Source organism: Pogona vitticeps, chromosome 1, assembly GCF_051106095.1.
Source record: "Pogona vitticeps strain Pit_001003342236 chromosome 1, PviZW2.1, whole genome shotgun sequence".
In the NCBI taxonomy this organism is placed as follows: Eukaryota; Metazoa; Chordata; class Lepidosauria; order Squamata; family Agamidae; genus Pogona; species Pogona vitticeps.
Window position 1 is genome coordinate 198,533,267 of NC_135783.1, and position 224,720 is coordinate 198,757,986.

Genomic DNA, 224,720 nt, shown 5'->3' on the forward strand with positions numbered 1-224,720 from the left:
CAGAGACACACAGAGGCATGCCTACAGAGAGTCAGCTGTTTAGTCCCTTCTATTTTTACAGATGCACTGACAAATATTTAGCAAGATTTCTAGAAGCCTCCAGCCCTGCCAATTTTAACGCGCATTTTTAAATGCAGCAGTAGACAGTGCCACCTAATGGCTATGCCTCAGTGATATTACATTGTAAACAAACTACTTTGGTCTTGCAATTAGATAAAAAAGAGTATCAGTTTATTTATCAAAATGCAATGACTTTATTTTAAAAAATATACTATTTTTAAATACATTCCAAAAAATAAAAAAAATAAAATAACAAGCCTTAACATTTTAAAAAGCAACTGAATTTAGCTATTTTAATGATAAATACAGACAATATGTAAAACAGATGTAATTGGGGAGATTAAAATCAAACAAAACGTTTATGTTGCACTAATATCTAGGTTTTATTTCTCTGTTTAAATGTATCTTTAACCAGAGCAAACTCAAACATGAGCTTAATCTGATACTTCAATCAAATATTTATACAGTATTACTATTAAATAATGCACATATACTTTCTTACAATCCTTGCCGTAGTGCAGTTAAGGTAAAACACCTTTTTTAAAGAAAAATTATTTCCAAGTTACACCTGCAAATTCCACTTCAATGTAAACCCTTTCTGCTTGTTTTTTAAAATAGTATTTTAAAATGCTAACTTGAAAGTGTATTTCATACTTAGCTACTAATGATGCAGTTGGAAAAAATTATTCAACACATTTTGAAAGTGATCCTAAGAAGATATAGCTTTCTATTTCAGAAGAAAACACTGCTTTGAAAACACAAAAAGGAGATATAACCATTTGGAGCTTCCTTATTTTCTGCTTCTGTAATCACAGCTCACAAAGCATTCTATGGCACAATGTTAAAGATACAGTATCTAAATACAGTACTGTGCAGTATGCCTAAACTAAATGTAGCATTAGATCCACTGCAAGTTGCATTTGGGGCCTCACTGAAATCAACATGAAAGGGTCAGCTTAATTCCACTGAGTTCACGGAGAATATAATCTGGATCTTGCTCTTTGGCATGTATGGGTCAGTTTGTTTTTTCACTTCAGCCTCTTGTGCCATAGATCAAAACAAGGCACAGCATGTAGTCGCACAAATGTCTGTCCGTTAAAAGAACACTCAAGGCAACCGTAGACGGTTTCTCTCCGGGAACTGCCCATTCCACACAGGGAACAAGGACCTTTGGGGATGTTGTTATTAAGCAAATTCACTCGTATATGAGCCCCTTCTCGGAAATAGCTTGCAGAGACGTCAGTCACGCTTGCTGCTTTTTCGTAGTAGTCTGCAAAAAGGTCATCTAAGTAATTATCTGGGTGAGCAATGATGTCCATTACCCTTTTGTCTGTAAAAAAAGAAAAAGAAAAATTGCTGAGTTCTAAGGAATCTGCTCAATGAAAGAAACAGAAATTGGGTTTTCTGTCCAGAGTCTACAGTAATCATTAGTAATCAATGTGCTATTATCTCACTGTGAGCTGTACATGCACGCACATCCCCCCAAGCATGCACGTCCCCTCCCACATACACACAGCCCCTCACACACACACACACACACACACACACACACACACACACACACACACACACACACACACACACACACACACACACACACGGCCCCTCCCATGTATGCATGGTCCCTCCCACAGCCCCTCCCATGAACACATGGCCCCTCCCACACATGCCAGACCACCACCACCCCGCACGCTAAACTGGTCAGTGGAGGCAAAAAGGGGACCACTGCTTTAGAGACCTTAAGTAATGAAAAGATTATGGTGCCTCCTATGAATACGCAGCAGGTCCCATGGCTTGAAAGAAAACATATAATGTACACATTGCAGGCATGAAAATTCAGTAACTGAATTGTATAGCATGTGGCAAAAAAGGGTCATTTATTGTATGCAAAATCATATGTACAGTCAAATTACTGGCTTTCAGCCAAATCTTCTGCTTTCAGACTTTGATTAATGTAAACAGATTTTGTCAGAATCTATAAACTGAAAAGCTCAAGTAAGAGTTTAAAAACCCTCTTTGGGGCACTTTTTATAATGGCTGTTATTTCTTTGGTTTGCACACATACAGCACAGAGGCCATGGGTCTAAAAGAACAGCAGCTCTTTTTATCTTTATCCTCACCCAACCTCCCCAAATACAGAAGGGGAAAAAAGCCACCAACCAAAACAGAAAACACGTGATGATAATGATCAATCCTTTCACTCAAAACATGAGTTTTCTCACTAGGTGAGTCTTTATCCTTTTTAGTTTTTACTGGTTCACACTCAGTCACTTTAGGGAGGGAGATGGTTTTCTTGGGGTTCTTGAGAGAGTGAGGGAGCCAAGGGATCTGGATGGATGGATGTGGTTTAAGGAGGGTGCATCCTTTGCACCAGGGTCCACGGTAAATCCAGCACTGGAAAAAAACAACTCTGTGGTGCCCCCTTCCCTTGTTGATGTCCTCAGCACATGCTTAGTTTGCTCAACTGCTAATCCAGGGCTGCAGCTGAGAGAGAAGGGCATTGTGTACTGTCTCTTTAAGAGGCAAGCTCAGAAGGCTCAAGGCTAGCAATCTTTATGGGAAGATGCAAACGAGTGCTGTCAGTTTGGCACTAGTAGGAAGAGAGTGACCTACACCACCTCCTCAATTTCAAGAGTACAGGGCAATCCCAGGCCTATTCAAGTAAGTGTTATGGTTGACAAACTGGATGTTCCCTGAAAGGTTTAATACAGAAATGCTTTATTAGCCTGGAAATGCTTATCCTTAGGATCTCTCGATAATGAGTTACTTGAATAATGCAACTAAAGCAAGATAAGGTGTAAATCTAACATGCAAAGTGTTATTTAACCCCAAATTCATTTGACATCCCACTGTAGCTTGTGGCCCTGATCCAGGTTTTATGCAAATATTCCTAAGTTTGCGAAGAATTTATCATGCAAACAAGCACAACCTCTTCTGAAGACCTGAGCATCCCTATCAATGTTTCAACCAAAACCTTATTGAACATGTATGTTTATATTAAACATATTTATATTAGTTTTTGAATCTGATTTGCATTAAGTTTTGATTGGGTTCACTTCACAGGGCACTCCCAGACCTTCAGTGGCTGGCTTTACAACTTTTTACTTTTATACCTATCCTAATACGAACTAATTAGTATCCCAAACTTGCTGCTACAAGGCACTATAACCAGGGCTGTAAACTGGTGCATTTACAGCAACAAGTACAACAGCAGTAAAGAGAAATGGGTGGAAGAAGATGGGAGACACCAGAGACAGAAAGAGAGTACCCAGGATGCAAGCAAGAAGCGGAGTGGGGATGGGAGATGCAAGCAGAGTTCAAAGGCAAGTGAAGTAGAGAAAGAAGGTGAGGCAGCGAAATTCGAAGACAGCAGAATTTTCATTTGTGAGGCACAAATATTCTCCAGGAAACAACCCTCTATTTTTAACATTCAGCCTAATTTTAACAGCTCACCTTCCACTGCCAGGAAACCAATTAGGCTCTGAGCATGAGGGGGTCTGGTATAATTAAAAATGGATGCACTTTGCCTTCTTTGAAATCCCTGCAATTACTTTCAGTTGTAGTGGTAAGAGCCATATATTGATCCCTCCAACACACCAACATCAATGTAATGTGATTGTTCTCAAGAGCTCTTAAAAATTTAACCTTGTACCTGAATCACATTTTCAGTGCAACCCTGAGGGTAGAGCCTGACCCTTGTGAGTCAAGATGCCCAATGCCTCCAGAGCTCTGGTGGGCTCTTCGTCATGGCAGACGGAAAGAAGAAGATGGGGCACTTATCCCTCTTCCTCTGGGGCTGGTTGGTTTGCTTATTCTTTCTCTCTCTCTATTGGGAATGATGGGCAAGAAATCATTTAGGCCAGCCCCTGCACCAGTCTAAATGGTCCCCGTTGTCAGAGGCCTGGTCAGGGAACAGGAGGCCATTAAATCATGTGGGTCCAAGGTTTCTGAAAATCCACCCACGCCACATGCCTGCTTGCCCCCTTTATCCTCTCCAGGTGTCAGGGAGTTGAGATCCAAATTTGGATCTAGTGCTCTGAGTCTGGAGTGCTGCCTCATCTTTCCTTAGAGACCTTGGAACACCTCCCTGGGGCTATAAAGTGACACTATAAATAAATCATCTCTCCAATTAATTAGCATGTAATAATGAATATCAAATAGCAATACTTCGAAAAAACAGTGTATTCCGTAATCTGGTTAGAGAAAATGATCTTGATGGCAGTTTTTCAAATCCACCTTTTGATTCTGGAGTGACGCAGAGCTCTAGAGGGGAAAATTACAAAGAATACTTGAATTAGTTGCATTCAGAAATAGCACAATATCAGAACCCTGTTAATGAAAAAAAATGTTCTATCAGTTGAATACACAACATTCAGTATTAACATAATTGTTAGGGTACCAGACTAAAACACAAGCATATGGAATCAGCAAGGGACAGTTTGCACTTAGAAGCATATTATTTAGCACAGTTTTGTTTGCTGGAGTGGAAATCCCAATAAAATCCCAATAAAAAGAAAAATAAACCCTTATTAGCTTGAATAGTAATGACAGGGACACAATGCAATGCAGTGGCCATAAACCTGTTAGGTAGCACAAGCGAACTGGTACGTTTCAGCTGGTTCCTTGCTGACAAATAAAGAGCCCCTCCTGCATTTCTCAGGGGTGTGTGAGAAACGGACTGAAACTTACCAATTTTCTTGGTTGCCCAAGAGAATTTCAGACAATTGCTATAGATCCAGAATTTATGCAACCCTGTTCATCTGATATAATGTACTTCTAGCACATCTCAGCTCACAGTTGGTTAAATAAACAAGCTATAATATATTGCGAGAGAAATTAGCAGGTAACACGGCATTATTACCTCCTACAATAGTCTCACATAGGCCAAAATTCTCTTGCATAAAATTATATCACATAAATAAACTATATGAGTGTTCACTGGAAGGACAGATCCTGAAGCTGAGGCTCCAATACTTTGGTCATCTCATGAGAAGAGAAGACTCCCTGGAAAACACCCTGATGTTGGGAAAGTGTGAGGGCAAGAGGAGAAGGAGATGACAGAGGATGAGATGGTTGGACAGTGTCACCAAAGCTACCAACATGAATCTGACCAAGGAGGCGGTGGAAGACAGGAGGGCCTGGCATGCTGTGGTCCATGGGGTCATGAAGAGTAAGACACGACTTAACGACTAAACAACAACAATGATTGCATCATCCAGCAAAGGGAACATATTTATTTATTTTAACTGGAAGCTCCCTATTCTTTTCTCTCAGGTTCCAATGTTCCCTTTTGCCCTGGGGAAGCCTTTGGGAGTCTCAGCGTATATCTGATCATTTGACAGGAACCTTTCAATGAATTTCAATTAAATATTCCAGTCACTAGATGATGATGTTACATTGTGTAACTTTACGCAAGAGGATTTCCATCCTGGAAACTTTCAGCAGCCCTGACAATAGCGGTGTGCAGATGGCCACTTGAAATTCTTCACCTTTTAGGGGCAGAAAATTTGGTGGTGGTGGGGAGAATTTCATTGAATTTCTCCAAGGAAAGACACAATTCTCCTGCAGCTTCTCAATGGTGGGCTTCATCATTAGCAGTATATGTTCTTTTTTTCTTCTCCTAAGGATTCTTGCACTATCAGTGCAAGGCACAAGAAATGAAATTGGCTTGGCAGCTGGGACATCACTTGGCTACCCCACAATGGCCTCTCATTCTATGGATATACACTGTGGGAAGGCAGTCATCCTGTTCCCTCCCACACGCACACCCAAAATGTGGGGAAGAAATTCTGTGAGTGGATTTCTTTTGCTGGGGGACTAGCAACAATTAAGATCTTTTAATTTCAAGAAAAATGTATTTTAAGCAATTTTGGTTCAGTATTGGTTGGCATTCTTTGAGACTGTCTCCGGAGACATTTTGGAGGGGTCACTATAGTCACATTGTGCCTTTAGGGCAGAAAAGAGGCTTATAATAGAAAGCCTTATCCGTAAACCTTGCACCAAGTAGGAGAAAAGGCTGTGGGCCTCTGAAGACACGAGACATGTGCCATAATTTGTATTCCAACTTCCCATGTCCTCCACCCCTTTGGCTTCTGTTTTTCCCTGCCTTCTCAAGCCTCTTTAGAATTTCATCTAGCGATATTTTTGGGCTTCCCATAAATATTTCAAAATGCCTGAGGATGATGCATTTGCCTTTTCTTTCTATTACGCATCTCTCTTTTGCCCAGAGAGCTCTCTGCTGGAATTTGCTAAACTCCCCCTTTTCCTGCAGCTTGAATTCTTATAGTTTGTTCCCAATTCCCAAGGGCATCCACTCTTTCCAAGTTCCAGCAGCAGAAACCTCTTAAGCCGAATGGTAGAGTAAGGCCATTCTAATAATTAGGTAGAGTGAGCGGGTTGCTTTGATCCCAGGAGAGCAGTGGCAGCCTCTTGTCTGTTAATCCAGGGCTGCAGATCGTGCCCTCTACCTGTCACTAGAAGGGCGGAATAGAAATGTAATAAATAAATGAATAAAACTACTGCAGTAAAAGCAGTTTACTTACCAAAATTACCATCCAAGCGAATATAAAGCTCAAATACGCTAAATGCAATTGTTGTATGCGCAGGAAAGACAATAGCTCTGTCGCGTCCTTTGTAATTATGGTCATCGATAATATGGAACTATTTTGGGAAGAAAAATATGACATCAGCATTTGCCTTGAAACTAAATGATGGTATGTGTGAAAATCCAGATTAAATGTTCAAAACGTAATACGTAATTTGTTTCCTTTTCTGGATAAATCAAGAGAAAGATCTCAGTGGTTTACAGCATTATTTTAAAAATGCCCCTCTAACTCAGATGCTGATTAAGTAAAGAACTTCCACATGTCCATCAGTACCTAAAAGGAACTCAGTCACTCATGGGACTTCCACTTAAGTTTAGCAGCAGGCTCACAGCTGTGAACAAATGCATGCACATGAACTGTTGTCTCCAGAAACATTTAAAAGGACAGAAGGCAAGAGTCAACTTATGGGTGCCTGGTAGCCTCCTTACCCAAAGGATATGAATGAACGACAACACAGATGGGACAGTGTACAAAATTGAATTAGGGGTATGACAAAAAATCCACAAAGTTTCCCATTCTTGGCCACCTTCCACATCTTCCCACGCTGGGACTCTCCACCAATACTTTCTCTTGCATCAGCAAGATTTATATTAATAGGACACAAACCAGTGTCAAGGTAGGCGCACATAAACCACAGATAAGCTGTTCATGGGACATGAGGAGTTTTACTGATCATGCTCACTTACCCTCATTGTGTCGCCTCTCACACCAGCATGCACAGATAGGGAACACTGCCGCGTTGTTCTGATACTCTCCATGACCACGCAAAGTACCGTCCTCTTACTGTCTCGTGACTGACGGACAAGGCAGTGGCCAAAATTAATTTTTCTAAAATAAAGAAGATAAACCCACAGGCTTGCATTGCTCCTACTTACACAACCCAAAAGCCACAGAACATTATGTTTGAAAAATACTCATGGACAATTTCAGAATTCATAAGCAAAGCGTATTCATAAACGGAGTGACAGTACAATAGTTAAAACTAGAACACCAACCTACTAGATAGTTCTCGGAGGAGTGTTGGTACCTCAACCTCATGTTTAGTTACAATGCCAAATGAAGCCTTTACTGCCAGGGAATCTGATCCAGCAACATTGACTCCAGAGCTCATAATGTGATTTCCTCGTCTTCCATTCAGGGCTACATCTGATTTGTCTTCATAATTCAGTAACTGGTAGGATGAAATACCTAAAGGGGAAAGGATCATAGAATCATAAGACAATGGATTTGGAAGTGACCTATAAAGCCATTGAGTCCAGCCCCCTGCTCAAGGCAGGAATTCAAGTCAAAGGAGATATTTGATTCAATTGTGTCTTAAATGCTTCCATCGCTGGAGAGTCCACCATCTCCCAGATTACTTATTGATTTTTTAAAAAAATGTCTAATGCTCCTCCTGCAGGTCAAAGTCAAGATACATCTCACCTGTGTTCACAGAACTGAAGCACAATCTGAAAATGGTACTTATCCGTTTAGATTCTGATTAGACTCACTCTGTGTTCTGGCCCAAGGCATTAATCTTGCATCCTGAGTCCATGTACGTCTGCTTTGAATTAAGTCTCACTGTGTTTGGAGAGGATTATTCCCAGTTATGTGTGAATAGGAACACAGCCCGAATTTCACTGTGATTTACTTCCTGCAGGATTGTCTGACTCATTTTACTTCACGTGGAAGGAAAGGAGGCTAAGAGCAAGTTGTCAATTTTTTAAAAGTGGACTGTATGCACATGTTGTCCCTTTGATGAGGAAAAGCTCTTCAATCTAGGGCCTGCTCTTCTTAGATGAATGCGGATGTGACACCCACCCACATGCCCTTCCTGCTTCTAGTTTTCTGCACTGCTTTCCATGCCTTGCCAAAGGTTACTCCAACCCTCCACAGCAGATGGAAAGGCATCAGAGGTTTTCAAGGGGGAAAGGGACAGCCCCACGTTGTTCCCCTCCAAAATTCTTCTAAGAGGTGCCTCCATTGAATCTAAAAAGCCTTTTTGGTAGTGAAAGGAAACCATGAGGTCGAGCCCATTAATGATTAATCACACAGAATAAGTTTATGCCTCATAGAAGAATTATGAAAAAAAATTCACCTCACATCTAACTTGACAATGGCTGCTCAAAGGCCAGCTAGAGAAAGCAGAACTCTCCTGGGAGATGTTCAGACCATCCGAGAGACACAGACGTGTCTGCAGAGAGAGGGTGTTCCAGAACTGGAAGGTAGTATTTCTGGTATAGCATATCCCGTTTCTCTTCACTGGGTTGAGTTCAGCTTTCAGAATTCAATTCAGAATGTTCCTTTCTGCACAAAAGTGGGTGGGTAGCATTTCTCTCTATTTCCTCCTTCCTCTGCACCCCATTGTTCCAGAACCCTCCAAAATAGATTTTGAGGGCCATCTGGGAGTGCAGGGGAGGGAAGTATCCAAGAATGTTGCAATTGCCTCCATTCTACAAATGGAATTCCTCTGCTGGATCAGAAGCCTGACACAAATAGTAGAAGCTTGCATCCAAGCTACTTGAAAGGCTCCATTTCCTCACAGCTTTAAGATATCTGGAGGAGGCCTTTCTCTCAGTCCCATTGGGTTCAGAGGGTCATTTAATGAGGACTCAGCAGAGGGTCTTTTCAGTGGTTGCTCCTAGAATGTGGAGCTTACTGGCAGAGTATGGAAATTTATGGCAAAAAAACCCTCCTAACTACAAAGTGCAAAATGTTAGGAACCTACAGAGCAGAATTAGCTCAAAATCTTCCCTAAGTAGACCACCCCTTATTGGGTTATTCTCCTCAACTAGTGTGTACTGTCTCAATAATTCATTCAGAGACACTGAAAAGAGAAAAAAATAAAAAGGTTTCCAATTTACTCCCAGCTCTTCATAGGTCAAAAACAAACAGCACTGTGTTCCAACTCCCCCAGCCAAAACCTCTTAAAGGCAACATATGAGGGTGCAATGATTCCAACAACTTTCATCCAGTCGAGGCTAGGATAGCTCCTCTCTTCAGTCCTTTTGCCAACAGACAAGACACTATCATGCTTTTGGCCACTCCTCTGGTTGCAGAGATTGATTTTCCAGGGGAGGCTGAACTTCTCTTTTCTTCTTTAAAACTCTTTTCGATGTATTTTATTTTTGACAGTTGGTCCTTTTAAATTAAGTCTAATAATCTTTCATAATATTGCCCGTTTGCCACAATTTTTAATATTTTAATTTATATATGGAGAACCACCTTCATCTCATTAAGTGGCGTTCTCCTTTGGGTCCCTGGATTGGAAGAAAGGCAAGATAGAAAGGAAAGGAAATTGGATAAGCAAAAATAAAGAAGAGCTTCAAATAACAAGTGCCAGACCATGAATACAGTTAAAAAATGTCTGAATCACCTGGTAGACTTCATATTAAACTACCTCAGTTCAAATATTCTAGAAAGGACATTTTGTTATTTAGTTGCTTTATTTGGTTATATGTCTTTCTAAGTGTATAACTAAAGTACAGTATATTCTTTCAAGTATAAGGAGATGAAAGGGTTCTACTGGTCATAATTACACTGTTATTTTGCCCTATTTGAAATATGCAATTTGTCACGGTGGAAAACACTGGTTATGTTACTTGTTGCAGGCCAAACAGATTTTAATTCTTCATCAAAGAAACTGCAAGGAATTGAACTGTCTGATATTAGAGCAACCAATAGTTCTTCATGACTAATGCAGAAACTTTAAATGTTTGTACATAATCTCAGAATCTCTATTACTAGAGATAAATATGTTTATTCTGAGATAAACATACTGTATTTGGGTTGAATCTGTTGGAGTTTCATTTACAACCTCACATGCTGTCTGTAGTTTGAATGTCTGGGAAGGACTTTTCTGAGCTGGGGCAATTGTCAATCTATCCAGCATTAACCAATTGTTACTTCTAGTCTTTGAATTCAAAGAGAGCCCTACCTCTCTGGTGAGTGTTCTAGCAATCTCTTTAGTCAGTTGGTGGCAGCTGTTTGTCTGCTGTTGATCTGTTCAGTTGGTTGCTAGTATATGTGCAGTAAAAAAAGCAGCATACAGAAGTCTGTAATTTCAAGCAAGTGTCAGTAAATACACATTTTTATCCTTTTTACTAATTTCTCAGAGTGAGATACTAAGACTTTAAGTGCCAGTTAATGAGAAAGAGTGGACTCTGGGAAACTTGTAGCTATTCTCCTCTGTGGATCTCTGTATTTTTACTGCATAGCAAGAGGGAATGTTACTGGAAATTCAAAACACTGCAACAGACTCTAGCCTAAGTCAAATCACACTCAGGTAGCCACTATAAACAATAGGACTTTAGTCAGTCATGTGACCAACATTTTACATTGATTAAAATGTGACTAAATTAGATTGATCCTTTGCCAAAAATAGCTTTCAGGATTGAAAAAGGGAAAGATGCAGCAATGTGATGTGGTTTTTTTTAAACAAGGTAATGAACATATCAGCAAGATGGAAGCTGGGGCCCTTCAAATGATGTTACATTCCAGTTCCCATCAGCCCTTACCAGTGTGGCCAACAATGGGAAAGTCTGGCACAGGTTCTGCATCCTTTAAATACATCAGAGCCATGTTCAGCAGGACAGTGTTGCGTACGGTTTGTGAAGCACTCTGCTTTCAAACAGGCCTCTGTACTCACAAAGACATGTAGGTGGGAATAGAGGATTTAAAAGGAGCAAGGGATGATATACCAGGGGGTTGGGAGTTAATATGGGTGGAAGACCCCTGCACCAGAAAGCACGAAAAGGTCCGGGTTCCCAGGGAGGAGGCAGACTATAGAAGAAGGAGAGGTTTGCCTCCACAACCCTCGACCCTCGTTTTGGGGAGAGTCGGAAGTGTGTGAGTGGCGCCGGAGGCTGAGAAAAGAAAAGGAAGCTGTGAAAAGGGAGGAGAGAAAAAGACGGGCATGGAGACTGGAGGAAGCCCGGCGGAGAGGGTTCCTGTCAGACCGTGGGCTCCCTTATGAGGAGAAGAGGACTCCTTCGATCCCAAGGGGAGAGATGAGGAGACTATACCATTACTAGACCCTGGGATGGACACTTTGAACTTGGAGGGCAGTAATCCCTTTACCAAAAGACCCTGGAATGACCCGTTCACCAAAGATGTTTGGACGCCCTCATGGGACCCATTGGTCACGAGAGACAATTTGAGAGTTGAGTCAGAGACAAATGATTTAATGTTTAATGTTCCAATAGAAACTAGTTTTGATTTTGCAACTCAAGAGCCTCCAATGTCTATGTTGAAACCAGAGGAGACCCCATTTGAACTCTCACATGTTATATTATATTACAAAGATTACACAAAATACTGAACCAAATGTTTAATCATAAAACAATTATCAGTGCAAACTCCTAAAATGTAGTAATAAATCTCCAGTCTCTTGCCAAATGTAATGTTTAAATTTAGGAGTGTAAATGCTTGTTTATATTTACTGTTTGTTTCCTCTTTCTTTATGATAGCTTAGACTATATTTTAAATATAAATTGCCATACAGTTTTGCATTTACTGCATTCACTTATACTTCCACACCAGAAAACAATATTTGTACAAGTTTTAAAGAGTTTGGAGGGGGGGATCCAAGATCTTACCAGCTGAAATTTCTTTTTCTCCCTGAAGGATGTCTTTTAGGCCAAATGGTGTTGAAATAAACTTTGATCGTCTGGAAAGGAAACAGCTTTTCTTCTTGATGACAAGACTGAGAGGCTGATATTTATCTGCTTCGCTGAGGCTGCGAACAGGAACTAATCGACCTCCATCACCAACCTGCTTAACAAAACTTTTGGTAGCAGCAGCAAACATATTACGCATGAATGATGAAAGATAATTTTCCCCCCTCAACTGCAGTTTTCAAGCCATATAGTCATCTTTCAAAGATCTGTTAACTGCTCTAAATTAATGGATAGAAGAGAAAAATGCTTCTTTCTTCTAAAGCTTATTACCTTTAACTGAAAGAGAAGTACTAACATTGTCTTAATCATCCAGCTTCTCTAGTGTATTATTCAAGGACTCCCTTTCATTGCTCAGCCACATTCAAAACAATTAATAATAAATTAACAAGGTAAACTGATAGGACAACATTCAGCTGTGCTACGGCTGTACCTTCCTATATTGCACTCCTTGCTTTCCCATCCCTTTTACATGACTTAAAAACAACAGCTCCTCTTTAATCACATATCACTAATGTTTGATTAGTATTTGCAGCCGAAAAGAAACAACCAATTAGTTTGATGCATCTGCAATAATCCCAGCGTGGTTTTCTTTTCTCTTCTGAAATTTATTATTTCTCTCAGCAGCTCACTTGTATAATTTTAAGGTGTCATAATTTTATTGTCTACACATACCGCCAAGACACAGTGAATACCATTTACCTGAATTTAGGTGAGAATTAGAAGCTAACTTCATTCACTGAAATGTTGTTGTAAACACAACACTTTAAAATGGGATCGTTTTTACCTCTGGCAAGCAGATTTTAAGCACATTATATGAATGACCTTAGGACCCTGATACTTTGGCAAGGTCTTCTGTTAACTTGAAAGCGGTGTGGTGAATTGTTTCCTAAATCTTGTACTCACCCCCATCCCTAAGTTACATGGGGCAGGATATGAAATGGCATCATTGCATTACTTTGGACTAAATGGGGTGTGTTGTAGCTCCATTGCTCTTCTGAAGAACCTGAGGTGGAAGTATACTGCCCACTTTCGTAGCCTGTTCTGGAAACCTTTGAACAATACACCCAACTAATAGCTCCAACTGGGAGAAAAAGCCACCTCATGCTCATCTGGACTGGCCTTTAGGAGGGGCCCAGTTGGCATGAGGAAGCTTTGACTATAGCTATGAGAGGGTAGCAGGTGTATCCATTACAGTGCCAGCAAAGAAAGTTCAGGCTTTTTTCTTTCTAAGACAAGAGAGAGGCTTCCACTCGCTCCCCACATAGCTGACTAGGACTGGGATGGCACATTGTAGATAACTTGCAGCAGGCAGCAGTGGCAGTGGGGGCGGCAGTGGTAGTCTCCCTGGCCCTTGAAGATGCCACTGTGCTCCCCAATTGCTGTCACCATCCCTCTCCACCACCTGCTTTATAAGCAAGCTCTGAGGAAGAGGAAGGCCTCACTTTCCTGGCTGACGTCTTGGTGCTCTTTAAAATGGTGACCAATGTGCACTATATTAAAATACAGCAAAGCCTCATGGCATAGTGGCTAAACTGCAGTACTGCAGTCAAAACTCTGCTCAGGTTCAGTCCCAGGTACCTGGCTCGAGGTTTACTCAACCTTCCATCCTTCTGAGGTTGGTAAACTGAGCACCCAACTTGTTGGGGAGGGGGCAATGTGTACCCTGCATACTTAAATTGTAAACTGCCCAGAGAGAGCTTTAAGAGCTATGGGGTGGTATATAAGCAGCATGCTTTGCACTGCATACATAATGCAAAGTGACAGAAATCACTTCTCCCTGACAGCAGCTTGAGGCAAAACTGTATTTCCAGCCCTGTCCCAACCTGACCACCTGAGAAAGGCTTTTAAAATTAGTCTAAGAACTGCATGATCCAGCTTAGTGAAAATGGTGGCTCACTTGACCTTATGCTTTATCTGTTGTTCAAACCCAGTTTTCTTCAGGTAGGGCTGAAAAGGCCTTCCTTCTGAAATCCATGAGAGACATTTTCATTCAGTGCAAAATCCTGCTTTGTGCAAAATCAGCACAAAGAATCATGGTTTAATCATGCAGAGCTTATATTGCAAGGCTTTTACAGTATTATAAAGCATTCTTTCCCAAGCCTAACTGTGCTCAACAAGGCTACCTTTAGGGGTGGCACAATCTGCAATATGAAACAGTGGACTTCCGTCAGTCTGGGCATTTTTACAATGTGTAGAGACTAAAATAAGAGAAGGTAATGTTTTTCACATGGAATGAGATCAGAGCTAGGAATTCCTGCTAGTACCATTCCCCTCCCCCTCCCCAGGAGATTGGGTAAAAACTGGTATGTTTCTGCTCTGTCACAGTTCTTAGAACCCTACATTTCTGAGTTACTTTCTATGGGCACTCCTTGTTTCCACATAGGACAAGATTTTAAAATGGCTTTGTAATGGAACCGAAAGTATGACGTCATTCCTGCATGTCAATCAGGGGATGGAGCAGGAGGGGCGGAGTCAGAATGACAGTTGGAACAGCTGGGTGAGACAGTTAAGGGGCTGGAATCAGAGAGAGAGAGAGAGAGGTTCAGGCAGAGTTAGGGACCAGAAGTTATTAAGAGAGTGCTAGGATTTAGGAATAGAAAAAGGGTCAAGGAAGAGAATTGAAAGAGTTAAAATATAGTGAACAAGCAGGAATGAATGTCTAAGTATAACAAGAGAAATATTGACATGATCTGATATATGTTAACACCTGATTTATTATACATGAACATATGAAACAGTTATATTTGATTCTCCTTATGATTTGTTCAATAATAAAAGAATATTTATTTTAAACCCTTGATTCCTGAAATTGTATGACCCTTTGGGGTGACAGCTCCTGAGTGTGTGGGATTTGATTTGGTATTAGTATAATACCTGGTGGCAGCGAAAAGGGCGTATCTACCTTTGTGGAGGGGGATCGCCACAGGCTTCTTTGATTAAAGTCTGGAAATCCTCTATGTATATACAAGGATATGCTTTCTTAGCTTAGTTTTAAAATCTCCCCCTCTGTGCTGATACTGAAATCACCAAAACAGTCAGAATAGCTGATATGAAATACAGCCTTCCCTGAATACATGAATTAGAGATGGGCACAAACTGGGAAATAGGTGGTTCGTGATGGTTCATGGCTACTCATGAACCACAAATCTATAACTTTTATGAATCCCCCCCCCCCCCTGGACCAAATGACTCAGTCTGTGGTTTGTTTTGCAGGCTCAGGCTAGGGGCAAGTGCACTGCCTGTCCATGCCTTCCGCTCCCATTGCCCCTGTTGCCTCCCTACCTTCTCTTAAAGCCTCTGCCACCACTGTACAACCATCCTGACTGGCAGCAGGTCCAGCTTCAAAGACCTAGGCCTCCTGCTTTTGCACATATGCCCACCTGTCTGCAAGGAGCTGGACCTGCTGTCTATGTGCATGTGCCCACTACTCAGCTGACAGGACGGCACATAGCACATCAATTATTATTTTAAACAGAACAAAAATCCACTTCCCTTGCCCTCTGCCAAGCAGGGAAGTGATTGATTTGCCAATGTCTGGAAACAGTTTGCTATTCCACCAACTGCAGGTGATGCTGTCCTTTCCCTTCAGCGTTGCCTGGGGGCCGTACTGCAATGGATGCAGGAGAACGGACTGAGGCTGAATCCGGATAAGACGGAAGTTCCGAGGGTGGGTGCCCCCGTGGTAGGTGGCTTGGGTGGCTCTCTCACATTTGGGGGGACCACCTTGGCCGCGAAGAGTGGGGTCTGCAGCCTTGGCATATATTTGGACACGACGCTCACCATGGAAACTCAGATGGCGTCGGTAGTCCGCACCGCATTTTTCCATCTTTAGCAGATTGCCCGGGTGCGACCCTATCTTGACATGGGGGCGCTCACTACCTTGGTGCATGCGCTCGTAATCTCAAGATTAGATCACTGTAACGCGCTCTACGTGGGGCTGCCTTTGAGGCTGACACGGAAACTTCAGGTGGTGCAGAATGCAGCGGCCAGGCTCCTTACAGAAGTGAGAAAATATCAACACATCTCTCCAATGCTGGCCGCATTGCATTGGCTGCCCATCTGTTTCCGTGTCAACTTCAAAGTTTTAATGCTTACTTATAAGGCTCTAAATGGTTTAGGACCTCGATATTTGGCGGAACGCCTCCTCCCACCAAGGTCTACCCGGATCACCCGCACGAGTCAGGAGGTGAGGCTGAGGAGCCTGACGCCGAGAGAGGCCCGGAAGGAGAAGACACGAAACTGGGCCTTCTCGGCGGTGGCTCCTCGCCTCTGGAACAATCTTCCAGAGGCGATGCTAGCTGCCCCCACGCTGGGCACCTTTAAAACCCAATTAAAAACATGGCTGTTTATTCAGGCCTTCCCTCCAGCCAACTCTTGATTTTTTCTTACTTTTCCTTTTTATCTTTACTGCTGTTCTTGTTTGATTATGATGTATTTGTCTATGTTTTATTATTTGATTTTATATTTGGAAGCCGCCTAGAGTGGTCCGGTGGGCCAGATAGGCAGGGTATAAATTAAATAAATAAATAAATAAATAAATAAATAAATAAATAAATAAATAAATAAATAAATAAATAATAAATAAATAAATAAATAAATAAATAAATAAATAAATAAATAAATAAATAAATAAATAAATAAGACAGGAGGGCCTGGTGTGCTCTGGTCCGTGGGGTCATGAAGAGTTGGACACGACTTAACGACTAAACAACAAAAGACCAGCCTTCCACATCATCAAATCAAAGAGGACAGTTCAGCCTGCCAACCTGGTCCCTTGGAGGGACAGAGGGCACAGGGGGCCTTTTGATGGCTTGCTCCTTCTTTTCTACTCTGCACAGGAAGGGATGAGGCAGATACAATAGATACACTGCCTCCCAAAGTTGGGTCAAATTCATGTTGGTTGCTTCGATGACACTGTCCAACCATCTCATCCTCTGTCATCCCCTTCTCCTCTTGCCTTCACACTTTCCTAACATCAAGGTCTTTTCCAAGGAGTCTTCTCATGAGATGGCCAAAGTATTGGAGCCTCAGCTTCAGGATCTGTCCTTCCAGTGAGCACTCAGGGTTGATTTCCTTCAGAACGGATAGGTTTGTTCTTGCAGTTGCCAATCCTCAAGCAATGCTAGATAGCATTCGCCCCTGGGCGGTGGGACATGCATTTTCTATTCTGGCACAGGACGTCGCAGATGCCTGTGAGATATGTTGTAAAAACAACCCTAACACCGGCCTTCGCCGGGGGCCCCTGGGAACCCAGCCCAAGGGCTTATATCCTGGATCTCGGTGGCAGGTAGATTTCACAGAAATGCGCCCCCATAGGGGCTACAAATATTGTTTAGTTTTTGTGGACTCCCTCACAGGATGGCCCGAAGCATTTCCCACCCGGACGGAACAGGCAAAAGAAGTGGTTCATTCCCTTCTCCATGATATCATCCCTAGACATGGAATCCCATGGGAGGGCATTTCTTCAGACAATGGGACACACTTTGTTGCGGGAATCGTTAAGGAAGTAGCAGCTTATCTTGCTATTGAGTGGAAATTCCATGCCGCATATCGGCCTCAGAGCAGCGGCCAAGCGGAGCGCTTGAACCAAACTTTGAAATCCCACCTTCGCAAATTAATGCAGGAAACAGGTCTCGGCTGGGTGGATATTCTCCCGCAAGCCCTTCTCCGTATTCGGATTTTGCCACGGGGAAAACTTGCCATCAGCCCGTACGAAGCCATGTACGGACGGCCCTTTGTCGTCACGTCCCACACTTCTGGTTCCTCCCCTTTGCCGCGACGGGGGGGGGGAATGATTTGCGTAACTATCTTTTGGGCATGACCCGACTTTTGCAGGAAAGCCACAGACGACTCCTCGAGAAGGCAATCGTTACTTTGGATCAGCCGTTGCACCCGTTCCTCCCCGGAGACTGGGTCTACACGAAGTCCTTATCTGATTCGCCGTTTTCTGAACGCTGGAACGGACCCCTCCAAGTCCTCCTGACTACGCCGTCGTGCGTGAAAGTCGAAGGTCACGCCTCCTGGATCCACTACACTCGAATCAAACGTGCCTCCCCGCCACAGGACTTTCTTCCTCCGCCTCCACGGCCGCATCCTTCCTCCCGGCCCCGCGATCGTTGGGCTGTAAAAGGTCTGGACGGTCTCCGCCTCGTCTTTCGCCGTCAGCCCCCACCGATCCCCCAGGACTAATTTGCTGTTGCCTTGCACTCTCTGGACCTTTTATTCCATGGCTCCCATTATTTTCTTTGTGTTGTCCTTTGTATGCTTCCCAAGGGGGGACCCCTTTGAGGATAATACGATGATCCGGCTGCACCAGGAGGTGGTCCGCCATGCCTCGCTGCCGGATTGTTGGATTTGCACCTTTTTCCCTCTCCACGGGAGAATTGGTCTCCCTTCATGGCCGGTTCCCTTGGACCTCCATGACTGGTACAACCGCTCTATCAACATTATTGAGGTAGGACCATCCACCATCCCCCCATTCTCTCTCCGGGGCACTCACCAACGGGCACCTATTTGTTTTAATCGTACCCTTGGCCACTCTCTCTCTTTGGGATCCTGGGACAATTGTTCCCTCACCTTCTTTTGGGATGGAACCACATGGATGCTCGAGGGTGATCCCGTCCCTTTCCTGGCTCACAACCCCAACAGCACACAGTTTACTCTCTATACCCTTTTCCTTCAATACCCCGACTCATTTCGGGGTCCTAAACCCCTCATTGTAGACACCCTTACCCTTCTCCAGGCCCAGAAACCCCTTCGCCTGGAATCGGGCTTCTGGTGGTTTTGCGGCCTCCGCGCCTTTAAGGTTCTCCCTGTGGGGTGGGAAGGCATTTGTACTATAGGTTTTCTCTGGCCTGGCGGAATGCATCCCCGGGAGGTCTCTGCCATCCGATATTCTTCCAGATCCACTCATAGGTCTCTTCGTTCCTTATCCAAACCCTGGAAGTGGTCCATAGGCACGCTCCTTGGGCGTGCCTTCCTCCCATCTCTTGGGGTAGCTCAAAATTATAAAGATATCCACATGTTAGCTGATTTTGTTTATAACACTTCTGTTGCCCTGGACACCCTGGAAAATGTCACGTCTGACATCCAAACCCGGTTACAAAATGAGATCCTCTCGGTCAAAAACATGGTCCTGCAACATCGCCTTGCTCTGGACATGGTGCTCATGCAACAGGGCGGTCTCTGTGCATATATTAACGAGACCTGTTGTGTATTTCACGATGAACAAAAAGGACTTGTCTTGGACCATAAGGATCTCGCTGCTTTGGTTCAAAAACACCAATTAGACCGCACTAGAACTTATGATGCCTTCAATGCTGAAAATTGGGAAAACTGGGATTGGTCTAAACTTACATCCTGGCTTCCCGACTTCTCTACGTTTAAAAATCTCATTATTGGAATTGTTCTCCTCGTGGTTACTGCCCTTTTGATTGGTATTTCGGCCAGAATTCTCTCTGTTACCTCCTCCCTCTGTCCCTCATGTCGACGCCGTCCCTGGCGCCCGGTCCCTCCGCCTGTTGTTGACGGTTTAAATTCCGCCATCTTATTGTTGTCAGAATTTAAAAAGGGGGGAGTGAAGGCTGCCCATTCTAGGGTTAACAAATAAGCATTTTATTATTATTATATCTCACTCCATGCACCGCTTTTATTCCCATTGCTTCTTCCACAACGCAGCAATTGTATTTAGTTTCAATACAACTTAATTATTGTAACGTCTTGCACATGAATACTTGTGTAACTTTATGTATCTGAATGTATCTGTATCCGAATGGGTCTGTATTAGAAACTGCTTTTACTGTAGACTGACCCTGATTTAGATCTCTTCTGACTCTTGCCACAATCACACCAGGGTGCTAACTTTACAAACACACCCTTGCATATCAAAACACATAGTGCCTCAATGGCCTTCTTTACAAACACACCCTTGCATATCAAAACACATAGTGCCTCAATGGCCTTCCATCTGCTAGCTGAGAGATATCGCCCCAAGGAACAGAACACAATACTTTCACTTCCCAAAACAACAGGCCTGCTCAGAGGGCAATTAAGGAGATAATTGGCACCCTTGGTATGCGTAGGGAGGAAGCTAAGGCACTTCCATCTTGACACCAAGGGAAAAGCTGTTACTTGAAGGCCACCATATACAATGCAACTATAAACAAAACGACAGAGATAAAACGAATATCTGGGTACTGTCAAATCAGACACATAGTCGCCATCTGAGTAATTCATAACCTTAAGGCCAAGGGGGCATGCGTATCATATGCACATTCAGGTGTAGCCAATAAGTCAGACCCACAGAACATTTAGGGCCAATGGGCATAGAGATCCAAAGTTTCGGGTTCAGGACACCAATCAGAATCTAACTGTTTACGGCCCTTTGTGTGTATCCCTATAAAACATCCATGCACCCGTGTTTCGGGGCTCTTCTCTGCTTTTAAGAGATTGGGCCCTAGCTGTGTAATTTAATAAATAATTGGCATTCTATACAGCTGGTTGTCTCGTGTCTTAGTCTGCTGCCTCTGCCGGAGAATTGCCTCGATTTTCGGGGTTAACACAGTCCAGGGGATTCTCAAGAGTCTCCTCCAGCACCACAATTCAAAGGCATCAATTCGTCGGCGGTCTGCTTTCATTATGGTCCAGCTCTCACTTCCATACATCACTACAGGAAAAAACATAGCTTTGACTATTCGGAGTTTTGTTGGCAAGGCGATGTCTCTGCTTTTTAAGATGCTGTCAAGGGTCCAAAAGTGACATGCCCCCCCACCCCACCCTGTGCACAGAGCCCCCCCTTAATATGTCCGCCTTTTTGGCTTTCTATGTATGTCCTCCTTTTCATACACATGTATCTGGCAAACCTAATCCAGAGGGTCCTTCCCAGCTCGGCAGTTCTGAGATTTATTCTTATTCTTATTCAAAAACACCAGGCACCGTCAATTATAAAAAACATTGACTGGTATTATATAACAGATACAAGCTTTAACCAAAAAAACTATGTATATACTATATATATATCCATATAGTATATACTGTATACTGTTCCAAACACTGCTGTTTTCCCTCACCCACCACTCCCGCCTCCCCGACGAACCGCCGGGACCAACCGTCGCGCCCTCGCTGGACACGTGACCAGCGCCAACGGTGTGTGCGCGAGAAGAGGAAGGCGAGCCGGCGAGAGCGAGGCTTTTTGGCCGGAAGCGAGGATGGGGGAGGACGAAGAGGCGGCGGCGGAGATAGAGGCCGCCCCCCAGGAAGCCCTCCCGGGCGCCGAGGCGCGCAGCTCATCCCCGGCGGCGCAGAAATCCCTCAGGTCGGGCGCTGGGAGGAGTGACGGGGGGGGGGGGGAGGAAGGGGGCTCTCCGAGGTACCTGCCGGTTGCTCCGTCTTCTCCTGGGTGATGAATGCCGCCTTCTCTGGGCCGGCCGGGATGAGCCCGGGTGCGATCCTGCAACCTGGGAAGAATCCCCCTCGCGGCCATTGCCCTCCAGGCGCCGCCGGGGTGCCCTGTCAAGAAGCACACGTGACCTGCACCCCCACCGCCCCACAGCCCCCTGACCCCACTTTCCCCGGGACCGCGACCCTGAGCACACTTCACCCCAGGATAAAGAGAGCTGGCCTCTGGCTGACACCTTACGCTCCAGAATGGGGAGGGGGAAAGGGGGGGAACCAACGATCTCCTGTCCTTTTCGCCCTTTGAGGGGTTTTTTTGGCCCCTTTCCGATGTTGCGACCCGAACTGGGGCTTAGAAGGGGACTTAAAGGCGGGCTTGCAGATAGATCTTGTTAGCCAGCCACCCAGGTAGCCGAGACCCCCAAGTTAAAACTGCCGATTTAAATGGGTTTTTAATTTAAGTCCCTGGGTGGCCTTGGGCAAGCTGCACAGAAGTCCCAGGGCAACCACAGAAGAAGGGAAGGGTCAGCCACTTCTCAGCACTGTCTACCTGGAAAACCTTGGAAAAGGTCGCCACGTGATGATTATTATTTAAGTCAGCCTCACATTTTGGTTTGGATTATTTTGGAAAAGTTGCTTGATTTTTAGTAGTGCAGTCTCACACCTCTTTATTCGAAGCACTTCTGTTCTGCCTCCCCCCCCCCCCCCCCCAATATTGGATGCCAAAGCTGATTAAGAAATATTATTAAAAACAAGCAAAGGAAAACTGTAGCAGCAATTTCTTTTTGATCACATGTAAAGGGCAGAAGGATGTTTGCAGATGTGTGGGAAATGCACCTCAGGAGTTACTGTGGGCGGAGGCGTTCATCATGGGAAGGATAACTTCCCACATAGAAAAAGTGTATCTGTGGGAGTTTTACCTTAATGTATATGGCATGTTATTGAGCCTCTTGTCCATTGAGTTTATTCCTCTCCTACTCTTCCCCTTGCTCTTTTTCTCTTTATTATACTGTATTAGACTCTTGATAGTCTAATATAATAAATTTATCATAGCTCTCGTGTGGAACAGACTAAATGTATCTTCTGAGGTTTGCATTTCCACTCCTGTTTTACATATCTAGTATGCACAAAACTGTACGTGACATGCTTCTTGTCTAGCTGGTTTGTCCAGTATTCTTTCTTCTGTAAGCAAATTTTCTTTTGCTGTTCCTGAATTTTCCTTTAAAATCTTTGTGAACATCCTTGTATAGAGCTATGAAAAAACATTAGTCTGCTCTTTACCTTGATTTGTTGCTTTTGTTCCAGCAGTACATAAGGATTACGTTTCAGATAGACAGCCCAGGACAAGCTTTTAGAATACAGTAACTGCGAATGGATAAGGATTTCTGTTTATAGGCTGTGCAGTGCAGAGCTGAAGGGTGGGGAGGAAAAGAAGAGCCAAAGTAGACAAGATATGGCAACGTTGGGGCCTGATCTTCTCTTTCTTTATATTTTTGCAATGCAAAACTGTGGAAATCTTGGAAGACATGGTTATACAACACAACATGTATATGTATATGTGTTTGTTTGGAAAGGACTAGAATGTGGTACTTGCATGGTGAAGCATTCTGACCAGTCAGAATCAGACCAGCATTAGCCAGTAAATGTTAAGAGGATTAACAACCCCATAGATATATAAAGCAAGTAGCAGTTAGCAGTCAAATAGGTGGTAGATATGTGATAAGATATCATTTTGTCAGATAGGATCAAACATGGTATAGTATTAGAATGTGAGAGTTAGTTGTCTGTTAGGCTAACTACTTCTGTCAAATTTAAGGATGCTATAGGAACATAACTAAGTCAAGGGCAAGTTTATGTATAAAATACCAAATGTCAAAAGCACTGTGAGTTTATTCTACAGTACAGTACATGTGTTCTTAAACAGTAAAAGTTCTTTAATGTTTCAAATGAAGACCAAGTGATCATTTATGTACTTTTAAATCCATGCATGCACACACACGCACACAAGAGAAGATACCAATTTTTACTCGGTGTGTTTTTTTAAATCATACTGCTTGAAACTGATGTGCACAAACTCTGTCAGTTACATTTTATAAATTTTAAAGCTAAACCAGCAGAAATTGGGATCATGGTGTCAATTAGAATTGGGATCATGGTGTTGCAGGAAAGATCAAAATGAATAAGTAACACCACCTCAGCTTGGGTGGGGAAGAAGGTTCCTGTAAATTTTAGCAGTGGACCAAACAGCAGCTGAGGATTGGAGAATTAAATCTCCCAGTGCAACCACATGTATCCAGAATCCTCCATTTTTCATGTTTGTTTGTTTAATAGAAACAGGAGATCTGGTTGCATATATTCAGAAATGTGTTGTAGTTTGGCCTTTTGTGTGCACATGTGCAGACAGACACACACATATTTAGTTATAACTGAATATAAAGGGCTTCATGTTTTATACAGTGCTTAGATCTGTTGGTGGAGGGAGGGTTGTTTAAAAAGGTGTGCTTCAAAGCAACTGTTTCATGTTTACTCCCAAAGTATTTAATAACTTTGTCTTCTGGTTTTCTGAGCAGCATGGAGGAGATTCCTGCAGCCAAACCAGGGAAAACACCAATCCAGCTGTTACATGAATACAGCTCAAAAGCTAATCTCAATCCTATATATGAATTTGAAAAAGCGGAGGGAGAAGTACATATGCCACTCTTCACCTTTAAAGTCACCGTAGGTGATATAACAGCAACAGGTTAGTGATAGCATTGCCCATGGCTGTGATTTCTGTCTTTGATTTCTGAATCACATGGCCTGTGTGTTCATTTTTGGAAGAATGAAAGGGTTTTTCTGTTTAGTTCACTCCTGCTGTTTACAAAATGGGTAATGTCAACTTGTTCTGAACACACAAATGGTCAGGGCAGAATTAGTGTTGTTGTTTTGACTTACATTCCACTCCGTACACCCACTCTGTGGATGATTTACATCATAATTATGCAAGGAACACTTTGATAAGCAAGGTTCACGAATGGGGACAGCTCCCCAAATGTGTAGAAAAGCCTTGGGAGTTAGAAGGGGAAAAGGATTTTTCTTAATAATAAGAATAATATAATCATCTTAGAACTGCAGAACTGGGACTCTATGGACTTCTCCTACTTCCAAGAAGCTGGACTGAGAGGAAGCTTAAATATGGCCATCAGTACGGATATGCCTCTGCAGCCTCCATCGTGAGTAAAGGCATTTGGAAAGCTCCAGGATGAAGTATTTGCTGCTGGGAAAAATGTCTGCTGCAGAATCTTGTCCTTTCTGGAAGTTTGCATTTAAGGCATAAAGTTGGAGACCCTGAGGCTGAGCAGATGTGGTGATGTGTAGAAACAAACCCCATGATTCTTTCCCAGGGCGCTTGTTCGCTCTGGCAGAACAGGAGAAGATTGATTCTTTCATCATCTTGGGGGGGGGGATGTTGGAATGGGTCTGTTTGAGAGCAGTTCTTCCCCCCCCCCCCATGATAAATGTGACATATAGTGACAGAACTTTGGGAGTAAACACATGCAGGATTGCAACCCTTAAAGCAGGAATGGGCAAAACCCTCACAGGGTCTTCTGGTGCAGTCTGTGGCAGGTTTCTAGGAATGCATATTTGGTTGTAAGACTAGAAACATTGATCACCTCTTGCTTTAAATCCTGAAAACTACATTAGCTTGGAGTGAAAGTTATTTCAAAGTCAATATATCAGCTAGCAGGGCTCCATCATTTTAACACTGGGACATCTCTCTCCCTCCCAGCACGACAGGGTGAGCTTTCTCCTGCTCAGATCATGAGTCATCCCTGACATGAAGAGCGCAAGGTTTGAGGTGGTTTTTTTCATATCTCCGTCCTCTACTAAAAACCACATGTACAAAGGTGTGCTTTTTTCTTTTGTTTTGATGAATCCAGGAGAAGGTCCCAGCAAGAAAGTTGCAAAACACAGAGCTGCAGAAGCTGCACTGACCATTTTGAAAGAGAGTTCCCATATTTGGTGAGTTTCCTTTCAACCTTTGTGACAGAGTCTCCTACTTACCTGAGGGCTAAAACTGAGGAAGGGATGTGGGCATGCATGCAGACCCACTGCCCCCCACCTTTGCCTTGACTTTTTGGTCCCACACCTTCCAGTGAGGGGCAATGTTCTTGTGGTGTTTCCGATAACGCAGAGGGACTCCTCTGTGGGCTTCCTCGGGAATCCTGATTGATCCAGAAGCATCTGCCAGAGGGGAAGGCCTTGTGTGCACGTCCACATCCCCTCCCCACTTTTTGAGTGAGCTGATTGTATGCCAGTGTAGGTCTGAAGTTACCGCTGAATGAGAATTGCTGGAAAATAAAATGTAAATAATTTATTTTGGAGAAGAGCTGTACAAGTACCAAAGAGACGAAAGCCGTGATAGTAAACTCACTTAATTCGGAGAGACAAGCTCCATTAAAATTATAGGAGAAGGGTTCAAGTTCTAGGGCCATTTTCCTCTTAGGTGTCTGTGTGGTGAAACAAACTTGTGCGAGAGTCCTGATCCATTGTAACATTAAAAAAGTTACTGCCCTAAAAATCATTCTTCTTTTCTAGAATTTGAGAATGTAATAAAGGTACAATTTTGTGACAGCATTATAGGTCGGTATCTATCACTTTTCGTGAAGTTATAACTTTATGGAAACTTGATTATAAAGTATAGTTTTTCTGCATATGAGGGGTTTTTTTTTTAGTCTTGTTATTCAGTTATCTGCATATGTACTGCTGTGGCATTACTGCAAATGCACCAAGCTTAGATCCTGTTTAGAATTTGTGCTCGTTTTGGTATTTCCAGTATAAAACAATAGCCAGTCTCTGCTACTTTTCTACATAATTGTTCAATCTGCTGTCTTATCTATATAAGACGATCTTTTTGTAATTTTCTTATCTATATAAGACGATCTTTTTGTAATTTTCTTATCTATATAAGACGATCTTTTTGTAATTTTCTTTCTTTGGCCAGGGCAGATATTAGCAAGATACAGTGCTGGGAAAAATTACTTTTTGAAGAAACTCCCAACATTTCCCAGTCAGTATGACTGAACCCTGTGGGCTGGGTATGGGGAAGTTTTAATCCCAAACTGCAAAATACAGTCTTCAGACACTGTAAGACGTATATAGTCACTGTGGTGCTGAAAAGTCCATGAGCTATTTCTCATGATGTTTTTATTAGTGGTGGTCTCTCCGTCTGTGGCCAAAGGGCTAGTTTTGTCACAGCAGACCATGGCTAAAGGGTTAGCTCATGTTATCTGTTGCAATGGAACTATAATCACATGGCACCTTAAGGACTGCATCTTATTATATCACGTACATTCATCGGCTACAACCTTTCATCACATGCCATTCTAGTTTTATCAGCCAAGACTTGAACTAAGATGGAAGATTTGTTATCATGCTATGTGTGTTAATTGGCTTACTTAGTGCCAGGAAAGTTGTCAGTGGCGATTTTGTGAAAGTTCATTATTAATAATATCACTGTCAATTCTTTCTGTGTTTAATTGCCCTTAGATTCCATTGGCTGAAATGCTTAGCATAGTAAGCTGAACCTAGAGTAGGCCTATTGGGGATTTGGTGTGTTAACTTCTCTGAAAGTTTCATTTCTTCAATTGGTCTACTCCAGTAGACTCGCTATACTAAAGGAAAGGATTTCAGCCAATGTCTGCAATTCCTTTCAGCATCTTATATGAAGTGGACTATCATCCACAAACTCATGCTGTAATAAATATGTCAATCTTTTGCATGCCAGGACTCTTTTATCTGATCTTAACCTATGGGATAATCTCAATCTCATATTATTTCTCATTTAGGTCCTAGTAGTTATTATTATAGTGATGTCAATCATAAACACTAAATCAGTAATTTAAGTTTACTTCGTTCATTTTAGTATGTCTGTACCAGACCCTGTAATCCCAGAACCATCCAATCAACCACCAAATCAGACCAATCCCATAGGTTCATTGCAGGTAAGTTGGATTGATTGGTTTGCATTTCTACGCTGCCTTTCTCCTGGCAGTGAGACTCAAGATGGCTGTGCCAAGTTACAGTTATATTCCATATATACCAGGTGTTTTTGTTTTAAATCTATACAGTCTGTCTTTGGGTTTTTAGAGTCAAAAGTTATTTTTTTGTACTAAAGTATTCATCCATTTATTCATTTGACTTCTATACCACCTATACTGTCTACAGGGCCACTCTGAGCAATTTACACTCAAAAAACAAGACACAAAAATAGAAAACATTATTAGACAAATAAAATCAAAAATGACAACAAGCAGTAACAGATTTTGTGTTACCAGACACAAAATCAAAAATCAGAATCAAAGTTACAACATATATCATGAATAAAATCAACAAAGGACTTTCAGATCCATATAGTTACAAAGCATGTTTTCCTCTTTTATGTCCCAGTGAAAGAAAATAAGGCAACCAGTCGGAATTAGGTAGCTCAAGTGAGTGAAGAGAAGAAGGAAGGAGAAGGATGCATAGGGATGAAACAAATGAATAAAATAGGACATAAAAACTCATGTTGGCAACCAGGAATGAACGTAGAGAATAAGCAATATAAAGCCAAGCAGAGTGAGTACAAAATGTATGATGGAAAAGGAAAGAGACCTTGGTCACGATTTCTCATGCATGTGTCTGTGGAAGCATATCAACAGCCACATTTTCAGTGAATGAGATACATAACAAGTTTTTGCTGCGCTCCCAGCATCTGCATTTGTGAGAGCAATGTTTTCTACTGGGCTGTTGTTTTGACTGAGAAATACGTCCCACTGGGTTTTGTCTAGACTGAGTGTCTGACAGAGTAGCGGTAGTACAGGTACACACGAGGGTGTGATAACCAAAAAAATCTTCCCTGAGATGATGAATATGCCAAGCACCAGAGTAGTGTTGATAGCAGATATTGTATTATTTACAGAATATACAAGTATATTTACAGCTAGGTCTTTGTTCTCAGTCCCAAAGTAATGCACAATAGTTTCCACAGAGTTTAGTGCATATATCAGTTTCAATGTCCAGTAAATAAGTTCAGTAGTCGTATACCAGGTAGTCAGAGTTCCTCTTCAATTCCAAGCTCGTAGACACGGCTTCCTCCAGGATTCTCCAGCACAGGAACAAGACGACTCTTCTCCACGAATACACCAACCAGCATCACCAACAACAACCCTCAACAACCCACAGATTGTGTATGCTTGGTCTGCTAGTTTTATCCCATAGATGACCAATCCCATTCACAGCTGTTCCAATCACCTCAGTTGTATACTTTCAAGCTTTGCTTCTCTTTACAGTACTGATCCTGACAATTACTTATTGTCATGTACAAAATTTGATTAACAATTCTATCAGGTTTCGCCCAAACCTGTCAGTGTCAAATTAGGCATTAAGGGGAATGTGCCTGTTTTTCCTCTCACAGTGTAATTATCTTAAAAGGTGCATGTATCAGCAACCACACTCACAAGAGAATCCCACTTTTATCTCAGAATGAACAACTGTAAAAGTTGTTAGGTGCTGTCAATTCAGAACCGGTTTATAGCAATCCTGATAGGGATTTCAAGGTATGTAAGATATTTAAGGAACATTTTAACCAGTTTACACACCCCCTCCAGTGAATCTGCATGACTGTGCAGGAATTTGAACTCAGACCTTCTGAGTTGTGTAGTCTAGTGTAGTATGCTGTGTATAAAAGACCAAGACATTCTACGTTTCCACCACACCTGGGGCCATGGCTACATCCCCGCTGCCCTGCAGATCTTCAACTCGAAATCAGTCTCACAGCTCTTATACGGCGTCCCCATCTGGATGTCCTCACTACACAGCTCCGTGGAGAGAGTCCAATCTGTATTTCTATACAAAATCTTAGGCCTTCCCCACTGTGTTCCATATGCTGCCCTATGTCTTGAATGCGGTCAACAGAGAATTGAAACTAGGGCCTGGCTCAGTTTCCTAAAATACTGGGTCAAAATCTGTTTTCTCTCTCCTAAGGACACCCTGCTTCAAGCCCTGCTTGCTGACAGTTTGTTACCCAAAGGCCTGGCCCTATTCTTAAAGAAAATCAAGACCCTAGGGCTGTCACCAGACCTAATGGGTTCAATACCCCCCTCTAGGGTCTTCCAAACCATCAAAAACAGGGTCTTGGACATAGAAGGGCAAACGCTGTTTAGCGCGGCCCTGAAAGTCTGCTCTCCGCTGTACTTTCAGCTACCTCTCACCCTCGGACGCAGACCCAACTACCTTCATCTTCTAGAACAGCCACAAGACTGCTGGGCATTCACCCTCGCTAGATGTAACATATTACCATCAAGTCTAGCGCAGGGCAGGTATAGGGGCTTACCAACAGAATTGAGAGTTTGCCCATGTGGGCAGGGAAAGACTGAATCCCTGCAGCACATGCTATTTTATTGTACACTGTACAAGGATATCCGCCTGTCACATCAGATGGTCTTTCTCCCCCTTCATTCCGGATGGGCAGACCTGAGGAAAATACAGTACCTTCTAGGCGACCTTAGTAAGGAAGTCACTCTATCAACCGCTAGATACGTCCAGGCCATTATCCAGAGACGCCGCAACATGTTCCCCCAAAACGAGGGGCTCCAATTTTGATGCTCTGGTTCCTCCTCCCCCCAGTAATGAATCTTTCCCCGGTATTTTATTATTTTATCGTTTTATTTATGCAGCATGCCAATAAAGGTTTCTGTAACTGTAACTGTATAAAAGACAAGATGCTAAATGCAGAAGGGATTAAAAGCAGATGATCTGGCAAACTGACTTCCTTCACTCAGGGGCAGGCATAGCTTCAGAAAACATGTAAAACATATAATTTGGCTGGCCCATGTAATCAAAAGGACCAAGAAGGAAGATTTTAGATGGGGTATGTCTGTCTGTCTTTCTGCATCCCCATTGTTTCTGCAGCTGTGACTGTGAAGACTGCCACCGTCACTGTTGCTTTAAGGTCAGGCTAAACACTTCTTTGGCCAATCTTTTTCCCCCACTAGGAGCTGGCTATTCAGAAAGGTTGGAGGCTTCCCGAGTATTCACTGGCAAAGGAGACGGGGCCACCTCATCAGAGAGAATTTTCAATCATTTGCCGGATAGAAGCTCATGTGGAAACAGGTACCCATTTCTCCCCCACCTTGTTTTTTCCTTCTCAGTATGACATGACACATAATCTGAATGAATTGCCCATATTCGTTTATGTATAGTTTTGGTTTCAAAGTATTTTTATTCTCTTGTACTATTCTGCTGTGAATTACCGTGAATGAGAACAGTTAATGTGAAAGTTAAACTAAACGCGTGCATGCTGTTCAGGAGGTGTGTATTTTTTAAAAGTCAGCATACGTACTTTCATGTGATTTCTAGTACTGTACATTTGTGCTGTGGGGTCTGTCCTAGGAACATCTAGGGTCCACACTTTTTCTGTGCACCGGTGGGTATGTACAGATGTGTGGATCTCTACAGGGCACCGGAAGCCACTATAGCTCCCCTATCCTGGCACATGCACACGGGGACAGTTACGGGTATGTTCTGCCCTCACGTCTTGCTTGGGTTAGTTATCCCAAGCTGCGGAGCTGGAGAGGCGGGAGGAAGGGAAGCATCCCTATTCAGGAAGCCTTCTCCCTGTTAAGCACAATGCCACAAAGTTCTCTTAGGTGTCTCCTGATGAGCTTTCTTGTTTCCCTTCCATCCACAGTCATTCATTACCCTTGGAGGAATTTTGCTCCACAGTCTCCTGAAAATGCATGCTTCGATGTTTGGTGGTTTTTTAGTTTTTATTCTGAAGAGTCAGTTGTATTTATGAATCGAGGTGATGGCCCAGGTCCTATTGTACAGCTGCCAGATTGAAACGGGAAAGAGACCATTGTAATGCAAAAACCACCTGCCTTTTAGCTATTACCTGAAGAGACGGATAACTTTATTTATTTATTTATTTATTTATTTATTTATTTTGATTTCTTTCTTTTGATTAACTTTGATTTCTCATGTGCATCTTCTGCATTCAGCACAGGTCCATTCTGTTTGTCAAAAGTAATTTATCATCAAAATTAAGGACGAAAGTAATCTGAAATTTGAAGAATCATATACTCTGGATATAATGCCACAGTTAATGCTAGTAGCTGCAGTCCCCAGACTGCACACCGCGACTTGTACAGCTGCAGCTGATTTTTAATTCCTAAAATTCTCAAGAGGAGTTATTATAGGCTTTCTCTACATTAAGCCCCCTTCACCAAGACTCCATACCACATGCTACTTACATTGTATGTCAAGGTCTCCTTCCAAACAGAACTGCTGTTAAGTCCCAGGAGATACTAGAAAGCACGTGTGGGATTTGGCCCTTCTAACCTCTGTGTGTATCATTTTACCAGCAAGTAGCTCGCAGCTCCTTCTGTCTCTTGTTTCCTTAAGCAAGGCCTCTCTTTCAGACTGTTTCCTGGTCAGTCTCTGCTCAGTGAAAATCTTGAGTTCTAGTGAAACTACTTTAAAATTAGGTTGTGCTTTCAAGGGTTAGTTTCAGCCTAGTTCTTGCCTTTATAGCCTTCCTCAGCTCTGTGCCTCCCTTTTAGTGTGCATGATTTGATGAATCACAGCAAGAGGGGAACTCCCAGGTTTTATAGTTGAACACCCGTGTCTTTGCTGAAGCTAAACAGGTTGAATGATGAGAAGTATGTTTCAAATTTGTCACAGCAGCATAGACCAAGGAGTTGGTCCTATTTAATTTAGCAGCCTTGGTTGCTTACTATGGATAGGTAGCTTAATCTTCTTCTGTTTATCATGTTGTGGTTATTACTACTGCTTTTCATATTAATACTGTTGTTGTTTTTATTGTTGCTTTTATTCCATTATGCAGGAATGGGGACATCTAAAAAATTAGCCAAGCGAAATGCTGCTGAGAAATTATTAGAAAAATTCCACAATTTTTCTGGAGATTGTATTATAAATTCTTTAGTAAGTAATTTACTACTTTTTACAGAAACTGCTTAGTTGTTCAAATATGACAACACAATCTTATTATCATTAATAACCCCCCCTTTTTTTAATTCCCCAGGGGGCTACATACAGTATATATGTACTGAAAAAGTAGGCCTCTTGTCCTGACTAGTGTAGTTATTGGCCAGTTACCTTTCACTTTCCTTCATCTAGCCAATGAGTTCTTCTTCCCCCCCTTGGTTTTTCGAGTAGGCTTAGGAGATCTTGCAGCCCTTTGGGTGTTGGTGCCCCAGAACCTACAGCTTATGTAACTTGGACAGCCTTTGAATATTTGTAACATATTTTGAAATACATAAAAGCCATGCTTGTCCAATCACCTAACTTAACGAGTGCTTGCTTTCTTTAAAGCTGGAAGAAAACTCATTTCCTCACCAAGCACTTACATGGCAAGGACGATCATTGTTACTTACGTATACTTACCACTTAGCATTGATGTAGCATTCTGCTTTGCGGTGTTAGAGTGGCTGGACGGTCCTGGCCAGCAGGCAGGCAGGGCTCCTGTGCCTTCCCTGGTTACACAGAAAAAGGCATTTCATTCGCAGTCACGTGCCCAGTAAACTACCGCGGATCACTTTCCCTCTTCTACAGTTACTATAAAAGTGCAGGAGCCCTGCCTCTTTTGTATTTGGCCTCATTAGATGCAGTATTGGAGAATATCTGCCAAGAAAACAACCCCTTGATTTGTTTCAGGGGAACGAACAGAGTCATAATTTGGGATGTACATGGGACACCTTAAGGAACTCCACAGGAGAAAAAATTGCCTTATTGAAGATCAGTCCTCTCAGTATTCCTAACACAGATTATGTGCAGCTCCTTGGAGAAATTGCAGACGAACAGGGCTTTACTGCAACGTATTTGAACATCGGTAAGAACTGTCAGCATGGGTGAGACTTAGCTTCTTTCTCATTGTCTTTTGTCTTAACACCATCCAGACAGAACGAATAGCTTTGGATGAAATGTACCAAATGTATGGAGATGGATAGTTGTTTACCAGCCTCAGGAGGATCATCATGTCTTAAGAGCTCTAGTGCTAGTGGCAATCAGAGAATTGGTCAGATTGTGCAGGGTGAACAGAAGGTATTTTGATATTTCAACATTACGGTGCTTAGTTTGTCGAGATGCCTTGGGCAGAGCCTACTGTTTTCACAAAATGCTCAAAAGCAAACCATGCCAAGTGATGGTTTGTTTGCACTGTGCCAGAAATTCTGGGAAGAATTAGGATTATAACGGAGCTGTTCTAATCCCTACATCCAGTTGTCTCCAGAACTATCAAACATATACTAGTCCTGGCCTGGATCCAGTCCATCAATCCTATCCAAGCCTACTTAGATATAAAGCATCACTTTCTGGCAAATATGCATAGGACAGGAGCTTGTGTTAAGTTAGGACTTGTTTTAATAAAGTTAGTCTTGACATAAATTCCATTGATTTCAATATAAACTGGAGCAGCTTCTGCCATGGGCAGGTGATCTAGTTACAGCTCAGCAATAACACACAAACATTGAATTTGTTCTAGCTTTGGACCAGTGCCTGAAAAGGGCTCTCAAAAAAATGTAATGTTGGGGGGAAAAAAATCACATTTGAGAAATGTCATTCCTGAGCGTTTTACTTGGTCAAACGTTGTTTTGCCATGCCCTCTGGGAAGGGCCCTTGTCACTCCACCCCTTTCTCCACAAAGGGAAAGAGGCCTGCACTTCTCTTTTCAAGAGGAGGTTTATACTAGATCGCCCAGCCTTAAGTGCATTTGGACTAGAACAGCCCAGAAGCCTTAATTTAAAATGGCCAGCCACCTTTGGCATATCTCAGGAATTCAGGGAGTTACAGCCAAGGCCATCAGGAGCCCAAAGGGAACCAGTACTCTATGAAGAGCCACTGGAATTCCTCCCAGTCTTTCTATAAGAAGGTTTATCTGAGAATACTGTATGAGCCTAGCTAGAATCTAGATCAGAGCCTGCTGAGGGAGGCCTATAAATCTTTCTATGAGAGGTAGGGCCTTCTTTGCGGTGGCTCGATCTTTGTGGAACCGGCTCCCAGAGGAGCTTCGCCTGGCTATGTCATGTGAACCACCCAGAGTAGTGCTGTGGCACTAATGGAAGCAGTATGTAGTAGTAGTAGTAGTAGTAGTAGTAGTAAGTAGTAGTAGTGTACATCCCTATTATTATTGTTGTTGTTATTGAACCTGTTGTTCCATTTTGGAAAAGAAAATTCATGTTTTTATTGCTTTCTTTTTTAAAAAATCCAATAATCCGCATTTGTTTTTTTTAATTTCAGAGGAACTCAGTGTGAACGGACAGTTCCAATGTCTTGTAGAAATTTCAACCAATCCAATCACAGTTTGCCATGGGACTGGAATTTCTTGGGGCAATGCCTATAATGTGGCTGCTCACAATGCCCTACAATATTTAAAGATCATGGCTGGAAGGAAGTAAACCTCAAGCAGAATGAAATATTTAGAGAGGAGCATAATTTTAAAGGGTATTTATTCAATATGAGCAGTTTTCCAGATTATTGGGACTATTGGGATAGGTAGACTCAGGAATCCCAGGTACACACCTAGCAACAGACATGGGGAGATCCATCATTATGATTTACTCCCAATTACAGTAACTTCCCTTCTTGAATGACTGGGCTGAGGAAAGTGTTTAGCACAGAATTAAGGAACAGTTTTCTGGGGTGCATTAAGCTTTAGCACCACAATGTAGGTCTGAGCCTTTATAGCATATATCCTAAAGCTTTCAGACTCTTCCATGAAAGTCATGAAACCAAAGCCGATGGCATCTGAAAACCTCCTCACCCCAGGAATGACTGTTTTGAAAAGCTGCATGTGATGGTCTGATGTCTTACAAATTTTCCTGTATTTGGATTTTTCTTTTATTGTGTGAATTTTGGCCTTTTAAAAATCTATGGTTTAAAGAATGGATTTTTATAGAAAGAATGAATTTATGAACATCACTACACTTTTTTCTATAAACGTGCCATTAGTCATTGTTTAATAAATTGATTTTGAAGAACAGCTGGACTAATAAACTTCATTTTACCTTTATATTTTAGAATAGAATTTCATTGCTTGTTTTGTAAATATGTAGTAATAAAATCATAACATGGAGCCAGCATTTTTTAGAGGTAATCCCAATAGGCCATACTGGATGGGAAAAGAGGTGTCTCCATGTTCTTTTCACTGGAAATAAATACAGCTGTTAATATGAAACATCAGTCTTTCATGATTTATTCAGTGTGCTGGTCACCAAATGTCACATTTGTCAGTGTTCTATTAGGCTGCGTATGCAGTTGTTAGGGTCAGTGGAATGATGGTGGACACTTTTGGAAGTGTCCCAGTTAAGTTGGAGCAACTGTAGACTTCAAGGCAGGGTGTCCAATGTTAGTTGTGTAGGACTAGCATTGGACTAAAACTCCCAGAAGCCTTCACCACCGCCTCTGTTGGCCAGGATTTCTGGGGGTTGAAGTCCAAGAACATCTGGAGGCCCAAGATTGGGGACCACTGGTGTAGGGCACTGTTTCTGCAGGTGAGTCACCCTTCCCAAACACTTCTGCTCCCTACCGTGTCAGCTTGGGAAGTAGAAACAGCCATGGATCTTCTAGCAGTTAAATGTTCCTCTTAACTCAAGTTCACCTGATGGATCACCAAAGACAACCACACCTAGTCAGTGTACAACTTTATTGTCCTTAAAAGAGAGCTGGCTCAGATGTGTTACCTAAAGCAGTTTGTATACACTCGTGAACATGTAACGTGGAAATCAAAATAATGCACTGGTTGTATGAACAAAAACACCTGCTCTCTCTCTCATTTTTTCTTATCCCCATGGGCCTGGGTGGTGTAGCACACACAAACACCCCATGCAACGCAAAGGATACACTGTGTGGTGTACTGGGTAGAATGATAGGACTCAGGAGGCCTGGATTCAAATCCCTGCTCAACCATGGAAGTTCACTGGGGGTGTGGAACTGGTAAAAGTACTCCTTAAATAATGACAGCATCAATGGCCGTACAAGCTGTCACTAAAGTCTTCCAAGATTTATTGTGTGGAAGGTTACACTGAACTGTCATGTGGCCAGTAACTCATCTACACATCAGCTGCACTCATGTTAACAGTAGCTCTTTAGGGGAGGGGAGAACTTCAAGAGAGGCCATTGTCACTTGAATATACTATTTGCGGATGATATTCTTTTTATCAGGCAAAGAATACACTGCCCTCAAGCAAGAACCAGAGCTGGCCCATAGGAATCTGTGTCCATCAATATGTGCTAAAGGTGCTGTTGACTGACCTGACAGGAGCGCCACTGGAGGAGGAGGACCCGGGTGGCACACAAAGCAGAGCGGCCTGGCCACCTGGGGAGTTTGAGATGGGCCTGTGCAGCACGTATGGTGCCACAGACAAAGTGTGACAATGTTATTTGTGCCCACCTCATTTCATTACAGAATTATTCCTTTAGAAGGCATAGTAAATGGCTGATGTTTCTCTTGGATGTAGATTCTTACCCAAGCACACGGGCCAAAATCCTGTTGCAACAAACCATGCATAGCAGTTTCCCTTCCCTTGGGCAGGCTGTAAGATTAATCATTAATCAAGATTTCACATCTGGTGTACAACAGGATGTGCACAGCAAGGTAAGGCACACCGCCCACCAGGGGAGCCTCTTGTGCACTTGACCTTGTAACCCATGTTTCCCCACCAGGATTCTGTCCTTAATTTTTTCCCCGTTTCTTTTAAACATAGTGTTAATCGTTTATTTAGCCTGTGAACAGTTTCAGAGCATAAAATAACACAGAATTCAGCAACACAATTTTATGCATTCAGCTTGGGAGTAAGTTTTTACAAAGTCCACAGGACTTACAATTAATGCAGTTTCAAGTCATCTGTTGAATTTCTCTGAGTCTACCCTATTTAAAACATAATCTTATGGCACCCTGAAGACTAGAAAGTTTTATTTGGCATAAACATCCATGGTCTGCTGTCTGCTTCTTAAGATGTACTTTTAAAAAATGGACAGAAGCCTATATTCTGACCCATATAGTGACATTCTATTTAAGGGCAGTTCACTGCTAAGAGCTGGTTTTGAACAACTATAAATAGGGAAACAAAACCATCACACACACATGCAGGAAACTTTGCGTTATGATACCAGAATGGTTGGTCCTGTGTGCTCTTTGCTGTGTGTGTGTATAGCATGGTAAATGCCTTTGCACTTGCATGAAATGCATGAAGCATCATCACCTTTGGTGAAAATGGTCTTTAATACTGATGGGGCTGAATAATAGCATTGTACAGTGTATGCATTCTGCACAATGAAGCTTCTGCATCAGAAACACAAATCGGAGATAAGGATGTGTCTCTAATGTTAGAAACTTGAATAAAACTCACCTGAACCCTCTTGGAGATTTTTACACTGCCATTTAAGTGTAGCTACATACACTGCAGTGGCAAATTGCTACTAATTAACAGATTACTACTCACATTCCTAAACATATTGCACTGATGTGACTTGATATGTGAGTGGTAACTTGTTAATTAGCGCCAATTCCCTGCTGCAGTTTTAGCAATCACACTTATGACAATGTAAATCTAATAGGATTCTGACCTTTAACAGAGAAAATGCTTTTTTCTTATCTTCCAGTCTGGAGACACTTTTTTATTTGGAATTAAGGAGGCGTAATCTCTATTACATAAGGCCACAGGCCACATGCGGTATCTTCCATGTACAGTGGGGTCTTGACTTGAGAACTTAATCCGTATTGGAAGGCGGTTCTCAAGTCAAAAAGTTCTCAGGTCAAATCTGCATTTCCCATAGGAATGCATTGAAAACCATTTGATCCGTATCTGCTCTTTTCCGTCCATAGAAACTAATGGGAAGCTGCTATTCTGCCTTCGACCACTAGAGGGGGATTTTTTTGTTTCTTTTTTTCTTAGGTCAAGAAAGGTTCAGGGAAGGCAGGGAAAATACAGTCCAGGCAGTACAGTACAGTGGGGTCTCGACTTAAGAACTTAATCCGTATTGGAAGGTGGTTCTCAAGTCGAAAAGTTCTTAAGTCGAATCTGCATTTCCCATAGGAATGCATTGAAAACCATTTAATCCGTATCTGCTCTTTTCTGTCCATAGAAACTAATGGGAAGCTGCTATTCTGCCTTCTGCCACTAGAGGGGGATATTTTCTTTCTTTTTTCCCCTTAGGTTCAGGGAAGGCAGGGAACACTAAAGGCAGCACTTTAGAACTCTTTTTTTAAAAAACGAAGCCAATTTTAAATAATGTTTTAAAGCATGTTGTGCTGGTTTTTTCAGCACAAAGGCACTCAGGCAGGCTTTTTAGGTGCTGAGCAAGCCTCCAGAAGCCTGCTCAGAGCCAGCCGATCAGCTGTTAGGCGGGGAGAGGAGCGGGGAAAACCACAAAATGGCTGCCAGGCTCTTTCTGGGTGTCGGCTTTTAGCTCTTTCCTGCTCTTTTTCCTGTGGTTTGGGGGCTACCAAGGCCTGGTAAGTGACTTTATTTAACAGTACAGTATTTATTTTTAAGTTTCTGACCCTTTTCCCCCCTCCAGAAGCCTCTAAGGGGAGGGAGGGGGGACTTTTTTCCCTGTTCATAACTCGAGGGAAGTTCGCATGTCGAGTCCTTACTTTCCCTATAGGGCAGGTTTGTAACTCGAATTGTTCGCAAGTCGGGTCGTTCGTAAGTCGAGACCCCACTGTACCAGGCAGTCTGAAGACTGTCTCCCAATCCACTCTCTAAACGCTGGGAGGAGTGAGGAAGCAGACAGGCACCCTTTTCACTGGCCAAGTTAACTGAAAGTTCAAATTTTGCACTTTCCCTGCCTCCCACGTGGTTTTTTTTCAGTTCTTAACTCAAAATCTAAGTACTTAAGTCAATATTTTTCTATGAGAGTGGTTCTTAAGTCAAAATGTTCTTAACTCAAGCCGTTCTTAAGTCAAGACCCCACTGTACAGTGGTGCCTCGCATAGCGAGGTTAATCCGTTCCGGATTAACCTTCGCTATGCTGAAGCATCGTTGAACGGATCAAAAAAACCCATTGGGCCAAATGGGCCAAATACTCACCGTTCAGCGAAGCTTCGTAATGGCCGGCAGCCATTTTCGCGCCCTCACCTCGCTTAACGAGGGCGCGAAAACGCTGCGCGCGGCCATTTTGGGCCATTTCCGGGCTTCCGGCGGCCATTTTGGCCGCCGAACAGCTGATCATCGGGCTTCGTTTTGCGAAGATCGGTAAGCGAAACGCTTACCGGTCTTCGCAAAGCGAATTTAGCCCTATTCAAAAAACGTTAAGCGATCGCATTAGCGATCCGAAAAAACGGATCGCTATGCGATCTCATCGTTATGCGGTGTACTCGTTAAGCGAGGCACCACTGTATATTTGTAGCAAATCAGTAGCTTCAAAGCATCCTGGAGGCCTAGAAAATTAAGCTGACACTCCTTGTCTATAAGGAGATAATGTCATCTTTGCCCAGGGCCATCTTTTCAAAAATTCTGTGTGCATTTTGGGATTAAAGTCTCTGGATGAGAACAATTTTAAGTTTGTTTGTACCATGTTCAGCGAGGCTTACATCCTAGTAAGTGTGTTTAGAATTGAGGCCTGAATAGGTTGGATCAAGACTTGATCAAATGTCGAGTACACTTGTTGAAATCAGGAGGAATCAAGACAACCAAACACACTCAAAGTCTGATTAAACCTTGACCCAACCCAATGATAGCCACCACTGCCTTAAGTAGCCTATGATACAGGGATACCTGCATGCAAGCTAGATTTGCAGGTCAAATCAACATCCCTAATTGGAGGAGAAGGGAGATCCTGTGTGTGGAGTGTGTGGGCCAGAGGAACATCTTCTGCTGTGTCTCTCCACTTCCCCTGTTGAACTTCTATCTGTTGGATCTCTGCTTCCCTGCAGAGCCAAACTACCCCAGGTTCTGGATAGTGAGGCAGTTTCTTACTTCCATTTTCCTTTTAAAAATCTTTTTTTTAAAAGCTTTCATAACTGTTTTAATCTTGATCTTAATCTTAAAATATTTTTATATACATTGTTTTGTATGGTATTTTTAACTTGTTATTGTAGGTTTTTAATTGGTGTGAACTGCCTTGGACCTCCTAGGAAGAGAAAGATGATAAATATAAAGAAACACAAACAAACCCCATGTGATCTGACACAGCAGGGAGCTCGGGCGGTGTAATAAGCCAAACACTGGGTTTAGATCTGGAAGATTTGGGTCACATTTCTCCTTAACCATGAAGCTCTCTCTTACTGTCTAACATACAGAATTGTTCTTCTGGTGACAAAAGGAGGGCCCTTGAATTTGTGGAGGATGACTAGGACAGGTATACAAATAATAAAGCTGCATTAATGTGAATCGGGAAGCTTTGGAAAAAAAATCGACATGACTTTAAAAAGTAATTGTTGTGAATTTATTCAGATCTGTTTTCTTACAAATGGAACATTCCTCTGTACAACATTCATTTGAAGAGGCACAATTCTCCTGCTGTTTGGTAGCACAACTTAATACACAGCCCAAGTAAGTGATACACACATGTTGAAATGAACTACACATTGCCAGTGCCTTTTTGTTTTCTGCCTCAGGAGCTCCCACTGACAAAGAAGGAGAGGGGAAATAATTTCTCAAGTGAACATTGGCTTGTTTCTTTGGCAGTGGAAACGGAATAATTGATCTTTCAGGTTCACACACATTCGCTTCCATCTTGAATTCAATCATGGCCACAGGGCACAATGCAGCAAATTGAGACTAACTGTTATGGGACTGGTGGGACACAGTCCGTGTCCCATTCCACTGCTCTCTAAGCTTGTTAAACTTCAAATGCACAGTTACTGGATTGCGCTCAGGCGTTTTGCTTAGATTACAAGACAATTCAACTTTCATCAGGGTTCTTGAGCTGTACCTTTTCTCTTAGAACAAAAACAAAATACTTGCACAAAATGAGGTACATTATTTGATGATGCTGATTCTTCTATAAGACTAAGCATAATCTCAAAACTGAACTCAACTACTGTCCTTAAGGTATATCATTTATACCTTTCCTTCCCCAAGAGTTTGCTGGTAGATAGGCTAAACAACAACTAGAACCTTGACAATGATGGTTATTTTGCAGGAAAGCCACTCAGTGGTAATTTGGAAACTGAAAATGCTCAACAATTTTTTTTGGGGGGGGGGGCTACAATTCACTTTTGTAAAATTAAGTATGAAACCATCTGTGCTTTTTAAGTCGTTGGCTGCACTCAAATTCTCACATACTACAGGGAAAACAATATTGTACTCTCCGTCTTGAAATTGGCACCACTTTCAGAAACACAGAAACGACTGAGAAGAAATTTATTACTCTTGAAAATGTGAACTGTTGGTCACGGTCCTTACTCACTCATCACCTTTACACAACGTCAAGCACAGCCCAAAAGCAGTGTTTTGTATTTGCAAACACCTTTTAAGCTATAAAATTAACCTGCAATGGCTTGGGGACCCCGTCATCCCATTTCGAACACTCAGCAGGACAGCATTGCCAGACCTTTAAAAAAGCAGGTTTTAAATCAACATTTGCCAGCACACCAGGCTTTGATCTAGCAATGGTGACAACTGCATGCCGAGTACTGTACTGCCAAGAATGAGGTGGGGGGGGGGGATTCGTGCATGGTACAAGACCTGGGTTCATGTAAACCCAACCTTTTCCAGGTCTAGGTGTCTGTTTTCCCACAGATCTGCAGAGCCCTCTCCATCTGCCACTGAAATTTGGTGATTTTCTGACTGGCGTGTGGCTGGCGGCACTGGTATCATTAATAGAAGAGAGGGAGAAGTCTGCTGAAAAACGGGAACACATGATATAACACAGGTCAGACGGGGAACGTGACTGTTACATAGTGTAATGCAGTGTCTTCCGGTGAAATGAGCAGCATTTGAACAAAGAAACAAATAATACAGACTATGTCTTCTTGAGATTTTGCTGAAGCTTGCAGGAGAGGGAAAAGGCTCAGAGCAAAGAAGACCTCAATCTTCCCATCTGGAAATTCAACAAAGAAAAGTCTCCATCATATGAGTTCAGTCATTTGCAGAAATTCATGGTACTTGCATTTCTGCCTGATAAGGGATACATACGCCCTTGTTGCAGTGAGTGTCAATTTTTAGTCATGCTGTTTTTATCTGGATTAGTTTTATTACTCATGACTATACTATTTATGTATGTTTATGTTATTCTTCAAAACCTTAAAAATCCTGTGTTAAAATAAAAAAAAATTAAATGAAAAATTAATGTATGACACTCTGGAGAGCTCAGTGGTTTAGGTCTCTCGCTTAAGAGCAAGAGGTTGAAAGTTCGATTCCCCTCACTGGGCCTCCTCAAGAAGGGCTGGCCTTGATGATCCATAGGATCCTTTCCAGCTCTGCAGTTCTAAGATTACTATTACTGTATTCATGATTGTAAGACCAAACCTCTGCAGTGTGAATGCTGCAAACCAGCCTCCCACATTGGCCTTTAACATTTCACTAGTACTATGTAAAGCACAGGTCACATCAGTAGCTTGGCTGACAGAATCAGTGGTTTCCAGCCTGGATGGATCACTGCTGTGAGATATACTCAAGTGTTTGGGGGCAAAGAACATGCTAACCTTTGTCTTTATGTGACGAAGGCACACAGGGAGAAGGAAACATTTCACTGGTCCTGCATCAACTGGTCCAGGTACAAACTCTTCAAATGACGTGCCACCTCTTTACACAATCAATCTCTGTTCGTTTCGGGCACAGTTGCTTAGTGAATTTTTCATTAAAACTTTATTTTTAATTCAGCACATAAAAAAAGCAGAAGCCCAAGCCAAGTGCCACACTGTACAAAACAGCTTGGTGACCCCCCCCAAAGAATATTTTATTTTGAGCAGGAACCCCAACCCTTTTATTACCCCTCCCCCAGCAAACTGCCTTCGAAACTGAGAGAACTTGCAGAAGCAATCTATGATACAACGTAGTACTTGACGTGATAAAGGTTCCACTGAGGGGAACAGAAGCTTTAACTACATCCACTAGGCTAGTTCATGCCTGTTGGCCTCAGGCCCAGCACTTCATTAGATCCCAGCCATATGCCTTTAATGTGCCTCCTGTATTTTCCTCCCTTACTGCCCAGTAAATAGGCCTTGATGAAAGGGAGAGTCTCCATTAAGCCGAGTTGGATATAAATAAATAAATAAATAAATAAATAAATAAATAAATAAATAAATAAATAAATAAATAAATAAATATTTTTGCAAGGACAAGACCTCATAAGAGGATAACTTTTAGAACGAATGCAAAATATGAACAATATAGTATCCTGCCCCCCAATGTTATTATGACAGAACGAACAACTTTTCTGGCAAGCAGATACTACTGTAGTATTTTTCTAGTAATATGTCCTGCCACCGCTGCCTCGGCTGTCAAAGACCCCTGCTGCATGTGAGCCTATTTACTTGTTCACTGTATCTCTATGCACTCTGAGCACAGAGCGCCATGCTTGCCCTCTCATCCTGTCAGTTCAGCCCCTGCCTTAACATCCCAGTTTCACTCCTGCAGGACTTGGGAGAATGGGGCTTTTGAATATATTATCTGTTGTTTTTAAATCAAGTTTGTCTAAAACGGAATCTCAGCAAGACCATTGCTTGCAGCGATGGCAAGGGCGGGAGCAAATTCGTACCGCACACAGATGTCACTTGGAACAAGGGACTCAACTCTTCAACTAGTGAATGCAAAGAAATGGCCTGTCATCTGGGTAAGAAGTGGGGGATGCATAGCAACAGGCAAGCGAGCAAGCTCTTGCTTCTCTTCCCATGTTTCAGGAGAGCTGTCTGCCTTTCTTTTTAAAAAAAAATTAGATGTCTTTCACCAATTAAACCACAGCTGCATCTAAGTCTTACAGTGGACCCTTGACTTACAGATTTTTTGAGTTACAGACTTCTCTGGCCACAAAATTTAGGTTCGACTTGCAGCCAGAGAATCGACCTATAGACCAGAAAAAAACCAAAATGGAACAAAAATGGAACAAAAACGGCCGGTTATAGGATTAATTGGTTTTCAATGCATTGTAGGTCAACGGAGAATAGACCTAGAGACTTTTCGACCTGCAGCCACCGTTCCAATACAGATTAATTCCGTAAGTAGAGGGTCCACTGTATATTATGACTCTCCCTATCAGTTCCATTTCAACATAATTTTCTTTCTAAAGCAAAGCACTGAAGGAGGGCTGAGGAGAAGAGGAATGGGGCTTCCTAGTGAGATCACGGATTCCCAACCCTCGGGCTGTCTGTACAGTGGACCCTTGACTTACAGACGGCTTGACTTACAGACTTTTTGAGTTACAGACTTCTCTGGCCGCAAAATTTAGGTTTGACTTGCAGACTGAGATTTGACTTACAGACCAGAAAAAAACCAAAATGGAACAAAAACGGCCTGTTACGGGATTAATCGGTTTTCAATACACTGTAGGTCAATGGAGACTTGACTTACAGACTTTTTCACTTGAGAACCGCCTTCCAATATGGATTAAGTTCTCAAGTCAAGACCCCACTGTACTTTGCTTCTGTTGCAAGCTTCTAGACTGCCGTCATCTATTCACTCAACCCCCAACAGCGGAGCAGCCAGAGAGAAAAAGCCTATTCAGGCTGCATATCCTGAGACTCCTTCTCAAGCAGCTCGTAGAAAATTAAATTAGTCTTCACTTTTGCTTTCTTTACATTTAATTATTATGGTGAGAGACAAGTGTGCGGTCTTTTCAAAAACAGAACAAATCTATTGTATTTGACAATCGAAAGGGAGGGTCGAGTTCTGGAAATATTCAGAATAGAGAAGATTGCAACATGCTGTTTGTAGAGAAAGGGAAGCTCTTAAGATCCAAGGGTCCTGTGCCAGGCTCCAGAAGACGCGATCAAGACCATCCCCCCTTTTGCACCGCAACCCCAGCAAGTGGAAAACTTACTGTTGAGAAAAGGAACCTGGAGCTATCAGAGAAGCATTTGACAGAACAGACACCAAAGCTTAAAAGGCACTCACAGATGGGTAGATTTCTTGAGAAACCTCTTCTGTGTGGGTGGGTGGGTGGGTGTTTCTAAGTGAAAGACCCCTGGCACAACCAGCCCAAAGAGGCCGGGGTGCAGCTCTTCCACCTTTCCTTCCTTGGGTGATTTTCTCAGGTTAGAAAAGGGACAGAAGTCGTGATGCAGGGAAAGCATGGGAAGAATGCAAGCGGGAAGGGGCATTTCGTGAGGTCTCCCGTTAAATCTGCGAATTACACAATAAAAGACTTGTCTGGAAGCAGCTTGAGTATTTTATAAGCATCAAGGAAACCCACTGGATCCTAAACTATCCCCCCCCCCCGCCAAAAAAAGCAACTCTTATGGACAGATATTTAATTCTCCTACAATATTGTACATCCTAAGACAAAGCAGCGTCAGGAGGAAACCCATATTTTTCAACAGCTTTTTCCTTTCACAAATGTGCTTATAAAAACGGAAACTAGGGGACTGGGAGGGCAGAGGTATAATGGACACCAGGCTTCCAGGATCAAACCCCCTGGATATTTCAGCCGCAGCAGGGACTCTGTCAACATCAGCCACATCGCACTACCTTACCCATTCACTTTAAGCTTCGTTGCAATCCTTACAGTAGCTGGGAGGAAAGCAGATATACCAGGAAGAGTATATTGCTGCAAGCTATCCTGGTTGTAATGCAAAGCGTTTTAGGGTAGTTTTGTCTCGAGTGAGCAATTAAGAACCATTAACTTTACAAAAGACGAGTTTCTCCTTTTTGATCTGGAGCAACGGAAGTCCCTCCATTTCTGGACACTCTCAAGAGTGGAGTGCCGACTAGAGGACAGGATGGGCAGCTAGATTTCCGAGTTTGCCCCTGAGGGGGCAAAAGCAATATGTAGCAAATATACAGTTAATTTACTTTGGGGAAATCATTGTAACATCTAGCCACCTCTGTATCTCTATGGAAGCTCACCGGTAATTTATTCTAAAGAAATCCTTTATAAAGAAAAGTAAAACACATATAGAATTATGTGCAAGGCATGTATATAAATATTGTTTTTGAAATATATACAAAGAAATATTTTCTCTCATTAGCCCCTAAGAGATGCAAGCAGAATCAATCTATTGGGCATGAATGAATGACAAGAATACATAAAAAAACATTAAGATACTTTTTTCTAATAATACTGACTTCAGTAAAGCATAACCAACTTCAGTTCACTTTGAGAGATATATCATCCAGGCTTTTTCCACTTATACATAAAAAATGTGCTACACAACAACCGTTTTAAATCTTGCTTCTTTGTCTAAAAATATAGTTGCTTTATGGAAACTGGTAAAATATAATTTTGCATAAAAACCATAGTAGCAAGATGTATTAGACACACATGTTCGACATGGCTTCTCCCATTAAAACCAAACTTGCATCAGAAATTGGGTGTGCGCACATGTTTGTACGATACTTTACCGAAAGTAATCAGATTCCTCCCCCCCTCCCCATTTAACACATATGTGAATCTTCAGGGAATTCCAATTATATAAAGTTGTAAGGAAACGAGACAAAGTATGAAGCCATGGGAAGTCATGACAAGAGATGGTATATTTATCACAGCATTAGGCATTAGGAATATACCTTTGGATTCATTTGCCAAAGTTGTTTTAAAAAAAAAAACTAACCAGTTTCCTGTCAACTTGAACATACAACCAAGTAGCTCAAAATTAAAGCATGTGCCAGTCTATCACATTCCCTTACAATGCATTTCGAATTTGTTTCCTTGAAATAGTTCTCTTTCTTTCTTCATTATTTATAATATGAACAAAATCCACGTGCTTTTAAAATCTGCCCTTGACAAATGTCTAAGAAGAACACATATTTTAAAACGACAATGTACAACTTCACATTGTTTTTAAGGCATGAACAATGGCATGTGAATGGGAAAAGCCTCCAGAAAAGCATTATGACTTTTTTTGGGGGGGGGGGTGTCATGGCCAGTCCAAGCACACTGTACATCAAGAAATGAACCTGAAGTTAGAAATAAACAGGTATTGTGACCCAAGATTCAGAAAGTGCAGGCGTGGACATTCTAGACAGGTTAGCTGAAACAGGACTTGCTTTGTTTTAGACCTCTCTGGGTCTCTTTTAAGCACCAGATGCTACTCTTCAAAGCATCTTGGGCTAAATTCAAGACATGCTTCTCTTGTGCTGCATTTCCTGTACCTGAATCTTTAAAGGGTGTGTTATTTTCTCTTAATTTAATACCTGCTGCAGAAATGTTTAGGGTCTGAGCTAATGCACTTTTGGAAGTCCATTATAAAGATGGATACAAAAGCAAATGGAAGGTTTCCAGCAGACCCACAAATCACCCTTAACTATAAGAAACATGTTGTGCATAGTTTTTTTTTTTTCATTTTAAAGAGTGATATATTACTAGATCTACATTCTCAGTTTACCAGAGTTTGAGGGTTTCTATTTTACTAAAGCCAGGATCCTTTCGGAGTTCCCAATACATGTCGTTGGAAACCCAAACTTCTCTTTGATTGGCATCGAAAACTTTTCTGCAAATTGAAAGGGGAAAAAATTGCTGTTAGACCAAAACTCATTCAGAAGTGCCTATAAGAACAGAACGACACTGCCATCCAAAATAGTTACTTGCAGAACCATCTTTAGAAAGCAAAACTCTTGCCCACCCATTCTTTGGCAGGAAAAAAGGGAGCAGAGGGATGTTTGCCTGTTAAAGAGGCAGCTGGGATAATTTCGGCTTTGCTAAATGCACTCAGGCCCAGCTGTTGAAAAGGACAAGTGATTTACACATAGGCATATTTCTTTATGCAGAAGAATATCCTTTTAAATGCACAAAATCCCAAGCATAATCAAAATCTCAGTATTCTACCTCTGAAGCTCTGGGATTATATAGTGACCACATTGTAAAATTTTTTTGACTTTTTTTCTTTTCTTTTCTCTTTTTTTGCCTATCAACAGAGGTAAAAAAAGACAAGATGCTATCTCTGAATCTTTGGACCAAAACGATCTGAGATATAAGGGTTGAACAGTGCTGTATGTCTTGTTCTATCAGTTTTTGCCATTCATTTCCTTTCAGCTTCTAAAGGTCTCCCACCTTCTGCAAAGCAAAGAAGCACACATTTTCCATATGAAGCACCTGCGGTGCTGAAGGAAAATATGTTGAAAACAAAGGTGTGTTTTTTTTTAAAAAACCAGTGTTTTATCAAGGCCACTACGCTTTTCTTAAAACAAAACAAAAATCAACTGAAAGTCAAGCATCTTTGATTTAATATTCTACGATGCTACCCAGCTGGCAATATATGAGTTAGCACGAAATAAGCATATTCTTGAATTTACATACTTAAAAAATTTTGGTACATGTTCCATATTGTTTTCTTCTAAGTAGCGTCTCCGACTTCTCTGAAGTTCTTCTATTCTTTGTTTTTCTGCTGCTGCTGCTTCTATATTCCCTTCTTCCAAAAGCCTACAGTAAAGCAATTATGTAGATATCGACATTCAAAGAGCAGAATCACCACCAATGCAGGGGATTTCACAACCGACCACTTGGAGGGCCACAGGGAACATTCTAGAACTGAGTGGTCATCTTTTTTGGTGGGAACTTTGCCCACCTCACTGTGTATACAGTGATGCCTCGCTTGACGAGGATAATCCGTTCCAGCAAAATCGCTGTAGAACGAAATCGTCATCAAGTGAAAGTAAAAAAACCCATTGAAATGCACTGAAAACCGGTTCAATTCGTTCCAATGGGCAAAATACCTCAGCCTCCAGCGAAGTTCCTCCATAGGGCGGCCATTTTTCTGGTGCCTGTATAGTGATGAATCCGTCCTAAAACACAGCGGGGAGCCATTTTGCACAGCGGGCTGCCATTTTGAAACCTGGCAATCAGCTGTTTTGATCGTTGTTAAGCGAAAAATCGGTTCCCGAAGCAGGGAACCGATTGTTGTTAAACAAACAAACAAAAAAAAACCCATACAAACATTGTTTTGCGATCGCTATAGCGATTGCAAAATACTCATCGTTAAGCAATTTCCTCATCTAACAAGGTAATCGTCAAGTGGGGCACCACTGTATCTGCAGTATTTTCTCTATTTTTCTTCAGTTCTGAGTCTACTGGTTCAAAAAAAGGCAGGAGGAAGCCTGTGTTGGGTCACAGGTGACCACTCAGAGAATAATTGTTACAGGTAAACAACCTGATTTTATTTTGTTTTTCGAGATCTCTGTGACAAACACACTAAAGCTCATCTTCTCGATGGAGGACAGGTGACAAATCAAGACTAAGGACAAGTAGTTCTATAAAAAGATGTAGCTCCACAAGCTTGGATTACAACACACAAATGTGGAGCCTTAAGACAAGGCAGTAGCTTGGTGCAAAATGTGAAGATACTCTGAAGGAGTGTTGCTGAGGAACTGTGGAATGGCTTTTTAGAAGCCTTTGGAAAGGTATTCATGCTCACTTGTACCAGTTTGTTAGTGGGTGCCAGTCTCTTAGTCAAGCACTGGAAGAACACTGATTTGCCCTCCATATTTCCACCATCAGAACAACAACAAAAATGTGGTATCTCACAAAAGGCCATAGTTCCTTCAGATGTTAAACACTCCGTAAATACCAGTGGAACTCAGAGTCCAGCAGAGCAGGTAGTGAGTATAAAAAGATAAAGAGAACCACATCCTGCTAGAGGTGGGCAATGAATACAACCTGGGGGGGGGAAGCAAATGTCTCTGTGTAAAATCACTTTGAGCTCCCTTTATTAGGAGAATGAAGGGATATAAAATCCACCAACTAATCAAAAAAAGCTTGCCTTTATGGAGCATTAGGTATGAAGAATGAACATAAAGAGCATATAGTTCATCCACACATCCTACAGAGGTGACTGTGATTTTAAAAAAATGTTCAGAATCAGAAGTTAAAGAGTGGTCATAAGTCGAATACCTGGAGGTAAAGCAAAAGGGATGCTGCAGACACTCTGCAGCTTCTGTCCAACAGATAACTGCTCAGCTCTACAATGTTAAGGAAGGAGGTTGTGTACAAGATCAGAAATCCTGTACCTGAGAGTTATGAAGACCAGAAAGAAGAACCTGACATTTAAGAGCCCCAGAAATCATAAATTCCCGATAATGTCATTCAAACAACAGAGACATCACCAGCTGAAGAGATCTTGATTGATCAAGTAGATTAGTCTTTGTTATTTGCATGCTGATTCACTGGCTGAATTAGCATAAATGGCTGAAATCCTGTAGTGCAACATATGCACATTTGTACATTTTGGTCTGTTCCTTGCCTGTAAATTAAAAGTCCCCATTGTGATTCTTTGTGGGTGTGCATGCACCAAACCAGCATGTGTGTACACCTCCTCAATAATTACTTACCTGTGAAGAATGGACCAAAACCTATGTATTTGGCTTATGTTAACCAACAGGATTTTGGCCATGTATATAAATAAATCCAGGTCTTTTGAACAAACGGAGTTCAGATCAGTTGTTCTCAAACTATGAACTCACAAGGCAATGCAGGTACCAGCTTAAAAGGGGGATTTCCTCATCCCCATATGCTTTTCCTCCCATCCCTCAGAGACCACCTTTAAAAAAGAGGCAAATCATGTCTCCAGAGAGCATAATTTTTCTCTGATTAGAATATCTACCCATTTTTTTGATAACCCCAAACCTGACTTTCTGCTCATCACCAGTTTCACTAGAAGAGGCTGGTGTGGTTCATGGCAAAGCCCTCCTTGAGAGGGTTGGGGGGAAACACCCCACCCAACCTTCTAAAATTCCTCACTCCTCCTGCAATGGATTAATCAACCAAAGCCTGCAAACGTTGATAACGCTCTTGATATTTGCTCCGAAGCAGCCAGAGGTACAAAATAAGCAATACGTTTCTTGCCTTTGATCTGGCCTGAATCGGGCATCTGTTCTTGGGAGAAGATCTTTCAGGGCAGGATCCAACTCATTCAGCTCAATGGCAAACCTTGTAAAGCCATAATAACGCTCATAGTTGGTTGGCATGGAGCCTGCATTAACCGATAAGAATGTTAGTAATTAATCCTTGTGAAAAAAAAAAAAGAGTCCTAAGGGCAAAAGTTAATACTAAGCAATTTAAATATACACACACACACACACACACACACACACACACACACACACACACACACACACACACACACACACACACACACACACACACACACATTTAAATTGCCTGCCACTTCTGATAGTGCTGGTATCTATCAGCCAGAGAAACACAACACATTCATCAGACTTTGTGTCCAGACAGGGTTGTTAAAAAGGACTCTATCCTAGCCTGCTTTTTCAACTTCTACCTCCATGCTATCACTACAAAGCTGTCTTCCCCAACTTCATTCACATTCTCAATTGTGGGACTGCACAGTTACAGTTTTATTTTATGCTAATGTAACCCCTATGGAATATGGGTTCCGCCTAAAGAGGTGAGACTAAGGAAATGTCATCTGTCAACTACCGTACTTTAAATTGAACGTCATGGTGTTTGAGACCAGCCTCCAAAAATACAAATGGGCTCTGTATACACATCAGTTTGAACAGGTTGTTTTAGATAAATAATTAGGGTCGTGTTTTTATGTAAATCTCTCATGGGGAAAATATCTAGCTGGCATTAAATTGTAAAATCACAATCCAGGGGAAGGTATTTTCTATTCAAGAGCCACCCAGTTAGTTCAACCTGTACTTCAAATCATTGCAGCTGATGTGGAAAGTTGTGTTACACGGGACAGGAAACCCTGGTGTAAAAGAAATAACCAACCTATGATTCTTTGGAATAAGCATATAAGAAACATGCTCAGGTTCCTCACTCTCCCTGTACACCAGCTGCCTTCCTGAGGGTCGAACTAATGTTACCCTTGTCACTGCTTGCATTGATCAGATACTGGCTGAAGCTGAATGGAGTGGCTGATGGATTTGTTAGTCAATGCTGGCTTGAGCAATTGAGATTTGGAAGTTGGGCATGAGCCTTGTCAAGATCTCGCAAAGAATTATAGCCTGTCAATGGAGAACTTGTTAGCATATGGATGTTACCCTGCTTGGAGGATGCTGGTGGAGATAGAGAGGATTATTAATGACTCTCATTTCTCATCTTGGTTTGTTGAGATAACAAAGAACCATTCAAGGGCCAATTACTTCCAGCCTCCGACCTCCCTTGTACATCTATAGGGCTTTCGCCAAACGTAAATTTCAGGCGACGTCATCCACGTCTTTGGAAGGGGAATACTCAGGTATAATTCCATCAGAACACAATTGTCTTTATAGTTGTACTTGGGTTGAGGACATTGTAAACTACACCTTGAACTCCCATTTTATATATATATATAAACATATAAGGCAACATATACAAGCATGTAAGGCAACTGGGCAACAGCATAAAAAAGAAATTTTGTTCTTGGTTCTTTCTCTCTCTCTTTATGTATATATAATATAGTATTCTTCTAGGAAAACCAAAAGCCTTAATATTATAGAGGAGTTTTTTTCCTCCTCTCAACCTCTGAAATTTGTTTTCTCTAGTTTACTTTTTATTTTATTTCATTTGAGCTACTAATTAGAATAATTTATAGACTCTTGCTAAATCTTAATCTCCTAACTTAGTCTTCCTCATTGGAGACTCAATGTTTGCTTGCAGTTTAATGTGACTACATATAATGAAAGTTCAAGTTAAGAATGTAGTGTCAAAAGTTGGCCAGAACAGTTGGTTCTTGCAACTCTAAGCCTCTGCTTGTGGCATTGATTAAGGCTGCTCTATCAGGGTTATTGAGCAGGCGATGGAAAGGGAGACTTACACTAAACCTTGGCAAAGCTACCTTTTTCGGATACAACTGTGAGAATCCCACTGGGAAACCCTGGGACTTGTAGTTCAAGAAGGTAACGTTCCAAGCTCTGTTATTACACATACTGCTGCCGTTAGACGGAGTGCCCAAGGATCATACCAATGTTTCTCCCTGTTCACAACATCAGCACTGACTATTCCAGGGACCAAGTGATACTAGTGGAGAAACCGTGCAATGCAAGGAAAAAGCGACCAATGAATAGATAATCACACTTCATATCAGGAACATACTAAATCATCCTACAGAAACTGCTGGCATTAGTGCCCAACAGAAAAATGTAAGGCTTAAAATGAGGTTCTCAACCTTTGAGCCCTTTGGACATTTTACGCTGCTGCTCTCATAGGCAACCGTCAGGGTTTCTGGGAGCTGATGTCCAGAACCTTGGGAGGGTTCTCAGTCATGCAAGGACCACTGGTTTAGAAGACAGGCCACCAAGTTGCCCGTCTGTCACAAATAACAATAAACAACCAGCTGGTGGAGGGGGGGCTGCATAGGAAACTGCCATTGGTCTAGTATGATCTCCTCTGAGAGCAGTGCCCCTCCATGATTTTTCATACCCTTTTCCACACCCCCACCATGAAAGGGATACTAAAATGAATGCTACAAAAAACTCACATAGTTGTTTTCTGCCCAATATAGGGAAATATACCTGGAACAACAGGGCTATTCTCTTAAAACATTACAGCTGTCTCCTCCCAACGTCTACTGCATACATACTGGTTGCCATTTTGCAATAGTTCTCTCTGCTTCCAGCGTGGAACACAGGGACTTGGTATACAGATCAGAGAACAGAAGAGCCTTCTTTCTTACCAGATGAAGAAGATAGAGAGGTATCTGAAGAAGCTGAGTTCTGAGATGATCCAAATTTGAGAAAAAGACACTAAGGATAGCTCCCCATCTAGTTTTAAACGAAGTCTACCTCTCTGATCTAGTCATAAAGTCTCTATGTACTGTACCCATCACAGTTCTCTCCCCACAAATCACTTAGCTGTATTGCCAACATGTATTTTTACCTGGTCTCCATATACATTTTGCTGAAGGTCCAACTCCACAATACAGTCCTTCGTGCCACTTTCCAAACAGACGATGCACCACTTTCCCTTCTTGATCCATGATGACCCCCTGAACTTCATTGACATTAGAATTCCAGTAATTTACCTAAAAATATAAGAAAGCAATGTTTCATCAGCTTGATGTCATCTGGGCTCTACTGCTGCACTTCAATAGTCAACCAGACCAAGCCTGCTCACATGGAGATTACATCATAACACCCACTTCATATTTGGGAAGTTCCAACAAACAGCTAAAAGGCTAGGCAAGAACAGCTCAAGTCCCACTCTTAGAAATAATGTACTGATTTCAATTTGTTGAAATGCAATGTGTGAATTTCCTTTACACATAGATGCAGAGGCAGGGATTCAACTAATTTAAAGCAGTCAATTCATCATTAACAACATTTTCTCTTATGAACCATCATTGGTCCCTTTGTTGTAATCTGGGCAGTTTCTCTTTAACCATTAAGGGTTCCTTGACATGCTAACTCATCAGGTCTCTAACCCAAATGGTCTAATGGTAGGGATGGCATTAGAGTCCTTGCAATCTACAGACTACGGAAAGTCAGGTCTGAAAACTTAGTGAAATGGCTAGAAGTTCATCTGCTTGCTACAGAATAAAATGCTCAATTAATTCTCTTAAATGCTGTGTCTGTATAGTGCTAATGAGATTCTGGAGGCAACAGCCTAATTATTTCATTATAAAAACTTCTGGAAAGGTAAAGCACAGCAATATACATATCTGATGAGAAACTGATCCCATCACCTCCTGGCAAATAGAAGGGGAAGACATGGAGGCAGTGACAGATTTTACTTTCTTGGGCTCCATGATCACTGCAGATGGTGACAGCAGCCACGAAATTAAAAGACGCCTGCTTCTTGGGAGGAAAGCAATGACAAACCTTGACAGCATCCTAAAAAGCAGAGACATCACCTTGCCAACGAAAGTCCGAATAGTCAAAGCTATGGTTTTTCCATTTGTGATGTATGGAAGTAAGAGCTGGACCATAAAGAAAGCAGACCGCCGAAGAATTGATGCCTTTGAACTGTGGTGCTGGAGGAGGCTCTTGAGAGTCTCCTGGACTGCAAGGAGAACAAACCTATCCATTCTAAAGGAAATCAACCCTGAGTGCTCAATGGAAGGGCAGATCCAGAAACTGAGGCTCTAATAATTTGGCCATCTCATGAGAAGAGAGGACTCCTTGGAAAAGACCCTGATGCTGGGAAAGTGTGAAGGCAAAAGGAGAAGGGGACGACAGAAGATGAGATGGTTGGACAGTGTCATTGAAGCGACCAACATGAATTTGACCCAAGTCCAGGAGGCAGTGGAAGACAGGAGGGCCTGGTGTGCTCTGGTCCATGGGGTCACGAAGAGTCAGACACGACATATGTTTTGACATATAAAGCCCTAAACGGCTTGGGCCCTGGATACCTGAAGGACCGCCTCCTTCCATATGAGCCTACCCGGCAGTTAAGATCTATACAGGGGGCCCTTTTGAAAGAGCCGTCCCTCAAGGAGGTAAGAGGGACGGCTTGCAGACAAAGGGCCTTTTCGGCAGCTGCCCCCAGACTATGGAATGCCCTCCCGACTGAGATTCGTCTGGCGCCGACACTGATGACATTTCGGCGCCAGGTCAAAACCTTCCTGTTCCAGAAGGCTTTTAACTGAAATAATATTAGCTGTGGGTCTGATGGCAATTTTATATATATTTTAATTGTATTTTAATTGTGTGAGGAGGAAAGTAAGGAAACAACAAGTAGTGAGCCGTCCCCTCAGATAGTTATCGTGGAGTCAGAGATATCAGTGAAGCCCGGAATAAAAGAACAAGCAGAGGAGATAGAGGAAGGTCGCGCGGGCAGAGTAGAGAAAGCTCGAGAGGAGGAAAGGCGCGCGGGTGAGGATGACAGGCGCGTGAGAGAAAGTCAGTTGAAACGGTTGAGAGAGGAAAGGGAAGGTGCGAGAAGCAAGGTGTGCCGTGAAAGGGAGCAGATAGATGTTTTCCTAACTACCGAAGAGGGAGAGATCTCTAAGGAGACGGAGAAGGTGTCTGTGTTTAAAGAAAGAGAGTCGGGAAAGACCATTGAAGATGTTCAAGCCTTCTCAGTCCCAGTGAAGAGATCTGCTCAAGCCCTGTTTGAAGGTGGAAGTGAGGAGGGAAAGACCAGTGCGACAAGACCGATCATTCCTGGGCTGAGCCCCGAAGAATGGACCGTATTGGTCTTCCCGAAGAAGCGTGGTCCTGCTCGAATAGTGCATCACATTCCCCCAGAAGTGGAGAAGGAAATGTCGAGAGAGGGGGATTGGGCCCGCCACCCTTGTTGCGGGACCCTGTGCGCTGTTCGCAACAATTTTCTGAGACTACCCACGGAAGAGGAAGAGAAAACAAGAACCTATTACTAAAAGGGTTAGAGGAAGATAAATCGTTGTTATGGTTCTGGGAGAGTTCTCCTCCCTCGTTGTCTGTTCATGGTTTAAATGTTAGCAACAAAGAAATGACAAGTGAGCATATTAATAAAAATGTTTCGTTAAATACTTCTGAATCCTCTCTTATGTCTCCAAATAAAGAAAAGCCCTTAAAAGACAGAGAACCCACTCACATTGGCGCCCAACCCGGGGCTGCTTTGGAGACACCAACGAAGAAAGAGGGAGATGTAAAACAAACAATAGCAAGACAAGAGAGAATGATCAATTTATTAGTAGAACAACAGAATATAATACTATCTCAACTAGCGAGAAATACAGATCGTAAAGAACCGAGGGAGGAGGCTGCAAATAAAAACGCATGGGTAGCAGGACCAGCTCCAATCCGATTACAAAAAATGACGACGGATGATGACCCTGAAGCATATTTAAATACATTCGAAAGAGTAGCTCTTGCAGCTGGATGGCCCAAAGAGCAATGGACTTTAATTTTAACACCTTGTTTGTCTGGAAACTTACAAGAAATGGTCGACACTTTACCCCCTAGTGAAGCTCTGCAATATAACAAAGTAAAATCCATGATCTTACAAACTCTCAATTTGACAGAGGAAGCTTATCGGAAAAAATTCCGCAGTTTGAAATGGAAAAATGGATTACATCCGCGTACTTTAGTACAAAAACTGAAAGCTAACCTGATAAGATGGGTCCGACCTGAAGAAAGAAGCAAAGAACAAATACTTGATGCAGTCGTATTGGAACAACTAGTAACCACTTTACCCGCGAATATGAGAGCCTGGGTCCAGAGAAATCACCCATGTGACCTAGATGCCGCGATACGATTGGTCGAAGACTTCTGTATTGCCGACGAAGGATCGCGCGAGAGTCACTGGTCTTACAACGAGAAAGGGAGAGTCAGAGAGAAGATGGCGTCCGAAAGCAACGTGGCTGGTTCGCAACGGCCTGCGCGCGACATGAAGGGTGAAACCAGCAAGCCGGGAGGATCGAGAAAGATTATGGAAGCTTATCCAAAATGGAAAGAACCCAGAGAATTCAGAGGGGCTTGTTTCCAATGTGGATCTTTAGAACATCAAAAGAAAAATTGCCCCGGAGTAGATTGCTCATGGATTAAAGATTGGAGTCAGGTGACTGGGGGAAATGGGGAACAAAAGAATGGATGGGAGGTGATCGCGTGTGTAAACGGAGAAACGAAGAAAGCCTTAATTGACTCCGGAAGTGGGAAAACTTTGGTAAAAGACTTAAAGAGGGTTGTGGAAAAGGGGGAATTAACGGTTAGATGTATACATGGAGAGGTAAAAACCTATAAGACTGCTATTGCAACTGTTGAGATTAACAATGTAAAAAGAGATATGGTAATTGGTATTGTACCTGGTTTGGTCAGAGAAATGATTTTAGGAAGAGATTGGTTAGAAATGAAAGAGTTGATGACTTCCACAGAAGTTATGCAAGGGGAATGTGTGAAACAAAATGTAAATGAAATGTTTGAAGATGTGTCTAGACATAATACGCGACTGTGGCAACAAGACGATGATACTTTGGTTAAGTTTATGGGAAAAGCAAAGGAAGAAGGGATGGTTAGGAATGGCGAAGTGGGTTTTGAAATGCGTGATGGTCTTTTATACAGGATATCAATTGAAGGCATCCCACAGTTAGTAGTCCCCAAGAAATGGAGGGTAAATATTTTACAGTTGGCTCATGACATACCAATGGCTGGCCACTTAGCTGTTCAGAAAATGAGTGCTAGAATTTTACAAAGATTTTGGTGGCCCAATGTATGGGCAGATATAGAAAAATATTGTAAAACATGTAGACAATGTCAAATGACTCAACCTAAACCAGAACCTGGAGCTGGTTTAATACCGATGCCTTTAGTTGATACGCCTTTTGAACGGATTGGGTTAGACATAATAGGACCTTTAACCAAGTCTAATGCTGGATATAATTATATTTTGGTACTAATAGATTACGCAACCAGATATCCTGAGGCAATTCCCTTAAGAACCACTTCTGCAAAAGTTTTGGCTAAAGAATTAATGCAAATCTTTTCAAGGTTAGGGTTCCCTAAGGAAGTAATCACGGATCAAGGATCTAACTTTATGAGTCAAACTTTTAAGGAGATGTGGAAGTTATTAGATGTAAAACCACTAAAAACTACAGTATATCATCCTCAATGTAACGGCCTCGTGGAAAGATTTAATAAGACATTAAAAGGAATGTTAAGAAAATTAGTTATAGATAAACCTAGAAATTGGCACTTACTTGTTGCCCCATTAATGTTTGCTATTAGAGAAGTGCCCCAAGCTTCAACGGGTTTCTCCCCATTTGAGTTACTATACGGAAGAAACCCTAGGGGAATTTTAGATTTAATAAAAGAAGGTTGGGAATTCGGTAAAGATGAGTCACAATTACAAATTAAACAAATTATCGAAATGAGAGAACATTTAAATCACGTTGCTAAGGAGGCGAAAGAACAATTAAGGAAAACCCAAAAAGGTCAAAAATTCAGGTATGACAAGAAGGTGAGAGAAAGGTATTTTGAAGCTGGTGATAAAGTTTTGTTGTTACTTCCGTCTGAACAATCAAAATTATTCGCCAGGTGGCAAGGACCATATACTGTGATAAAAAGATTGAATGAAACTAACTATGAGATAGCTACTCCAGATAAAAAGAAGAAATCAGGGATTTTCCATGTTAATCTATTAAAAGAATGGATGGAAAGAGACATTTTTATAGGAGACATTAATGAGGAAGATTTTGGACCAGACATACTAGGATGTAAATCACCGGAAGAGGAATTGATATTAGAGGAAAATTTGAATGAGAGACAAAAATTAGAAATTAGGAGATTGCAATCCAAATTTAAAGACGTATTTTGTAATAAACCGGGGTTTACTAAAGTGGGTATGCATTGCATAAATACCATACCAGGGAAGATAGTGAGGTCGGGTGCACGAAATTGGCCATATCATCTTAAAGAAAAAATTAATAAAGAAGTTGATGAAATGTTAGCCTTGGGAGTAATAGAGATGTCTTATAGTCCTTGGAGAAGTTACCCAGTTATGGTGCCTAAGTCAGATGGAAGTATTAGGTTATGCATTGATTTTAGGAAACTAAATGACGTGTCCAAATTTGATGCATACCCTATGCCTAAAATAGAAGATTTATTGGAAAGAATTGGAGGAGCCACCGTGCTCAGTTCTCTTGACTTAGTAAAAGGTTACTGGCAAATTCCGTTAAGAGATGAGGATAAAGAAAAGACGGCCTTCGTAACCCCTAAAGGCCTTTACCAATTTTCACGAATGCCATTTGGATTACATGGAGCCTCTGCTACATTCCAAAGAGTAATGGATAAAGTGTTAGAGCCTGTGAAAGAATTTTCAGCTGCTTATATTGACGACATATTAATATACAGTAAGACTTTTGAGGAACACGTCAGACATTTGGAAAGAGTATTAATTGAATTGAGGAAAGCTAATTTATGTGTCAGTCCATCCAAATGTAAAATAGCACGCCGGGGCATAAAATATTTAGGATTTTTGATAGAAGATGGGAAAATTAGGCCTGTGCCTGAAAAGGTAGATAAGATTAATAAATGGATGGTTCCTAGGAATAAAAGGGAAGTGCAACAATTCCTTGGACTGGCTGGTTACTATAGACAGTTTATACCGAATTATTCAGAGATTACAGCGCCTCTGACTGATTTGACGAAAAAGAAGAAGTGTAATAAGATAGTGTGGGGGAGATTAGAACAAATTGCTTTTGAAAAGGTGAAAAGTATTTTGAGTGAGTTGCCTCATCGATATGCTCCTGATTTTCAAAAGACATTTATTGTACAAACCGATGCTTCCGATAGGGGGATCGGAGCCGTTCTTTCTCAAACAGATGAGCAAAAAGAGTACCCGATTATGTATATTAGTAGGAAATTGAGTGATAGAGAAAGACGTTACGCCACCATCGAAAAAGAAGCTTTGGCTGTAAAATGGGCTATTCAATCTTTCAAGTATTATTTGTTGGGTGCTCCTTTTATATTGATGACAGACCATGCACCTTTGCAATGGTTAAATAAGATGAAAGATTCTAACGCGAGATTAACTCGGTGGTATTTGTCGCTACAACCTTTTTCTTTCCAAGTTCAGTATAGAAAGGGAAAAAATCATATTAACGCTGATTATTTTTCTCGACAGGAGGTGGAAGAGAACATAGAAGCCGAGAGGACGGCCCACTCAAGGGAGGGGGCGTGTGAGGAGGAAAGTAAGGAAACAACAAGTAGTGAGCCGTCCCCTCAGATAGTTATCGTGGAGTCAGAGATATCAGTGAAGCCCGGAATAAAAGAACAAGCAGAGGAGATAGAGGAAGGTCGCGCGGGCAGAGTAGAGAAAGCTCGAGAGGAGGAAAGGCGCGCGGGTGAGGATGACAGGCGCGTGAGAGAAAGTCAGTTGAAACGGTTGAGAGAGGAAAGGGAAGGTGCGAGAAGCAAGGTGTGCCGTGAAAGGGAGCAGATAGATGTTTTCCTAACTACCGAAGAGGGAGAGATCTCTAAGGAGACGGAGAAGGTGTCTGTGTTTAAAGAAAGAGAGTCGGGAAAGACCATTGAAGATGTTCAAGCCTTCTCAGTCCCAGTGAAGAGATCTGCTCAAGCCCTGTTTGAAGGTGGAAGTGAGGAGGGAAAGACCAGTGCGACAAGACCGATCATTCCTGGGCTGAGCCCCGAAGAATGGACCGTATTGGTCTTCCCGAAGAAGCGTGGTCCTGCTCGAATAGTGCATCACATTCCCCCAGAAGTGGAGAAGGAAATGTCGAGAGAGGGGGATTGGGCCCGCCACCCTTGTTGCGGGACCCTGTGCGCTGTTCGCAACAATTTTCTGAGACTACCCACGGAAGAGGAAGAGAAAACAAGAACCTATTACTAAAAGGGTTAGAGGAAGATAAATCGTTGTTATGGTTCTGGGAGAGTTCTCCTCCCTCGTTGTCTGTTCATGGTTTAAATGTTAGCAACAAAGAAATGACAAGTGAGCATATTAATAAAAATGTTTCGTTAAATACTTCTGAATCCTCTCTTATGTCTCCAAATAAAGAAAAGCCCTTAAAAGACAGAGAACCCACTCACAAATTGTACATATCTTTATTGTATTTTAAATGTTGTAAGCCGCCCAGAGACCTTTGGGTAGTGTGGGCGGCATATAAATTAAATAAATAAATAATAAATAAATAATAAATAAATGAATAAACAACACCAACAATTGAGAAATATGTCCCACTGAACTCAGTGGGGCTTAGTTCTAGGTAGAGTGGCTACAGAATGGCAGTCTTCACTTACAGTAAGTCTACTTTTCTTAATCGTGCAACAGAGAGGGTCTCTGCATATCCAACCAGTCTATTTCTGAGATCTAAGGGATGGATGCAACTTAGAAGAAAGATATCAAGGTATGTGATAAAAAGGCAAATATTGGCCAAAATCCTCTTGCTTGCCACAGCAAAGCACACTAGAGTTGGGAACTTGGTGAAGTCAACTCCTCCATAAGTTCAATTGATTCAAATGGGTCTACTCTAACTGCAACCTATCTTGCTAAAGTACATCATGGAGTAGGCACATTTGAATCAATGGAACTGACGGAGGAGTTGACTCACCCCACTGATTCAAATGGGTGTACTCTAATGTGATTTACTACATAAAACAACAGGATATGGGTTACTGTCTCAATGCATATGCAAAGTGGAAATCCATTTTAGAACATGACCATTAATAGTGTCATCATGTGGTTTCTCCAGAGCAAATAGCTACAGGAATTGATGTCCAGTTTGTGGTTTGTTTTTAATTTTAAAATGTGACTTTTAAAGAAGAGAAAGAAGAGTGATGCAGATGAAACATAACTGAACTCTAGGACAGCCTTCCCTGAATTTTACAGATTCCTGACATATTGGACCTCCTCATCCCAAGCCAGCAATTATGGGATGTGTAGTTCATCAGGAGGAAAGGCAGTTTGAAAGCAACCAAGAGAGCACTTCTAAAGGAATCCAGTGCTACTGTGGCTCAACAGTGGAAACCAACATGCCATCCACTTTAAATCCCACAACTAATGATTAAACAATCTCCCATTTCAATGATAACAGCCACAAGTTAATTTCCAGATTTCTAACCCTTAGCATTAATGAGGTAATGTTCAAACCAGCACCCCAACCTTTGCCTATATAGCAAACAGCTGTTCTACCTTTCATATACAATCCCAAGAAAAGAACTCTAACCACGTGCACAGCCATCAAATTGGGTGCAAGGGTCTAGCTGCACTAATCTCAGTTGATTGCTTGCATGAATTTTAATGGACTTTTGTGGAGTGGTGTGAATGCGGCTATAAGCCAAAAGGAAGACAGAAGAGAAGTAGGAAAAAAGCTGGAGATTTGCAGATCCAAGATTTAAAGTGGAAGAGCTCCAGCCCCCTTTGTTTAAATTATTATTCTAAACTGAGAAATGGATTCATACAACCAGAGATCATGTCTAGAAGCAAGTTACAACACATTTCAGAACCGAGAATCTTTGACCTGCCGGCACCAAGACAGGACCTGTCATATTTCACACTGTAAAAGCTAAAGACCAATGTGGATACTTGAATGTTTGCATCTTGGCCACGACTGCAGGGAGGTAATGACTGCACACAGTGCTTCCAGCATGGAAAAGAGCAATTTCCTTGTTGCAATGTCATGATTTTTGGCAAGTAGCAAACTAATGTTTTGTCCCCTGCCATGAAGCAGCAGTTCATGCTCTTGGCACATCCACCCCTTGAGACTGCCTTGTCAACCTCCCAGAGGCCCTATATGATCCCAGGGCCCATTCTGTGCATGGCACCAGTTGTAACAATGGCTGTTTCACTGTCCACAATAAGGATCACTGGAAATTTACCTTAACAAATGTGAGTTTACAAATACAGACACTGCTTTTTGTATTTCTGATGGTTATTTCTCCATAATGTTCTATCCATCTCCTTCCACTGAGAATGTTATGTATGCAAGTAGTGACTTTGTTCCATACGTAGCAGTCGCCATACCTGGAAAGAACGTCAAAGGTGGTAACTTGTGCTTCAGAAGCACCCTTTCAAAGTTCTGCATTTTCACATATAACCTACCGTAGCATTTCCTTTCCAGTTCCAGAACAAGAAAGTACAAGGAAAAATATGATTCTTCTCTTTTATTTGAAACAGGAGCAGGCAAAGTTCAACTTGTGGGGTGCGCATGGCTCCCACACCCAAGGCTGCAACCCCCCCCCAATAAAACCCTCTGTACTCCGCAGACTTCCATTTCCCCCTCTTGCAAGCCTCCAGGAGTGGCATTTTTACCATAATGTGGGGTAAAGGGCCCCAACACTTCCTCAAAACAAAACGGAAGTTGAATTCTGGAAACTGAAAGTAGCCTTCTCTCCCTGGCCCCCGGCCCCTTTTGAGCTTGGTATGGGCTGTGGTAGGTCCCAGGGGCACAAAATTTGGCCCCCTTCTGAAACTGCTTGGCTTTTATTGAAAGTGTGTCTCATTGTGCAGCAGAGACAGGAGAGCGAATCCCTCCCCAGAGAAGGGCCAGCCAAGATCAGCCAGAGCGCAGGAGGCTGAGGCACTTACGGGCATAATCCTAGACTGCCACCAGAAGAAGGGAATGGTCATCCACTTCTAAGTACTTTACACCCATTTAAAATGGTCCTTGTAAGTCAGAATTCTGATGGCACAGGATTTCAGGGTTTTTTTTCTTTCTTTCATGATTTGTGGTGGGTCCTGGATACAGAAAATTAGCTCCCAGACCCTCTGAAGATGCCTACTCTTTATTTAACACATGTATAATGCACCTTCCCACCCTCTAGGTCTCAAAGTAAAACAGCACATCTTCATTCAAAAAGCATTTTTTTAAAAACTGAATGAAAATGGTAACAACCATGGGCCAGGATCCTATGGTGTCAAGCCACTCAGATGATGGACTCTTGTACAAGCAGTGTGATGACATTTGCTGTACTCGCACCATGAGGCAACCAGGACCTTGCTGACCTAGCAGAAGATGCAGCTTCTCAACGTGGGCCATCACTCAGGGAATGGCGAGCAAGAGTGAACCTGCACTGCTTTGCTGATGGCACTTTCTAATTTACAACAGGATCTCAATTGTATTGACTTCTCAATCCACCAAAAGCCTGGGTGAATGAAAGTGTTTAAATCTAGCCATGTGGGTGCATGACAAATCATAGAATGATGAAGCTGGAAGGGCCATTGAGTCCAACCCCCTGCTCAATGCAAGAACACAAATCACAGGATATCTCCCAAGTGGTTGTTGAAATTTATCTTTAATGCCTCCAGCGTTGGGAGGTCATTGGTTCCACTGTTGTCCTGCTCTAACAATTAGGAAGTTTTTTCTTGATATGCAACCAAAATCTGGCTTCGTGTATCTTCAGCCCATTGCTGCACGTCCCGCAACAAGACTAAACATTCCTTAGTCTTGATGTCACTACTCGGCATTGAGAAGGCTCCAAGATAGGTCACTTATGGCTGATGCAGGAAGAGTTCTCCACCTTGAAATTCTAGGTTAAACTACCCTACCCTCCCTTGGACCACAAATCACCCCTGGGCTTCTTTTCTGGTATGTTTCTACCCATTGCACCTCTGAGAGTGTGTGCACTTGAAACAGGGTTCTGTAGGAAAGTTTTGATTGTCTGGTCCAATGGGAGTACACCATCTTTCAGAAATCATAATCCAACACGCTACAAGCTGATTATTATCCTCTCTTTTCAGTATTTGATGCAGAAGATCCCATTTTGATTATAAATCAGTGCTCGAAAATAATCCTTTCATAGGATTTCACATTTTCTTGTTCCTACAGAGTTCCACATAACAGCTGAAATCCTGTTGCACGGTTACGTTATGTTAAGAAATCTCTGGTGGCATTATCTGTTGCCCGGTGAGTCATGAGACACTGCTTAATTGGGGGCAATTTGCCACTAAAGACTATGTCTTCTGTGTAACTGTGCAACAGGATTTTGGCCAGTGTTACAACAAGCCTATTTTGGTCCCAGAAGGTTTCAAGGCAGGTCATGCTCAGACATAGTGAGTTTCCCAATTATACATTCACCTTGAGGACCAAAGGTTTACTTAAACCTAGTTTTCTTTGCTTTCAAATTTACCATTTTGTCTATTCCATTATACTGATTCCAGATGAATCAAGATGAATTGCTGATATTAACTCTAGGATCACTTGATTGCAAATCCACTTCAACTGCGGAATAGTAAGACTGAAAAAGGGTTTGCCCTGTGCTATGATGGCAGCCACCACTGAAATCTGATTTCACCACTGAAATCATCAAGATGTTTCTCACCCTTATCTTTTAAGGGAAACAGTCTGAGGAAATCAAACTTTTCCATAAAAGGGTTTGAAAAATGTTCCTTTACTGTGAATGCAAACAGACACTCACTTTACAGTAGGACCCCCCGTATCCGTGGGATCAGTATTCATGATCTCACTTATCCACAGTTTGAAACTATTAAAAATATTAAAAGGAAAATAGTTCAGAAAAAAAATATTTTCACATCTATTACCAGAAATTAGACCACACAAATTAGTAAGATATGCAGGCTTTGTCTCTTTTAAGAGATCATGGTTCTTTCACCGTAACCTACAAGTTACTGCAATATAGCTCTCTGCTTTTTCTGGCCCCAGTTCTGTTCTATTAAACTCCTCAAATCTGAGGCACTCCACAGCTGCCTGAAGGATTCTTGTAACCCAACACATCTGGAGGGTACCAAGTTGGGGGACAGCTGTGTTGGATTATTACTCAGTGTACCTCTGTAACTTGACATGCTGTTGCAGAATGAAAAAACAGAAACTAAAGAATTGAGAAAATCCTTACCTTGGAAGTGTCAAATTGAGAGTTCCAATTGGCAGGATTTCCATTGATTTGCCCCAGAATTTGTTTTTCCATCTGATATCTGAATAAGAGAGCAGAGATTTAGAAAGCTGCAAATTACTGTAACTAAATATATGCAGTGCTCTATTTGTTTCCCTAGCACAGTAACTAACTCAGCCCTGTTCTCAACAGATTATTATCTTGAATGCATAAAATGGCTAATTCTCAAACATCTGGTTGTCAAATATGAAAAAGATAGAGCTAAAAAGGGCAGGCTTCACAATTATCTTAAGTTTTCAGGTAAATTTCAGGAAAAGATAGATAATGCGAGTAATTCTAATACAAGGGTTCTCTTCTTTTAACAAAATTTGATTTTTAGGCTTTTGAATTAAAATGTATACCTTGCCAAAACACAAAATTCTTTGATTCACAGTGACAGGCAGAAATGGGAGGGTGGTGGCTAACCTGGAAAAAAAAAATTACGGTGGCGAGGAATTGTACAAAAAATATACAGAAGAACTTTCATTTTTATCAGCACAGCAAAACATTTCACACATAAGGTCTATGCTAAAGTGCCTATTATACAAAGGTAAGGCTGCAGCATTTGTGCATAAACTGGATTTAGCGTTATCTCATAGTTCACTTGTTGCGTTAAAATAAATGTAGTGTAAAATTCTATTTTACTCTATTGCGTCTGTTTCAAAAAGTAAATCTTCACTTTCGTATCAGCGAATGTTCCTAAGTCAAAACAGAATGCCTTAACTAAAAAATAAAAGCCACAAATCTATTTAAGAGCCTCTTTTGGAACACATTTTACCTGCTCTGAGAAAAAACGAAATCCTTTGTCTTCCCTAATAGCCTCGTACGTCTCACCAAGCACTGGGTTAAAAGGCTTGCTTCCAGCTCTGTAATAAGTGGAGGCATATCCTGAAGTGGCAAAGGCAGCAATAAGGACCTAACGGATAGAAACAAAGGTAATATTCAGCCGAATATCCGAAAACAAAAGCCCTCCGAATGACACTTTGAGGTAGGCCCTGTAGAGACTGTATAACCCGGTACGTTTCTTTTTCCAGGTGAGGGGAATCATCTTAGGATGTGCTATCTGGTTCTATCATTGTAATAGTAGCGTAATCACAACAACATAACAGAGAAGGGCAAGAGGCTCCCTTCTGTTGTGGAGGGTGAGAGGAGTAGAAATACCAAGAACATCCACCGGGGTGTGTTCGGAGGAGGTGGAGTGGAAAAACCCACCACGACTATGTCTGCATATGCTGACTACAGGAAATAGAGGAAAGGGCTCCTGTACCTTTAACACTTGTTGGAATAGGGAATGTTGGCAGGTGTAACTTAACAGAAATTTCCTCTTTCCCCATGCATGTTGTTAAGAGCCAAAAATCCCACTTCTCCTTTTAATGTGGTGATCCTAGGTTTGTATGTCACGATAAACTGTCAAATTATAGTGTTGTTGTTGTTGTTGTTGTTGTTGTTGTTGTTGTTGTTGTTGTTAGGGACAGTCAATCAAAATGATAAAAATATCAACTGCTACATAACAGATACAAGTTTTAACAAAAAAACTAGGTATATGTTAAATATTGGTGTGGCATGTATGCTATTCGTAATATTGCAGTTTTTCTGTAGCTGTTGATGTTATTTCTTGAATCTGCAACTACCATACTTATAATATTGTGTGAAATTTCTTGATAATGTTCTCAAAGCCCCAATGACAACGGGGACCACTGAAGTGTGTTTCATCCCCAAGTGAGATGTTTCGATTGCCAGCTCTCTGTTATTTTGTTAGTCTTTCCAGTTCCTTATCTCCAACTCTGCCATCCCCTGGAACTGCAGTGTTAATGATCCAGGCCAGTATATCCTCTAATTTTCAGTCTCGCTGGGTGGGGCTCTGCCTCTCTCTCTTGCGACTTCATCCCTCAGCACATGTGCAACTCTTTCCCCCCTCCCATGGGGTTCCGTCACAACTGGAACCAAAGGGGCGGAAGATGAAAGCTGTGTGGAGAAGGAGGAGGAGTTGTACACATGAGCACTCTCAGGAGCATGCCTTAAAGCAGTGGTCCACAAACTTTTCCAAACCGTGGACCAATTGGGGGAGTAGGGTCCATGCGTGGGGATGGGACACCCCTGCAATCACAGGTGGGTGGGGTGCACTTGTAGGTAGGTGGGGCGCGCTTGCACACATGCACAGGTAGGCGTGGGCGTGCTCGTGGGTTGACAAGGTGTGCTTGCGCAGATGCACGGATGGGTGGGGCGCTTGCAGGTAGGCAGGGTGCACTTGTGCACATACATTGATGGGTGGGGCGCCCGTGCCTGCGGGCTGCGCGTGCCTGTGGGAGATCTGTCTCCATGGTCCAGTCCTGCTAAGGCCACGGACCGGCACCAGGTGTGGACCCGGGTTTGGGGACCCCAGCCTTAAAGGGAACCTTGGTCCAGACATTTCTGTTCTATTACTATCATGTCTGGTGTGTTATGTTCAAGGCGTCTGTCAGTTTGGATCCAGAAATCCCACAGGATCTTGACGTCTTCATTTTCTGACACCTTTCTCTGTCTGATGTTCCCACAGACTGTTGGGGGCTGGCAAGTTAGATTTTTTTGCATAATGAACACTTGTAGGTCATTAATTTTGCCACTCTTAATCATGTCTAATTTTGTAATCTGTGCAATCCTTGGACATTCACAGATGAGGTATAACACAGTTTCATCGTTTTCTTAGCAAAGTCGACATTTCCTTTTAACAAATGATGATGATTGCTGGAGGAATGATTTTGGAAGCACTTCCTTTAGTTTTAGTTCCCAGTTTCTTCCAAATGGGAAGGTTATGTTTCAGAAGTAATCGCTGGTCATTTTCAAAATGAGCCAATTATAAAGGGCTATGCAACTCGCCAGTTCAAAACAGGTATATCTGATACAAATGGACGTTGGCAACCCCTATATCCAAATGTGCCCCACAGTCTGAAATCTAAAGCCTTCTGCAAGTCCCCAGGTCAGGTCTCTGGCAAAGACTGTCCCTCTCTTCCCTAGCAGTCCACAGGGTTGGGAAGGAAGAACAAGAAAGCATCAAAGAACTGGGAAAAGGAGAGAAGGGGTGACCCACTTTGGGTTTTAAGGCCAACCTACTGTTGGCTTTGACTCCACCACCTCTGACATGCAGTCCCAACAGATTACTTGTGAAGGAATGCAGCCTGCAGCAGAAAGAAGTTGCCTGCCCTTGGCAGAAGCTATGATACCTATTGCAGGTGAAACAGAACACATGAAAGGAGATGGGAGCGTTTTTGAAATCTTAATCCCAGAGCAAAGGGAACTAGGTTAACACACAAGCCTGAAACTTGTTTTGATATGGAGAATGTTCTTGCTGCGTTCTCTTTGATCTAATTATCAAGGAAAAGAAGGAGGCTGACATGTGGAGTTGCCTTGAAGGACAAACATATATACTGCTCTCTGGTCACGTAACAGCCCACTGGGGAAGATGGGGGAATTCTCGTTCCTCCATTTCAAGAATGCTTCTTCCTTGTTTTCCCACTACACATGACAACTTTTCTTTGGATATTATCCGGTACCTTTGGAGGTGCTACCAAAACCTCAGAAAAAAAAGTTTGCCAGTGATGGTTATGTGACAGGGGGGGGGGAGGATTATAAGCAGATAGGTCCTGCATAATTCAAAAAGAAGAGTATTTCCATCACTCCAAAAATCTATCTCTTTTATAAGACCTTTGAGGAGTGTGGAACTATTTTTGGGCCACATGAAAAGGGAGCTACAGAGAAAACCTCCCAGGAAGACAGCATGAGAGCAATGGGCAATTTTCTACACATTTCTGGAAAAAAAAAACACCCACACGTCATTCCCTCCCTTTTCTCTCTCACCATTTACGTAGCTAAGACCAGTGGAGGGGAAGGGAGAATGCTGGCAGAATGCCTCCTTCCAGTGAGATCTGCCCACCCCTGTACGATCTTCTCAGGACGGGCAGTTGAGAACATTGACCCTGAGAGAGATCCACAAAGAGAAGACCCAAACACAGGGCCTTCTTGGTGGTCACTCCTTATTTTTGAAATAATCTCCTTCCCAAAATTTGCTTGGTCCCTTCACTGGGAATTTTTATACACTCCTTGAAAACCTGGCTTTTTAGACAGGCCTTCCCAGAGTTCCCAACATCATTAACACAGTGGTGGTCTCAGTGTTCATATGATCAGTTCTGCCACCTTGCTTTTTAAATTACTTTAATTATTTTCAGTTAATTCTATGTTGTTTTTGTGCATGTGCTCTGTTGTTTAATTTTGATTTGCTATAGTTATTGTAATAGTTATAGTTGCTTATTGTTTTTAAATTGTTAATTTTTATGTTTTGTATTGCAGATAAACAAACAATAATGCCAAGTTTTGTGAAGAAACAAAACGAAAGATAAAGTGAGTATGAAATCTGTGAGCGATCTGATGCGACGCTCCCCTGATTTTAGGAAATGTTTTCCATATAGTTCCTTTACTGACAGAGAAGGAGCTGCAATCTTACACGGGTTCCTTCTCATAAACCTAGACTAGTCATGAAACAAATAGCTTTGTGCAGCTTTGTGCAGTAACACAACGATCACGAACGGTGATACGATTCTATGTGCTTTTGCTCCTTCAGGACTCAGTGTCACTTACTCATCACAAACACACCTCAAATACTTGAGGCCTCAAGGAAGGAAAAGGCTCAGAGGTATCTCAGGCCAGAGCTCTGACATAAGAACATGACAGAACGTGAAATGCTGTGTGTGCTCCATGTGGGGCCTCTCACCATGCGTTCATAGGGGTCATCACATTCAGCAGCCTTGTCCAAGAGTTCACTGTATTCTAGTTCTTCACAAAGGTGCTGCAAAGTATTCAGAGGCTCATTTAGCTCAACTGGCATGGACACTTTGGAGAGATCCTTTCCAATGTTGTTCCTCAAAATGTTCCACAGGTTGATATTGCTCGTGTCAGGACAGGGAGCTGGGAGACACGTCCTTCGTCCATTTCTGAAAGCACCTCCTGTCAGTTCACCATTAAGTACTGGAACACAAAGAGAAGAGTGTGGATGTGAAGACCTTCCATGGACCGATTTCTCTCTCTCTCTCTTTCTCTCTCTCTTTCTCTCTCTCTCTCTGTGTCACACGCACACACACAGAGAGAGATAGACCTACACTCTTATTAGAAATTGGATTACCCTATTTGCTGGCGTATAAGACTACTTTTTTGCCTTGAAAAACATGCTTCCAAGTGGGGGGGGGTCGTCTTATACGCCGGGTGCACTTCAGTTGGGATAGACATAGCTGTGTGTGTGTGTGTGTGTGTGTGTGTGTGTGTGCGCGCGCGCGCGCGCGCGCGCACGCACGCACGCACACACACACAAAATATATTTTCAGTGGAAATGTTGGGGTCGTCTTATATGCCCAGTCGTCTTATATGCCGGCAAATACAGTAAATGAAATATGGGAAATGGAGGCTCCCATATCTAAAGTCGCTAGATGCCATCGCCGATCATGCTTGTCCATTCACCACACTAGCTGTGGCTTATGGGAGCTACAGCCCAACTAGATCTGGCAGAACAGAAGTCCCACACACCTGAACTAAGCCATCTTCCACTATAGTGACACAAAGTGTCTGTGCAAAAACTGCAACCTCCCCCTTCTTTGTATGTCATCTTATTGCTTCATGTGAAGGACTGGGGTGAGGGTGGAGAGTTCTGTGCCATTACCTCTACGTGATTTCCCTTCCCTGTGGATTTGAATCTATCCTCCGCTGGCTGTTGCAACCAGCCACACATTATGTTGAGGTCCAGACTGCATAGAACACAATGAATCGTTTCATATATCATATGCAGGAATCCCAATGTTAAGAAACAAAAGGAACAAAAGACCCATTTAGAAAGGTGATTAAGAGGAGGAACAACAATTAGCCGGGGCCCTTAACTGCTGGTGACTTTACCAAGCTTTCTCTACACCTTCCCCCCAATAAATGGAATTCCACTCCCATCAATTCCCTTCAATGAGTTTTTCTTTTTTTTTAAATTGCAAGAGAATCAAGAGTTGTGTCATACACAGCTGCATATCAGATGCTGGTGTGCCACATGATAGAAAAGGGAGCGCCTTAAGGGCTGTTCTCACTAAAGCCAGCAAAAAGCAAAGGTAAAACGGGTGTACAAAAACAGCAAAAACAAATTCAGAAGAAAGTGGGGCAGGGGAATGTATCAGTGGCATACAGAAAGGAGAAAGAGTACCACAAATTTCAAGGAGAAGGAGTGAAGCGAAGAGGACAGTGTAGGCAGACAGGCAGAAGCAGAAGGAAAAGAACGGAGAGCAACAGAGCGGAGGAGAAGACAGGGAAAAGAAAAGGGAAGAAGATGAACAGCAAAAGGGATTGAGAGAGCGCCATGGTGATGCAGAGTTGGATCAACAGAGAATGTGTTAAATGGAAAACACAGAGGTAAAACAGAAAGCAAGCAAATTGAGTTGGTAAAAATATAAAAGCAGCCCGATGATTTCAGCTGTGCTAAAATAAGATGCCTCTATTTGTACACTGCCTAATTATAAAATCTAGTTTGTAAAGCATTTTTAAAACAACATACTTTGCCGAGAAATATTGTCCGCAACACTGGTATTGTCCTCAGATATGTTGTCGCTCACATCACTGACGTATGATTCATCATCAGATGCCTAAAAAGAAAGTGAAAAGATGAAATGAAAATGATAAGAGTTGCCGCAGCTCCAGCGATAAATGTTTCCATCATTTCTTATGATACATCTTTTATTTCTTTTCTTTTAAAAATCTGAATGCTACAAGCTAGTTGCCTTTGATACAAAATATCTCATCAATCTTTTAACATCCGTAACACCCAGAACACAGCATGCAGCGGCAACACGAATCATAGCACAAGCCAGCACTTGGGCCAAGTGATCTTCCTCCTCCATTTGGTGAGGCCACACAAACTCCTAACTTGAAAAGTAATTTAAAAGTTACAGTTACACTAAAAAGGAATAAAAGTGTCTTACATTAAGTTAATGTAATGTAGTTATGGTCTAGACTTTGAGGAATTAATCATCACATACTTTGGTGAGATTGTTCAAGGTGAAAGGCTGTGACTAGCCCACTGTCACCCAATGAGTTTCAGTGTAGTCAAAAACCTGGATCGGTCCATTCCGAGACCCTCATAACACCATGCTAGGACTCTCCATACCAACCTGCAGCTTGAGTCCTGGTTTGTGACCAGGTTGGGAGGGAATCAGGAAAGAAACTACTGACTGATGTTGTAATGTTTAAAACAACTATGACAAATGGCTACTGATGGATTTTCACAAATGCCTTGAATTATTTCCTACATTTTCTACCAGAGGAGATAAATGTGTACTCCTGTATGTTGGCCTCCCAATTAAGGGGTGGATTTCAACAGAGCTTGGCAAAAAGTTGCCCCATTTGACTTTCTAGAACTTTGGTCACTCCCAGGGAAACATCTGGAGTTCAAAATCAAGTGAGTAAGTTAGAAAAAAATGAGAGGGAATGCTCATGTTTATTTTCCTCTAAAGAAATGAAGAATTTCTTGTGTGTTAATGTATATAAGTTGAAATTGTCTCAAGGTCTTTTGGTTACTGCTAAGTTTTACTTGCAATTTTATCACTTACGTGAAGCCTTTTATTTATTGGGCTGTTATGTTTGTTATATACTCTACGTAACAATGCTATGGTGTGTGCCAGGTTTCTTAAGAGAGAAGAAAAACAGGTAAAATGAAAATAAGAAATAAATAAGAAACAAATACAAGACGTTGAGGCACTGAGAGGCAGAACCACTGTCCTGAGACAACTGTCTTAATTCATAGCTTGGGTGGAATGTGAACCAACAACTGTTCAAATCTTCCTAACTGGAGTCGACATAATCTAACGTTACCTGATCTGAAAAAATACCGTATTGATGACACACAGAATCAAGCATTTCTCTGCCCCCAGACTCCTAACCTCATTTTCTGATGAGCTTGCAGACAGAAGCACCTCTTGAGCATCGAAGAATTCAGAGACAGATTCGGACATGGAGAGACGGCTCTCGTGAGAAACCTGCTGGGAGAGCGGGAGACTGACATGGATCTGTTCACCTGTCTGTAAAAGAGAAAGGAAGAAAGACACACATTTTTACACCTCCAAAGGCAGGGCCTGAGAGCTCACTCAAGATCGTGCTCAATTGAGACGGTTTAGTTTACAGACACCCTGCTTCTTTCCCACATGGCTCTCCTTTCTTCCTACTCCTCCCCGCCACCCTCTGTGGATTCAGGAAAAAAGTAAATGCCCCACCAGCCTGTGTTTCTAACCAACAGGGAGTTCAGGACAAGAAGAAGCCACGTAGCAAGATTACATTTAGGACAACATCAGGAACTGGTGCAAACAGACCACTCCTTTTTCAGCACACCATTGGAAAATGGCCAGTGGTTGGAGATGAGCGGCTGCCCGCGGACGGTTCTTCTGCGTTTACAGGGAAACCCAGCTGCGTTGGAACTCAGCCCTCAGCTGGCACAACCACCACGCGGGGGGAGTATCACTTTGCCACACAACTGCCATGAGCACAATCGATTCCACACCCTGGCATCTTTCACATTGTTTCTACACAACACGCAAGGCAGACCCATCTGCAACGAGGTGCGGCTCGCACTGTGCACCCTTGCTCGCGATTCCAGCCCATCTCCCTCCCATTTCCCTCGTGTTCTTCCCCCAGTTTTACATATTACATACACTTAACACGGAATGCCCAGTGAGTTGGGGAAGAGGTTGCCTTCTTTTAAAAGGAGGTCTAAAGATTTCTTACACTTCTGTACAGACTGAGGCCCCGAAAGGACACCAGTACCACTTACTCTTGTTTTCAGCGGTCCTATTTTGACGACAGTGCCATCAGCATTCACCACCTACGTTTGCTACTGAAAGTGATATTTCTTTAATTATTTTTATGTTATACTGATTTTAAACATCAGTGCAATCCAGTGCTCCCTCTTCTGGGGGTAGCAATGTCCCACCATTTCAATTTTCCTCTCCAGGTCTGGTGTTCAGGGTTCCTTTACAACCGTAGAAGGGCTGAGGTGCTGGATTTTGCTCTGAAGAAGCACATTTCTTCCTGCAATAAAGCTCATTCTGTCCGCTGTAACTATTGAGAAAATAATGCTCCAGGAGCATGCCAAAAGTCACCCAACTATTCAAAAGGAAAAGGGGCAATTATTGAACCCCTGAAGCCCAGGGCACTCCAGCTATGGGTCCACTAGCTTTTTTAAAAAGAGCCATTCCAATAATTTATATCCATTCATACTATGCAAAGATTCATTCTCCAGCTTCCTATTCTCCATAAGGAACTTAAATTTGGTTCACGTTCAAATGGTTATTCAGCAAACCCAGCAATGAAAACGGGAGATACATGGGGGGAGGGGTGGAAGGCAGAGAAGGCGGCACACCATAACTTTCTAAAACGAAGTTGTGAATGAAAAGAAAATACATTGTAAAATATTGAGGATTCAGAGAGGTTTCTGTAAGCACCATGTTCTCAGGTGTCTTACAAGCTGATGTGAAGTTTATTTCATCTGATTTGGAAACTGAGCTTTCCTGAATGAAAAGAGAAAAAACTAGATCTATCCAATTCTAAAGTTTTACCAGTTGTATTTTGGGTAATTACTGTTGATATCTGTGCAACACAGAATGAATGTTTATGTGCATATGAATATTTGTGATGTGCTTGCTAAGAGCAAGATAAAGATGAAAGAAAAGATGTATCAGAAAATGGAAAGTGGAAAGTAATATTTTATCAAATTAATACTAAATACAGAGCTGCAATTGGTAAGTTATTATATATGACTATTACACAAAACCAGATATTGCTACTGATGTTGGTATTTTAAGTAGAAGAATAAGTAAACCCACGAAATCTGAATGGGAAGCCATTAAGAGAGTAGCAAGACACATATCTTAAAGGAATCATAGAATATAAGTTTAAAATACCAGTTAACCAAAATGCTAAATTGATACCAGTTAACCAAAATGCTAAATTGATATGTTATTCTGATGCGCACTGGGCAGGAGATTGCTCTGATCGTAAATCAATTACGGGATATTTATTTACATACGGTGATGCAGCAATTTTTTCAGGTAAGTTCTAAACAAGATGTTATAGCTTTATCTTTAAAACAGTCAGAATTTATTGCTGCAGCAGACACTTGCAGAGAATTGTTACGGTTCAAGGTAGTGATGAAAGAAAGATGTTGGAATTCAAGAAGAATCACACATTGAGCTGAGAGACGACCATCAGAGGGACATAAAACTGGCACAAAGTGAAAAGAGTAATATAAGGACTAAGCATATTGAGGTCAGAAACCATTTACTGTGGGAGTTAACAGAAAAATGTGTTATTAAAAAGGTTTACAGTGCCCCACTTAACAACTACCCCCCTTGACGACGAATGCGCTTCACAATGAAGGAGACCCAGCCACCCCTGGAAAAGGACCCTCCACCCCGTCCCCATTCCGGAACTGCACAGGGATTTGTTTGGACATGGAAGAAGGTGCGCCTCGATGGCTGCAGGCTGGCAGGAAAGGGGGAGTGGAGGACACCTGCACGCTGGCACACAGTGGAGGGTCAGTTCCTTCTCCCCCCCTTCAAAAAGCAGGGGAGAAAAGGTGGTCCCCAGGAGGCTGAGGAGGCTTGGGACCGGTAAGGTGCTGCTTTTAAAACAAGTTTTGGGTGGCTTTTGTTTTGTTGGGGGGGGATTGAGGGTCAGTGTTGTTTTGTTTTTTGGTGGGGTTTATTTTTTGCAGTCTCAGTATGGGACTTGCTCTGTTTATGTATTTTTATTTTGGTATTTTTTTACTATAGCCCCCTCGCTTAGGAACAACAAGAATTAAAGTTAATAAAGTGTGGCCCTAATTAATCCAACACCTGTGTCTTGCCTCTTTATTCTGGGGTGGGGGGTGGGGACAAAGGGTACAATACATGTGTTTGATTCATAGCTATCCTCCAACAACCTACTGCATAAGAAGCACCCCCACGCACAGACTTCCCCCCACACCCCCATTCACAGATGCCAGCGGCAGCAGGCCCCCCCCATCCTTGGAAGAATGGTCTTCAACAAAACCAGTCCCTGGCATTAAAAAGGTTGGGGACCACTGATCTAGAGTCAAGGATGAGCACAGAGCTGGCCATACGTAGTTGTGACTGAGATAAAACTATTCATTATGGTGAAATGTAAAAAGGATTCAAAACTATTCCAAAAGGAACTCCAAACAGACCAACAGGCATTAATATGGCAAATTCAGTTTCTACATATAAAATGATACACATTGAGGTAAACAATCCTCTCTTCGGTCCTAAACTGATAGTGTTTGAGCTGCCAGTGACTAACCAGGAAAGAAAGCATGGGGATTTAGCTCAGTGGAAATGCTGACCCAGTGCACAGCAACAGGAAAGGAAAAATCCGTGGTAGGGGTAAGTAAGGAACAGACCATAATTAAATAAGTTAATATCTTTAATAATAGAACGGATTGTACTGATTGCTACCTCTGCAAAGACTATTGTAGACCTGAAAAAGGTGCAAAAGAGGGCAAGCCGAGTTACTAGAGCGCTGGAACAAGTGCCATATGATGAAAGGTTATAACATTTGAGGATTCTTGGTTTAGAAAAAATGAAACATTGGTGGCATTTATTATGCATGCTATGGAGAAAGTAGATCCTCTCCCCACCTTCTCTTAACAGAGAAGAATCTAGATCCCCCAATACAAAAAAGGGATGAGAGATTCAAGACAGACCACAAGAAATCCTTCGTCCAGTGTATAATTAAGTTATGGAAATGGTGCTATGTAGCACATAACAAGTGCCAGTACGGTACCTTCAATAGTGCTAAGAGAGGAGTAAACAAATTCATGAAGAATGGGCCGATCAGTGAATATTGCTTGTGCAAAGTCTATATGCTATCTATGGATCTGATTCAGATTTTGACAAAATACCAGTTGCTGAAAAAAACAACTGCCCTCATTTTCAACTTACAGGCTTCCCAGGGCATCAGAATGTCCAGTGTGGGACACAGGATGAATTACGTTGGGCTCTTCTTCCTGTTTCTTAGGTGGTTACTCAAACAGGGCCAATTGTTACCCTTCAAATGTGGGCAGAAGGGTCTTCAATTTTAAAATAGGGATTTCCAAATGAAATCTTACAGGGAACATTTCTAGTATTTTCATAAAAGCAATGAGCAAAATAAACTTGCCAGCTTTTCTCAAACCGAATTATTTAGCCATTCGTTGTAATTAGCCGAACTTGACTACAATAAGTCTATTAGAACGATGTCAATGTCTTACCTCATCAGGACTAGGGATAATATTTACACTGACAACCTGATCACAAATAACAGACTCTGTATGTATTCTGTTCAAGCGACTCCTTAGTTCAGCATTCTGGTTGAGAGCCTTAAAATAACAAAAATTAAATATTTAATTTCAAATGTGCAAAACAACACAAAACAAAGACAAACTACTGTTGCACCCTATACTCTGGCCAGAATCACAATGCTATTCTACTCAATGCTGTGAATGCTGCTTTTCAGAAATGATTTCTCTTGCTCTCTTAATTGGGTCCTCTTCTTTGGATGTGTTTCCACACAAACATGTATCAGTTACACGGCTTTCTCCAAAAGAATGCTGGGACTGATGGTTTAGTAAAGCTGGCTTCAGTTACCTATTATCCATAATCTTCTTCATTTTCAACAAAATTAAGATCCAAGAAAATAGATGGGAAAATTTCTCTTAATATACGAATTGGAAACCTGCAGCAGTCTATGGGTTGCACATACCCATTCCTGAACACAGAAGAGCTGCATCTACTCCCAAACCCCCATACCTATTATTATTGTTGTTGTTGTTTACAAATCTTTTAACTGGAAAAAACCCTTCCACCCTCTGGTGTCTATATTTTTTTTAATTAAGTATTGTGGAAGTTGAATGCGGGGACCCAAGCAAGGGAGAGGCACATGGCAAAGCTGGTCTCCATGCCCCATTGTGGGTCCAAGAGGAATTTCTAGGACAATTTCCCCACCAAAAAAGTTAAGAGTGGGGATGCTATGGTGTTCTGGGGGGGGATATTGCCCTCCCCCCCCCATTTTAATGACGAGCTGTAATCTGATGACAAAAATGTTGAATGAGAGGAAGGACTTAGTTCTTTCATCAAGATACATTTTTATTATAAGAAAATCACTCCATCTAGGGAAAAATATTTTGGCTTCCTATATCTTTTCATCTGTGAGACTTTTTTTAAAGCAAGTAATTCTAAAAGTAAGTAATTTACAACATATATGCATATGGGTGTACATTTTGTTAGAGCAGTCCAGAGGACTCTGTAATCCTTTTCTCCATGGAACAGAATTTTATATATATATCAATTTAGATTCAAAACATTTTATGGATATTAAGTTTATTATATTTACCCAATAAGACAATTTCAACTTCTTCAAAACCTAGTGCAACTTATGTTTTATAAATCATGGCGGGTAATCTTGATGGAGTTGCACAACAAGGCCACTGCTCCCAGACCCCCCCATTGCAAATTGTAACAGGCCAGGAAATGTCCAAAACCAATGCGGGTTGGGAGAGGGACCAACAGGAAGCACCCAGATGTGGACTCTTTTTTTTTCTTGTGGGTGTAGGGAATGAGTCTTAGGGGGCCACCTCCCAAGTTCCCAAGCCAACAAACCAAACCAAACCAAAAGGAGAGTAAGAGCAATAAGGAAGCAAGTGTGGGCCTGAAGAGACTTTGACAAGCAACTTCGGAAGTGTAAGTAAGTTGAGACTGGGCAAGAAAGACACAACTATGAGTGAGAAGTTTTTTTAAAAAAGTTTTTTGGTCTACTACCTGGAAGTTTCTTCAGTGACTTTTCTCTAATCTCAGCATGTACAGAAAGAAGCCCTTCAAAAGAAATGATGGCTGAAATCCTCAAGGATTTCTTGGAATGCCACATTGCAAACACAACTGTATAGCTTCCACCATGACGAACAGCTATAGAAAACAGTAAACTCATTTGCTATAGCACAATAATTTTAAAGAAAAACTTATTGGGCCACTGCAAGACTCTTGTTTTGTTTGGTTAAGCTTACAAGAACACAATGTTGCACCCATTAATTTTCATTACTATGAAATATAGTAGTAATACTCTTCTTTGAAGGATGTGGGTAGGTCGTACTGCATTAAACTGGATTCAGATGTTAGTTTATAAATTATACGATGAGCTCCTCCTTCTGTTTCCCACTCCCACCTGAGAAAGATGAACTTTTGCGAAGGGAGTATACAAAGAGACCTGATACTAAAGCGTTGCATCCGCTGACACAAGAAGAGAACATGCATCACAAAGCCAGACAGGGATAAAAGGAAAACTACAGGACAGTGAATAAGCAGCAGGGTATCATTATCACGATTAATGATTAAATCATTTATCTGACAATGGAATCTCAGATATAGTCTATTCAATATTAGAGGATTTTCACTAGAAAAGAAAAATCCTTTTTGCTCAATGAAGTTTTGTAGCTAAAACAAATTGATCGGAAGCACAGGTATCCCAAACTGAATCTAGTTGTGTCTCATTGTCTTGATTTGACAATACTCATTTTTTATACAGTTACATCTTGCCATATATCAATAAAGAGTCTTAGGGTACATTAAAGACAAATAAATCAGATGCACCAGGCAGGCAGGCAGGAAGGATGGAAGGAAAGAAGACAAACAAACATAGATACATATATAAATATGTTGACCCTGTTGGATAAAACTAGCATCTGTCCATATGTGATTCAATGGACTTGTGTCTGCCTCATTTCTGTACATTGGATACAACACACACACACACACACACACATACACACACACACACACACACACACACGAGAGAGAGAGAGAGAGAGAGAGAGAGAGAGAGAGAGAGAGAGAGGTTCTATTTCCAGCTGATTTTACTTGAGTGCCCTGGAAGGATAAACAGTCGTAAGAACAAAGAAAGTCAGGCTGTACGCAGGAAGTTGTCAAACACATTACAATCCAGTTGAAGAAAGCGAGGCACAGCCAAGACACATACTACTAGGTTCTGCTGCTCACAAACCAGTGCATCTAGTTTTGCTGATATGTGAGCCAGCAGATAAGAGCAGGCAGACTACTGAAGAAAAGGAACAGCAGGTTATCATTTGATACAGCGGTGCCTCGCATAACGAGCGCACCGTTTAATGACGAATCCGCATAGCGATGCGGATTTTGCGATCGAAAAAGCGATCGCATTCCGATGTTTAGATAGGGTAAACATCGCATTGCGATGATCGGTAAGCATTTCGCTTACCAATCTTCACATTGCGATGTTTTGGAACAGCTGATCGGCGGTTCCAAAATGGCCGCCGGAAGAAGAAAATGGCCGCCCGCAGCGTTTTCACGCCGATTCCTAGCTTACCGAGGTGGCGAAAATGGTGGCCGTATTGAGGATTTCCGCTTAGCGGTGAGTTTTGTCCCCATAGGAACGCATTAAACTCTAGCAACGTTTCCGGATAGCGACGATTTATCTGGAACGGATTATCGTCGCTATGCGGGGCACCACTGTACCTGCAGCTAAAACAAACAGAAAGACAGACAGACTGAAACTGAACTTTGGGCAGTGGGGAAACAAGGCATATTTCAATACTCTTTTACTGAATTACGGTAACATTTTTCAGCAGAAGCAGGGTCTGGACACACAGTTGATTCATACTGTATTTTTTATTTATATGTTTTATTACATACTTAAACCAGAGCACAGAGTGCTGTCCTCTAAAGATGCCAGCCACAGAGACTGGCGAAACATTAGGAAGAACAACCTTCAGAACACGGTCAAAGAGCCAGAAAAAAATCCACAACAACCACATACTTTTAAAACCCTTCCAACGGCTAGAATTCTACTATGTCTGCCCTGGCAACTAGTTAACAAGCTGACACTTGTACTTCTCTTTACACATCAGTCACACTCCTTGGCACACAATAAAACATACAAGTGTTGACTTTTTAATGGGTGGCATTTCACCACTGGTAGTGAAATCACACCAGCACAGAGCAGGTGAGTAACAGGATTACTACCAATATATTTGAAACTATGCAATAGATAGAAGCAGAAGTAATCAGTATAATAACATTCTATTTTATAATTTATTCCTAGAGAGTTGTGTGGTGTTCTTTATGTAAGAGACAGACAGTGTTTATATATAAACAAGGCAGAAATATGGTAAGTATCCAGCAAAGAGCTCACCTGAGAAAGTGATTGTCTGAGACGTGTTATTTGCGTACTGTGTCCCGTGAAATCATGTTCTGAAACCATCTGCTTAAGCTTTTCCTTCTCTATCGCAATGCTGTTGAAGGCAGACTTCAGAAGTGAATGCACTGGTAAGGAAAACACAAAGGCCTTTGGTACACACAGCTCCATTTTGCATGCAACTTATAGAATTTCAGGAGACAGTTTCCAGGTGATAATTCAAACACTGCAGAAATATATATAATTTACAGCTTTTGTGAAAAATGCCTATCACTTCTGACTTTCCACATGTTCTCTTTGGGTTTGCCCAAACAGGGGAATCAGCTACATGAAAAATGACCGGTGCTCTTGCCTGGATAAGCGTAACTGTATTTGTTTATTCATTTATATACCAGGGGCCCCAAGGCAGATCATTACAGCTTAAACTACACAACAATCAGCTATTTTAAAATAGTGTATATATATATTATTTTTAAAAAACTGTTAAGCATAGATCAAGATGAAAAACAAAATCAAAAACAAATGTAAAACCTTTTTAAAAAGCATTTTAAAATGTCTACATTTAATAAATGTAACATTCCTGCTTAAAGGCCTGCCTGAAAAGGAAATTCTTTTCCTGACAGCGGAAAGAGAAGAAGGAAGAGGCCAATCCGGCTTCTCAGGGCAGTGCAGTCATATTGCAGCCCACCGAGAAGGCCTTCCTAGGGCCTTGCAATGAACACCCTGCTTCCCACACCTTTGCTGCTATGTCTGAAGAGAGGGAGTACCAGACAGAAATGTGACGACTTTCCAAATCAGAACAAAATGAAAGAGAAACCCACGGCAATTTTCTGTTCAACCCACAAATTTCTCATAAATGCACTAAGCAAACAAAAAAACACTCGTACTGACAAAGCCTATTGTACGGAAAGTTATTTCCAGTGATAGGCGCCGGTACATACACAATTACCTTTCTGTGCCATGAGGCAAAATTCTTCCTGAAGTTTTAGGTAGTCTGTGGAGCTTTCTAAGGGATCAGATACGTGACTTGGAGGAGTCTGGAATTCGATGTCTGCACAAAGGTTAGGATTGGAAGAATGAAGGCGAACAGGAGACATTGTAGAACTGAAAGGAACCTAATGTGGAAAGCAACACAACTATCACCATGCTATTTTTTCTTCTGTGAAACACCACGCGCAGCATTACGGGCTATTTCTCTCAGTCCTGTAATGCTGGGTTTTACAATTACCAGTATTTTTACTGAGAGATGATTTTTAAAATATCTTCCTCGCAGATGTGCTTCCAAACAGACAGGAGCTACTGCTAATAAACCCCTCTTTCCACTTTGAAGCTGCAAGCAGAATTGAAATTGACTTCTGTAGGTTCTCTGTGCGCACACATCATTACCAGTCATGTTAGTGGCACTCTTCCATCTTTTTAAAGGGAATGGTTTTTGACATGGGCAGTATCTTATTGGGTAGCGAAACCTTCATAACTCAGCATTGGCTCACTATATTCTTTGGAGTCAATATCATTCTTAGCACGCTTTTTACATTTTAAAAATCTTTTACTCAGAGAATCAAGAGGAAGATGGCAGAGGGTCATCTTACCAGTCACTGCCGTTCTATTAAGATGGGTATTGGCGGTACAGGAATGGGTTCAAACTTTTTTTAAAAAAGCATTATGGGAGCATAATACTAGACTATACTGCTGTATTTTTAAATAAATCATTTAAAAATACCTTCATTGCCCTAATTTTAGAAAGAACTTCACGGTCATTTAAAAAAAGGCCTTTATTTTCCTCTTTCCCCTACTTCTTGTGTTTTCCCTACAGCAATAGTGATGGGGATGGGATTTCCCACCATTATTTTAAATATACTGTATATATTTCACGGCCCTCTATATGGGGTACAGTTCTTTAACTTGCTCATTGCATCTGTGTGTACAAACACAGATGCAAAGTGCTTTAGTGTAATTTAAAAATCAATTAACAGTCGATAAAGAGGTGACGGAAAGGGTGACTGCCACAAATATATATATAGAGAGAGAGAATGCCTTCTGAGCAATAACAAGCCCACCTCCCTCATAGGTCACTGCCCTGGTCAAAACTGCTTCTCTTGAAATAGATGGAAGATGTTAAGGAGTTTTTCCTTTATGTCCTTCACAAGACACTGGGGGTTTTGTTTGTAAGAAAAAAAGACAGAAGCAGCACTGGGGAAACACAGGAAGATTGCTAAGCGATCATGACGCTTTGGGGGCCACCCAGAAAATATGAATGATTCTCAACCAATCCTCATCAGACGGCAGCCCAGGAACCTTCTTGTTCTGCGCAGAGCCTCAGAATCACGTTTCCTTCTCTCAGACCCATGTTGATACATTCTGAGAATTTACACCAGGATGGGCAAAGAGCAGCCATTCAAATATCATTGGCTTGCAACATCCAGCTTTCCTCATCACTACTGGCAAGGCTGACAGGGGCTGATGGGAGCTGCAGTGCAACAACATTTGGAGGGGTGCACTTTGCCCTCCCCTATGTGAAGAAAAAAAATAAGGCTTCAGTCCACACTAAGCACTTCTATATGAGGTTTTCATCGCATCATCACTACTCCTCATTCACCGATTTTTTAAATTGAGGCTTCACAAGAGCATCTTTCTCAACTTGTTTTACCCTCTGTTGTTTATTTACCACTTCTCTTTTTTTTTAAATCACAAAACATCTGTTAAGAAGAAAAAGCTGTGCATAACCTTGTAATTGTTAGCAGGAGGAGCCGTCTGTCTGAAAATGCCCACAAGCCATGCTCCCTGTAATGCCAATAAGTGGGTGTTTTGAAGCACCACAACCAATCCTATATTCTGTGTTTCTGTGACAGCGGTGGAAGGGGGGAGGCAGGTGAATAAACAACAGACTTTTAGGGTATGATTTTTAAAAGTGCTTTACAAAATTATTCAGCAGAATGTTGAAAAGTGAAGGGTGGCATTTTAGGATAGAGATGTTGACTTAATTTGTATTCCATCCTTTCTCATTTACATGAAAAACGTGTTTCTCTACAAAACTAGAAATATAAACTTTCCTAGAGAAGAACTACAAACAGATTTATGGAAGCACCCGTGCATGTAGAAATTGGTATCAAATATAGTGCCTTAGCCGGTCTATAAATTTCACCCTGTGAAGCTCATATATAGATTTTTTTGCGGTCCGTCTTTTAATTTAGAACAGTAGTTTATCTTAGCACATTTATTTCCCCAATCTAGGCTGTTTCCTGGATCCCACCTCTAAAACATACAATCTATTATGCCATCTCCACTTTTCATTCTCTTCTAACGATATGTTTGCATATACATTAAGTGTATATGTCTCTGAGTGTATTTTATATACAATGTATAAGTGCAATTTTAAGAAGTGCACATAATACATGTCAAGACATGCTAATCTGTATTCTTAATATTTATCTATTGCGATATTGTATTGCACACAGAGAAAAGGGGGAAATGCACACAACCTCATGTGGGATCTGCAGCACAATATTCAAGCATTTCTGCTATTAAACCTGTGACCCCCATTTGACGCCTAAACATGGTTAACTGTTAAATTACTTTGTTATCCAAATAATTCATGCAATTTAAATGTGAAAAATAATCACCAAATATATTACATGCTTTTAATATATCCTGAATAACAGCAGCAGGAAAAAAAGTCATATTACTTGGCATTTAAACAAAATATAGACTTATCCTGTATAACACTGGTTTAAAACACAATTTTAAAACCTGCTCAGAAACCAGGGCTTTCTTAGTATACAATTATTGCTATTAGCTAAAATATAATTTGTAAGAGGCTACATGCTTTATTACACGCATACATTTTTCTGCAAGTCTCCCATGGCATTTCCCCCTCTTTGGTTGCTTGGGTATCTACTTAAAAAAATTTTTTTTTGCACATTTTATGTTTGTATGTTCATGTATTGAGCTACACATGCATTGCTATATTTTAACCTGCATTAACATTAGATTAAAAAGGGAACACTTTTGGTCCTTGTTTCAACAACAAACACCAGAGATTCTTCAAAAGGAAACGTTCAGCCTCATTGTCACCACTGTGTCATGAAGTTAGTGGGTGACTGGTGTCTCTGAAGTCGATCAAGCGGAAATCAACATCTACAAAAACCCGTTCCTTCTCCATCTCCAGCCACCTTACATGCACCAAACTCTAGAGGAGGAGAAAGTTGTTCTACCGGCAGACAATCACTGGATATAACCTAGAATGTTTTCCCTGAATTGCATACATCATGCTTTTTCTTTTAATAATCTCCCAGAATATATTTTTGGGGAATAAACCTCAGTCTCAATGCTCAGATTACTTAATTCACTGTTCTCAAACCATGTTATGGTGTTGCCTTCTTCTTTAAATGGAAACCAACAGCAGAAACATTCAGCCAAGCTTCCTGGAAGAGACAATCTTGCTTTAATCACCAAGGAAGCCCACATGAAATTTTGTACCTAAATCCAACATCACGATAGTGAAGTGAAAAACCTTGGTATATTGTCCTACTGCAGTGTTTCGCAAGTTATCACGTAGGTTGCACTAAAGCCATGCTTCACAAAGGAATCTGCTTTCGCCAACACCCTTGCAATTAACCATGTAAAGGCATCTCTGGCACGGCGATGGACTTCATGCTACTGCAATACCACTAGGCTCTAGAAACAGATAAACTAGAAGAAAAATCTAAACCTAGAAGCAGCCTTTTAAACAGTAACAGAATACTTCCAAAAGCCCAGCCAGCGTAAGAAGAGAAGACCTCAAAAGATGGAAAGCTAGAGTCATACAGAACAATTCGTTTTGTAATTCATTTTATTCCATATATCTGAAGAAGTGGACGTGATCCATGAAAGCTCACATAATAATATAATAGTCTTTATGGTGCCACATGTTTCAGTCTTTTCTTATTTTGTTTTGTTTCTTTGGACTTTGCCTAACAGAGCACGCAAAGCATCTGTTCTCTTCTACCAATATATAATTGTAGTATTTTCTACTGTCATCACAAGGGTGGCTTTTGATACCAATGTACACTATTGCACCTTGGCCATAGTGATGTTCTTTCTAATATTGAGAAGAGCCTATCTTTATCACATTTTAATTACTGCTTCATATGCAGGCCATGCACTGTTTACTTTGATTCTTACTACTTTGCACACTCACGTACATGCAGATGGATTTGCACATACAAACACTGCACCAACCAGAACAGAAAGTAAGCCATAGATGTGGTGATTGGGAACGAGCAAGGTTTTATGGCAACGTCAGTTGACTTCTAACCAGGCAAGCGAGGAGCAAAGGATCTTGCTTCAGCAAGGGTATTAAGCACTTAGTATAATTTAGTACAATAATTATGAATAAAAATATAGATTGGAGGTGAAAAAAATTTAAATGTCAAATAAAATTTAGAAAGAAATACATGAAAAGAATAATGTGGCAACAAAATATTTGTAATATAGCTTACACAGGAAAACTTTCTTCGAGTTCTTTACTTTTAGCTAAACCAGGTGAAACCTGGACTGCCAGCAGGTCCAGATATTAGACAGAACATGATGCTAGAGTGCATACAAACATAGATGTGCTTTAAGTATATCTCTCCACTGTTTCATGATTTATCTGATGTTATTATACCCTTGTATTTCTTTTCACAGAACACCACCCCATGACATTATTATTATTTATTATTATTATTTACAATATTTTTTAGCCGCACCATTGCCAGTGGCTTATATTAGAAGGTGATTAATAAATATATAAATCTCTGACAAATGTGCATAATTATCCATCAACCTACAGATTAGTTTAACTGGTCTCTTGTTACTTCCATGAAATATCAGAGAACATCAAGATGACAAATATTCTCCTTATAAGGAGAGGAGTTTTACCAAGGGACCAGGACAGTCAGGGATGATTTTTCAAACATTGAAGACATCCCTCCTCCATCCCAAGACCATGGAAGGCCTCCTTAAGAGGAAAGTGATCCCTAAGACACCTGGGGAGGGGGAATCAGAAACTTCTAATGAGAGATAAAAGGCCATCATAATTTGAGTGACATCATCAGTCCTACATGGTGTAACTTTACGCAACTTGATTTTGGCCATTGTCTGAAAAGATTGGGAGAGACTGTCTAATCTTCACCACCAGAAGTGAAATCTGAAAACTACCACTCTGATCTGAGTGGTCTGAAGCCCCCATTTTGGAATGTGCTTTAAACAAGAGCGTGGCCATAATTTTTGGAACTGTTATGCTTATCTTTTATCATCCCCAAGCACTGATGAAGATGTGTGGGGTCAAAAACTAGCTTAACGTTCAAGATTTATTAGTGGCCTAATAAAGGCCTCACCTACTACTGCTTTCAGTTTCATTATGGTTCTGTAAATTAAGTCTTTACTTGAATCATTGAACTAAGTGAACAGTTTGCCTCTCTTAGCTCTTCAAACAATCCAAAAGGTACATACTTGAATGCACTGCCCTACTTTTCTTTCCGCTATAGGTCTTTTATATCTTAAAAATAAAACAAAATATAACCAAAAGGGGTAGTAATATGACTTTTTGAGGTTACAGAACAGAAATGAATCTTATGCAATAACATAGCAAAATAGAATTCCGTAATGGACTTGGTAACCAATTACATCTCTGCAATTATCTTCACTTCATGGAATCATCCCAGATACGTTTATGCAGAAATGACACTCTCTCATTTCAAACAGGTTTGCTCAAGACAGCACCACTGCTTTCAGATTTGTACTGTGAGGTATAGATGTAAATCAATGTCAGAATTTGATTTGTATTGAATATCGCTGTTTTGTTGTTTATATGCTGTTTTTATATTTGTTAGGAGCACTCTGGATTTTTCCATTTGGATGGATTATACATATTATTATGAACAAATATAAATAAAAGAATTATTTATTTATTTATTTAAATATAAATAAATAATTCTGACATTAGATGGTTTTGCAGCTTTCCTTGTTCTGCCAAAGTCGTTCTGTTTTGTATGCAGGGTGCCTCCCATGATGCATATGTTACTTGTTTTATTTCTACCCCACCGTAAGAGTTCCTGAGAAGGCATGAGTAAACTAGTAAGATGAGACTGAATTAAAGCTTTCCTCATAGCCTCTGGGATGTTGCTTTAATGTGGAGAAACCTTTTCTTTTTACACCCCAAATTTCCTCCCACCCCCACTTCCATCGGAAACTACTCTTCCTCACTGGAAAGCCGGAGGTTGTTTAGCTGGTCATGCGTTTCCCATTCTTCCCTTTGGTCTGCAAGTCTACTTACCAGAAGAGAGGAGGAAAAGCCACAGGAAGTTATGCCTCAGGTCAGATGCTATCTGCACTGTTCTTGGACTAACACTTCCAAAAATATCAGTGTGCGAAAAACAGTGAAAGAGCTACTTTCCACCAATATGATCACCATGTGGGCAGAAGTAATTACTACTAACCCTTTTGCACAGAATGATGACTGTGGGGAGCACCGTGCATATAGAAACACCAAGAATTTGGCTCAGAAAGTATATGCACAAAGCCACCCTTAAAACTATGTGAGACATAATTTTAAACACACATGCACACTTATGTAAGCCCCACCCCCACCCCCACTATATAATGCAGCGAAACTTATGTACTTTAAAGTCTTATTTACTGAAGCCATGGCCTTGCCCTCCCCCACTTAAATTAGCAGGACCTGGAAGTGCTTATGTTTGGCTAAATCTTATGCAATATCCTTAAAAATACTTATCTGACTACTAGACACACATACGGGCTAGATGGTTTGTGAATGCAGAACGCTTTCCATTGCATAGGGAAGCTGCCCTTGTGATGTCCTCCCTCCCACGCTTCCCACGTCCCAAGCAGCTGAAGTGCCACGGAGGCTGGCAGGATCGCAAGGGCATGTTCCAAGCAGACCGTTCCACCACCCCTCCTCCCTCTTTAGAGCTGTCGGCGCCTTGACTTGTTCAGTCCACTCACTGTTGTAGCCACTGCAGCCGCTAGTCTCTGCCGGCGCCGTGCCGTACCAAACTGGCCCTTCAGCGCAGTCCCTTCCTGACAGTAAACAGGGAAACGGCAGGGAAGCAGAAAAGAAAGGAGGAAAGGAAGATGGGATTCAGGAAGATGAAAGACAGTCAGAAGAAGGAAGGGGGGGGGGGAGTCTTTAAACCTGTTATTTCTACAGAGAGCCAGTTTCCCTTGCTCTGTGTGAGCCCAAATGTGGATTGCCTGAATCTGAACTACAAGTAGGGAAGAGCAAAGAAGCGAGGGATGAGCACTGAGTGGAAATGTCCCTTCCCTCAACTGACAGAGAAATAAAGCGTTTCCGTTTGTGTTAAACACAGCTCAACAGAGCCTGGTTACTTGGCATATAGAAAGAGTAAAATAATCAGGAATTATACTGTATGCTCTATTTTCTTATTTAGGTGTGTCCAACGTACAGGAAAAGGTATTTGCCACACAGTTTTCTCTGTGGCATTTGGATAACAACTGTATGTCAAAAACTTTACATGCTTTTCTACATGAAATTAAAAAAAAACACAAAAGGTTATAGGATGAAAATACGGAAGAGATTTTGGAAATAACTGATTTCCTATACGCACTTTAGCTAAAAGAGTTCTGATCTCTGTTATCTAATGGATTTATGACGGATCACACTAACTACAGATATATACAGGTATGATTTCAAAGCACTTAACCATTCGTGTGTGTGCGTAAAAGTTTATGCTATCTCAAGTAGCCCCAGTTCTGGATCTTAATGGCATATGCTTAAACCAGACTGATTGCTCTCTCCAGTCAATCTTCTGCCTTTACCTGTTCCTGAATAATTGGCTTTTCCATTCATTTGCTTTCAATATATTCTACATTACCTCGCAGGCACTACTGACTACTGCAGACAACACACAGAGGGCTCTCCCACGTAGGACATTTGTACTGCCTTCATCTGCCCCCCCCCCCCTGTTTTGTTAGAATTAATCTGGACTTAACGGGATGTACCAGGGCCTGCATCCAAGCGAATGAGGAGGAGTAGAGAACCTGTGCAGCTGTGGAGGAGGTCCCCTCTTGTTTTCCCTTTCCTCTCCTCCCTCAAAGCAAGCGACCAATAATAGAAAGTATCAGGCTTTCTATCACCTGGGGTGCCACATAGCATGCCCAGAAGCACAGCAAGGAAAGACAGAAGGGAAACAGAAGAGTGTAACAGCAGCAAAACAGCCCCAAACAGCTGGCCAAATGCAACTAGCAGACAATACCCCCTGCTTTACCTATGCACAGAAAGGAGCATGGGAAGATCAAGCTACCCATTTTGTTATGTTAGACTGAAGCAGCACAAGGCAAACCCGCCACCCTGCTTTTTGATGCAAGTGCTGGAGTTGCTAAAAGAAGAAAAGTGGGGTGGAGGAAAGCAAGTTTTTGGGCTCAGAAACAGGACAAAGAGGCGCAAAATAACCCAAGAGATAGGTGGGAGCAAAAAGGTATAGGAATTCATTCAGAAACCCGTTGTGGTTTCTGCATATAGCAAGGTTAGGGGGAACATCATCTGGATGATGGGAGAAATCCTGGTAAGCTCTCTGTTTCACGGCGAGCTCCGAAGGGTCCAGATGCCCTATCTGGATGAGCCATTAGCTATCACTGCTTGGATGCTCTGTCCTCCAAAAGAAATAGCTGGCAACTATCCTTCAACATGCCGTGTGAAATCTGAAAGATCACTTTAGAACAATGGTTCCCAACCTTGGGCCTCTTGGACTAAAACTCCCAGAAGCCTTCACCATTAGATGTGTAGGCCAGGACTTCTGGGAGTTGTAGTCCAAGAACACCTGGGGACCCAGGTTTGGGAACCACTGGCCTCTAGAGCATTCAGTCAGCAGGGTTACAAGGGGACAAGCTACTGACTCTTTACAATCGGACTGATTTTTCTTGGAGTTATCCTCCCAACTTTAGATTCCCACCTCCCCTTTTCAGGCTTCATCTGGCAATCCTTTTTTTTTAACTCCAGGGATGGGCAGCAAGTTTTTGGCTTGCATAAACCTTCGCCTCACCCTTCCTGCCCCAATTTTCTACCTTACCTCTGAAATGAAAAAGGAGTAAAGATAAAGATTCTAGGCAATTCTGGGTGCAGGAAAAACAAGTAATATTCTGTTCAGTTAGATTTATCGGGAGAAAAAAAGGAAAAGCATCCAAAAGCTGGAGCCTCACTCCCTTTGCATATTGGGCTGAGAAATGAAATTCTCCGATATAGCCAAGAGCATCTCTCTCATTTCTTACAAGAGAAGCAACCTTTCTGAACCGTGCATAGGGCTGAAAGCACAGGTAGCATAAACAGAAGCATCATGTCAATGTCTTAAACAGCATTTGCTTTTATCCCTTTCTTTAAAAACGTATTTTCCTTAATAAGCAAGCCTGCTAAATTCATTTATCACTAAAACAAAAACACTTTTGTGAGTCAGAACGGGCCTGGGAAGCCATCACAGGACTTTGGGCAATAAACGTTTGTTTGCAGACTTTCCTGGCTGATCCCCATTTCTCTCACAACATCAACATACTCCTCCTCAGAAATACAAAAAGAGAGAGAGAGAGAGAGAGAGAGAGAGAGAGAGAGAGAGAGAGAGAGAGAGAACAGTTCATATGTCTAATACTGTAATTATTATCATGTGCTGTCAAGTCAGTTCTGAACTATTGGTGATCCTTTCCAGAGTTTCCTCAGTAGAGAATACTCAGAAGTGGCTTACCATTCCCTTCTTTTGGGGGGCGGGGGTGCCCTGGGACTGTGTCACTTGCTTAAGGTCACCCAGGCTGGCTCTACGCCCAGAAGGCACAGTGAGGAGTCAAACTCCCAACCTCTGAAAACACCCAAATGACTGAGCTATCCAGCCAACAATCTAAATGAATAAGGACTGTGTATTCTCAGGAAACACTACATTAACAGTCCAACTATAAAACACACACACAAAATAATATTTTAAGCACCCCGTTTGCTATTTTTCTTAATGCATTCTGTTGCTGTACTGGAAAACTGAGCTGAATAAATGCACTGTCAACTATCCATGCAAAGCCTTATGCCATAATTTTCAAGGCGTACAGCAGCAACATCCCACTAGAACAGTGGTTCTTAACCTTTTTGAAAGAAACGCCCCCTTGAGGAAGTTATTATCACCCCCCATATCGCCCCTCTTCTGTTTCTTCGCCCCCACGTCACCCCTTTTTGTTCCATCCCCCCCCGAAAAATGAAATCACCCCCTGAAGGCAATATTGCCCAGGTTAAGAACCACTGCGCTAGAACACAACTACAATACTGTTGTTATTTCCTATACCGCATACTTATAATTAGAGGGAGGATTCTTAAGACATACTGTATCATATTTTTTCTGCTGCCTGTGTTCGAACCTATAAATGGGTTTGGGCATGTTTATGAGTAATCAGGTGAGAAAGGCCATTACTCATAAATATGTTTAAACTTACTTGTGGGTTCAAGTAGAAGTTGCAGAGAAAGTGTGAAACATAAAAATCTTCCTCCTACAACTTATAATTCTCCTTCTTTTTGGATTGCTCACCTACCAACCACTACTCTTGTCCTGTCAACAGTGAGGGCCGGAAAGGTTGCCTGTTGCAGTTTACTCGGCTGAGTGTATGCCCACACCAACCATAAGCCCCTCACTCCATCTCCTACAAGCGCTAAAGCAGCACCTGCCATTTAGTCTGGAGGTGGGTGGGAAAGGAATCGGTAGGAATTTGCATCCTCCTCTCCACCTTTGCCATACAGAATGTGAGAGTACTCACTCTCTCCTGAGAAGAAGGAAAGAAAACACTGTTTCCAGTACACGAGCCACACACAAATGACTTCCCTTTCTCTCCTTGTTTCTTTCCTAAATGGAGGGAGATACAGCAAAAGGCCATGGCAGAAAGAAAAGCAGAAAGATGTTCTTCGTGTTTGCCAGGCTCCAAAGCCACAGCTCAGTTAGAGCCTAACATTCTTCTTGCCTCTCTTACTCTCATGGAGAAAGGACTGCTTTTCTCCCCTTGTACAGCTTCAAGGAGAGGAGTCGGCAATATTACTGTCCCCTTTCCAGAAGCAGGACAACTGGATGCAATTGGAGGGTCTGTGACAAGCAAAACCAATTCTTTCCCTTGCAATTTCCTATCCCTGGTCTCATCATTTTAGCTTCTATCATCCTTCTATCATCTCACTCCCAACTCATTCTGCCATAGAGGCAGACACAACTGACATCCTGGGCTGTATCTCAGAAAGCAAAGAGAGCACACATAGATACCACTTTGTGTTCCTCATCAATTGTGAAATCTGGATTTTTTTTTTATCTAAGTTGACCTAACAGATTTTTTTCTCAGTTCTGGCTAGCTTCTTCATTTTACCAGACGCATTGTTTTACTTCACTTCTTGTAATAATTGGTGGGGGAAATCCTGTGTTAAAGCATCTGTAACCAATACATAACTTTGATTTAGGGTATTTACATAGAAATGGCTCTGTATACAGGCAAGCCATGCAATGCATTCTTGTTATGCATAATGGAAGTGATTTCTTGCGGCTTTCCATATTGTATTCACATACTATAACAGATGATACACAGATCATGCATGGCTTGGAACACATAGTGTACACACAGCTTTCCTAGATAGAAGAGAAATTGAGGACACCTATGTTATAAATAACATAATGTTGGACAATTACGTTGGACAATGCCTGCACAATTATGCATTTCAGCAAGAATGTTTTGGGCTTACATTTCCTAAACTTTCCCTGCTATACTGTGTGGCAAACCATTTGAAACTCAGATGACTTTTCAAAGCAGGCTCTATTATGGCATTGTGATCTTCAGTGACAGGGAGAAAGCCAAAGACCAGAATGAGGGAACAGAATTCAGGAACTTCCATTCTACGGCTCACATAGAGCAACTTGATATAATCTCAACATAGCCCCCCCCCCTTCTCTACATGAAAAATACTTTCATGTTAATACCTACAAGAACAACATTACATTTTGAGAGCATCAGGTTTTATTCTTCTGATTTTTAAAGGTTTTCAAGAAAGAGACAGCTCCAAAATCAGCTGGATTTTAGTGTTGCAGGGTGGTTGCTGTTGTTGAATTAAGTTATATAAAATTTTTGGTGAAAAGGGAATTAACATGAACTCAGTACCTGAAGCTGTATTTTAGTATCCTTGCTGACACTTTTTGTTCTCCACCTCCTTGTAACGCGCTTGTCTTTCTTATCTACACAGTTGGCCTACATCACAAGATAGTTAAAAGCAACAACATGCTATATTAAAGCTCACAGAAATGACACAGACAATATTGAAAAGATTAATTGCAAGAATATTTCTGTTAGCTTTCAGCAAATACAAATACATTAAGATTGTTAATTTAAGCTCCCCAAACAAAGCAAACAAGATGAACATTAAAGACAATCTTAAGAGCAAACTTAGAACTCAGTCCTGAAGCCATTTTACTCTATAGTTTTCCCTCAGTGAAAGAAGAGTTTTGTCCTTCCTTGTGCATGACAAAACAAAAGGGGGTGGGGAGAAACCCTTAAATATTAAGTTCATAAAATAAAGCACACAAAATTAAGCCAGCATCCTCAATTTTTTGTTGATTGTTTAATTTATAGTTCGCATGTAACCTGAATCTGAGAATGGGGAACATCCAGAAATCACAATCTGAAAGAACAACCCAGCTGATACACATCGGCACAACAGCTCCTGCAAGAAGTGGGAAGGTCTCAACAAACCACAGATGTTCAGTCCATGCTTTATTCCTTATAACATCAAACCTGGCATTTTGGTTTGTCTCTCCTCTGACAGGAATAATCCCAGAACAAGCCATGGTTTATATCTCTAGCTTGTCACTGCCAGAGACATTTGCTTGCAGCAGGAGTGACTAACATGCTGGCTTATTCGTAAGGCTCTCTGGAACCTTGGCTCACTGAGGCATGTGAACAGGCTAATAATATTCCACATATTCTTCTATCTTTTTTCACTGGCCTGACAATTTTTTTAAATGGATAATCCTATACTTGTTCAAACACAATCCTTAGTATCCTTCGGCAACCATGTTAGAGGTCTCAACTACAAAGCATATTGTATGTAAATTATTATTTAAAGATTTAATCTGGGTTTTGAAAATATATTTACCTGTATATCTGTAAAGTTTGGAGCTGACTGAGTTCTCTGAAGTATTTCTAAATTTTGAAGAATTTTACTGAGTTCCACAAGGTTTGATTGACAGTGCGCAAGATCTGACACAAATTTAAAAGAAAAAGAAAGAGGTAGATAGGTTACCATAGTTAAAACTGTATTTTGCCAGAGTTTCTCTTGCCATAGATGGGACTACCTTGCCTGTACATGAGCATAATCACAGTTCTTCTAGCAACATACATAAAACGTTTAGCAACACTGTGGGCCAGATAGGCGGGGTATAAATTAAATAAATAATAATAATAATAATATAATATTTTTACTCTCCTAATGGAATTTCTGCAGCAAGAAGGAAAAGAAGCAAGAGGGAGTGTGAAAACAAAGGAAGACAAGCAGAAAACAATGATAGGTAAACACCAGATGGACGGATGGACGGACAGACAGACAGCTGATCATTGTGGATACTGACAATAAATAACCCCTAGTAAAATACTTACCATCTAGTAATTAAATGCTTATAAGGGAAAGGAAAGTGCTCTCAGGAAAACAATTGGATTAGCCATTGCAAATCTGAAATTTAACAGTCCTTACAAGAAGATGTGGAGGAAACAGAAAGGGTAACTATTAAATCCTGCTGAGAGGGTTTTTCCCTCCATATCAAACAAAATGAACTATGAATAAACTCATTTTTTTAAAAAAAATAATTTTTAAAAACTAGGGATAAGGTACAAAAGGTAGAGTGGGATACGGGGGGAAGAGGCAGAAGGAGAACACAAAATGTACTGTCATCCAATCTGTTCATGTTGTGATACCAAGTCGACTTTTCGCCTTTCTACAATTTGATTGCCTCCAGGTTTCAACTTACAGTTACATCTTAGTCTAATTCTATGTTATTCAAGCACTATCTAGTGACTCAAGCCATTTATATAATAAATCCCATCGTTCTGTTGCATTTTGTATTGGACAGTCTTTCAACACTTCTGATAGTATATCCATTTCTATCACTTCCCATATCTTCTCAATGAGTTCCTCTTATTTTGGTATCTCTGATTTCTTCCAGTTCTTAGCATAAAGAATTCTGGCTGCAGTGACTATACATATAACTAGGTAGTTCTTTCTCTTGCCTGTATTATCTGGTATAATGCTCAATAAAAACAATTCTAGGGTTCGTGGAACATTACAAAGCAGTATTTTTGTAACAGAGTATGTACTGATATCCAATACCGTTTCGCTACTCTACAAGCCCACCACACATGGTAAAAGCTTCCCTCTTGTGCTTCACACTTCCAACAAACATTTGACACCTCTGTATAAATGTTTGACAATTTTTCCGGAGTAATATGCCACCTATAAAACATCTTATATATGTTCTCCTTGAAATTTACCAATTTTGTGAGCTTTATGCTATTTTTCCATATTTGCAATCATTGATCAATATCAATATTATGTCCTATAATAAACTTATAATTGTTAAGTACACAACCATCGCGATGCTGGTCAGTTATTAAATTCTCTGTCTCATTAATCCACCAAAAAAGAAGAAGAAAGTGAATTGAAAAAGATTAAGCATAAACCAAAGGAAGGACCAACCTTCCGCGCACCTGTCCATCTCCTCCGAGTCCTGCAACCAAGCAACTACTTTACTTTGGCCCGTGGTGCATGTTGCAGGTAAGGGCAGCAGGCTATTACTCCTGGGAATAGGTGGCTGCCATGGGTAGTTATTCTGTAACAAAATATAGAAACAGGGAGAATTGTGGTATTGACTGTTGGCAGACATTTGCTGAGGATAAAAACGTCAAGAACGAACAAACATTTGACACTTAAAACCAAGTAACTCAGAAGGTACAGTGGGGTCTCGACTTACGAACTTAATCCGTATTGGAAGGTGGTTCTCAGGTCGAAAAGTTCGTAAGTCGAATCTGCATTTCCCATAGGAATGCATTGAAAACCATTTGATCCGTATCTGCTCTTTTCCATCCATAGAAACTAATGGGAAGCTGCTATTCCGCCTTCTGCCACTAGAGGGGGATTTTTTTCTTTTTTTCTTTTAACCTAACTCTTTTCTTTCCTTTTAAAAAAGGAAAGAAAAGAGTTCATAACTTGAATCTAAGTTCGCAAGTCGAGTCCATATATTCCTATGAGAGCGGTTCGTAAATCGAAAAGTTCGTATGTAGAACCGTTCGTAAGTCGAGACCCCCAGCACAGCTGCCTTAAGTTATATAGCTTCTACCCTACAACAGTGCCATCCAAATGCAAAGATATATTGGCTGTAGTGGGTTTGGAACGGGTGGAAATGCTTGCACCAACACAACAGCCCAGGTGGATCTGCTGCCGCAACTCTTTTGCCAGCTGGGGCAAGGTCTTTGGCCACCTTGGCAAAAAAGAGCTGAGCTGGGATGGGCCATTTTAATGACCTTGAGAAATGGGAAATTTTCCCTTGAAATATTTCTTGCCACTCACCTTTGGAGAGGAAGAGAAGGGAAGATTTGCATTTCTTTTTAATGGCTGTTAACTGACACAGAGAATCAGCAATGTTTTAAGAGGGTAAAAGCCTTTTGAACCACTTTTGGTATGTTAGCAATAGTTAAAAAGAAAGGCAAAAATTCTCTGCCCTGCCCGTCAAAGGAGAACCAACAGGAAATTTCCAGTTAAGTGGCTTCTCCAATGGACAGCCACCAAGCTGCTTTGCTTTGCTCCCAGTGATCGCACATGCTGGAATCAAACCAAATGGAGCTATTTTATCTGCACATAAAAAACAGTAGCTCCTGACAGAATATCAGAAAGGCGTGGGTAGGAATACTCAGAGGCTGGGCTGCTTCATGCTGACACGTAGGTGTGTCGTCTGGTTGCTGGCAAAAGGAGTGAACCCGACCTTCCCCAGAGTGGACCAAACAGCAGGACAAATGCCTGTGTATTCAGGCAATTAACTAAAAAGGCAGGAAATAAACAGTACATGAATACAAACTGCATGATGATCTTCCACACCAAGGGCATGTTATACCTTAGCCTCAAGCAAAGCAACATTAGCAGCTGGTGAAGACTCCGTTGTCGAAGCTGGAGGGAATATATGGAAGCTAGCATCTCGAGGAGACCGTACAATCTCATTCTGACGATATAATCTGTGGTGACGCAGCTTTGACACCCAAGCATCAAATGACTCCTGTGATTTCACCTAGTGAAAAGAATTGTTAGGAGTAAGGAATTGTTCAAAGCCATCTTTCACCATGCAGTTTGACTCTTGCAAATGTGAAACAGAATTAGTAGGAGAACGCCTTACTTTCAAATGATAGATGTGCTCTTCAGTATCAAGGTCAATCCTGCGAGCTTTCTTTTTAATTGACATAACAGATAAGCCAACATCTATGCTCCCATGGACCTTTCCCTTTTGTGTCTGAAAAAAATCAAGACAAAACATTACCGATAGTTTAGGAAGTAAAAAGCTGATTTAATTATTCTATATAGTTTCTAATAGCAATATATATTTTCTCAGAGCTTGGGAAAAATTGGACCATAATTCCCGGGAGCTTCCAAGTTTTGTGTTCAGGGGTTATAGATGAAGAATTTCAAAAGATGAAAGATAACATTGTTAAATACTTTAATGAGCAGGAACTCAGAAAGTTGTGAGTAAATACTGTATATCAAATGCTATTTCCTGGAAGGGACATCATAAACCTAGGAATCCATGATCATTTCTTGACACCAATATCTGATAAGAAAAGAGATGCATGAAATATATAGTAGACAGAACATTTTAAAATTATGATTGATTGATTGATTGATTTTAAGTCTTAAGCTAGGAATCAAAAGTCATATGCATCTATGAGAAATAATTGTGCACATATCTAAAGGATTTTTCATTTTGTTTACATTTCTGTGGTGGCTGGTCTCACTGCTGAAAAGGAACATCACACTTCATATTATCCCATGTCAGATGTGAGAATGACATACGTATAGGGTAGCCATTGGTCAAGATTTTGGCTTGAGTGCCAGATCCTATTCTATGGGTCCACAGTCTGCAGTGTCTCGATTTGATGATATTTTGAAATTTGTTGACAAACAGGTAAATACAGTACAGAAAGGGGGGAAAGGGAGTGTCTTGACCTTTTGCTTATTCTCTGTTTAAATTACACTTTGTGGAGAAGAAACTTTCAGTTTTGAAAGCTTCCTCCTGTATTTCTTTATCTGGCAGCATTCCTCCTTCAGCATCATGCTGCGATTCCTTATTGACATTCTGCTCTGTGTTCTCTACATCCCAGTAGTCCTGCAACCAGCAGTTCTCCAGGACAGGGAGACGTGCAGATTTGCAAGCAGACGGTGATGCTGTTGATGACTGCTGCTCCTTCTGCATCTGCTGTTTCCACTTGCTTTTCTCCTCCTCCTTGCATGAAGGAATATTCAACAGGACGCCCACTTGGCATCCTCAGTTCACCTCAGTGCCGCATGTTCCGCACCCATGACTTAAGTGTTGCTATGGAAATAGCCCAAAAGAGTAGTATGAAGCCTACACACCACCACCAAATTGTCTAAAAGGTGAGTAATAAGACAAAGAACCATTGCTTTCCCTCTTCTCCCTCAGTGCTAGGCAACGGTCTCTCTTTTCCTTGTCTGAAGAGCACCTTTGTACAACTGCACATATTTAATAGGACTCTAGACAACAATTTCCATTACGTAATTACTCCATTGTAGACCACTGGCAACTATGTACTAATTTCTACATGTCAACAGACAGTTCCAGAAGTGTAACTAGCATCCTTCTTTATCCTTTGGATAACAGTTGAAAACTTTATTTGCCTAAAAATTTCAGTTGGACAATCCGTCCTATACAACAGCGGTCCCCAACAGTTTCGGAACCATGTACCGGTTTGGGGGTGGGTGGGCTCAGTGTGCAGGGGGTGTGGGCATGTTGCGCTCGGGGGCGTGTCGCACTCATGGGTGTGTGTGTGTTGTGCTTGCGTGCATTAGTGTGACATGCCTACCCACAAGCGCAACACACCCATGTGTGTGTGGGGGGGCAGAAATACGTCTCTGCGGCCCAGTCCTAGGAAGCCCATGGACCTGCACCGGGCCACGGAATGGAGGTTAGGGACCCCTGCTATACAATAGTTAAACTTATTTTAAAATCTGTTTTATAGTTAGGTTTTCATATTTGCAATGTTTTGTGAAATATGACCATTTGGGTTTTACTTGTCTACCATTCTGATATTTTTTTCATCAGTTATAAACAAGCAATTCCAGTATAAATCACTGTATCTGCAGACTGAAACATTCATCATAGTCTCTTACAGTGGGCAATTTTTACCACAACGACAGTTTGTGTCCAAGTAAGTTAAAAATAAAATGAAAACACTGCATGGATCACAGTGAAAACATAACATGGTTAAGAGTGAGAGGAGTTACAAAAACAAACACAAAAAAGGGAAAACAGAAGCCAAATAAAGACAGCACAAGGAAAATCACACACTGAAGCAGCAAACAAAGTAAATCAACTGGACAGGGCAAAGTCTTGTGCAAATTTTAAAATAAATTGTTAGCTGCCTTTGGTGATCTTCTGTGGATTTTCTTCAAGAGACAGGTACAAAGTTTAAGAGCAGCTACAATAAGGCTCTTTTGCTTGTCCCAACCAGGTGTGTCGTGTGTATCGGCAGGACTGAGAAGCCAATCTCCCTCAAAGATCTGAAAAGATCTCATGCCTTTTCTCTTTCAAATCTCAGTGGGAAGGTAGACAAGAGACGGCAAATATTACACACGCCGGAGCAACCCCATCCCTCCAAATGCTCACATCAATATACTGTAAGAAAGAACTGGACTGCCAGAAATCCAGGGCTGGTATCTCATCACCCCTGCACTTGGAAAACTACAGAGTTCCTGCACTCTCCAAAAATCTTTCCTAACAAAATGAAGGATCTTTAAAACAAAGATCCTGAAAAACTGCGCATTCTAGGGGCCAATTCTTTTTTTTTTAATTAAAAATGGGGTGTGGAGGTTTTCAAGGGTGCTGGGGGATCTATCAAAACATGGCAATTTTCTTCCCCTGACCAAGAGGAAGTCACAAGGGATATTCTGGCCAAAGAATGTATAGATCCTGTGGGGGAGATGGGATCACCCCTGGGAACACATACAGCCCAGGACCGCCCTTGATATCAGAGCAACACACATGACACACAGCCTGATGCTCTGAGAACTAGGGAGAAGGACAAAATCTTGTCTCATTTTGTGCCAAACTTGGAATCACTGCAGATCTTCAAAAGAACCTTCAGGAATTCATATGTTCTTCACCGTTTTCTCCTACAATAATTTCACTAGATTGCTGCATCTATGACATCATTTGACTTGTAATTTAAGCTTTTCTTTCTAGCAGGCTAGACATCTTTATGATATATTGTTAGAGCTTATTAATGATGGATTTTAATATAGTCATAAGAGTTCTGGAATTGTTATACTGCATACCTATATTTAGGAAGTCACTTTTGGAGATCTTTTCTCTAAAAGGCTGCCTACTAACGTAAATATTTAAGATTAATGAACAAGGAAAAAGCAGGAACAGCTCACACTGCTTCTACTTTTCCCACAGCTAACCTCCCTCCCTATTCTTTATGAGTGCCAGAGGTTGTGTCAGACAGTTCAGAACTTCTACACCTCAAAATACCTAAATGGACTCTTCAGCTGGCCACCAATAAGAGCAGGCTGGTAACTCTTGACACTTCCATGAATAATACTCAAGGCAGAATCAAATGAAGGAAAGGCATGTGCCTTGTAACAGAGGAGGTCTTTCCCCCAAAATAGGCTCTCCTACATGCCCACAGCTACCAAGCAAGAAAGGATGAGTGATAGGAATATGCATTATCCAAATTAAATTCACCCACCCACCCCCTTTTTACTTACATCAATTGGTGATTTCGAATACTTCAGCATTCCGTTATCCAGGACAAAAAAACGCTGGGGAAAACAATGTTTAAATGATTTTATAACATCTGGCATAAAACAGGGTAACTTGGCTGATGGAGATGAATGTCTGTTTTTCGTAGTTTTTCAGTAAATGATGGGCAGCAGAAATAAAGTTAAAGCACAACCATCGCCCAGCTCTTTTGGTGGCAACTTATTATTATATGAATGCACAGCCATTTGTTCAGCATTTTTTCAGTCTTCAAAGCACTTCCCATAAGTATGGCTGCAGTAACTTTTACTATAACCCTCTCATAATATGCCCGAGAGGAGAATACCCTTGTGCAATAGCCTGCCCAAACCCATTCAAAAATGAAAATGTCCACCAATAAACAAGCGTTACAGAGCAGGCCCTTCTCTTCTTAGCAAGAAACATCGTTATCTGTTATGGCACATATCTGCTAAAGAAGGCTCCATACTGATAATACACTAATCAGAGAGAGCATGGTCCATAAATATTTATTCTCCCTCTCCACAAAAAAGTCCAAGAGCAAACTGATTTGTCATAGACAGTAAGGATCCTTTCATTTTAATCTAAAGCAGTCATTTCTGCAATATTTTATGGATGTTTTTACCTTGTGCCAGCCTTTTAAAGGCCATTTCCTTTTCTTCAGCATGAATCCTTCATGTTTGTCTGGCTTCTGAACATTAGTCTGACCAATTTTCAAGCCTTCTATAATTTCCCAGCTGTCTGGCTCCTGAAAGAAAGGGCAGGGAGCAAACTCATAATTTCAATATTATCTGAAATGGCTCATTACCATATGAGCCATGTTTTCACACTTTTCAGATGGCAATCCCACATGCCAGGGAGACGTACGTCTGAGTAAGGATACATAACCTTGGGCTGTTAAGTGTCCATGTTTGTCGAATGACAAAGAGCAATATTAAACTGAATTGCCTCCTGGATGCTATGCTAGGTAATCAGATTTTAGGAGACTTCCTTTACAGTCCAAAGTATTTAAAAAACAATCCTGGGGCAGAACTATTTGTTACAGGTGATGTAGAGCTGCCTAAATTCAGTTCTCCTCATTTCCTCTTGCAGCAAGTTGGAAGTGAAATCCATACGGCGTGAGAATTCAGCTCCTTGTGGAGGAATCCAAGGAAACGGGGGGGGGGGGGGGGCAGGCTGTGATCTTCACTGAAACTACTGGTTGGCCACTCTAAGAGTTTTAGACACTGGAGAGATACTTGGTCTGTTCCCACGTGGTCTTTATAAGCACTACCACTAAGACTTCCTAATCCGATAGCAAACCTTAAGCAGGGCTGAGCTCTAGCACCTCTTGTGGTAGAAATTGAGAACATTCTAAAAACTTGGATCAGGTTGTCAGGCCTCAAACAGCATTGATAAATTTAAATTCAGCTGTGTCTCTGTAATTAGATCAGTGGTTAGAGAACAGGGGTAAATTACCCCAAATGGGGTAAAAATGAAAATCCTGGGGGTAATGAGAATGGTTGCGGCAGCATGACCCTCCTCATTACCCCCAGGCATTTTATTTCCGACAATACTGTGTGTAGGCGGGCATTCCGTTGTGGGGAGAGCGAGCGCTGATGAGGAGGCCCCCTTCCCGCCCCGCTTCACCTGAGCTCATGGCCAGTGGACCTGCCAGCACTGCGGTGCCCAGCTCCCTTCAGCTTTCCCAGCAGTGTGGCGGCTCCAGACTGGCTGCTTGGGCGGCAGCAGGTCCCGGGTGAGCGCAGAAGCGGGGGGGGGGAGAGGGTTGGCCATGGATGGTGAGAGCGGAGGGGCGGTGCTGGGAGGGGGCAGGGTAATGTTGGTGTATATAAATTTTTTGGGGGGGGGTAAAAGATAAAAAAGTTCCCTGGTCCCTGATTTACATGGTGAATCAGCAACAACTTCTGGTCGCCCAATATAACTTTAAAGTGTTACAAAGGCATTCTACCACCAATGCAGTAATAAAAAATCATGCCAGTGAAACTATGTCACTGCGTGTTATATTTTATGCATAGGACATCAGAAAAGAAGTGTAACTGACTTGAGGCCTTACCACAGATTAAGAGAGCAGAATGGCAACCAACAGAACAAGATAACAAACATAACTGCCATCCTACATCCCAAACATTGTCTTTGATGCCACCATACAGGCGTGGGCAACCTGCAGCCTTTCAGATGTTGTTAGATGATAACAACATCACCCGCTACTCTTGATTATAGTGGCAAGGACCTATGGAATATCAGCACATGGAGAGCCATAAATTTGTTCTACCATGTATAAAACGCAAACAAATTACAATGCCTAAGATTACTTTTGTGATGTGGATATTATGGTGTATTTTCTGGCAGCAACATTATCATGAACTATGGACTGCATCTCAATTATTTTTCATTAATTAGCTTTTCATTACATTCTTCCATGAGATGCAGCTTTTGTAGGTACAATTATCTTCAAAACTATGTACATACAAAATTAGAACTATTCATATTGGAATGAATTTGAAGTGAAATCAATAACTTAAAAGTTGACCATGTTCAACAGAGCAGTAAGAATTGACTGCTTTTGTGCCCTTCTATTTGTGTATGAGATCAATATTTAAAATCCTACAACAATCAGTATATAAAATAATTATGTCTTATGGAAGTTTTACATACCATGTTTCCCCAAAAATAAGACAGGGTCTTACAGTGTATCACAGAAGTGAGTACACAAAATATTGACATTTTGTGCCCAATTTGGACATTGTCACTTAGGGGTGTACTCACTTTTGTTGCCAGCGGTTTAGACATTAATGGCTGTGTGTTGTGTTATTTTGAGGGGACAGCACATTTACACTGTTATACAAGCTGTATACTCACTGCTTTACGTTGTAGCCAAGTGTCATTTCTTCAGTGTTGTCACATGAAAAGATATACTGTACTAAAATATTTATGAAATGTGAGGGGGTGTACTCACTTCTGTGATGTACTGTATATTAAATTTTGCTCCAGAAATGTATTAGGGCTTATTTCCAGGGGATGTTTTATTTTCTTTCATGTATAACAATCTACATTTATTCAAATACAGTCATGTCATCTTCTGGTTGCTGCACAATGGTGGAGGGTGGGCTTTCACTTAACTGGGGCTTATTGTTGGGGTAGATCTTACATTATGAGCATCCTGAAAAATCATACTAGGGCTTATTTCCAGGTTAGGTTTTATTTTCACAGAAACAAGGTATTAATTGTGCTTTCCATGTTTCTTAAACTTGCAGTTGTTCAGTTTCGTTTAACTTTCCTTTGTTTGTTTATTGTGGAAGAAACTAATAGACAAACACTACACTAATAGCATCATTTCCATTTGTTTCTTTCCATCAGGAGAATAGTCAATAGAAGTACTGCTTTCCTAATACAATATTTACTTACCCTAGAAACTCTCCTCTTTTGTGTATTTTTTCACCGGTGGAGGCTGCAAATGGCACCATCTGGCCTTCGTTAGGTTTTAATTTAAATTAATTAAAATTTTCCTAAGCTCTTAGAATCCCTAGGGCTCCCTTTTTGCCCTAGGGAAGCCTCTGGGAGGCTCAGGATTGATTGGGGGAGGGGGCCCTTGAACAGTCAAAACCTGTTGCAAAATGCCTGCTTCTGGGAGTGAGATCACTGGGAGTAATCTGGTGATGATGTTTGGCTCTTAAACCCTTCCTTTTCCATCCCAAGGCTTCCCCAGGGCGAAAGAGAGCTCCAGGGAGCTTCAGAAGCTGGAAGGGGAGGGGACGGAAAGTTTTTAAATTACTTTACATTAAATGTTGCCAGTGACAGATGGTGACATCACTTGCTTCTGCAGTATAAATTTACACCAATAGCATTTTGGCCGTTGTTACAGAACTCATCTCAGTGATACCAGTTAGGTTATCATCTATATGAAATCAGTAGTAAAGCACTCGGAAGACCCAGTGCCAGAAAAACATAGGGAAAATCCAGCCCGGGGAGGCAAAATGGAATGCAGGAATTATTTTGGTGATACTTTCTCCCTTCGTGGTCCCATAAATCTGCTCTGGAAAAAATGGCTTCTCTTCCCATTTGGTTGGCAGCTGTTCTCCATCACCTGAGTAACAACAACTGGACACAACATGCAGCATTTGGATCAGACCAGCTTCTGTACCCTAGCAGCTCCACTTTTCCAAGGCCCCAATATTCCATAAGTCTGTAAACATGGGTCATTTTAACAATTTTCGTTCAGATTGCATAAGAGTTTACATAATTTACTTCATTTGCAGACAATTTTCTTAAGCAGAAAGACTGGCAACTCAGGCCTAATCTACATTTATAGTTGCCTCGCAATAAGTCTGTTCTCAATAGAATTGATTTAGAAATCACGTGGTATTTGGGTTGAGGTGTGTGTCCTCTTGGGAAAATGTTTAAGATCTTTTAAAGCTGTGGTGTATCTTGGTTGAGGGGGCTACACTGGCATTTCATTTGAGGCTTGTCTGCTTTGCCCCCACACTGGCCACTCAGCTCAGCTGCTGTGGTGTGCGGAGGGAGGGAGGGAGGGCAAAGCAGCTTGTCCCTTTAGAAAACTTGGCTGCTTCTGTCCCTTTAAAAAGGTTCCAACTGTTCCCATGTTTCCCATAGAATACAACAGAGAAATGAAGGGTGCCTGACTTTGCAGTGATACAAAAACACTGATCCAAGCATGGATCCCCATGGAACCACATGATTTCAACACCGGATCATCTCCAAACCACTGTCCAGTCCATGGGCCGAGATTGTGCCTATGGTTGAGAATGTTTTGTGGATAATCCTACATAGAAATCCAGTGAATCCAAGAGCCTCTGATCCATTTTTTGCTCAAAGACAGCTTTTCACTCCTCCAACCCTGCATTGGACTTGCTGCCTCCCCCCCCCCCCGCCTTTCCTCTCAGGCTCCCTGCATTTGTACATCCTTCATTCCTTCCTCCCTGCCAAGGGATTTCGTTGTTGCTGCCGCCACCTCCCCCCATCACCCCTGCTGTTTACCCAAAGTTGCGATTTGCAGCAACAGAATTGTTTACGTTATGCAGAATTGATTGGGGTTCATATGTGTGCTGCAATAATTGACCCTCTGGTAGAACACTGTTTGACATTGTTTTCCAACAAAAAAGCACACTTTCCTGGCAAGGTAATCCGTGTTTCTGTTTATGGCATGGGGAACACCTTTTTTACATTAAGTTTTTTTTTAAGCAGAAGGTGATACAAGTGTGTTTCTTTTTTGTCAATGGGATCATGCCCTCGCTTGAGTATGATTTGCTCTGCTTTAATTTCACTGATTTGTGTACTCAAGGGAAGTGAGACCAGCAAGCACATATAGTATCACAAATAAGGATGTTTCACACAAATATACAATATCTCATTGATTTAACCACTATTGTAGACATTGTGATCTTACTTACTTTAGATATGCTGACTGGCTCATTTTCCAGTAGCGGCTTGCTGATTACGAAGTCCGCACTTCCAGAAGAAACATTCCGCTCTAGTACATGGCCACTCTAAAACAATCAGAAACAACAAGAGTAAACATTTTTCTACATTCAAAATTGATGCCAGTCAATATGATACAGATTATAGAACTGTGTCGCATTCTCAGAGCTTAACTATTCTATGCCCAAAGTCCAATCAACCTTCTAATTCAAAAATTCAAAACTGAGAGTCTTAAGGCATGTCACATTTTGGCAACATCTTAGCTGTGCAGAAGGGTGCAAATATTAATAAAATGAAATGTGTCATGTGAGATATTGCTGTTACCCCACAATTTGCAGTCTGGTGCCTCTTCAGGAGGAAAAGGACAATACAGTGGTGCCTCGCATTACGGCGTTAATTCGTTCCAGTGAAATCGCTGTAGAACGAAAACGTCGTAAAGCGAAATTAAAAAGCCCATAGAAACACATTAAAACCCGTTTATTGCATTCCGATGGGCTGGAAACTCACCGTCTGGCGAAGATCCTCCACAGGGCGGCCATTTTCGCTGCCTGTGCAGTGAGGAATCCGTCCCAGAAAACAGCGGGGGGGCATTTTGTTTACCCGGCGGCCATTTTGAAACCGCCAATCAGCTGTTCTAAAATCATCATTTTGCAAAGAATCGGTTCCCGAAGCAGGGAACCGATCATCTCAAAGCGAAATTCCCCCATAGGAAACATCATAAAGCGATCGCAAAAAGTTCATCGTAATGCGGTTTCGTCATTAAATGGAGCAATTGTAAAGTGAGGCACCACTGTACAAGTTACTCAAATAAATCAAATAAACAAGCAAGGTTTTATTATAGTTAAGTTCTGCCAGACTTCTTGTCCTAATTTTCTTCACATTCAGTGGCCTTTTCTCGTATCTTCTTGCAGCAGCTGCTAGCTTGGGAGTAAAGAAAAACAAGCAATCATGATAATAATTGCTTCTTGTAAAAACAAAACGAAGGAAAGGAAGAAAATGTTTAAAAGTTCACAGCATAAATATTTGTCATATATAGGTATTATAATGGAGAGCAGATATCTGAGCATTCCTCCTCTCACAGGATAAAGAATTAAAATATTCTGCCAGCCCCTGCGCCCACTGAGGGCACATCTGCTCAAAGGGGGTGTGTGTTCCTTCCCTGAAAGCTACTTCCCGTGTGGACCCTCCCTATACAGGTGTCCCATGTCACAGTAGTGACAGGATACAACAATGACGGTGGGGCCACAAGTAAGAGACCCCCCAGCTCTAGCCATGAAGTGACTGTTAATGAAGCATCGAACTGCAAAACTGTTGTACCTTCCTTGAATTACACTGAACAGAACATTTCGTGTTTTTCTATGCTGTACTAGAAGTCATAAAATTTAAACCTTTGCATTTGTTCCCAGAGGTGTCTTATTCAGTGGCAATCAGTAAGCGGCAATTCACTAAATTGCAATCTATCTGTCTTAAATATGCCTGCCCTCTTTTATCATTATGATATAGAAACGTATCTGGTGCACTAAAATAACATAAATCTTTTTAGACATTTCTACAGCTATTCCCTCAAGAGGCTTTAACTGAACAATACTCATACTATGGAAATGTCAAGCACACAGGAGAGGTTTCTTCAACGCTTTGCTCTTTGAAACCCCTAATTTTGTAGCACAAATGTCATTTTGAAATGAAACAGGTGGGTCCGCTTCAGGAAAAAGTGCCTTGTAAAAAACACATGGCAGAAATACATCCCAATCAAAATTATTTCAAAAGCTCTTTTCCAAGAGAAAATGTACTGAACAATGCATTTTTCTTTTGGAATATGTTTGATAGATTGTACTGCTCAAATTCAAATAGCAATTTAAAGTTGTCATAGATGAAACATTTGACAGGTTTAGTAAGAGAATCAAGGAGCTAAAGACATTACTAAAATGTACCTCTGCCTCACACAGAGAAAAAGAAACTGAGAACCATGGGTTTTAATTAGACCTTAGTTCTTTCCACATAGTTAAAGTAAGTGAAGAAACACCCAGATAGCTTTCTGCACGATTTTCCAATGCACATAAGGTCCAGGTACATAAAGCGGAATATACCTAAAGTGAATGCACACACAGTCTAGTGGCCAGGGATGCGATTTTCAGGAATTCCAGGATCCCCAGTCCCATAATTCTGCAGAGGAATCTCCCAGGCCGAATGATAGGATCGGGAGCCGTCAAGCCAGCAGGAAGTAGAGCAGCCCCCCCTCAGTCAGCTCCATGCTGTCCCTGTGCTGCTTCTCTGAACTGCTAGAAAAGGGCCCATTGCACCATGAAGTTGCAAGGATTCCCTGTGACTTGCAAAGGGACATGGGGGAATGAGTTCCAATAGAGTCTTCCTTCGTATACTCTACATGGAGGCAGCCCCCCATCAGATCTCATTGGGGGGGAAAAAATCCTTGGCAACATATCTCTGAAAATGCCTGAAAGTGACCTCAAAAATAAAAATTTTGAAATAAACTAGGTATTAGCATAAGTATTCCTCACTAGGGGAATACTTGAGGGACGTGGTGGCGCTGCGGGCTAAACCGCAGAAGTCTGTGCTGAAGGGTCAGAAGACCAAGCAGTCGTAAGATCGAATCCACGCGACGGAGTGAGCGCCCATCGCTTGTCCCAGCTCCCGCCAACCTAGCGGTTCGAAAGCATGCAAATGCGAGTAGATAGATAGGGACCACCTCAGTGGGAAGGTAACAGTGTTCCGTGTCTAAGTCGCACTGGCCATGTGACCACGGAAGATTGTCTTCGGACAAACGCTGGCTCTATGGCTTGGAAACGGGGATGAGCACCGCCCCTTAGAGTCGAACACGACTGGACAAAAATTGTCAAGGGGAACCTTTACCTTTACCTATTCCTCACTATAGCAAAAGAAGCGATGGGTATCTTTTCACCCAAAAAAGTAACTGTTCACAGGACCCTATGTTATTTGTAACTAGATTGGTACTCCCCAAGCTGTGGTGGAGAATGAGGAAGTGAGTAAGTGAAGGCTTTTGCTCTCCTTTGGCTTTGTTGTATCATTGACATTGCCCATTCCTCAGCTGTATCAAGAGGACGCAAGGTATATATAACTGAAATGGTCATAACTGCCATGTATGCACTCTTATACGAATTACTGTATTGTTTTTAGTTTGGGGGGGGGAGGTCGCAAATGTGCTGGGATAAAATGTTACATTATTCTATTTGAGCTATAAACTCCAATAAAATAACATTTAGAAGGTGACAGAAAATACACAAAATCACCCCATTCACGGGAAACACATATGTACTGCAACACTCCTCAGATAAAGCAGGTATAATAAAATTTTTATCTTATAAAAAGCCCCACACCAGCCCAGGCTCTCCTACATCCTTACACAAGGGCATCTGTAGTTCAAATTCTCCTTTCCATACATTCCTTTTCAAACCAGCAGTGGGAAATCAAAGATAACAGGGTGTACAAGAGACTTTATCAATATTTATTAATAATAATACTATCAATACAAATACTGGTAATACTTGAGTCTGTTGATTTTCACCCTTCTCTTTCAACAAAAGAGAAATAAATACAGTAACAATAAAGGGAAAGGAACTGCGGAGTGAACAAAAGAGGATTCTTTTACTTACTTGCTTACTCTCCCTCAGGGAAGACGATGAAGAGGAGGCACTTTTATGAGATGGTGTAGAGGTTTTGTGAGCAGGAGATATACCTTTCTCCTCTGAACTCATCACTGCAGCTAAATTCTGGTGATCGGTTTTCACGGTTAAAGACTACATTAATCTCTCTTTTCAGTCTTCCCTATAAGAAGTGAGCCAAATGATTTTCAGCATTACTCCAGTTCACAGTGTGTCCTTTATAGGAAAGGCGAAGATGAATTCAAAAGGCATCCAAACCAGACCTTGAAAGAGAAGAAAAAGATGAAGAGGTTGTTTCTATACATTAGTGGTGTCGAACTGTGGCCCTCCAGATGTTCTTGGCCTTCAACTCCCAGAAATCCTGGCCAGCAGAGGTGGTGGTGAAGGCTTCTGGGAGTTGAAGTCCAAGAACATCTGGAGGGCCACAGTTCGACACCACTGCTATACATGCACTTTATGCACACACACACACACACATACACAATTTGCACAAACATGCACATGACAACCAATGAGGTATAGTGCTTAAAGGATAAACTAAGACTCAGGGGAGCTGTTTGGCCATGGGAGATCACTGCACGGTGACAATGGTGAAACCACTCCTATGTATCCTTCATGCCATTGTAAACACTATTAGAGTTGCAACTTGATGGCACACAACACGCACATGTGCATGCACACACACATATTTTCCCCATTATACATGCCCTAATAAACAAAAACGAGGCAGGGGAGATTTACCTATTTAGCTTTGAAGCAGTCTATAAGCCAACCTCAGCCAAGCCAATGAAAAGCCTGTGGCTTATGTTTTTGCAACGTACAAAATACTTGTGTCTTGCAATGCAAACTGGAGATGCAAAGCAACTGAAGACTATTTGGCATAGGAGCAGGGCAGGAGCCGCTGTGACGCATTTTCAAAGGAGTACCAACTGGAAAACGAGGAAGTCATTCTATCTGGGAGGCAATTTCTGTTCTGCACAACTTCTAACAAATGCTTTCCCCGATTATAGAATACATTTCTCTCTTACAAGATATTGATTGGTCTTTCCTGCTGCTATCCAAGTGACAAGCACTTGGCAACTAAGTTACATAAAATTAGCTTTCCCCAATCTCTACCCACTCCTCTACAGTTTATTTGTTTAAACACAGAAACAAATTCACACTCACATAGGACTGAGGATATAAAGTGAGTGGGTGGCACAATGTATGAAGGGTATAAACAAACCCTCTGCTTAATTTCACAAATCAAATGCCTGGCCAATAACACAAGAAGTTTCACCAGACATTTTCCGTGGAATCCGCTTTCATAGCTTGGCTGCAGACTTGGACAGGGTGTGTGATATGAACAGGCTGTCTTGTGTAGAGTGCATTGCTCCCACTGCTGCACAACACACATTGACTTTAACCCCGTTTGATATTGGAGGAAGGGCTTCCAAGTGGTCAGGACATGGAGCTTTGAAACAAGTCTATTTCACAGGACTTCTGATTTAGAGAGTATATGTGGATTGCAACTCCATTGGACAAAAGGAACTTTATTTTTCCTAATATTTGCACATGTGAGTGGGCATATCGTAGAAGAAAAAAAATTAAATTTACTCCCATCCTGTCTCATACATACACAGCTCAGTAACAGAGCTGATGCTTTGTATCCAGCAGGTCCTGGATTCAATTCTTCGTACCTCCCTTCAGGGCTAGGAAAGGCCCAGAGACTTACTGTCAGCATCAAACAAGTACAGTGGTGCCTCGCAAGACGAGCGCTTCGTAAAACGAAGAAATCGCATCACGATGAAGTTTTTGCAATCCCAAAAGCGATTGCAAAACGATGTTTCCCATGGGGTTTTTTCGCTTTGCAATGATCGGTTCCCTGCTTCACTAACCAATTATCACAAACGAAGATTTTCGCACAGCTGATCGGCGGTTTCAAAATGGCCGGCGGGTAGAAAAAAATGGCCACCCGCTGTTTTCTGGGACGGATTCCTCACTGCATGGGCAGCAAAAATGGCCACGCTATGGAGGATCTTCACTGGACGGTGAGTTTTAAGCCCATAGGAACACATTGAAGGGGTTTCAATGTGTTTCTATGGGCTTTTAAAAATCGCTTTACGATGTTTTCATTCTACAGGGACTTCGCTGGAGCGAATTAACATCGTAATGCGAGGCACCACTGTATAGGACTCGATGGGCCAGTTACATGGAAGTAGCTTTCTATGTAACAACTATTGAAAACCAAAGTCCCAATGCCATGCTTTGACTCTCACAAGCTAAGGAGCTATGTATATTTTAGCAGTGCAATGACATAACACAGAAAGGGTCCATGCTCCATTTACAAGTCTGTAACTACATGGCATGCTTGAATTAACAGTGCGTAAATACAGCACAAAGGTCTATAGTATGGGTGTTATTTAAAGACGTACATATGCTCTTGATTTAGCACATTTTTTTTAAAAAAAGAGATTCTCATATGTAAAATAGCTGAACTTTAAAATGCTTGGCATATTATGCCAAAAGAGGAAAATAATAATTTTAGTTCATTGAACTGTACTCAAGAGCTTATTAAAGAGCTAAAAAGGAAATGTTTTCAGCTATTTATGGTGAATAGGGTGATAAAAACACTTGTCAACTCGACTGTGGATAAGTGAAAATCTAAATCACAAACATCTGAGCTCCATTCAATTGATTCATGTGGAAAATTTTATATTTATATTTGGCATGAGTTGTATGAGAGAAACTGATAAAGAGAGGAGATGTGATTATTGGGCTGTGTCTTGCCCTTTTAAAAGACATTAATGCAGTAGAACATGGTACTAGTCAACAACTTGATGGAAAAAATAAGATGTTTTAAGAAATGCTCAAAAGCAATAGGTGAGTGGATAAACGGGAAACAATATTTTTTCCATAGCTTCTTGTAGAAAGAACAAGATGAAAAAGTTTAAAAGGTAACATGGTGATAATCATGAGATGAGTGGATGAGGATCAAGGAGATCCTGTGTTCAAGTCCTCATGGAATGGAGCTTGCTGGATGATCTGGGGACTAGACTACTCTCATTCTAACCAACCTCACATAGTTAATGAGATAACTAATGACATAACATGACAAGCAAACTTTGAGTTGACTACATGGTCATTTAGGTTTGGTCCGCTGCATGAACAGGATCGTTCATTCCTAAAGATGGTGATTAGATGACATCCTTGCTGGAAAGAACCAGGTCTCCCCCCAGATCAGTCCTATATGCATCTTTCTGAACCCTTGTCAAGGGCATCTACTTTTCTGGTGTGAGTAGGATCATTCTGATATTCTCTGTTTCCAGCCCATGTAATCACAGGATTAAAGATAAGGAGGGTATTTATTTTTGATTACTTTTGGTTTGGGGTATATAGCTTATTTCATCTTTGTAACCTGCCCTGAGTACAGTAATGTAAGTCAGGTGGTATATAAGCTAAATACTACATTATTTGGAACTCTGGAGTGGTTTAAAATGACATAAAAGCATAGCAAACCAACACAATAATCATCAGAATAAAAGTAGCAGCAGCAACTAATATACCGTATTTTTCCATGTATAAGACTATACTTTTGTCTAAAATATCTAGACTAAAAATTAAGTGTTGTCTTAAACACGGAAGTAAGCTGAGGAGAGAAAAAACCAAGTGGAGAGGAAAGCAGGGATCAAAGTGATCCTGCAGTGCTTTGATCCCTTTCCCCCTACACTTGCTGAGCCCCACTTAGATTTCTTAATTTTGGGTTGGAAATGGGGGCGTCTTATACATGGGAGTGTCTTATACACAGAAAAATATGGTAACCAATGTATTAATAACATATATAATTAATGAAACCTTAAGAACCTGGATTAGAAGAGGTATTTTGTCTGGTGCCTCAGTAACAATAGTGTGGGTTCTAGGCGGGCCTAGAAAGTTGCTTCCAGCCAGTGGCTAAAATCCTGTCACTTGGTGTAGACAATACAACTGGAGTGGGCCCATTTGAATCCATTAAACTTATGGTGGATTGATTCACCAATTCACCACTGATTCAGCAGGCCTACTGCAGCCTAAATTACAATATTAAGTAGCAGGATGTCGGACAGTGAAGGCTAACACTCCTTCTGATATGGGAAGATGTCTCTCCACTACACATCCTCCTTCTCTGCTCTAACAAGAGATGAGATTCCTAACAGTTTCATCATCAGTCACTGAATGCTACTAGTAACATAAAAACTCCAACCAGGACACATGTATCTCCTATCAAGCTGTGTGGAATCTGACTGTATACACCAGATCAAAACCAAAGCAAAAAACAACACGAAACCATAGACAAGAAACAGACATGTTGTGGCATCTCAAAGAGTAACCACTATATTTTAATGTGAGCTTTTGTGAATCAAGTCCACTTCCTCAGACATTTCCATGGAATCACACTAGCTTTAAATTTCTTAAACTTTAAAACTAAAATGATCAATAATGACCTCAGAAGGATGGAGGTCAGATGGCAGATAATTAGATGACAAGAGGTCAACATGACATCTGCCTCTCCAATTTGCTGCCTTCCTACATGATTAAGCACACTCCTCTGTGCTTCCAGAAGCTCTGAAAAATTTATGGTAATCAGAAGGAGTCCCCGTGCATTCCAATTGCCAGCCTGGATGATAGTTTCGAAAGAAGCTTCCAGTTTCTTTTTCATTCTTTAATGGCTGGTCCAGCAACACATGTGATTCTAGTACTGTATTAGTCTGCAGTAGTTTGACTCGGATTCTTTTAGCTACTGTTTGTCATTTTGTTTGACATGAAAAAGAATTGTTTGAGAAAGTTAAATATACTTCACCTGGTGAAACAAAGCAGCACATCAGTACACATAATGCATGTTGACAATCCCAGTTTAAAGCAATGTTGCACAGAAGAGTCATAGAGTACACGTGTGCACACACACAAAGATGAACACTAGTTTTCCCCCTACCTTCAACCATGCCAAAGGAGGCCAAGAAAACATCAACTAAAAGCCAGTGGTGCCTATCCTCTGTTTCCCAGTTGAGCTACATCTGGCCCCCTCCTTGCCTACATTTGAGAGGCTGCTGAAAATGATACTCTTTCGAAATGCATTTGACAGCATCTTCCTATGATTCTCCTTGCCACTGCCCTGCTACTGTGCCACCTGTTTCTGTATTTGACAAGTTCTTTCTGTTTTTGTTTTACACTGTTGTTTGGTTTAATGTTTGCTTGGGTGCTTGCTTTTAGCTTGTTCACTGCCCAAAATAGTGCATCTGCACTAATGGGGTGGTAGAAATGAAATGAAATGAATGAGTGAAGCAAGCTTTTTAAATCAAAGTACAAGTCACTCTAAAACTGCAGCCTCTTCTAAAGACTCATCTTCACTATGAATGGCTGCCGATATGAAAATCCCCAAACCCACCAATTAAGAATATTGACCCTATTAGCTGGAACTGACAGCAAAGTTAGGCATCCTTCAGTCTTGAGAGACTATGGTAACGTGCTCTGTATGAGTGTCCTCTCCAGAGCACGAAGCCTGGGTAAAATAATGTGGAGGATAGGCTGTTACCCAGGCAGCAAATCCCCCCTCTCCACATCGCTGAAATAGTCCAATGGAAAGGCAAGAGCCAATACTACTGGTTCCAGCAACATCGCAGGAGTTGCCTTAATGACACGAACTGCCTCCGGGAGTCCGGCTCCGGATTTTGCCTCGAGGTTATCTCCTGAAGCCTTTTCCATCAGTGGATATAGCCACAAGGCAGTGGAGGTTTGAAATCAAAGTTTTCCTTCTCCTAGATGGGCTGCCTTCCATGGCTGATGAGCCCCAATGACAGCAGTGTTTTATTATAAGAAAGTTAGAACAGATTTCAAAAAAAAAAAAAAAATCAAACTACCACAACTACAACCTCAACTACAGAATCCCTACTATTTTAAAAAATCTGTATAGCACTAGAAATACAGTAAGCCATCTCATTCCTTGAGCAGTCCTTCCTCACATGGTAAGGGAGTACACACTCTTTCAGTGAAGGCAGCAAGAAAAAGTTTTGTAAAAATAATAAAGGACAAACTGGGAATGCATCTCTCAGGTGAACCAAATCACGATGGTTAGTGGCTTTTGTTTTATAATGCAGGTTAGATATTTGTCTTTGGTTGTGTGTGTGTGTGTGTACACACACACACAAAATATAATATATTTTTAAGCACAGTTTCTTTTTGGGTATCGAGATTGTATTCAGGTGCATAAACAGGATACAGCAATGAAATATATGAGACCAAATATCCTTCCATTCCAATATCATGACTGCCCTGCCAACCCGGAAAGAAACTACATTTTGTCTATGTCCAAAACTTTAAATTCTTTCCTTGTTAGCTGAAAGAGTCTTTGATGTCAGGTCTGAAAAAGGCTGCTGCACCAGAAATGCTGGTGGTGAATGTAGTCACACTGGATCAGAAGCTCCGCTGATACAAGAAAGCTCCTTCAGGTTACATAATGAAAGAATTAGTGGGGAAAGAAGGTATTTCAAGGTTGGTATCGCATGATTAGCATTGCATCATGATTACTCATAAACTTGTCACTGCCTTTAGCATTGTTATGTGGAGCTGGCACAAGAATTAGCCTTCATTTCCCCCATCCTTGCAGATTTCTAGCTTTCAGTTTAAAATAAATGGCAGTGGTGTTCCTACGTGCGTATTTCAGTTAACCTTCCCTATCTCCTTTGCTTTCCTTCAGCTTTACCCCCCCCCATAAAGGCTATGCAGTCCCAATACATTCTGCCTCCTTTCAGTGTTCTGTTTAGAGCAGCCAAATATTCCTGCAAAGTGTCGCCTTGCATTTGTGCCAGCTTTAAATTTCAGAACAGTACAGAGTATTCTCAATTACGTCAATCAGTATTCTTTACGGAAGCAGTTGTACCTCCTTTTCCTTTTTATCTCCTGCACTGAGACTCTACTGTCTTTTCGTTGCATCCTAAAAACAGGGAGGCTTCTGTACAGGTGCATTACACTAGTTGTTCAGAATCTGCCTATCACCACTTTAGCATTATACATTTTTTAATGAGTCATGCTAGAATCAGACCTCAGCCTATAGTAAAGCTGACCATCACCCAGCTTTGTACATAAAACCATCAGGCCACAAATTCTGTCAAGCCCCTTCAAATGTTTCCTGATTTGATTTACCTTGAGGGCAAAACACATTAGTGAAGGAGCCGTGTACACATGGAGGCATGACTTCCGTCTGCCTTTTATTTAGCTAAATAAAACAGCAACTATTTGAACTCTCTTGTGTCAAGGTTACTGGCGTTAAAACTTTGACTTGCTATTCTAGAGACTAGCTCTTGGTTTCAATACTAGTGTCCCAACAGCTTTCTCTAAAGACAGCTTATCTATAACTAATCAAAATAGAGTACACAGAGAGCGAGAGCGAGAGTGAGCGAGCAAGAGAGAGAGCAGGGGAGGGAGGGAACAAACGCCTGTCAAGAGTCTGAGAGAGCTGTTTAAAATTAAATGATTTCCAGTCCAATCAGCTCTCCAGAACAAGCACACACAAATCTTAGCCAGTCCAGAATTTGCTTTGGCTGGTCTTCCTGCTGAATAGCCTGTACTGGTGTTCTTGAGCTGTGACCTCTGTAAAACCACTTTCTGCTATGCAGACTTCTGTATAATAACTAGCCATTATGCAGCCTGTCTCGCTTTAGTAGCCTAGCGGAGAGATGCAGGCAGGAACACTCTCCTGAATGACATCCATCTTGCTCATAGCTGGTCATTTCATTGCTCTATGTGCAGCAGGATGTTCTCAGAAAGAGCTGCTCTTCTCAGATAATTTTACAGCCAATTTAGATTAATAGAGGGCATCTCTCCATACCTCTGCAGGGAGAACCAAAAATAACTTTTAGAAAACTGGGTAAAGTCCAGGACTGGCACATTCCAATCTAGAACGAAATGCAAAATATCTGTTTTCATACAGATTTAAATATATACCTATATATTTACCTATATATATATATTTCAGCGGTCCTTTACCAAATAAGAACATTTCTGAAAGGACTGGCTGTGTTACAGCAAAACAAGACAGAATTGTGGTTATACAGTATTTAATGGTAGTTACATTTGGCAATTCAGACGTAGTATTTAATATGGCAATCTATTTGGTAGGCATTAAAAAGTACACTATATACAGGTCTTCAGATGTTTTGTTCATATTAAAATTTAAATTGTTCCCTTAAAATCCACCACATAAGTATTTTAGAATTAGGACTACAAAAAATATTTGAAATGAAAGAATGCTATTTCATTTATTTTTTTATTTTTGCTTTTTAACTCAAAGTGGCTTTCAGAACAACAAAATAATCTTGGTTGTTACTCTTTAGAACCATAACTCAAAAATGTACAAATTGCCTCTGGATATTGTCATTCTGCTTTCAATAGCGGTAGTGGGTGGATGAATAATTCAGAAGCAGCCCATATCCTGCTTTAGGGTACACTGAGGTTCACTTTAAAAGGATAGAAAATACAGTAAGTGGATATCACTACTTTGCTAAATAGGGATTTGAGAGCTACTTGGGGTGTGGGAGACTGACAGACTGGAGAAAAAGACTCTTAACAGGTTGCAAATGGCCACACCACAGCGACTCGGTGGGAGGGCAGGCAAGTTTGTACTGGAGAAACATATTTTCCCTACTCTGACACAAATCAGCTGCCACATTCTCAATTTCTGATGGTTTCACACAGGCACGCAATGGCTACGATACAAAAGAATCTTTATTTGCAAAGGGGAACCTGATCCTTGAACTCCGCTGAGAGGATTGTTAGGCACGGGTACACAAACACTAAAAGGCCTAGGTCAAATGACACACCAAAGAGGAAAGGTACCATTATTACATCTGTTTCACATTTATAGGGGAATGGTGTCCCATTCCATGGAGCCAGAACGTAACTGTTTTTAACAGATTACCATGTTATTTAAAACTGGTTTAATAGGTACCAAAGCTTTTTGAAAAAGAAAATAAAAAGCCAAGTGGTCTTGGTTCACCATCTTTTAGTTAACCTTCTCTATCTCTTTTGCCTTCCTTCAGCTTCTAGTGAGAAGCTACAGGTGTTGGTACTGATCTGTTTCTCTTTCACATTTGAATCTTATCTACAGCTAGTCTGCTCACCATAAAACAGTTATGCACAGATGCGTTAAGAGAACTATACAATCAATGGGGATTTTTCACCTCCCACCATTCTCTTTCGAATATTCTGAACCATAATGTGGCAAACCAGTAAATAAATACTGTATGCAGCTTGGAGAATTAGGCAGCATTAACAAGACACTTTTGTTTATGTATTATACTATAATACATTCTACGTACATCTTCACTATATACTGTACAGCTCAGAAGCACTGGCTACTATCACGCTACTGTTCAATTTAGGGAACACTCAACAGTAAGGGCACATATTTTATTGCAACCAGGAAAAATGTATTGTTGCCAAAAGTGTTTGCTTAATTGTTAGTCAAAAGGCTACACTCACGCTCAGTGTTTGCTGCTGCTGCTTCATCTTACTGTACGCTAACAGAAGCACAAAAAAAAAAAAAATGGCAAGCTTTATTTCTTACTCCCTGGCTCAAGACTGCTCATAACTGAGTTAGACTGAGAGAGGACAACATAGGTCACGTCCCCTTGGAGGGCACAGCGCAGCTTCCTGTCATGAAGCATCATGTTTAGGAACCACTGCCAATGGGACAGACAGAAAGGTGCAAGTTCAAGCTACTGTAATGGCCCTAGAGCTAAGAGGGGCTGTTTCGTAGCCAGCAATCACATGCTTCTACACACACACACACAGTCTGTCAGAAATCCACCCCAAGAGAATGTAACCAGCGTGACCAGGGCCAAAACATCTTGTCAGCCAGCATCAACAGTGTTCTTAATCCTTCCTGTGGCCAAATCATTCCCTGTCTTGCTTCAGTTCTAAAGCACATCTACAACTGTTCAACAGCCTGAGGAAGACTGCCCATAGACAGTATATTTGATCAGAACAGTTGGTTGGCTGATTGTTTAAAATGGACACACACACTCTTGATTCAGGTTTGCAAGCAACAACATGCCTTTTGCATCGGCTTGGGTAAGAAGGGCACAGTAATCTCCTGCTCTGCCAACTGAGTCAGAGACGATTTTGCATTATTTTCACCTTACAGCTAATCCCATGGGTTCAAAGCGATTCATGAGAGAGAAAATACTCTCTCTCTCTTTTTTTTAACAGACTAGAATTAGATCAAGTGAAATGAGATGCTTTTCAAATGGAGAATTTTAAGCCACCTGAAATCCCTCAAACACATAACTGGACAATTCTTTTCAATTATTTTAATCATATATAGCCAATGTAATTTAGTATTGTTTCTTTGTGCTTTAACACACAAAAACCTCTGGAATATTCAAGTTTCAAACTAACATAAATATTATATTGCAAAGTGGCTGTGAACAGTATTGTATTGTGGTGTATTACTTTGACGTGTTCCTAATAGGGTTCAGGGGGAATAAAAGGCAATTTTATGCCCTCACTTTCTCTGAATATCACTCACTGTCAGACCTGGCTTGGCCTCCCCAACAAAAAGTGAATCTCAAGTAGATGTGGATTTATGTCATTTCCCTGAAATGTGTACTAAATTAAGCATTGGAGTATCATGCAATACAGCCAAGGCATTTGCATCTTGCATTCATCTGCCATGCTTCCTTCAAGAAGGGCAGGGGAGGGCGTTGGAGGAAGATCAGCTGGTAAGTAACTATCAACTACATTTGAAAAAACAGCCTGTAATTAGAAATTGCAGCTGCCTTTGGGCCCATAAATTTGCCCCAGGCATTCAGAACAATGACTCTGTTGGAATAAATGGATTATTTTTTTTCTTTATGACCAGTCACAGTTAATGTAACACCATTACTAAAACAGCAGAATCCTTTGACTGCAATACTGAAGGAAAGAACATGGACCCAGAGAGAGAAATAAATCGTTAACAAGAATTGCCAACAGGTAATACTTTAAGAGGCAAAATGATGACCAAGCTGGGATTTTTATTAAGATTATGAGAATGCAAGAACATTCAATAGATTTCTCATTCATAGCAACACGGGAACTATAGCCAGATATACAGAATGTATGTATCTTGGAGCCAGATTTATTAAGCACAATATTCCCAAAGTGTTTCCAGCTACAAGATGTTTGTCTCACAAGAAAAAAGGGATGAACAGCATTTCTGTGAAATTGCCATTTATGTTCAAAATTTTTTTGAAGCTTCAAGAGCAACAAGGCCACCGTTTTATTATACTTGATAGTCTTTTTCCTTTGACATTATGTTCATAATGCTTAACATTTATTTTATTTATTTGAAGATATTTATATGGCAACTTATCATGGACCAAAAATAAACAGAGTCTCTCACTCTATCCACTATAGACTGTATTGGAAGATTTCTGATTGTGATTAGCAGCAAACCATACTTCATTATTTCATATAAAATAAGAAAATGATTGATTTGCCCAGTCTGGACCATAGCTACACATATCTGCTCACCTCATATGACAACTTCCAGTTGTCCAGGAAAACAGAAGAAAAGAGGAATGGTGTGTGCAAAACACTTTCCAATAATTCTTTGAATAACGTCATCTAAAAAGCTCCAAATTAAGAATAATTCAGAACCATTCAAATCAGTGGGATCGAGGCCACTAATGCCTCTCAAATTGCCTTGCTCTAATTTCTTACCGACATGATTGAAGTAACATTAACATTATTTATGAGCATCTGCTGTAGTAGATAAAAGAGATCCCAAACATCCATCTATACATTTTTATTATCCCCTAAAACCAATATCTTTCATTGGACATTATTTTTGTGAACTGATGGCTGAGTCAGAAGTGAGTCATCGAAGAAGAAGGTTTAAACTGTCAAAGGCGTGCATGAAATACCTCAAAGAGTTCTGAAAACCCTTGCGTCATGAATTTTTCAAGGTCATTTCAAGGTGTGTTTTTATTACTTAGGCCGTTGACATGGTGTGAACAGTTTCACACCATACCAGCATCAGTTCCAAGCTCGGCAACACCTATGTTTGTTATAAACGATATGCCTGTATACAGAAACAGATTCTAAAACACATCAATCAAATTACAAGACACATCAATTCTTATCTAACCTACTTGAACTACAGCCCTGTTTTATGAGTTCCAAGCTATGAAACAAAAATTGAGACATGACACTGCTTTTTAAAAAGTTGTGTATGTAACAGGTAGTATTTTATCACTTCAGAGATTAATTTCATACATTATATTTGTCTTATGTGAAAACCTATTCCATGAACTGCTGGATAGTTCAGTGGCTTAGGTCTCTGGCTGCAGAGCCAGAGGAGTAGCTGGGCTTGATGATCTATAGAGTCTCTTCCAGCTCTGCAATTCAAGGGTTGCTATTATTTATATATTATTTAGAAAATTATACACAGTAAATGTCTGAATGACAGAGCTAGTGGTGTTTTCTATTTGATCTGTTGTCTTCAGAGTGCATGGACATTGCCTTCCAAATATTCTTTAATCCACTTCATCTGATGCATGGAGTGCTATCTTAGTACAGTGGTGCCTCGCAAGATGATTTTAATTCGTTCCGCAAAAATCGTCATCTTGTGAAAAAAATAATCTTACGTGGTTCCCTATGCATTGGTCTAAAAAAAAAAAGCCTTGCAAAGCATCGGGGTTTTTTTTAAAAAAAGTCTTGCGAAGCATTGGTCTTTTAAAAAAAGGTCTTGCGAAGCACAGTCATAGAAAAAAAGTCTTGCGAGGCACCATAGTGATCTCAAAAACCAATCATCTTGCATCTTGTAGGTTTTTCGTCCCACAAGGCAATTGTCTAGCGAGGCACCACCGTATAATGATATTTATATAAAACAAGAAGAATGGAATGCTTTGTTTTTCTTTCTTTGTGTCGGAAGCACTACAGTACAATTAATAAGTATTTCAGGTAATTGTCTCCCAATATCAAGAGCATTTGGGGTACATAACATAAAATCTCCCGTAGTACATATTGAAGGGCCCAGGGTACACTGACAGAGGTATGAAGTTGACTGTTCTTCTCCATACTTGCAAAGGACTGTGTTGCTGTGAAAAATCCTTTTTTCTTGGGTTCGCTTTGGTTCTGCCACCGCCACTCTTGTACCTTATCAAGTGATTTCCAGCTACCCCAGTTCTCTATGTGTCTACAGGCTAACTTTTCTGTCCCATTTTAAGAAGTGGGTGGTTCTTCTTTCCACATTATAGTCCTGGGATTCTTTGCCGTTTCTTCAGGATTCACAAATGTTCTGAATTTTTTTCCCCCTTGATTTTAGTCTGGAAGGAGCCAGATAGCTGAAGAGTGGATGTGCATTTGATGTCCATATTTTCAGTCTCTCGTGGTTAACTGTTATCTCTCTCCGTATGTCACTCAGTGCAACAGCAGCAAGATAATTGATTTTATCAATAGCGGATGGCTTCAGGTATCCAGTAATGGTTCTACAATTTTCATTGAGTGCTGTGCCTACCTGTTTTGCATGGGGTGACCAGGCTGGTGAATTTGCAAGTCAGGTAGCACAGATCAAGACTGTAGTTCTCAGGGCTCATGGTTCTCTGCCCCCAATGAGATCCTGATAGCTTTAGAAGAATATTGTTCTTTGTGCAAACTTTTTGCTTTGTGTTTTGGCAGGTGTTTCTTGAACGACAATGTACAATCCAAGTTAACACTTAGGTATTTGGGAGCAAAACAATGATCTTGTTGGATGCTCTTCCAGGTAATCTGATGCTTCCAAGATGCCCTGCTTATTTTTCAGATGAAAAACAAATATCTGAATCCTAGCAAAGTTGGGATGTGACTACACAAGGTTCCACTGCTGGAAGACTTTTTATTCACGAAGCAAATGATTAATTATTCCCAGGGAGCTTTGGCTGAAACAGTTCACACCACACCTAAAATTTCTGTAATTATCATCTGGACCAGAGCTTCCCACTCAATTAACACTGTCCCCCTTGCTCCTTCACCCCTCTCCTTCCCTAAAAAAATAAAAAAAAAAAATAGGACAGGTTACACTGTGCTGAACTGGCATAACAACCTGTCAGCCTATCACAGTCTCTTCCCATGTGTTAAAAACAAACAAACAAACAAACAAACAGGTAGGTGGGTATGAAAAGTCTCTTGGCACAGGTTTTTACTTGTATGCATTCTGACGCAGAAAACAACTCTGACACCATTCCAGAGTACGTATGCAGGGCATTCTCTCACCTGAACTCACAGCATCAGTTCCAATTACGATGAGCTGAAATGAGCCAGGTCACCGATATTCTCAATCTTAGCTCACCTTGGCTTCTTATACCTATGGAAGGGAACTGAAACTGGGGGATTATTAAAGCCTTTTTGAAAAAAGGGAGCACTTCGGGATTATTTACTGGTGGCAGTTCTGAGCCTATTTCTTAAGAAAGCTTTGTTCTCCCGTGCCATCAAATCAGAACTGATTCATAGCTGACCCTAATAGGGTTTTCAGGGTAAGTGAAATATTTAAGGAGGGGTTTTACCAGTTCCACTACCCCAGTGAGTTTCCGTGACTGAATGGGGATTCGGAACTAGGCCTCCTGAGTTCTGTCCACTACACCACACTGGGTACCCAAGAAACTTTTACTGAACCGAAAATCCAGTAACAAACTTAGAGCCTCTCTCTAAGCCCTACTTGCTGAAACAGATGGTTGAGATGTATTTGCATCTGGGTTTAGCCTTGGCCGTCTTTGTCAGGAAAGACAGGGTAAATTCTACAAGCTTATCTGGCTCTTTACAAGGTGTGTGAAAATAAAAGTTGGATTATATAAAAGATGGATTATAAAAGAGTCTGTGGTTTAAATAAACGTTTGTACAACTATAAATTTTAAAACTAGAAGGTTTACCTGCAGAGACACTGCTTAAAAACATTACTACTGTCTGAAACATTTTGGCTGCCATTTTGCCTCCTGGAAGCCATCGGCACCCACTATAGCGAAGGTTTCAAAGGATGGCTTTGACTCCAGACCACCTTCCATTTCAACTGCCAGGCACAATTCTTCCATATTTTTTAGCTAATGTAAGCATTTTAGCACCATGCTGACAGTTTCCCACTCTCTCCTACATCTCAGCCAAAGAAACCCCTACAAGATGTACAGTACATGATGTGTTTCATAGAGAAAAAGAGAAAATGTTATATTGCTTTAACACCATATAGAGGTGTTAAGAAAATACCATATGAACCATAAAGTGAATATTGTACTGGCATGGAACAGAGTGAATGCATTGTTTTCATCATTACAACATTCTTAAATAGCTACAGCAGTGTCAATCAAATTGACTCAAGGCTCAACTACACATCGTAATATCTCTGTTTTTGTGTTTGGTTTGGCACACTTGAAAGCAAATAAAAAAATCTCCAACTACACAATGTACAGCTAAGTGTGCAAATTTTTTTGCCAGGAAGTGGGCTTCTTTTTTAAAAAAACACACACATCCACATGGGGATTGTTTATTTTAAATCGATTCTGTTCATGCTTTCTCTAAACTCATTTTGGCATGTGTGATCACCTCTGCTGGAGTAAAGACTGTGGGGGGGGGGTCTGCAGAGTTTGCTGAATTTTGGGTTACAGAACAATGGGTTTTGGTCAACAGGATACCCTGCAATGTGAACTCTTCCTTTTTAACCCCCTTTATCTGTTTCTGTTTTAGCACTGTGTCGATCTAGTGCTATGTCAGTTCAAAACTTATATTTTAAAAAACCAAATATTAAAAAGTGTGATTTAGACAAGAACATGAGGATAGAGGAAACAGTTGTTAGAGTAGTTGTGGGCTGTGTTGTAGGTTGCCGATGCTGATGTTGGCTTTGCTGAATAAAAATTGCCGTGCCTGACATCAGCTGCCTCAAGACAGAAAAGCTCTGCCTCAAGAAAGGCACAAGGTATAGTTGTGGTGAAGAATTAATTTTCCAGTACAGAGGAAAAACAGGAAAACTGGGACCCGGAGTGCCAAAGTGCCAATATACCACACAGCTTACAACCAGACTAAAAGTTGTTCCATAAGGATGTACACAACACATAAACCATTTGACATTATATTGATTTCTAAAACCCCCAAACAACTCCCAATTTAATTCAGCGGTGTAGTCGTGCAATACAACCTGATGTGCAAAAACTAGCTTCTATTGTATTTTAAGCAGCCAGGTTACTTTTCTATTCTTAACCAACTAGAATTGTCCTTGGAAAAAGATGAAAGGCTTTGTAATAACATTATTATTAAGTTAGATGAAGTTGCAGAAATTAGTGACATCTTGCACGCTGCAAAAACATATGTAGGCTAAGCAGATTCTCTAAGAAACACACACATATTGAATAATAACAGAAAAAGCAATTAGGGTCTTTTTTTCCTCAGTCACAGCTAAATAAACAGATCAATGTAAGCCACGCGATCATAGCAAGTGTTTCTGAATTTGTATCTTCCTCCCACTTAAATCACACCAAATCAATCATTTTACAAAGCTTGATTAATAAAACAAGTTTCTCCATGGAAAGCGTCATGGAGCATATGTACTATAAAATACAGTGGTGCCTCGCTTAACGAGCGCCCCGTTGAGCAATTAAATCGCTTAACGAGGGCTCTGGGCCATCGCTGGAGCATTCGCTCAGCAATGGCCCCTATGGCGTTTTTTCGCTTTGCAATATTTGCTAAGCGATTCGCTTAGCGAATATCGCATAACGAAGCGGGGGAGAACAGCTGATCGGCGGTTCCAAAATGGCCGCCAGAAGGTCCGCACCGCATTTTCGCGCCCTGCCCTCGCTTACCAAGGGCGCGAAAATGGTGGCGCTATGGAGGAAGATCGCTTAACGGTGAGTTTTAAAGCCATAGGAACGCACTGAACAAAGTTCAATGCGTTTCTATGGCTTTTTTATTTCCGTTTAGCGATGTTTCGCTATAGCGAAGGTTAATCCGGAACGGATTAACCTCACTATGCGAGGCACCACTGTATAGACTTCTATCCATATCTGATTTTGTACAATAGCTTTGGAAGTATTTAAAATCTGTTTCTGTCCGTTAATTCCCTTGATGAAGTGAAAACTATAAATATAGGTAGACAAGGATATCAGTCTGTGTAAGATCTGTCTGTTTCTACATGACCAACTAATACAACTCCAAACCGTGTGGCAAGAACCACACATTTCCCCATGCATCGTAATGTGTTTCAAGTCGGTTGCATGCATGATATAATTTTCTTATATCATTTGATGTCTGAGTTACTGAAATGTAACATTTATAACAAGTTTAACTGTACCTTGACATGATTTGATTCCACTTTCATACCGAATCATCAAGATCTGGAAACGAAAAAGAAAAAGTGATCCAGCTTGCATGTAGGCTTTTACAGACATTTCACTGAAACTATTTTCATCTCAAAGAGGACTCCTTATTAATTACTCCAAGTTGAAATGCCAGAAAATAAAGAGATGGAGTGAAGGCCTCGTGGGCAGGTCTCAAAACAGGGCAACCAAAGGCCTCTCTCCTGCAGACCTGAGTTTATCCGGTTCCTCCGGGGGGGGGGGGGGGGAGGCACCACCTAAGCTCAAGTCGCAGCCTGAATATCATCTTCTGGACCTCCAGCCTGAATACTGTCAGTTAACCCGAGAAGACACCTGGGATATGCCAGCCTTCCAAAAGCCTTTCTGTCCAACTCTGCTACAAATTAAGAAGTCACAAAAACTCCCTTGCTTTATCATCCTGGTCTCCTTGCTCGTGATCCTCAGTGATCACCCAAATTTGACACGTTAACTGCTTGTGCACATTTGCGTCTTTATCAGCCTAGTCCAGAACCTGACTGATCAAGGTGAGCTCCCTCACAGCTCAGCTTTGGCTTGATACCTGCCCAGTTTTGCTCCACCTCCGGTTTTATCATTAATATTCTTATTTATTACGTTTCCAACCTACTTTCCCACTAGTTTGTAGTACTATAAAGGGGGGGGGGGGGTTTGCAATCATCACAAAACACAATAAAGTACTGTAACAAGTATGATCGAGCCGCTGCTGAGCCAATGCTTCAGCAGCATGGCTCACCTTTGCCTCCCTTCCCTGATTCCGCACTACGGCAAGCTCCCCCCCCCTTTGCGAAAGGATGGCAACATTGATTAGCAGCTCAGAGTGGTATAAATATACCAGATGGGCGGGATATAAATCAAATCAAATCAATCAATCAATCAATCAATCAATAAAGTGTGGCCCGTGTTTAAATCCATAATTCTTGTCTTGTGTCTTTACTCCGGGGTTGGGAGGGCAAAAATGCAAATTCAATTACAGAAATCTTTTTCAACTAAAACAAAACCCAGCCATTTAAAAAAGCAGGGGAAATCACTATATAAATTTGCATTATGAACCATTTTGTGAACACAGTTCCGAAACACAGCCAAAGTGGAGACTAACTGCCATGTGTTGCACAACTGGGAAGCCATGCAGGAGGAAGCCCACCTCTGTGTGCCTGACATGCAAGCTTCTGGAGCCATTAGTACTGACTGTCCCATGGGATTCTCTTACAGTTCTTAGCATATGGGCATGTTCATAATGAGACAGGCAGAATCTTGCACAGTTAGGTCTCCAGCTGTTCAAGGCTGTGAAGGTTAAAATCAGGACCATCTATTGGTGGTCCTGATTGGTTGTTTACCAGGAAACAACTGGTTGTTTACCAGGAAACAACTGGTTGTTTACCAGGAAACAACTGGTTGTTTACCAGGAAACAACTGGTTGTTTACCAGGAAACAACTGGTTGTTTACCAGGAAACAACTGGTTGTTTACCAGGAAACAACTGGTTGTTTACCAGGAAACAACTGGTTGTTTACCAGGAAACAACTGGTTGTTTACCAGGAAACAACTGGTTGTTTACCAGGAAACAACTGGTTGTTTACCAGGAAACAACTGGTTGTTTACCAGGAAACAACTGGTTGTTTACCAGGAAACAACTGGTTGTTTACCAGGAAACAACTGGTTGTTTACCAGGAAACAACTGGTTGTTTACCAGGAAACAACTGGTTGTTTACCAGGAAACAACTGGTTACTACTACAGATCTTTCAGTAAAAGGGGAGTCATATACAGCAGAGGTCATCAACCCCTGGTCCGTGGCCCAGTGCCAGTCCGTGGCCTGAGACGGACCGGGCCGCGGAGATAGACCTCCCGCCCCCCCCCGCACTTGAAAGCTATAAATGGCATCTCTCAGAAGCTTTGTGTAGCTGTTTTTTTTTTAAAAGGAGGCAAAACTAGGGCACTGAGGGGCTCTATGTGTCGAAGGCCATAGCACTGAAGAGGATTCCTGCCAGCACCATCTTTTGATGGTGTCTTATCATGAAATATTGGAAATTGTTGCGATATAATGTATCCAGTACCCAACCCAACTAAGCAGTCTGACAGAATACCAAGAAAACTCTCTTTGCATTAATATAGTAGTTAAAATAATGGACAGAACCGGACTGCCCATTTTCCACAGAATAATTAGTGATTATTTTGTTTCCAGGAATGTCCTCTGGAAAGCAACACAAAACTCAACATGAGGAATGGCACACACAACATATTGTACAGTGCCTAGTGGTTAACACAACATTCCCAGCATCCCGTTCTGTATGAACACTCCAATGGTCCAAACCTGCACACAAGGGTGCAGCAAGATCCCAGGATATCATTTTAAATGTGCCAGTGCAGTTTTTTCTACCAGCAGGCTGTAATTCTGTGCCTCAAGCTGCAACTTGCACCATTACCGTTTAAAAACCTGAACTGTAATCTTATTAACAAACATCTTTGTGAGAGCATTAACTAGATTTTAGAGCTACATAATGTTATTTTTGTCAGTGAGGTAAGCAGAATGACTCAAAACATAATAGAATCTGTCTAAGATGCTGGTTAGCTTCACTTCTTTTTCACCAAATGTGCAAAAAGAGGCTGACTCACTAATGCATTTGCTTCGCATACAGAAAAACGATTGTACAAAACCATAGTTAAAAATCCTGGCTCATGAAATCCTTTTTCCATTACAGACACAGCAAGTAAAACATTCTGCAGAGATTTATTGAGGTGTAATAACAAGCCTTTAAAAGGGACGTGGTGGCACTGCGGGTTAAACTGCAGAAGCCTCTGTGCTGCAAGGTCGGAAGACCAGCAGTCATAAGATGGAATCCACGTGACAGTTACATTTAAAGTATACTGATATGATTGCTTTGAGTTATTACAGTTTGTGCTTTTAATAGGACACAAACTCCTTTTTTTGCCCAAACGCCAGTCATTTTTAGAATACAGGGAGCGTTACCAAAGTGATCAGATAAAGAGGTGCCAAAATCAGCTGCTGAAACCCGAACTCCCATCTCAGGCTCTGGGAGGTCTAATGTTTTGAATTCTCTGTTAACGGAGAGACATCTAGTCTATCTCTCTTGGTCAACAAAGACATCTTTATACAGTTGTTGGCTGTTGAGCCATCTTGTTGATACACCAGGTCCTGTTCATTAAAAAAAATATTTCTAACTGGCACATTCTTCTCTGGTAGTTTTAATAGTCATGGATAAATTTAAATTATGCTACATTCCATCTGTATTTTATCATTAACTTCCCTGAGTGCTATTTTTACCAGAAAGGTGAGGTATTAATTAATGGATCTCTTTGAGTCCACCATGCATGTCTCGGCCTGGTCCAAAAAATTCTGTCTCTTTTACTTGAATTGAGTGAGGAGAAGATGCAAACATATATGTTTTTTATTTGTACAATCAACAGATCAGATGTGAATAACACAGAACAACTGCATAAGAATAAACAGAATCAATATAACTATAATGTACATTATATGCAAACAGTTATACAGAGGGAAGGACTGGCCAGTCGCCAACACAAAGCCATAAAATGTTTGTGCGCACATAGGTAAGGATTTGATTTAAGCCCAAAATGTATTGAATTAATTCAGAAGGAACTTTAAACATTTTCTAGCATTTCAATCTATTTTAGTCCTTATTTCTCTCATATTATATCTAATAATATTTCTTTATTATATTTAGCATCTCCAATTATGCTGATTATTTTTATATATTTTAATAATACTTTGCTTTTAGTTAGATGCCAATACACACTTTTGCCCCCAAAGGAAAATTTCTATGAATTCATTGGAACTTACTAGCAATAAAACTGTACTCTGTCCTATGTGTTTCTTGTACAGTATTCAACTGGCTTTCAGCAAGCAAGTGAACAGAACAGCTGGAGAACAGAATCTGTTTGTAATAGATAAAATTTTCTTTAACCCTTTAAACCGTTTACCCTTTTATGCTCCAGCTGGCAATTTGGTCATCAATTTCAAATTTGCTGAGGATTTCTTGTTGCTCCAGCAACCATTACTAATTATACTGGGATGCTAGACAAACAAGATTTACTTCCTAGGCTCTGTGAAGGTCACCCTTGCATTGTGATGGCTGAGCACAGGTTGGCGTTGCAGCAAGCTGAGTGGTCCAGCATTCAGAGCCTGCCTAACACGGTTCTCATTGCACAGAATGATTCTGAGCGACAAGCAGAAGAAAATTCAGGGGAAATGCTTCCCAAGCATTTGTGTTATCTAAGCTGATGCCTGTAACTGTGGTTTCAGCTCTTGCCAAATCCTCCACCTTTCTGATGGAACACAACTGGTTTCTCCATTAACAATCTATTGTCACTCAACCAGTGAAAATACTGTACTGCCTTTTACCAAGAAGGGGGAAAAAACATACAGCACAATTCCAGGAAAACTATCTAACAGAAAATGTTATTCTTTCCTACTGAAGACCACTTTTGTCCTCTGACAATTCCTCAGAGATGGTAATTGTTGTTTTAAGAAGCAATTGATCTTTTTTTTTCTTTTAAGGCGGATAAAACCTTCAAAGATGCTGATCACAGATTTTCTTCCAGAATCCGATTGCATCATTTAAAATTACGAGCCAAGGGGACGTTCAGAGGTGGTCCTCATCCTAAGAATTCATTTGTGCTTCAGTGGTGCAAGCAAGAATTATTTGTACGGACAAAAGGGGAAGTCAAGATTAGCTGGTCAGCTAAAAGAGGCACAATGACGATGCTAAGCTTGACAAAGACGGCAGTGCCGTGTAGCTCTGACTCACTATCACTTTTAAAATTTTCTCTGAGCGGAGTTCTTCCAGGTGGTACACACATCCCCAAGATATTTTGGACCACAACACCCATAGCTGTCTGCTGTCCTGGCTAAGGCTGGTTGGCGGGCAGGGATGAAGCTCAAATAATTACTGTGTAGAATAGGACCACACTGGGGAGGTCGGTCTTGGAAAATATAAAAGCACATAGATCTGCCAGCGCATGAGCTCTGATACTGCACTCAGGACGTGGGACTTTCTTCTCACCAACTGCAACTATAATGGGTTGAAGAGGAAAGAGGATTTTTCTACACCTGAAGACTGTTTCTGCAAGTAAGGTACAAGACCTGTGGGTTCCTGTGCTGATAGAAGTGACATTAGATATAGCTACACTCCAACAGGAGCAGACTGATAAATTAATTTCCACAAGATTACCAGCATGCAAATGTCAGCACTACAAGGTCTGAGCTAAAATACTGATTTTGCCCTGGTTTGCCCTATTATTTTTGTCTAGCGTTTTTTTTTATTTTTTTTTTATTTATTTATTTATGCACAGAATGATATAATTAGTTACTAAGCCATCTGGCAATAAAACAAAAAACAAAAAAGCAAAAGCTTTTCATTGCCTACACTGCACTCCTTTAATTCCAAAGAGACGAATACACACAAAGGCAACACAGAGTCTACATTTCTGAGCATGTTCATTAGGACCTCTGAAGGGTTCGCCAGATGTGATGATCACATCCTGAATTGCCTGCCACTGGGGGACTGTCAAGACTAGTGAACAGAGGCTTTTCTCCTCAGACCTCCAGCATATTGCAGGTTTTTATATTCAAGTCAGATTTCTCTCTGCATAAATAAAACTCATAAACAGGAGTTGAAAAAGAAAACTAATCTGCCTGTAGTTCATCCTAGTCTTCTCCCAAGTTGATCAAATAATATACACTGCTGTCTAAAGAGGAGTCCACCCATAAAATCAAAATGCCCAGAATCTGTAATTATGGATGGTATTACTATATGTGAAGCTGCTTGTATAAAACTCCAAGGTTGGATGGGGTTTCCTTCTTGAAAGTCTTGCATCCTTTTCCCCAGTCCACAATGGTTCTGCCGTGTTTCCCCAAAAATAAGACAGGGTCTTATATTCATTTTTGCTCCCAAAAACGCATTAGGGCTTATTTTCAGGGGATGTTTTTTTTTTCCAAGTACAACAATCTATATTTATTCAAATACAGCCGTGTCATCTTCTTCTGGTTGCTGCACAACAGTGGAGGGTGGGGTTTTACTTAACTGGGACTTATTTTGGGGGTAGGACTTATATTATGATGGTTCTACCGGTAATAATGAATAGAAGCTGCTGCTGATTCTTCTTTTTCTTTGTTAAAGAATAAAGCACCGTCCTCTTAATAAAACAATCATTCCTTCATTCCAATTGCTGGGCATTTTTTAGAACAAAACCCAAAGCTGTCCTTCTCATTCATCTCTGAAGAAGCTCCTAAAACTTTATTGTATGAAGACTAAATACCATTCCAGCAAATCGTAGACAGAAAGGAAACACTCCTGCATTATATGTCAGTTCCAGTGAATTTTATAAACGCTTAATACAGAACTGGATGCCTGTAAGGTACCTTAGCTGAGCAACTCTATGAACTAAAACTATCTTTCCAGAGGGCTAATTATGAATGACAAATTCTATGGCACATTATATCTGTTTATTTCTGTTTATTAACAAACATAACAGCCAAATTAATGCTGTAGATAAGCACGTCAGTTTGGGAAAATGATTTTTGATGCTGTTTTACATTCTTCTCCTGATCTTGTAGATAATGCTCTTTCTAATTTTGCCTGGGATGTACTGTGTGTCTTCTGACATAGAATCATCATGACGCTGGAAGGAGTCTATAAGGCGGTAAAGCCCAACCCTCTGCTTAATGCAGGAATCCAAATCAAAGCAGACCTGACAGATGGTTGTCTAAGTTTCTCTTGAATGCCTCCAGTGTTGGAGCACTCACCACCTCTAAAGGTAATCGGTTCCATTGTCATACTACTCTAACAGTTGGGATGTTTTTCCTGTTATTCAACTGAAATATAGCCTCCTGTAATGTGAGCCCATTGTTGCATGTCCTGCACTCTGGGCTCAAGTTTCAGGAAAACATCCTAACTGCTACAGCAGCATGACATATTTGTATGAAACTTCTGCTTAAAGGTTGTAGTTGCATTCTGTTCCAGTGACCGGCATGCTTTTGTTTTATTCAATGTATAGGTAAAAGTAAAGGTTCCCCTTGACATTTAGTCCAGTCATGTCCGACTCTAGGGTGTGATGCTCATCCCTGTTTCCAAGCCAAAGAGCCAGTGTTTGTCCATAGACAGTTTTTGTCATCACGTGGCTAGCACGACTAGACACGGAATGCCGTGACCTTCCCACCAAGGTGGTACCTACTTATCTACTCACATTTTTACATGCTTTAAAACTGCTAGGTTGGCAGGAGCTGGGACAAGCGATGGGAGCTCACCCAGTCGCGTGGATTCAATCTTACGACTGCTGGTCTTCTGACCTTGCAGCCCAGAGGCTTCGGCAGTTTAACCCACAGTGCCACCACGTTCCCTTTATTCAATGTATATCAACCTTCTTTTCCATAATAACTACCTGTCTCAAAGCTTCGCCCTAAGGTGTTCGCCGAAAAGATTTATATGTAGTTCACAAATATATGAAAGAATATATGCCTTTGCTTAAAAAAGAAGGGAGAATGTGGGAAACTTCTGCTTAATGGTTGTAGCTGCATTCTGTTCAGTGATGTGCATACACTCCTGGCAGGAAGCAGCAGCTGCCAACAGGCGGGGTAGCCCCTTCTTCTGCCCTTTCGCTTAGAGGTAGAGCATAAGATCAAAGGGTTATTTGAGCCAATCCTGGTTACGATTAGGTAACTAGCATCCTATCTGAATTCTAACAACATACTATGTAACTTATGCTAAGTCAATAAAAAGAGCTCTCAGGGCATTGCCTATAGGCTCCGCTGGTTTGGACATCATGCTGTTGACTCCTTTGTTCTAAGGCAATTAGCCTTTATTTGTTCTGTGATCATCCACAACCATTCTAAAATGTTCTAGCATCTTTTCTGTGACTATGATTATTGGACTATTCTCTGTCACAATGAACAGTTGAAGTGTGTGTTTGTATTCCCAAGTTATAACTCCATTGTCCTACGAATAAAGACCATTTTTAAAAAATCTATGTCTGTCTTTTAAGACAGTTTATGTGGCACAGTCATGGACAATGGTGAATTGGAACAGAACAAGATCTGGTTCAAATGTTCATATGCCATGAAATTCCCTGGATGACTTTAGGCCTATTGCTCTTAGTCTAACAGATCTCCAAGGATTATTTATTGCAAGGATAAAATGAATGAGGGGGAAGGGAACTGTAAACACTTCTCTGATGAATTAAAATTAATTAATTTAGATCAATTAAATCAGTTAATATGTTAACAGGCACATTGTTAAAAAATTTAAAGGCACACATGCAAAATGGGTATTTGATTCAACACACATTAACATGATTTCACATTATTACATGGAGTTGCAGCTGCATGGGTTCAAATAGTACAGTTTGGTTCCCTATGTGCCTACTGGGAGAAGAGGCCACCAGTGTGACTTGGGGCAAAATATGTGGCCCAATGAGGGACATGGTGGTGCTGCGGGTTAAACTGCAGAAGCCTCTGTGCTGTAAGGTCTGTAGATCTTCAACTGTAAGATCGAATCCACGTGACAGAGTGAGCATCTGTCACTTGACCCAGCTCTCGCCAACCTAGCGGTTCAAAAGCATGCGAGTAGATAAATAGGGACCACCTCGGTGGGAAGGTAACAGCATTCTATGTCTAAGTCGAACTGGCCAAGTGACCATGGAAGATTGTCTTTGGACAAACGTTGGCTCTATGGCTTGGAAACGGGGATGAGCACCGCCCCCTAGAGTCGAACACGACTGGACAAAAATTGTCAAGGGGAACCTTTACCTTTACCTTTTAGAGCACCAATACGCATACACATACACCAAAGGTATTGGTAAATCACTTCTAAGTACTTTTTTACTTAGAAAACCCTGAGAAGGGCTGCCACAAGTAGGAATAAACTTAACAGCTCATCATTAGTAGTACAGTAGTAGTAAATTGTGACCAGTCAAGTAGTAAATTTTGACCTGTCTGCTGAGTGTTCTAGCCCTCCCTTTTGTTCGTTGGTGGCAGTTATTTGTTGCTGTCACTGTCGCACTGGTTGCTAGCATGTATACGGTAAAGAAATCAGTATACACAAGTCTGTAATTTCAAGCAACTGTAATAAAGAAACATTTTTACTCTTTCTTTTACAAATGTCTCAGGGTGAGTTACTGAGGCTTTAAGTGTCAGTTAATCAGTAAGGGGTGGACTCTGGGGAACATAGAGCTGCTCTCCTCTGTAGATCTCCATATTCCTATGGTGTAACAAAAAGAGAATTTTACCAGAAATTCAAAACTCTTCAACAGAGTAAAATGTCACTCTGGTTGGATTCTGTATGCAGAGTCACCAGCAAAACAATTTTAATACGTCACGTGGCAATTTCACCCTTTTAAAACCCTTCTTTAAGGTGTTAAAAGGTCCCGGGGAGGTTCCTGCAACTGCCTGAGCAGTGTGTGACCCACTCATGTGAAAATTACCAGAAAAGTCATCACCTCCTCACAAAGGAAGCCACAGAGAACCAACACATTTGACTATTAGCTGCTATTCCTAAACAAGGAGCTCTTTTTTCAGACTTTGGATTTGCCAAGGAGTAAAAGTAAAGGGATTTTATCTTTCACTACAGTTAGCAACACTCTTAATACACTAGCGATGACGTCAACTAAAGAGGTCAAACCTGCTGGCAATGTGCTAGCTGGGCAATAGAATGGCAAGCACTGGCGAGTACTTCTGCCAGAGTAACACCCATTGCATATTCTTTTCTACTTAAAGTCAGGATGCTTTCAGGCCAAATGATACTTCATATTAGCTTTCCCCAGCAACTGCAATGGTTGAGGATGAGGGGGGCTGCGGTAAAGGAAATGCTTCAGGAATGGAAAACCTTCAGCCTTTCGCATGTTTTGAACTGTGCCTCTCACAATTTTTTACCCCTGCACTTTCTGAACATGGTTGAATGAAAGTTGAAGCGATGTCATCTGGAAAGCCAAAGACTCCTCACTCTCTTTTGCATGTTAAAAAGTTCAATCAACTGTCACAGCACAGGCAAAATAAGAAAATCTACTAAATGAGCCTATAATAGAGAAAAGTGTATCGCAACTTACAAATGAGTTACTAAAAATTAAAAACTTTTTTAAAAAGTGTCCTTGATAGGTAAAGTGACACTATAATGCTTTTTTCCCCCTCAAGTTTTCTTAAAATTGATACAGAATTGGCTTTTTCTGTTTTTCTGAAATGTGCTTTCAAAAGCCATTGGTTTCTTTCAGAAACCCACTGATTACTGAGGGGGTTGGTATCCTGAGCAAAGTAATATAAGTTTGCTATTCTACGCCCACCTACCTGGCAGTAAGCAGGTATACCAATGGAATTTCTTAATAGATATGTAAATATGTTGTAAGCCGCCCCGAGCAGACATGGTCTAGAGGGGCGGGGTATAAATTTAATAAATAAATAAATAAATAAAATAATGGTGGTGTAAATATTTTTCTAACTCACTGAATTATGGTTTCAGCACTATCATTTGGTGGAACAGTTTTCATCTAACAAAAAGCAGACAACCGCAGGGAGGCTTGGAACCCACCAACAGACACGCACACACACATGCACGTGTGCGCACACACACACAAACACACACACACCACACACACCACACACGGATACCGTGGTCCTACTGTAATGTGGCCATCATTTGTAAGATTTGCACAAGAAGGACTTTCCCTGAACTTTGTTTATTTTATATTTTTACTGTGAAAAAGTGCATGCTATCTATGCTTGGATAACTTGGATTAACTGAATTAGTTTACCAAAAATGTAAATATTGCATGAATATACAGCCTCATACTACATAACTAAGCTCTATTTCATGCTGAAGAGCCTTTGAACTATAATGTATTTTAAAGAGAAAATTATCTTTAGATAGATTTTTCCTCCATAAGCATTTCATTAAAATTAATCTGTTTAAATTTTTAAAATCTGATTTAAATTTTTAAAAATTATTTTAAAGAAAATCATCAGTTTTAATCCACCCTGCAAAAGGCATATTAATTTTGATACTTCTGATCTTGTTGGTTGTTGTTTCTGAGTAAAAGAGCTGAACTTTATCAATGCTATTCTTGATTTCTTGCTGTAATATATTGGTAAAGTTCTTTTGCCTTCATTTTCATTTTTACGACACATCATGTTCCAAGACATAGAACAGACAAAAGAAAATATTTCTTGACCTAGCATGTTGTTAGTCTGTGGAACCCCTTGCCTAGATGCCTTTAAAAGGGGATTAGACAGATTTCCGGAGGAAAAGTCCATCGCTGGTTACAAGCCACGATGGGGATGTACAATCTCCAGGCTTAGAAGGAAGGTACCTCCAAATGCCAGATGCAGGGGAGGGGTATCGGGAGACCGGTATCTAGTTGTCTCGTGTGCTCCCAGAGGCATCTGGTGGGGCCACTGTGAGATACAGGAAGCTGGACTGGATGGGCCCTTGGCCTGATCCAGCAGGGCTCTACTTCTGTTCTTATGTTATGTTCAAGATAGGAGGGTTTTTTTTACTGGACAACTAACACATTGTACACAAAGTTTGTTGGTAGCATTAGCCTGTCAAATCAATAATCAATAATCAAAATGCACTACACAATACAGTTCTGTTCTATATCTTAAAGACTTTTTGCCTATGTTCCTGCATTTTAGGAGTGGGACCTGCATGTTACTGTATTACTGTACTGTATTATCATATCTGCCCACTGGCCATAATATGGTGATAAAAATTGATTTGAGCATTTCTTGGAAATCTTGCTGTACTGGATTCCTTCCCTTCTTTTCTCCTAATGCATGCTCTAGAGTGCACAGTCTGATCATGCTGAGTACTTGCCTTGCTTAGCTTTCTCGGCCTCGCTATCATCTCACTTGAATGGCCACCATATACAACTACAGTACAGAGAAGGCGCCCCTTTAGCTGTACCCTACGCAGAAAGATCAACAGCAGTGGAGAAAATATCTTTCCAGGGGAGGCTTTCTTTCCCCCTCCCTATTATTGATCTTCTCCTTTAAAAGGGTTTGGAAAGCTTCTCTGATGCTCCCGAGACTACATTTTTTGAAAGCCACAGACACACTGAGTGTTTGCACAGCTGCTCAACAAAGATAAATGAGTGTTGCTACATAGCTATGACAGAACCAAGAATGAACTGTGTTGATCTGGGTCGGGATTATTCTAATATTTAAATATCCAAACAATATGTTAGGTGCCTAGAAACACATGAACAGGCAAACAACAAATCTCTTTGGAATAAATCTGAGTTCCTCTCCGCTATTCTATACAGAACATATTTTCCCCACTATGCCAGTTCCTTTTGTCTGGAACAGGAAGGAAGTAGTACTAGGACCCTTTCCCAAGGCAATACCCTCTGGATGTTAAACTACATGTCCCATTACCACAGATGCTACTGCTAATGGGCCATGCTGGATGGAGGCTCTGGCCGTCGTAGTCCAGCACAGATCAAGGATGCTGGAATGGGAAGAGTTACAATAGTGGAACATTTGCCATCCGTCAGAATCGCTCTGTGATGCAACATGGGAAAATGCCATCTGACATCAACGGCTTGAAGATTTTAATAACTCACTTTGTGGACAACTGTAAAGCTTTTTTTTTTTTAAGCACATTTTAATGTGGTAGCACTATGGAAATCTGCAGAAGATATTGCTGGGACTGCATTACTCACATTGAATGATCAAACAGTTTATCTATAGCTCAGGGGCTGAGGTCTCTGGCTGCAGAGCCAGAGGTGGGGAGTTCGATTCCCCTACAGGGCCTCCTTGACAAGGGCTGGACTCGATGATCCACAGGGTCCACTTCCAGCTCTGCCGTTCTAAGGTGATTATTATTCATCCTATTTCCTCCACCACCCTTCATTTCTGGGCCAATTGTGTAAATATAGCATTACTTCAGACATAACAGCAAACCATTGTTTAAGACTAAGCAGATGTAACCAAGACAGGAGACTTCAAGGCTTGCATATTTCTTCCTCCCCATTTGGAGCAGCTTGCGGAGTTTGCCATTATATCCAGACCAGTAAATTACCTGTCCTGCAAACTAGAACAATGCCAGTTCCCTGATCTAGCTTTCATGGAGAATAGAAGCCATCCATTGAGTGTGTGTGTGTGTTGGGGAGCATGTAACTGCAAGTCTTCTTCCAGTCTTAATCTGCAGCAATCGAAGTCTGGATGAATCAGGCTGACTAACTATATGGCAACCCAAGCCCATGCCTACCCACATCAAGGTTTCTCATTTCAGGTGGGAATTATGTATCTTCAAAGCTTCCTTGTTCAAAGTCCTTATCACTTAAGGAAGTGCAAACTACACAAATCCCACCCTTGAGAGAGTATGCCTCAAGGAATATGAAAAACTATTTCAGGAAGAGCGCCTAGCCCATTCACATGAACTGCAAGACACACACACCCCAGTTGCTTGCAGTACAACCATAGTTTCCCTTAATTGCAACTGTAATATTCATGTTTTAAGACCCTGGTGAAGAAGCAAGTACAGAAACTGTCAAGGAAGGAGCAAAGGGATGGGGAAAATATGCTTTGTCTGGAATGGATAAAGAAAGTTCACAACGTGATCAATCTACAGTTTTTGTCTCCAAAACACAGACACGCACTCACTGAGCGTCACACTGTGTGATCCAGAAGAATTCACTGTGATTACTTATTACATGAGGATTTCTACTGTAGCATGATATGCATAACTCAAATCATCATCACGGATGATTACACTAGACATTTTATTCATACTGCAGATTAGCAATATCAGCATGTTGACGTTACGGCCCTCGTTAGGAAAAGAGAGTTTGGCATAGTGTTTCAAAATTAATCTACAGTGAAAGCGTCAAGATTCTGGACACATATTCAAATCAAGCAGTATATCCTCAGTTTTCAGTAGTGAAACGTCTGTTCAAAAACAGAAAATACTAAGTTCAATGTAACTTAATGCTGGGTAAGTAGGTATACTTTGCAGCCTCAATAACAATGCATTGCTTGCATGTTAGCGAACTTATTTAACAAATCCAGGCCAGCTCTGACACCGGTTGGGGGAGAGAGAGTCACACAGAGCTGAAAATACACAGCTCCATCTATTGCTCTAGCTGCCGTGGATGTGAGGAGATGGGAGCCACATTTCTCTGCCACTCCATGCCAAAGGTAGAGAAGGACAGGACGATACCAATGTCCATGGACGCCACCACAGCTGCTCAACTTTTCTAGAAAGTAACCCTCTGGCATCTCTAACCCCCCCCCCGCTATCTTTGTTGGGGGAGGTGGTGCAGCCGCACTGCTCTGCTATCCTCCCGCGCAGGTCTGTTCCCCTTCCCGACACACAGAGAGAAGGGAAACAGCAGAAAGTGGCTTACCTTGAAAAAAAGACAAGTGGTGACAGCAATGACCATGACAGGCAGCCGTGTCCCCTGTGGCCAGAAGAGAAGGAGGCCACACGCCTTCCATCAAAAAACCAGATAACAGCAGGTGGTTTCTTCAGAGGAGGGACAATGTCAACAGTTCTCTGTTGAGTCTATCGTCCTAATCACCAAAGTGTATGGGTCTAAGGAGGAATGTTTGCAGTCTGTCACTGAAGAAAAGGCCTCCTCTATAAGGAGCTGGCTTTTGGGAGGATGTGCAGAGCTGCTTAGGCTGCCTTCTCCTTCTCCGGCTACAGTACGAGGCAACACACATCTAATCCTCCCCAGTTGCCTCTACTTCCACTAAGGAATAACTGCAGAGTCACGTTTAGAGCACAAGACTTGGCCACTACCTATCATTGCCAGCTCTGTTATGTTTTCCTCAAAGTGACACTTGTTCCTTAAAATGAGACTCCTCCTCCCCATCTTTGTCTTGAGGGGGAATGTGGCTGCTCCTCTCTTCCCTATGCTGGTGCCCTACGCTGATGGTACCACATTGGTGCCATTCCTCTTCCTTCTGCTAGAAGGCAGAGAAAGGCTCCCCTACTCTGTGGGATGCATAGTCATTTGTGAAGGGGGACATGTTTTCCTGCCCCAAAGAAGCACTAGATCTCAGGCCATTGCTGATTTGAAAGGCCAATGCATTGCAAGATCTTGTGAGGTGACAAGGTTGTCAATTCCACTAAATATTCAAGGTGGTAAAGACCAGATTGAGCTGTAAAGGACTCCAAAACTGTCTCAAAACTAAGAAAATTAGCAACTGAGCACAACAAATTCATGTTGACAGAAATAAAGCAATGCAAATTGGATTAAAGCACTCCCTCTTCAGATATATGTATACAAGCAAGGTCTGAACCAGCACTGCCTAACTAGGACAATTCTTGGCATGTACTGACAACGGAAACCGATGAGTAATCTAGCATGCAGAAACCACAGAAAAGGAGACTATATATGCCTATTACAAAAGAGATGAAGAATAAAGTTGCCAGTGTTATATACAAATCTACAGTGCAACTACCGAGTTTTGGCTGCCCAACGTTGAAAGGAATATTACAAAGCCGGAAAAACTATTGCAGGACTAGAGTAAGAAACATCCCTAGGAAACCAGATTATTCCATCAGGGCAAAGTGATACTTTTGTTCTAAGTATATTTTAAAAATGCGACTAGCTGTGATGTCTTGATATGGCTATTTTGTTCTGAATGTTTTGTTGCAGACTGAGAAATAAGAAATGGGACTTTGTGTACTGGGAGCAATAATTACACAAACGAGAGAAAACAGACCACAAGAGAGGAAATAGGGGTTCTCTTTTCTGACTACTCAAATAAATTTAAGTAGTGGATGTTATATACAACCTTGTGCCAATTTATGGCTGTCTTCATGGCCATAAATTCCTGTTATGAAGTCTACTGCTGATTTTTGCAAAACTATCAACTGAAAAAATTGTAGCCAAACTCACCTCAGCGACAGATATGAATAACCGCCAGGCGCCATATAGCTGAATTTAGCCTGGAGGTAAAAGTCATCTGTCTTTTGAAGCCACCAAGTCCCTTTGCTATCCTGCAATTTAATTTGAAGTTACAACATTTCCTTAAAGATTGCTGAGGGATTGCCAGCCATTATCGAATAGCATTATCTACATAGCAATTGGATGTCAGGAATTTATAACATGAAAACCACAACTGAAAATGTTCATAACAGAAATGTTAGTTTATTACAAGTAACAACCGACAGAACAAACACAAAAATACAGCTGTATATCAGCCACCTTCTCCTTCTGATTCATATATCTTTAACACAGCAACATTCCATCTTATACCAGTGAATCTTAGCCGGAAAAAAAACGGCATGACAGCATCACTTTGAACCATCTGTTACCTAATCTATAGATGGAGAATGATAAAATCAATACAGTATTCAAACGGTATCCACTCAGACCCCCATGAAAGAGAAAGGCACTGCATTATATAAGTAATTTATGTATTTCACTTCCACACCATTACTTGTTAGAAATATCTACCTAATAATGACACCCTTCTGGAAAATTATTTCTGAATTCCACGATACAAAGAATGGAAAATTATTTAGGAAATTTCTATTTAGTATCTCAAAATTAGTCATATTTTCATATTTCACTGCAAGGGTAACCATTGTATTGTCACTATTTTGTTAAAGGGAAAAAATAAAGGATGATTTGTCAGTCTCCTCTCTTTAGAAATAAAATGTTGCTTCTCCACCAGTTGTAAATAGCATTTTAACGCTTTATCAGAAAACATGGCCTTTTTTTTTTTTGAAAGAGGAAAAGCTGGATTTCCTCTCTCAAGCATCTGACTTCACAACTATAAAATCTGCTCATGAAGTACAAACAGGGCACTTTCTGCCCTCTTTGGCATTTACTGTTATAATAACATTTTCCTCAATTTCTGTATCCGTTCTGAATTGTGTGTTCTTCAGAAATATGAGGAAAAACCTCCATTTACAGTTTCAGTACATATCAAAAAGCCATTGAGGAACTCAACGTGTGTTACATAGGATAGAAATGTGCTACTGGAGCAAAAATACAACTATGGTTTTGCACATATCATTCTTTTGCAACGGCTGTTTCCCATCTATAAAATGAGAATAAAGTTTCACAGAAACGTCATTAAGATAAAGTTTGCACCTTTTGCAAATTAGTTGTATCATATTGCATGCCTACATTGGAGGCCCACACCTTTCACAGGTAGCAGCCTCCCTCCCAACTTTCACCCATGTCTCTACTCCCAATCCTTTCCATTGCTCTCACTTGGAGGGGAAAGTGCTACCAGTCCTTCATCGAGCACCACGTGCATCCCCAGGTAACCACATCAAGGACCTTTATTCAAACTGCAGGCTTTATGGGGTTCTGAGGTGGGCTGGGGGATCTAGATGGAAACAACTCAGCTCCTTGCTGTTTAGAGAGCCACTAGACAGACATCTGTCTTGCTGTTCGGATTGCAGTTCACACTGTTAATACTGATCTCCTCCCCTCCCCCCCCCCCCGCTATCGACAAGACAATATAAATTTAATTGTGAATAGCTCCAGTCTTTTTCCATGGGTATTTGATCCATTTTGTTGCAGTGGCAGATCTTGGGGGCTTTTTGGTACTGTTTCTACTTTCACTGTTTTTGTCTCACTTTCTGGCTTGTCTGATTGTCTTCTGAGGATGATGTCTTCAGTGGGGAGGACTGTGATGGTTCAGTGTTACTTCCTTCAAGGCTCAGAACTCAGTGGTTTAGGTCTCTGGCAGCAGAGACAGAGGTTGGGTGTTAAGTTCTCTCCATCTGTGCCTCCTTCACAGGGGCTGGACTCGACGATCCAGAGGGTTCCTTCCTGCTCTGCAGTTCTTAAGATTATAAGCCAGCTGGATATTTTTATTTATTTATTTATTTTTATTTTATTTAATTTATATCCCGCCTATCTAGTCACGATGGACTACTCTAGGCGGCCAACAGCAAAGATAAAATACAATAAAATAAAACAACAAATTACAAAACAATTAGAGTAAAGAAACAATAAAGGAGAAAAGAAAATCAAAAGTAATCCAGTGAGAAGGCCTGCCGAAACATCCAGGTCTTTAATAGATTCTTAAAGGTGCCCAGCGAGGGAGCTCCGCGAATACCAGGAGGTAAATTATTCCACAAGCGAGGAGCCACCGCCGAGAAGGCCCTATTTCTTGTTTTCTCTTTTCGGGCCTCCCTCGGCGTTAAGCTCCTCAGCCTCACCTCCTGGCTCGCCCGTGTGATCCGGGTAGAACTTGGTGGGAATAGGCGTTCCGCCAGGTATCGAGGCCCTAAACCGTTTAGGGCTTTATACGTAAGCGTTAACACTTTGAAGTCGATGCGGAACCTGATGGGCAGCCAATGCAATGCAGCCAGAGTGGGCGAAATATGTTGGAATTTTTTCACTCCACTGAGTAATCTGGCCGCCGCATTCTGCACCACCTGTAATTTCCGCAGCAACCTCAAAGGAAGCCCCACGTAGAGCGCATTACAGTGGTCTAATCTTGAGATTACGAGCGCGTGTACTAAGATGGTGAGCGCCCCCACTTCCAGGTAGGGCCGCAGCTGGGCTATCCACCTGAGATGAAAAAAGGCGGTGCGGACCACCGACGCCACCTGTGATTCCATGGAAAGCACCGGGTCCAGATGAATCCCCAAGCTGCGTACCCCATCCTTTGCAGGGAGAGTCACCCCCCCAAAAGAGAGGGAGTTTCCCAAATCCCCGACTGTGGGAGGGCCCACCCTCAGTACTTCCGTCTTGTCCGGGTTCAGCCTAAGCCCGTTCTCCTGCATCCATTCCAGTATAGTCCCCAGGCAGCGCTGAAGGCACAGGACGGCTTCTCCTGCAGTTGGCAAAACGATGTAGAGCTGCGTGTCGTCCGCATATGCATATAATGGTGGTGTAAATATTTTTCTAACTCACCAAATTATGGTTTCAGCACTATAATTCGGTGGAACCGTTTTCATCTGACAAAAGGCAGGCAACTGCAGAGAGGCTTGGAACCCATGCACACACGCACACACCTGGATACCGTGGTCCTACTGTAATGTGGCCATCATTTGTAAGATTTGCAGAACAAGGAGTTTTCCTGAACTTTGTTTATTTTATACCATTTTTACTGTGAAAAAGTGCATGTTATCTCAGCTTGGATAACTTGGATTAAGTGAATTAGTTTAATTCCACTCTGCAGTTCTAATATGATACCTTTGGGCATGACACCTCTTTTAAAAGTTCTTGTTGTTATTAGCTTAGAGCTACCTCAGGCAGATGATTCAGCAGTAATTCCAAAGAGCAGGTTTCTTCTCATTCCAGAGCAGAGGAGACTGCTTGAGACATACTTTGTCTGCAGAACATCATTGAGGGGCTGTAAGGAAGTTCTTCTCTAGCCGGGGGGGGGGCACTGGTGGTGAAGGCGGGAAAGAGACACGGAGGCTCATCAGAAAATCTAACGTTAGTAGTTTTATTGTTTACAGAACTCAATTATTGTGGATCAAACGGATCCTGCAAATAACAGTCATCTAACAAATGGTATCTCTTTGAACGTACAACCGGAGGCATTTCTTGGTCCCCTAATAAGGGGCCGGTCCGAATTTCTCGCGATCGGTCATGGGACGGAGGGGGGCACTCCAGACGGCACAGACCGTTCCACAACAAGGGTGCCTCGCCCAATCTCCCTCCGGGAGTTTCTTCTGAAACTCGGGTCCAGGGCGTATCACCCTCCTCCCACCAGGGCAGTTTCACGGATGCACCGTTACCGTCCATTCTAAGGGCTCATAAAACTTTCCTTGCCCTCTAGGGAAGATCGGATCTGGTAGTAATCCTCCTCCTGTAGCAAGATTAGGGAAGCCCGCCACCGTCCCAACTGGAGTCTCGAACCCAAGCATGGGTTCCGTTTGAACCCCTCGGCTCTTACTCCTTTCAGGATTCACGTCGGTACAGATTCTAAAAGCCCGCGCATTTCCCCCCTTTTTATATCCTCCCAAACTATCAGATCTAACTCCTCCCCTCCTTCTTCCACAAGACACACCTCCGTCGGCTTCTCAGTTATTACTTTTGTTTGATCAATATCAATTAGCACCCCTACAGCGCATTCAGCCTCTTCTACTGTACGTCTTTCCACGGAGGACGGCGCACTCATCGTTACTCCTTCACAGGGGCAGAGACGTTTTTGCCAGTAAGTGCCAGCACAAGATCTCACCCCACCTTGTCTTTATCTTTCTTCTGAAATTTCTCCAGTTGCCTCATCTTTGCTTGGCCTTATCCAAGACATCAGAGGGAAAGCTCTCTGCAGCCTGAAGAATCAGGATGCAGGTTGGAGATGGGACTGAACGAGAGTGAGGTCACATTCTGCTACTCAACGTTCCTGTGGCCTTCTTAAGTGCCTTTAGTGCATTTCTTGCCCCACAGTACTCAATCCAGTATCCAAGGAGGAGCTGCTGTCTTGCAGTTCAAGATTGTTCCTTTTGAGCCACAGTTTTCATTGGTGCGCATGTGCATGCACGTAGTCTTTTTTTAAAAAAAAAATCTGCTTGGCTGAAACTTTCTGGAATGGAATGGAGAAAAGGAAACAGAAAAAGAAGGAATTCCTTTCCTTTCTTTCGTCTGTCTTTTGCTAAGCACGTAACTGGAAAATGCTGTTTTGTTGCTTTTAGCATTTCTTGCTAACCACAGCTCATTTTCAGCTTTTGCCTTTCTAATGCCCTCCTTGCTATTATTTGCTACTTCTCTGTACTCTTTCTTTGTAGGCTGGCCTTCCTTCCACTTCCCATATGTGTCCTTTTTGTTTCCGGTCCTCTCCAAGCTTTTTTGAAGCCATATTGGTCTTGTTTTCTGTCTTCCACCTTTTTTTTCTTGTTGAAATTGTTTGTAATTGTGCTGATATAATTTCCTTTTTTTAAAAACTCCCATCCATCTTGGACTCTTTTTCCTCTTACAATCTCCTTCCATGGGATCTTACCTATCATTGCTCTGAGTTTATAAAAATTGACTTTTCCACAATCCAGCATATATATGTGGTTACACTCTGCTTTTGTTTCCTTTGAAATCAAGAACTCAAGTAGAACATGGTCACTTTCTGCCAGAATTTCCCTTACTGCCACTTCTCCCACCAGGTCATCTCTGCTGGTTAGTAGTTAGCTGCCTTGAGTTCTTTTTCAAAGAGAAAGGTGGGACTAAAATATTTTAATAAATAAAATAAATCATAAATAGAAGCAAGTCAAGGATACTATATCATCTTCATGCTGAAGATGTAAAAATGAAAAGGGAACCTATTTACATATTATGTGGTAGACTTGTGAAATAAGAAAGAAGGAATGATCAAAGACTTTTAAAAAGATTACTGAACTAATGGGTATCGATGTACAAATGTCTGCAATGATAACTTCGTTTAATATGATTAATAATAATCAATCAAAGGGAGAAGACAATGAACTAATTATTATTATGGCAACTGTAGCAAGGCTAATATTTGCAAAGAACTGGAAAAATGACAACCAATTTAATATGGAGGAACGGTATAAAGAAATGTGGAATATGGTCATTAATGGCAAATCAACCTGTGAAACCAACATTAGAAAAGGAATATTGAATATTAATGCTTTTAAATAAATATGAAATTTATATGTGTTTGAGAAAGGAAAAGGGTATACATGTGAAGATGAATCACTGTGTTTCTGGAGAGAAAAGGGGCATTATAAAACTTAATGAAAAATAAAAATGAAAACTAGTCCCGAGGGTGGTGGAGATCACAGAGTCGATAATTCCATTACTGCCATCAGCCATACAACATATTTCTTTTTCTTACAACTGAATGTCACCAGGAAGAAAAAGTTATAGAATAGAGACAGGCCTCATATGTCCAGAGGACTACATGCAGCCACCAGGAGCCCAATTAAACCTTTGGCTGCTGGAAAGCATGACAGTGTTTCTTAGTGAAAAAAGGAGACCTTTTTGAAAGAAAAATATTTGTGGGTTGGCAGGGCATTAGAGCAGGTGAAGCCCTCTGACGTCTTTAGACCTCTAGCAGCTACCCATGCCTATTCCAGATAATGTATTTTATATTTTTTTAAATGGAAGAGTAATCTTCATTTTTTTGTCTTTGTAGTTCCAGAGAGGACTTGAATAAAGCTGTAGAGCTTGTAGTAGTCTAATCAAATTAAAACTGTAATCCTATACCAACCTGAGAATAAATGCCACTGAACTGAGTATAGCTTATTTTTAAGGTAGACATGCACAGAAATGCAGTGCATGCAGTATCTGCAGTCTCCTCCTACTTCCAGATTAACTAAAAGGAGATACAGTGGGGTCTCTACTTAAGAACGTCCCTACTTAAGAACAATCCCACTTAAGAACAGCTCCATTTGCTAAATTTTGCTTCTACTTGAGAACAGAAATCCAAGATAAGAACAGGAAAAAAAAAACCTTTCCTGCTCTTTTTTTAACCTTAGGTCATCTTAGGTTAAAAAAAAGTTCTCCCCCTAGTGGTAGAGTACGTATTAACCAGCTTTGCATTAGTTCGTATGGGAACTAATGCTTCAATGTACGAACGCACCTCTACATAACAAAAAAACAGCCAGAACAGATTAATTGGTTTTCAGTCCATTGCTTCAAAATTAGCTTCGTCAGAAGTGCTTTTAACACTGTTCCCTGATCTAAGGGGGGGAAAAAAAGAAAAAATCCCCCTCTAGTGGTAGAAGGCGGAAGAGCAGCTTCCCATTAGTTTCTATGGACGGAAAAGAGCAGATACGGATTAAATGGTTTTCAATGCATTCCTATGGGAAATGCAGATTCTACATAAGAACTTTTCCACTTGAGAACCACCTTCCAATACGGATTAAGTTCTTAAGTAGAGACCCCACTGTATTGTGGTTTCAACATCATGCCAATTTCTTAAACCCCTTTCCCTCCCTTTTTGTTTGAGGTCCAGCCTCATGAAGAAGTCAGAAGACTACCTCAATATTTTGTGAAACATCAGCTGGTTCTAATAATATATTCCTCAATACAAAGGATTGTTGCTCTGCAGAACTTCAGAACTTAATTTCCGGGGTGGGAGCAATCAAATAATAGTTATAGGGGCCTAAACTGGCTTTAGGATTATTCAACGTTAAACAAAAAGTTCTGAAGCAAAGAGGCCCTTTTCAAAATATTACATGTTGTGAGAAAGTAGGCAAATGAATATAACAGAACAGGAGAATAAAAGACCATGTGCTGGTGGCAAGTACCAAAGTGATTTGTAAATGCTTATTTCCTTGTTAGCAAAAAAAAAATAAAAAAAAATCAAAAGTGATTCATGAATGCCTGTTCTAGAGTCATTGGCGTTTCCAAAGCAAAGTAACTTCTAGAGTAAATGAAACAGTTATTGATGTTATACAAATTTCAGACCACGCCAGAGTGAAAATGGAGTTGATGATTAAATGTGATTATAAAGTGGCAAATAGGTGGAAAATGGATACGAGTATATTTAGAAATCCAAACCTAATTGAAAAATTTCAAAAGGATCTATATGAAACATGGGAAATAAATGAGAAAGGGGGAAGTCAAACTAAGGTAATATGGGATGCAATGAAATCTGTGGCAAGAGGGTATGCATGTAAAATGTCATACATGATAAAGAAAAAACAGGGGGAAAGAATACAGGAATTAGAAGATAATATAAAGGAATTAGAAAAGATAGTTATAAAAACTAGGGATAAAAAAGCAATAATAGAATTACAAGCAAAGAGAAAGGAACTGGAAGGAATTCATTTAGAAAAGGTACAAAGAAATTTAATATATTTAAAAAGAAATTATTTTGAATTTAGTAATAAGAATTCTAAATTATTAGCTAATGCGTCTTCTAAAAAAAAGAATAAAAGTAATATAGGAGTAATACAAGATATGAAGGGGGAAAGATGTAATAAAACAAAGGAGAAGCTTGAAGCTTTTCAAATGTTTTATAAAACTTTATATAGCAGTAAAAATCCTTCCACTATAAAAATTGAAGAGTATATTAAAAATAATTTTAATAAAAAAATCTCAGATGATGATAAAAATGTCATGGATCAGATGATTACGGAAAAGGAAATAGAGGAAATTATAAACAGTTTAAAAGTAGGAAAGACCCCTGGAACAGATGGACTAGGCCCAGAGTATTATAAAGTATTTAAAAAGATCCTTATACCAAAATTAAAAGAGTTATTTAATAAGATATTAAAGGGAGAAGAAATCCCACTTTCATGGAGAGAATCACTTATAGTTTTAATACTGAAACCAGATAAAAACCCTGCAAACATGGATGCATATAGGCCAATATCATTGATAAATCAGGATGCGAAGATATTTACGGCAATAATGGCAAAAAGATTGAATAGTTTTATGTGGAAATATATTGAAAAAGACCAAAATGGATTTATACTTGGTAGGCAAATGTCTGATTTAATGAGGAGGGTACTTAATGTAATGAACTTGGCGAAAGAAAGTAATTCTAAGGCGGGAGTAATATCACTAGATATATTTAAAGCTTTTGATTCAGTGGAATGGGAATCATTGAAGACATTAATTAAGTATTTAGGGTTTGGATCTAATTTCAATCATATAATTCACCAACTTTATTCTCAGAATACAGCTAAGGTTATAGTGAACGATGGTATCACCGAAATAATATACTTAGGTCGGGGCACTAGACAAGGTTGCCCCCTATCTCCAGTACTTTTTACAATGATAATTGAAATTTTGGCACAGATAATTAGAGAAGATAAACAGATTAGAGGGGTAGATAATAAAGAGAATGGTAAGATAAATTTATTTGCCGATGACACATTATTAATAGTTAATAATCCAGCTGAAACAATTGAAAGGTTGAAAATACATTTGAAGGAATTTGAGAGTATAATGGGATTAAGGATAAACTGGGGGAAGTCCGAATGTTTATTGTTAAACCATTCAGAAGAAGAGGAAAATAAAGTGAAAATAATATTTGAAGGTAAAATAGGAAAGGTTATGAAATATTTGGGGATTAATATAACTTGGAACCTACAAGAAATAATCAAAATAAATTTGGATAGATTAAAAACAGAGATAACTGGAAGGATAAAGGAATATCAGAAATTAAAAATTTCATGGTTTGGTAGAGTTGCATTATGTAAAATGAAAATAATCCCTAAATTAAATTTTATATTTTGGATGCTTCCTATAAAGATTACAGAAAAACAATTAAAAGAATGGCAGATAATGATAAATTGTTATTGCAATGGAAATAAACGAGGGAGGATTAATAAAAAATTATGGTATGTCGCACAAAAAAAGGGAGGTCTTGGATTACCTAATATAAAATTATACTATGTAGCGAATCAGCTTAGACATATCCCAGATATAATTAAGGATAATAAAAATTTAATTTGGATGGATATTGAGATGGAAGGAATACAAGAAACTGTGGAAAGTATCTTGTTTAAAAAAAAATTGCAGAAGGGATAAAAAAGATTAAAAATCCGTTTTTAAGAAACATGTTGGAAAATTGGAAGGAATTTAGAGAGGTATTGAGTCCACAGATATCTCCTTTATCTCAGGTAGTTGATTTAAGGAATTTTCCAGAAAATTTAAAAAAATTAAAGAATGTATTAAAAAGCAAACAGATAAGTAGATTAAAAGACTGGACAGAGAAGATAAAAGAAAAAGGGGATATAAAAAAGATATTAGGGGGAGAAGGGTATTCATGGTTAAATCTAATTCAATTAGAAAAGTGGACAAGAGAATGGTATACTAAAGAAGGGAAAGGTAGAAAAATGACAAAATTTGAAGAAATTATAGAAAAAAGATTGAAATCAGAGGAAAAAACAGAAAGAAAAGGAACTGTAAGTCAAATATATAAATTATTAAATCAAGTAGAACAGGGTACTGTAGGGTTAAAAATGCAATGGCAAAATGATTTGGATGAAGAAGTAATAGGAGAAGAATGGGATAAAATATGGGATCAGAGAATTATGAAGTACATGTCAGTAAGGATAAAAGAAAACTGCTATAAAGTAATATGGAGGTGGTATTTAACGCCAGTCAAAATGAATATGATGGATAAAACTGTGTCATCATTATGTTGGAGTTGTAAAAAAGAGAAGGGGACGTATTTACATATGTGGTGGCTATGTGAAAAAAGAAAGAATGGAAAGTAATATTTAGGGAAATAACTGAAATTATGGGATTGAATATTTCAATGTCCCCAATAACAGCCTTATTGAATTTGAGTAAAGAGCAATTGGTGAATGAAAATAAGGATTTAATAATAATAATGATTACGGCTGCAAGGATAATTATGGCAAGGAATTGGAGAAATGAAAATCAATTTAACCTTGAGGAATGGTATAGAGAATTGTGGGATATGGCTATTAATGATAAACTGACATGCGATATGAAAATAAGCAGGGGCCAAATGAAAAATAATGACTTTAAAAAAATATGGAACGTATTTTTAGAACATGTATTTTGGAGAGGGAGGGGGTATACACCAAGTGAAGAAACATTGAAATTTTGGAATGAAAATGGATGGAAAGAAGTGTAATGCTAGTCCTGAGGGTGATGGGTTCACTGTTATGTTTTGTAATTTATAGTCTCGTAATTTACAGTTTGTTTTTTTGTAGTAGTAGGTATTTTGTATTTTTCGGTTTTTTTATTATTATTTTTTGTACTTTTTAATTATAAATAAAAAAAAATTAAATAATAAAAAAAAGTAACTTCTATAATCGCTTGTATTGTAATATTAGTTGTCAGTTGTGCTTTGTTTGCATTCTGTCCTCTTCTGAACATACAGGAACTGTTTAACTACCCTCAGAAAAATTGTTTGAAAATGATAAGAAAGCATCGACAGAGAGGTCATGTCTTCAGGATATATGACAAAACAGAGCAAGAAGACGCCTTTCAACATATTGTTTCATCACACATCACTGACAAAAGCCATCAATCTCTGCCCTTACAGAACAGCTGCATATACCCTTTTCCCCTGAAAATAAGACCTAACCTGAAAATAAGCCCTAGTATGATTTTTCAGGATGCTCATAATATAAGCCCTACCCCAAAAATAAGCCGTAGTTAAGTGAAACCCCGCCCTCCACCCTTGGGCAGCAACCAGAAGATGACATGATTGTATTTGAATAAATGTAGATCAGTGCACATGAAAAAAATAAAACATCCCCTGAAAATAAGCCCTAATGTGTTTTTGGAGCAAAAATTAATATAAGACCCTGTCTTATTCTCAGGGAAACATGGTATATTTATGTATACTGGTAAATATTTGTGTATATAGATTTCTAACTCTATTATTCTATGATGCAATTATTATTAAATTAAACTTTCACAAAAAGAGGAACCACATCATGGATCTGGCCAGTGTGTTTTATGCATTTTATGATCAGATTATTTTAACACGCTACTTTAAAGGAAAGAAATCAATGATTGTATTAATCAAGGTTACTCCTAGAAAATTAGGTTTTCAGACTAAAGCCATATATGTATGGGCTTAGATGATAATTATCTGGACAAAATACACAAATACTGTATCTGACTGTAACAGTGACTTTATCTAGCAAAGTGGGATGTCAATGTCATAACCCAACAAATTCAATCATCCATCCATCCTTTATTAAGAAAATTTTAATTATTTTGTTTTAAAAATCCCAAAGCAGCTTACAATATTTTACTTTTTTTAAAAAATTATTTATTGAATTTATACCCCACACCATCTGGCAACCAGGCCATTCTGGGCGGCTAACAACAATATGAGCAACAATATTAAAACACAATAAAAATATATTAATACATAATCAAATAGGGTAAATTAAAACAGATGGCAATGAAGATGGTAAAAAGGGTGATGGAGAGGATGGTAAAAGGGAGTCCAAGATCTTAATGTTCCGGGAAAGCCTGGCGGAAGAGCCAGGTCTTCAGTGGTCTTTTGAACCATCCAGCTTCATTGAATAAACATGCTTCATTCATCTTCCTCAACTCCACCACAGACATCTGAAAAAAAATTGCTTCTAAAAACAGACCCCATAACACAGAGTTGCAAGTTGCAACCAGTATTTTTTATTATATTATTTCTTTGAAGACTTGGTTGGCTATAAACCAAGGATATGATATGTTAATTTTCAAACAAGCACCAGTGTGAGAGATACATACTGTACAATTCTCATCTCTTCCCCCCCCCATGTAGAGCATAAATGGTCTCTCCTACTTGTGTCTTATTTCTGAGAGAGTTGAATGGCTCAATAGTTCTAAAACTACTACTTTGTTCAGAAAACAATGGGCTATGAGCTAAATACAAGATGCAGCCACACAGGGTGATCTGGTGACATTCAAAAATAATTGCAGGGATGCCAGAATTTTCATGGAAATTCATCTGTGCATCCTTGTTTATCAGATGCAGGTAGACCAGATGTCCCAAAAGATGTTCCATCTTTGCTCCCAACATATCCTCTGCAGAGTGTGGACAACCAAAAGGCAGTACAGTACATTTTATGTAAGTTTAATGACTGCATTTAAACCATCAAAATGTCCATAAGCTGAGCTTCACACAACCCTTTTCTTCTGCTTGGCATGGCTGGAGAAACACTGAAGTCCACACTGACTTGTTTCCTGTTACACCCAAACCAGGTGCTATGGGTAATCCAAACAAGCTAAGCAATGGAAGAGAACATTAAATTACAATGCCCTATCTGGGCTTGTTTGGGAACAACTAATCCTATTTTTAGGTATGGATGGGGAACAGAAGATTCTCCAGAGTAGATGGACTGCAGCTCCCACCATTTGTTGGCTATGCTGCTTAGAACTAATAAGAGTCATGGTTTAGGAATATCTGGAAAACCACAAACTCTTCATCCCTGCTTACATTCTCAGATGACATGGGAATATATAGTTAGCTACACTTTCCTAGCATATTCCCCTGAAGGGAAGAACATAGTAGCTTCGTGAGGGTGGAGAAAGCTCCTTATCATCTCATGTTATTGGCATAGTGACTGTTCTCATTAGGTGATCATCACAGCCCAATAGACTTTGGCATTCTGTTGCAAGAACTCATGCAACGTACCCACAGTCTAGTACACAGTTTATGTATGGGTTCTGTGACACCAGGTAATCAATGTGCAAAGGGTTATGTGACAAGTTAAAAGTTAGAATTTCAAGGACTTGAACTCACAGTGCATGTGTGAAAGACACTACTGCTAGAGTGTTGTTTTAATTTTCTTGAAGATTCCTCCCCATGCCTCAGAAGAAGAACTGAGGTCCAAGTCAATGTGTTAGGCCCCACCCCATTCAAGGAGCAGCACATACATGACGTAACTTATTCTACAGGAGGACGTGTTAAAAATGTACATGTGTAATTCTGGAAGTAAAACGTTCAGTGGGTACAAACTTTTTTTTTTCAACTGGTATTTTAGTTTTGATTGACCTCTGAATCATTTCTGTGATTCATTTAATACATGGTGTCAGTCTCATCAGACTTTATACCTATATTCTGCACAAAGTTAAAATTTGGAACTAAATCTAACTAAATCTAATCCAAACTAGATTCTACACATTGAAATTGTTTTATGAACTTGTTGTAAGCCGCCCAGAGTAGACTTCAGTCTGGATGGGCAGGATATAAATTAAGTTAAGTTAAGTTAAATAATTAAATAAATAAAATCTAGCAGCACTGATATCAGGACCTATCATAGCTGGGATCAAAATTGGATTTAGCACTTAAATTTGCCAAGTTATTCAGTACTTTTTGTTGCTTATTTAAAACTTTTAGCATTATTCAGTTTGCTACCTGCTTACACTATGGTAAGATTTGCTATAATACAACTTCCCATCACTGAAGAAAAGGGGGGGGAGACAAATAAAATGAACAAGTTATCATCGGTTAAGAACCTCAGGTTGAAAGTAACTTGAAGCACAACTGTGTTCATTTAAAACAAATATGGATAACTTGACCTGCTGGACAGCTCACTGATTTAGGTATACAGCTACAGGGACTAAGGTTGGGAGTCTGATTCCCCCACTGTATCTTCTTGACAGGGGATGAACTGTCCATGGTCCATAGGGTTATTTCCAGCTCTGCAGTTCTAAGATTCTAAGGTCCTCATATCTCACAGGAGCTGAAATGCTATTGAGCAGCTACAATTATGTAACTTGACATTAAGCAAATGACAGCTCTAATTGCACCAAAGTGGAAAGGCTATTTACAAAGTACTTCCAAAAGGTACGTTGCCCAATTGGTCGCAACAGAAACCAAATGATGGATTGCGCAAACAAATTCTGCAATCCTTACTGCCTGGCGTAATGCCCAGCAAATTTATGCAGGACCAACTTTGTATTACGTGAAGACAAACAGGAATCAAGCAAAGATTTACTTACCTTTGGCATTTATATACCACAATATAATAATATCTTTAAATGGTTCCCGTAAAAACACTTACAGTACAAAGTGAAATAATGTAAGACTGTTTAACATAATCAATAACAAAATTTAAAACATATTAACGGCAATATACAACACAGTTAGGAGCCTAAGACAATACAAAATCGTTTTTAACAGTCCAAAATAACTAATAAAAAAATTAAACACAAGTCACTTATGGAGTGAGAGAAGGTGAAGTACTCTGCTCATGGTGGGAGTGAGGCAAAATGACAGAACAATGCTGATCAAAATGATACACCCAATGTATTTTATGTGATTGTTCATATTAATCATATTGACAGTAGACAATTACTCAGGCTGGTGCTGGTAAAAAACTTAGCTACTCCTTGTGCTGAATATTTCTACTTGTGGGAAGAAATGGAAGTTGAGGTACCAGCTGGAAACTGAAAAGTAGTTATTTCCAAAGTAGCTATCATGTTACTCTGTGTCAGCATGTTGGCAATATTGAGGGAGGGAGGACAACATATTTGTTTCAGTGTGAACTTTCATGGATCCAAATCTGAATTGTCTCAAGGAGTCAATTTCAGCTCATGATGTCACAATGAAACAAAATTGAAAGCCTTTAAAGGCTTTAATTTTGCCAAAAATATTGAGAAGCAGTTATTTTAAAACACACAGTAGACATTTAAGAGCTTTAATTTAAGGCAGAAAATTTATACACAACAGTTGCAAAGATTCAATAATACCTGATCCCTAGCCAGGCTTTCTGCCAATATACTTTTCACTACTTTCTTGCCAGTCACTTTGCTTTTCCTTTCACTTTGAAAGCGTTGCTGGTCCCTTCCTATTTCTATTTTGCCTCCCTCTTGAAATCCTGGAATTAGCCTAATCCCCTTTCACCATTTCCAAAGAAGCAGCTGTGTTAGGAGAGTTCACAATGGGATAAATCTGTTAATGCCAAAATATTTTGTCTTTTTTTTTTCTCTGTCCTTTTTAATTTTGTCCGGTTCACAATGAAGCCTTGTTGGATAGTTCAACTGTCCTTTTTCCGCCTCCAAAAAACACCCATTCTTTCCTAATTGGTTGCTGCCTTGCTAAGTGGTGATTGGCTGGGGATTCTCACTCACATTGACTCACATTGAGAGGGAAATAACAGCTATTCTAACACTCCAGAGAATGCCTGTGAAGGAATGTTTGTTTTTTAAGAGGCATTTAAAATGCAACCATATCTGCTCCTAAATTTTTTTCCATGGGAGTGTGTGCCACCAGTCAAGAGGCCTGCCTTCCCTATCCCTTGCTGGTGGACCAAGGGTAGACAACCAGAATCTGGGTATGCCCCCTGGGTGCATGACCACTAGGGGAACCTATCCCGCCCAAGCCAGGCATGCATGCACCTGTCAGCCTCCCACTCTTTGATCTCCCAGTGAGGGTGGGATTCCTTGCCTGCGACAAGGCCAAATGTCCATCTTCTTCACCCAGGGTCTGAGCCTTTGTGCAAAGCCACCTCCAACTGCAAGCACGCAAGCAACAACAGAAGACATCCCCACATGCAATCCAGCAACAGGAAGATTCCTCTCATCACTCCCTTACAGTATTGGAAAACTACAACTGACTTAGAACTGGACAGCCTAACAGGAAAGGAGAGTAAGGGAATGAAGTCTCAAAGAAGGCTCACCAGAGAGGATCTGGGGGAGCCTCTTTCATTCTTTCCTGGTGGACCAGAAGGGAAATTACTTCCTCCCCTACTCCAGCCATACATCCTCCTATCAGCTTCTCAGAAAAAACATCGCCCAGTGCACAAAGTCCCCTGGATCGTTATCTAAAATGGTGGCTAGCACTTCCCACTGCCCAGTAACTGCCAAACCGCAAACAGGGCCTCCAGTAAGAAAGAACTGGGGGAGATTTTCTGATAGCATCTCTCCTGCAGGATATAGAACCTCGATGTAAAAGCTTCCTCCTGAACATTCATTTCCATGTAAAGGTTTACGGACAGGATCTAACAGAGAACCTTTACTGGCAGGGTAACAAAATCCAACAGAGTTAGATGGGGGGCAACCCCCCTTCCACAGGGATGTCGCCCCCATGCACTCCAAAGCCAGCTCTAGCGGGGGTCAGAAATGCTCAAGTTTCGTAATGAAATGGTGGGCTTCAGGAAGGAAGAGAATGGGGGGGGGGGGCTGGTGTGACTGCCAACATAATGTTTGATTTAGTTCTCTATAGCCAAGCAAACTGGTTTCAGTTCTACTGCAGAGTAAGAAGCACTGGCATTTTGGGCCTGCCTCAATTTATCCTGAAACAAAATAAACCCTGCCACACAACAACTTGGGAAAAAATCTTACTCTGTTGCCTTAAAGCTCCTCTTCAGGCTCTTAAAAATCAAGGTCATATTATGCGGACAAACTACAATCAAATTAGCAGAGTACAGTTAATTATATGAACTACTTAAGAGAACTCTTTCAATGGCCTCTCAACAAGGCTGTGTTGTGAGGAAATGGCTTACTCTTTGTGCTGATATCATCCCGCTAGATAATAAATCCAGGAAACAAGTCTATCAATTGTGTGACAAGATGGTAGTTATCACTAGAATGCTGCCACTGTAGATTTTATTATTGAAGAAATTAACCACTTCGCTGCATCCTTGGCTCTGTCGCCACTTCAGAAACGCTGGGAATTCTTTTCAGTGCCTCATCAGAGCCCCACCACAGTGAGGACAGCCTTCTAAAGAGTCTTAAGACATTGCTCCTTAGGGATGATGGATTGTTAAAATTAAAGTTCCACTGCAGTTTGCTGTACGACCTTGGGAATCTGACCGTGAGAAAAGTACAAATATTGAGGCTGTCTTGATTTACTTACTAGTTACTAAGGTGGGAAGAAAGAGAGAGAGAGAGAGAGAGAGAGAGAGAGAGAGAGAGAGAGAGAGAGAGAGAGAACCATTGTACATCCACAGAAATGCTTATGGTGGCATCATGACCATTTTATTATCCAATGAAATTAAGTAGAAGGAAGTCTCTCCAATGCGTTTTAAGATTAGTACTACATTGCGCATTAGCACTTTTGGCAAAGCACTCTTTCTTTAAAAACATAAAATAGTTTAAGATAATAAACATCCGATACCCTGCCTAGCACATTAAAAGCAAGCACAGCTCATTCATTCATCTAATAGAGGAAAGGGAAACTGGATTTCAGCATGACATCTTTTTATATAAAAAAAAAATCCAGGGATAAATGCCATGGTATTATCTGACACAGATGAATAAAGAAATCCATCCAATGTATGGAACAATAGAACCTAACGATTCCTCTGACAAGAGAACAAACCGGTTGTGCTTCCCCAACTATTTCAGGTCCTTTTTTCATTTTACTGTCATGGAATTAGTTACATAACAGGATGCCCTGGCGCCAGTTCGGTGTGTTTGAGCCTCATCTGCAGACGAGGATGCCAGGAGGGCATCGGCATCAAAGCGCAACTTTTCCCCCCAGGCACCCGCGCCACCTCTCCTTCTTCATCGTCTTCTTCCTCTTGCAGGAGGCCAGCGCGGGCTCTCTAGGCCCGGCTTTATCCGATGACATCGGTACTGCGGAGAAGCCGCTCAGGCGATGCGGGGAGCCCACATCCTGCCTGCAACACCGGGGGGGGGCGGGGGATGGAGGGAAGAGAGGGGAAGCTCCCTTTCGCCGCCGCCCCCGCCGCCCGCTCCCCCCCCCAGCAGCCCCCTTCACCGGCGTTCCGGCTCGGCGAGGCCGCCTCCCGAGAAGGGGCGCGCTCGCCGGCACCCAGAAGTGAAGGAAAGGGCGCCCTCGACGGCCTGCCGCCGCCTCCTGAGCAGACCAGGCCGGCCTCGCCCCACGGGCCTGAGGGCAGCGCGGCAGGGCGAGGGGACTGGCCAGCGCGCCGCTGACCCGGGCCCTCTCCCGGCGGTGCCCCGACCCAAGGCAGGCGGGCGGACGGACGGAGAGGCGGAAGGAAGGGCAGGCAGACGCCGACCCCTGCCTGCCGCACCAACGGGGACCGGCGCCCCCCCTGCCCTCTCCCCCGCTCCCCGGGCAGGCTCGGTTCACCACACACACACACACATACACAGGCGGCTCGCCGGCAGCCTTGCCTGCGCCACCACCGCCCCCAAGTCCGCGCAGCCACGGTCGCCCGGCCGGGGCCGAGGCGGTGGAGAAAGAGAAGGAGAAACGGGTGGGGGCTTACCGCTCTGCGGTGCCGGGACAGCCGACAGCCCTGCCTCCCGCTCCAGCTGTGCGCCCGCCCGCCGCGGGGACCGAGGCAGGACCGAGGCGGGCCAGGAGGAGGGCTCGAGCAGCCGGCAGCCTCGCCTCCTCCTCCTCCTCTCCGCCGCCACCCGCCTTCCCCCCGGAGGGTCGGGCCGGGCCAGCCAAGCTTCGGAGGGGGCCCAAGTGATGGCGCAACGCCCGCCGGCCTCGGCCGCTTCCCGCGCAAAGCGAGGCGCAGGACCTACCGGGAGTGGGCGAGCTCCGAGCGCTGCTGCAGCAGCAGGAGGAGGAGGCGGAGGCGGAGGCGGGCGGGCGGGCGGGTCGGCGGCTGGAGGGATGGAGGGAGAGCCGGGCATGGAAAGCGGCTCCTCCTCCTCCGAGAGGCAGGCAAGCGGGGGGGGGGGAGTGCGGCGGCGCGGCGGCCCCTCTTCCCGCGCAGGAGGGCGGCCAGGCGGGCTCCCCGGCGAAGGGCGCTGCCAGAGGGCTCTGGTCCCGTCGCCGCGGTGCAGGCTTCGCCCTCCCCGGCGGGTGCTTCGTGCTTGCGTGCCTCCCGGCCAGCCGGCGAAGAGGCGCCCGGGGTGTGCCCAGGTGCGGCGAGAGCGCCAGGGAATCCCGGCGCGGGAATCAGTGCCAAGTCATCCTCCCAGAGTAGCCCCGCGGTGGGCAGAGGCCCCCCGGTTCGGTCCGGCGGCCGCTCCCGCCCAGGCCCCTTCCTTGGCTCGTCCCCGGGAAGGAGGGAAGCCGCCGAGGAGAGCGAGGGCCTCGCCAGAGGAGGCGTCCTCCTCGCCTGCTCGTGTACCTGTGGCGTGCGCACGACGGGAGCGCCCCCGGCCCGCCTGTCTGTGGGAAGGGCAAGCCCGGGTGTCTTGCCCATGACGGGCGAGGGGCCTCGTGAAAGACGAGCCAGGCGCCGGCAGAGTAGCGCCCGGGAAAAAGTAAGGCAAGAGGCAAGGCTTCGGGACAGGCAGGACGTCAAGAAGGGCTCCGCCGACCATCGGGGAGCCTCCCAAAGCCCCGGCGCCACCGCTCAGAAGGCCCTGCGGCGGGTAGCTTTCCACCGACCTACTGAAGGTGGCTGGCGCCAAGAGCAGAACATAACTACGCTTCTAGTTTTTCTCTTCGTAAAAACAGCCACACTCCTAAAACAAACACAAGGAGGGCTCACAAAGGTCTTTTGTCTGAAATTCTTCCTTCCTCGGATTTCTGCTCACTGAGCATGTAGCAGGAGGCTAGCTTTAAAAGCCTCTATGCTGATCTCCAACGCAATATTACATATAGATTCCAGGGATGGAAATGTCAAGTGGCCCAAATTCCCTGCACATACCAAACCTATGACTGACCATTCCACAACAGCTGGATTTAGAGAAGAACAGTGGCATTTTTCAACTGTAACTATTTTAGCTGTATTTAAGTACCATGCAACCTCTGTAGGCTACAAGAGACAATATATTTGTAGAAATGCTAACTAACTCAAAGAAGTGAACCACACTTTTATGCATACATAATAGGAAATCAGAGTCATCTGTTATTTCTGCCACCGGATTCTATGTAATGTTTTTTATTACATATTATAATTAGGGTACGAAGAAGCATATTGTCTGACTCAAAATGACAGTTATTTTTAGTTGATCTCATACCATTTATTGCTGGGAAGAACAGTGCTGCATCTAACAATATTTGTTATTCCAAATTGCCACCTGTTCCTGGCAATTTGGAAACATATTAGGGGAAAACAATTAGTAGTACTGGAAAAGACAGTAATGCTGGGAAAAGTTGAAAGAAGCAGGAAAAGAGGAAGACCAAATATGAGTCATGATTGACTCAGTGATGGAGTCTGTGGCCTTGAGCTTCTAAGACTTGAGCACAGCTGTCTCTCTGTTGTGCCCACAGAGATACAACGAACAGGATCATTAATAACAGGACTTTTTGGAGTCTCTTATGCGGTTGCTGTGAATCAGCAACAAACAACAACAAGCCCAAACTCAGCCCTTGGGAATTATCTGCCTCACTGCATGCTTGCAGTTTTGCCCCAAAGGGGACCTTTGGTCCTACAGATGTTTTGAACTACAATTCCCATAATACATGCTGATGAGGGGGATAGGATTGAAATCCGAAACATCTGGAAGTCCAAACGTTCCCCATCCTTGGTTTAGCCAAAGTTATATGCAATTATATGTATAAAATACAGTTATGCAGTGAAGAATGGGTGGCATTAGTTTTCTCATCAAAATTAATGCATGGATTATCAAGCCATGCAAATTGGCTGAGATCTCCTTGTTTGGTATTTCATTCTAGGAACAAGCTGAGAGACCCAGCTATACACTGATGCTATTGACACATGCTTATGTCATGCCCATAGCTGACAGTCATCTGCAGATCTTGTAGTCTGTCATACTTAGAATATACATATTGAAATCAATGTGTACATTCTAAGTATGACAGAAATCAGTGTGTACGTTCTAATTATCCTCTTGCATAATTTTACAAGAAGCAAATAGGGTGACATCCTGGGAAAATCTTTGGGAGCCTAAGGTTAGAGAGGGTGGCTGAGTTATGAGATCTTATACAAAACTTTGTCAGAGGAAACTGATTGCTTGATTTACTTATAGAAAATTTGAAATGTAATACAGTACTTGTCTTCAGAGCAGGGATAGGGAATCTGTAGTCATTAAAATGTAGCTAAATGACAATGTCTAGAGACTACAGCTAGGCTGGTTCAGGCTGTTGGTAGCTGGGACTCAAAAGCATCTGGAGGGCACTAGGCTTCCCCCGCCCCCACCACAGTAAGGGACTAAACACAGAATGATTGAGATCCAGTTGTGTAAGTTGCAACTAAAGTAGGCCCATAAGCAATGGGACTTACAGAGAAGTTGACTTACCCTATCCCAACTGATTCAATGGACTGCTCCCAGTCTTTGGAACTTCCTCCCATGGGAGGCCAGGCTGACTCCATCTTTGCTGTCCTTCTGCAAGCAGGCAAAGACCTTTCTCTTCAGGCAGGCTTTCCCTGAGTGACTGGGTGCCTGAGAGGGGTTTTGCTCTATGTTTAACATTGATCTTATTTATCCTTTTAAATGACATGACTGTATTTGAATAAATGCAGATTGTCGTACATGAAAAAAATAAAACATCCCCTGAAAATAAGCCCTAATGAGTTTTTGGAGCAAAAATTAATATAAGATGCTGTCTTATTTTCAGGGAAACATTATACATACATACATACATACATACATACATACATACATACATACATACATACATACATACATACATACATACATACATACATACATACATACATACATACATACATACATACATACATCCGATTTGAAAAGTGCAATTTTGCAACTTAATTTATAATTATTTGGAAATTATTGTTACAAAAAGGTAACAAAAACAGTTGACGAAAGAGAGATTGCAAGAAATTAGGAATGACACTGCTCAGAATTTTAGCTGGTGAAAAAAACATATGAAACATGTTAATTATTTGCAGCACAGGAAACAAGTGGACACCGTCAAATGGAGAAGCCCATCTCCCTGAAGCTCCCTTTGTAGAAACACTTATGGCTCTTTAGAATGTGAAATTACAGCTAAAATGCAATACATTATACTTTGCAGCCCTTGGAGAATGCTCCCCATTGCTGGCAAAAGGCGCCATCAATCTTCTTTAACCCCGGCATCTGACAAGAAAGAATTGCTGTTCCTGAAAACAGATTTTTCAAATCTTGAGGCTCAGGAGCAGAAATTAAAAGGGCATGGTAATATTGCTCTTCCATATAACTTTGATAACAATTAAGCTAATACCATTACATTCGACATCCCTAATCTACTCGAAGATGTACACAACAGTTTCCACCCTTGCTTATCATCTGTTTCTATCGAACGTGGGTGAAAATGGCTGGTGCACCTTTTTTCAGGGTTCCCAGAGATAAAGATCACCTGTTTACTGATTCAGTTAAGTCCTCAGTTATTTGGATACTCTGGCCTGCTTAAAATGTACAGCGGCAGCTGCTGGCAACGCTGCCTCTTGCACCCACAGCTACATTCTAGAACACTTTCAGGACTCCAGGATTTGGGGAGGAATCGCATGTCACATAGGTAGTTAAGTAGATTCGACCGAAGCACGCCTGTCTTTTAAGTTCTGAAGTGTGACTTCACTTCAGCCACACACTCATGTTTCCCCCACTACAAAGTCAATTATACCTTCACACCGTTTGCATCCAGGCCTGTCCATGCCTTTGGCTGAATGCATTTGCAATGTTCTTGTGATCAGAGGACAACATTATCAGGTTCCCCAATCATGGAAGCCCTGTTTCAGCACTCACAGGTTCATCTGACAATCTTTGCACCCATTGTAGGGATGTTTGCGGGTCTTGGGGTCTTTATCCCAAGTCTTTGGTACCAAGGCCCAGGGCCCAATGTGAGGAAATGGTGAGAGCCGGGGCAGTTACTCTGCTTCAGTTGTCCAGACAGACCATTCATGAAGAAAAGGAGTGTAACCAAAAAAAAAAAAGAACAGGTGGTCTCCTGTACAGGTGTATTAGAAAGGAAGTATTTTCTAATAGAACATATTTACCCATGTTTACACATCTTATTTAATGTTTGCATTTGCAACACTATGCACATGCACTTCAGGAGACTGTAATTATAATTTCCTTTTTAAAAAGCTAGGGAAATTACACGATAATGAAACTGACTGAGAGGGAAGGAGCAGCATGAAGGGTCAATATTACTGTAAGGGAAAGCAATAATGAGAATTGTTACACACTTTATGCTTTGGTGTGATTGATCTAACACAGCTCCTTCCATTTTACTCTTCAAAAAGATTGCAATCTTTTGGTCTGTCTAAATTCCCAGTGCATATTGGTCAACATGGCCCTTTTTTAATGGTGCTATTTTTTTTCAAATGTCTTATCAGATTCAACAAGAAGAATTAGCAGTGACTCATCTTGAGGCACAGTTATTTCACTGCTAACTGAAGACTTTTAATGTCAGTGGATGCATCACTCTTTCCATACATAGTAAACGTCAGCACACAATGTTACTCTTCAAAGTCAGGTCCAAATGGCATCATAGAGATAGGACAGACCATATATTGCTTCCTGTGTTTGCATCACCAGTCCATATGGTGAAAATATGCACAAAACTCAACCATCTTACCAGCTACACCATATAAACAACCATATATGTTTCCCATGGAGAGGATAATGAATTATGTCATGGACTATTGACAAAATAAAAGTTCATCACCGGAAATGGTCTATATAGGCAAGGGAGGGAGAGATAAAATATCACTTGATGGCTGGATTTGGACTACACCGTCAATTTCCACATGCGTATTTGCTGATACATTTAGAGGAAAATTTGATGTGGGACAGCTGGAGGAGGGTGTAACGGCAGGAATAAGAGGGTGGGAGCTGCTCAGGACTGTCATCAACCACATCAGATGAAGGAGAGCCATGGCAAGAGGCAGTGGGATCCCGTCTTCTGTGCCTCTGCAGTGGTGCAGACAAGGGATACAGGGCAGGTTGATCCACCTCCTCCCGCCCAGGCTGTTCGGCCGGGGAAGTGGTCTGGCAACGCAGCCCCCAGCTGATCCAGCGCCACCCCAGCCGTGGCAGTCTTGCTGCTTGACAGGACCAGCGGCATCTTAATGGAAGTCTGGGGTACAAGGGAACAAACACGGTGCTACTTTAAAACCATCACAGATTCTTGTGAACCATATTGCTTGAAATGAAAGGTTGTAAGCCTGTTGTAAACCCCCCCCCCAAAAGGGGGGGGGAAATCTAGCACTTCCCAGAAAGCAAAAGGTAATATAAAAAAGTTTTCCCTTCAATAAAAACTATATCCAGCAGCCATATGTTAGAAGAGTAATAGAGATGCTAACACTAATAATATGCAGTAGATTCGAATTCACAATGGTCTTCCCAAGAGGATTTGGTTTTCCCTTCCTCTGGTGGAGTTTGGGAATCGTACAGCTTGCCCAAATCCACCCAGGTGGCAGGACATTTAACTTGGTAGAACCGTGAGATCTAGGTGATCTCAGTTAAAACCTCTCCTGGGGAAACACAGGAGGGATTTGATCCCTTGATCTCTTGGCCCTGCAGCCAGATGCTCAAAGCCAATAATCTGTACCAGCTTTTTGTTAGGATTCTTTCTTTATTCGTATCAGAGCATTGCAGAATTTAAAATTATGCTTGTATTTGAACATTGGAAACAAATTAAAATGTTAAACTCCTTAGATTATTTTTGACCAGAAGCAGGCTACTTCAATCTTTTGCTAAATCTTTTTTGTACACATGGTGGGACATACTGTATAATGCACAGAAGTGCTTCATTGACCGAAGTTTTCCACCATCACAGAAAATTTATCCTGTAGTCAAGTAACCTCATTTTACTTATTATTTGATCTTATTTTGCTTTGAAGACTATTAAGTGACTTCCAGATGGTCCAGCTAGAGTCTTGTCCTGGTGGAAGACATTCTTCAGCATTCATATGTTCACCAACATGTGTTGTTTTTCTCCATTGATTTGCCTCTTCTGTTTTAATATTTAGAGTTTGTGATAAATGCAGAAAACTTTTATTTGATTTGAACGATTGCCTAGTGGTTCAGGTGTCTATGAACGCAAGCCTTGATTTCTCTCAGTTTGAGAGCCATAGCTGCGTTCTTTCGTTTTCATTGGGGCCTAAGGCACTGAATTTGCTGCCACTTACTAGACACACAGAGAAGCTTCCTGTATTCTTGCTTTGAAGGGCAAAACCTGATCTGTGCTAAGATCTGCATGTGGTGTTATCATTCACAAGACCTTATAGGGTACCATTCATAACTGAGAATACATCTTTCCATGACTGTTGTTTGCAGTGTTACTGAAGGCCTGATCCAGAAGCACACTCTGGGGGCAGCGGGGGCAGGCAGTCCTGTGCCTGCTTACCCAGCAGTATGTTCCCTTCAGCTCAGATGGACTCTGAGGAGACATGTTTAGGTTTGCAAATGTCTAGCTACAAAGAAAGTTCTTCCAGCAAATGGGTCAATGTGAATATGGGGCCCCAGGAACAAGACAGTTAGGCCACCTGCCTGCAACATCAGTTATAATGAAAATACAGGCATGCAAAGCACAGCCACTGGTATTACTTTATTGTCCAGACTCTTATTAATAATTGGTAGGCTTTTCCTCACTTTCCAAACTTAATCATGATCTACTATGAGTCATAAAGAGCAGTGTTCTGTAGGGATTTAGCTTGTCCACTGGAAGGCTAAAACTGAGGGGAGAACAGGAGCACCCCTGCAACGGTTCTAATGGCTCCATGCCTCCTCCCCCACACGTTCGTCATCTTTAAAATATTTAGAATTAACTGTGCTTTCCTCCTTTATCAGTTATTTTCTATTCTGCTGTCTTTTTGTTGTTGTTGTTGTTGCCTGCGTATTTCATTTTAATTCAAAACTAGCACCGGTGCTCCTCCTTGCATGATTTAGGAGCCCTCAAATCTCTCGTGCTTCCCACTGCTTCTTCCTTCTCATCTACTGGAGCATACCTGTTCTTGGCGCGTCCTCCCATGGTCCCATCCGGTGACCCAGTCTTCCTCTCCACTCAGCTGTCGTGATTTTTTCCCCTCCTCCCAAATTCCCAATAATTACTCTTTCTCTCTTCTCTTTCTTTTCTCTCCCACCTCACAGGTCTATCCTGGAGCTAATTCAGATTTTCCCTCTGCTTACTCATCTCCCAGCAAGCCACGGGGTGTTTTCTCTTTTTCAACATTTGGAAGAGTTCTGTTCTAGTCATGTTCAGGATGATGGTTTCTACTCACCTGAGGATGATCAGGGGACTGGAAACCAAGCCCTATGAGGAAATGCCGAAAGAGCTGTAAATGTTTAGCCTTGACAAAAGGGGACTGAGGGCAGATATGATAGCACTTTTCAAATACTTAAAAGGCAGTTGTACTGAGGAGAGGCAGGATCTGTTCTCACTCATCCCAGACTGCAAGACACATGATAAAAGGGACACATTACAGGAAGCCAGATTTAGGATGAATAGAAAGTAAAACTTCTTAACTGTTAGAGCTGTATGACACTGGAATCAGTTACCTTGGCAGGTGGTGAGTGCACCCATGTTGGAGGCATTGAAGAGAAAATTGGTCAACCTTGTGTCAGATTGGCTTTGATTTGGATTACAGCATTGAGCAGGGGGTTGGACCCCATGGCCTTGTACGCTCTTTCAACTCAATTATTTTAGGATACTTTGATTCTATGAATTCCACAATCACATGTATCACATTTTGCAATGACAGGAAGTACAACATTATTAATGTTTTATTCCAGAGGTGTTAACACTGAATACAATTATATTATTATTATAATTGAGAAGCTTTGGGAATTTTGGCTCCTTAAGAACATAAGAAGAGCCCTGCTGGATCAGGCCGGGGTCCCATCTAGTCCAGCTCCCTGTATCTCACAGTGGCCCCACCAGATGCCTCTGGCAGCACATGAGACTTGATACCTGTCTCCTGATACCCCTCCCCTGCAGTTGGTATTTGGAGGTACCTTCCTTTTAAGCCTGGAGATTATACATCCCCATCATGGCTTATAACCTGCGATGGACTTTTCCTCCAATAATCTGTCCAATCCCCAATTAATGGCGTCTAGGCCAGATGTCATCACTACATCCCGTGGCAAGGAGTTCTACAGACTAACAGCATGCTGGGTCAAGAAATACTTTATTTTGTCTGTTTTCCTCTCTCAACACTCAATTGGAATGGATGTCCCTTGGTTCTGGCATTGTGTGAGAGGGAAAAGAGGTTCCCTTTATCCACTTTATTCATCTTCTGCATAATTTTATAGTATATTCCCCTTCGTGTGTCAGCAGGTGTGTGAGTTCAGCTGGCTGTGACTTGATTTCAGCATTTTGGTAAGAAAGCAATTTGTATGGGGATGCATAACACTGTATGTACAAATGTTGACATGGGGACTGATTTTGGAACTAGAAAGCACAGTTTTTAAATCAAAAGCACAGTCGGAACCCCATATCTGTGGGGGATTGGTTACAAGCCCCGCATGGATGCTGAAAACTGTGGATAATAGTGAACACTATAACAATAACTAGCATGGTAAAAGAGCAAAATCCAAGAACGTGTATTTTCACCAATATCACTGGAACTGGCCAACCAAGGGAGCCAGAGACCCTGCTAAGAATTCTTCAACAATAACAATACCTAGTATGGTCTCAGGCTCCCTGTAGTGGCCAGTTTAGGTAAACACATTATGAAAATACCTATTTCTAGTTCTTTCTTTTACTTTTAATCGTTTTCAAAATTTCACACTACGGAAAAGTGAAACTGTGGATACTGATCCAGCGGATACAGGGGTCCTACTGTAGCAAACAGCCCTGCCCTCACCTGTCTGTCACAGCTGAACAGTGAAGAAGGAGCCAATGAAAGGACGGAAAGCAGAGCCAAGGGGGGAGGGGGCTGGATATAAAGGCTGGTGTGTGGAGTATGAAGAGAGATTCTGATAATGAGAGACAGTGTGAAACTTAAAAAGTGAACTGGTAGTGAGTTAGAGATCGGTAAGAATGCTGAATGGAATAGAGAATTAAAAGAAGTTTAAAGTTAAAATAGAATTGTTTCAAATACAAGTGATTAGTAGCCTGTGATTTGCCTATTGAATATTAATCATACATTAACTTCCCTGATCTAATAAATGACTTAAGTTTTAAAAGCACACGTCTCCATGATTAAATGGTATTAAATTAATAATACCTGGTGGCAGCGAAGAAAGAAGAGCGAGAACCTCGTGAAGACCTGGGGGGGATAGGGGCTTCAGAGGAGATTTGCACACCTACTGTATGTCTAGCCTGAGAGAAATGGATGTCTACCCAACTGTCTGCAGTACTTTTGCAGTAATGTGCTCAATTCTGAAAGGGAGACAGAAAGGAAGCACTTTCTATTTACAGACATTTTAACTGGAATCCTATTGGCACTTGCATAAGATATGAGTAAATTGCCATGGCTACCTGCAGCTGATTGATGAAGTGCTGGGGTGACTGTGCCCATCCTTATTCATTTATTACCTTCATTTTTCCACCATAGCTCAGGGCTTAGGAAAGTTCCTTTTGGTGCAAATGCGGGAAGATAACTTTTTGGAGCACCAGCCTAGAATCCTGTCAGAAGACCAACATGGGAAGATTTAACAATCAGAGGGATTGGTGACAGGGAATACATTTATAGGCCACTAATTTAAAAAAATTAAAATAATCATGCAAAATGCAAGTTTTTGTGGGTGAATCACATGACCAGAGTGACTGTTGACATCATCTTCAGGACTCAGCCAATCCCGAGGTTGCTGCCTTGGGAACCCAACCCCTTTTCTCCTGGGTGTTTGTGACCTCACAGAGCCCCACCTCTCTGCTGGCAGATAAAAGAGGCTTGCTGGGCAAGGCAGGAGACCAGAAGGGTGGCCAGTGGCCAGAGGGCAGTCCAGCAGAGAGCGTGGCAGTGGCTGCAGGGGACCCAGCCCTTCTGCCCAAGGCAAGTTCTGAATTTGCTAAGTGGGCTTGCGAGTGAACAGCTCGAGGCTGGCGGAGATCCATGGCTTGAAGCTGGCTGATGTCGGTGATGGACCGGGGGGGAGTTGGTGGATGTTTGCAGACAGAAGCCGATGGAATCTCCCTGTGGAAGCTGGCTGAGGCCGCAAGATGGAAGCTGGCAGAGGTTGGCGGTTGAACCCGGGGGCTGTTAGCCTCCTGAAACTAGCTGGCGGAAGCTTGGTAAATATCAGTGGATGGAAGCCCGGGCGTGTGTATGAATGGCTGGTGGAGTGAAGGTGTGTGTGTTCCAGGGGTGTGTGGCTGCTGTGTGTGTGAATGGGCTGGCTGGCGCTTCCATGGGGATGTCACTGGGGCGTGCGTGTGACCCAAGCATTTGGGAGCTGGAAGAGGCTGGCTTCAGAAGCAGAGTGGAAGAGATGAACAGGTGGATATTCCTGGTGGAAGCCAGTAGATGTTGGCAGGCGAAACTTCAGGATGAAGCTGCCAGAACATTGGTGGGTGGATACGCCTGGGTTTAAGCCGATTGACAGCAGTGGACGAGCTTGGCCCTTAGCTGTTTTTCTCTCTCTCTTTCTCTTGCAGGGCCCGAAGCTTCCTCTTCCCCAGGGGGATGTGAGGGACCAGAAGACAGGCTTGCTGCTGGAGCTGAACCAGGCCATTGTCTCTGCTGAGGATACCCGTTAAGCCTCTTTTCCGAAGGCAATAAAAGAATTTTTCTGGAATGGTTTTGAAGTGTTGTCTTGTTTGTCAGGGGTTGTCACAGGATTATCTTCCCCATACCGTCATTATATCTGGGGCCCAATGCCTGGGATGGGTCTTTGTGAAGTCATGGTGTGGGGACTTGTGATGTGACAGGAATTGGGAACATAATATTTCTCCATGCATGTGTGAGGGAGTGAACTAGACATTGTGGGTTCCCTGTCTGAGCTCCTAAGCAAGTATATTACATGTCGTGTTGGACAGACACAGGAAGCCAGTGAGCCCTGGTGCCATTCGGAGAGGGTTGGAGTTGGGTACCCAAACACTATGGCCACCCCGTAACAATAAACGAGACTCGTTCCTTCCCTTCCACCACTGCTCCTCACATTTGTTTGCCTGACCTGGAGATTCAGAGGAGCCCAGCCATTTCCTGGCACAGCAGCTCATTTTCTGAGACCTGGCAAGCCTCATCTTCACCATCAACACCATGAGCACTCGATGGACAGCTCCTTGCAGAGTACAAGTAGGGAGAAAATATGCCACTTCAAAGAAGGTTCTAGTTCAACCTCTCACGCCAGTGCCACAATCGATGGAAATGGAGATGGGCAATGATTTGTAGATGAACGTACATTAAAATTCATGTTGATCCATGCTATGGATAGATGGCAAAAATACACTGGTACTGCAAAATCTGCTGGTTGAGAGCAGTGGCTGCCTCTGGGCGCCTAGGGAGTTGGTGTCCATGAAGTGGGTGGGTTTGGTGCTGTATTTCCTTATTTTGTTAATTATTTGCTAGTACCTCTCAACGTACATCTAGAGGGGCAATGTCAGCCAAATAAGAGACTTTTTCAATGGTGCATGTTTCTGGCAACCAATAATAATCACGCATAATTCATTAAAAGCTGCATCCACTTATTTGGCATGTGCTGTATTTATACCGTATGACACAAGCATATTCTGCTGTGGACTAGCACAGGGACAAAGTTGTTGCTTTTATTTTGTTTGTAGGTGAACTCTAGTTTGACCACCAGTTTCCTAAATATGTCACTTCTGGTGGTGACTGTTGGCATCATTCCCACTCTCGGGTTTTCCTGGGCCACTGCTCCACCAACAACGAGGAAACCCAAGAAGTCAGAGGCCCCTTGAAATTAATTTTTATTTGATCACAAGAAAGTTACAAACAAGGTGCGCTTTTAAGTTCTCAAGAGCTTCTTCTTTATGTATAAATTCTACAAAAACTGACTGAGTTTGGGGTGGGGTGAAAGAATCTGGCCAGAAATCCCACCCACCCAGCCACCCATCCATCGAGTGGTTAAAAACCACCCATTCTGGGTTGTTTTTAACAAAAGAGAAAATCAAAGTAATAAAATGTAAATAAACAATACCATTAAAATACATAAATATACATTTACATAAAATCTTCAGAACATCTGGCCCAATTTTTGGCCACTGTTTCTAAAGGCAAATGGCTTGCAAAATAAAATGGAGATAGCCAGTTTAGTGAGAGGCCAAGGTGTCCATTAGCTTGTCATCACTGTGTGTCTTTGCAAAAAAAAGTATAGAGAGGGAATCCTTGCAGATCTGCCCATCGCCTTGTGTTGGCTGAGCATAGAAAAATGACAAGCAATATACCATTCTTTATACAGTATTAGTAAAGCAGCAAATGAAATGGAGATGTTATTCTAGGTTCACAAATCAATTGAAGGCAAATTGGTAATCGTATCTAGTTCTTGGTGTGAGAACTACGGTAAATGTTCATAAAAGATTGAGTCCCTGATTTTGGAAGAAAAAAGGGTGGCTCAGTCCTTGTTTCCTTTGAAGAATGATACAAAGCTCCTTGAACGGGTTGTGATAAGCCCTCGTAGGAAGGAGGTTTGCCTTTGGGATGGCCTGGAGCAAACGGCAACTCTCAGGAATGCCTTGCCTTTAATACAACGCCTTTGAGTTGAAGGATTTCATATCATTAATCAGCAGTGCCAAGGGAAGCCCTGAGTATCTATGGAATTATCAGGCCCACATCTTCCATGTATGCCATCCCGCAACTGCAAGAGAATCTGGATACCCCTGATGTTACGTGGCTTCACATCTATCCAATGCAGCCTTTCACCGCCTTTTCCAGAGTTCAAAAACTGGCCACGAGGCCCACTAGTGCTTGTGAGTGCCCCATTATTGGACTCAAATACTTTTAAGAGTTCACGTCTGCCATACATATACAATGGTTATTACAAGGGTGGTGTCTCAACTAAGGCGATTTCGGAACAAGATCTTAATACTGTACCAACATTGAACAAGAGCGCTGAAAGTCAATACAGAGAGGTAAGTCATTTTGATCAGTATATGCACAGACAGAAGAACGTTCTCCTCAGCTGATAAACCTTTGGCAGTTAAGCTCCTCTAAGACTCTGTAGGGTGAATCGATTACGGTCAACCTGATGCCATGGAGGAGGTTAACCACTGTCGTATTGGCACATGTGCTGGGAGTGCCCCTTTCTGGAAAGAGATATTATTCCCAGAAATTGAGGGTAATTCTAGTTTGTTTTAGGCCCAGAACTGTTTTCTGATAAATTCCAACACTGGTAATCTCTTTCTTAGAGTCTTGTCACATCACTGATTGTGGTGACCAGACCTGAAACAACGCAGTGCTGGAAAATACAAATGGGATTGTCCCTTAATAAATGGTATGATCAAGTATAGAGGCTAGCAACTGCTGAAAAAAGTAACCAACACCATAATCACTAAAGAAGCATCATCATGTGCTGTCAAGTCAATTCTGACTTATGGCAACCCTCTCCAGGGTTTTCTAGGTAGAAAGTACACATAAGTGATTTACTATTCCTTTCTGTTGGGACACCCTTGCAGGGTGTAACTTGCCCAAGGCTACATAGGCTGGATCTTCTGGGATGCACATTGGGGAATCAAACTCCCAATCTCTGGCTCCACAACCAGATACATAAACCACTGAGGTATCCAACCAGCCCCGTAATCACTATAGGGTCAGAATGAAGCAAATTCATACAAGCATGTTTGGCTCAAATTTATTGAGTCTAGTCTTCCACTCGTTACAAGAGGCTTATCTAGTTAGGTAAAGGTAAAGGTTCCCCTTGACAATTTTTGTCCAGTCGTGTTCGACTCTAGGGGCCAGTGCTCATCCCCGTTTCCAAGCCATAGAGCCAGCGTTTTGTCCGAAGACAATCTTCCGTGGTCACATGGCCAGTGCGACTTAGACACGGAATGCTGTTACCTTCTCACCGAGGTGGTCCCTATCTATCTACTTGCATTTGCATGCTTTTGAACCGCTAGGTTGGCAGGAGTTGGGACAAGCGACGGGCACTCACTCCGTCATGTGGATTCACTCTTACGACTGCTTGGTCTTCTGACCCTGCAGCACAGGCTTCTGCGGTTTAGCCCACAGCGCCACCATGTCCCTATGTAGTTAGAGATGTAAAACTTCCAAACATTTCCATTCTGTCTGGAAAAAAATAGGGGAAAAACTCCCCACCCCAATTTTTTCCATTTTTTTCTGGACAAACAAACAAAAAACCAGAAAAAAATCATTTTTGAGGGGGGAATGGAAACTTTTAGAAAAAAAACAGGGGAATTTTTTTCCAAAAAAAAAAAAAATGAAATGTTCAGAAATGTTAAATCTCTATATGTGGTACAACTGTACACAGTTGTCCCTAAACCATGAGGGTTTCATCAGGTTTTTAAAGACTTCTGGTATTTCCTTCTAGAATCTAGGATACCCTGAAGCCTTTAAACGAGGCACAGTTATCCTTTGAGGTGACTTCCAACACTAGAGCTTACTTCATAGATAGAAGTTCTAGGAACTGAATATCCACTCCTACTGTTCATTCAGCATTTACAGAGTTTGGCTTTCTGGGTTCTTGGAAAGAGCTCCACCATGGAGAAAGGCGTTAGACATCATTTTGCATAGACATAACACTTGAGGCTTGACTATATTTTTGCCTTTAGTTCTGCCAGAAACCAACTGACTGAATCGTATATAGGCCTCATCACTGCCTCCAATCATACTAAGGCATCATCTTCTAAATCATCTAAATTACCCGGTGACTAACCTAGACCTTTCTTCTGCTCTCTCCATTCATTCTTCCTCACTTGACAAGACTCAATGAATGAAATGACTCAACTATTTGCCTCCATATTGTTAAAATAACAACTCCCTAAGTTAAAGTACCCATACTCTCTTGGATGTTCTCAAAGTTGTATTTCAGGGGAACCCATAAAAGGATATAGATTTATTAAGATACCCATGTTACTAACTAGAAACCAAATACTTATGAAAGGAGAGGATGCCCGTAAAAGAAACAAAGGAAATTATTACAACAGTTTCTTAACAGTCTTTAAGGTGCCACATTTTTTTTGGCTTCTTTATTTTTGATTTTTCCTTTTTATTTTTGCTCGTGATATGAAGAGACTAACACGACCCCCTCTTCTAAAAGGATCAAATAAAGAGAATCTCTGCAGGCTCACTGTCAAATCGATATAACACTACTGACTTCTTGATACTGGAGAAAGGAACACAGCAGGCATGCCTCCTGCCTTCAATATTCTTCTTGTCTTAAAATTAAATACAGGTACATCTTTAAATATCCTTAATGCATAACAAGCAAAACAAACAATACACATAAACCACTGAAATGCACTTTTAAATATTAACAAATATTAGTAACAATATACTGGCCAGAATCTGAATGAATATTTATATAGTTCTAAATTCACTGGCATAATCATAAATTTAGCCCATAACTTTTGAGAAAACTGTACTCTTAACACCCATAAATCAAACTAATCTTACAATCAGAGTTAAGGACCAATAATATAACCTGGAATTAATATTGTATCTGCTCTCATCTCTGTAGCTGGTGTTTCTTGCCTGTATCTTTTCAATGTGTGGAAGGACTCCTGGTCTCCTTTTGTCACAAATATCCAGACATATACCACATTTCCCCGAAAATGATCCCAATGTAGTCAGTATTTTGGTTTTGGAGCAACATAGATCACAGACTATGTTGCTCCAAAACCAAAATACTGACTACATTGGGATCAAATTAGTCAATCACACAGAAAATATTTTAAAGAAATATTATAGATGGCATTTCAAAACTGGAAAATACTTTGTTTGTGAGGCATATATATTGAGACATTAAATATGTGTGATCATAATAGTGGCAATGTTGACAAGATTAGAAAGGCCAGTCCCGGTTTGACGACACTGGAGCTGATAAATAGAAATTAGAAAAGAGGAAGTTACTTGCTGAATAAATAATAGAAGCCAATTGGTTTAAGGTAGATAACAAAGCAACATGACTAATATACTATAAGCAAATTTGGCCAGACATGAAATTTAAAGTTAGACAAGCGTATGTGATTTATGAATTTTAGAAATGATGATGAATAATATTGGATGTTTTGCTCTAAGTCATGTATATGGAAATAACAAATATGTGTGAACTATAAGAGTGATTATGCTGAAAAGATTAGATACATAGTTTTCTGTATATAAGAATGGAGATGATTGAGGAATGAATAGACCTGTAAGGATATTATGGTGGATAAGAAATTTTAAAGAGGAAATGAGGAATGTTTATGATGAGAGACAGATGGATGGAAATGCAGATGAGGGAATTTTAAAAAAATTATTATAAATTTAGGATGTTAGACATTTAATTAGATACGTAAAATAGCGATGCGGAATATAACATGTGCAGATGCACAGGGATATATTACTTCTGTAGTCAGAATTTATATAATAGATAAGCTGGTATGGGAAATACCTCCCCGCCTATATGTTTGTTTTGTCAGTCTTGTATGTTTTGTTAGTTTCATGTGCTATTGTTTTGTAGGCATTTCTGTTGTTGTAGGTATGCATGTCATAAAAATAATAAAATGCTAAAAAAATAAATAAAAGTTTTCATCATCCACACAGCCGAATACTTTAAATAATCTACAGAGTACACACATATTTTCTGCAATTCTTTGGTGTGTTCCAGTAGCCAGTCTATATTTGTTTGCATTTAGTTTGAACACCTGGTATTTCTTGTCCTGTATCGAGTGAAAGACTTTCTTGTAAAATACTAAATCACCTAAACCTAAAGATGTAACATAGAAAAAGCTGCAGACATTATAGTAGAGCCCCCCCTCCTTTTAATAACATCTAACATCTTTGAAAGCTCACACAGAGAAATGTTGCCTCTTTTAGTTGGCCTAATAAAGATATCCATGCCCTTTTATTTGCAAGACATGAGGACGGAAGGGTGTTAACGATAGGACTGTTGGAGGTTATTAATTTGCTGTCAAGTCACACAAAGGTATCATCACAGCAAAAATTTGGGAGTTTGCCTTATGGTCAACACAGCTTCCTCAGCATGGTATGCAAATAGTTACTAATAGTCATGCCTCTTACCCTTCACTGGGCAAATTCTCATTATGCCCTTTATCCCACTTGCTGGTCTGTTTTTCTTTTTGAGCTTCCTCCTCACTTTCTACCCCCCTGAAACATTTTCAAACTTTTATGTATTCACTCATTCACACTTAAGTGTGCTTTCAGCTCCTAGAGCTATGGAAAACCTGTGCGATTTCCCAGTTCTTCAAGACCCAAGGCCACTTTTGAAACATTACAGTATTATTATGGTGAAACAAAGGCAGGGCGTACACAAAATTGTGCTGAAGAAGTTTTATCTTTCTAAGACTTGCCCCATAGAATTCTTATAGTGAACATAAATGTACAAAAACAGACACATATGTCATTTTGTTTATAGGGAGAGAAGCTTTCCTCTATGTCCAAGCAACAGTTTATTTTCTCCTTTATGTTACAAGACTGAAAGTCCTAAAGAAATAATCAGAATTTATTCTTAACATGGTAAATCTATGAAACGTCTAATTTGATATTTTTGCCTGGGACTTCACTCAAAGTGCAACGAACTCAAACTCAGCTTTGAGTACTTTTTTCTTGTAGTCAGTAGAATACTGGAATACAAAATAACCCCTTACTTTTTTTTCTTTTCTTCTTTTTGTGCAAACCATGATGCCAAAAAGCAGAAGTCACATATTCTGATTGTCAATATATTTATCTCATTTGTGGGAGACACTGCAATTCTTAACATGTTTTTAAAATGCAAGACCCCCTAACCTCATCATCTGTAACCCTAACCTTTTCCTAACTCTTAATATATTGCAATTCCCTTGGGATCAAGAAATACCACAGACGTCACTCAATATCATTTTTTTCATTGGAACAGGGACAAAGACACAAACACACCTCCCACACCATTTAAAAAATCAAAGTCCATTGTTGCAGTTGCTGAAAATCTCTACAGTTTTCACACATTATATTGCTATGGCTGAAACCCTGTTTTGCACGTTGTGCCACATCAGCCATGGAGATTTTTCCAGAAATACAGGTAAAACATTTCTGATCACCCTGAAACTCTTCTAGAATCCTCTTCATTATGGGAAAGTCATTTGTCAGCTGCAGGACAGGAGAGAAGTCTTTAATTTCTGAAAAGTGTCGCTGCCACAATGCCTTAACTGGGGGTTCCAGCGGATCACTAGGACTTTCAAGTTGAATCTTTAAAAAAAAAAAGTACTCCCCCAAAATTGCCACAGCTGGGGACTTCACCACCTTTACATGGTATGTCTGCTCAAACAGGATTTCAGCTTTTGTAGAGATCCAAACCCAAGGTTCTCTGCTAGTTTCTGAAATGTATGCTTTGCTATTTCTATGATGTTTGTTCAGCCTTACAAAATTTAATAATCATTAAAAAACCTGGGGCTTCTTTTAAAAATGGGTATTGGCAAAGACGCAAAGGAATAAGCCAGATCATGCTATCAAGAGAATGCCGCCCCCCCCAAAAAAACTTACCTTTCTTTTACAGAAGGTCTTGCAGCCTTCAAATATTGACCTGTATCCCGTACAAACGGCAGAGATTGCCTTAAGAAAGGAAGAGCATAATAAAGTAAGCAACTGAAATTCTTATTTCACAACAGAATTGCCATCTTTTCTGGACAACTCTTTCCAAGAGGAGATTTAAATTGGTCATTCACTCTGAAGTTTGAATGGGATTTGCAGCAAGCAACAATGAATTAAAAACCAGCGACTACACAACACAAAGATAAGCCCAGGGAAGCTTGGTGGGAAATCATCACTTTTTAGTGGAGAGTTGTCTTTATATATATATATTGTCTTTATATATATATATATAGCCAGCAGGGGTGGCTTAATTTGCTCCATTCCATGTCACGTGGGACATGAACTAGGAAATTAAAGGAGAAGGATAACTTTGTTAAATATCTCCTACCCCATTCACTGATACAAAGTCAAAGTTTCAATAGAGATTTTAAATTAGGAGGTATTAATAATACTGACATTTCTTCCAGAATTAAGAGCTGTGGCAGTTTTAGCTAGAGAGAAGTCTATTTAATCCATTTTGCAACTGGAACCCAAAGTCTGATTTCCTTGTGGTTACAGGAAACATGGCATTAAACTGAATGGAGAGATTAGAGAGAAATTCATACATTCCTTTCTGATTTCATTTTCCATATTTTATGCTCAGAAATATTTCTAAACTCAGAGCAAACCAGGCATAAATAGTTTTCTTTCCATACCTAACAGTAGTTTTCTCTCCCTGCGTAACAAATAACTGAATGAGAACTTTTAACTTTTCAATTAATATAAGAAAGCTTTGACAAAACATGCTGTTTGTTTTAGACCCATACCTGCCAGTGCTTCATATATCTGTTCTGAAGATGGTTCGGCATGGTTTTGCAATAAAGTGTAGACAGACATCACCATTCCAGGAGTACAAAAACCACACTGGGAGCCATGGCATTTAGCAAGTCTTTCCTAGAAACAACAGTAATGACAAAACAGCAGAATATAAACCAGCCATTACCAGCCATATAAACAGCAGAATATAAACACAGGATGTTACCATACACAACCTCAGACTGCTGTTCCAACAAGCTCAGTGCTATTGGATTGCAGAAGACACCCATCTTTCCCAGCACTAACTAGAGACACCCGGGACTGATCCATAAGTGGCTCATGGCTGAATAAAGATCCCTCCCCTTGTTGTGGAATGAAGCAGCCCCTCCCTAGACCTGGCAAGCAGGGCATTCTGCCTATAAAGCACTTCTCTATCATTCTGCTAGATCCCTTGCCCATTCAGCTCAGGTGCTTCAATGATAAAATCTATAACGTGCAAATCTGTCCATATCTGAAAGAAAGAACAAACCAGGCCACCATTCGCTCACCTGAACAGGATGAATCCTGGATTTGGTGCTTCCAATACCTTCAACAGTTGTGATGGCAGTGCCATGCAATGAACAGATGGGAATTAGGCAAGCATTGGCTGAATAATGCCTTGAGATTAGAATGGATAGAATCAAGGGCTATACAGTCGATTTTGGACACTGTTACGTGCCAATTAAAATCTGGGGATGATTTAGGTGTAGTAATATATATCCTGGCAGACCCAGCAATGAGACTGACTACACGGGTGTTTAGCTTGGTGTTTGATTCACTACACTAGGAAAGGGCTGGCGTGCTCTTAAAGATGCCAATCAGAGGATGTCTTTGTTTGAATGAACCAGCCCCCACCCCGAGCGGTCCTACTGGCACCTTTCTGGTCCCCCTGTCACAAGGCGTCTACTATTTTGGTGTGGATAGGCTCGATCTGGTTTAGATCTAACACAAGCCTTACGAGGAATTCAAGGATATGGGATTAAATTGGGGAAAGTCAGAATGTTTACTGTTAAACCACTCAGATAAGGAGAAATGAAGAATGACACAATATTTGGAGGAAAAATGGGAAATGTTATTAAATATTTCAGGATTAATATTACCTGGAATTTACAGGATATAATTAAAATAAATTTGGATAGATTGAAAAAAGATAACTGGACGGATAAAAGATTACCAAACCAGGAAATCTTTAATTTCTGATACAGTAGCATTATGTAAAATGAAAATTATTTATAAATTAAACTTTATATTTTGGATGCTTCCTATAAAGATTGCAGAAAAACAATTGAGAGAATGGAAGATAATGATAAATTGTTACTGTAATGGATATAAATGAGTGAGGATTAATAAGAAATTATGGCATGTAACACAAAAAAGGAGGTCTTGGATTACCCAATTTAGAATTATATTATGTAGCAAATTGACTCAGACATATGCCAGATATTATTAAAAGTATTAAAAATTTAATTTGGACAGAAATAGAAATGCAGAGTAAGGAAGAACAAATTGAAAGTACTATATATTGTTTAAAGAAAAGATTGGAGAAGATATTTAAAAAGCAGCTACCTGTTTATATATTTTGGATGTCTTATTCACTTCAGAATTACAAAAAGAGTGGAGAGGAGAGAAAGAAGGCTCGGGCAATGAGGGAGCCATCTTGGCTGTGAAAAATGCTATCTATAGGCCTTGAAACTGGGGAGGATTTTTTGGCTTCCCTTGGTGTGCTAATTAGGCACACCTGGTGACCTCCAGGAGCTACTCTTCCAGAAGTTACCAATTAGTTGGCTTCAGAAAGGACGGCACCTGCTTGGTTGGAAAGGTTGCAGGCTCTGATGGAGGGTGACGGGATATAAGGGCAGCTGGAGGAAATGGCTGAGCTTAGCAGCTCTGGACAGTAGCTTTATTCTGGCTGGAACATGTCAGCCAGTCTGCTGTTATGAGGAACTCTGCTTGAGCACTGAAGCCATGTTACTCTGTGAGGAGAGGTAGGAAGCTTGTATTGTTTTTGGTGGGAACAACTCTTAGCTGCCTAAATCTCAGAAAAGGCTTTGTCCTTAAGGTTGCTTTTGAGCCTGGATGTACTTTTGCATCACCCTGGCTCAAAGCATGACTAAGTGGTCAGTGCATCTTCTCTGTAAGAGGCTTCACACTTAATAGTGAACCTGGAAGAGTCTAGAAAAAACCAGTTAAACTGGGTCAGCAGTTCCTTTCAACTGGTTTAGCTTTGCTTGGTTTGCTTGCACAGTACATCATTAAAAGCTAGTTGGAATTGGACTGTCTTCACAGTCTGTCCAGGAGCTATTAAGGGATGTTTGGCGCAAGGCATTTTCCCCACATAGCAAACCAGATGTGCCGGCGAAATGCAAGTGACCTTTCAGGTTCAGAGAAAGGAGGCATCTGAGCCATCTTTACAGGGGAAGCGATGGCCTCTGCTGCCAGTTTAAGTAAAGGGACGGAGTAGAAGTACAGAGTTGAAGTGCTGTAGTAAGTCAAATATTGTGAAGTGCTGCATGTGTGCAGGAGGATTTATTTTTGTAGTTTACCTTTGCAGCATTTCTGTGAATGCTGAGTATTGTTTTCTTCCCCTTAATTTAACCATGTAAAATACTTTAATATAAAGTATAAATTATTCTTACAATTAGTGCCATGGAGATAATGAAACATTAAAAAATAGAAAGTCTGTTTAGGATTGGACAATGTTATGACATTGTAAATCCTTTTTTGAAAGTTCTCCACCTGATGTTGCTTAAAACCACTTAACACAGTGGTTGAGAACATGGTTATGAAAAGGTAAAAACTTATTTATATCCATGGAAAGATTAAAGACTAAGAAGGCGTACACGGCATGACTTGGGTTACTTCAGATTAAAAAAACAAATAAAAGCAGCAGTCGAAAAGAGTGAATGAGAGACTGTCATGAGTTAAGGTCAAAGCATACAGTTGATTCAGGATTGTCAAATGGCCAAAATAAAGGTGTGATTTCCCACATTTAAACTATTCTCATCTGATAGTTTTTTCCTTGTGTAAAGAAGAAAGACCTTGTGTGCCAGATTTTAAATTTCTATTCTATCCATTTCTTTCTAATATTCTTGACTGATTTTTTTGTGGATGGAAATGTCAGGGTTCTAGTTCCTTCAACGTGTTTTTCTGCTTAGAGTTGTGTGGCCAAATGCGAACTTGAATAACGCAGGTTTGTTGCCTTTAATGCTTCTGTGAACATGGGGCAGAAGTATTTCAGTGCAAAAGTACTTATCCTTGGAAAGAAATGAATGTTCTGACCATTGCAATTTTGTCTTCTTTTCTCCCTGCAGGAAGTCGGAGATGTGCACTTTGTGTTAGAAAGCTCAGTGAGCCATCAAGTGCAAGCACGTGAACTCTTGGTTGAAAGAACTGGACTTTATATGCCAAACGGCTTCTGCATCTTCTGAAATGTCTGGCGCCTGAGAGACATCCTAGACTGTAGTGATCATGAAACGAAAAGGCTAATGGTTTAGGTGATCACAGAACAAAGAGAAAGCAATTGACTTTAGAGAGAGAAGCAAGAAGTCAGTCCACACCTAGATGTCCGCCGGCGGAATTTGTAGGGCGACGCCCCAAGAACTCCCTTTTGTTAACCTCAAAAAACTTACCAATTGTTGACAGAATTCAGAAGGACACTAGTTACCTAACGGCCACTTAGAATTGGCCGGACAAAGCCTTTGAAGTTTTGCTCTAACTCCAAGGGAAAATAGGCAGAATGAATGAGTCACGGCTCCCCGTCAGGAGCAGCTGTCCCTGTGCCAGGAGAGTGTGATCTGCACTGAAGAACAGACATCAGCTTGTGTCCTTGAGGAGGGCGTTCCCACGCTAGACCATATTGAAATGCTACTGTATATTTCCTAAACTGGACCTTGAAACATAGTCCAGCAATTCTTTTTTCTTTCAACCTGTGACCGACGGCCATTGGCAAAAAGAGAGAAAAATGCCTCCTAATGACTACAGAATATGGGGTGCAGAACCGCACTCGTGCTGGCCGGAAAAATACGGGGGGATAGACAGGGCTCGCGTCGAGGAGGGAATGACTGCTGGGGGTGGGGGAGAGAACTGCAGTTGTGGCGGGCAGGAGGAGACCTTGGGCATTAGATGGGATGCGTCGAGGAGGCATTGACAGGAGAGGTGGGTGGGTGGGTGGGTGGTCGGGACCATGCTCGTGTTGGGCCAGAAAAGGCAGGGTGTGTGTGTGGGGGGGGGTAGATGGGGCTTGAGGGGAGGGAGACAAGAGGGTTGGGGATGAAAGGGGATTTGGGGTAGGCATGGCACACAGCTGGGAGCAGAGAGGGCATTGCGGGAGGGTTTGTGAAAGGGAAGGGGTGGGGCTGGGAGTGGAGAGGGATGGACGGGAGGTTTTTATTTGCATAATGGAGAATGAGATGAAAGGAAAGTTAATTTCTTGGGTACGTAAGGGGAAAGTGAAACAGTCATTCTATGAATGTGTTTCTACCCATTTAATGCACACTTCTGCCTAAAATAGTGTGCTGTGCCGCAAACTCCAAGTCAGCTATTCCCAGAAGCTAAAAACTACCATTACCTCATCTATTATGGGTGTTTTCTTCTCTCTACCCCAAGAGAGACTCTGAATAACTGACTGAATCCTCTTGAGGGAAGCCCATGAAAAGCATTTCCTTGACATCCACACAGGTAGGGCCTGAGAAATATGTCCCCCGGCCCAATATTAAAATTGCCCCATCAGTGATACTCCCTGAAATGAGGCAATGCAAAGGCTGCTTATTTCCTTGGCTGATGGGAAGTGATAGCTTCTCCCATGTTACTGTGAATTCAACAGGCTTTTGTCGTCACCTTTTAGAGAGGGGTGCTGTTTTTAAAACTCAGAAATATTTCATGTACCCGTCTCATGTGGGTGGGTTTCAAAATAATCCTTGTATTGAATTTATTCAGGAAGGGAAGCATTGGCTTCTCTTCCTTTAGAGGGAAATAGGCAGGCTTGGCATCGACTCATGTTGGCCATGGGTGAAGTTCTAATCAGGCAGGAGAACTACTACTACCCGTCATTGGAGGGAGGGTGTCAAGGAGACCACTTTTTAAGGCTTTTGTGAAGAGAATTGTTTGTTTCTCTTCTATTCCATGGTCATACCAGGTTTGGCATCGTCGCATTTTGAAGCAGGGTTAATCTTATTTGGGGGAGTGGTATGTCACAGTGTGCTTTTTATTATGGAGAAGTATTTCCTTTACCCGTCCTGTGTGGATAGTTTTCTAGGAAATGACTTTCTTGTGCTTTCTTGAAGAGAAGTAGTCATTTCTCTTCTGTTGAAGGAAAATATCAGTCTTCGCATCGTCGCATTTTGGGGGATCGGTGGTCCTTAGGCGCCTTTCATCTTGGACTACGCGACGTATTTCCTCTACCCGTCTTGTGTGATTGGTTGTCAAGGAAATCCCTTCTGTGGGCTTTCCTGAACAGAAGTGGTGGTTTTCCTTCTGTTCAAAGACAACATCAGGCTTGGCATCGTCGTAATTTGGGGGAGTGGTATGTCACAGTGCGCTTTTTATTATGGAGAAGTATTTCCTTTACCCGTCCTGTGTAGATGGTTTTCTAGGAAATGACTTTCTTGTGCTTTCTTGAAGAGAAGCAGTCATTTCTCTTCTGTTGAAGGAAAATATCAGTCTTCGCATCGTCGCATTTTGGGGGATCGGTGGTCCTTAGGGGCCTTTCATCTTGGACTACGCGACGTATTTCCTCTACCCGTCTTGTGTGATTGGTTGTCAAGGAAATCCCTTCTGTGGGCTTTCCTGAACAGAAGTGGTGATTTTCCTTCTGTTCAAAGACAACATCAGGCTTGGCATCGTCGTAATTTGGGGGAGTGGTATGTCACAGTGTGCTTTTTATTATGGAGAAGTATTTCCTTTACCCGTCCTGTGTGGATAGTTTTCTAGGAAATGACTTTCTTGTGCTTTCTTGAAGAGAAGCAGTCATTTCTCTTCTGTTGAAGGAAAATATCAGTCTTCGCATCGTCGCATTTTGGGGGATCGGTGGTCCTTAGGCGCCTTTCATCTTGGATTACGCGACGTATTTCCTCTACCCGTCTTGTGTGATTGGTTGTCAAGGAAATCCCTTCTGTGGGCTTTCCTGAACAGAAGTGGTGGTTTTCCTTCTGTTCAAAGACAACATCAGGCTTGGCATCGTCGTAATTTGGGGGAGTGGTATGTCACAGTGTGCTTTTTATTATGGAGAAGTATTTCCTTTACCCGTCCTGTGTGGATGGTTTTCTAGGAAATGACTTTCTTGTGCTTTCTTGAAGAGAAGCAGTCATTTCTCTTCTGTTGAAAGAAAATATCAGTCTTCGCATCGTCGCATTTTGGGGGATAGGTGGTCCTTAGGCGCCTTTCATCTTGGACTACGCGACGTATTTCCTCTACCCGTCTTGTGTGATTGGTTGTCAAGGAAATCCCTTCTGTGGGCTTTCCTGAACAGAAGTGGTGGTTTTCCTTCTGTTCAAAGACAACATCAGGCTTGGCATCGTCGTAATTTGGGGGAGTGGTATGTCACAGTGTGCTTTTTATTATGGAGAAGTATTTCCTTTACCCGTCCTGTGTGGATGGTTTTCTAGGAAATGACTTTCTTGTGCTTTCTTGAAGAGAAGCAGTCATTTCTCTTCTGTTGAAGGAAAATATCAGTCTTCGCATCGTCGCATTTTGGGGGAGTGGTGGTCCTTAGGCGCCTTTCATCTTGGACTACGCGACGTATTTCCTCTACCCGTCTTGTGTGATTGGTTGTCAAGGAAATCCCTTCTGTGGGCTTTCCTGAACAGAAGTGGTGGTTTTCCTTCTGTTCAAAGACAACATCAGGCTTGGCATCGTCGTAATTTGGGGGAGTGGTATGTCACAGTGTGCTTTTTATTATGGAGAAGTATTTCCTTTACCCGTCCTGTGTGGATGGTTTTGTAGGAAATGACTTTCTTGTGCTTTCTTGAAGAGAAGTAGTCATTTCTCTTCTGTTGAAGGAAAATATCAGTCTTCGCATCGTCGCATTTTGGGGGAGTGGTGGTCCTTAGGGGCCTTTCATCTTGGACTACGCGACGTATTTCCTCTACCCGTCTTGTGTGATTGGTTGTCAAGGAAATCCCTTCTGTGGGCTTTCCTGAACAGAAGTGGTGGTTTTCCTTCTGTTCAAAGACAACATCAGGCTTGGCATCGTCGTAATTTGGGGGAGTGGTATGTCACAGTGTCCTTTTTATTATGGAGAAGTATTTCCTTTACCCGTCCTGTGTAGATGGTTTTCTAGGAAATGACTTTCTTGTGCTTTCTTGAAGAGAAGCAGTCATTTCTCTTCTGTTGAAGGAAAATATCAGTCTTCGCATCGTCGCATTTTGGGGGATCGGTGGTCCTTAGGGGCCTTTCATCTTGGACTACGCGACGTATTTCCTCTACCCGTCTTGTGTGATTGGTTGTCAAGGAAATCCCTTCTGTGGGCTTTCCTGAACAGAAGTGGTGATTTTCCTTCTGTTCAAAGACAACATCAGGCTTGGCATCGTCGTAATTTGGGGGAGTGGTATGTCACAGTGTGCTTTTTATTATGGAGAAGTATTTCCTTTACCCGTCCTGTGTGGATAGTTTTCTAGGAAATGACTTTCTTGTGCTTTCTTGAAGAGAAGTAGTCATTTCTCTTCTGTTGAAGGAAAATATCAGTCTTCGCATCGTCGCATTTTGGGGGAGTGGTGGTCCTTAGGGGCCTTTCATCTTGGACTACGCGACGTATTTCCTCTACCCGTCTTGTGTGATTGGTTGTCAAGGAAATCCCTTCTGTGGGCTTTCCTGAACAGAAGTGGTGGTTTTCCTTCTGTTCAAAGACAACATCAGGCTTGGCATCGTCGTAATTTGGGGGAGTGGTATGTCACAGTGTCCTTTTTATTATGGAGAAGTATTTCCTTTACCCGTCCTGTGTAGATGGTTTTCTAGGAAATGACTTTCTTGTGCTTTCTTGAAGAGAAGCAGTCATTTCTCTTCTGTTGAAGGAAAATATCAGTCTTCGCATCGTCGCATTTTGGGGGATCGGTGGTCCTTAGGGGCCTTTCATCTTGGACTACGCGACGTATTTCCTCTACCCGTCTTGTGTGATTGGTTGTCAAGGAAATCCCTTCTGTGGGCTTTCCTGAACAGAAGTGGTGATTTTCCTTCTGTTCAAAGACAACATCAGGCTTGGCATCGTCGTAATTTGGGGGAGTGGTATGTCACAGTGTGCTTTTTATTATGGAGAAGTATTTCCTTTACCCGTCCTGTGTGGATAGTTTTCTAGGAAATGACTTTCTTGTGCTTTCTTGAAGAGAAGCAGTCATTTCTCTTCTGTTGAAGGAAAATATCAGTCTTCGCATCGTCGCATTTTGGGGGATCGGTGGTCCTTAGGCGCCTTTCATCTTGGACTACGCGACGTATTTCCTCTACCCGTCTTGTGTGATTGGTTGTCAAGGAAATCCCTTCTGTGGGCTTTCCTGAACAGAAGTGGTGGTTTTCCTTCTGTTCAAAGACAACATCAGGCTTGGCATCGTCGTAATTTGGGGGAGTGGTATGTCACAGTGTGCTTTTTATTATGGAGAAGTATTTCCTTTACCCGTCCTGTGTGGATGGTTTTCTAGGAAATGACTTTCTTGTGCTTTCTTGAAGAGAAGCAGTCATTTCTCTTCTGTTGAAGGAAAATATCAGTCTTCGCATCGTCGCATTTTGGGGGAGCGGTGGTCCTTAGGCGCCTTTCATCTTGGACTACGCGACGTATTTCCTCTACCCGTCTTGTGTGATTGGTTGTCAAGGAAATCCCTTCTGTGGGCTTTCCTGAACAGAAGTGGTGGTTTTCCTTCTGTTCAAAGACAACATCAGACTTGGCATCGTCGTAATTTGGGGGAGTGGTATGTCACAGTGTGCTTTTTATTATGGAGAAGTATTTCCTTTACCCGTCCTGTGTGGATGGTTTTCTAGGAAATGACTTTCTTGTGCTTTCTTGAAGAGAAGCAGTCATTTCTCTTCTGTTGAAGGAAAATATCAGTCTTCGCATCATCGCATTTTGGGGGAGTGGTGGTCCTTAGGCGCCTTTCATCTTGGACTACGCGACGTATTTCCTCTACCCATCTTGTGTGATTGGTTGTCAAGGAAATCCCTTCTGTGGGCTTTCCTGAACAGAAGTGGTGGTTTTCCTTCTGTTCAAAGACAACATCAGGCTTGGCATCGTCGTAATTTGGGGGAGTGGTATGTCACAGTGTGCTTTTTATTATGGAGAAGTATTTCCTTTACCCGTCCTGTGTGGATGGTTTTGTAGGAAATGACTTTCTTGTGCTTTCTTGAAGAGAAGTAGTCATTTCTCTTCTGTTGAAGGAAAATATCAGTCTTCGCATCGTCGCATTTTGGGGGAGTGGTGGTCCTTAGGGGCCTTTCATCTTGGACTACGCGACGTATTTCCTCTACCCGTCTTGTGTGATTGGTTGTCAAGGAAATCCCTTCTGTGGGCTTTCCTGAACAGAAGTGGTGGTTTTCCTTCTGTTCAAAGACAACATCAGGCTTGGCATCGTCGTAATTTGGGGGAGTGGTATGTCACAGTGTGCTTTTTATTATGGAGAAGTATTTCCTTTACCCGTCCTGTGTAGATGGTTTTCTAGGAAATGACTTTCTTGTGCTTTCTTGAAGAGAAGCAGTCATTTCTCTTCTGTTGAAGGAAAATATCAGTCTTCGCATCGTCGCATTTTGGGGGATCGGTGGTCCTTAGGGGCCTTTCATCTTGGACTACGCGACGTATTTCCTCTACCCGTCTTGTGTGATTGGTTGTCAAGGAAATCCCTTCTGTGGGCTTTCCTGAACAGAAGTGGTGATTTTCCTTCTGTTCGAAGACAACATCAGGCTTGGCATCGTCGTAATTTGGGGGAGTGGTATGTCACAGTGTGCTTTTTATTATGGAGAAGTATTTCCTTTACCCGTCCTGTGTGGATAGTTTTCTAGGAAATGACTTTCTTGTGCTTTCTTGAAGAGAAGCAGTCATTTCTCTTCTGTTGAAGGAAAATATCAGTCTTTGCATCATCGCATTTTGGGGGATCGGTGGTCCTTAGGGGCCTTTCATCTTGGACTACGCGACGTATTTCCTCTACCCGTCTTGTGTGATTGGTTGTCAAGGAAATCCCTTCTGTGGGCTTTCCTGAACAGAAGTGGTGATTTTCCTTCTGTTCAAAGACAACATCAGGCTTGGCATCGTCGTAATTTGGGGGAGTGGTATGTCACAGTGTGCTTTTTATTATGGAGAAGTATTTCCTTTACCCGTCCTGTGTAGATGGTTTTCTAGGAAATGACTTTCTTGTGCTTTCTTGAAGAGAAGCAGTCATTTCTCTTCTGTTGAAGGAAAATATCAGTCTTTGCATCGTCGCATTTTGGGGGATCGGTGGTCCTTAGGGGCCTTTCATCTTGGACTACGCGACGTATTTCCTCTACCCGTCTTGTGTGATTGGTTGTCAAGGAAATCCCTTCTGTGGGCTTTCCTGAACAGAAGTGGTGATTTTCCTTCTGTTCAAAGACAACATCAGGCTTGGCATCGTCGTAATTTGGGGGAGTGGTATGTCACAGTGTGCTTTTTATTATGGAGAAGTATTTCCTTTACCCGTCCTGTGTGGATAGTTTTCTAGGAAATGACTTTCTTGTGCTTTCTTGAAGAGAAGCAGTCATTTCTCTTCTGTTGAAGGAAAATATCAGTCTTCGCATTGTCGCATTTTGGGGGATCGGTGGTCTTTAGGCTCCTTTCATCTTGGACTACGCGACGTATTTCCTCTACCCTTCTTGTGTGATTGGTTGTCAAGGAAATCCCTTCTGTGGGCTTTCCTGAACAGAAGTGGTGGTTTTCCTTCTGTCCAAAGACAACATCAGGCTTGGCATCGTCGTAATTTGGGGGAGTGGTATGTCACAGTGTGCTTTTTATTATGGAGAAGTATTTCCTTTACCCGTCCTGTGTGGATGGTTTTGTAGGAAATGACTTTCTTGTGCTTTCTTGAAGAGAAGTAGTCATTTCTCTTTTGTTGAAGGAAAATATCAGTCTTTGCATTGTCGCATTTTGGGGCAGTGGTGGTCCTTAGGGGCCTTTCATCTTGGACTACGCGACGTATTTCCTCTACCCGTCTTGCGACGTATTTCCTCTACCCGTCTTGTGTGATTGGTTGTCAAGGAAATCCCTTCTGTGGGCTTTCCTGAACAGAAGTGGTGGTTTTCCTTCTGTTCAAAGACAACATCAGGCTTGGCATCGTCGTAATTTGGGGGAGTGGTATGTCACAGTGTGCTTTTTATTATGGAGAAGTATTTCCTTTACCCGTCCTGTGTGGATGGTTTTGTAGGAAATGACTTTCTTGTGCTTTCTTGAAGAGAAGTAGTCATTTCTCTTCTGTTGAAGGAAAATATCAGTCTTTGCATCGTCGCATTTTGGGGGAGTGGTGGTCCTTAGGCGCCTTTCATCTTGGACTGCGCGACGTATTTCCTCTACCCGTCTTGTGTGATTGGTTGTCAAGGAAATCCCTTCTGTGGGCTTTCCTGAACAGAAGTGGTGGTTTTCCTTCTGTTCAAAGACAACATCAGGCTTGGCATCGTCGTAATTTGGGGGAGTGGCATGTCACAGTGTGCTTTTTATTATGGAGAAGTATTTCCTTTACCCGTCCTGTGTAGATGGTTTTCTAGGAAATGACTTTCTTGTGCTTTCTTGAAGAGAAGCAGTCATTTCTCTTCTGTTGAAGGAAAATATCAGTCTTCGCATTGTCGCATTTTGGGGGATTGGTGGTCTTTAGGGGCCTTTCATCTTGGACTACGCGACGTATTTCCTCTACCCGTCTTGTGTGATAGGTTGTCAAGGAAATCCCTTCTGTGGGCTTTCCTGAACAGAAGTGGTGGTTTTTCCTTCTGTTCAAAGACAACATCAGGCTTGGCATCGTCGTAATTTGGGGGAGTGGTATGTCACAGTGTGCTTTTTATTATGGAGAAGTATTTCCTTTACCCGTCCTGTGTGGATGGTTTTCTAGGAAATGACTTTCTTGTGCTTTCTTGAAGAGAAGCAGTCATTTCTCTTCTGTTGAAGGAAAATATCAGTCTTTGCATCGTCGCATTTTGGGGGATCGGTGGTCCTTAGGCGCCTTTCATCTTGGACTACGCGACGTATTTCCTCTACCCGTCTTGTGTGATTGGTTGTCAAGGAAATCCCTTCTGTGGGCTTTCCTGAACAGAAGTGGTGGTTTTCCTTCTGTTCAAAGACAACATCAGGCTTGGCATCGTCGTAATTTGGGGGAGTGGCATGTCACAGTGTGCTTTTTATTATGGAGAAGTATTTCCTTTACCCGTCCTGTGTAGATGGTTTTCTAGGAAATGACTTTCTTGTGCTTTCTTGAAGAGAAGCAGTCATTTCTCTTCTGTTGAAGGAAAATATCAGTCTTCGCATTGTCGCATTTTGGGGGATTGGTGGTCTTTAGGGGCCTTTCATCTTGGACTACGCGACGTATTTCCTCTACCCGTCTTGTGTGATAGGTTGTCAAGGAAATCCCTTCTGTGGGCTTTCCTGAACAGAAGTGGTGGTTTTCCTTCTGTTCAAAGACAACATCAGGCTTGGCATCGTCGTAATTTGGGGGAGTGGTATGTCACAGTGTGCTTTTTATTATGGAGAAGTATTTCCTTTACCCGTCCTGTGTGGATGGTTTTCTAGGAAATGACTTTCTTGTGCTTTCTTGAAGAGAAGCAGTCATTTCTCTTCTGTTGAAGGAAAATATCAGTCTTTGCATCGTCGCATTTTGGGGGATCGGTGGTCCTTAGGCGCCTTTCATCTTGGACTACGCGACGTATTTCCTCTACCCGTCTTGTGTGATTGGTTGTCAAGGAAATCCCTTCTATGGGCTTTCCTGAACAGAAGTGGTGATTTTCCTTCTGTTCAAAGACAACATCAGGCTTGGCATCGTCGTAATTTGGGGGAGTGGTATGTCACAGTGTGCTTTTTATTATGGAGAAGTATTTCCTTTACCCGTCCTGTGTGGATAGTTTTCTAGGAAATGACTTTCTTGTGCTTTCTTGAAGAGAAGCAGTTATTTCTCTTCTGTTGAAGGAAAATATCAGTCTTCGCATCGTCGCATTTTGGGGGATCGGTGGTCCTTAGGGGCCTTTCATCTTGGACTACGCGACGTATTTCCTCTACCCGTCTTGTGTGATTGGTTGTCAAGGAAATCCCTTCTGTGGGCTTTCCTGAACAGAAGTGGTGGCTTTCCTTCTGTTCAAAGACAACATTAGGCTTGGCATCGTCGTAATTTGGGGGAGTGGTATGTCACAGTGTGCTTTTTATTATGGAGAAGTATTTCCTTTACCCGTCCTGTGTGGATGGTTTTCTAGGAAATGACTTTCTTGTGCTTTCTTGAAGAGAAGCAGTCATTTCTCTTCTGTTGAAGGAAAATATCAGTCTTCGCATCGTCGCATTTTGGGGGATCGGTGGTCCTTAGGGGCCTTTCATCTTGGACTACGCGACGTATTTCCTCTACCCGTCTTGTGTGATTGGTTGTCAAGGAAATCCCTTCTATGGGCTTTCCTGAACAGAAGTGGTGATTTTCCTTCTGTTCAAAGACAACATCAGGCTTGGCATCGTCGTAATTTGGGGGAGTGGTATGTCACAGTGTGCTTTTTATTATGGAGAAGTATTTCCTTTACCCGTCCTGTGTGGATAGTTTTCTAGGAAATGACTTTCTTGTGCTTTCTTGAAGAGAAGCAGTCATTTCTCTTCTGTTGAAGGAAAATATCAGTCTTTGCATCGTCGCATTTTGGGGGATCGGTGGTCCTTAGGGGCCTTTCATCTTGGACTACGCGACGTATTTCCTCTACCCGTCTTGTGTGATTGGTTGTCAAGGAAATCCCTTCTGTGGGCTTTCCTGAACAGAAGTGGTGATTTTCCTTCTGTTCAAAGACAACATCAGGCTTGGCATCGTCGTAATTTGGGGGAGTGGTATGTCACAGTGTGCTTTTTATTATGGAGAAGTATTTCCTTTACCCGTCCTGTGTGGATAGTTTTCTAGGAAATGACTTTCTTGTGCTTTCTTGAAGAGAAGCAGTCATTTCTCTTCTGTTGAAGGAAAATATCAGTCTTCGCATTGTCGCATTTTGGGGGATCGGTGGTCTTTAGGCTCCTTTCATCTTGGACTACGCGACGTATTTCCTCTACCCGTCTTGTGTGATTGGTTGTCAAGGAAATCCCTTCTGTGGGCTTTCCTGAACAGAAGTGGTGGTTTTCCTTCTGTTCAAAGACAACATCAGGCTTGGCATCGTCGTAATTTGGGGGAGTGGTATGTCACAGTGTGCTTTTTATTATGGAGAAGTATTTCCTTTACCCGTCCTGTGTGGATAGTTTTCTAGGAAATGACTTTCTTGTGCTTTCTTGAAGAGAAGCAGTCATTTCTCTTCTGTTGAAGGAAAATATCAGTCTTCGCATCGTCGCATTTTGGGGGATTGGTGGTCCTTAGGGGCCTTTCATCTTGGACTACGCGACGTATTTCCTCTACCCGTCTTGTGTGATTGGTTGTCAAGGAAATCCCTTCTGTGGGCTTTCCTGAACAGAAGTGGTGGCTTTCCTTCTGTTCAAAGACAACATCAGGCTTGGCATCGTCGTAATTTGGGGGAGTGGTATGTCACAGTGTGCTTTTTATTATGGAGAAGTATTTCCTTTACCCGTCCTTTGTGGATGGTTTTCTAGGAAATGACTTTCTTGTAGAGAAGCAGTCATTTCTCTTCTGTTGAAGGAAAATATCAGTCTTTGCATCGTTGCATTTTGGGGGACTGGTGCGTCCTTAGGCGCCTTTCATCTTGGATTAGGCGACGTATTTCCTCTACCCGTCTTGTGTGAATGGTTGTCAAGGAAATCCCTTCTGTGGGCTTTCCTGAACAGAAGTGGTGGTTTTCCTTCTTTTCAAAGACAACATCAGGCTTGGCATGGTCGTAATTTGGGGGAGTGGTATGTCACAGTGCGCTTTTTATTTTGTAGAAGTATTTCCTTTTCTCGCCCTCTGTTGAAGGAAAATATCAGTCTTTGCATCTTTGCATTTTGGGGGAGTAGTGCACCATCAAGCACTTTTTCTCTTGAGTTAGGCACGGTTTTCTCTTTTCCTGAGTCATGTGATTGTGTGTCAAGGATATCACTTTTATGGGCTTTCCTGAACAGAAATGATGCTTTCTGTCCCCTTTAAGGTTATTATACTTTAATTTGTTTTTGTTTTCCTGTCATTTGATAATCCAAACCCTGGCTGTGATCTGACTGTCAATCTATAGGAAAGACAAAGGAAAGATGTTTTATCTGAATTTTGAAAGTAATGTTGGAGTGGTGAAAATAAAATAAGTTTTGTTTTCAATTTTCCTAAATCCTGAAGAAGGTAGTTTATCAAGGCTACCTAAATCCATGTCTGTGGCAGGTGGTTCAAACTGTAAACATAAAAGGAACCATTCCTGCACGGCAACAGATTGTATGTGCCCAGAAACCAGAGCCTTACCCCTGCTTGCCCACAAGGGAGTTCTGTGCCTATTAGAAGGATGACCCTGGAGGAACCATCTAGGCTTCGACAGCGCTGCAAGGATTGCTCCCATCATCCTTGCTGAGGACTCTTCACCCACCACAGAAGGGTCTTTTGGATGAGCGAGTGTCTCTTGTGAATGGGAAGTATGAGAGACTGCTCTTGGTATCTTTTGTCTCTTATGTCTTATCAATAAATGTTACATGAATAGTGCTTAACCCCAAATTACTGGTGTGTGGTCTTCTTGTCTGTAGCCTGGCTAGAGCCTGCCTCACTCAATATTTGCGGTCTCTGACCCAATAAAGTACATGCATGTACTATTTAAAACAAATGGAAGCAATTGAAACATTTCAAGATTGCTAAAACAGTATAAGTTAATAAAATAGATTACCCAGACATTGTTTTTATGACGGGGCTAGGCAGAGGTCAAGAATTGTCTTTCGTAATTTTTTTGGCAGAGAACAGGAATTTGGCCACTGATTCAGTGGTTATCTTGTTTGTGTTGCTTAATAAATAATTTTTATACCAAATCAGAGTCCTTCCTGGGAAGACACTGATTATAGGCTTGAGGAAATTGATAGGCTCATTTCTGTAAAGATTACACTCAATGGACGTGTTTCAAAGGTTCAATTTTGCTATCATGGAAAAGCTTTAAGCCATGAGCTGTTATGTATATCCTTCTGTAAAAGGTTAAGATATCCCATGGAGGAATCGGTATGTATTTCCTTATTCCAATATCTGAAAGCAAAGAGCCAAGCACTACATTCTAGTGATATGAGACCAGTCTCTTATTGTAAGGCAGCTGAAGGGACGCATCTTGGCATTCCAAGGATGGATGTTAGAAAACTTGAAAGAACACTCTCTATTGGTTGTTCTGGGTTTTTCGGGCTCTTTGGCCATGTTCTTAAGGTGGTTCTTCCTAACGTTTTGCCAGCCTCTGTGGCCGGCATCTTCAGAGGACAGCAACCTGTGCTCTGGTGTAGTTGGCTTGGGAGTGCTCTGGTGTAGTTGGCACTCCCAAGCCAACTACACCAGAGCACAGGTCGCTGTCCTCTGAAGATGCCGGCCACAGAGACTGGCAAAACGTTGGTCTCTGCCAAACTAAGAGGATGGAAGTCTGTTCCTAGACACCACCCAAGGAGATCATTTAAATGCAGGTTAAATAATGTAGGAGATAATATACAGCCCTATTGAACCCCCCCCCCTTATTAGCTTTAATAGGTTTTCAGATTTCCTTCCATACCACATTTAACACGAAGTGTGGTACCCTGGTAAAGACATTTAATGAGATATAGGAGTCTTATCTGTTGGGGTTTTTATGTAATTTTAATCATGGTATGTTCTTTGGGACAGAATCAAAGGCTGATTTTAAGTCTATAAATGCAGTATAAAGCCCGTTACCATAAGAGGACATTCATTTCTCTGCAAGATGGCTTAAAATCATACCATGGTTGATTGCCGATTTACCCTTTCTAAAGCCTAAATGTTCCTTCCCCCAAATATTTTCCTCCTCTATCCAAGTGGGTAGTCTTTGATTTAAATGACTGGAGTACAATTTGCCCAGCAGAGAGAGTAGACTAATTGGCCTAGAATTGGTTGGGTGTCCTCTTTCTCCTTTCTTAAAGATAGGTATTGTTATGGCTTCGGACCGCATTAGGGGTTATTTTCAGGGGATGCTTCATTGTTTTCATGCACAACAATCTACATTTATTCAAATACAGTCATGTCATCTTCTGGTTGCTGCACAATGGTGGAGAGCAGGGTTTCACTTAACTCGGGCTTATTTTGGGGGATACAGCTTACATTATGAGCATCCTGAAAAATCATACTAGGGCTCATTTTCAGAGTAGGTCTTACTTTCTGGGAAATGGTATATATAAAGTGAAAACAACTTGGATCACTACTTTTTATGGAATTTGGTCAAAACTTGCAGAATTGAATAATTAATAAGCTGCTTTCCTCCCATAACTGGCATCCAAGATGGTTTACAAGACAGTTTCAAAAAAAATTAAAACATAATGGCTGAAACTCCGTTGAGCATTTATGCAAAAGGAGTATATTTTTAATTTTTTTAAAGTATAACATAACAAAAACATAAATGACAAACAGAATCACATCTCAAATATACAGTGTAATCCACCATCATTGGGAATATAATCTCTTCAATATGTTTCATCTCAATTTATGTCATATGTCCTGTCTCTTTTCAAAAATATGTTTGAGTTGGGGTTTATGTTTTGTAAATATATATACTATACACTATAAGGATTCCAAATCCCATTGAAACTATTTTCCTTCAACAATCCTTTTCTAATTCTCAATTCACAAGTTTATCACTAATAGCTAGATTCCACATCTCATTCTTCCAACATAAATTGATTATTTTTCCAAATCCTTGCAAGTATAAATCTTGCTGCTGTTAACATGATAGCAATTACAGTATTCTATTTTCCCCCCATCCAGTTTATAATTTCTAAATATATTTAACGATGCCAACATTGGACATCTTTGTACCCTGTTTCCCCAAAAATAAGACAGGGTCTTATATTAATTTTTGCTCCAAAAAAAGCAGTAGGGCTTATTTTCAGGGGATGTTTTATTTTTTTCATGTACAACAATCTTCTGTTTATTCAAATAGAGTCATGTCATCATAGAGTCATGTCATCTTCTTCTGGTTCCTGCACAATGGTGAAGGGCGGGGTTTCACTTAACTGGGGCTTATTTTGGGGGTAGGACTTATATTACAAGCATCCTGAAAAATGATACTAGGGCTTATTTTCATCCCCTGAAAATAAGCCTTAATGTGTTTTTTGAAGCAAAAATTAATATAAGACCCTGTCTTATTTTCGGGAAAACATGGTATCAGAACTGATCAGTGACTGAGCATTCCTTTCTTCTGGCGTTGTGTGCAGCTTGCCCAAGGCTACATGGGCTGGCTCTGCTCCTGGGAGGCACAGTGGGGGAACTGCCCTCTTAATGCCTTGCTCTCATCTTACTGGCTGATCTCTTCAGCCAGTCACTCCTTAAATATCTGGCTTACTTTGAAAATCTTGTTAGAGTCACTGTAAGTCCACGTCTGGTGAGACTTGACAGCATTATTCTAACAGTAACAAGGGATAGGGGTCTGGATAACTAGCCCACTGGTTAACAGATTAACATACAGGTAGATCCTGGGGACACCTAGTGTGGTATAGAAGCTAAAGGAACTGACTAGGATCCCAGAGTCCTGGGTTCAAATTCCTGTTCAGCCATGGATGCTCACTGGAGTGGTGGAACTGGTAAAACCACTCTTTAAATATCTCAGATACCTTGAAAGCCCTTATGCGTCGAACGAGGCTTACGTCTAAGCAAAGTACACAGCCTGGAAAAGTTCCTTTTTTTTCCTGACCATAGCTCCTACAACTCCCCAGTAGCTAGGTCATGCTGAAAGCTGTAGCCCGAAAAAGTAACTTTTGCAGCAGGCCCTTGAGGAAATATACAAAAGGCACGTTTCCCCGGTCCCTCCGCCAGGCTTCCTCTCATTTGTTCAGAGGAGCTCTCGGGCGACAAGGCGGGCGCCACGCGAACCCCGGGCACTGCGCCTCTGCCGCGTCCTGACGTGCTCCTGGTTTGCGCTCAGCCAGTCGTGGGTCTCCTTGGCAGGCCCGTTTCCTGCGGGCAGGCCCTGCCAGACTGCTTCGGCGGCAAGATCCGGGTGTGGGAAGCGCCCGCAAAAGCAGCACGGAAAGAGGGCGCGCACGTTGCGCGACCGGAGCGGCGCTTCCTCAACGCAGAGCTGAGCCCACCACCGCAATGTGGCTGAAACCACTGCGGTGCAAGAGAAGCGTCTCTCCCACAGTCCCGTTTCTTCTGTCCTATTTTTAACTCGCAGGTCAGGGAGAAAACCCGCAAGTCTGTCACTGGGGTTCCAGACGATCCTGCGACGGCTGAGAAAGGCCACAAAACAAGGACCTCCCGCGCCCTCTAGTGGTGGAGCGCAAAGGCGCGCTCTCGCGCTCTCTCGTCCCCTTCAAACCTCAGCTTCTCAAGGGGCAGCGCCTGAAGGGCGACTCACGATGGACCCAAGATCGAAACATCTCGAGCTCTTTCAAATCCAGGCAAAAGCCTAAGCGGAATCAAAAATAAAAGAAGACCAAGGCGTCGTGCCACCTTAAAAGACTAACTGCTCTTTTTTTGATGTGAGCTTTCATGGACAAGGCCACTTCCTCAGGCGTAAGAGTGGGATTATGTGGCGAAGCTTAATATATTTATTTGTGGCTCCAAATCAGAGGTTGTATTTCGGCACAAGTTGTTGACATGGCAAAGACGTTGTGGCCTGATGTTAACTTAGGCCAAGGGATTCTCCACCTTAATCTTCACTGAGGCCATCTTAAAATTCAGCCATTGGGTAACCTGAAGAAGAGCCGACTGGAGGCTGCCGATAGAAAAGGACGTGTCTGTCCTTTGTGGAATCTACAGTGGGGTCTTGACTTGAGAACTTAATCCGTATTGGAAGGCGGTTCTCAAGTCAAAAAGTCTGTAAGTCAAGTCTCCATTGACCTACAGTGCATTGAAAACCTATTAATCCCGTAACAGGCCGTTTGTGTTCCATTTTGGGTTTTTTTCTGGTCTGTAAGACAAATCTCAGTCTGCAGGTCAAACCTAAATTTTGCGGCCAGAGAAGTCTGTAACTCAAAAAGTCTGTAAGTCAAGGGTCCACTGTATATATATATATATATATATATAACTAGGTAGTTCTTTCTCTTGCCTATATTATCTGGTATAATGCTCAGTAAAAACAATTCTGGGGTTAGTGGAATATTACAAAGCAGTATTTTTTGTAACAGAGTATGTACTGCTATCCAATACTGTTTCGCTACTCTAAAAAGCCCACCACATATGGTAAAAGCTTCCCTCTTGTGCTTCACACTTCCAACAAACATTTGACACCTTTGTATAAATCTTTGACACTTTTTACCGAGTCATACTCCACCTATAAAACATCTTATATATGTTTTCCTTGAAATTTACCGATGTTGGGAGCTTTATGTTATTTTTCCATATTTGCAACCATTGATCAATATCAATATTATGTCCTATATTTTGTTCCCACCTAATCATACATTCTTTTACCATCTCATCTTGCATTTTAGTTTCAAGCAAATAATCATACATTTTTAAAATTACTTTATTATTTGAGCCCAGCAGAAATTTATCAAATATTGTTTGTTCTGTTTAAAAGCCCTTTATTTTATCTTTTCTATAGTCTAGATATATAACAACTTTAATAGGCTCAAAATAGCTTAAGATTTGGGAAATGTATTTAGAAAAGAATTGTCCCTTTTTACTGTGAGGACGGACCAAAACGCTCCTTGTCCATGGGTTTCCTTAAAGGCACGCTCTTCACCTGTGCTGTGGCACAAATCATGCCACAGCACAGGTGGCATGCCCAGTTCCCCTCGTGTGGGGGTTTGCTGAACAACATGTTTGGACGGATCACCCTCCTCCAGTGACCTTAGCCCCTTGGGAACACCCAACACTGTCCATTTTGTGGTCTCAGTTACGGTCACTCCTTCCTTCCTTTGTGTTGGATCTGGTAACAGTCCTCCCACTTTCAAATTAGGAAAATTTTGTAGCAGATTGCCCACTTTCTTGCACTCTCTCTCTCTCCTTCTTCTTTCATCTCTTTCCATGGTACAGTATTCTGAAAACTCTCACCTCTTCCTCCTCTTTTTTATCCACCTTCCATACTGGCAATGTTGACTCCTCCCCTTCCTTTCCCTTTCTTTCCTCAACCAAACAAACCTCTATCTTCATTCCTTTTTTCTTATTCACTTCATCAATCACCCCTTCTGTTCCCTCTTCTGATCTTTCAGTTACAGATTCCTTGATTTGAGGAGATGGCGCACTCTCATGTTCTACTTCTCTTTCACAGGTATGCATACATGGGTATTATGAATGATGGCAATCCTTCCATCAACAACGTACCCAGTGGGTCCATGGATCTTCCTGGTATATTTCAGTTCCAATCCCAAGCAGTAGGAAGTCTCCTACTATGTATATTCCTCACTTCTTTTTGTAGGTTATGGGTTCAGTGACTCTACTTGGCTGAGCTTTAACCTCTCTCATGTCATTCTGTGGGGTATCCTGTATGTCTTCCTCCGCATGCTATCAGACTCCTCCAAGAATCTGAAAATGGTTTTGCAGTTCCATGGCTGAAGAGTGACTACTTTTTTTGCCCCTAAATGTGACTCTCTTCCAGAGATGACGAACCTATGGCACGCGTGCCACAGCTGGCACACAGAGCCCTTTCTGTGGGTACACAAGCCGTAAGTCACTATAGAGAAATACTTACCTGTCCTCTGATCCCAGATTTCGGCACTCCCCTCTGCTGGTGCAGTGGTCCAGCGGAGGGGTGCAATGGCGAACATTACCGGTCTAGCCCAATAGGCTATTGGAGGACCAGTAAGTATTTATTTGTCAATACCGCCCATGGGGGGGCGGGACAAAAGCATTTAATCCTTACAGTGTGGTAGCAGTTGTTTTTTCTAATCTAAAACCTCAGCATTTGGGTTTTAATTGCAGTATTGGCACTTTATTATTTATTTATTTAACTTATATGCCGCCCATAGGTCTCTCGGCAGCTTACAACAATTAAAGCACAATAAAAGATAAACAATTACAATACAATTAAAGTAGATACTCTAAAAATAATTTGAAATAAGTTGATTTTGTGTTGCAGTTTGGGTACTCAGGCTCAAAAAGGTTCACCATCACTGCACTAGGCGCTCAGAGGCAGCCACTGCCCTCAAGTAGCAGATTTTGCAGTACTAGTGTATTTTTGCAATCTATCCATAGCATGGATCCACATGTTTTTTAATGTACGCCCATCTCCAAATAATTGCCCATCTCCATCGATTGCGGCACTGACATGAGAGGTTGGACTGTAAGCTTCTTTGAAGTGGAATATTTTCTCCCCACTTGTACTCTTCAAGGAGCTGTCTGTGGAGTGCTCATGGTGCTGCTGCTGCTGCTGAGGCTTGCCAGGTCTCAGAGAATGAGCTGCTGTGCCAGGAAATGGCTGGGCTTCCTTGAATCTCCAGGCCAGGCAAACAAATGTGAGGAGCAGTGGTGGAAGGGAAGGAGCGAGTCTCGTTTATTGTTATGGGGTGGCCATAGTGTTTGGGTACCGAACTCCAACCCTCTCCAAATGGCACCAGGGCTCACTGGCTTCCTGTGTCTGTCCAACACAACACATAATATACTTGCTTAGGATCTCAGACAAGGAACCCACAATGCCTAGCTCACTCCCTCACAAATGCGTGGAGAAATATTATGTTCCCAATTCCTGTAACTTCACAAAGACCCACCCCAGATATTGGGCCCCAAATATAATGAGGGGATAGGGAAGATAATCTCATGACAGCCCCTGACAAACAAGACAACACTTCAAAACCATTCCGGAAAAATTCTTTTATTGGTTTTGGAAAAGAGGCTAAAAGGGTATCCTCAGAGGAGACAAAGGCCTGGTTCAGCTCCAGCAGGAAGCCTGCCTTCTGATCCCTCGCATCCCCCTAGGGAATAGGAAGCTTCGGGCCCTGCAAGAGAAAGAGAGAGAAAAAAACAACTAAGGGGCGAGGTCGTCCACTGCTGTCAACTGGCTTCAACCCAGGCGTATCCACCCACCAATGTTCTGGTAACTTCATCCCAAAGTTCCACCTGCCAACATCCACTGGTTTCTACCAGGAATATCCACCTGTTCATCTCTTCCACTCCGCTTCTGAAGCCCGCCTCCACCAGCTCCCGAATGCTTGGGTCACACATACGCCCTGGCTAAATCCCCATGGAACACCAGCCAGCCCATTCACACACACACCAGCCACCCCCCAACAAACACACACCTTCACTCCACCAGCCATTCGCACACAGACCTCGGCTTCCATCCACCGATATCCACCAAGCTTCCGCCAGCTGGTTTCAGGGGGCCAACGTCCCATGGTTTCATCTGCCAGCCTCTGCTTTGCAGCCTCGGCCAGCTTCTGCAAGCAAATTCCACCAGCTTCTGTCTGCCAACGTCCACTGACTTCCCCCCGGTCCATCACCGACATCAGCCAGCTTCAAACCATGGATCTCCGCCAGCCTCGAGCTGTTAACTCACAAGCCCACTTCACAAGTTCAGAACTTGCCTTGGGCAGAAGGGCTGGGTCCCCTGCAGCCGCAGCTGCCACTCTCTCTGCTGGGATACCCTCTGGCCACTGGCCTCCCTTCTGGTCTCCTGCTTTGCCCAGCAAACCCCTTTTATCTGCCAGCAGAGAGGCGGGGCTCTGTGAGGTCACAAAGACCCAGGAGAAAAGGGGTTGGGTTCCCAAGGCAGCAACCTCGGGATTGGCTGAGTCCTGAAGATGATGTAAACAGTCACTCTGGTCATGTGATTCACCCACAAAAGCTTGTATTTTGCATGATTATTTTATTTTTTTTCAAACTAGTGGCCTATAAATGTATCCCCTGTCACCAATCTCTCTGATTGTTAAATCTCCCCATGTTGGCCTTCTGACAGGTTTTTAGGCTGGTGCCTCAAAAAGTTATCTTGTAGCTTTTGCACCAAAAGGAACTTTCCTAAGCCCTGACCGGGGGGGGGGGATGAAAGTAATAAATGAATAAGGATGGGCACAGTTACACAATGCAGCCTTTGAACCTTTTGGTGTTTTTTTTTAAATTAACGTACCCTGGCTAATTGAAAGGTGCCAAGGAGTGTCTGGGTCACATACCTGGTCATGTGCCTGATTTGTGCAACCAGGATGTATCCCAGCACTTCATCAATCAGCTGCAGGTAGCCATGGCAAGTTTCTCAAATCTTATGCAAGTGCCAATAGGATTACAATTAAAATGTCTATAAATAGAAAGTGCTTCCTTTCTCTCTCCCTTTCAACACTGAACACATTACTTCAAAAGTACTGCAGACATTTGGGTAGACTTCCTTTTCTCTCAGGCTGGACATACAGTAGGACCCCTATATCTGCCGGATTACAGTATTACCGGTCTAGCCCAATGGGGTATTGGAGGACCAGCAAGTATTTATTTGTTAATACCGCCCATTGGGGGTGGGGGAAACAATCATTTAACCCTTGCAGTGCAGAAGCAGCTTTTTTTTTCTAAACTAAAACCTCAGCATTCGAGTTTTAATTGCAGTATTGGCACTTTGAAATAAATAAGTTGATTTTGTGTTGCAGTTTGGGCACTCGGACTCAAAAAGGTTCACCATCGCTGCTCTATTCCATGGTGCTTCCTCTGCTACATTTCTTCTCTCCTCAGCAGTGTTCTCCTCGTCTTGCTGTTCTTCCACCTCCAGTGCTTTCCTTGGCTGTTGTTGCTTGAGGGTTTTGTCTATATATTCTTAATCTTCTTTTATACAGTAATCTCAAGTGTGGTCACACATTGCGCTGGTGTTTTTTTTTTTTAACTTTTTGTTCCAACAGTGCTTCCAGTTTGCACTTGCTGCATATACACACTATGTTGTTCTCTCGGAAACATTGCACATAATTTACGGGTCATTGCTTCTGAAGTTTCTTTCCTCTGTAACTCCCGTTACCTTTTTCTTACATATGTTTCTCTATGTGTACCCTGTCTTTTGTTTTGTCTGCTTTGAAGGATGCTGGAAAAGCCCACTAATATATAATTATATTCAGAAAGCAAATATTTCATTAGGTGCCTCCCCTGTGAAACATCTGTTAGCTCTCCTGGTTGCTTGCTTCTTGGAGTCTGTCTTAGCTTTATTCCTCTGCTGTGCTCTGTTAGGAGTCACCAAAGAGAAAGACCCTCCCAGTACTCACGGCTGCTACATTTTTGCTCTTAGAACATACCCCTGTATCAGCAAGTGGAGGATCATCACATTTACAACACCTCTCATTAAATATTTATAAAATTCAGCACATGCAAATGACAGCATTTCAATTTCAGAGTCAGTAAGGACCGCTGTTTTCTGACCAGTGTTGATAAAAGGCCAATGATAGCCCAAATTCTTCTTTCCATTTCTTCATCTCCTGCTGCTGTTCTTCCTAGAGTACTGAAATGGTAACAGTGCCACTAGTTAGCTTTATGGAAGTATGTTTGTAATTACTGCGAGAAATTTGTTTTCTGTGAATGCCCAGAGACACTCTGATATGATGATTTATTTCCTGAAGCCAACTCTTGGCCTTCAGCATCATTTCCATAGCTATTCCACTTATGGCAAAAGGGACCCCTCCTCATACCACATATAGACACTTCCCCTGAAAGTCCTCTTACAGAAAATGGAGCCTTCAGCTTATTTTGAGGGTGGCGCAGTTTCAAGGAAGCTGAGACTTTATGAGGTGGACATAATTCAAAGTCAAGAGTGGGGAATCTGTGGCACTTCAGCTGCCAGTGTCCTTACTACTGACAATCAAGCTGAGGCTGATGGGAACTAGCTTCCAGCCATATCCGAAGGTCCACAGGTTGCCCAGTCCTGCTCTAGCAGAATATTTGTGTTCCGTTTTGATGGGAAAGCGCTTGTTAAAATGCAGTGCACATTGCACAGGGTACTAAATTGATCATAAGAATTTGCTGCCATTGTTCCTTCCGCCTCATCTGTACCAGAAACTACCCCAGTTGCCGCAAAGGTTTTATTAATTCAATTTGGCAACATCCAAAGACTAAAACACATGGCGCCTTAAAGACTACCCGTGTATTATATTTTCATGCAAGCTTTCGTTCGTCAGATATATGGAAACAGAATGAAATGTAGATGAAATGTCAGTTTCACATGCTAAATGTTCATCGGTTGCTTGCAGTAATTAGGCTTATGTTTATTTTAGGGGCCCTCTTGTAAAAACTTCTAAAGAAAACAAGAGCCTGGGTCTGAGCAGAGATGAGGTGGAAGGGAAGGGGGGGGTACGGACTGAAGATGCAAAACCAACGAAAACCACCCCGGGAAGCTACTCGGGATATGGCGAGGAAACGCCGAGGAGGGCTTTCTCAGCGGGAGTGCCTGTGACTGCGTGCCCTAAGACTTTTCTGGCAAGTAGTGCCCCATTGGAGCTTCCTTATGACTACAGAGGGAAAAGCGAGACGCTACCCCACAGGAAGAGGATGAGCATCAGGCGAAGGGCGCGGACACAATAAGGCAAAAACGCCTTCTTCCTGGCAGCCCCTTCCGCTGTCGGCGTTGCTAGGAGACGGTGACGCCGCTCCACCACCGGCCCGGCTCCTACACCCACTTCCGGATTCTGTTGGGAAGCCGCGCCATCCCGGGCGAGGCGGGAAATGATCTCGGAAGGGGCTCAGTTCGATACCGGAAGTCTCGTCAAACGGCGAGGGCGCGATCCCCTTGGGCTTGAAGAAAAGCAGAGCTGAGGAGGGTGTGTCAACAGCGACCCCTTATTGTGAGGCGGAACTGAGGCAGACGTTTAAAGAGAGACCGCCCTCCTGCGGCTTTCTCCGTTTAAAATCCCTGTCTTTCAAAACTCGTCGCCCTATCAGACGCGATATGGTCGGGACGACAGCCGAGAGCGGAGCTGCTATTGGCTGAGCTGCGAATCAAGAGATTGTAGGGCTTTTCTTATTGGCTTCCAAAAGGCGCGAAGGCTCGTTTCGGGGACCTTTCGCAGGCTCGAGGGTGGGAGGCGGACTTCGAGGGCGCCGGAGAGTCTTCAGCCCACGCGGCTCGGTGACAACGGCCCGCCCTTCACGGCTAGCGTGCGCCAATCAGCAGCCGAACTTCAATGGCGCGTGGGCCCGCGATTGGGCGACTCTTTTGTGACGCGTTCCCTGCCCTGGCTTGGAGGCCGTTGCCCCTGAATAAAGTCTCTTGAGGGTCTCTGACTTCGCGCCCTTCCCTGTGCTGAAAGCGTTACTTTTAAGGGTTAGGCCCGACCTGGTCTTTGGGAAAAGGTTGAACCCGTGAAAGCGGGTGCGCTTGTCCTTTCAGGTAGGCTAAGGGAGGCACTCCTGTCTTCATTCGAGGCCTGTGGCAAAGGGCCTGCGCGTAGCGGGCAGGCAGTCATGTTTCGTTTACAAGTTCGCACCAGTACGAATAGCCCATATCACCATGGTAGCCAAAAAACGGAAATCAGGTGGCTAAGCACCAACTAGGCCGTATCTTCCTTTGCACAGTGGATATGGAAAACCAAGGTGAACTGAAAGGTCTCCCAATAGAGCCTCTTAAGTTCTTGGCACCCTGCCTTACAAAGGAAAAAACAAATCCTCAAACATTTGGTTTTATTTTTAAAAGCTGGGACAAGGACAAAGCTGCGGAGCTCAGTCCTATTTGAGATGTAGACTCTCATCTTTATTTATGTCACACCTTGCCCTAGAGTTTTATGAATGGCCCTGTACTCTGGAGCATAAGAATGGAAAGGGGGTGGGGGTCTAAACTGCATATAACCATTTTGTCTCAATCATTCCAGAGTGCAGGACACATCATAATGGGCTCAAGCTACAGGAAGTCTTATTTTGGCTGAATATAAGGAAAAAATATCTTAACTGTTAGAACAGTATGGCAGTGGAGGTGGTGAGTGCTCCAATGCTGGAGGCATTTTGAGAAAACTGGAGAATCATCTGTCTGATGTATGGTTGTCTAATTTTCTCTTGAATGCAGTGCTGGAGAACTTGCCACCTCCCAAGGTCATTGGTTCCATTGCTGTACTGCTCTAACAGGAAGTTTTACTTGTTATCTATTGACCTGGATTCCTGCAGTGAGCAGTGGATTGGACTTGATAGCCTTAGAGGCCCCTTGCAACTCCATTATTCTATTAGGCTAACTCCAAAGTCAAAAAAATGTTGCCTGGCATTCAGGATTTTCCTGAGCTATTCTTTAGGCTATTTATTTATTTAAAATATGTTTACCCTGTCTTTCTCCTTAAAAAAAGAACCCAAGGCAGATTACAGCAATTAAAAGACAATGTTTAAAAGCTAAAACCAAGGGTATATTTTAAAAATTAAACAAATATATTAAAAATGGCCCAATAAAATCAATACTAAAAACACATTTAAAAACAACAGAGCATCACAATCCATTTTTTTTAAAAAAAAAACTTGTTTGCCAAAAAACTTGTCCCTAATGCTTCTAAACACTAAGCTATTCAACAAACTCATTTCTGAAACTGACCAGGAGCCTTGAGAGACCCTGACTGAGGTAAAAAAGGCGGAAATAGACACTGAGGTACAGAGGGAAACAACTGGCTACTTGTAGTGATTGACATTCACTCAAGAGTCCCTCTTATCAACACCTCTTAAAAAGACAATGTGCAGGTTGCAATTTTAACATTTTGTTCCCTAGTGGCCAAACCTTACAGAAAGCCAACATGAGTGCAATGGCAGTTTTTTCCTCTTTTTTTGCCAAATACTTAAATAGAAAAATATGATGTCTCTGACACTTAAAGTAATGTATGGCCGTAATGAATAATGATAATGAATAGTAATGGCAGCACATTTTAATATTTTAAAATCGTGATTCAGTGCAACAGCAAAGTAAAAATAATTTCACAATCCTTGTGTCTAGATGTATCGACCTCAAGTAGCCTTCCGGCTCCTGCTGTTAGAACACTTCCCCTGATCCTCTGTACTTAGTTTGTAAAAAAAATATTCTTTGCCATTTTATTGTCAATCAAGAAACTGCCAGGAAACTGCAGTTTCAGTTAGCACTTCACGCTATGATCCTGTCCAAATGGTTATATAGATTGCTGCTTGGATCGCTGAGGGTATGAGTAGTCCACCACGACTAGATAGGCGGGATATAAATTAAATAAATAATAATAATAATAATAATAATAATAATAATAATAATAATAATAATAATAATAATAATAATAATAATAATAATAATAATATGGTTTCTTTCAAACAAAGTTACAGTGTCCCCATGTATTTCTTCTTAGATTGCTGCATCTTGCCCCTTTAAGAGCTGCCCCACTCCTTTCTGACACATCAATAGGGCTTTTGTGTTTTGTTTTTTTATACTGTATTGCTATTTATCCAATTGTGTAGCCTGTGTGGGTGATTAATCCACACCAAAATAGAGCCATGGGCAGCAGTATCTGAGCTGACAACCCTGTGCCATATTAGGTGGGTTCTGACATTAAAAGGGAGGATGAAAAAACCCTACTCTATTTTAGTATTTTTCCCCCTCTTACTATTTTCCTAATTAACACAGTAGAGTTCTAATACCATGCTAGATTGATAGATTGCCATTTTGACATTCTGCTTACTTTGCTTAACAAAAAAAGGAAATACATTGCAACTCCTCTGAATGATAGTCATGAGAAAAGGCAGGGAGGGGGTTTTTGTTGAATCTGTGGACTTCACCCTCACAAGTCAGGGAAGCCCCAGCAGAGGCGCAGCTGAGCAGAAAGGGGGGGGCAAATTGGCTTTCTGTATCCCAGATGTTTTTCCCCTCATGCTGTGGCTGTCTTTGGCTGCTGGTGCTGCCTCCTAAATTTTAATTAACCTGATAAACCCTGCTTGTGAGTAAACTGATGATCCAAAGATCTGCATGGACTCTTCTCACTGGCAAATAAACATTTTCAGTGTGAATGGAAGGCTTGCTCAAGTGAGAGATATAATAGATTGCACCGAAGATAAAAACCCTTTGAGCCTGATCCAGACTGCTCTAAATTCCCCTGGCTGGACAGATGCAAAGGCAAAGGGAAAAAATATTTTAAAATCGTGATTCAGTGCAACAGCAGAGTACAAATAATAATAATTTCACTTCTTTTGCCTTTCCACCGAGGAGCAGGCAAAGTATTCAATTTGCCAATAGTGTATCCTGAAATAATTTACTGTATTTATTAAGCCTCTTCACTATGCTGGAAATTAACAGCAGGAGACTTGGCAGGTTCAACAGCTGCATATATTAATTTTAGTCCCTTCTCAGAAACAGATGCTGGAAATGGACTAGGGTGCACACACCCCTGCAAAACAAGAACCCCTGATGGGCTCAAAAAGGTGCTGGTTAGTGTCCCCTGGGATAGATAGGCCTGCTCTAGCAATTATGTTGTATGGTCAACAACAAAAAATGTTAAGTAATCTGACCACACCCCATGACAAACCAAACAGTGGGGGAAAATGCCTGTCTGAACAATCTTCAGTGAGGAGGAAGCACCACACATCTTCTTTAGAGATGGGGGCTTCGTATTCATATACAAACACAAAGCTGACCCAGCACAAGTGGCTGTCCTGATTACCTTCTACCACACACCCTACCAGAGCACTTACCATGCGGCCCATGTGGCTGGCATAATCTCCTTTGCCCCAATTGCTGCCATAGCTCATCTGCTGCAGCCCCATCTCCCTGCTTGCCCAGCCACTCTGGCAAGGGGACTGGAGGATGAGTCTCCCTGCTCAGCTGCGGAGTGGCTGGGCAAGCAGGGAGGTGGGGCTGCGGCAGCCAGGCTACTGCTGCAATTGGTGCAAAGGAGATAACACTGTGTGGTAAGTTGTCCGGCAGGGCCTGGGGGTGGGAGGTAATCAGGCCGGCCTCCTATGCTGGGGGCAGCGGCTTTCTATTCATATATGAATATGAAGTCCCCATCTCTAATCCCCTTACATCACTGTACTGTGCCCAGGTAGCAGAGGATGGGTCTGCACACAAATAGAACACCAGCAGGGGCTGGTGGTAGTGGCTGAAAGGCCCTGGGGTGGGGCGGTGAGGGAGTATAGCTGCTGTTCTCTATAACAGTAACTTATACAGTATTCCCGTTGTTCACCCTTCCTGCTCATCCACTATGCAAATAAAGAGGGGCTTACCTGCATGTCGGTTCCAGTGCTCCATGGTGAAGGGCATTTCCTCTAGTATTTGGGGAGAAATGTGAAAAGGGTTGCTGTTATTTTTTTCCACTTCCACTATTTTGTTGGGATGAGCTTCTGGAGAGTGACCATTAAGTCAGAAACATATTAAAAATTAAACAAATTCAATATTTATTGGAAATAAGAAGTAATGGAAAGTCCCAGGTGTTCATTAAAATAGGGAAAACACAGAACATACTGTACTGCAAATATTGTTAATAATGATTAAAGCACAGCAACAGAAGCAGATGCAATATAATTGTCATGAAAATGATAAAATAATTAACTAAATATAAGAATCAACAGCACTAACTAATAAAAGCATAACAGATGGCAAATGCTATACAGTACAGAAAAATTAGCATTTAACACCAAACCCCAATTTGTTGTTGCACCTTCTCCAATCATAAGTCATAAGGGAAAGGCATGTCTCCTGCTCCATTTGAGAGTTCAGGATACGTAGATGGTTTAAGTTTTTTAAGATCCAAAAAGTATATTAAAAGTTTTTCTATGAGGTGTTTAAAAATCATCTGGAAAAGCTGAACAGCAATACTAAAGAAGGAATTCCAAAAGAGGAAATATTTTCTTCTTCAAGGTGGCATGCATACCTAAACGTTTCAGGGAACAATGTTGTAGTAAAGAGCAGTGGGTGTTATTTAGGAATATTTACAGGTAAAATGTCTCTCTTTTCATCCTGAGAGAACAGAGAACCCATATGCAGCAACCCAAGCACTATGTTCTTGGTTTCAAGCAAAGAAATATCAAACTCAATTGTGTCTGGTAACAACCCAGAACTTCTCTGTGTCCTGTTTAGATGTTGCATCACCCTAGTTAAAACTGAATTCTTTTAATCTCTCTTTTTTAAAATTGCAAGATACTGTACATTGACACTGTGGTTTTCTGCTCCCCCCACCATAAGGATTCAATTTTGGTGAAACATGTCTGATCTTGAGTGTGTTTCCTGGGGAAAAACTTTGAGGAGCATATACCCTGTAGGGAGTAGAGTTCTTCGTAGTGTGCAGGGCCTGCCTCTTTAAAAAAAATAGGTTTAAACAGTAACTCCTCTCCTTGCTGAGTGAGTGTAGTCTCTTTAAAGATCCTGCTAGAACTGATTAGAACAAATTAGTCTGCTTTGCACTGTGAGTCGAAAGTGTGATGTGGCTGTTAAGAGTTCACTTTGTTATACAGTGGCTTTGAAAATGTCCACACTGGTATATAGCTATCCTATATAGCAGTGGTCCCCAACCTTGGGCCTCCAGATGTTCTTGGACTTCAACTCCCAGAAATGCTGGCCAGCAGAGGTGGTGGTGAAGGCTTCTGGGAGTTGTAGTTCAAGAACATCTGGAGGCCCAGGGTTGGGGACCACTGCTATATAGAATCCTGATGGCCCTCTTTGGCTTGAAAGGAAAGACCTTGTCTGCTGTGTTTCTACTTAGAACGATCCATCCTTTCCCCTGAAAGAGCTGCCGTGCACCAACCTAGCACAGGGCTAGAGCATGCAATCTTTTTGGTACAATTCATTGAAGTGTAAAACAGCTCTTGGTTTAGCCTTTGGGGATTGGTACTTCACCAAAATGACACTGGGAGCAGCATTAACTGAGGAGACATTCCTGTGATGTATTAAGTGGGTTCTGGCATTAAAAGGGAGGATGGAGAAACCTCCCTCTTTTATTTTATTTTATTTTATTTTATTTTATTTTATTTTATTTTATTTTATTTATTTATTTATTTATTTATTTATTTATTTATTTATTTATTTATTTATTTATTTATTTATATCTGGCCTATCTGGTCGGTTAAGACCACTCTAGGCGGCTAACAGAATAAAATAGAACAGTGCACATATATAAAACAATTTTACATAAAGATAAACATAATGAAATAGACAAATAGAAGGAAGAAAGAGGGCATCAGGGGTTGACTGGGGGGAAGGCCTACCGAAACATCGATGTTTTAAGTTGATTTTTGAAGGTACCCAGCGATGGAGCCACACAAATCTCAGGGGGTAAGTTGTTCCAGAGGCGAGAAGCCACCGTCGAGAAGGCCCGATTTCTTGTTTTCTCCTTCTGGGCCTCCCTCGGCGTTAGGCTCCTCAGCCTCACCTCCTGGCTCGCACGAGTGACACGGGTAGATCTTGGTGGGAGTAGGCGTTCCGCCAGGTATCGAGGCCCTAAACCGTTTAGGGCTTTGTACGTAAGCATCAACACTTTGAAGTCGATGCGGAAGCAGATGGGCAGCCAATGCAATGCGGCCACAGTGGGGGGGGGGAATATGCTGGTATTTTTTCACTCCACTGAGTAATCTGGCTGCCGCATTCTGCACCACCTGAAGTTTCCGCAGCAGCCTCAAAGGCAGCCCCACGTAGAGTGCGTTATAGTGGTCTAATCTTGAGATTACGAGCGCATGCACCAAGGTAGTGAGTGCCCCAACGTCGAGATAGGACCGCAGCTGGGCTATCCGCCTAAGGTGAAAAAAGGTGGTACGGACCACCGACGCCACCTGAGTTTCCATAGTGAGCGCCAGGTCCAGATGGATCCCTAAGCTGCGGACCCCATCCTTGGCAGGAAGAGTCTCCCCCCCCCCCAAGAGAGAGGGAGTTTCCCAGTCCCGCAGCTGTGGAGGCGCCCACCCTCAGTACCTCCGTCTTGTCCGGGGTCAGCCTCAGCCCGTTCTCCTGCATCCATTGCAGTACAGTCCCCAGGCAGCGCTGAAGGGACAGAACGGCATCTCCTGCAGTTGGTGAAAAGGAGATGTAGAGCTGGGTGTCGTCAGCATACTGATGACACAAGGCTCCACACCCCCACCCAGTGGCCTCATGTAGATGTTAAACAGCATTGGGGAAATAGTCAACCCCTGTGGAACCCCACAATTGAGACTCCACGGGGCCGAAAGACTCTCCCTAAGCTGCACTCTCTGGGGGCGGTCCTCCAAGAAGGAACAGAGCCAGGCCAGTGCCAGGCCACCAATTCCCAACTCAGAGAGCCTCCCCAGGAGGATACCGTGGTCAATGGTATCAAAGGCCACTGAGATGTCGAGGAGGACCAGCAGAGACATTTTGCCCCTCTCAGCCTCCCTCAATAGGTCATCACACAGGGTGACCAATGCCGTTTCTGTACCATGGCGCGGTCTGAAGCCCAACTGAAATGGATCCAGGGCATCCGTTTCCTCCAAGTGCGCTTGAAGCTGATCGGCCACCATGTAGTGACAAGGATTTTAGTTTAGAGCTCCATCTTATGGCTATTAAGGGGTACATCAGTGGTGCTTAGCCTAACCAAACATTGTTCTGTGACTCTCTCTGCGCATGTGTGGAATTTCTGGAATGTGTAGAATACGACGTTTCATTGGCTATCTCTTATCTTTTATGTAAATGATGATTCTTAATAAAAAGACATGCCTCTGGGGAGGAGGAGGAACACATGGTTAACAGGATTCATTGTTAACAGGCAGACATCCTCCTCACCGGTGATATGCTTCATAATTAAAGACTGCCTGTTTTATTCTATCAGAGATCTCTCCCTGGTATTTAATTCAACTGTTGGCTAAGGCTGGTCCTCAGTTAATGGTTCCCTGGGAATTATTAATTATTCCCTACACCACCACCCTCTCGACCACCTTGCTTAGGAAAGAAACATTGGCGATGGGCCTATAGTTGCCAATTTCGTCCGCCGCCAAACTAGATTTCTTCCTAATGGGCCTAATGAGTGTCTCCTTGAGGGCAGATGGAAACCTGCCCTCGAGGAAAGACCCATTGATTATTGCAGTGGCCCATTCTGTTGTTGTAGGCCTGGCTGTTTTGATTATCCAGGCCGGGCAAGGGTCAAGGGAGGAGGTGGTGGCACGACAACGATCAAGCGCCCTGGCCACAGAATCAGGCGTAGCAGGCTGAAAGGAGTCAAAAGTTACCAGCCATTTTTCATCTTTTATTATTCCCTAATCCATGCAGTGAAATTCTAAAACCATGCCAGGTTGATACATTGCTATTTTGGTATGTCACTTACTCTTTTAACAGACAGAAAAGGAAATTCACCCCAGTCCCCTCACTGAGGTCTGAGAGAAAAGGCAGGGAAGGAGCTCTGTTTATTTCATTTGACACAAATAGCTGAATTCCACCACCCATTTTTATTTGTTTTATTCATACTAGATACTATGAATATGGATATAGAAAGATTAATTCTAAAAAGAGGGAAATGTTTAAAATACATGTTTGTTTCATATCTGTACTTTTCTTTTCAGAGATTACCATGGGTGATTATGAAAAGGGTAAGAAGATCTTTGTTCTAAAATGTTTACAGTGCCACACAGTTGAAAAAGGTGGAAAGCACAAGGTTGGTCCAAATCTTTGGGGCCTCTTTGGACGTAAAACGGGACAGTCTCCTGGATTTTTTTATTCAGATGCAAACAAGAATAAAGGTAAAAAGAGGGGTGAGACAGAATGATGGGAGTAGTCTAATGGAAAACAAAAAATTAAAAATTTGTTTTTTCCTAAAAATCAGTTTAATACAATATCCCTAAATAAATTTGATATAAAGTTATGGATGTAGACATGTCTATAGGAGATGAATATACAATTCAAAGAGATCCTGGGAATTTATTCTTTAAAAGGTTCATTGAAATTGTATCTCCAACCAGGGATTAGTGTGCACCACTTTCCTGGCAAATTTATACATGTTATTTGGGTTTAGTGGCATGGGTATTATAAGACTTATGGTCCATTCATGCATTGCACTGTCACTTACAGAGCCAGTCTCAAAGGACCCTGACGTACCCCTGAGTGTGCCACAGCCAAGTCCTGACTTTAGTGTAGTAGCGTAACAGCATTTATTGCTCACTGTGTAGCATCTACAGGAAAAGTGGCAGGATGACTGCTGGAATCTAGCTGTGTGCACCTTCCTCAGGGCAGTTTGAGCTGGCCAGGAGCCATATTGGCAGTGAAAGTTTTATCTAATAAAATGCTACCTGAATGCAAGTTTTCATTGCATTAGGCTGTAGCCCTAGGCACACTTACCTGGGATAAAAATATTGTTGAATGTAGTAGGTCTTTTTACTGAGTAAACAAACAAGCATAAGATTATACTATTCATAGCATTATCCTAAGAGCATTTTGCTTGCTTTTCATTTGAATGCTTTTGCACTGCTAACATATAATGGATGGTATCCAGCATTGTCCTTCTAGCAGTGAAACAGCCACTGCTTTTTGACTGAATTCCTCCGCACTTCCCATGCACCATTGAATCTGCACCAAAAGGTTGTTATCAGGGCATGTATATGAACTTTGTGTTTTGGCTATACATACCTGGAAGGGATCCCTGAAATTTAGCAATTGCTTATCTAAGCAGATCAATTCAAATAACACACATTTCTTAGGGCTATTTATAAGAGGTTTATTGAACACACAACAACCAAAACACATGCGGTGATTACTGTATATTAGAAAACAGTGAATATTATACAATGGTTATATTAGGAAACAGACGAAGTTTTTGTAGAGTTTAATAAATGGCAGATAATGAGTGAATGACCAGTAGTAAAACACAGTTCCCTCATCTGCCACCACTTCCAGTTCTGCTGTGGCCCACCCCCCGCTGGATTTTACCCCCAGTTTCAGGCCCAAAAAGGTTTACTGCCACTGACCTAGGGTAAGTGTCTTGGTCCTTTAAGCAAGGCAAGACAAAACTGATCCATTGTCATCAAAGTTTAATGCAGAGACTGGAGCACCAGTAGAATCCCTTGCTAAAATGGTGAGATTAGGAGGAGAGGTGCAAACTGAAGCCCTTGATTCACAGGATTTTTTGCATGAATGTTGGGTGGCAAATCATCTTCTCTTCCTCCTCTTCCACTGTGACTTCCTCCTCTTCAGTTGGAAAAGTGTTTCTCCTCCACTCTGATATAAAAGAAGGCAGAAGTACACCCAGAGACCCAGCTAGCTTTTCCAAGGGAAGTTATAAGCTCATAGCCTGCTTTCAGGATACTGGAAATTAACTGACGAAGTGGACTTGCCCACAAAAGCACACATTAAAAAAATATAAAAGTTAGTCTTTAAGGGGCCACCATGTTTTTGTCCTTTTTTTACTTTTTATTTTGTTTTCACCTATAATGCTTGCACAGACTAGCATGGCTACCCATTCTATATCTGCTGTTAGAAATGGTGTGGGCGTATTTGTCCAATGCCCAAATCACGACAGCATAAGTACCAGTCGAGATCCCCTTTAGAGAACATTCCAAAGGTGAAAAAGGCAATTCAGCCTACATCTCTTGTGATACATAGAGTATAACCTATCAGCAAACAATATTGCAGTAACAGAAGTAAAAATACTAGAAGAGAAATTGGGTAAATAATAAATTACAAGTGACTCAAATCTTACTGGAGAAATAAACAGTTAGTTGTAAGGAGTGCTTCAACCTATAGGCAGTTTGCCTCCAACTATGGGCGTGTTCCTGGACCCAGCTCTCATTTGCAGCCCTGTCCAGGTCACCGTTCAGCCAACTGAGGCAGATCCCACAGCTCTGTCTCTGTCTAAATGAGGGGGGTCCTGAGGACATTGGTGCATATGCTGGTGATCTCCAAGGCCAACTACTGTATTGCTCTCTGGGGGTGGGGGTGGGGGCTTCTCTTGCGGCTGGCCCAGAAGCTTCAGCAGGTCTAGAAGGCAGCTGACAGGGTGGAATTGTGTGTGAGCAAATTTGACCACATTTCCCCATTTCTGGCTCATCTGCAGTGGTTATCTGTGAAATTCCAGGTCAGGTTCAAGGTTTTGGTACTTATCTATAAAGCCCTTCATGGTTTGGGGACTTGTTGCTTATTGGAGTGCCTTTACCCAAGAACATCCATTCGTGCCACCAGATTTTCTCAAGCAGCTCTCCAAAAGGTTGCCATTCTGTGGGACACCAGAGAAACATCCACCAGAAACCATGCCTTCTCACTGGTGGCACCAGCCCTTTGGAATGATTTGAGCTACACCTTGCTCCCTCCATCTATACCTTCAAGATGTTGCTTAAAACAGTGCTTTTAAAATAAACTTTTATTGACATTCTCCGGTGAATTTGCCAAATCTTCCTTATACCTGACTGTTCCTGCTGCCCTTGGGGTGTTTTGTTTATGCTGTTTTTATCAATTCTGTTCTTATTTTTTGAATGTTACCTACCTCAGTGGTTCTTAACCTTTGTTACTCAGGTGTTTTTGAACTGCAACTCCCAGAAACCTCAGTCAGCAGAGCTGATGGTGAAGGCTTCTGGGAGTTGCAGTCCAAAAACATCTGAGTAACAAAGGTTAAGAACCAGTGACCTACCTTAAATGTTTTATGATTGTATTTGCTTTATGGTTTTCAACCACCGAGAGTAGTGCCTCACACTAATCAGGTGGGATGAAGGAGGAAGGAAGGAAGGAATAATGGCTGAAATGAGGAAATGACTCACTAAATCCCTACTGATCAGTGGGTCTAACTAGTTTCAAACAACCATGTATTAGCACAATAAGAGAAGATTTCAGCAATATGTAATATAAAAGAAGATCATTATGAGGATGATATTTATTTGTGCACGTAAGCTAAATACATTTTGTGGCTGTAGATGACACGTAATTAAATACTGAGAAACAGAAATGCTATTATCCTCTGCATTTTCCAGGTATTGTGTGGAATGAAAATACACTGATGGAATATTTGGAGGACCCTAAGAAGTACATTCCTGGAACAAAAATGCTTTTTACTGGCATTAAAAAGAAGAACGAGAGAGCAGATCTCATTGCGTACTTGAAAAAAGCTACATCTTCATGAAATATTGCAGCTCCTGTGATGTCAAAGGCATTCCTAGTTGGCTTAACTCTTATGCTACAACTGATATTTCATTGCTGTCCTAGAATTTGCTCTTCAGCTATTATCTTTAAAAAAGTAAAAATTGGTCTCTTCAGATGCTCTGTCTGCTAACAAAACACGAGTACTGTATTGTCTTTTTTATATGCACGAACAATTCCACATATTGAAATATTTAGTCATTTATTTACCGTATTAATAGGTTGACCAGTAATAATAAAGTTCTCAGGGCAGTTCACAAGGAGAAATGAAGTGACTGGAAATTCAAAGGCCAACTATACTGGCCCTTTTGGAGCAGGTTGGTGCAGTATAAATAGGATTTTGGGGGAACGAGTGATATGCCATTTGGTGTGATCCTCACATCCAAATGGCATAATGACTTCAAG

General features: G+C 41.7%; 4 protein-coding genes and 2 long non-coding RNA genes across 20 annotated transcripts; 3 read left to right on the forward strand and 3 right to left on the reverse strand.

Annotated features, from left to right (window-relative positions):
* Nucleotides 1-239: 239 nt before the first annotated feature.
* On the reverse strand, nt 240-20,909 carry PJVK (pejvakin). 2 transcript variants are annotated; one of them, XM_020804100.3, is made up of 6 exons: nt 12,242-20,909; nt 7,661-7,853; nt 7,352-7,493; nt 6,603-6,720; nt 4,228-4,323; nt 240-1,390 (listed from the first exon to the last, which is right to left on the reverse strand). In XM_020804100.3, exons 1-6 carry the CDS (start codon nt 12,459-12,461, stop codon nt 1,089-1,091), a joined length of 1,071 nt encoding a protein of 356 aa, XP_020659759.3. In that variant the 5' UTR covers nt 12,462-20,909; the 3' UTR covers nt 240-1,088. The 2 variants fall into 2 exon arrangements, with proteins under 2 accessions (XP_020659759.3, XP_072836822.2); XM_072980721.2 differs by lacking the exon at nt 12,242-20,909 and having other exon boundaries at nt 7,665-7,799.
* Nucleotides 20,910-21,468: 559 nt separating this feature from the next.
* On the forward strand, nt 21,469-35,927 carry PRKRA (protein activator of interferon induced protein kinase EIF2AK2). Of its 2 annotated transcripts, none has more exons than XM_072980705.2 (8): nt 21,469-21,635; nt 24,286-24,455; nt 25,636-25,717; nt 27,621-27,699; nt 30,730-30,847; nt 32,580-32,677; nt 33,410-33,603; nt 34,991-35,927. In XM_072980705.2, exons 1-8 carry the CDS (start codon nt 21,529-21,531, stop codon nt 35,091-35,093), a joined length of 951 nt encoding a protein of 316 aa, XP_072836806.2. In that variant the 5' UTR covers nt 21,469-21,528; the 3' UTR covers nt 35,094-35,927. The 2 variants fall into 2 exon arrangements, with proteins under 2 accessions (XP_072836806.2, XP_020659761.3); XM_020804102.3 differs by having other exon boundaries at nt 21,471-21,635; nt 33,410-33,584.
* Nucleotides 35,928-41,117: 5,190 nt separating this feature from the next.
* On the reverse strand, nt 41,118-165,515 carry OSBPL6 (oxysterol binding protein like 6). 10 transcript variants are annotated; one of them, XM_078393880.1, is made up of 27 exons: nt 165,192-165,308; nt 130,653-130,695; nt 113,342-113,613; nt 109,685-109,780; nt 104,899-105,021; nt 104,264-104,317; nt 100,659-100,772; nt 100,383-100,553; nt 98,972-99,104; nt 97,379-97,482; nt 96,388-96,474; nt 91,219-91,293; nt 84,185-84,350; nt 83,233-83,363; nt 79,289-79,396; nt 74,931-75,068; nt 73,550-73,637; nt 71,741-71,994; nt 67,775-67,912; nt 67,359-67,422; nt 66,961-67,039; nt 63,988-64,132; nt 54,614-54,758; nt 51,632-51,758; nt 49,091-49,213; nt 48,180-48,284; nt 41,118-42,739 (listed from the first exon to the last, which is right to left on the reverse strand). In XM_078393880.1, coding segments are annotated over exons 3-27 (2,871 nt in total). In that variant the 5' UTR covers nt 113,444-113,613; nt 130,653-130,695; nt 165,192-165,308; the 3' UTR covers nt 41,118-42,738. The 10 variants fall into 10 exon arrangements, with proteins under 10 accessions (XP_078250006.1, XP_078250024.1, XP_078250033.1 ...); XM_078393898.1 differs by lacking the exons at nt 91,219-91,293; nt 96,388-96,474; XM_078393907.1 differs by lacking the exons at nt 79,289-79,396; nt 91,219-91,293 and having other exon boundaries at nt 165,192-165,306.
* Nucleotides 165,516-178,804: 13,289 nt separating this feature from the next.
* On the reverse strand, nt 178,805-188,538 carry LOC140703711 (uncharacterized). Of its 3 annotated transcripts, XR_013545491.1 has the most exons (5): nt 186,789-188,538; nt 185,732-185,769; nt 185,195-185,321; nt 184,341-184,409; nt 178,805-181,697 (listed from the first exon to the last, which is right to left on the reverse strand). It is a non-coding gene; the product is annotated as an uncharacterized LOC140703711 (long non-coding RNA). The 3 variants fall into 3 exon arrangements; XR_013545490.1 differs by lacking the exon at nt 185,732-185,769; XR_013545492.1 differs by lacking the exons at nt 185,732-185,769; nt 186,789-188,538 and adding an exon at nt 185,420-185,639.
* LOC144589405 (uncharacterized) lies at nt 187,068-188,825 on the forward strand. Its single transcript, XR_013545493.1, has 2 exons — nt 187,068-187,207; nt 188,534-188,825. It is a non-coding gene; the product is annotated as an uncharacterized LOC144589405 (long non-coding RNA).
* A 23,577-nt stretch (nt 188,826-212,402) lies between these two features.
* On the forward strand, nt 212,403-224,453 carry LOC110070344 (cytochrome c iso-1/iso-2). 2 transcript variants are annotated; one of them, XM_020778019.3, is made up of 3 exons: nt 212,403-212,672; nt 220,760-220,936; nt 224,150-224,453. In XM_020778019.3, exons 2-3 carry the CDS (start codon nt 220,768-220,770, stop codon nt 224,296-224,298), a joined length of 318 nt encoding a protein of 105 aa, XP_020633678.1. In that variant the 5' UTR covers nt 212,403-212,672; nt 220,760-220,767; the 3' UTR covers nt 224,299-224,453. The 2 variants fall into 2 exon arrangements, with proteins under 2 accessions (XP_020633678.1, XP_078250103.1); XM_078393977.1 differs by lacking the exon at nt 212,403-212,672 and adding an exon at nt 216,121-216,172.
* The last annotated feature ends 267 nt before the right edge of the window (nt 224,454-224,720 follow it).

Coding starts and splice junctions, on each gene's coding strand:
- PJVK (XM_020804100.3), bottom strand. CDS start 12,461: ATGCGTAATATGTTTGCTGCTGCTACCAAAAGTTTTGTTAAGCAGGTT. Junction 6,721..7,351: donor TGAGAGGCGACACAATGAGG/GTAAGTGAGCAT, acceptor TTCCCAAAATAG/TTCCATATTATCGATGACCA. Junction 4,324..6,602: donor TCGCTTGGATGGTAATTTTG/GTAAGTAAACTG, acceptor TTTCCCCTCTAG/AGCTCTGCGTCACTCCAGAA.
- PRKRA (XM_020804102.3), top strand. CDS start 21,529: ATGGGGGAGGACGAAGAGGCGGCGGCGGAGATAGAGGCCGCCCCCCAG. Junction 25,718..27,620: donor AAAGAGAGTTCCCATATTTG/GTGAGTTTCCTT, acceptor CGTTCATTTTAG/TATGTCTGTACCAGACCCTG. Junction 30,848..32,579: donor AGAAGCTCATGTGGAAACAG/GTACCCATTTCT, acceptor TCCATTATGCAG/GAATGGGGACATCTAAAAAA.
- OSBPL6 (XM_078393880.1), bottom strand. CDS start 113,443: ATGAGTTCAGAGGAGAAAGGTATATCTCCTGCTCACAAAACCTCTACA. Junction 99,105..100,382: donor TTGCTTTGCTTGAGGCTAAG/GTATAACATGCC, acceptor ATTTTGTTACAG/AATAACTACCCATGGCAGCC. Junction 67,913..71,740: donor ATGACCCCTATGAACGCATG/GTGAGAGGCCCC, acceptor TCTATCCGTTAG/GTCCTTATTGCTGCCTTTGC.
- LOC110070344 (XM_020778019.3), top strand. CDS start 220,768: ATGGGTGATTATGAAAAGGGTAAGAAGATCTTTGTTCTAAAATGTTTA. Junction 220,937..224,149: donor AGATGCAAACAAGAATAAAG/GTAAAAAGAGGG, acceptor TGCATTTTCCAG/GTATTGTGTGGAATGAAAAT.